The following is a 221,176-nucleotide window of genomic DNA, read 5'->3' as shown; positions in this document are numbered from 1 at the left end:
GTTTTTGTTTTTACTTACATTATTACATTGAAGATGTTAAATTTTCAGATTTAAAAACTTAGGAAACTGTAAATTTTATACGAGAAAGGTAATTAAATTTTACTTTTAGTTTTACCGTAGACTATTTGTCCCCGTCCTTTTTCCTCTCCCATAGTTTCAACTCCTAATTTATTATTATATTTGTTTGGTAATTATTTAATTTTTGTTTTAAAATATTTAAAATTGAGTATATAGATATTCATTATTATATTTCGTCATCTATTTTTCCTTTTTTTTTTTTAATATTTTAAAAATATTTTTAAATTTAGAATTTGGTTAAAACTTTAACTCTCTTACATAGAAAATATGAAAATCAAAGGCTTACCAAACGAGGTTACATTATTGAATTTCTATCCGTCACTACCTATATTGTTAAGATGATAGAATAACATATGTTATTCACTTTTGATTAGTATAGCTAAAAAATTAAAAACAATTTAAGTTTTCTAATGTATTACAATATATCAATAGATTTATGAAGTCGAAAATTAGTAGATGACCCTTTCCCTAAAAATCAATATTAAGATAAGTATAAATGATATTACAAAAGTAGGTTCAAACAAACAAAATATATCAATTACAGAAGTTAAGCTCTGATTTTTATTTTATATATCAAAAGGTTGTCAATAAATAGAGTTGCTTTGTTGATGTTGATTGCAATACCAAAAAATAAAAATATTATTAAACTTTTGATTGGGAACTGAAAAAACTAAATTATATGATTAGAGAAACATTTAAAATAATATATAGTTTGAACATCTTGAAATGTGTTGTGTTAGAGACCAAATGAAAACAAAAACAATGATAGAGTGTCTCCTTAATTATAAATTACAGTCTAATTAACTAATACTTGATGAGAGTTTACTAATGATTGTTATGTGAAGTAAAAGTGAGTTTAGTTAAGATGCATAAGGTTAATTACTAATTAGCATAATTGAATAGATGAATTTTATAACTAAACTTAATTAATTAATTTGAAAACGTGGATGGATATATATATATATTATTTATGCGCATGCAGGACAAATTGATTAATATGTATTAATTGATCCCAAAGCCAAAAATCATAATTTTTCATGTTGTGTTTTCTTTAGATTTTTGTTTCAGTCTTTTTTTCACTCATCTTTTTTATTTCTTTTTTTGGGAATTCGATTCTCTGATCATCATTTTCTTTTTTCGTTTCCTTTGATTTGATCAATGTGCTTTTTTTTTTTTTTTATATAATCATTAGGATCTCACTTCTCATAATCAAACATCTTCCCTACAAAATACTCTTTTTTTTTTCTTTTTTTCCTTTTCTTTTTTTAATTTCTACAAGGTGGTTACAATTGTTGATATGGTTAAGTTCATCGTTAATTTAATTATCGACGTAAGTTTCTGAGCCAATTAGTAAATGAACATAGTGTTACAGTAGGAGATTGATCTTGTGATAAAACGTATGTGTCCATTTTTATACCATTTCTTTCAAAATTAATATTGATTTGTATCTATTGGATTTTTTGCAAATTTTTTTGAATAAGAGAGTGTTAAGAAATTGTGATATAATTAATAAATTTACCATGTTTAAACTTTCAATTAATCAATGATTTAACATAATTCAAAGTTAAGGAAGCCTTTCGGTTGGAATGCAACAATCACATGTTTAAAAATACTAAGAAACCTTTAGCTCATCGAATATTCAACTATCTTATGGTGAACTTAAAATCCTCCAATTTTTATACGTATGATGTATGACGCATCTTGCATTTCACTCAATTAGAATGTTTTTCTCTAGTCAATCCCACGTTTGTATACATTGATTTTGCACTTTTGATCTCCAACTCCTCGTGTATTTTGGTGTTTATTGCAATATATCGATTAAGAGTACATATGATACGGATGCTACGAACATATGTATGTACTAATTTATCTTTTTTGTATCTTGTTAAAAAAAGAACAGTGTTGCAAAATTCATACCAATAGAAAGTAGCAATAATAATTATCAATTTAAGGGGGTCTAGTTGATTTAAAGTGTACATATACAATGAGGAGTGGAAGATTCATTGGAAGCTATCCATTGCAACTAAATTAGAAACAAAAACAAATGATAGTTTCAATTTCAGAAGCCCAAACAAAATGATTAATTTTTTTCTCTTCTTTTTTTTTTTTTAGAAATTAGAACCCAAAGAATTAAACCAATTAGCACAACACCTCCATGCCATTAATAATTTACTTGTCCTATACTGTGTGTTTAAGAAGAAACATTCCACTACATAGATGTAATCATATTGTCTCCACATTTCAAAGTGTTTGAGGCATTTGGGGATAGGAAAAAAGAATAAAGAAAAACAATAAAACTTTTGATCTTCTACCAATGTGTTATATGCAAATCCCAAATTTAAGTCCACCTTGTCCAATAAAAAGTAAAAGAAATAGACCACAATTTGACCAAAACCCTAATATTAAAGATATTTGACCAAAAAAATACTTTCTTTCTTTATCAAAATGTTCAAAAGATAGAATGGACATACACCCAGTAAAGTTAAAAGAATAATAATAATAATAATAATAATGTTAGATAACCATAGTTTTGTTGAAGGAAATAACAATTTAGTTCTTAGTAATTATCTATAGCTATCATAAAAATTTTGATCAAAATTATAAGTGTCAATGTTCACTACATAACAACTTATTGATTCAATCTACACATACAAGAAGTTTCATCCATTCATACTAACTAGCTTTTTTCACGATAGGATTAAATCACTAATAATTAAAGTTCAAGAACTAAATTATTACAAAATTTAAAAATATACATAAACTAAATTATTGACAATTAAAGTTTAAAGACTAAGAGCATTTTTAACCTATCAATATAGTCACAGGAACCTTTTGATATAATCATGGGTTCGAGGTGGAAGTGGTGTACGCTTGGAATGTGAAACAATGGGATTCAATTAATATGGTTGGGGGACTTTAGATAATATATATGGATCTTTTTTAATTCTGTTTGAAGTGACAAACATGATTATTGCAAAAGCAAATATTTTAATTCCTTTGACCTAAACAATATGAAAGAATGAAAGAATATATGGGGCTTAGTTTTTGTAGTCATCAGTTAGGTCTCTACTTTAAACTTATTAGGGTTTCTTCTAAAACTCTTAAAAAGTAGTTCCTTTGTTTCATCCACTTTTTCTTTCTTTCTTTTGCATAATTATCTGATCCCACTTTGAAAAAAAGGTAACGTTTGGGCATTTTCAATCTCCTCTCTTCCAAATTCATAAGAATATCAAAATGTGTATTCTATATCAGTAAAGTTCATATTCAATAAGACTAGATAAATAAAATAAAATTCTTCTACTTATAAAGTGAGAAAGCATAACACAGTAAAGTGAAATCCACATAGATCAACCTAAAAAGAAGAGGGAACCAAAATAAATTGAAACCAGAAAAAAAATTTAGAGTAACAAAATCATATATGTAAATATATAGTAAGTTAATAGGAGGTGCGGGGTTTAAACTAAATCTTTTGGTCTTTAACACATATTGTTGAAGGTTAATTCCACCGAAGAATATTCGTTAGTAGATCGTCCAAGCTCAAAGAGTAAAGAAGGAGGCATAGGGAGAATGTACATCCAAAAAGAGAAAAGACAGTTTCTCGTGGATTGGGCTAACCGGTCAAGTCAATGAATATATACAGGTCGCGAACTTTAATTACAAAATAGTGTTAGTTTGTCACGTTGCAACCTCGAGTGCTGTAAACAACCATGAAATCGCCTGAGTCATACATAACCACAAGGAGCTAGTAGGAAGGACATTATAAATATATATATTCATTTCAGAAACTAGAAGGAAAACAGTCAGTAACCACACAAATAGGAGAGTACTGATCATATATATACTTCTTGTGTATGCTAAATAGTTCGTTTATACTCCTCTATTAGCTTATAAGCGGAAAAAGTGAGACCAAACATAGAGAAGCAGAACGAACCGAGATCACGCTCATGAGGAGGCTTTAACGACAATTTCAAACAAAATTTAACCGCCAATACATACTTGATGACAATTGAACTAAGTATATCTCTTAATCCACGCTTTCGTGAAAGATGATTCCTCGATTTGTTCACATAATAGTGTCGCAATCAAAGGAAGGGTTTGCTTTGCTTTGCTTTATGGGTCTCTGACAATTTTTACTACAAAAATATTCGCATTGACAGAAGGAAAAAGGAAAAAAAAAAACTAGAGATTATAAAAGTATGAAATAATCATGTTTTGAGCAATGATTTTGTCCAATTGCCAGAGTCAGCTTTTAAAGGCAAAAAGGCCATTAATTGTACTAGACTAGTGCTCATTTGTAGCCCAAAACCATGATTTAGATTGGAAAATTAAACTTTATTTATTAATTAACATAAACAATTTTGTTAAATAATATAATTAATGATATGTATACTAACCTTTAGGATGCTTAATTGGCCATATTGTTTGAAAGTGAGAAACGTCGTCGTTTCGTTTGCATATGATGATGCTGGGACAACAACATACATTTTGATTACCAACTTCTTGCAATTGCTTGCAACGGAGACAACAACACAACAATGGATTCTCTCTCTCTCTCTCTCCCCTTCATCATCATATTCGTTATTCATATGCTTTTGTTTAACTCATCTTTTGTATTCTCGCCATTGTGTTGCTTTGTGATGCTATCGAGAACCGAGTGAAGAAGGAAAGATGTTCAAGATATGCGTTATGAAAGAGTTCAACTTTGGCATTTTTAATGAATTTAGTATGGATGTTTTTTAGTATTACGAATGTAGAAATATGAAAATTTGAACTTCTAATCTTGAAAGAACGAATGGATGTTAATTATTGTTGGCAAATTAGTTTTGTCGCAATAGCTAGAAAAAGTTGTACCGATTAAATGAATTTAGTTAAGTTAGGTTTTATTTAAGTGTATTTCATAATTAAGATGCACTTATCTTTATGCATCACATTATCATCAAACAAAGAAGAAATGAATTCAAATATTTAAATAAAATGTAAGATTTAAAATTTTTAACGAAACAAATTATGATTGAACAATTTGGTGGAATGCACAAAGATGAGTGTAGCTTGGGATGTACCTATATATATACACACGGACATATATATTTTATTCCACTTATGAAATGTTTTTTTCTTTTTTTAAAAAAAAATGTCAACAAGAAAGTTTAGGAAAGTATTTAAAGATTGATTTTGATTTCATTTGTTTTGGGTTGATTTAAAATTCAAACCATAAAATCGCAATCAAACATCGATTGACGCTAGAATTATTGGGCCGAAAAGAGCACTTCGAAGGCCCAGATTCTTTAAAAAGAGTGACCGAAGGGCTGGATCTGGGCCAGGCCCAATTTTGAGTATCCATCTTCTCCCGGGCTGAAACTTAACTTCATGTCTATCCCTTTTTGTCTAACCATTTGTTAAAAGTAATCCACTGAATTTAGTTTGTAACCATTTAATTTTAATTAATTATAATAAGTAATATATTTAAATTTAATAATTATGTTCATAATAACGTTTCTAAATCATTACAAAGGTAGCGAAATTTATTAATGATAAATTTTTATAAGAGATATAGCCAATCATTGATACATTTTGAGAGCTTGATCTAAACTTTGCTTTATTTGTAAATATTTTAGGTTAGATTATTATATTTTACTGTTTGCAACAATTTAGTTTTTCTTGTAAAAAATACTGTTAAGATTGAATGAAACTTCTTATACATGTAGATTGTTAAATTGACTAATGGTCAAATATGTTCTTAAATTATAAAAAACTAAGCCATTACATAATAGTTGAAAATTAAATTTGATCAAATGTTTCCTAAAAAAGACTAAACTTTTATATTTTATAAAAAGTATAGGAACTAAATTGTTACCTACTAAAATTTAAAAATTGAATTCTTAATAATTTTAAATCTATAATTACAAAATAAATTTTAGAGATTGAATTATTACTTTTACGAAAGTTTAGAAACCAAAAATAATTTCTAACTTCATTTTTTTAAAAAAAAAATTAGGAAAAAGAATTTTCTTCTAAGTTTAGGTTTAGTTTCTATTTGGTCACTAAATTATAAAATGTTATATATTTTGTTTGACTTTTAGATTTAAAAATGTTACAGTTTTATCTTTGAGATTTGTGTTTAGTTTCAATCTAGTTCTTAAATTTCAAGATTTACACTTTTTATCTCAATCTATCACTTAATAGTAGTAGTACCACTTTCACTCTTAAGCTTTAATGTCAAATTTTCACATAGGGCATTTGCTCGGTTCATAGGCAAAAGGAGAGATCAATTTATTTTTTAGACAAAAATATCAAATAATACAATAGAGTCGCCAATAAAGTTAAAGAATTTATATATTGCACCACTCTAAATCCCGTGTTCAATTATTCAAAAAGCCAAATAATAGATTCGAAGTATTTCAAAGAAATTTTTGTTGGAAAATACCGTTGACTACTATCGCTTGAATAAATAGAAATTTAACATAAAAATTAAAAGAAAACAACAAACTGAAACACTAAACTTGAAAAAAAACTATATCTTGTAAACTCGAAAAACCTCGGACTAGAAAACATTCCACCATTCGAAAAAAATCACACCCACACAAAAATTTATCATCAACTCCAATTTAAAAATACCCTCTCAAACCATTTAGACTTTTCACACCCTTTAATCTTACTCTCAAACTAAAGAATACAAAAAAAATTAACCTGAGTTGGGACGCCTAAGTTAAAGTGTTTATAACTAGAAAAAACTTGAAATAAAAGTCTTAAACTTCTTTTATAGTGCTCTAAATCCATGACTTTTTTGAAGTTTTTGGACATGACACAACTATACTTCTAATTTTTTACCGAGTTAAACCATTTTTATTGGATAAATCTTCCCTTTTTGTCGCCCTCTGATTTGGCAAAAAAAAAGAGTAGAAAGGCTTGAAGAAGAGCACACAATTTTCATCGAACTTTTGATGGAATATATAAATATAAGCATGTGGTTAGGTAAAATGCTTTTAAAAGCATTAAGTTTCCATATTGAATAACAAAATCTTCACCCATTTGTTAATGATTTAAGAGAGACCAATGTGATCCATTCCATATCTTTTTTTTTTCTTATATTTTGAATTGGGTGACAATATCTTGTGGCTGCCCAACTTCCAACTTACTAAGGTTCTTTTCATTGCAGGAATCTCTTTCTTAGTGCACCTTTAAATACAGCTGTCCAATTTTTATTTCATTGCCAACGTTGATTCGCTACAAATATAAAATTTGGTTGATGAACTCAAAACACAAAAGGTAATGGATGAAGATAAATTTAACATTATATCATTCTAGGAAACTCTCAAATCAAATCATAGGGTTTAAAAGTAAAACCATTGTGATATGTTATGGACAATATCTATAAAGCGAATAACTATAAGTCTTGACTCAAATCAAAAGATAGTGTGCAGAGTCGTCATTGAAGAAAAAGAAGAAAATTTCAAGGATGAAGGGTAAAGTGTTGATCAATTTTGCACTAACAATTTGCTTCTTCTTCTGTTGTAGCTCAGGCAGAGTGATTGAATCTCCACACTATAAAGTGATTCATGTAGAATCAGATTTTGAAATCAGACAGTACAAACAAATTTCATGGATGTCTGCTCTTGTTCAAGGAACATCCTCCTTTGAAAAGTCCACTCAACAAGGCTTCCATAGGTAAGTTTTTCATCATCTGTTTGGTTCCCAAGAAAATGTTGTGAGATTTTTCCTTATGATTCTTCAAGTACTGTTCTCCTCTTTTATATTTCTTGCATGATCAGGTTGTACCAATACATGCATGGTGCTAACAGCAATTCTTATCGCTTTCTATTTACTTCTCCTGTCACAACCACCATTATGACATCAACACGTGAACCCGAGCATTTGGTTAGGTATTATCTGCCCACTATGAATGCTGAAAACCCGCCGTTGCCGAATTCTGAACTGAATATTCATTTTGAGAAATGGAAAAATAATTGCTTGGCAGTCAGGAGGTTTCCTGGATTTGCTAAAGATGATAATATCAACCAAGAAATTGATGCTTTAAAGAGCACCTTGAGCAAGCACCTACCTGAGAGTGCAGCTATTTCAGAGTACACCATTGCACAGTATAACTCTTCACGTCGCTTGTTGGGGCGTTTGAACGAAGTCTGGCTCGACGTTTCGAGTTTTACTACCGAAGGATGTCAACCCCTGTAAGAAGTTGCTTGAGTTGGCTTGCAGTCTGTGTGCATTGTATTATATAGCTCAATAAAATGTAATGCCTTTCTAGGGTTACCAAACTAAATAATGCCTTTTGATTTGGAAAATTTAAATAAGAAGCCATATTGTAAGCACTGTTTTCGAAGTTTTTGCCAAAATCTTTAGTCTTTTTTTAAATCTTCACGTCATAAATGTGAGTTCTCAAGATAGAATGTTGAAGTTAAATTCTCAGCATTTTATGATGGTTTATAACTTACATTTTAGCAATGTCGAGTGAGAAATCATTGTAAGAAGCCTCCATATTCTCATCTTTGATTCTACTTGAATAAGAGTAATGATAAAATCATTATTATGCAGATGGTGACAAAGCAAAAGACGAAGATTGCAACGTTTCGAAAATATAGAAAAAATTGTTGCTTGTTTGGTGCTGATCTTTCATTGTTCTTGAAAATACTCCGAGAGAATGTAAGGATGCCCCGATCAGGACGAGGACAATGACCTTCGGGACCCTGATCTTTGCTGATAATGGTAGAAGTAGAAGTCATCCTGAGAATGATACTGATAATATAAAGAAAACCAATCTATCTTTCCAGTTTGTTAAGTTCTATTTAAAGGAAAATTTGGTTTGTTAAGAGTTTTGTGGTTTTAATGAAAATTTGGATGTTTGTTGCTGTGTGTTGGAAATGGAAGTTTGTGAAAAGCCAAAGATTTACTTCACCAAACTGACCAACTATCATTCAATTGTAATGCAATAAGATATCACTTTTATTCTCTATTAATGTCTCACCTTTCACCAACAACTCTTACTTTTTTTACTGCCTTTGTTTCAGCATATGACTTTAATAAGTCATTTTCCTCATAGGAAAAGTCATATAAATAGAGAGAGAGAGGGAGAGTGAGAGAGGATTACATTTGGGGTCTTGTTTGGACAACATATACTTTCCCATCTCTAATTACACCTTCTATGTCTTGAGGAGATCCATAAAGTTCCTCAATTGCATTTCCTGCACGAGCAATGCTAGAGAGAATCGACTTCCTAAAGTTGTCGTCCACGATGAGTGGATCTGTTGTGTAATCTAGAACAACCTTCTCTTCTTCGTCCATCGGTACACTATGTCGGAAAAGTTCTCAATCAATAACTAGAATTACATGATGGAATGGAAAATAAAAGAAATATATTTCAAAATCATTAACGAATAATCATTGAACCTAACATACATTATCAGGATTGAAATGGCTAAAGATAGCTATATTTTAACATCAACAACTGACAAGTAATTCTGTCCTTTTCCGTTTCCTATTGCTTGATACCAATATTTAATTGGTCTTGATGAGATTAACATAGGCTGAGATTTAAGATTAACAGGTTATGGAATATATTTGAGAATACCTGTCGTAGAGACCTGCCCCAGCATATCCTTCAAGGTCCTCGCCATTGGAATCAGATCGGAAAATAATGGATCGTCTGATGAACAGACCGATGGGCTTGCTTGGGTAACCCAAAACCTGAATCATGTCAAATTCAAAATTGTTTTTGAGTTTCATTTATCACATCAAGTGGATTAATTATTGGAGAACGAAAGATTTCTGTCAAAAGAAAACAAAAATATACTGATCTTTACAATTATTTATGAATAGTTGAAAAATTATGGTTTGATATACAATGCCTACCAAACACATTTTGCAACATGAATTTGAGAGATAAAATGACAAAATTTACCTTGGGAGTATCTAAATCATTTTTCTTGCATATAAAGCTCAAAGCACGCCCGGGATATGCTCCTACAAGAGTTTCTCCGAGTCCTTTCACAACCTAGAGCAAGAGCGAGATAAAAATAAAATAAAAAAATCTCTTAAATCAATTAGATTCACAGATGGTAAAGCAATAAATAAATTAAAGAAAATTGATACCTCTGCATAAATCTCAGACGAGTCTCCAGAAGATGGATTGGTTGTATGGATAACAAATGCATAGTCAGCATTAATGATTTCCTGAACAAGGACAGCCATGCAGAGATAGTCGTGATCTAATTTCACCTTTCTCGTGCTGAAGTAAGCTCTCTCATTCCACTTTGAAGCCCACACCTGAAAATGACAGATAAGTATGAAAGTTTGAACTTTGACAAAAATATGAAAGTTTCACCAAGGATGAACAGGTGAATTTGACAGTGTACAAGGGAGAATGTCTTAACAAAATATGTGGCAATAATTAGGAGGCCCTTACTGATGAATACTCTTTTCAAAAATTTAGATTTTACACGTGGGTTTGAATCCGTAACAAATTATTCGCATCATATTCAAACAGAATGGAGTAACTCACCTTCTTTATAGCCATCCATGCTTGCTCCCATCGCTCTTCACCTTCATCACCGGGCCAGGGCATTCCCGAACTTTTCATCTTAGATTTTAACTCCAGCACCTGAAAATTGAAGACACATACAAACTATTATCTTTGAAAATTGAAATGGGCTGCACTAACTATTATCTTTAAACTTTTCATCTTGCTGATGCCAACCAATATAAAGTTCCAGGAAGCTTCTAATTCAACTTTATAAATTAAATGAAAATCTAAATGAAGCGAGAAAATCATAAGCTAACAACTGTACTATAAGTTCAAAATCACACACTATCTTTTTCTGGAGTAAGGAAACAAATTGCAGCAGAGTTGAGATAGACACTATGATTGATCTTTAAAATTGATTGATATTTTGTGTTCCATATACATGTATGCATATCACAAATGTTACGCCAATAGTAGGAAAACTGTACCAATTGAGGGGGTGCTGCCAGCTGTAGAACTGTCTTGCGAATCTCCTTAAGAGCACTGGACTCCCCCGCTCCTAACTTAATCTTCAAATCATGAACCTTTTCCGCCACAGCCTTTTAAGTCATAAGAAACCAAAAAGAAAAAAAAAACAGCTTAAACAGTTATCTATTTTGGATGAACTATAGATCCTCAGTATGCACTGAAGAGTAGAAGCCAAAATTAAACACTTGATTGACAATTCAGGATGTGCGGAAGTAGAAGTATTAGTCAAGAATATTGCAGCTTTGAGAACCCATAAACTATTACATGTCATTTTTATGAGGGTCAAATAATAGATCTTGCACACTACATCAGATAGAACTTTATGTCAAAATCTTTATATGTAATATCATTCAGAGATTAGAAGAAAAACCTTATTTGATTCATCAGACAGAACTTCCTCAAAAACTCCAAATGGAAGGGCAACTGAGGTAGGGATCCCAACCCAAGACGGCACTTTTCCTTTCAGATAAGAAATATTACGTGATTTTGCTCCAACCTAAAAAGCAAAAATAAATGAAAAAAATTGACATTAAGAGTTCCTACCTAAACAACAGAGAGAGAGAAACTTATGAGTTAAGGTTCGAAGCCTAACCAGTTCACTTGTGAACTCCTCAGATACAATGGCATATTTACCACTAAAGTGCTTTCTGACAAGAGTTACCGCTGATGGAGCAGCATCATTCTCGTTGGTGGAGCTTGCATCCTGTACCTCATCCTCCTTTACCTCGCTAATTTAAAGTGAAACATATGGTTCATTTTTATGCTATCTCACAACACTTATAAAGATGAACTGAGTAGTGGACAGGGAAGGGAATGGAAGAAATAATGATATGTAGTTATTAATTGATAAAAGCTCAAAATTTCTAACTGCTCTAAAATGGGACAATGTGACGCCTTAAGCTTATGTAAGAAGATGCTAGTACCTATATACAATATCAGCAGATGTTGGCTTTAGACGGATCAACTTCCCTTCTTTAACTTGAAGGTCCGATAGAATACTTGAATCAAAGCATGTTGCGAAGCAAACCTACCAGAGACAAGCAAATTAACATTATATTATAAAACATCTTGGCAAGGTACTTGTCGTGTAATGTAACAAATAACTACCTTTCCATTTCTTGCTCGAACAGAAACATGAGATAGAACATCTGGCATATCAGGTGTCAACACTGCAACAGTACCATCTGGAATTTCTTCCTCACCTTTTACTCGGTTAGCAACTAGAATTGTTGGTTTCTCATATGATTTATTCTGAACAGCAAGCAACTCATCCACAACAACTACATAACCAACAGCTTCAACTGGGCTAATGATCTGCCAGCTGTTACAAAGCAGGCAAAATTGTATTAGAAGGCTGTTTCTGGATTTATCTAATTTCCCCTTCATTTAGCTGTATTTAACTACTGTTAGTGCACTAAATTAACCCTTTTTCTCTAGAAAGTTCAAACAGGAAATAGTGTGCAACTCAACCTCCCAAGGTTAGCAGTTGTCCGCAAAACAGGATCAAGTCTATTTAGAAGTGAGGATAAAGAGGAAGCTGATCCTGAACGGATGATTTCTTCAGTAAATATGTCAACCTGCAAAATCAAACTATGAGGAAAAATTCTAAAATTCTCGCAACATAAAACAGCACATTACAATTGCAACATGTCAGGACATACGGCCCATTGGTCAACTCCAAGTAGTGACCCCAAGTACTCAGCAGATGGCTGCAGGATCCGGTGGTATGCTTCTCCCTTGTTAGCAAGTGCAAGACGGGTTCTATCAAGCACAGACTTCGCATATAATGCCCAATGATCATTTTTACTTCTTGTGAGGTTTAATGCAAGATCCCATCCCTTCAAAAAAACAAAACAAATATTACAACTAGAGTTCTCTACATCTTTGGTGTGGAAACCGATGTTCTCATTATCAACCTTCAATCAAAAGGCTGAACTACTAGAACCAAATCTATAAGACTATAATGTAGCAAGCAAGGGGGATTATAGTTCGTTCAAGAATTCAACTTCTTGGTTTTAGTTCACAGTTCTTAATAATATTACCTTCAAGCAGTAGATGAGATCCTCGTTATCATCAGATGATAGTGCAAGATTTTCCAGAACGAGAGTGATGAAGTACATAATTTTCTGCAAAATAAATAGATTAAATTATCAACAATATATTTGGACTGCAAGAAAATATGATCAAATGCAGGACAATTAACACTTCTACTGTTTTAAGTTCACGTGCTAGCTCATAAAGAAGCAATACCTCCGGTCCTGCAGTATTTAGTTCCTCGTATCCCCTCTCAACAGCAGTCCTAACAGCAGAATCAAGGGCAATATCCAAAAATAAGAGATCCCTCAGACGGTCTCGAGGTTTAAGAAGCAGAGGACGTAGCTCTTGCCGAGCTTCAAGCAAGCCCTGCATTTAAAAAATTAGTCAAAGCACATTTTGAAAAATAAAAGGCGGTCATAAAATTGATGGTGATGCAAAGAATGTGCTCAAGGAAGGAATTCATGATACCTCAAGAAGTGGTTCAACATTCTTGATTTCAATATTTTCTAAAACAAATTGCAGCAAACCCTGTTTCAAAGACATCACCAAATCAAATACTAGTTATGCAATTTAACAAGTAAAAATTAAGACAAAGTAGATAACATTAACATCTCATATTGGGCTAACGCTAATATTATAATTATATTATTGTGATCCCTCTGTGAGAGGTGGGTAGCCTTAACCGAAGCAAAAAGGTTGTTCCCAACCCTGTCTAGGGGAGACATCAACCATCTTTCCTTAAATCAAACACTAATCTGATATATAAGAGTAAATTGAAATAGAAGTTAAAAGCATTACCGGTAATTCAGACGGCAAACCAGAAATAGGATTTATCTGCACCCCAACCATGAAGCCTTGACCCTAAAAATATTAAAGTTCCTTGTAATAGTTGAACATAAAGAAGACTATAAATAAAAATTTTAACCAATTCTACCTCAGATCGATAACCCAAGCAGTTTTGAACTGCAGATTCTAGATCTGCACCTGAATGAACTGCCTGCATTTTAACCAAATTAAAAACAGAAATATCATAATCACAACATTATAGGTTAGCACTGATTAAAAGAAGAGACAGGCAGAGTGAGTCTTTACAGTGCTAGAGTACATACGAGGACAGAATATCACATCAATTCTATAAGCATGAAGTTTTCGTATTACCATTGAAAAAAATGCAAAGCTTAGGGTTGTGATGGTTAGAAACAAACCTTCAGCGTTCTCATGTAGTTTCCTAAATCCCGCAAAAGACCATTCTTCTGGTCTCCCCTAAAATTTGGCTCAGAATGGATTGCACGATCATAGCTTAAAAGTCGTTCTTTTGTGATTCCATTCTCATTCAAAGTTTTCCAGTAAACGCCAATATCAAAGTCACTATTAATGTAATCAATTAATGCCTGCAATAAGATATATGAGGTAAGTTCTGAATGATATGCAGCACAGCACTAGAGAAGGCCAGGATAACTCATAGAACTCTTACCTGACAGATAACTACATCGTCAGGGCTAGTATTATTGTGCAACTTCTGATGCCATTCTTCCATCATTCCTCCTTTGCAATCATTGTTTCTCTAATACCAACAAATACGTAGTTAAAAATTACAACAGTCAGTTAATGATAAAGGAAACCAAAAAAATAAAGCACTGCAAGAAATGATAATAATCTAATTCTACCACCTGAATGACTAAAATTTCATCCCGAATTCTCTGTCCAACATCTCCTTCACCACCCCGTCCAACAGTAGACATAATCATCCGTAAAAGCTCCCTATATTGTGGATGGCTTGCATAGATATTCTCTAACAAATCTGTGAGTCTGTCTTGTGCTTTACTGATTTCACTGCAACAGGGGGAGAAAAAAAATAAAATCAAACATATGATTCAAAGGACTGAAAGAGCAGACCCACACAGAGAAACCCTTGTTCTGCTTGGGAACAAAACATGGGATAATAGCTAACGACAGTAAAATGTGGATTGCATGCAAGTCACTACTGGCTCAATAAAGCCAAGGAATCAGTAAAATATCCTAAAGCCAAGGAAGAGCACATTAGCGATTTACCGTGGTTTCACATTATAGTTTTTATTCCATATAAGCTGCCTTGTTGCCATAAATCTCATCCACACCAAGATCCCTGCAAGTCCCAATTCACCAGCATCTTTAGCTTGATCCACCAAGTCAGCTGCAATGTTAAATCTGATCAAAAGAATAAGAGAGACCACACTGTAAGAAAATTTTAAAATATAGTATTTCACGAGCAATATAGACAAGGGAGAGGGAAGCCCTCGAAAACTTTGCCCATTCTTCATCACACTGAAGTTTGCCTCACAAACAAAGTTTGTTCAAAAGGATAAAGTGAACTTAGGCCAATCATTGCTTATGGATCATCCAGGAACAAGAATTGTGAAAGAAAGTATATGATGGAACCATTGATTGGCAGAATATGAAGAAACACGTGCAAAAGCCCTAAAGTTTATAAAATTTGTTTCCTATTAGCTTCTAAAATATTGAGGGAATGGCAAAAAGTTTATTGTATTTATGTTTTAAGAAATAAAAAGCAAAAAATGTGGGTACATTGAAAACATTGATGAACAGACAATTCATACGCCATATGAGACTTCTGCTTTTTGTGAAAATTACATGATTCGGCCAGAAGAAACAAAGAAAAGTGGTATATTATTAGGGCTAAAGTTATAAGAATATATGTCAGATTCGTCATACTATATTACACAGGCTACCTTACTTTCAAGCTTTTATAATTGACAATGCTTTAGACACGAAATTAGCCATTACAAGATCACTCAGGGTGCCTTACTTTAGAGCTTTTGTAATCGTCAATGCTTGAGACACAAAAACACCTGTCCAGGAGATTCATCCTAGTCTCATGGCAAGGATTTTCCAACTCCATTGCCTATCCCCACAAAAAGTAATTTTCATTAAGAAAGCTTTTGCAGTTCTCCTGGCATTGATTGTAACTTATAGTGACGGGACACAAAGGGGGGAAAAGAAGAAGAAGGGGAGCCGACTGGCTCTCAACGCATAATACATAGAATCAAGCTGATTTCTCTCTCCATATTTTATTGCTAGCATGGAGCACCAGAAGCTATCGTCAAACTACCAAAAGGAGCTAGTAGCAACTCTCATGTATTACACTAAAGTAAAACATAACTGCAGGCTCCATTTTTTACACCAAAAAAGTGTACAAGGAGATATTTCATAATTAGATAAAGACAGCTCAGTCAGACGAGGGTCATTCGAGGTTACTGACCGATGCATAAAGGACTTTTCTGCTTCACTCTCCAGTTCTGCAATATTATCCAACAATGACTTCGCAGTACCTTTGCCACCCTCAGTAACCTTTAATAAGGAGCCTTTCTCAGTCATCAATGTGGAAAATTGAGAGAAAAATGTCTGGCATAGGACTAGACATAAACCACAGTATAATGAAGAAGAAATATCACCTTTCGCACTTTCTTTGGTTGGATGGCAAAGGCAACATAAAAATTTGAGCCTTTGTTCTTGATCCAATTTCCAGAAGACTGAAGAACAAATGGCATTCCCACAAAACCGTCCTCTTTGATTAAGATTTCTAGATATTGGACCTATAACATGGGTTATAGCAAGATTACGCTTAAGCCACTAAGCATGCATTTTCAGTTTGAGCTATAGGAGTCAAAACTCATAAATTCAAGAGAATACTAAAAAGGGCACCCATTCTTATCTTTACCTTTAGGGTGGAACCATCATCATTGAATATGAATTGTGTTTCAGCTGCCTGGCTCAATGAAACTGAACCTGGTGGAAGTACATCAGGAGGTGGTGTCTGAAAAGGACAAGAGATTACATAAATTCCCTCTGTGGAAAAGAAGCATTTGAGTATGTACACCTTGTCTTAAGAAAACAAAAGTTTTAGAATATAACCATCCACTCGCCAGCATTTGTTCTAGACAAACCCCAGTGAAGAGTAACAGGTTGCTGTAAATCTGTAGCCAAATAAACCTTCGTCTTGCTAGAATTTTTTGTAACAAGTACCTGGCAAAAAAAATGGATTAGAAAAAATAAAGTAGCCTTGTGAAATAGGAGCTAAAATAATATCATTTTCCTACCAGAAGATCCTTATCACCAAGCTTGTAGATGATTTTGTTTATTACATCATCACCATCCTGTTCCTCCTTTATCTTTGCAAATTTCTCAAATTCTGTCAAGGCTTTTGGTTTGGCTGTATATGTTTCCTCTATAGGTTGAGATTTATATTGATTTACAAGTTGCACCAAGTCCCTCGTCTTGCGCTGAATTTTATCTACCCTAAAGTACTTTTTATCCTGCAACTGCTTTGCTACTTTAGTTTTAATTTCTCCTTTGGTAATTTTCTTCCGAATCTCATCAATACTTGCACCTTTATTTAGTTCCGACAGCAACTCTTTCTTTGCTTCTTCAAATTCCCTCTATAAAGAATTGAAGGGAATAAACAATTAAATTAAGTAATGAAATAGCATATCAGTGGATGTATAGAAGGTTACTGGTATATAGCAGGATGGAGAGAATAAAAAATCCCACACACAAACAGCTTATATGTACTGATGCTGAAAGGGTATTTGAAATTACAAGTTGCTGCTCAGGAGAAAAATTGGGTTTCCCTGCTTTCTCCCAACGTATATAAGCTTGAATTTGAACAAGTTCATCAGGAATCGTCTTGTCTTTAGGAGTGGATAGCTCCATTGTTTCACTCCCATCGTTTCCTTTGGTCAGTCTAGCTCTGAGATCTTGTAGGGTAGCACCCCTGGTTAATTCCTGCAATAACTCAGCTCGAGCTGCTTCATACTCCTCCTACAATAAAATAAAATTTTATTAAAATAGCCAATCAACATCGTCTAGCAACCTCTTTTCAATGGTTAGCAGAAAGATATCTCAAAGCAGATGGTTTTAGCGGAGCCTTTATAGATGAATTACCTAATTTTGGTAAGATTATTCCCAAGAAAATAAAAGGAAATAGCAGTATAGCTCAACACGACCTACAAATAAAGTTAACTTCCCTGCAATCCTTTCTAATTCTACCTTAACGTTAAAAGATAAGTTATAATATACATACACTATTTAAAAGTGGAAAAAATAGAGCAAACTAGAAAAAGGAATTTAGAAAGTCCTGATGCAACCCATTAAAAGGAAAAGAAGTATATTGAAAAATTGAAGAGAATTCATCCTTGCCTGCTCCTGTTGTGGAGTATACATCTGCTTTCCCTTTCTTTCCCATCTCAAATATGCTTGAATTTGTACTAGTTCTTCAGGAACTGAAACATCCGAAATGAACTTTTCTTTCACAGGTAACTTAACGTGAAAGTTTTTGCCATTGTTCTTATACCTGGGAATCAAAAATTTAGGAAGCATAAAAACCACACCTGTGAATTAGTGTTCTCTTGTTTCAATTATCTTTTAGAAACAAAATCACTAAGAAGGCATACCACTTATTACGAGCTTCATCAAGTAAAAGAAACTCTATTGCTTCTATTGCAGGGTCATCAACCTCAATTGTTAGGGTAGAATTGGAACCAGACTACCAAAAGAAAGGTGAGAGGAAAAGAATACAAGACATTCAATTATCTGATAGAATAAGTTCTAGGATCTATTGATACTCTTTCAAACTTTGCAGGTTGAACTGCTGGCTCAAAACTTACTTTCAGAAAGGGAGTTCTAAGAGCTCTGTTCTTATATACTTGAGTTCCATCTGGGCAACGTGATGGAAGCGCCCATGTACTGGAAACATTGAAAATTACACTAATAAGGATTAAAAAGGCATAAGATAAAAAATGTGCTATAGAATAGTAAGTGATGATGAAGAATGATAAAGCAGAAAGGATCATTATGTCCGCAACTTAGCTTACTCTTTTCTATCACGTATTGCACCCCAATGAAGAAGAAGCGAGCCACTAATGTTTGTGACCAGGATATTTACATGTCTAATGGAACCTGAAGTAGGGGCACTAACATCAACCTGTTCAATTTAGTAAAGATTAATTTGGTGTAAATGTCTACTTTGTAAGATAAAAAATAGGTAGTGGATTAAATGTCTAAATGGTAAGTTTCAAAGTACCTGCAGTTCAATATTCTCATCCAGTTTGAACTTCGCAGCTAGCTGAAAACAAAAACTTGGTCAACAGATTTTTCATAGAATCCTAGGAACAAAAGGAGGAGGATGTCCATCTTTTACCCCCAAAAAAAAACACGCCAAGAACAATGGGGATAGTTGTGTACATATTCTACTGCAATGTAGAATGCTAAATGCAGAACAAATTGCCAAAGTGCTTCATGATTCAACAGCTTGATTCCGTTCCTAATAATAGTTATCAAATTCGTTGATGCTACTGTCCAGTTTCTTTTTCTCTTTCGGGAGCTTAATTAGAATATCTCTATTTCAAGACTTGACATGTCATTGTTGAACACCCGAGAACTAATGACTTCATATTTTAAATTGATGCATGAAGAGGGATTGGAAGAAATGTCTTTTAAATCAACTTCATAGCGTTGCAGATTCAATGCTTTTAACCAAAAAGATAGTATCAAAATTTTATTCGAAGCAGAAAACTGCAAACGATCTTCAAATCTCAATAACATGACCAGCTGATCCTAGCAGCCAAAAAGTACCTCGGAAGCAGGATCCGTGGCTAATACAGCACGTGTGTTAACAGGAAAGCTGTGGCGACCTGTTCCGGTGGCCATCCTTGGTTTTTTAACGCTTAGACCTTTCCCTAAGAACTTTGTTGATATAGGAGATTTCCAATGCTGTCCTGGAACTTGATTGGCTAATGCAGCTTGAAACAAAGTACTCTTATGGGTCCCGGAAGCATTGAATTTACTTTGGCTATCAAAAACTGAAGGACGAAGCAATCTCTGGTGAAGTATATTCTGACTAATAGAATTACTCATATTCGCTGATGCACTTCCTCTGAAGAAATCGTAGAATCAATAACTTCCGTAAATAACAAAACAACCAAAACAAAAAAAAAAGCAGAAATAAAGATTCAAAACTTCAAAACCAAACTCCAAAGCTAAAGGTCACATGAATTAAATAGAACATCGTTTTTTCGAATCGAAATCCATCCTCGTGGTTTCACAAGTAACTACACTTCATTCAACGTGTTTACGCCTTATAGACCACTCAATCCAATACAAAGTATAAAAAAAAAAATGCAGAAATTAAACATTTCTTGTTGAAATTAAACTGCAACATCAGAGAGATTTCCATACTATAATGAACGAAGTTCAAGAAAAAAAAATATCCTGGAATCAGTGATGCATGAAATTAGATTGAATTTGGAGAAACCAAACCTGAAGTCAAGATCAAGCTAAGAAAATATGGAGATTAATCAATCGGATTGTGGGGAAGCAGTGAGCTATGAACTAAGCTCCAGTCCTGCGCGGGATTCAAAACTGGATCGTTGAAAGTCGGAGAAGTAACGTAATTGCGCGGCGTTTTATCACTAAATTAAATACGTGGAAGGACTAGAGAGGGCCACGTAAGTCAAGAGCGACGCAATTGGATCTTTTTCACGTGCTGTTTGGGAGTGAGATTACGATGAGCCGGACTGGGAAGAGGGCGGAGGGTCCGTGATTTGGCCGCCGGGGAGTTAGATATTTATTTATTTATTCTATTTTACTTTTGATTTCATTATTAATGGAACTTGGAAGTTGATATTTAGAAGTACATATACATAAATGCCCCTAGTTTTGGAAGATATTTTCTTGTTAATTTGTGATTCTTTTCCCTTTGCGACTATGACATTTTTGTCATTTTCTTAACTTTTATTTTTAAATAATAATATAAATTGTGCTTTTGGTTAGTTAAAAAAGTTATTGCAGCCACATCGGGCAATAGCGGACAAATCCTTCTCATGCAATGAATTGGGATCGTTCAGAAAGCGGTATGGTGACATGACATTAATCAAATAAAAAGTATTCAATGTAATTTAAGCTTTCATTTATTTATTTGTTTTTAATTTGAATTTATGATTTTGAAGTTTTGATTTCTTTTTATTACAACGATTGGGTTTTTAAAAGTTTTAATTTCATTAAGAAAAATTTCGTAATTATTTTTTTCAAGTAAAGGATAACAGATTGATGGAAACTTCGACTTTTAAAAATAAGTATTTAGATTGATGAGAAATTTGGTCTGGGTGTGTATCAAATGGAATCAGATGCAAATGGGTTATTCTTGTTCTCCTTTCCATCAGTTGTCCTTCCTTCCCTTGTAAAAGTTATTTATGCGAAGATTTTTGCTTTGCTTTGTTGCTAGGACATGGTTGATTTAAACTTATGTTGTTCGTCCATGTAATGGTGTGGCTCATGAGATAGATAAATCCTCTTTCAGTTGGAATGCTGTGGTGCCTCCATGGCTATTCAGATGTGTGGATGTTGATAACGCTCGTTGGGAGCAACGAAGTCTTTGGTTGGTTGTTTAAAAAAACAAACTTTTTTAAAATCAAGGGTCGTCCATGTAATCTACTAAGTCAAACTCAATTTATTACGGATGATTGGTTCCTTTACTCATAATTTTTACAATAATCCTATAATCATTTCTAACATGTATTTTTTTGGACGTTTGCAAAAATAACAAAAAAAATTATGATAATAAGATACATGTCACTATATTTTTTAATTTGCAAAATTAACAAATTTAAAAACATATAACCCTTTGATATATCTAATTATTTGTCATACTTGTAATATGAAAAAAAAAATGTTATAGACTGTTTATATATATATATTTTTGTCATCTATGTAATTTTTCTATGTTTTTTACATAATTTATATTAAAATATTTAATTTAATAACAATCTTGGTTATGGTTTTTTTTAATTACATTTGTTTCTCTTCTATTTTATTTTTACGAGTTCTAAATTTAAAAAAAAAAAAAAAAAACAGTTTTAGCTTTCTTTTTCCAAATTATGACCTCATTTTTTAAAAACATTGATTAAAAAATGTGTTATAGAACAAAAGATAACAAAATTAGGCAGACATTTGTGTTCATTCGTTATAGCAAGATTTTTATTTTTCTAAATGACCGGTTTGATTGCAAATTTTGTCCTTATATTCTAAAAGTTTAGAAGATAATTCCAATGATTTTTAATTAGAATTCTCTCTCTATAATTTGATAAAATACTAAAGATTATTTTCAAGAAATTTATCAAACAATTAAGAATAAAGTGTAACTTTTAAAACCACGAAATTTAAATTTAGAGGATGTTTAATAGCTATTTGGTTTTGGGTTTTTGTTTTTGAAAATTAAGCTATATATTGTTTTTATTTTTAAATTTATTCTTTTGTTATTTACTTTTCATCAATAAAAAATTTTAAAACTAAACATAGTAGTTCTAAATAGAGGTGATCATCGGTCAGTCGGAGTCAAAAAAATTTTATATATAAAATCGATCTCGAATCAACAATAGTTAACTTGGTAAAGTGTCAATCGACCTCAAACCAACCATAGTCGACTTAGTAAAGGGTCAAACTGACCTTGACATTGACGAGTAAGGGTCAGTCGGTTGTCGGATCAGGTTAATTTAACACTTAAAAAAATATTTTTTGAAAATTCTCAATTTGAAACTTTTGAAACCAGACCCTTCTTGTTCTTCGATCGACCAACTTCGGTTTGGTCGGTTGACTCGTTTTTTCGTTTATCATGCTCACCCCTAGTTATAAAAATAGTTAATTTTCAAACAAACAAAACCATAGATAAAATGTAGCAAAATATCACAACTTATCTATGAACTATTATATGTTCATATATGTATCATGACAGATACAAATAGTAATTTATCACAATTTATCACAGATAATTGTAATATTTTACTGTATTTTTAGAAGTTTTATTATTTAAAATAATTTTATAATTTTATTTGTTGTTTTGGAATTTAGCTAAGAATTCAACCATTTAAATTAAAAAAAAATGTGAATAATTTTTAAAAAATGGTTAGGAAAGGATGAAGTTTTCAAAAGCCAATTTTGTAAATTAAGTTAAAAGATGATTTGATGTTGCAAGGAAATTTGTGGAAATTAGGTTTAAAATATGCAATTGAGAACGAGAGAGGTAAGTGAGGAAAGACATTTCACAACAAAATGGCAACCAATGAATTGGAGGGAATTGTGTGGGAAAAGACGACGGAACGATGAAAGCGTGGAAAATAGGATCCAAGACCAAAGCTCAATTTTTGGTAAAAAGACGAATATGAAGGAAAGCGAAAGGAGTGGCTAAAAACTGCAATCCAAGCCCACAACTTTAGGTAAGAAAAAGGCTTAGGAGTTAGGACCAAACCTTTTTTCAGGCACACTAGGATGCTTCTGCTGTCACTCAATGGCCCAATTTCACGTGTATCTAATCCTTACAAACCTACCTCAAAGAATTAAAAGTGGCAACCTTTTTAAATCTTTTGTGATTCACTTAGGTATGTAATGAACCGTTAGGAATATTAACCAAGATGTTCTTAAGAGTCGAGCAATTGCATTTGGCTTTCAAGGTTGAGAAGGGAAAATTAATCAATATTGTGAACTAAGAAAAGATGTTTTTGAAAGAAAAAATAAAGTCATTTTTATGAGCAGCAGTCAAATCACTCTAATCTTTTACCAATTAGGGTATTACGTAGCTTGATTAGAATTATTACTTTAGTATATATCATGTGTTTATTAAGTTTAGAACAAATATAGCAATTAGGTAAGAGTAAAGTATTTTAAGTATAACACAATAAAAAAAGAAAATTGGATCCAATTCTTAAAACATTGCCACTGCACCACAATTACCCACCAACAGAAAATAAGTAAAGAGATGATGGCCATTGGATTGGGATGTCTATAGGCTAAAAATAGATGAAGGAATCAAATTTGAGATTTAGAACCATCAAATTGTCTTCATTTATTTTTCTACAGAAAAAGGTAAAAATATCCACGGACATGGATATTAGAATATTTTTTCAAGTCATAATTTTTTTAAAAATTAATTATTAAATTATTTTTTTCTCAAACTAAGTTTGTTGTTAGTGTTTTTGTCATATTAGAAAATAAATAAATAACATTTTTTAAGTTTTGATTGATCGACAAAAAATTTCATTCATTCATTTCAATGACTACGGGTCGATGAGGGGGAAAAATACAATATATTTCTCACCCCCCCCCCCCCCCCCCCAAAAAAAAAAAAAAAAAGAAGAAGAGGAAAAACCGAACCGGACGCCCTCGCGGTCGTAGAGAATAAAAAAATATATTTGAATATATAATCGCGTAATTTAATTTCGGTATATTCTTTTTGGATTTATTATAAAACGACAAACCGAATCGTTGCAAGAATCAAAACGACACATCGGCTCGGCCAAACCTCCTTTTCGACCCTTTTTTCCATGTTCCTAGGCACGCCCTAATTTCAAAGATTACTTCAACAAAGAGGCGATATGCAAGCAATTCCCAGCCAAATGTTGCAGCGCAGTGTCGGTTTTCTCAACATTTTTAGCCATTTTCACTACGCCGAAAGTGCTGACTTCCGCCACCGCATCGGTGCAGGAAACGTAGAAAGATAGAGCTCCGGAAAGCATCACTCGAAGACTTGGCAGGTCCTTAATCTGCAAATACTCCAAACTTTTCTGCAGGTTGTCAAGGGCGGAATCGTAGTTCTGTGTGCAAGCGTCTATAGCCTGCTTATTGCCGAGTATCGAACTCGCTGTTTTAGCGCGTTTTGTTTCGAACGAGAGATGTTGAATGGCGGTTTTAATCGCGACCGTGGGATCGGAAGCGCCTTTCACCACGGATCGGCAGAGAGGTACGTATTCGGCTTGTGCGCAGATGTCGACTCCCTGAGCTTGGCCGGCGAATAAGACAACGACGGCTGTGGCGACGACGAGAAAGACCGGTGAGAAAGAAACCGATTGCTTTTTAGCCATATTTTGTAATTTAATTAATATCTTTGTTCTTTTTTGTTAGGCTTCTTTCTCAAGGTCGGTTAAAATTAGGGCAAATGAAGAATGATGAACAGGTAAAAGGGATGGTTTTGTGAATTTGTCGGTGGGTTGGTTTTTATATGATATTTCAATGACACGGCCGTAACGGTATTCCGTAACTGCCCAATAAGAACGGGTTGTTTTGTAAGGCTTTCCTTTATTTTAGTGAGTCTATTGAATTTGAATATTTTTTTTAGGTTTTAATTAACCTATTGCTTTATAAACTTTTGAAAAACTATTTTCCTTTTAATTATCTCGATATATTTTTAGAAAAACTTTTTAGTAGATGATTTGAATACTTGTCCTTTGTACAATTGAATTGAGTTTATATTAGCAAAAGAATTATTATTTTTAAATATAATAAAAATGAATAAAAATATTTATAAATTTATAGATACTAAAAGACTATTATCATCTAAATTTTTTAAAACTAACAAAATATTGAAACTATTTATAAAATATAACATGTTTTAAAATGATAGCCTTCTTAAATTCGAGTTCTTTTCAATTTAGTTCTTAAGGTTTAAGTTTCACATTTTTAGCTTTGTTTTTTTACTAAATATTCTCATTTTTTTCATAATTATTTTTCATTAGAAAAATTTATTAAATTTCACTAAATTCTAATTTAGACTATTTTTCATTGCTATCAAAATTAAAATTAAAGTTTTGCTTCATAATTATTTTAAATTGGATTTTTTTCTAAAATCTATTTGTCCTCCATAGAAAAAAATAAATGAAAAAAATGCATTATACTTCATATTCATATAAATATTTTGTTTGTTTTTCTATTTTTTTTTTTTTTTTTGACAATTTTCTTTAAATTAAAGTAATAGACATCGACAATTAAATTGAAAGCAAGTTTTTATAGTAAAATCAAGCTTAAACTGTAAAATTTAAAATCCATATGTGAAATTTAGAAGAAAAAAAATTGTATATGCCTAAAATTGTTACAATGATGTTTTTAGATACTCATTCTTCTAAATTTCTTCTTTTTTTTCTTTTTTTCTTTTTTCTTTTTTTTTTTTTTTTGTCATCTCATGCAATTTTTTATTATTTATAGAGTAAAATTTGTTTATATGGCATACACTATTCAATTATACAAATATAAAATTAATGTTCGGAAGTTTATATTAAGATTGAAATACCATGTTCATAAATAAACTAAAGTTTTTTCTTAAAAGAATGTAACTGTGATTTTACTTTTTCTTTTTTTTTTTTTTGTCAAAACTCTTATTGAAGTAAAAATATACATTTGGCCTATGAATAAGCTCATACCTAAAAAAAGATGGACATAAAAGGACATGAAATACCATATCCAAAAAAATGACAGAATCTTGGGATTATAAAATACACTCTCAGATCAATAATTAATTAGCCAAAAACTTTAAAGTGATGTTTGATTAAATTATATTATCATTCCACATCTATATAGAAAAAAAAAAAAAACAAATTCCAAACTTTCATCTCCCATCCTTGACGCCTAAAACATTTTTGGCACCTCTACATTTTTATGAGAAGAATAAGTAATCTCCGAAGAATACGTGACCTTCTTTTATCTTTTTATTTTTATGTTTAGCTAGAGAACAAAATTTGAACACCAACGAAAAAAATTTGAACACCAACAAACATAAAACATAAAAAAGAAAAACCACTTGTTTATCGAATCACGGTTTGTTGTTCATGTTTTTAAAAATGAAAATCATGCAATAAAAAAAAGTCCAACATAATCAATCACAAAACCCTTTTTTTTAATTGTTAGAGGTAATTTTTTATCCTTTTTATTTTTATTTTTTTCTCTTTGGATATACTATTTTAATTTCTTAAATACAAAACTTTTGCTTAAAAAGCAATTGCAGTTTACAACGAATGCATAGTGCTAAAAGAAGAATGCACCCTTAACCATAATTAGATTGTAATTAAGCTTCAAATTAATTAAGCATCTAAGGACTTTGACTTTGGTTTCAATTTCTATCACCCACTTATTTCCTTAAGTTATGGATATTTCCATTATAAAATGTTAATTTACTTATTTATATTAACTTTTATAGATTTTTATCAACAACATATTAAATTTTGGTTAAAATAATGAAAATATATCCATTGACCAATCCATATGTTTTAGTACATCAAACATGAAAGTATAGTCATGTTCGCATATGCCTTGTAGTCACGCATATGTTATACATGAAAAAGATATAATTTGTGTACTTTCGATTTAGTTGTCGCCGTTTCATATTATTTTACTACTACAAAACGACATATCGGTTCGGTCGAACCTCCCTGCCCGTTCCTCTTCCTATTAGTTTTCACTTCAACAAACTGGCTAAGTACAAGCAATTTGCGGCTAATTGTTCCAGCAGATTGTCGGTGTTCAAAACTCGGGAAGCTTTCTTCTGCTCGCCACTCTCTATCACCGCATCGTCACATGTGGAGTAGTCAGTCATTGCGGCGGAGAGGTTGATTTTCAGGCTCGCAATGTCTTTTTTCTGCATATACGCCAGACTGGTCTCCAGGTCGTCAATGGCATCGTCGAAGTTCTGTTTGCACACGACCAGAGACTTCAATGAACCGATCCTCAAGCTTGAAACTTTCGCGCGTCTCGTTTCGAAAATGAGGTGTTTGATGGCGTTCTTCAAGGCTGATGTTGGATCGGAGGCGCCTTTCAAGGTGGATCGACAGAGTGCAGGGAAAGCAGCTTTGTCGCAGAGGGATGATCCATGAGCTTGGCCGATGAAGACGGCGGCGAAGAGAAAGACCATTGAGAAAGAAACCAAATGATTTTCACCCATTGTTAGATTAATCTAACTATGAATTGCTTTGGTTTGTTTTTTGTTTTTGGTTTCTTTCTCAATGGGGAACGGGCAGGGGGTTGGTTTTGTGAACATGGGGTGTTTGGTTTTTATACACTTCAATGGCAATTGCATGATTTTGTAACCGTTTCCAATAAGAAGGGTAGTTCTATTTTGGTGGAAGAACTTACGAGGCTTTCCTTGATTGTAGAGTGACCATTGGTAAATAACATATTAGGCTTCTAAGTTCTAACATTTTATCTTTTATTTGCCTGGAATAAAAGGTCAATTTTAGTGTTGAATTTGTTTCACTCTTTAGTTTCTGACAAATTAATTGGAAGGTGTGTGTTAGGTGTCCAAAATCTTAACAAAATTAAGCATGTTCGGGTGAATCAATTTAAAAGGTATTTTAAACCATGTACTAGGTCCACGTACTATTAAAAAAAAAATGTCAAGCTCCCAAGTTTGTTCCCAAGTTTCAAGGTGATTAAATTGAGATCATTGAATTTTATTAAGAGAACAATGATCGGGTCGAACTTAACACTAACAATATTGCACATTACCCAAGCAAGATTGTAAGAGTAAAGAAAATAGGTCTTTATAAATGCACCACCATCAATAGTCACAACACTAATAGGTAAGCAATTTTATATGTGATTTAACTAGCTAAATACTTCATATATTAACTTAGCCACTTCATATTGGTGCAAGTACTATGGTAGGTTAACTCCTAACAAAATTACAAGAGTGGATAGGAAGAGTCCATGAAAGGCCTTTACAATTTTTCAAGTGAACGCTTAAATTATTATTAGTATATCTTAAAACAAGTTAATAATAATGGAGTTTTGAGTTAATCAGTTGATTTGTTTACCCTAATTATTTTTGATTTGTTTACTTTTTCATTTTTTTTATTTTTACCGTATATTTTTAATATAACCAGATTTATTAAGATATATTAGAAGGTGTGTTAAGTACTTGAGAATATTATAACATATATATGAAATATACCAAGATTTGTAATATAATAAATATAAAATAAGACATTGGATTAAGATTTTTGTGTAACCAATTCCTTTTATAAATTATACCACGGATTATATCATATATTCTATTTATATTGGAGTATATATCATAAGTTTCTTCTAAACATCGTATTAGGATTTGTGTGTAGCTTGTGGGTGAGAATTACTATAGAAACCAATGGTTCAACGTCATAATTGGGCCAGGTTAGACCAGAATACCAAAGATTTTATAATGTATAACCATTTTGGTATAAAATATTAGGTATATCTCAATTTATTAAACAATTTACAAATATAGCAAAAATTTTTATTTTTTTAAATATATTCCAATATTAAAAAGATATTGGCACGACTTTCTCCTTCTCCATTTTCACAATCATTCCCCTTCTCCATGATTTTCTCCGTTTCTATGATTTTCTCCACGTTAAGAACACCTTCCTCCACCTCGAACAACGCCTTCTTCAATCTCACGAGGCCTTCTTCCGCCTTCAAAATTCTTCCGCACACTTCTTCTACCTCCAACCACACTTCTTCTATCTCCAACATCATTTTATTGCCTATGATTTTCTAAAATCATGTGCTATGTAATCAGATATATTTTTTTAAAGATTTTAGATTTGATCTTTCTTTTTAGTTGTTTCCTCTTATTTTAGAATACCAATGTATAACTTATAGAATACCAAAGGTCCAAGCTTGGCCAAGCCCAAAACCTAAAAACCTCGGGCTTGGATCATACCAACCACTAAAACTTAAGCCCATAGTTCAAGCGATGGACCTTGTTCAATGGGCCAAATTTGGATCAGACTTGTACTACTCTTTCAAGATTGAGTTTACATTTGCCTATTGAATTTTATTTTTATTTTAATCTAAAGCTTAGTCTCCAATCACATTCTTCCTTCAAATTTTCCAACGAAAATAGGTTGACTAATAATCATTTCCACCTTCCAACTTACACATTATTTAATTAAATATTTGTAGTTTTTTTTTGCTTTTTCTTCTTTTTCCTTGGTAGTTTAATTTGAATATATATATATATATATATATATATCTTTTATAACAAAACTTTAAATTAGTAATATCTATTCATTAATATGAATAATTACATATAGCAATTTGTGACATTAAATTTCCCCCTCCGGATTCGCAAGTGGATCTAAAAGTGGTGAGAGAAAAAAAAGCTCACAATAAATAAAATATAAATCCTAATTTTTTCCAAACTATATAACAAAAAATCTTATAAATTCTTAAGAAAAAATTTCAAAATAAAAATTAGACTTTCAATTCTCCAACTTTACACAATATCTTAGTTTTACATATATAATGTACGAATTATAAAAAAGGAAAAAAAATAATGATTTTACTTTCATTACTTCATATTCCCTAAAGTAATTATAATGTGGAGGGTGAAAATAAAATAATTAAATAGAGAAAAAAAATTAGAAAACTATTATTCAAGCAAAGTATCGTTTGGGTGCAAAAAGTAGTGGCTGATCTGACTTTGTAACCAAAATAGATTGTTATATATTCATATATTGAACATTTATTTTTAATAATGTATTTTAAAAAAATATTGTCAAAAAATGAGGTAAAAGGCAAACTATTGACAAAAATAGAGCAATTTGGACAAAATATTGTCAAGTGTAGTCCACGCATTCAAGTCGTGGACCCCGTCTACGACTTCCAGGTAGAGTCGTGTATCCAATTTTGTCCAAATTGCTCTATTTTTGTCAATAGTTTGCCTTCTATCCTATTTTTGACAATATTTTCGAAAAATACATTATTAAAAAAAGATTCCACATATTATATAAATAAAATAATTTCAACATCAAATATTAAATAATTTACCATAGCAAATAATGACAACTATCACATCATTTTATGTATTATCTTTTTGAGAGTGTATCAAAAGTGAATTTTGGAATATGTTCATCGTATTTATTTTATAGATAATAATTAGATAGTGATTAATTAAAGCTTACCTGAGTATTGTTTAGTAGATTTAAGGATGTGTTTAAATTAATTTTCAAAGTGTTTAATTTTTAAAATAATTTATTTTAGGTTAAATTGAGACGTTTGTTGTTAGTTTGAAATAATTTTTAGAAAAATTAGATTATAAAATAAATTATTTTAGAGGGAATACATACAACCAAATTTTAGAATAAATGTTTATTTTGTGTTTAATAAGGAATCCCTTCTAAATATATATTTTTTCCTCTATTTTTTTAATTCCTTTTTACTATTTATTTTTCATTTCGTCGTTCTTTTTGTTTTTTTTTTCAAATTTTATTTTTAAATACTTTGAATATTCTTTTCAATGTGTGTTCATATAGATTTAAATATAGGGATTTGTAAATGTTTCTGTTTCGATCAAATCTACTTCGCCTTAATATATGTGGAAGAAATCATGAGTATGTCAATGAAAAATATGATCGGTCAGTTCATGAAATGAAGATGAATGAAGAACATGATTGAATTGCACACCTTTTTTGTCTAGTTGATATTATATTGTATTGAAAAAATTATTGGTCTTGTTTATATTTTGTTGTTGGAAATCAATTTTTTTTATGGTCATGTATTTACATTTCAAGATATTTGTGCTTCTAAAATTGAATTGTCCAAAAAAAATAATACAAAAATTAAAATTAACGTTTGGTTTGAAGTAAGTAAAAAATTAATAATTTATAGATAACGTACAACTAATTTTAAAATATATTTAAAAAAAGATTCAAAATGTGGGTATTTATTTATGAAATTAGTTCATAATGTTTAGTAGTTTTTTATGGTAATTTGACCTAACTATAAGCATGGTTAGTATAGGACAAACCAAACACAATTCTGCATATAAATATTTATAAAGCGGTCAAACCAAATAGGCAAGTGTTTATTTTAAACTCATTTTACAATTTTTTTTTAAAATACGTTTAAAAAAAAAAACAATTTTCTTCGCAGACAATCTACTCCTAATCTTCCTATTGAATTTAGATTTTAACTTCTACTCCATCTTTTGTTGAACCAAGAAAAAAGAATCATGTCAACATGGTATATTTTCAAGGTATATACACAAATTGAATAAAAAACGAGGAAATATTTAAATTTGCCTAAATTAATTAAGTATAATTGAATATGGTAACAATTAGAAGTCACACCTTTTAATAAAATTTATTATATTTCCAAATACGTTAACATTTCACATGTATTTATTTGCTTCCCTTTTCATGTAAATGGTTTTTCTTAAATGCAACAAAGACATGATCCGCGATCAGATTTTCAATATCTAAAAGATGAATGTCATTGTATAATTATCGTCGAACTGAGCTTACTATAACTATAGATAAGAGAAATTGAATTACATACAGAACATTAAATTTCTTATCAATGACTTTCATTTATAACTAATACACAAACAATATTTTATCTCACAAGTCATAAGATATCCTTTTTCTAGTAAAACAGTTTTAAAACATCAACGTTTAAACCTCCGATTTCAAAAGAGCAGATGCAAGTAAAATAATTATCGAATTTAATCACATTTCAAAAGAGTAGATGCAAGTTAAACATACCAAATTCAATTCCTATTCCAATCTCCTAACAAAAGAATTGGGTTATAGAAGAGAAGAAAAACATGTATATTTTCAATTCCACCACCCACCAACCCAACTTTGATGGCAACTAGGTTTTCTTTTTTCCCCCCAAACTTAAAAGCAAATGGACAAATTCCCACATGGTACGAAAATTTCTACTTGAGGGCTTACGTGGCTGATCCTAATTGGTGAGAGAATGATTTGACTTTCTACAATGGGGCCCTCCACGAAGTTACAAATCAGAATCAAATAAACCGAAATTAAAAAAGGAGGTGAAGAATATTCTAAAGAATCTCGGGAGTGGGCCCACCTTCATGGTTGAATATTCTCGTTCTCCGCCTTTATGAATTTTGAATTAAAGTATATATAGTTAGTATGTTACCATCGTTGAATTTAATTTCTGTTGCATTAATTATTTCTCCTACCTTTCCTTCTCTTTCACTCTTTTCAATATATATAATCAATAATTTAACACAAATGAGTACTAAGTCGCCAATTTGCTTTGCAACTCCATTATTTTTAAATATTTGTAGCATCTTAAAATAATTACATGTTTATGTTATATATAATTTTAGGCTTTATTCGATAATAGATTCGGGTATTTTCTCTCTCTCTCTCTCTTTTTTTTTTTTAATTTATGTATATTTTATCTTAATTTTATATTGTGGTTCGCATGATAATAATAATAAAAGTTTAATTCGTTTTTAGATTTTAAAATTTAGTTTGGTTTTCTAAAATATCGTAGAATTTATGTAACAAGTTAAAAATTTTAAAAGTCAAATGAGAACACGTAGACTTATATATAAATGAATGAATCTAAGTAAGTACGTAATCTTGTTTACTACTTAAACGACATCAATGAATTTGACTATTTTTATACATTATCATTAAGCTATAGTGGATAATTAAAAACTAACTAAAGAAATTACAATTAAATAGACATGTAACTATCAAAACTTGAAAAATAATACTATCATGTAAATACCGACAATTTACTTTAAGATCAAAGGATTTAGCCCTTCAACTCTTTATATAGTATATACAATGGAAGCAATACCGACTTTAAACACAGATCCCAATTTAAATTTCATTTTTTACATTATTTTTTAAATTATGGGTAAGTGAAACCACCGCTTATCATATACGGACTCTTTTTTATAAGAATATTTATTTAAACTCATTTGTATTTTAGTGTAAGAGCATTATGTGTATTTAACAGAATTTCATTTTCGAGAATCTATGTGAATATGTACCCGTGATGTCATTTGTGCCCAATCCCATTTGTCGTATACGACAAAGGGCAGTCCGGACTTTTCATCCAAGAGGTCAGAATCTGTGAAAGTATATCCCTACTCTTGACTTTTGTGCCCATCCATCTCATCTGTCACATCACATATCTCAAGGATATATCAGTCTTTTCACTTCAAGAAAAAGGTAAGAATCTCCCTTTGTCTCTTCGGTTGACTCAGCAACTTAGACTCTTCACCTCGTCGTAAATAAAGTATTCATCGGTTCAAAATATTTATAAAAATATATTAAAATATAAAACATATCAATATCTATTTTGTTATTTTTTAAATAATTTGTTAAATTTTTTCCTTTTTGTATCCATTGAATTACGAGTTTAATTTGGTGTCTAATGATTTTTATTCATTTAGTTTTTTTCGAATATCGATTCAACGAAGTAATAATTTTAGTTTAAAATATCATTTTGTTCAAAATAGAATGACTAAAATCATATTTTTCACATAAATTTTAATTAGAGAGTTTAAAACTCGTAAAGTCCAACCTAATTTTATATAGATTATTCCCTAGTTTCTTAATTTTAAATGTTTTTGAAACTAAGATAGTGACTCTTGACAAAAGATTAAGACCAAATTTATAATTTTAACTATAAATATATAATTTTGCAATAACTAACATTTAATTGAGGAGGAAAAAATAAGATATAAATGCTCTTAGTTGTACATTTCTGTGAAATTTAAGAGGCTTGCTCAAATTTACACCAACATTTTAAGTAGTATTTTAAAAACAATATCACAATGATGTAACCTTAGAAATAGAAATAGATACACTATGATATTTTGTACTCGTGTTTAATTAATCCCTTGAAATTTTATAAAGCCTATAAACTTGACAAAAAAAAATAATAATAATAATAATAATCTACCATTGCATGTATAATAACCCATTCAAAGTCTTAAATCTTATAGGGAAAATGATTTTTAAAAAATTAAAAGAGAGAAAATTTTGCTATGTAATAATAGGGTATTTATATAATTTAAGAATCTACCCATATTTAACGACACATTTAATTTGTGTTTGGTCAACATGTTTTTAGAATTAGGACAATACCACTGACATTAACGTAGAATCCACGAAGTAAATTATAGTTTTTATTTTTAAAAAATTAAATCGAAAGAAATTAAAAATTCGAACCTTAGATAAAAATAAAATAATAGAAATCTTTTGGTCATATGTAACCTTTGAAGTATAAAAACGAACTAGACTTTACTCCATCTTTAAATAAATCGAGAAAAGACATCAATCCAAGGTCTGGACACGATCGAAAATTCTTTAGTAAGATTCTAGAACAAACGGTTAACAACCTACTAGTAGTTAGATTCTACAACAATTGGGTGAAGATCAAAGGAATTCATGCATGAGAGGGCTTCACAACTTCAACAATCTTGATCTCCGTTCGATCTTTTAAGGAAAAAAGATTGTAGTTATTGACATTGAAGTGTTTCAAAATATTGTTGGAGATGCATCTAATTATTTTTTATAACTTATTTATTATAAAGAATAGTGTGTTAGAGTGGCCAAGAATGGATGACCTCATCGACAATCATATGCATGTATTCATCCATTTGTACACAATCGTCTTCTTCATGTCTCTAAGTCGTTGTTTGTTTTCGTTAAGAAACTAAAACCATTTTTTTTTTGTGAGTGAGACTCGGCGAATTTCATCATTGTTTTCATCTCCCAAACTTCCCCTTTTCAGTCCCACAAAAAGCCATTTCGATTGCCTATTTAAATCCTTATTCCAAATTCAGAACACCCCCACTGTAACCATGGAGGACAACGGCGGAGCCATGGGAGCACCTCACCAGAGGAAATTCTCTCTTCCGGTTGACTCCGAACACAAATCCACCAAATTCAACATATTCTCCGTCGCAGCTCCCCACATGCGAACGTTTCACCTCTCTTGGATTTCCTTCTGCGCTTGTTTCATTTCCAGTTTCGCCGCCGCTCCTCTGCTTCCGGTGATTCGTGACAACCTGAATTTAACCGATACCGACATTGGGAACGCCGGAATCGCCTCCGTCTCCGGCGCCGTGTTCGCAAGAATCATGATGGGTTCCGCTTGCGATTTAGTCGGACCACGTATCGCCTCTGCTTCACTCATCCTCATAACTTCACCGGCGGTTTATTTAACCTCTATAGTCTCATCCCCTGTTACGTTTTTCCTCGCCCGATTCTTCACCGGATTCTCCCTCGCTACATTCGTCTCAACCCAATTCTGGATGAGCTCCATGTTCTCCTCCAACGTCGTCGGCACCGCCAATGGCGTCGCCGGCGGCTGGGGGAACTTAGGCGGCGGCGCAACACAGTTAATCATGCCGTATGTTTTCGCCATAATCGAACATATTGGCGCAACGAAATTCACTGCGTGGAGAATCGCTTTCTTCATCCCAGCTTTATTCCAAACGCTTTCCGCCTTCGCGGTTCTCCTCCTTGGCGAGGACACGCCAGACGGGAACTTCGGGCGGCTGAAGAAAACAGGGGAAAAGGCAAAAGACAAATTCTCAAAAGTTTTGTACAACGGGGTGACGAACTACAGAGGATGGATTCTGGCATTGACTTATGGGTATTGTTTTGGAGTGGAACTGACGATTGATAATGTAATAGCGAATTACTTTTACGATCGGTTTGATTTGAATCTGCATACGGCGGGGATAGTGGCGGCGAGTTTTGGGCTAGCGAATCTGTTTTCGAGGCCGTACGGCGGAGTATTGTCAGATGTGGTGGCGAAGAGATATGGGATGAGGGGGAGATTATGGGCTTTGTGGTTGGTTCAAACAATTGGAGGAATTTTGTGTGTTGTTCTTGGATTGGTTGATTCTTTGAGTTCTTCCATTGCTATTATGCTTATCTTTTCAGTGTTCGTTCAAGCTGCTTGTGGACTTACTTTTGGTGTCGTTCCTTTCGTCTCCCGAAGGTACACAATTTTCATTAACCCTTTCTTACTTATCTTTATACAAACCTAAGAAATATTTTGAAAGAAGAAGAAAAAAATATCTATGGAAAATGATGAGACTTTAGTTAAGTATATTTTAAGAATTAAAAGTATAACGTTTGGAAAACACACTCTATTTCAACATTTCAAACCAATCCTAACTATACTGCCTAACTCAGTTCACATCTCCTAACTTTGTTGACTTAAACCGTGGCTTCTATTAATACATACACTTTTTCAAATTTAACAAAGATATTGATTTACGGATATATCGATGTACTAACGAATATTTTAACCCTTGGTGATAAGGTCACTAGGAGTAATATCAGGGATGACAGGCGGGGGTGGGAACGTCGGGTCAGTGCTGACACAGCTAATATTCTTTAGAGGCAACAGATACACAAAAGAAACAGGAATAACTCTAATGGGAGTGATGATAATAGCTTGCACTCTACCAATTGTATTGATTTATTTTCCTCAATGGGGAAGTATGCTTTTAGGGCCATCTTCCAAAATCGCTTCTGAGGAAGATTATTACTTATCTGAATGGAGCGATGAGGAGAAGACCAAAGGCTATCATATAGGAAGCCTTAAGTTTGCTGAGAATAGTAGAAGTGAAAGAGGCAAACCCCTTAAAGGAACCGCTGATGCTGATGATGATTCCCCGTCTCATGTTTAAATAACAAAACAAATTTCCTTTTAGGCCCTGAATCTATTGGGCTTAAGGCCCATCCCATTTGTAGTGTATTTTCTTTGTTTTAGGTAAAGAGTGTGGGGGTGAAAATTAAAGAAGGAAAAAAAAAAAAAAAGAAAAAAGAAGGAAAAAAAGGCACTTGCATACCTTTATTAGGGTAGATGTGAAACGTATTAACTAAGTAAGTTGTGTTTGAGTTAGCTAAGCAAGATAGTTTATAAATTTGATGTAAGTTTTAGTTGAACGTGTGGTAATGTACTCGTTTTCATTATTTTTTTCGTTATTATAAGAAAGGAAGTTTTAAAATGAAATTTGTAACGATTACAAAAAAAGGAAAAGAAGATAAAAAGAAAACACCGTAAGACTATGCATATAACCATCTGTATGCAAGTCCACTCTTGGTGTAAAAGCAAAAACTATAAGACTTATGCACATAACCATGTGAATTTAGATCTAAAAATGGACATCAATAATGTTATTTTCAAATTTTGAATAAGTCGATCATCCTAGGAAAAAGTCAAAAATACATTTTTTTTTTTGCAAATCTAAGATTTTCAATAAGTCAGACAATTGAATTACTGTATTTGTTTAGAGTGATGAAAGGACATTTTAAGGATTTTTTATAAACATTGATTTATCGACTATGTGTATCACTCTTTTTGCTATATCTTAGTTGGTTTGTACTCTTTTAAAAATGTTTTTCTTTAAAAAATAGAAAAAATTGACAAACTATTTATAAATAAAACCACTAAAAAAAACAAATTATTATACTTAATTTTTCTATAAAGTATAAATATTTTGTTAAATGTTATATTTTTTACCGTTTCCTTTTTAGAAAACTATATTCAAATTTAAATTAACATATTAGTTTTTCAGTAGGGAGATTGTAAAAAACGAAAAAACGATGGAATTGACAAAATATTACCTTTCAAGACAAATGCTAGGTTTTTGTCCTATTTTACCTAAAGTATAAATAGTTTGTTTTTCTATTAAAATTTAAATTAATAAAAACAAAAAGGTTAAATGCCCCTTAATTAAATCTAAATATAACTAGACTAATTATAAACTAATTCTTGTAATAAAAAATAAACTCAAAGCATTCTAAAGTAACAAAGCTACGGAACACAGTTATTCAAATGTCGACATTCTAATAAAATATGATTTTTTTAAATAAAAAAAATTGACAAACTATTTTTAATTCACGCAACAAAATCAGGAAAAGAAAAAATTCATTATACTTTATTTTTATATGAAAGGATAAATATTTTGTTAAATGATGTGTTTTTTATAATTTTTCTTAAAATATTAATGATTAATAAATAAATAAACAAACCCTGATAGAAAGTCAAATAGGTGAATAGGGCATGAAAAAGAGTGGAACTTTAAAATTGTAATATACTAAAAGGGAAATTATTTTGGTTTCTTTCCCATTCTCTGCTTCCCGCAAGTAGAAGGAACTAGAACGTCTGGGTTAGATACATACAATACAAGAAGAGAGCAGAGCACTAAGCCACTAAACAGAGTGCGTGTAAAGTACAAGAAACAGATCTCAGGAGCCATAAAAAGCCTATAAATTACGATATTAATTACAAAGGTAAAACAAAAAAGCAATGCTTCGCGTGCAATTGATTCCGCACACAGACACAAGCCTTCCTCCACTATCACCGCCATTAAACTCTCTCTTTAACTTACCACCAACCGATTTACCAAAGAAAAAGTGAATGGAATGGAATAGAGTAGGTCACCACTTCAACTCATTACAACTTGAGAAACCCTTCTCATTAAAGTAAAAAAGAATCAATTTTGAGAGATGGGTTGGGGATATTTTGGGTCACTTTGTTTGTACTAACTAGGAAATGAAATACTGATGGATTCAGAAAAAGCCAACAGCAACAACCCATAAATGCTTTTATAATCATCACCTTCCTACATTTTTCAAAAAAAATAAAGAAAAAACTGCAGAAGGGAAGCTAGAGAGAGGAAAAAACAGAAACAGGAGAGGAAACATAGAGAATCAGTAGCAGACATAATCATGGGATCTAGCAATTCTCCTTACAGCACCACCACCCCTTCTAAGGCAAGAGTCTATGCTAGTAGGAAGAAGAGGGGCTTGAGATTTACCATAAGAATTCCAACATAAGGAGTTTTGAAAGCCTCTGGATTCTGAAGATGGCTTCAGCTGTATGTCAATGAGATCAACGTCTACGCATGGGATTTGGCTGCTGCAGGCTAAATGAATAGGCTGTACTGAGTAACTTCCTATGATTTGGTCGTATGTTATGCCTGAAATTGCAACTGCTCCCGTTTGGTTCTTACATTTGGACTTGTCGCAGTAGTATTGGTCTATCATAATAGGCACCTTTACATCAGAAACTTGGATGTTTGAGAATGATACATTCTTCACTGACCCAATTCCTCCCTGTTTATATTCGACCAAATCCAATCAGAACCGTCCGACTCTATCCATCCCAGGATTTTTATTGGCTAGATGGGATAAGAGTGTTTGAATTACATCTGTGATTCTATGTAATTTCTATCATTAATGCAAGAAATAAATTACAAGTGAAGGAGAATGGTTGAATATATCATCTTAAAAAAAATAAGATAACTGCTTTTATTGAGAAAGAAAGGGTTTCCTAATGCACTGTATTATACTCCCGTTTTACAAAGCGAACATATGAAATCTTTCTTATAAACCGTGTCACTATGTACTATATTCTATCTATGTACTTACTTTGTTCATCGTGTCAAATCAATCCATAATTTTCTTTTTGAATGATGAAATCAACTCAATCCATAATTATTCATTATAGGTACAATAGAACAGTGACCATAATTAAAGGAGACAGATTTGTAGTTTAACTTTTAAACTTTTTTTTACCTGCCAGGTCTTGATTCTCACTCCTGAAAGAGTGTTTTGAATTGAGATGTTTTGGACAACAATATTGGAGACACATGCAGCACTTTTATCTTTCCCAAGTCCCCCCAAGCTGTAATTATAGGCAAGAAAATAATCTTTAGTGCTGAATATAATAATGTTTAAGAAAAGTTGAGCGAAATCAAGCCCATAAATAATATTCTCTACGGGAATTAGCTTTATGGAAAAAGTAAAATTAAAATTTTACCTTATGCCATGTCCAGGGCCACAATTGATATGATGAATGTGGATGTTGGAGCAGCCAGTCTGAATGGAAACACAGTCATCTCCTGTTAAAATAACAAATCTTAAAATAAGTTGGTTCAATTGTGTAGTCCAGTATCTTTGTTGTGTAGCTTTATGTGCTATTGCAATCAAAATATTGTTAACTGGAGGTATACTTTCCTAACCTCTATGGAGTTATTTTTACCTCATAATTTTCCATCATTAAAAATACAAGAGAAGATATGTGAATTTGAGTAAAACATTTGTTTTCCTAGAAAATTATATGATCATTTCTTTAGAACTGAGGCTGACATTAATCTAGACATGTGACAATCTGAATTAATAGTGTGTTTGGAAAACAGAAAAATAAATACTTTTTAAATAAAATTGGCTTTTCTGCAAGCACCTTTGAAAAAATTAATAATTTAAAAGTGTGTTTACTAAAGCTTATTCGGTGATTTAAGAATATCAAAAGTAGTTTTTTTATTTAAAAAAAATCTTAACAAATAAGAAATAGTTCAAAAAATTGAATCAATCTAGAAGCCTTCTTTGAAGAAACACCTGAGAGATGATTAGTAACAAATGGCTTTAAAATGTTTAACCTAGAATTCTCAAAATATAGTAATAATTTATAGAATCAATTTTGAATATAGTGCAATCAAACAAAATTGTTAACTAAAATAATTATTTTAATAAGATATAATAACATTCTTATTGATAATATTTTTCTAACAATTGTTTATATTATTAGAAGGGTATTTAAACGGATCAAACTTTAGTTTTCTACTTTATTTTAATCATTTATATTGTTTTTACATCTTAAAAAGTATTTTTGAAGTTTGAGTCAAGATTTTCTTTTTCAAAGCACCACTTTCTTGTGTCCTCAAAATTATAAAACAGAAAGAAAAAAGATCGAGAGTAAAAGTTAACTCTTGAAAGGACAATAAAATATTATTAAAGAAAGGCTGTGAATTAGGTCGGTTTATACCACAGCCAATGTTGGAGTGTTGAATCTCAACATCTCGAGTGTTCTGCAGGTGAATGCCGTCGGTGTTGGGGCTGTTCTCCGGCGAAGAAATGGTGATATTGTCAATTTTGACGGCGCCGGAATTGTCAAATTTCAGATGGCACTGTGGACTGTTTATTATGGTGATGTCACGAACTGTCACATTATAACTGGAATAAAATCTCAAAGCCTGTCATTTATAAGCAAGGTATTAAAAGAAAATCCCAATTGAATTAAAAACGAAAATCGTAATCACAAGCAAATGAGAGAGAGTGTAAGAAAAGTTTACAGTGGGCTTCATATCTGGAATGTGCTTCAATTTCTTCTGCAGAAACAAAAACAACAATAAATTATTTAGCTATAACCATGACCTCTCAATGTAATTAGCCTAATTTAACGAAGAGGGGAAAAAAGGAACTAACTTTGTTATTGTAGAATGTGGAGAGAGTCCACCAATTAAAGCCCTGGCCATTGACAGTACCAGAGCCTTGAACGGTGAAGTTATGTAGCCATTTGAAATTAAGCCATTGAAACAAGCTGGATTTGGGCCACGAACTTACTTTTGGAGGTGCCAATACAGCTCCATCAATCTGCTTTGGAATTGCACTTCCCATTAATTATCTTATCCTTTAAACTCTAAGCACAGCACTAATTTCTTTTTTTTAAAAAAAAAAACCAATCTGTTGCATGACAAGTCAAAGAATATACTTTTTGTCTTTTTTGTTATATTCTCAAATATACAAAAATCCTGAAGGAGAAGAAAGTTGTACAGACCTGAAGAACAAGCTGAGCCATACAAGGGCCATTTAGAGTGATGGGTTTGATGAGAAACTTGTGCTGTGATGGTATTTCCAACGTAGCTCCTGGAATCTCACATGCAGCTTTCCATGCTGCTAGAAGTGCCTGCATAGAATGGTTTTCACAAGTTCAACAAAGTATATCAGTCACACCTTTTAGCTCTGTATCTGTTTTTTGAGGTTGTTTTGTACAATTTTTACCTTGGAATCATCAGAAACTCCATTGCCCTTTGCTCCAAAAGACAAGATATTAAAAATGGTGGACTGAGATTGATTGTAATACGGAAGGGGAGCTGGTGCAGGGCCTGAACCATGGCCATTGCCATCACCCTTTTGCTTCTGATGCTTGCTCTTCTTGTGATATTGCTTTCTTGCTTCCACTCTAACTACAGATGAAGACACCAGCAAAGAGACTACCAAAAACAGAAACAGTGAAAAAGTTAACTTCTTGCTTATTTGTTTCATCTTCTAAAGCACTATTACTTCCAAACACTAGAGAGTTTAAGCTAAGTTTCTATTGGAAGCAGCCTTTAGAATATATAGAGAATTCAAGGCCTGTCACATTAAAAAAAGCAACCCATTGTCCAAAAATAAATTACCTAATGGCATTCAACCTAGCAGCCAGCTCAAAAAGAATAAACATAAAGTAAACTCCATCTTAAGCAAGTAATCGTATTATAGTTAGTGAAAGTTGTAATTATTCATTGCACGTTTGTTTGTACTTTGTGTATAAAATTAGGTATCAGCCAAATTATGAAAGCTTCCTACGGAACAGAGAATGGATAATGCTTTCAAGAGTGAGTCTTATGAAATACAAATAAATTAATCTTACAAAATTATAATAACAATTATGCACTTGTTGCCTTCGAATAAAATTAATACCTTTGTGCTGGGAAAAAAATTAAAATTGCAAATGATTCTGTTTTGTTGACATGGCATCTTTTGGATAAAAATTTTGGACATATACTTGCATATATATACATATATTATATTACTACACTTTTTGAAAAAGATACCAAGTATTTAATGTAGTTTAGCTTTTAGGTTCCTAAAATTTTTAAGAATGCTTTCTAACATAAAGCTAAACCTCATGACTATAGTATTCTGATTCAATTAAAGACATGGTAAACAAACCAATTACTTGAATAGACTTACCTTACTTTCTTAAAGAGTCCAAAACTGTTATAGTTAATTAAATATATTATTTATATTCTTTTGTTTGATGAAATATGCTTTAAGAAATTCTAAAGATAGGTAGGTGAGTTTTGGGATGGTTTTTTTAAGGACACAATGTATTTTTAACTCCTAAAGTTTCAATAGTTTTTGGTTAAATGATAAAGATTACACCAATTCTAAAACTACTAAAAAAACCCTCAAATACTTATAAGAGAACTACTTAATTAGTGATGTTTGCTCATGGTTTTCATATAAAGAATATTTCGTTCAAAACATCCCAAACTCATCTTCAAATATTTTTAAGTGTGCTTAGAGCACATAATTGATACCTTTCCCAAAGGAAAAAAAAAAAGGTATTTCAGAATTAGTATTACATTCAAAGTAAAAAATGCAAAACCTGAACTCCATCCTTACAAACTTTTTCTCAACATATACGCCTTACCATTTTTACCCCTTAAATTGAAGCATAATTTCTTCCCAAAGGAAAACCACAATATTTGTCTAATAGGATGAAATTTTAAGTTTAGAGTGAATCCCATTTTGATTTTCTCCCATATTTTCCAGTCCTTGGGGTAAATGTAAATGCTAAAGTAATTGAAGTCCATAGACAATTAAACTCAATAACAGAACAGATTGAAGATGAACATCTAACATCCTTGACTAACAAGAACCAAAATACAGATTCATCAAAACCATAAAATATAAAAAAGAGTATAAAAATGGCACCCCAAAATGACAAGTACCATAATCAAAAGCACCAAGCAGAAGGGGTGACTGGATTAGTGGCCAATCAGAAACCCCATTACACAGATAAAGAACAAAGTCTACGGAGCTAAATGGAACGTTAATAAACAAATCAATAAACAAAATCCACTTGGTACTGTTAGGAAAAGGGAAAAAGGAGGTGGGTGTTGTGGTATCTTTGTTGTTTAGTGAGTAAATTTAATTAAGCTTGAAATCATGGGGGCAGTTTATATAGTTGAATACCTGGAAAGTTCTATAAAGAGAGGTTTGAAGAGGAAGTGGCTTGCACGTTGATATAACTAGAAATTCAACCAAGATGCGGCTCCATCGCCATTTTATAATGTGACCTCCATTTGGCTCCATTCGAATCTACCCACCTGGTTAGCCGTCGCACGCGGTGGGCCACGGTCGGTGCCCACTACGGCCATCTTCTTCTTTCTTTCTTTCTTCTCTATGCTGTACCAGTTTGTGGTCGGAGTTGAAATGGAATTTGGAGATTGCTTTTTGGTTTATATAAAATATAATGGTAGGTCAGCTACACCAAAACTACACAGCTCCTTTTTCACGGTCGGAAAAGTGAAAAAGCCTGCTGCTAGTTGCAGAATCACATAACCATGGCCGAGGTTGAAGAAAGAGGGAAATGGATGATACTTTTGGGCTTGGGCCTTGTGGTTTAGCCTGTCACCCAATTCGTTTGTTGGGCCTATTTTGGGCCTTTTGTGGTTTCTGGATGTACGGCCCAAAAGGCTGTTTTAAACATTTATTAGTTGGGCCTGGACATTCGGAACAGCTACCGGCCCAATTTAATCACCTGATGGAAGATTTAGCGACAAACTAAGCTTCCAAAAAATTTACCTATGTACTCTATTTATGATCAAAATTTCTCTTCTATTTTACTTTTCTTTATACACTTTATTAATTAAGGGTTAAAAGAATCAGAAAGATTATTTTTCATTTGGTTTGTCGCAACTTCTTAGTGTCGGTGTGTAGAGCTTTGGAAGAGGGAGTATCTTTCTTTTCTTCAAACAACTTTCGTTTGGCGTATTTTCTTTTTATTATCGACTTTTACTAAAATACAGGTGTCAACTTCTTCCATGTTGTTGGTACGTCTCAATTATATTGCTAAATCTTGACCACGTAATTTTCTCATATGTTATCTCTTCTAATTTAATATAATAGTGTTATACATGTATTGTTAGTAATTTAAACCTAGGATTTAAAAGCCATATAACGACATTAAAAAATGAAAGTGAAAAACTCCATTACGATGAATATGAAAAAAAGTCAAAAACATTGAAAGCCCAACTTGAATTACTATATAAAATCATTGACACGATCTAAATCCAACGTAGTAAGTAAGCATTTAATATATCAAATATTACATATATTATTATATACATATATATATGAAAATGTCTAAAGTTACTTTAATATTAGGTGAATCCTTTTGACATTTACAATTTGAAATTTGTGTAATTCATGCTTAGATAATTTATTATTAAATTGACAGATTAAAAAAAAAAAAAAGGTTTCTCTTGATATAGTGGGAGGAGGTGATCAAGACAATGCAAATTTATTATTTAGAAGAAAAAAATGTAATATTTAATCAATGAGTCAAAAATACGTTAATTAAGAAATAAAAATACACTAATACTCCAACTTTACAAAACTTTCTGGAACAAGTCAAATTGAGGGAATTAAGTACAAAGCATGAAAAAGGAAAATATAGCATAAAAGAGGTCAAATAGTAGGAAATAATTTTTTTCTTTCCAAAAATAATATATCTAAAATAAAGTACGACCGTCACACTGTTCTTTATGTTACATCTTTTTTCTATATGAAAGTGAGATATGAAATATATGTTTGAACGAACATCAGTTAATTTTCTCTAATTACAACTACTTTGATTAAGTGGATATACAACAAAGTTGTTTGATATATAATTTATAATTGAATAATAAATTTTATTAGCTCACTTTGGTAATTTTTACACTCTTGTAATTATATTTAAATATATGTTTTATAATAATTTGATTGTGTTGATATATATATGTGTGTGTGTAAAGATTGTATTATGAAGAATATGGAGTGAGGTTAGAAGGAAGGAATGGGACCGCCGCCGTGAGAGTGAGGGAACAATCATTTTGAAAATAGACCGAAGATGGGAAAATTGACCAACGCCCCCACCAAAAACCAATCAATTTCCATACCCCATTTTTCAACCCTCATTATCTTCAACTTTCAAACCTCTTCCATTCATTCTCTAATTATTATTATTTCCCACTCTTCCTTCTAATATGTATAAATACTACACATTAAAATTTCATAAATTGACCTTTGGAGAAAAAAATTTAATAGTTAGTGAGAGTTTAAAGGATTAATAAAGTATAAAATTGATGTTTTTTAGTGGTGGGATCCATAAATTTCTCGAGATAAATAAGAAGCGTGGTTCATGATTATCGTTCACTCGCTACTTGAGACACAAATTATATAATATTTGTTATAATCAGTATGTTACTATAGTATTACTACCTTAAATATATGCTTATCATTTTATATCCATTGTCCATCACTTATAACACGTACTACTATGATAATTCAAATTTAATAAAAAAAATAATATCTACCTCACACACAACAATAAATTTATATTCAACAAACTATAATAAACAATTACTATTATATAACTCATGTAATAAAGTAAATTCATGTCTATGTATTGAGTTATTCGATCCGACGTCAAACAATGTCAAACAATTTTAAATTACTTTTTCCTAATACGTTGATTTATACATTGTACGATTGATTCAAACACTTGTGAGAAACGACATGAAAAATAAGGAAAACCCCACGACAGTTACAAACCAATAAAATGCTCTCTTTTTCTATCCAAAAAATCAAAATTATGGTCTTATTAGTTGAGAAGTATTTAGGTTGCATTTCGAACAACACTCGTTTCTACGATTTTCCTTTTTACTACATACATAAAAAGAAAAGAATTAAAATATTTGAAAAAAAAATAAGAAGAATTTGTTATATGACAAAATATGATCGAATGTTAAAGTTTAGAATAGATACACCAAAATAAATGATATTTAGGATGGATCGAGCACTTTTGTCTTTTCTAATTTATTTATGAATTTATTCCACTAGAGAATTTGATGTCAATGGTAATGAAAGTTGGCATGAAATTCAAAAATATCGTCTCTATAATGGAAATTGAAAAAAAGAACTCTTAAATAAATGGGACCCTCCATAATCTTTTTGACTATAAGTTTGGTTTTTATAGTCTAAAAACTGACCATACATTATCTAATACACCATAAATGTCCACCTCTTTATTCTTAATTATAGCTATCATACTTTATGTTTTTAAATTATAAATCATATATACAAAATTAAAAATCTAATATGATATTAAACTTTTTTTATTTGAAAATTGAATCATCGATTTCTTAACCAATAACTCAACCTCATCTACCATATGTTGAAATCATATAAAAAAACGAATAATAAACTGAGATTGTAGTAACGATAATTTTCTCACGAATATATAGTATTTTAAAGTTTATATTATTATTAGCACAAAAACTTTTTCATGCAATGACATCAAAATCTATAAGAATAGGTTTCTACTATCAATAGAGGCACCGTGATAGAAAGAGAAATTTAACTTTTAATCCCAAAATTTTGAAAAATAAATGTATTGATCCATAAGTTATGGAAATGTATTTTTTTAGTCTAGAATAGAATTTTATTTTAGATAATTATACGATATGAATTTAAAAAATAAACTTAAAAACTAATTTTAGTTGGAAGAAAAAATTCTCAAATTCTCGTAAGATAAATTAAATTATTTATGAAATGTAGCAAAATTTAGAGTCTTATTGATTAAAAAAAATATTAATGTTATTTATATTTATTATAAATAAAATACAAAATTTTGATATATTTTGTAAATATTTTGTTGAAATTTATTATTTTTTTATAATAAATATTACGGGAAAGTGATGGTTTTAGAAAATTTGATTTTCCGTACAAAATTTGCAATAAATGAAGTATAAAGAGAGGCGCAAAATTGAATTAAGGAGCGAAATTAATTTTTGTTTGTACTTTGTTTGTTTTCAACAAGTACGCGTTTTAGTCGTCTCTTTCAAATTCACAAGTCAACGATGGAAGCTGCTTCTTCTTCAACTTTCCATCCTTACTACATATTCATTTCAATGGCTTCCCTTTCATTTACGACTTCTATTAGACCATTTTCCCCTCCTTATATTTCTTCCCCATTCCATTTTCTTCCATTAATTTCCCAAAATGAAGAAACCCTTCAATTTCCCCTTTCTGTTTCCCTTCCTTCTAATCCTCTCCTTTTTTCGTCTCCCAATCCAATCTTCAGCTGATCCCAGAGCCACTGAGGCGGCGCTAATATGTTCCAACAACACCGCTTCGCCCGCGGAACGATCGACCTTCGTGGCGAATTTTTTGGACTCTATGGATGCTGTTACTCCTCTTATTGCTTCACAGCGATTTGCTGCTGTTATAAATGGGACTGGAAATACGACTGTTTATGCTTTTGGGGAGTGTATGAATGATCTTTCTCAATCGGATTGTGATCTTTGTTTTGCCCAGATGAAAACTCAGATCCTGCGGTGTCTTCCATTTCAGCTTGCTACTCGTGGGGGTAGATTGTTCTATGATGGGTGTTATATTAGGTATGATTATTATAATTTCTTTAACGAGTCTTTGAGTGCCGTGGATAGGACTGTATGCGGGAAATTGGATTATAGTGGGAATCGGAGTGTTTTTAGTGATTCTGCTATGAAATTGGCGAGGAATTTGAGTGCTGTAGCGCCAAAGAATAATGGGTTTGCTGTAGGATTGGTGGATTTTAGGAATGTGTCTGTTTATGGATTGGGTCAGTGTTGGAAATTTGTGAGAGGGAGTTCTTGTTCCAAGTGTTTGGTTGATGCAGCTAAGGAGATTGGTTCTTGTCCTCCAAAAAGTGAAGGAAGGGTGTTGAATGCTGGCTGTTACTTCAGATATTCAACTGAAAGGTTTTATTTCAACACCACTGCAACCGCCACAGGAGGAAATAGTGAGTTTGATTTTGTTTACTTCTTGTGATATTGTTTGATGTTTGGCCCTCCCATTCGATTTTTATTTTTATTTTATTTATTTTATTTTTTATTTTTTTGTTGTTCAATTCAATCTCAGTTTGATCTAGACCGGTATTGTGTATGATGCCCTGCTTTCTCTTTAGTTCATGAATTGTGAGTTGCTTGTTGCTTTAGGTACAGTTGGGAAAAATCTTCCCATTGAAGGAATAAGCTTAAAAATAATAGAGAATTTAAAAAAGAAAGCACAAAATATAGAAAACACAAGAACTTACGTTGAGAAACTCTGAAGCGGGAGAAAACAATCCACTACTATAAAGAATTCTACTATGACATAGATTAACTCTCTCCCCAATAACAATTACAAAAGCACTTTCTCAAAACTTTTAAAATACTTACACCCTTTTTTCACTCTCGAACTAGAGAATATGTAAATGGAATTTTCCTAGAGTTAGCTCAATGAAGCTTAAGGTATTTCTAAATGGGATGATTTGAAATCAAAGTCATAGATTTCTTTTATAGGATTAGTAGTTTATCATTTCCTTGAACCTTTTCTGATGTTGTACAACACTTCTAATATTTTGTCAAAATCCAATAGTTTTGCTATTGATTTACTTAGTTTGCAAAGATTTTATCCTCGGATATGGTAGCTAATAGTTCGTTAATGATTTTTACAGACAGACGTCGTCGTCTGGCGATAATTTTGGCTTCAATATCTGCAGCCGTGGCTGCTGCATTGATTATTTCAACGGTCCTTTTCTGTGCCAGAAGGAGAGTAGTGAGGAAACGCAAAGGTGTGTGTGTGACAATGGTAATCTTCTTTTTCTCTCAATGATCAAAATTGTTCAACTCATTGCAATTTTCCTTTTGCTTCAGAGAAAAGGCAACTGGGGCCTCTTGTGGCTATTGTTAACAAGTCCAAGCTTAATTTTTCTTATGAAACTCTTGAGAAGGCCACAAATTACTTCGACCAATCCAATAAACTGGGACAAGGAGGTTCCGGTTCAGTCTATAAAGTACAATTCTTTCTGTTGTCTTAAAAACACTCGGAAATTTAGAAATTTAAACTAAATTAGAAGATTTCTTATGTTAAACAGGGAACTCTATCAGATGGTAGAGTTGTAGCAATCAAGAGGCTTTTCTTCAATACAAGACAATGGGTTGACCATTTCTTCAATGAAGTAAATCTTATTAGCGGCATCCGACATAAAAATCTTGTAGGGCTGCTTGGATGCAGTATTACGGGCCCTGAAAGCCTTCTTGTTTATGAATACGTGCCCAATCAGAGCTTGCACGATTACCTTTTTGGTAATCATTTCACCTCTAAATTCCTTGCTTAATAAAATAAGCTCTTTATGTTTAGAAGAGTTTTATATAATCTCTCGTTTCTATGTCCACAAGGTAACAAGAACGTCCAGCCACTGAGTTGGGGATCAAGAGTTAAGATTGTCTTAGGTACAGCTGAAGGCTTGGCTTATCTTCATGAGGAGTCAAACGTGAAAATCATTCATCGTGACATAAAATTAAGCAATATTCTGCTGGATCATGATTTTACTCCAAAGATTGCTGATTTTGGACTTGCTAGATTGCTTCCTGAAGATAAGACACACATTAGTACTGCAATTGCTGGCACACTGTAAGTTTTCAGAAGACCACTTGATACTCTTAATAGTATTTCAATTGAACGAGGGTTAATTTCCGGACAAGTAGTTTTTGCATGGATAACTAAAATCTAATACATTTTCAATACGAACGCAATAAGATGTCTGATACAAGTACTCTTAGATCGGTGTACCATGTACCAAACATTCTTTTTGTTTTTGTATGCGTTCTGGAAGATATATATCTGAACTGTCTACATTACAAGCGACAAATTTGGGACCGATTTCATTATTGTGGAAGACTATGTAATGCATCGGATGATGATAGGAATGAAATTAGACAGTTGAGGGATTTTAAGGCTACATTAGCAATTAGTTAGAGTGTTTGTTTGGCTTGTTTTTTATAAATAGAGTGAGTAGTGAATGCGGAAGATGTCAATATTTTGGGGTATGAATTAGAGCTTGAGATTATCTCAAGATTGGAAGGATCCAAGTACCTCAAACAGTTAGTTTACTTTGTAATTCTATTCTTCCAATATATCCGGGTTCTATCAAGCGAATATCATAGTTCATCAGATTGTGACTATGCTTCAACCCATGCATCTACAAACAAACATTTAAGTTTAGCTGTGTATAAGTTTTATGAAAGTATTTGCAAAAAAATGCTTTGCTTTTGTAGCTCTTGGCCTTTGAACAATGAAAACCTCGGGCTCTTAATTTTTTTTCCCACCTCCTTTGGTCTTTGCTTAGAGGTTACATGGCTCCAGAATATGTAGTTCGTGGCAAGTTATCTGAAAAGGCAGACGTTTACAGTTTTGGAGTTTTTGCCATTGAAGTTATCACTGGAAGAAGAAATGGTCACTTCTATCAAGATTCAACGTCCATCTTACAAAGGGTAAAGCTTATATCCATTACTTCTTAGCTTATATATCCTTTCATTCACATTTCTAAAATTGAACCTACACTTGTCATTGTTGCTTTTCTATTAAACTTTCTCTGATAATCATTTATTTTCCTTTGGTTCCTAAGGTATGGAATCTTTATGGAGAGGGAAGGCTATATGCAGCTGTTGATCCAATCCTTGCGGGTGATTATCCACGAGACGAAGCATCTCGGTTGCTTCAAATAGGTCTAGTTTGTGTGCAAGCCTTTGCTGACCTACGTCCATCCATGTCAATGGTTGTGAAAATGCTTACAGCAAATTATGAGATTCCCCAGCCAAAACAACCTCCATATCTTCATCCTTCTTCAAGTGGAAGCATGAAACCTCAGAATTCTTCAGACTCATCCAATCCCAATTTGTATTACAACTCACGAACCTCTCAAAATAGCATGACCCAAAGCATCATAGACCCTAGATAAGTTGTGTTCCCGTGCAATCATTCCGTATCTTGTATATAACAACCGCAATCTCATCCCTCGTTGAGTACACCGTCGAAAATGGGAAACATAACATTCTGATACGATCTTGTGATCATCAGAGAAGAAAACTATGACAATCAAGTTAATATAGTGGAGAGAGAGTTCGGTAAGCTTCTATTTGTACGGTGTATTCCATGTAATATAATGTGAGGAAATTTTCAGCTTTCTCTATTTGTCGTTGTACAATATGGAGCTTTACAGTATTAGTAAAGACATAAGAAACTTGGAATTTATTCTCTATATTTGTAACACAAGCAATAATTTTCAGTGTCCAAATTCTTCAGCCATATAAATATATATATATATATATATCTTTTTTTTTTTTTGGAGATATACATGAAGGGGGAAGCAAACAAAAGCTCAAATTAGAAGAAACAATAATTGGGAATATACATCTTGAGATGGTTAAAAGTGAAGTCTTTTTTTTTCAGTCCTCTCTGAAGAATCTACCAGAAGAAAGACCATTATCCATTCCTTCAAACTGCATATTCTCTGATGGCTTCCAGTGGCGTTTTCTTTGATTTATGAACCAATTGTTAATTTGCTTTTGATCAAGCCCCGTTCTCTCTGCCAATGCTACTTTATCGGCTTCCTATACATTATTAAAATGCAGTGGATTATATTGTCTTCAACTTGAACGTACATAATAAAATATTATGAATTGCATTTATAAATTAAAGTCCGTATATTATAACATTTGTATAAGTTAGTGTTCAGTTTTATCATTGTATGGATTAAATTTCTACAACTATCATATGTTTTTTTGGTGTTGAATTTTATTAATTGTAACTACTCGAATATTTTAGGGTACAGTCTTTGCAATTTACCTCAAAATAAAACTATATTTGGGAGTTGGGACAGAAGATAACCAAAATAATTAATAATTATTTTTCTAATTTCGTACTACGTGATTGAGTCAAAACGAACTTAGTTTATGATTTATACGATTTTTCTATGTTGTGACTTTTATGTGTGGTGACTATATGATGTACGTTACAAAATTAACGAAAGCTTATAAGCAAACATACCGTAGGATATGGCCATTTATAGTGAACGTTCCACCATTCAAAGAGAGTTTGCCTGGCTTCTTTTGGTAATTTTCCTTTTTTTTTCTTCTTTGAGAACTCCAATTTTAAGGTACTAATATGACTCCCAAATCTACGTAGAAGCTTGTCCTTGAGATCCCTGTTCTCGCCTTTGGTTTGAGCCTCCGCCTCCACAACTTCCATCTCTCCACCGCTCAATTCTTCATCCGATGAGACAGCACCGTCATCTATTCACAATATCAAAAAAAATATATTCTTATTTAGTTGTAGTAATTCAGATACAAAATGAACTCAAACGACAATTACGATTCAACAATTCAAAGGAGTAAAGATTCAAGATTGACATTGACAGGGCTAACAAGAAGAAGAAGAGGACCCCACAAAAGGAAAAAAAGGGGGGGGGGGGGGGGGGATTCAAAGGCAAAACAAGGATTTGACTGGGAACTGCAAAAGGGGAAGAAGGAAAAGGGAAGCCAAGCGAAGGTGCGTTTCAGCAGTGTCTGGTTAAGTCATTTGTCAGACGCGGGGGGGCGTGAGGAACTCATAGTCAGAATAGACAAGACTGAACGGTCATACAAATTCACTTTCTGGAACAACCCACGAGAGTTTCGAGGTCATATTTTTTTTTTTTTTTAGAAAAAAAACTCTACCTTCTCTCTCTCTCGATGATATCCTATGAGGCAGTAATGCTAATGAAAAAGCCCCCACCACACGGCCCGGGGCAGTTCTCTTTAGCCAGAAAGTGACCCTTTACCCATATCCTTACTCTTGGGTAATGCCCAGCCATAGCCAGGAACAAAGCACATGGTAGTTGTTAGTTGATAGTGAATTAAATGACCACGCTTTTCAGATCACTTTACAGTTTCAAACTTTCGAACAATCACACTTGAAAAAAAAAGGACTATCCGGACGGGGGAAGTGTGATTTCTTTTTTTCTTTTATTTTTTTTTTAAACGTGAGAATACCACCTGGTTAGCGAGGAACTATTCTGATCCAACCCTGACTTTCCTTTCTCATATCTTGGCTAGTTAGCTGATTCTGTTCAGACCAAGTAAAAAAGTTGGTGATAGGCACCAACTTCAATCTTAGTGTAAGAAAGACAAAGGGGAGGGCCCCAAAAGGGAAAAGATAAAGCAACGGGTATCAGTGAAGGTAGAGCACTGTTAACCCTAGGTATCCAAACAGGTAATGACACGTGTCCAACACATCATCCGCACGAAGAAGACGGCAGAGTACTTGTTGATAGAAGTGACAACCACTAACCAGCTGGGAGTGACTAAGTGCGTAGGTAAGAGAGGGCACCAAAAGCACCTTCGCAGCGAAAACTGCGGGAGTACATGTGACAGTGTGGAAACCTCGACCACCCGCTCAACCCGGGCTTTCCCCTAAACTTTTCCCCTTTCTTTATCTTTCCTTTTTTCTTTTTCCCCCGCCCTTCTTTCCTCTCCCAAACAAACTTTCTCAGTTTTCGTCGCGGGACATGCCATTACCCAGAATTTATTTTCCTGTCCTTTCTTTCTCAACTCTCAAGCTTTCTTCTTACTTCTGGATAAAAATGGCGATTAAGCAAACCAAGCCGTGACCATTACAATGATAACCTAGAAAACCCTTCAGCGGGTTAAGTAAGTAAAATACATACGGAAGAAACAAAAAGCTTCGTGGTTCTCTAAATTCCACAGAAAAGTCCAGCAGAGAAACTATAGAAACCAAAATAGTGAGAAAGGAGATAGGAAAACCACATATCACAAGTAAGCTAGATATGTAACCAACATGTAATGATTAACTCATGCCCTTCACATCAATTTTAATTTATCCAAAGAAAAGTGATTATTAGTTAGCTGGTGGTTCCAGACAAAATAATGCAGTAATTCACTGTCCAAAAAGAAACATGGTGATTTAATATTATGAGCACAGCTAGATTATCGCGTTTATATCCTCGTTCTAGAAGTAGAAACCCAAAAAAACATCAACAAATTTTCTGGAATAATTTCAGCTGACTAATTAATACCAATTTCCTATATCAAAATTATGACGTAGGTAGCTCTGAAGACAAATTTATCTAATCAATAAAGACCTGGATGAGAATGGAAAAGCATTTCGACAAGATAATACAAAGGAATTCCTTTACAAATTAGAGAGTGCAATAATGTAGTAAGAAGATAAGCCAAATAATTTGGCCCAAAATCCTTGTTGTCCTCTTGAGATGCAAAGTTTCAGCATAAAAATAAGCCAGCCAGAATTTGGCAGCAAAATACCCGTTTGAGCACGTGAATATATGCCAATACGAAATCTAAATGGAAATCTGCCAACGGTCGCATGTCCAAAGAGACTTTTATATAAGTGATTATATATGAGAAAGCATATAAAGAACTCGGTAAAGCTCTCGTGCTAAGACAATCTGAACACGAGGCCTATTTTTTTAATTAAGATAACATCACACCTGAAAAGTTAATTTGTACTTCCAAAGTAAATTAAAAACAATAGTTGCCAACCATTATCTTCGATTCACAAGCTTTTCTTTTAAGATCACCCAGTTCTTTTTTATTTTAAAAATCATATTTAACCTTTAAAGCCTGCCATGCCCATTCCCATAAGTTGCATGTCAGAGAAACGAGAGAGCATTACAACACAAAGCAAGTTAGTGATGTTCTTCAATAATGAGGTTTTTTCCTACCTGGGGATTGAAATTATGTGAAACTAATCAAGTTTCAAGAAGATAAATAACTGCAACTTCACTTTTATCAGTAGTCAGTAAGCCACACGACAAGTCCCAAGGTTTCATTTTCTCATTTTCCACTTCTTACATGCACCACTCATGATCCATTGAAATTTGAAATTGTTATAAAAAATATCTTCGACAAACATTATCACAGCTATCACAATCATATTAAGACTATCTCCATTATAAATCTTAAGATAGAATCAGCATATAATACGGACACACATATACGTAACACTCATTGATTATCACATAAATCTAATAATATTAGCTATTTGAATGAGAATTATCCACATCTATATCCTTAATGGCATTTCATACTATTATCTTCTTTTGCCTAAAAAATCTACAACAGTTATCACTTCAAGAAATTATTGTTGGAACAAATATATGCGGGTCACTGACAAATGGCTTCTAGGCTCTCTATGTAATACTGAAAGAATACCTAAACATAAAATCAATTTCTATATATTGAAATATTTGAAGACAAAAATATATGATTTTATCTTTCTTCCTAGAATAGTAATGTTATATTTGCCACGACACACTAATTATTCTTCGTAGTAAAAACTCTAGTACCCAGAAGGGCAAAAAATGAGATTCACTTGCACTTTTTCACAAAACTTTTAGGAAGAAAAATTGGAAAATAATAGTCACTTATGAAACCAATAGAAAAATTACACTTACTTAACAACACAGATGTATATTTGAATTTCTCACATCAAGACTATATGTCTAGGAATTATGTTTAGGTTGAAAAAAAAATTGCAAGTTCACAACCATTTATTAAGAGATAAGACAATATTATTATTATTAATAATAATAGTAGTAGGCAAAATGTAAACAATGTGGTCATGAATATCTGCTATACTTAATAAGACATCACATGTAACAATTCAAAGAGAAGACACGATTACGTTGAGACACAGCCTAATTAGGACCAAAGAATTAAAACAAAGTATCCTCGCTGAATTTTCTCTAAGGTTGTAGAGAGAGAATTAGGACTAGTTGAAGAGAAGAGTCCATAAAACATGAGATGCACTATATAACTGAAAGCTTTTCAAGTTTTTTAAATTTTTTTTTTTTTTTTGTACCAATGGACATCAATGGAAAACAATATATTAATTAATACCATACGCCAAATCATACTACTATTTCCAATGTCGTCACACTGAACTCTGATATGTCATAATCAGAATCTCTAACACGGAAAAGTTCACACTTCCAGGATTTATTTTTATTCCTTCCTTTTTAAATATTTTATTTTGGGCATGTAACATTAAAAACGAAAAATAAAAATTCAAATAAAAGATAAGAAAGCGAGGAAAAAGGAAACAAACACAACAAACAAGATAGATGAGCAGCTGCAGTTAAACAATCAAAGAAAAATGTAATAATTAGAGCTCTAAATTATTAGAAAACACTATTTGGAAGCTTCATTATTGCACTTGAAGATTTTCAAGATAATCAATAAAGAATCACCATTCAACGAACAATTAACAAGGTCGTAATCCAAAAACAGCGACTGTAGATAAGAGTAGCAATCAAACACACAGGCAGATAAATATTATATAGTTCCTAGGGTTTCGCTGTTCCTTTGTATTATTGGTTGTTAAACACCTTAGATTTCTCAATCAGCAGTAAATCGAAGAAAAATTAGAAAGAAAACAAATAAATCTACGTCATTCCTTCTTCTAATTTCTGACAAATTAATGTACCAGTTCTATTTTCTTTCTTTTCTTTTTTTCCGTCGTTCTTGGATAAAATAACGATGATAATAATGTTATATAATTAACTAGATTTAATTAAGTTAATATAACAAAAAAAAACCATTAACATTTGAAACGGAGAATAGTGATTAAAAAAGACTGACCGGAAAGACTTTTGGAGAAGGCGCCATTGCAGAGGTTACTAAGTTGAAGTTCGATCTTATTCAAGAACGTAGTTGCTTCATCAAAAGGCCTTTTGAGATCTGATTTGTACTTCACCAACATATCGCAATACGTTTCCTAAAAACGAGAGTCGTGAAATTAACAAAATGGAAAAAAGAGATTTCGATTTAGAGACGAAAGAATTAATTACCATGAATTCATCGAGCTCAGGATCGACACCTAAGCACGTGGTGACAGCATGACGGTTACAAAAGTCGCTTTCTTGACGGATTCCCTCTAACAAATGTGCAATCTCCGGAGGCGCCCCAACCTGCGCACAATAAACCCCGCATCACATTCAATATTCATGTGGAAAATCAGTTTGTTACAACGAAAAAAAATCAAAAAGAAAAAAAAGAATTAAACCCCTCCACGAACTTCAAACGCGCCTCGATATCATACAATAATCAACTTAACGAACATTAACAATCATTAGACTCTCGCCCTCAAGAAATAAATTCGGATATAAAACTGACAATTCTCATCGCTAGCAGTTTCCCCCCTTTCTAACCAAATCCAGAAATCAGATAGGCATAATCATGCGATTCTGTAAAACGACGTTCGAAGCTTAAAAGAAAGAGAAATAAATGTGAAAGGAGACAAAAACTGAACCCTCAGCAGGTCAAAAAACCGAGAAAGAAAGCGTTCTAGTAAATAGCCAAATTCTCTATATCCTAATTAATTTCCGTCTTCGTTGACAGTGTCTGCGGAAGCATTTAAAGCCGAGAAAGCTAATGCTCTCTGTGAGTAAAAGAAAGAGAAAACAAAATTATTAATAAATAATTAACAAAGAAGGCGAGTATTATGATTTAAGATTTCATGAAGCTAGTTAGCTGTGTTAAAGGAAGAAATAGAGCTTAGCGTTTTATTTTCTTCACCTTTTGGCAGTCGATATAGGCGTCGAGCAAACGAGGATAAGTAGGATGAGAAGAAATTTTAGCTTTGATCACGTTCACCATATCTTCTTCACGTTGAATATCCGGCGTGATCGATGCTGCTTCAGCTTCCGAAATCGCTGATGCTGCAGCTGAAAGTAGTTCGTTGGATCCAAACACGGGAATCCGATCGCGAAACTCTCCAGAACTGACTAGAAGGCTCTGATAATCCGGTGGAATAATCAGATTCTCGGGTGACATCAAAGCCTTATCTGAATACTCCGCCGTGGATTGTAAACCGTACATTTCATCCATACTAGGAGAATAGTTTATAGAAAGCGGAAACGGGAAAGATGGAGAGAGAAATCGCGGGAGAAGATGTTGATGATGAACTGGAGATTAAAATTAAAAAAAAAAAAAAAAGATATAATCAGAATTAGAGATTGAAGAGAAAGAAAGAAGAAGGAGTTTGCCGGAATTGGGAGTGGCAAAGAAGAAGTGCAGGTGTTCTCGAGTAGTGTGTTTTTCCGAAGAACAAACAACGAATGAGATGCTTAGGTTGGCTCCCGCACTGTGCGAGCGCTTAGACGAGAGAAAGAGACGGAGCCACTTTTTTTCTTTTCTTTTCTTTTTTTTTTTTTTTTTCTGGACTCCACCTTTCCTTTTTTTCCCTTCTTTTCTTTTGTTTTACCATTTTTAAATAAATATAATTAGCAGCACTTGCCATTTTAAATATTACAAAATATAATCAAAATTTTCATTATTAATTTTATTTTTACGTTTGTCTCAAATGCCTATTTTTTTCGAATATATTAAAACATAGATTTAGATAATAATATTTGTAAATATATAGTTTGTTTTTTAGAAAAAAACAAATCCTAAATATTTTTAGGGTTTATTGATTAAAATAGTTTTCCCTCTTTTATAATGAATAGTTTACATCCAATTTCTATTCTCAAACTTGATGGTAAAATGTCATTTTTATTAATATTTCAAGTGCTCTTTTTACAATTTTTTCCAAGTTAGTTCCTAAATCTTTTTATTTTCTTTATTTAATAATTTTAATTTTTCTTATCTTTGTGACTTTATTTGACATTTTAAGGTAATAAACGAATAATTTGATATAAAATTCAAATTTATAATACTCGAAAACGTTTTTAGAATATTTTATAAGCTTATTAATTAGATATAAATTACCTATAAGTGCAAGGAGAATGGATTGGAATTTAACTTATATTATTTAATTTTCTAGGTCCCACACTACTAACTAGTCTTAAATATTTTCATATTATTTGTACTCGAGGTGTTCACTAGTCTTTATAGCATTCCTATCCGTTTGATTTGAGAAAAAATAAAAGTTTTTCTAATCATATTTAATAATTACTTATAGTTTACAATATGAATGGAAAGAAAATGGGTTGCGTTCTAATCTATTCCTACAACATTAAGTTCCTAAATCTGTCCCATTGAACTTAGAGCATGCATATATTTCACTCTAATTGTTTGATTAGGAAGATTAATAAAGTATTTGAGTGAAAAACGAAGGAATTTAAAACTGTTAAAATAAAAAAAAAGGATTAATTATTTATTAGTTTGTTGCATTATTTGAGAGAGAGACATGCAGACATGTGTGTGTATGCATTTTCTTGGAACTCGTAGTTGTCCTCACAGTATGGACCGTTTAAAGCAGTTCCGTATCATTATCCAATTAAAATTAAGCTTCAATTCCAAATATTGTTCTGCTTTTATTAGGAAAACTACATTAAATTACTAAACTTAACCAAATATTTCACAAATATTTTAATCAATTTTGTTATATTGATCATTTTTCTTTAAATTATTTATTAAAATACACTATTTTTTAAAATTAATAAAACACAAAATTAAATTAAAGAGACACTCGAAATATTCGATATTGTATATTTTATTTTAATTTTTTTAGTTTCTAATGTAATATAGTTTATTTCTAAAAATCTAAAAACAAAAATATAATTTTAAGAATTAAATTTTAATTAATAGTTTTGATTCTTAAAGACTAAAAATCAAATTGAACAATTACCGATAGTGAGTTACAATTTTATTTCTTCTTTTTTCTTTTTTAATATGACTTCGTTCCGTTTAAGATCGTAATCAAAATGGATTCAATAAAAATGTTATTATGTCTAACACATAATTTTTCTTAGATCTTGTTTATGATAATGAAAATTGTTATTGAAAATTAAATTAAAAAAAAATGTTTTAGATGATTATCTTTTAGTTTGTAGTGATTAATTTATTGTTTTTATTTATTTTTTTACATAATTAAATATTTTGAATCCTTTGTTAAATTTTGCAATATCAACGTCCAAGTACACAAGCTCACGTGGTACTCATGAAATTTAAATTAAATTTAAATAATTCAAACAATTAAAATAAATGATTGTTGTCAATTTATAATAATTAAGAAAAGTTAAGTAATCTTTTATTTTTTCGTAATTTATGCACTTGTAATGCTAAAAAGGATATTAAATAACAACGTATATATTTATTATGTTGAATTAAATAGTTTAAATTTGATATGAATTATCAAATAATGAACTACGTAAACCTTTTTATAATTAAAAAAAATTAATCCTAACTTAGCACTACCTCGTTTTATTATAAGTAACGATCGAATATGTAATAGTATTAAAATTTTCCTCATTTATATCTAAGCCATTATCCAAAATAAAATGGAATCGGATTATTTTTCTCGGGTGTAAACTTCCAATTCGCTAAATGTGATTGAGCAATCTTTGAAAAGAAAAGAAAAACCACATTGTCATCGTCAATCAAATTCAAAAAATCCATAGCTACAGAGTTATAATTGGGTTATGAGTTATGTACTGGGGCCAACTGAAAAAGAATGGGAAAAAAAAAGGACAAAAATGACAAAATCGATAGTGATTTATTATATGCATATATTTCACAAATTACATGCGTTATGATAATGATCAAATTATGCGCATTAAGGTGTGGTGAAGTGAAGATATTATTATTACAAGAATTTTCAACCAGCAATATATATATTTGACTTATATATATATATATATATATATATATATATATATATATATATATATATATATATATATATATATATATATATATATATATATATATATATATTTGTTTAGTCAAACTTAATTTAAACTCTAACCTACATTTTGAACTACGTAAGTTGGGATAATATTAACTTAATTCTTGTTTATGAGGTGTTAAACGCTTTTGGTTCCCTTTCTATTAACTTTATGTTGTATAGAGAGTTGATTGAACAGTTTTGTGTTTTTCCAATTCTTTTACAGCTGATTAAATATAATAATACTCTTTTTATATTACGAATGAATATATTTTAATTTTATATTTTTAGTTTCTCACGTGGATTTTATCTTTTCTTCTTCTTCTTTTTTTGTTTTTTTTATCTATATATTTTCTTTTTGTTCTCCCTATGCTTTCTTTCTTCTCCCACATCCCATCCATGGCTGCCACTACCTTTTGAGATTGCCCCTCAGAAGGTTTTATTAAGGCTTGGTGATGATGTGAATTTTATATTTAGATATCTAAAATTTTCAATAAGAGGATCACTATTAGCAATCTAGGATTTTAATTTATGATTTAAAAGGCAAAATTGTTAATTGATGATTTGTGGAAAAACTAAAAAAAAATCAGTGTTTTCAATATTTCTATTGTCGCCTTCTTGACGCATTGTTATTTTACTTCACTTTCTTAACTCATGGGTTAGATACAATTTATTCACGTACAATTTTTTCAATACTTCAAGTTTGACATATTTTGTGATTTATCGAGGTGTTTTTTTCTTTCCTAAATTGTTTTTTCTTTACTTTCTTTTAAGGATTTTTGTGGTTCGTATTAGAAATATTTATCTGTAATTTCTTAGGGGTTGTTTGGCCTAAGTTGGGTTATGGTAATTCAACCCTTGTTTGGAGGAAGAGTTATCATAACCCTTGTTTTAGGGTTATCATAACCCATTTTTTTCTCTCTCCTTATTCTTAAACCTTTTTCAACTTCCCATAACCGTGTGTCTTCAACTCCCCCGATAAAACTATGTTTTTAAACTATTCCTCAAAACACATATTATGTTAAAACTAGGTTTATCATAACACTAACTCTCTTAGAGTTTGTTTTACACATGTGTTAGTGCTTATTTTATTTTTCTAGTTTATTTTACCTTGTCACGGATGTTAATATCAATTTACCATTTATTTATTTATTTTATTCTAATCAAAATTATTTATCTGATTTGCTTCAAGAATTCATTTGGAGAAAAACAAAAAACAAAGGGTCGTGGAGCTAAAGAGGTACCGTAAAAAAAAAAAAAATTGAAGAAAAAAAAGAAGAAAACTTGTTTTTAATTTAGGTTTATTTGATTGTGTGTTGATTATGTTTTTACTTTTGACATAAGAAAATTATAACAAAAACTACCAATATTTCTCGATTATTTATCAATTTAATTGATACTATGAATCTAGAGCTTAATCATTCAAATATAATAAATATATTACCATTTAGTTAAAAAATTAACGAAATTCTACACAATAACAAAAAAATTTCAAAAGTTAGAGAATCAAAACAAACCTTTATAAAAATTTAGAAACCAAAATAGACTAAAATAAGATTTTTATTTTTTTAAAAAATAAACTTTCATATATTTTAACCTTTTTTAAAGTACTTATTTATATTTGATTTTAAAAAAATTTTAGTAAATTGCATCAAAACATTACGTTAAAAATGTTTTAAACTCCGAAAAAGAATTAAACATAGAATTAAATGTCTTAAAAATAAAAATACTATACGTAAAACTAAAAATGAAAATATACAGCGATGTTCATATCAACCTCTAGTGGTGAAAAAGAGTTCGATAAAAAAATCTCTATAAACAAATGAAAATAGCGAATTTCTGCCTCTAATTATTTATAAAAATAAATAAAATATGGAACAAGAACAAAAATGAGAAGAAAAAAATGGGTCACCTCTAATATCTATCCATGAACATTACTAGTCCTATACACAAAGCTACAAACATCTCGAAAATTTTAAATTAAGTAGTTGTTATCTAAAATATTTAAATAAATAAATAAAAAGAAACAAAAACATATTATATTTTTGTTTCTATTTATGCTACAATAAATATTTTCTCCCTCAAAACTTATTTAAATGTATAGAAAAGCAACTAAAGTGGAAAGAAGTTTCCATATATTATATACAGATTCATTACGAAGCTATTTTATTCCATATCCCAAAAGGAAATTGTTCTTTTATTTTTTTTTCTTCTACTTTTGTACCTCATAGTTTTGAATTTTATAAATATTTAACAAATACAAAAATTGTAAAATGTGTATTAATTAACTTCGATCCAAATTCAATCATACGTTTAGAGGATTTTAAAAAATACAATAAAACAGCAAACTGTTTGTATCGTAGAAAAAAAATTTTAAAAACGGAAAAGCTCACATGCTCGTAATGAAAAATACTAAAAATATCCTCATCAATGTCGCGCGTTTGATACGATTGTTTAGATTTGGTTATTAGGGATATATGAAAACTTAAACGATTTTTGTTTTCAAGATTATCTTGTACATGATAGTTGTTTAGATTTGGACATCAGATTTCCAATATCTTTTATATTTGGTAGAATATGGTTTGGAAAAATAAAAGAAAAATTGCAGAATAAGAAAAGAAAGACAATGAAAAGAAAAAAAAAATCACAATCAAGAAGAAAAGAAAAACGATGGAAAAGAATAGCAACCCTAGAATATTTTTAAAAGAATGATCTGAAATTTTTCATTTTATTTTTTTTTTATTTCGTAGAAGATGGTTTGAAAAAAATAAAAGAAAAATTGTCGAAAAAGAAAGACATTAGAAAGAAAAAAATCGCAAAAAAAAAAAATATAAACGATGAAAAAGAAAAATAAACTTAGAATATTTTAAAAAAATGACAATTTTTATGAAATTTTTTTATTTTGTTACGGTGTACTAAAAATAACTGGCGGCTTCGTTATATTTATAAAAGTTAATCAGTTTTATATAATTAAGAAATGGAAGGAAAGAAAAAAATGAGGAAGGCAAAACGGCGTCGTAATAGTTTACTTAATTACGTTTAGTTTTAGGAATATAAATTAAAAAAAAAAAAGGGGGGGGGGGGGGGGGGGAATTTAGGAATGGGAAAAAATATTGGGGAAAAGGAAAAAACTTTTTACACGGTGGCCGACATGATTCTGGTAATGTGATAGGCGAGACCCGACAGAACCCCAACTTGATCACATCCTTTCAATTAATTAACTCATAAAAAGAAAACAAAAGAAAAGGAGCTCCACCAATGTTACTGTGCGTACACTCCGCTGTGGGCTCCTTTCATCACTCTCCGTCCGATTATAGTTTGTGGTGGGACCTCTGTGGACTTACGGTGCGGGTGCGGAGTAGTGGATCAGTGGCACGTTTGGAAACGGAGGGAAAAAAAAAAATATTGGATGCGTTTGTTTCCAAGTTTGTTGGTAGGGTCTTTCTCTGCTCTCTGTGTGTGTGTTGCGTAATAATATAATACTTTGCTTATTACTAATTCTAACTATTTTTTTTTCTTTTTTCTTTTCTTTTTCCTCTTTTGAAGGTAAATGCTTCCATATCTCTTAGTTGTAATTATCGTTAAAAAAGACTTTTAAATAATTAATGTTTAGTAAATCTTTATGATATGTTTTATGGCCTAAAGATTAGTATTCGACAAGTTTTTAAACTTATTGCATGCTTGCTCTATTACTAAATTTATTGTAGTGTTATATCTTTCATATAGTAGGCCTACATGTGGATTTTAATGTTGACGCGATATTGAAATTGAAGTTAATTCGATAGAATATGAGATTAAAATATGTTTTTGTGAATAGAAAATTATTAAAATAAATATTTAAATTAATATTACTTTCAGTCTTGAAATAAATGGTGGATTTGTTAATTATTGTTATTTGTGTTTTTGGTGACTAACAAATATACTACAAAGAAAATTGGACTAATTATCTTTTATTGGAGATGATAAAATACCTTCGAAAAAGATATATAAATTGATTGGAGGTTTAGGAAAAAAACTTTGAGAAACATATACTTTTTATCAAAAATAATAAAAATATTTAATTTATCGACTTTGTTGAAAAAACATTCAGTATATATTTACTTAATAACAAATAATCTTTGAAAAATATATTCATTTTATCAAAGTGTTGAAAAAACCTTTTATAACATTTGAAAAAGATATATATTTTTTGGAGGTCTTAGAAAAACCTTTTGAAAAAAATATACATTATATGAAAAAGGGTTAAAAAAAACTTTAATAGTATCTACTATTTTTATTTACAATAACTTTTCTCCTAGTTAGCATCTACGAACTTCTCTCTCTCATTCGGTTTAGAGCTCGAGTTATAACTGTGAGACTAATACCAATATTAATTGTGTTGTAACTTTCATTAGGAATTATTACAACCTCTTATAACTTGATTGTTATCCTTAATTTAATTAAGGACTAACTTTATTGAATCGTTTATTTATAACTTACAAAGTGCATCACATTTTTACTATAAGCTTATGTAACATTTGAAAATTAATAATTTTTGAAGTTTAACAAACTTTTAAAAAATAATAATTAAATATTCGAAAAAATTGTTTTGACATAATCTATTTTGACACTTTTCAAACGTTAGGTTGAGATAACTTTTTTATCATCAAAGGTTTTTTTCTTTGAAAATGGGTCAATTTTCTTATAGTGATATAATGTTTTTTTTTTTTTTTAATGTTATATGGAAGATATTATCAAACTTTCGTATATCAACTATCAAGAGATTGTTGTAATTATTGGCTAAACTTATAGACTAAATAGTTTCAAATCAAACCTGTAGCCTTCAATCTTCTGCTCTCGTCATATTCAACAATTGGACTTTGGAGTTTTGAGTTTAGTATTAATGTACCTATGGAAAGAGACATATATATCATTCCCTCTATAATCTCTAATATGTGTTATTGTACCAAAAGTCGCAATAAATTTTGAATTATTTCCTCTATATGCATATTTAATATATATATATATATATATATATATATATATATATATATATATATATATATATATATATATACACTTTATTCCATCTTTTCTGCTGAAAAATCTATATTGTAATTCGTAAGTGCTCGAAATTATTGTAATTTTTATTATGTTTCGATACTTGTCGTGTACTTTACGAGTTATAAAATTAGCATATTTGCTACTGTTTTTTAATTTTTTTTTCTTGTGAATAATAAATCAAATTTACTATTTTCGTATCAAAATTTAAAATTGGAAGAAGGGTTTTCTGAATAAATAAATAAGAACAACAAATGCAATCCAAAGCTCAAGTTTTCATAAAACCAAAAAACACAAAGGTTTATTGCCATCATGGGGTATAATTATAATATATATAGTTATCATATTATAAATACAAAATCTAACGATCAATTGACATGATTATCACTTAATTAATTAGTCAAACACATCAATTTCAAAGAGGTAGAAAGAAAAAAAACGATATTCTCCTTTATCGAAATTTCAAAAAAATTTCAGGATGGACATAAATACGATATTGTAAAAACCTAGAAAATTGATGTAGAAATGGGAAATAGAAGTAGAAAGAAAAAAGAAAAAGAGAGTTGATAAAGTAAAAAGAAGAGCAGCTAGGGTAAAAGGGAATGACCTGAAAGAGAGACGTAGTTGAGAGAGATGACTCCAAAAAGGAAGGGCTTGGATTGAAGGAAAACAAAAGGGGGTGTTTAGTGTTGTGCATATTTCTAGAGAGATCAGAAGAAAGGAAAAGAAAAGAGAAAAAAAGGTTGTGAATTGACCATCAATGTTTGTGGGTTTGAACTTAAATGGTAATGCCTTTTCATTCTAAAAGGAGGGAACTAATATCAACTTTTATATTATATACTCCTAATTACTGAATAATCATATCAAATTAGATCTAATAATGATTAATATAATTGAATTAGTTAAGACATTTCGTGTGATATATGTATTTGTTAATAATTACGATGTCTGTGGTTATAATCTCCTCGCTTTTATATTACTCGAAAAATTTAACACATCTTGTTAGTGGTTTGATGTTATTTCCACTTGATTTCATTCGGTTAAAACTATTGGCATACATGAATAAATCACCTAGAATAAATTGTTTTGCCGTCAAATTTTCGCAAAAGTTTACCAAAAAATTTATCATGTGAGAAGCGACATGTGAAAGATATCAGAGTCTCGAGTATAAATTGCATTACAAATTAGGGAATTACCAAGACCAATTCGATTTTGACACCCTACATAACTACGAGAATATCCCCATTTGACAACCCTAATGTTAAGTAGTCTTCGAGAGGTGGGAGCTCTTATGTTACTTTATATGCATAAGTAAATCGTGCATTTTATGCACTAGTTTAGACATCAAAATATGGTAGACTCGTATGTACAAAAACTCACAGAGAGCTAGAGTCTATGACGACAACAAACACATACAAGTTCTTTGCGTTGACTCACACAATGTTTTTTCTACCTATGAGAAAGTAGAGTAAACGACTAACTAATTTGAGAATGGTTTAAATCAATATAATTATATTATCTGGAAAGGTTAAAATTAATTTAGTCATACCCATAGAAAAAATAGAACAAAACAGATAGTAGTGTTGATTTAATTAAAAAAATTGGACAAAGAGAATTGATGCTTGCTTTTTCTTCATGGACAAAACCTTATCGCTGTAGGTAAACGAGTATATTGATCTTTATAATTCTCATTGATTGAATAATTTCTTTTTGTTCAACCATATACGTTCAATTAGTATTAACACTTACATGATATATGAGATATAAAAATATGTTCATTCAAAAATCATCAACGTTTTGATATTATATCTTACGAAGAGTACAGTCAGATTACGGTAGTGCATGATTCAAACATCTTAATTATTAACATGTTTATATGCCAATTGACATATGTTCACTTTAACATATAAGTTTTTCTTTAATAGAAAAAGACATGCAAGAGACTAACAATTAAAATAATGTAGTGTTCGTGTTCTTATGATTAGTCATTGTTTTGTCAAAATCTTACTTGTTGTCGTATAATTAATTTTGAAAAATTATTGTTTCGTCGTAAATTTAGAAAATGTCATGCAATTCGCACGTAAATTATTATTCTCATATACTTTTTTTTAATGAACTAAACATTTGAATTAAGGGTTTTGAAGATTTGCCTAATTAAAAAAGCCAAAACTCATCGAATACAACTTTTGTGCCCCTAACATTATTTCAAATGAAAATATGATTGATATTTTTACAAACCACACACTTATAAATCAAACAAAATTAGATAATTTAAAAAAATAAAGTTTGACTGAGGGAAAAATTTAATTAATCTCATCAATTAATGATGATTTGCATTGAGGAATTAAGAACCTTGAAAAGGCCAAACCAAGATTTAACAAGAGAAGATAAGATTAGAGAATAATAATCTTCTTTTGGTTTTTTTCCTTTTTTTTTTCTTTTTTTTTTTTTTTTTTTTTTTTGTGTGTGTGTAGAAGTAATTAAATTAATTAAGAGAGTGAATAAATTAGAGTACACGTGTCACAAAAACCACCTTCATTAGTGAAAGAGAGGGGTTTTGTTGAATTGAACAATGTTTAACACGTCTTTTAATGGTGATTAGCTGGAGATAATAAAACCCACTAAGTTCCGATTTGTCGACCATTATATGTATGTTCGTCATGATATTTTATAAGCTTTTAACTAAAAAGCAAGAGGACAAGTCAAACAGCCACGTGGCAACTTAAACTATGCGACATGTCGTTTTCATTTGATACCCTTGGAGGGATAGTTGAGATGGCAAACTTTTCCACTTCACCATCCTTTTGAAAATAAAAAAGGATCAATTTTAAAAGAAAATTAGTATGAACAAAAGAAACCACTCTTATGGCAATCAAAAAATATTTCTTTTTTATCAAGATTTTGAATTTAATTAGTTTTCATTTAATTCATAAGTTTCAAAATGTTACACAATTTGACCTTAAATTTTTAGTTTCAACTTTAAAACGTTATGATTTTATCTTTAAAATTTGAGTAATCCATCAATTTGATTCTTCAATATTGATATTTATACTTTTAAATTTGTTTTCACATATAATATCAATGTCTACTAATTAATTTTTAAATATTTACAACATTATAACTAGAGTAATTGTCACGAATACAAAAGGAAAAAAAAAATCAAACATTTTTCACATTTAACGAAAAAAACTAATTTAGTTAGAGGAAATTTAATAGGTTTTGTTATATTGGTAAATAATTTTTATCCTCTACATATTTATAAGTATAGAATTTCATTTAATTTCATAATTATTTTAAAGTAAATATCAATTTATACCATTGAGTTTCATAGTTGTACCAATTTAAATTATAAATTAATAATTGTATCTATTTAAACCTTAAATTTAATAGTTGTATTAATTTAAACCACAAATTAATAAACTTTGAGTTTTCATCATCTAAATAAATTAATATAATATTAATTTAAAGTTTAAAGGGAGGGATATAAAATGAGAATTTTAATTATTTGAAAGTAATGAATAGACATTAATGTGAATTAGAAAATTGTATATAATAATAAAGAGTTTTATGAATAAAATAATAATAAAGAAATGAAAAACCCACGTGGGTTGATGTGATTGGTTTCAGAATACTTTTCAGTCTGTTTGAGTTGAATAAACCGAGTTGACAAGGTAATGAGACGACGAGGAGTCAACAACAAGTCACATGCACAAATCCCTTTGTTTAGTTAATTCCAAAACACATCTCTCTTTTCTTTTTTTCTTTTTTTTTTCTTCCCCTTTTTATCATCCAATAAAACATGTTTAAATCAATAATTAATTTCCATATATAATAAAAAGAACACTTATTTTATTTAAAATCGAGAACTGGAAAAGGCTAAAATTTTAAAATAAAAAAGAAAGAATTGTACAAAGTTGGTCCAGAAAACATGGGAGCTATATGAATGACAAAAGTTGCTGGGCTGGGCTCGGCCCAACTTGTAAGTATCTTTTCTTAAAAAAGAGAGAGAGAGAGAAAGGGCGGTCAAAAAGAGAGGTTCCAACTTCCCGGATTCGCTCTTGGGGCCATTCTTGGATTACAAAGGAAAAAGAAATAAATTTGGAAGATATTCTGAGATATGAGATGTAGGAAAGTACTATCAATGTGATAATAATAATAATCAGATATGTCTTTTTGACCTATTTTTACATTATTCTATGCTTATCTAATTCCAGGAAATTTTGGTTTTTTTTTTTAAAAATAGAATGGGCATTTACAATTCATTCTCAATCTTTAAATATGCATATATGCTATTATTGTTATTATTAATATATCTATTCATATACTTTCTTTTTCTATTGATTAAAAAAATTGCTTGTGATGTCTTTCATTAATGTCCTCAATTTTGAATGATTTCGGGTTTTAGCTTTTTTTTTTTTCTTAATATATTGTTTTTCAATCAAAACTTGTTTTGATTTATTGGGAAATCATCAAAATCGTGTTAGTTGTGTACGTTTTGAAAATATCGCTTTTACGTGTTAGTGTGAAACTTTTCTTAAGATCGATAAGAAAACACGACTTTTTAACTTAGGAAACTAGAAATAAGTGAAAAATACCTTTTTGATCCTCAAATTTCGAGATTAGTTTATATTTAGTATCTAAATTTAAAAATGTTACATATTTTGTTTTTAAGTTTCAATTTAATCTCTAAGTATCAACATGCTACAAAAATTTGATTTATAAGATTTGAGTTTTTTTTTTTTAATTTAATCCTTAGATTTCAAAATCTTATATTTTTATCCTCAAACTTTCATTAAAATATTCAATTCTATTGAAATCGAGACTTATTAATTAATTTAAAGTAATTGTGAAGTAAAACTTTACGTTTAGTTTTAAAAATAACAAAAATTATTGAAATTTAATTAAGTATGAGTCTTTCTATTATTTAAAATTTATTAACATAATTAACATTAAAAATAGAACATACATATTTAGTGAAAAATTAAGATTAAAAATATAAATACAATTTCAAAACACAGACACTAAGTTGGAAATCAAACTTAGGAGAAAAAGGAAAAGGAAAAGAACTTTCTCTTGAAGGCTGCAGGTTGGATACGGTGTCGATAAGGTTTGACAGTCCGCAAACTATGATAGCTATGAGGCCCATTTTCAAGCCCATGTATTTATTTATTTTTTTTGAAAATATTTTTTTTTCATTTTTTCAAAATCACAAATAAACCATAATAATAGAATTAAAAATGAAACAAACAAACAAATAAAATTAGCTTTTATTTTTTCCGGTCAATTAAATAGTAACATTAGATAAAATTTAAGACTTGTGGATGAATCCAAATAAATTAATACATATAATCTAAGTATTAGAATTAACATTGTTTGAGAAGAAAAAAAAAAGATTTGTTTTAAATTTTGAAATGATTCCCACTCTTATTTCTACTTTAAATTTTTCTTGATAAAAATTACTCGAATTTTTTAATTTTTAATTAACACATCGTAAACATTAATCTATATTAATAAAAAATTTAACCTTTTTTTACTTTTATTTATCATCTAAATTTACATTTATTTTAAAATTATTTCTCCACTTTCAAATCACTATATTTAAAATCATTTTCAACTTTAAGAAAACCAAATGGAACAAAAACATCTATAATGTAAATGTATTTTTATACTAAAAAAGATTATTTAATTCATGAATCCTCTTTTTTTTTTTTTTTTTGTCATTATAATGTAATTTTGGTAAAAAAAAATAGTTACATATGTCCCATTATATTTTGGCATTAAAGTTGGTTGGGTAAAAAATTAAATACTAATTAAGAATATAAATTAAAATATTGAAGTTCATTTTACATGCGTGTTATATTAGTACCGAAAAAAAATGATAAGTATGAGAAGGATTAATACTCATAAATAATCTTAACGTTACGCTTCGCTATAGGCTATACCTAACCTAATAACTTAATTTAATATCACCAAATCATTAATAAAGTTAAATAATTCATTTAATTAATTTAATATTTGGTTAATACTTCATTTTATATTTAATTACCTATTTCTCTACTTTATATTTATATATATATATATATATATATATATATATATATATATATATATATATATATATATATATATATATATATATATATATATATATATAAAGGATTTTGGTATCAAGTAAATTTCAATTCATGGCTAACCATAATGCATTTCTTAAAGTTGACAAATAACTCTCGAGCATGAATTTACTAAAGTTAAATATGACTTTATATGATTACAAAGGAGAAATGTTTGTCTAAATTTAATCACGAAAAGTTATGTTTTAGTATTTAATTTGTTGAATTAAGCATGATGAACTTACATAATTTCAATAGGTTAATTAATCAGACGATAAATATCATTTGAAGTATTAGTCAAATTGTAGTTTATTAATTAAAAATAATACAATGTTTTAATAATAAACAATATTAAAATATAGACATTTTTAAATATGTCAAAAAACTATAACTATTTATATATATATATAGTCTATTTAAGTTTTTTTTTTCTATATTTTATAAATAATTTTAATTCTTTTTCTCTGTGAAAGAAGAGAGTAATTTATACTGAAATTTAAATTAACTTGTTAATATATACTTAATTGTTTATAAATTAATAATTTATTAGTTTTAAAAATTAAAGAAAATGGTTAAAAGTAAAATTTTGACGAAATATTTACATTTTATAAAAAAATCAAATATAGTAAATTTTATCTTTTTAGTGGTTTTGTTCTCTGAATTGTTAATAGTTTTGTCAAAATTTTCAATTTTTGAAAAACCCCTTTAGCTAAGTAAGTTTATAAGAATGAGACAATTGCAAATTTAATTTGAATTTTTGTGAAATTGTTAAAAATAGAACATTTGATAAGATATTTATTTTTATAAATAAATCAAGTATAATGAATTTTGTTTTTTTAGTGGTTTTGTTCTATGGACGGTAGATAGTTTGTCAATTTTTCATATTTTTTTTTTTAAAATATTGAATTTAATTAATTAGTATAATATTTGACAACAAATGATATCAAAAAAACTCTACCGACTTCAAAGTGTAAGAGTTAAATAGTATATTTATTTTGGATTATAACGTTTACAAAATCTACGTGGAGTTTAACATTGAACAAGCTTTCCACATTCAGAATGAAAGGTCACGTTAATTACGGTCAAGTTAAATTTAGTTTAGTCATTTTCACTAGTAATACAATCTACTGTTTAGGTAATTAATTAATATGTAATTGTCAAACCTATTCTATCATATGCGATAGATATATTGATTGAAGTAGACAGATTACCTAAACATTTGTCCAAAGACTCTCTTTATCACATGGTACTAATGTCATTATTATTATTATTATTGTTCTAACTCAAATACCATACTGCCAAGAGCCAATAGGGTACCTAACTCATACAATTTGGCCAAGCAATTAATCAATTTTGTGGAGTAGTGTGATATATATATATATATATATATATTTTCTTTTGGGGTTGAGTATATGAGATGGAAATAACGAGTGTTTAACTTGGAGATTGATAATAAATACATTATATATGCTAGTTGAACTATTATCATTATAATACACTAAAAGTGTATGAAATTTTATGTCAAATGAGGGTGTTTTGGTGCAAGTTTACAACTTATTTCAAGAAGCTTCGGATTTGTACCATTTATTTCAAAGTCTGTCGATAAGAGTTTAACACAAATATACTATGTTACAAATATTGGTCTATCATTGATAAACCATAAGAGTCTATCAGCGATAGAAATCTGATAAACTTTACTATATTTGTAGTTTTTTAAAAGTGTTGCTATATACTTAATTATTACTCCTAAAACTACCGGTAAATTAACTTATAAATTGGTTTCAACTTCACACATACTTACAGAAAATGTGGGAGATGTTAAGCTCTTATAGGAAAAATGGGACTGCGGTTGAAAAGAGATAATACTAAATATACAAACCATAACTAACGACCACATTTGTTGATTTAGTATTTAGAAAAGTTTCAATATCAAATTTTTTTTTTTTAACTTTTTGAAAAGTTTACAACAAAATAAGATGGCATCTATATATATTATTTATTCATTGAATTTTTAGTATACATCTCGAGAAAATATTAATTTTAAAAAATACATCCATACATATATTACAATGAGTAAAATGGTACAAACTTAAATAGTTAAATGCAATGATTTAAATATTAATGGTGGAAATTATGCTCAAAATTTGAAGTAATTCGAATAGAACTTTAAACATGAATGATTGGGTTGAGTTGGTCAATCCAACCTAACCCTTAAACTTGGGTTGAGTTAAAAAGATTTAAATTGGTCTATAAACATATTAATAACTAAAATTTTGTAAAATTAGATAATATCAAAATCAAACTAATTATTCAATGAAAAATTATTTTAAGAACCTAATCGGTGAGCTCCTAACATTAAATTATAAGACCTCTAAGTCAATTAGACAACAATTTAAAGGAAATGACAATTAAATTACCTTTTAATCAAAGAACAAGAGATAAGACTTAAAATTTGAACACTTCTCAAGTAATTAATATGATCAGACTTACTTAAATGTTAATGCATTAAACCCTCTAGATCAATAGTTGCAAAGGTTGGTGATGAATCTTCGTCACAAACACAAACAAAATCTCATTCCAAATTCAATATGTCAAAAAACTAAATAGTCTCTCAATAAAACCCCAATGCATTGTATAAAAACTAAATCAATCATACTTAAATGTTACTAAAAAGAAAAAGGTTGAAAACAAAATAAAATTACATCACAATTATTAAAAAATGTATAATCAATAATTTGATGCTTAGTTCATATGAGTAGTTCTATACCTAATAATTGTCCTTTCTCAAATATCAATATACAGAAGTTATCCAACTATTGTCGACGCTTGCCGACGCTTTAATAAAGCGTTGATAGTTTTCGTCTATCTCTCGATACATTAAATAATGTGTCGGGAGTTCTCTTACATCTTCTACCTCAATTGTTAAGACGTTGAAAGATAAGGCATCTACCGACGTACGAATTTGTGTGTCAGTTATCTTCGAACGCAACTTTCTTTATAATTTTATTATAGTACGAAAATTCTTTTAAATCAATGGATGTAACCTTTCAAACTCACCTTTTAACCTAAAATTCAATAATTGAGATTTGATAATAAAATAACAATTTAAAAATAGAAACGTACAACTTTGCAACCCCAAAGGAAAATAATAATATTATTAGTACTCGTATATTTAATATGAAATGGAAATTTGGGGAACAAATAAAGATTTGGCATTGGACAAAAACGATCGGATTCAGTCCCCGACACAATCCTTGATCTTGATGGTGATTCGTGGCCTTTCTGATCTCAATGCTTTCTTCAATTCTTCGATACCCATATTCGAACTCGTCAACACCAACCCCCGTAGCCGAATCCGGTCATCTACCACCGTATTTGGTACGCTTCCCCACCTACAACCACCCCCGACCACCTCGCACTGTATCATCTCCACCGGGTCCGAACCATGGTGAATAAATAAGAAATCTCCCGCCCACGACATTCCGATCGACGCCATTTCTGCACTTTCTCCCTGTAATTTCTCAACCAATGACTTCGGCATTTCCCCAATCTCCCTCCATTCCGAAAATTCGGCAGCCGTCACTCCATATATCTTCACACTTTGAACATCCTCCGGCGATCCCGTCAGTCCCACAACCACCATTTCACCGCCGGCGAATCCGATTATCGAGGAAAACAAATTCGGGTCGGGTTTCGATTCATACGGGCCTGCCCACGATTTCTCCGTCGGGTCAAACGAAAATATGGCCGCCGAACTTTTATGCATGATGTGTAGTTTATGATCATCAACAGCAACGGAATACCATACGGCGGTCGCGTATTCGGCGAAAATTGAAGGCAAATATTCGTACGTTTCCCATGTATTGGATTCCAAGTCGTAAATCTCAACGGCGGGAGGTTCGTCAACGAAGACACACGTGCCGGCGACGACGATGAGTCTGCTGGCAACGAGGGCAACGATTGGGTCAGTTCGCCACGTCAACGGGGGAGACACGTGATGCCACTTGAGGTGGAGGGGGTCGATGGAGAAAGAGAATTGGGAAGGGGTGAGTGTGTAGAGCAAGGTGGAGTGAGAAGAACGGAGAGGGGCGGTGGCGGGTGTGATCGGATGGCGGCAGTTGATGTCCATCCAGATGGCGGAGCGAGGGTCGTAGGCAGCGGCAGAGGCGGAAGAAGGAAAGTGGAGGAGGAGCCATGGTTTGGGGGAATTGAAATGGGAGAGAGAGGATGAAACGGCGCGTTCCCAACCACGTGAAACGCAAGAGGAAGAAGCGAGATCGATGAGAGGGACGTGAGAGAGAATTGACTCCAAAATATCGCCGTGTACAGAGGCGCCGTCATGCTCATCCGCCGTCTCTTCCGTGGACATGGAGGCAAGCTGTGACTGGAACACTTGAGGAGGGCATCTTTGATTGGATAAATATATATAACACAACAATTCTCTATCTACAGGTCCTGTTTTTTTTATTTAAGGAAGGAAAGAGCACAATTATTAAAAAACGTAGTTTCAACCGAGCACGTGACAATTAAAAATTAATCATCTAATTTAAAATGACTTATAATATTTTAAGATAAAATTAGTATAAAATTATTTAAGTCATTTTTTAAATTTATTTTCTAAAATTTAACACTCAAAATTCACTAAATGGTCTATTCTTAAACTTAAAATTATATAGATAAAAATAAGTAAAATTAAAATTACGACAACTAAAATAAATATTTTGAATGTACACTATTTTAAAATAGATCAAAGAAAAAAAAAAAACAAAAACGACAAAAATCAACGATTTTTTCTTAACAATAAAAACCAACAAAAAGCAGAATAAACAAAACGAATTAAAGTCAAGAGTAACTAAAAGTCTAAAATAGTATTAAATAAATTCGATAAATGTTAAAAATATTGTGTGGCTCACAAAACTCTAACTAAGTTGACGTGGTCCGGTGGAAATAAGGTATCAATGGACTATATTATTCTTCTTTGGTTAAGTTCTTCCTTAATTATTCTTGAATGCTACGACTTGTAATTCTCCTTTAATTAATTGTTGATACGTTTCTTGTTGTTATAAAAACAGAGTATATTTTAAATCACTATCTAGCGAGTATTAAATCTCGATTTGGACCTCTTCCTTCCAATTGCAAACTAGTACAACAATTATGTTGGATAAGTAAAAATATCTCCTCATAGCATCATCCAACATATATGATCCTTGTGATTCCAAAGTACACATTCAATACCATCCATGCATTTTTATTATTTTCCATGGGCATAACAGGTGATATGAAGAACCATCCAAAGACATCAATTTATTACTTACATTTTATTTAATAATAATGATGTGATTTTAGTTGTTTTTAGGCCTTACTAAGTCACTATTTTTTTCCCCACTTGTTGATATTGATTAATAATGCGCACTCGAACATAATCGATCGGTCAATTCATTACTTATTTAAAGTCGTACATTGTTAGGTTGTTTGAATAGATCGTAATAAAATAAATTTTAGTCTTTGGACTTTTCTTTACAAGTTTAGCTAAAAGAATCTCTAGAATTTTAAATCACTGTAATAATTTATATGGTTAAAAACATTTGAATATAATTAGTTGACCCATGTTGTGGAATGTAAGAATAGTATTGGATTAAGGAATTTGTTCGTTTAATTTGTTACAAGTCCTTTAATTTGACCTTAAGATAATTATATCTTAATGTACAACACAATCCTTAGAAATCGATTTGTGGCTTTTAGAGCTTATAAATTAGGAGTGTTGCATGTTAAACAACACTTTGAAAGTTCGTCCCGTTTACCAAACTTGATGTTATTTGAAACTATTAATAAGTTCATATATCTTTTAATTTTATTTTCTATTAACATCCATGGGATAACTAACAGAAATTAACCAACAAAAATTGATCATTACACACAATAAAATCACACATTTAACTAAGTATATATGCATAGGCCAAGTTGATGAAAATTAATTAAAAGGTTATAATTAAATTTGATGCAACGTGACAAGTAGTATTCATGAGTCAATGTTGATAATATATATATATATATATATATATATATAAAAATGGATAATAATTAAAGCACAATTTGTAGATGTAAAAGTACGTATAAATAAATGGAAAGTGTAGTGGTGGATAGATGAGGAAGGCCAGTGTGGGGTTGAACATTTTGCATTATAATTTACAACAGGAAGCTAAGACGACGTACAGATAATGTATAAATATTAAAGTTCAAAGTTTCAGAAGTTATCATAAATAGTGAGGCGTTGTTCTTGCTTGGAAGCCTCTTTCGGTCCCCCTCTCTTCTTCTCCATCAGCCTTGGCTAATAATCAGGCTGCTCGAGGGGTTTTGAGAGTCCCTTCGCCTCCTGGTGTTGGGGTTGGAAATTAAATGCAGATGCTATGGTGGTTGTGATTGGGGAGGGCTCTTCGAAGGATTTACCACAAATGGAGGGTTAAGTGCTTGGAATGGTTTTTGAAATTTATGCATGTGGCTCCTCATGCAGTGTTCTAATTTGTGTTATTTTATTATTTTCAAGAAATAAAAATTGTAAAGAAATTACAATAAGTAAATACATCTATCTATTGGTGAAAATATTCAATCATGTATCCAAATAAGTTTAATTAAAGGAAAATTGCATCAAATAAAATAAAAGAATTAGAAAAAAAGCAATCCATATAACACATGTTTTTTTTTTCATATTATAAATATGATAAATAATTAGATATATCACGTCTTTCAGGGAACTATCAAAATAATTTAGAAAATATAGTGACATGAGCTCTATTATCATAATTTTTTTTTTTGTTATTTTTACAAACACTCCTTAGTTAAATGATAATTAACATTGTCTTTCTAATATAACTGATTTTCAATTGATAATAGCAAAAAAAGATTAATTGAAACACAAAAAGTCGAAATAAAAAAAGGATGAAAGTGTTGAAAATCTAGAACCATACTAATAATAAGTCGAACTAAATAAAATCAATGTCTATTGATTTTGTTCTTTATTAAACGTAAGTTTAGTTCATTTCTTTCTAAAAGCACAACTGAATTTGTTTGGTCTCAAAATCAACTAAATTGGTGGAGAATAAAGAATAGTGAAAAGTCTACGTAGAAGAGATTGTAATATAATGATTGTTACACTATCATAAACAAACAAAAGGAGGGAAGTGAATAAGATTAACATAAAAGAAAAGTAGTGATTTGGTTTTGAGTGAAAAGAGTTTGGACTTGACCAAAGATGAGGCTTCATCCTCCATATTTGGTGAAGAGATCACGTTCGCTTATATGATAGAATGATATTTTAACCCTAAATTTATTATGAGGATAAAGAAGATTAAAATGAGGAGTGAGAGATAGAAATTTTGGGACAAATAAAACAAAAATTAAAAACAAAAAAGAAAAAACATTAAAAAGAAAAGGGAAAAAAGGAAAAGAGAGGAAAGGAAAGGAAAGGAAAGGAAGGGAAAGACACGGTGGTGGAGTTCTAGGGCTCACAACGAGCTTGTGTACTTCTGCCTAATTACGTTCATCCCCAAATTGATCGTCTTTCTCATTTCAGATTCGTAGCAGAATTATCGGATCAGGTACTATTTTCCTCGATTCTTCATTTCATGATCTATCTTTTGTGGGTTTCATCTAATGTCCTCAATTGGGGGTTTTTGGGTATAGGGTTTCGAACGGACTTTGTGAGCTAGGAAATTTTGACGGAAGAATTCAACTTCTGGAGCGTATTGTCTCCGAAAATTTTGAAAATGGAGGGTACGGAACAGTGGAAGGTTCAGGTAGAACAATTGAAGGTCCAGATGGAGCAATGGCTGGAACGAGGCTTGGAGTTTGTTCACCAAATACCCCCAATTCAGCTCTACGTTGGGGTTGGTGTGTTGTTGTTTACCACGCTACTTCTTTTATTGAGTGAGTCTTTCTCTTTATTTGTTTAGATTTTTGTTCTTTGGTTCTGTAGTTGAATGTTGGTTTCAGTAATTGTACATGGTGAAACATTTGGGAATTTGAAGTTGACTACCCCTTGTCTCTTGGCAGCTCGCTTGTTTAAGCGCAGGAAATCGAATACCATTGTACTCAGTGGGCTCAGTGGAAGTGGGAAAACTATTCTTTTTTATCAAGTAAGCATCCGCATTTCACGTTTCTTCCTGTATTTTTATAGGAATTCATTTCTTGTCAGATATTTGATTAGTAGTTTTTTGGTTTATTCATTTACTTTGATTTGAATTGAATGGTTAAGCCTTTTTTTATATGAGTTTGTCCACTTGTTGTATTTCTCACCATCTTCTCGAGAAGTAACCTTAAGGGCATTAATGTTATTTAGGAGCATTGTCCACATTTCACGTAAGAATGCGTATTCTTCAAGGTCAGTTAGGAATTCAGTAAAACGGTGTCTGTGCATGCCTTTTGTTTTATGTTATGTATAGGTGTTTGGTATCTTGGTTACTTCAGAGCTTAATTTAACGATTGATTCAAAGCAAACAATACTGTTATATACTTTTAAGATAAAGTCTGTAGATATGTGTTAAGGATTTGTCCTTGACAGGGCTTGGGTGGAGACCCCTCTTGCCTTCTAGGTGCATTTATAATGTTTTTTATGTCTTTGCAGCTTCGCGATGGTTCTTCTCATCAGGGTACTGTTACATCAATGGAACCTAACGAGGGCACTTTTGTGCTTCATTCTGAAATAGCAAAGGTAATATATATATTCTAGAATTGACATGTGGAAATTGAGAATGCTCCATTTCTGAACCATTGCAGCCTTAAAAATAAAAAATAACAATGCTGTGTGGATTCTGTTTCCAGTAGTCTAACTTTCTTTTTTGCGGTACTGGATCAAACTTAAACTAACAGATATTGCCTTTTCTTTGTGTGCTTTGGTAGAAGGACAAACTGAAGCCTGTTCATCTTGTTGATGTCCCTGGGCATTCTCGCCTTCGAGCCAAACTAGATGACTTTTTGCCTCAAGCAGCTGGTGTAGTCTTTGTGGTGGATGCTTTGGATTTTTTGCCCAACTGTCGTGCAGCTTCAGAGTAATGGATTAGTCTTCTCAACTTTTAGCTTTTTATGCGTGTGCATCTACAATAGTAAATAGGAGCATATAAACTATAAGTTTTGTGTCGCCCCAAGTTCTGCATGAATGTGTAACATTAGTTTGATTCCCCTGAGTTCTCACAATTCTCTCTTTGGAAATCATCCTTACATCACAACTGAAAGCACATAATTTGCAGCATACGCTCTCACATGTGCTGTACACAATATGTTTTAGTACATAAAACAGTTAGATAAATAAATGTCTTAAGTTACTAGTTTAATTTAATTAAATTTCTCTTGAAGGTACCTTTATGACATTCTGACTAATGCGAGTGTTGTGAAGAAGAAAATCCCTGTCCTGATACTATGCAACAAAACAGACAAGGTGACAGCCCACACAAAGGAGTTTATCAATAGGCAGATGGAAAAAGAGATGTATGGCACTCAACTTTCTATATCACGATCTTCTTTTAATGATCTGTTAGTGTTAAGCATACTATTCAAATTACAGTAGGTTTTATTATCTGCAATGAATTTGTATTTCAATTTTCGACTGTGTTTTTTTTTTTTTTTTTTTTTATGTTTGTACAGTGACAAGTTACGTGTATCGAGAAGTGCAATCTCAACTGCTGATATCTCAAACGACTTCACACTAGGAATACCTGGCAAAGCGTTTTCGTTCACACAGTGCTATAACAAAGTTGCAGTTGCTGAAGCCTCTGGATTGACGGGTGAAGTATCTGAGGTGGAGCAATTTATAAGGGAAAATGTCAAGTTTTAGATGTATATTCGATTCTATGTGCTGATTGGTGCTTTTTTGCCCCTTCGATATGGAACCCAACATTTGTACTTTTGAGAATTTCTAAATTTCATCTCAATTTTTTGTAGTTTTTTTAAGACTGAAGAAGTTATATATCCATGCCTTGTTCCCTTGTTGATAAAAGGACCAATATTTTAGTGGGAAACTGTCAGTACAATGTCACACAAAGCCAGAAACGTCGTTTGTTTAAATAATAGAAAGTGAGATCAAGATGTTGTTGCTTTCTTTTGGTGGTTAAGACAGTTGGAGTGTTTGATAGATTGACCTAAAAAAACAGGTAGGTTCTGAAACTCTCTTTCTAACATCTCATTTTCTTCCTCTCTCTCCCTCCTATTTCTCGTGCCGTTCTCTCGTCTTCCTCTTGCTTTCTCTAGACCACTTCTCTTCATTTCATCTTCATTCTTATATTTTACCTCTAAAGACGACCCAATGAAGCTTTTTCATCCTCTGGCAATGTGCAAAGGTCGATGGCAATGGATGGAGTTTTTTTAGATGCCAAGCAAACAAATTGTAGAGGGCAGGGGTAAAAAAGCAAGCTGACACTAGAGCAAGTAGTTGAAAATGAGCCAAAATGTAAATAAGAGAGAAAAAAGAGCAAAAAAATTTAACTAGATTGAGAAAGTCGGGTAGAATTAGAGCAAAAAAAAGAACTTATCACAACAAAAAGTTTGTAAATCTTGTTTTGATAAAGGGTCAAATTTTATTTTTCCAAAGTCATTAGTACAAAAAACCTAAAACATATTTTATGTTGGTTTCGTTTGACTACAGATCTGAACTTGCAATAGCACTTGGAAGGTGGGGGAGAAACGTGTTTTAGTCGATGCTTTTAAGAGTACAGTTTCAATGTTTGATTAATTTATTTACAAATAGATACACAAAATATTCAACTTTTCCCTCCTCAACTTGTCACACAAGAATATTTCAAATACCAATCAAAGCGACCATGCATATCTATTCAGAACTGAGCTTCTTTGCTATAATATCAACAGGTAATGATCCTAAAGGGACTAACGGGTCAACATTATCAAAAAGGTCTTCTTCACGACCTACATCATCATCGGAGTTGTAGTTGGCTTCAGAGTGATCCTGACTTTCGGGGCTGTCAGCTGGACTGCTGACTTCTTCACTTGATGTGATAAATGCTGGATAAGAATGTTCAGTTGCTTGTGAAATTCTCTCAAACTCCTCAACTCTCTCTAAAAGTTCATCAGGAGCAAGACCAATCTCATCTAGCATCAATGCCTTGTTTGAATCTATGGCACGCTCCCATAGGAGCTTCATTTTCGGGCTAGTTTTGATCGTATGATGATTGCCATTTAAGAGGTCACTATTCTCAACAGACTCACCTAGAAAAAGTAACAAAAGAGTGAAAACATGCATTTAAACATTAAAAGCCAGAACAACAGAGCATCACCCAACAATTATTGAACATCACATGCATTCAAGTTATTGAAGTTTGAACTCATATATAACCAGTCTTTAGACAAAGGGAAAATAAGATTGCCTGAGAGAACATATGGCTTCACGTCTTCTTAGTTCTAGAGTACCAGTAATGGTGGATGATAGACAATTTCGCAGTTTTTATGTTTAATTGCTTTTGAATAATAAAATTGTCAATAGTAATTTGCATGCTCAAGAGTGCATGTCCTTCGAGCTACTCAAGAGTGTTTAATGATATGAAAGAACTCTACTTACCAGACGAACCCAAAGAATCATTTGAGCTAGCTCGAGAAGGAAGTGGAGCAGAACGATCATCTGAAATAACCGACTTCCAATCCTTTCCCCTCCACATCAATATCTGTTCGTTGTCAAATGATAATAACACACAAGGAACCAGTTCCTGTAGATAAAATTAAGTAGTATATGTCAAACAATTATCGAATTACTTCAAAAGCTGCTTCCAATATACGCATAGGTTTAACAAAAGTAAACTATATGGTAAGGCTCTAAAGGTATCGCTTGTGTACTGCATGTAGAAATAGTATGTTCAATTGCAATCTTCGTGTGATGGAAGTTCAAAGTGATCACAAGCATGTGTATACAGGCAGAATAGAGCATGAGAATGCTCAACTCAGCAGAAAGGTGCACGGTTTCCTCATATGTTAAACGAATCTTCCTATAGAGTATAACCAAGTCGCTTTCATAGATACTGCAGGCTATATGCGAAGGTTTAGCTCAGGATTTAACTGCTAATTTCTATGCAAGCAACTTTCCAAGAGTCACCTTCGATAAGGCAATGGGTCAAGAAGGTAGAGATTGAAGAATGAAAATGTATGCCAACCTTGAGTTTAGCACCCAACTTTTTATAATCGCTTTCATGCATGCCAGTGCAATCGATCTTCACCAAAATGCTTCCTTCAAAAGCATGCCTTACGTCATCAACCAAGGAAATGTACACACCATTTTTTGCTGCCAAGGGAGATAATTTAAACTCAATACCTACTAAGGGGAGTATAATGCTCTCTTTGTATAATAATAAACAATTGCAGTAAAGATCTTTTTAAAAAAAAAAATATTCCAAATGAATAGAATATTGAATAGTAGTTTATGACAGTTGGTACAATAATCTAAACTGACAAAACCTATTACTTCATAAAATCACGTTGTCCATCATGGTCACACTCCATTCCATATCAAAATAACCCCTTTTCCATTTCAAAGTCTAGGGTCATTAGCTTCATCATCTAATTTTCAAAGTTGGAAAAAAATTAACATTGCCAAGGAAATATGAAATTGAAGAACTCATCCAAAAACATATCAACATGGCAACCTTCCCCTCTCTATACCGAGCTTTTTTCCAAATATTTGTTTAATCCCTCACTCTTTTCCTCGTACTCTACTTATAATCACTCTATGTCTAAAATAACCTTTAACAGTTCTATTGTTGATATATACATATAATTAACAAAATATTTTTGTTCAATGGATTCACTCACTTGAAAGAAGGGAAGGAGAAAAAAAACTTCGGTAGCAGCATAATCAAAACAAAAATTGGAGACCATGGAGAATCATATACTTATTTACCTAATTTACATATTGGCAAAAGATTTTTCCCTTTCATCCTTAGCTCATTAGCTTCCTCTTTTGTTAATCCTTCTGGAGCTTCTTGAATAAGTTTTGGATACACAGGGGCTGCAGGTTTCCAGAGCATTACAGGGTATTGAGGGCGAGTACGATAATTATAGTTTCTACCTCGGAACAAATATAATACACCACCGACTCGATGAATTATTTTTCCACCTGTTTTTTCCTGGAATAATTGGCACAAGAAACTTCCATGTAAATGAACTGAGAATACTTGCTCTTTCTGAGAAATAGAAGGGAATTGTCAGAAAGGGTTTTGGGATAGTAGATTTAAATCTTCAGAACAACATTTTTATTGGTAAAGAATAAAATAATATAATATAGTCGAAAAATTGAGCAAACCAATTAAAGGAGAACATTCTAACATGTAAAAACTTTTTTTTCTTTAAATCATGTTAAACTATTTTTGGTCGATTCTAAATGAGATAGTTATGTTGAATGTTGTATTATATTGTCTTGCCAACAGTTTGAATAATGTCTTGCCAATCTAAATAGTACAGTAATAAGAGAATGCAAAAAAGAATAAAACTTACTTCATACAAATAATTCAACAGAAATGACCGAAAAAATGAAGAATGTGTGAAAAGAATACCTCGATATGATGGCAGATATTATCCATATCTACTGTGGGAACACCCTTGCAACGAACTTTACAGACACGCTGCCGCTTCCAATGTGAATGTATCAATTCCAACATGTTATGCGTAAGTCCATCCCTTCCTAACACGTCCAATTCAAACCAAAAAAGGTCACCAACTTCAGCCGATCATTGAACTGGGAAGGGCAACAAGGCATATATATGATCACATAACAACCATAGACAGTAAGATTCCAAATGAAAATTGAGGAAAAAAGAACCCATATCTCACCAAGATTAACCTGTCTATTATGTGATAAATGGGGTTTCACCAGCATGCGAATCTCCCAATTCTTGAGTGGCTCCCCAAGTATCTCCTCTCTGCTTTTCCCCTCCTTGGGATACTGCCCAAGCGGGAACGGGCCAGGCAATTGGACTTGTTTAACTCCTTTAGTACCAGGCGGGGGCGGATTGAAGGAATCAAAAAGTGGGATTTTCTTCTTCGAGCTTTTCAATGGAGCTTTCCCCGTCCAAGGCCTCGGCATCGTCGGAGGTGCAAAGGGTAGAAACGCCGGTTCACGAATTGCAATGGGTTTGACATTGGGGGTCTCGGAGTAACTGTATTGGAACTCGAATGGAGCACCGGGGAGAAGATAGGAGACACCGGAATCGCCGATGACGACAGCGCGTTCGCCGTTGGATGAGATGACGCCATCTTTGACGGGCTTGTAGTACTTGGAACGGCGGTGGAAAGTCTTGAGAGCAGGATTAGGTGATTTTGGAGGGTTGTTGGTTCGAAGAGTGCGGGATTTGGGAGGAGGGTATTTGGGAATTGGAATTGGGGTTGAAGGAGAAGAAGTGGGTGAGGGTTCGTGAGGCGGTGGAGCTGAAGGGAGTGAAGAGAATAGGGTTAAGCCTGGCAATGATGGGATTGTCGCCATTGTTACGCTCCTTTCCTTCTTCTTCCCTTTCCTCTCGTTGGAGAAGATGGATAAGGCAGAGCTTACCACTAACCTTCTAAGATATTTTCGTCGCTCGGCATTTATTCTTGGAGGGAACCACACCAACTCCAAAATACCCATGAAACATAGGAAAAAATGGTTCATAGTCTAACTTTCCATTTCGATTCGGTTTGGTTCGGTTCTTTTATTTTAAAAACAATAAATATAAACCTACTAATTTGATGATGACAAGTTTACTAATGTTAAGTAAGAATTCATCAATATCTAAGAATTTGCAAGTTTTTCTTAAGTTTGATGGTAAATCCTTGAAATACAACAATTGTATAGAAATGAAGCGTTGCATTTTTAACGTCTATATAGGAACACTATTTTACTCCAATCAAGTTGTAATTTGATAGATAACAGTTTGTATAACTTAATGATGAAGAGCTTTTTTTATTATTATTATTTATAATTTACATTAATACGTATAGTTCAAAATTGGAATTAGCTATCACTAACACGTGCTTGCGATAGAAACAACAATAAGTTCAATTAGTGTCGCGTGTATTTCATATGGTATCGATGACATAAGAGTAGTTTGCTACGATGGGTTACATGGAGTGACATGATAATTGTATTAAATTTCAATAGTTATGATCTCAAGTTTGGGTTGTGTCTCACTTTGAGCTTTTTGAGAAATTGACCTCAAGACTCGCCTAATTTAATGTTGCTTCAAGCTATAGATGCTTACATCGTGTGTATGAAACATATTGCACTTTGATGCTTAAAGTTAATATAGTGAGTAACTAACCAGATATTACACGCTACTCTTTTAAAATGGTCAAATAAGAACATTTATTAGTATGTGATATAACACGTGCCCTCCAATTACATACGATAATTGATCAACCCAAATCTTGAGGTATTTAATAATAACAAATACAAAATAGATGGATTATATGTTTGAATAGCTAAAGAATAAAGAATACGTGTTATGTTGTAGTTACATAGTACAATAAGTCCTCTCAAATTAGAATGATATAATAAAAAATAAGAGGTACATTCTTAAAGAAAATGTTATCAAAACTGTTGCATCATAGGCATTTTGGCAGGAAGAAGAGTGGAAGAAATTCTTAAACCTAAATTCTATCAATATTAAATAGATTTTAGAAGGGATAATTGCAAATGTAGCAATTATATTTAAAATAATTAAGTATATAGTAACATTTTAAAAAAATTGCAAATATAGCAAAATTTGTCAAAATCTATCGATGATCGATAGATCATGTAAGTCTATCACTGATAAACCATAGAAATTTATCAACGATAGAAGTCTATCACCGATAAATTTTTCTATATTTATAATTTTTTTAAAATATTGCTACATAGTTAATAATTGCTATACCACCCGTATTTGACATAAATTTTGATGAACCAAACTAGCCCAAATCAAAGAAGTTTGGGCCAAAAGCCCAACGAATCCACGACAAACAAAGCCCACACAACACTTCATGAAAATGATTTTTTCAAATTTCAGAAAAAGGTTATAAAATATAAAAAAAATAATCAAACTATCCCTGGTAGCTAAGTAGTTATTATTATTTTTTGGCTATCCATACGAATTGAGTCGTATTTATTTTAAAATAAGATAATTGATCTTAGTTTCACTTGTGATGAACTATTTCACTTTATTATTTGTTTGTAATTCAATAAAATTAGGGTTTGATTGTCAATGATAATTATTACAACCTCAATATTATACTCAGTAAAGAAAAATAAAAATTTAAAATTGAGAAATTAATACCAAACTTTTTTGTGAAATAAAAGGAAAAGTAAGTAAATATTATAAAATTTTGGACTTGGAAATTAAAATGCATTAATAATAATATTTAGTATTATTGAATTAAGATGGACACCGGAAACCCTAAAAGAGGGAGTGGCCACCTATAAAAGGGAAGCACTCATCTCCCCCAAACCCTTGTTATTCCCAATTGGCCGTGCGGCAAAGAAGCCTCTCAACCATGCAGATCTTCGTGAAAACCCTAACGGGTAAGACCATCACTCTCGAAGTTGAGAGCTCCGATACCATCGACAATGTCAAGGCAAAGATCCAGGACAAGGAAGGAATCCCCCCGGACCAGCAGCGTTTGATTTTCGCCGGAAAGCAGCTCGAGGACGGCCGAACTCTAGCCGACTACAACATTCAGAAGGAATCGACCCTCCACCTTGTGCTTCGTCTCAGAGGAGGCGCCAAGAAGCGTAAGAAGAAGACCTACACCAAGCCCAAGAAGATCAAGCACAAGCACAAGAAGGTGAAGCTCGCCGTCCTCCAGTTCTACAAGGTCGATGACTCTGGAAAGGTGCAGAGGCTTAGGAAGGAGTGCCCTAACGCCGAGTGCGGCGCTGGAACTTTTATGGCTAATCACTTTGACCGCCACTACTGCGGTAAATGTGGTTTGACCTACGTTTACAACAAAGCTGGTGGTGATTAGGTTTAATCTGTTGTTTCTTTTTTCCATCATGTTTACGTTTTATCTAAATGTTTGATGTCGTTGAATTTATCTAGAATTTCTTCTCCAGTTTGTGGAGTTTAGTTCTTGACATGGATTTTGTTTTCTTAATGTCGATTTATTATCGTTTTTATTAAGATCCACATACTTAGTCAGTGTTCTTGCGATTATTATCCTTGAAATAACTGTTAAATTTTGGGTTTTGGTTTAATAGATTATATGCTTCTCGTAAATATCATTATTTTTTGTACTGGGGAACCTGCTTCCTTTTATTTTCTGTTCGATAGGTTATTTTCTGATTTGTTGGTGCTTAGATCTGACATTTTTATCAATTGTCTCTGAATTTGTGTGTAATTTAATTCTTGAAAGTCTATAGATCTGACATCCAAGATTAAGTAATTGTTTTATGTATGTTCTATAGTTTGAAGCAATACTTGAGTATGATGTTGTATGTTCCATGTTCCATGTTCCATGTTCCATGTTCCATGTTCCATGTTATATTTTACTTCAGTTCGTTTCTATGTTTTATGTTGAAGTATTTTCTTAGAATTCATTCGAAGAAATGTTTAATTCCCAAGCCCCAGGAAATGAAATTTCTTTACTAGTCATAACAATTCTGCTTTAAACATTTTTGGAGCATTTTTTAGTTACCATTTTTTTGCAGATTGTTACAAACTACTACAGTGATAAGTTTCCGTTGATTGTTAAGTGTTCTTCCAAGTATGTGATTCTTGGTTTTGCGGTCTACTCTCAAATTATTTGCCTGATATTGGTTGGTTGTAAACGGATGTGCCGGTGTTATTGATTTCCTTGGCTAAACATGATTGCTTATTCAAGTTCTTTTCACTTTCCTTCATTTTCTATCTGTGATGGTGTTAAGTTACGACGTCCATCCCTGTTTCTTTTTTTTTTCAATTCCTTGGGTTTTCCTTGAATTTTAGGAATGCGGTTTCTGTTTTGATTTGTGTGTTGAGGTTTGACTTATTTGTGAATTTGTTTGGGGGGTGATATTTTTCACTCTTTTTTTACATTTGTTCAGTATATATATGCTTTCCATTTTTCTTGCCAATTACTCAATCAGGTTTTTTTTTTTTTTTTTTTTTTTTTTTTTTTTTTTTATGGTATTTTCTTTGAGCTTGAGAAGCTAGTTTATGATGTTATGTAGCTTGATATCTCATTCCGAGTGCTTATCTTGGTCGATCGTTTTGTCGAAGTTGGGTTACTTACTTACCATCCTTATTGGTTGTTGTGGGGGAATGTTTGTAAATTGCCTTTGTTTAATTTCGAATAGACGTACTCCCAATTTAGCTCTATCTCATGGGATGTGGAAGTAGCGTAATTTAATTCTATTTTATGTTTGGATTGAGTTTGTTCATTTCGTTCTACGGTTTTCAATCCAACAAGCAAATATTACTGCAATGTTGTATGACACTATCGAGTATAATGTATTGACAGTTTCTATAGATAAAGATTAGATTATTCAATTTTGACATTCTATCCTAAAAGATATATATACCATATTCTTACTTGTAATGTGAATGTTGGTTAGCTAATTCAATATACAAATTAGGTTCTACTGTAGCAGAATGTGTTTTAGAAATATTGTGGCAGATAGATATAGGTCTCAGAATTAATTATGCATATATTGAATGTAAATAAAAAAGTCGTTAGAATTTTCTATATGTAATGGCCCTTCATCTCATGGTTTTCTATTCTTTTTGAGCAACCATTCTAGTCTAAATACTTGAATTTGAATTCTTAGCTAAGATCTCGTCCATCATTTGATTTTTTATTTTCAAACATGGATTTATTTTCTTCTCAATTTTTAACGATAGAGATGAATTCCCAAATTTCAAAATCAGAACAGGTTTTTCTTATTTGTTCGAGTTTCTTATATTTTGAACAGAAGATATAAATTAGGTCTTTGGATTTGAAGAGAATTCAACAACTAGATTAGTAGCACAATATAAAACAATACAAGAACTTGTAGACTATGATAAAGCAATACAACAACTAGTAGACTAGTAGCACAATCAATTATGATAAAACAATATAACAAACCACTGGAATATGGAAAATGGTTCAAGAAGAATTAATTACCTAGAGAAAGACAGAGATTCTAAAATGCCTCTTTTTTCCAAAAACAAAACATCATAGTAAAAAAAAAAAAAACTCTGTACACTTTCACTTTCATCAGTAAAACACCAATGTGTTTTGCAGCTGTTGGTTGGAAAAATTGAAGAAGCAAAAAAATGACAGATGAAACAAACAAGTACAATTCATCCAACTTCATTGAACTTTGAACTCTGAACCCAAACTTCCCAAAACTCTTCCAAGTTTTTTTCAGCATTTAACATCTCTTTACATTCAAACTTTAATGCCGAAACTCCTCCTTATTACATCAACATTTCATTCTCACAGCATATCTTCTATACATTGCTTCTGTACTTCCTTATAACTCTTGTCTATCCTTTCAACTTACTGAGATTTGTTTGTTCTTTTGTTCTAAAACAATGAACCATCTCTTTGATCTGCCCGAAAAGATTTGTTATGTACAATGTGGAATCTGTACCACTATTTTGTTGGTAAGTTTGTGTTCTTTTATTTGTTCGAACAACAAAGTTACTTACTCATTTGACATATTTGTATTATTTGCGGTTTAATTCTATTTAGTTTAGAAAAGTGCTTTACATTGTTGTTTTGTACCTTTTGAATTCTTCGCTAGTAATAATCTGTCCTATCTTGGTTTTTAAACGTAACTAACGTATTATTGAGGGAACCATGTAAATTTTTGTATGATTTTTTTTTTATTTTTTATTTTTTATTTTTTTTTTTATTGTTTGACGTTATCTGCTTTTCCTTTGTTTCTTGATTTCTAACATCGTTTCTTCATGTTCTTTTGGTTTTTTACTTTTGTCTCAATTCGTAGGTTAGTGTGCCGTGTAGTAGCTTGTCGATGGCGGTGACCGTGACGTGTGGCCATTGCTCGAGTCTCCTTTCTGTTAACATGATGAAAGCCACTCTGGTTCCTCTACATTTTCTGTCTTCTTTATCTCACAATGTGGTATTTGGAGATTTTTTGTTCTTAAAATTTTGATTCAGTACTCATAATTTTATATGCTGTTGTAGATAAAAATTCTCATTTTTTCCCCTTTGTTCGTTCAGCCCAAAGAAACTTATAGAGAAATGAATTCAGGGAAATTCTTCGACAGTTTCAAAAGATCAAAATTGAAATTTTCTGAGTATGAAGTTGAAGAAGACTTGATTCCTGCGACAACTCCTTTTGTAAACAAACGTAAGAACATTGACAAACAATTAGAGTTACGACATTATAAAATGAACAAATCTGAAAAGTTCTAACTTAGATTATATCTTTCCTATTGAATGATCATTTGAAGCTCCTGAGAAACGACAGCGCGCTCCATCGGCATACAACTGCTTCATCAAGTAAGATATGAAACTTTTTACTGATTATGTAATGGATTTTTTAAAAGTATACTTTTGAATGAAAGTACTTCAAGAACCCCTCTTAAGAGTGTTTCTCCTGAAACAATTTTTCAATCTAATATGTTTGTGTTCGGGACAGAGATGAAATAAGAAGGCTCAAAACTCAAAATCCTGAAATGACTCATAAAGAAGCCTTTAGAACAGCAGCAAAAAACGTAAGTAACAGTCACGAGGGCGTGTATGGATTAACTTATAAGTGTTACAAACATGTCCTTAATGATGGTCCAATTAATATGTTTTCTGAATCATAAACTGATTTTGATTTTTCAGTGGGCAAATTTCCCTCCAATCCAAGAAAAAGATGACAAGGAGAAGTGTAATCAAGTTGAGGAAAATGGGAGTTGGAACACTCAAATTCCTGAGGTAAAAATGCAAACTTTGGAATAAAAGGTTATGATATTCAATTAAAACTTCATACCCATTACACCAAATGGAAAAAGTTTCATGAATCTTTACAAGTAATTACTGATAACAATATTTGAGCAAATGTCCTTTTAGACAAATTTATGAGACTGTCATTAAAGGAGTAAGAGCATTGAATGCAGAACTTAAAATATAGAAGAAGTTGGGGAGTTTTTATGGCAAATTTAAGCAACTGATTTAGTGGTGGTATACATTATAACGAGTTTATGTTTTTGAAATTTTTTTTCAGGTTCATAAGGAAGGCATTCATTTTTTGACATAACTCACCATTTCAGTGAAGCTATAAGAAGGTGGGAGAATGCTTTTAGTTTCTGCTTTGTTACTTCTTTTAGGAAAAAAGGGTTAAAAAATCCAGTGTTCTTAAAAAGGATAGATGCCATTGGGAATGAAAGTTTTTCTTTTCTTTCTGTTTTTTTTAGTTTCTCTTTGTTGATTAAGTGTTTGTCTGGAAAAACTTGGTTTTTTATGGAAGTTTTCTGTTCTCTGTTTTGTATTTCCTTTAGTAAAATGGACCTTTTGAACTTTGAAATTAACTTTGTTGAGAGTTCTTGGAGGAGAGCTTTTTCTCTTGGCTTTTCTTTTGGAAAAGCCAAGTAATTGTTTCAAACTTTGTTGAAATAGTTTTCTTGTTATCTTCATCGTCTAACTTCATACAAAAAATTAACATTTTCAACAAAATATCGACCTATATAATTCTTTAAAAGTATTTTTGCAAAATTTGATATTTGAGAAAATTTAAAAATAACGCTACAAGATACGTTTGAAAAATACACTTAGAGTCGGTAGATCTATTTAAAAATTTGAAAATTCATATAATTGAAACGAAAATTGGGTGGGACAAATTGAAAATTATAATATAAGATTTGGTAGAGACAAACAGAATTTTTTTTTAAAACATAACCTTACCAAACTAAATTATAATTAACAAATATCCTTCTAACTTTGGAAAAAAGTAAGACTTTAAAATTGTATTGTTGTGATCTAAAACAACATATGGTACTTTAAATTTTCATCTTAGGCTATTCGTATCTCAATTTTCATCTTTCTACTATAAATGAATTTTGGAAACATTTGTGAAAGCTAAATTAATTTTGCTACCAGACTTTATTAGCTCTAAAAAGAAAAGGTAAAACCAATCTTCACAAAATCCAAACAATGCATTGTAGAATTCACTGTGTTGGCAAAGCAATTCCCCGTAATTAGGCTTTAGACGATTTCAGACTTATCCATGGCTGCAAAATATCAGTACAACAATCATAATCACATATTCATACATACATATATATAGTAATACATAATGAATAAATTAGAGAAAGAGAGAGTATATATATATAAGTATTATACTGTTGTAGTTCAAGAGCTTCTCAATGAGATCCACATGAGTCATAAGCATTCTCCTGCAACAGTAGCGTACTAACCCTAACGTATCCAATGCCTCCCTGCATATATATTCATTATTACTCATCTAAATACCTTCCTCTACTAAAACCCATTTAAAATTACATACATATATCTCATTCCTTCATTCATTCCTATCCAAATGCATCCCTTTTTTGGTTCTCACTGAGATTAGGGTTTCTCGATTTGAGAAGCAAAAACTATTATAATTATGAAGGTGTTTGTTAGTGTTACCCTTCTGGATAGTCAGCTTGTAGAAGGTCGAGATAAGTGTCCCATTTGTTACCGATCACCTGAAGTTGAATCAAAATCAAATCAATGAAAAAACAAGATATATAAGTATATTTGAAGATCACAAAAGAAAAAATGGAATTAATAGAGGACCTTGCCGCAAGTGAAGCACCGCACCGGAATTATCATCTTCTTGAATTTGTGTTTGGTTCTCCAATTTCATTCATCCATCAATCGTATTTTAATTTAAAGCCAAATTCATAAAAAGCTATGGCTTCTAATTCGGAAACTAATTCCGACTACTTCGCCTCCCTTTTCATTACCTGATTTTTAACTAAAATTAAACTTCGCCTCTTTGTTTGGTTAATCCTTTGAAATGGTTTCTTTTATTTTTGTTTTTAATTATTATTTTAGTTATCATAAATAATTATCATTTAAGGACAACTCATTTTCATGAGTTGGCTTTTGACTCAATATTAGTTCTCTACACCATAAAACCTCCCCTTCATCTTCATCTGTCATCTCTTCGTCCTATCCATCAACTATAGTCAAATAAAAGAGAAAAAGATACATTTTTTTCTAAAATTTACAATAATAAATTTATGTTACTTCCAAAATTTAGGGATCAAACACATTTGGTTTTAAAATTCGGAAATATATATATCATATTGTATTGGTTTTTCAACTACTTGTCAAATTTATAATTGTAATCAATAAGTAAAACAAATTTAAGTGAATCTTCATTCGGTACATAAAGTAGAGATTTGAACTTTTCAATCTTTGTAGTTAAGAATATATACTTTAACTTGTTGATATAAAAAAATAAATACTATTTTTAAAGGAATGTGAAACAACTTAAAGTAATAAAATTACTGTGATTTTCTTTTTTTTTTCCTGAAAATAACTACTCTCACGTAAAAAATGACAATAAGACAATATTAGGAATAGACGAAAATACAACAATTTAAATTACACACCACGAAAGAATTTACAAATATAATACAATTTAAATGTAGCTCTTAAAATTTATATATTTTACCAACAAAATTTAATTAATTTGTATATAAATCAAAAAGTCTAGAGTTCAAATCTTTAATTACCCAACTGGTTTGTTGAGGTAAAGTGGGCCAACGGGGAAAGCTTTGTTTAACTGAATTGGGCCCTAATGAGACGACTTTGAATAGCTATCACTGTCTATAATATTGTACGGTTGGATTGGAGAATTCAAAGAACGGACGGCAGAGATTGTAGTTTTACTAATTTGTGGGCGTAATTATAATCAACACTTTCAAACCCAAAATTTAAAGATAAAACCGAATCATTATCCCTTTTAATATTCGACTTTGTCGGAAAACGCCGAGTCAACAACATAATATAAATAAATAAATGGATGAATCCCGCCGCCGTGACAGCCTGGTAAGCGGCATTTATGTTGGAATCGGATCACGTTTCTGTTTCACCCGCAGCCATTTTTTGCTTCTCTCTACCTCCTCAAACCGCCGATTGGGATCTCAATTTCGCCTAAGACTCCGTTTCCGACTCCGGCGTTCAAGGCGAGTTCCTAGTCTTTTACCGGAATCGCCTTTTTCTGTGAGTTTCTTTCTTTCTTTCTTTTTATTTTTTGTGTCCAATTTGTCTCTGCTTTTAAGGGGATTCTGTAATTTGGTCAACTTCTCAGCTCCGGCCATGTTGCGGGTCGTTCTCTCTCTTTTTTTTTTTTGGTTTAGTTCAAGCCGTTCATTGAACGGCTTGTTTATTGTCATCTTCTCCGGATCGTTTCGTATCAGTTTAGAGTTTGATTTTGTATTTTAGATTAAATAGTTTAAAGGTTTCTGTTCCCAGCGACGTTGTCAATCCTTGTGTTTGGGTTGACAAGATCTATCATAGTGATGTAAAAGAGTTGTTGAAATTTGATTTCAGTTTCTTCTAATGTCAGGAGATTGATTGTTGTTCCATGCAAAGTTCTGGTTGACTTTAGGTCAACGTTTTGTGCTTCCCCAAGAGCTTGATCTGATTGTTTCTAGTTGAATTTATTGAGGTGTGGGTGTTAATACCAAGGAGAAATACAATTGCTCTTTATTACATTAGAGCAAGTGTTTATTTGTTATATAAATATAGGCATGTTGATAAGGAGGTCTCTTAAAAGTTTCAGTTTGGATCATCGGCTTTATGAAAATTAATTTGATCTCAATATATCTCTTGACATTAGCATTTTTCATCTTAATGTCACTTAACAAGTTCACAAATCTAATGAACTCTTGGAAAGGGAGAAGAGACTGTTTCTAATTCTTTGGTTGGTCTTTCAGGGGGAGGTCTTAGTAGCAAAAAAAAGTCTTGACAAACAACGGGGAATTGTTTGCGGGGTCAAGTGAAAGAAATGGGTTCTGAAGGACCAAGTGGGGTTACAATTCACGTAACTGGATTTAAGAAATTCCATGGGGTTGCTGAAAATCCTACCGAGGCTATTGTCAGTGACTTGAAGGCTTTCGTAGAAGAAAAAGGGTTACCTGCTGGTGTCACTCTTGGAAGTTGCACAGTTCTTGATGCAGCTGGAGATGGTGCTCTTCCAGTGCTCCACAAAGTTCTGGAATCTGGCATCTCAAATGTGACTGAAACCAACAAAGTCGTATGGGTCAGTTTTTTTACCATCTATTTTGTTTTGCATAATCTTTTTATCGAACACAATCTTAATGCTCACTAGTAGTTCTGATGTAGTTATTCTATAACGAAGGAAACATTGAGAAACAAATACATAGACAATTATGCGGAGGCTTGAGTTCTTGAGTACATCACTCTTCTCAAGAAATCCTCTATCCTGTTCAACTCAACAACTCAATTAAAACGTTGTGTGATTCAAATCATTCTATAGCACAGTAGACCCTCTTTTGGTCTATTGCACTTTAAAGTTCAAAGAAGATAAATATGGGAAGGTAGAAAGAGGAGAATGAAATTTTTGCTTATTGAAAGTGTTTGGTGTGAATATATTTATTGGGACTTTTAGATTGAGTGTATTTATTACATAAAGTCTAAACTCAGTAAAATGAAGAAGTATGTTTTTTATTCTAACGTGACAATATTACACTATATTCGGTAACTTGTTTATTCGACTAAAAGTAACGAGAAGGAGATAAGTCACACATAGAAAGAAAGGAAAATTTTCCCATTTACTGATGTTATATTGTTATTCATGTTCTTTCAGCTTCATTTGGGGGTAAATAGTGGTTCAACGAGGTTTGCTATTGAATGGCAAGCTGTGAATGAAGCTACTTTCCGTTATGCAGACGAACTTGGATGGCAGCCTCAGGTTGATTTCCTCTCTTACTTCTAGACTCGTGTCTTCAAAAAGTTCCTTGCATAACAATATAGACATTTCAGGCAAAATTAGTAATCTTGTAATGTAATCATTGTGAAAAAAAAGTTAATAAACTGTGGATGGTGACAGAAACAAACGGATCACCTTAGCTTTCTGTTTCGTCTGGAACTTGGAAATGTTTCCATCTGTCTTCTTGATGAATTTGGATAGAAATAACTCATCATTTCTAATTGCAGAAGAGAAACGATTAAATCATGGCATAATGAACATATGGCAAGAAAAAGAAAAACCAAAAACAATGTAAATCTATGGGAGCTGTCTTCTTGTTTGCATTGTTTCTTCACCGTTGTTCTTTTTTGAACCCAGAAACTTCCAATAGTCTCCGAGGATGGGGAAATCTCAATGATTAGAAAGGTACCTCTCTTTTGCCTTTTGCTTGTGAACTCTATCATAGGTTTGGAATGTAACTTACAAGCAATTATTTGTTTCAAAGACATCCTGCTCGGCTCTGGTGATCTTAGAGAAGTTGAAGGCGAAAAGCTTTAACGTGATATTATCAACGGATGCGGGTCGTTTTGTTTGCAATTATGTATATTACCACTCCCTCAGATTTGCAGAACAGAAGGGTCACAAATCATTGTTTGTCCATGTTCCTCTGTTTTCAAAAATCGACAAAGAAACCCAGATGCGTTTCGTTCACTCACTTTTAGAAGCCATTGCGTCTACATGTTAAAATTTATTTTTATTTCCTGTGTTTGCTCCATCATTTCTATAAATGTTCATTTCCAAGCTGTGAAATTCTGTTTCTTGCAAGTAAGGGGCTTTCATTATTATACCTTATTGAATCCTATCCATTTCCCCCCAAAACAGAAAAAAGAAATAAATCTACATGATTGTTGTGCATCTCTATTTCTGGAAACTCCTTGTCTAGTGATAGCCACTAATGAATTAATGGAATAAAAGCATAAAATGAAAATAGGCTGTAAACTGTATGAAATCATTGAAATGCATTGTTCATATTCTAAAATAAAATGCTTCATCTAGAGATGGAAAATACAGGATACGATTCAATGATTTGATAACATGTCAATAATGGCAATTCAAAATTCTTAATTGTCCTTGAACATATATGGAAATATAGTTTTAATTATTAAATTCTTTGGGTTATCTTTGCTGATAATAAATTAGAATCTTCATAAATACTATCAAATAATATCGATTAAATAAGCAATTTTGTTTTTCATCCATGGAAAGAACTGACCATTTTTGTAACTATATAAACTACCACAAACCAACCAGTACAATCATATTAATTATCAAAAGAATTACTAAAAAAGAAAAAAAAAAAAAAAAGGTTTCCTATCTTATTATTTATGAGGAAATGGGGAGTTTTTTTCCCCACATTTTTAATGTACAAAAAATAGTAGTATTGCCACTATTTTGACCATGCATAGAAGAAACTTGAGAATTGAGAATGCTGAGGAAAAAAAAAAATTTGTGAAATGAGATTGCAACAAAGAGAAAGCGATAGGGGCGAGAAACAAAACAAAACGCCTCAATGGCGGTGTTGAATTTGGTGTGCTGGTTTTAGAGTAAAGCAAAGAAACTTCAAAATCTTTCTCTTCTACTTTACGTGTAGGCATATTGGAAAATGGCGACCTCCCCTTAATCTGCTTTCAAGCAAAGCCATATGCCCACTAAAATGGCTTCTTTATTTTCCTTTATAAATTCTAACCTCTTCCTTTCTATCATTGCATTAATACAAATTACTCTAGTAATCTCTTCTAACAACTCGACTGAAATGGATAAATTATTCCTTCTTTCCCTACTTGGGTTGTTGATCATTGCCTATGGAGTTTCAGGTACTTTCGTGTCTGATAGCGACATTGACATGATTGAAGAACTTGAAAGTTTCGACATTGAAGAAGAGGACGATGATGTCGTGTACTCGTACACAGTCCCGGCGTGGAGAAGTGAGCGTGGGAGCAAGATTCTGATGAATGTGGATAGTTTCGATGCGGTTGGAGATGGAGTAACAGATGATACTATGGTACATTGATATTTCTGTTTGGAAATATGGTTTTTGTAGAAATGTTACTTTAGTAAAAGTGTTTCTTTTGCAATCAGGCTTTCAGGAAGGCTTGGGAGACTGCCTGCAGCACTTCAAAATCAGTTCTTTTGGTGCCAAAAGAAAAGAGATATCTGGTGAATGCAACCACTTTTAAAGGGCCATGCAAAGATGGTATGGTAATCCAGGTAAGCCACAAAAATATAAGGAATTTTTTACCCCCAAATAAATAAGATGGGTAAATCATGGATGAATGATAAGTTAACTTTGCAGATTGAAGGAACAATAGTTGCACCAGATGAACCAGAGCTATGGGATCCGAAGTTTCCGAGACAATGGCTAGAATTTACGAAACTAAATGCAGCTACCTTTCAAGGAGATGGAGTTATTGATGGATCCGGCGAGAAATGGTGGGCAGAGTCCTGTAAAAAGAACAAGTCCAGGGTAAAAAAAATTTAACTATTTCTGTGCTTGTTTCTCACTTCTTATGCTACGTTCTTGAAACGTTAATCTTCTATAGTTTTCTGATTTTTTTTTTCTTCTTCCAGCCTTGCAAAGGAGCACCAACAGTAAGGACAAAACCACTCTCCTCTGAATGAAAATCTTGATTTTTTCATGTGTAATACATTCTGATTTAAGGGATTTCTTGCAGGCATTTACCATTGACTCAAGTTCAAATATAAGAGTAAAAGGCCTTACTATACAGAACAGCCAACAGATGCATTTCACCATTGCGCGGTCTGAAACAGTTAGAATTACGGAGGTAAGAGTGTCAGCACCAGGAGATAGCCCCAATACTGACGGAATCCATATCACTCAATCAACTAATGTTGTAGTTCAAAACTCCAAAATTTCAACAGGTTTTCATTCTGACCTTCACTTATTACCATCTAAACTGGCTGGAAAGAGTATTAATTGATAATGGTTTTGCAATTTATATGCAGGCGATGACTGCATATCCATTGTTAATGCTAGTTCTGGCATCAAAATGAAGGGAATATCATGCGGACCAGGACATGGGATCAGGTATTTGCAAATGTTTTTGTTTCACTCGCCGCTGTTTGATTTATTTCAAGCACAAAAACCAGATCAATGCCTTAGAATTTCTCTCTTTGTTTGTTTGTTGCGGAATTGTGTTCCTCAGCATTGGAAGTTTAGGGAAAGACAACTCCACTGGCATTGTGACAAAGGTGGTGTTAGACACAGCCTTCCTCAGAGAGACAACAAATGGTGTTAGAATCAAAACTTGGCAGGTTAGAATCACAGCTTTCACCCCCATTTTCATACTTATTTTACATGGTTGATTACAACCAAGCACAAAGGGAAAATTTTTCTATTCATGTGATACAGGGAGGTTCTGGATATGTCCGTTCCGTACGCTTCGAAAATGTGCGAATGGAAGATGTTGAGAACCCCATTATCATCGATCAGTTTTACTGTGACTCTCCTACTACTTGTGAAACTCAGGTATTATACTCCCTCAAAATCCAGAATTTGGCTTCTAATCAAACAGTAACATCAAATATAAGACCATACAGTAGGACAGTTTGTTCATTGTTCATCATCGAGTTCAATGCCTTTTGTTTCTGCCAGACATCAGCCGTGAAAATAAGCCAAATCATGTACCGAAACATAAGTGGAACCACAACGAGCAAGAATGCAATGAAATTCGCCTGTAGTGACAGTGTTCCATGCAGCAACATAATTCTAAGCAATGTCAACTTGGAGAAAACGGATGGAACAGTGGAGACCTATTGCCACGCTGCTCAAGGCTTTGGGTATGGCATTGTGCACCCATCGGCAGACTGCTTAACTTCCAGCGACAATAACTTTGCAGCTTCAGATCAGACGCAAGTTCTGGAGCTGGAGACAGTGCAACTCCCTACTGAACAGCACATTGTTCATACTGAGCTCTGAGCTTATTGTCCTGTGTATCTAAACTAAACTACTAAAGGGATCATATTTTGGTAGAGCTTGGTTTTCAGGTGATCACCAACTCAGGAAATATTTGTAGCATATATTTACATAGCATACACAATTATTCCTACCCTTTTAACGTCTAAATAGAAATATAGACTATGAAGTAAATGATTGTACTATTGCTAGAAGAAAATATACATATTTTGAGTTTGTAGTAAAGTCTTTTAAAATCAAAGTTTCATATGGCATATGATTGATGGCTTTCTAGTTCTAACTATATATGGTATACACATCACTCCCCCCCCCCCCCCCCCCCCCCCCCCCCCCCCCCCCCCCCCAAAGAAAACTATACAATATCTACAAATGATAGGGACTAGTGAACAGTAGTGAGAAAGAACAAGGGAGGATTGAAAAAGAAGGACCACTGTTAATGGAGTACAGTAGACATTCAGCAAACATATCAAATTGGAGCCTTCCCTTCAACATTCTTAATGAAATTACCAAAAATAAAGTAAAAAACATGGCAGTTTCTGGTGGTATTTCAACTTCTTGAAAGCGAAAGATGGCGTATTAAGTCATGGAACAAGACAAAGTGGTCCAATGGAGTAATTGTATCAAAATGGGTATCTCCACTAACTGATGGTCAATGAAACAGAGGAAAAACACATCCACACCCCACAAAACCAAATTCACTTTTCAAGAAATAGAAAATGAAAATAAAGATATTGGTATCCAATGACAACTTGAAGGGAAGTATACGATTTTTTAAGCTGTGGAGAAATGCTTAGGCATAACTTGAAGGGCAGTCACATAGACAGTGACATTAGCATATATGGAGAAGAGCCCCAAAGGCATTTACCCTTATCAGCAAAGAGCCCTAAACTTGAAGGGTATTGACCTTTGCTACATTTCAAACAAAGAGAGGAAGCATAAAATTATTGGGGGTCAGGGGGTTGCAAACAAATAGATCCGTGAGGTTTGTCAAAAGAAAGTCCCTTTTTCTCAGTGGAATAAAGATAGAAATGGTAGGGACAGGTCGTTTCAAAAAGCTAAGAATCAAAATTGGACAGGTTTAAAATTACTTCAAAAGTGTGACGATGACCAAATTTTCGTTCTAGGTCACCACCATACAATTCTAAGTCTCAATTTTGTAAAATAACCCGGATATGATAATATAATATAAGATATATATATATATATATATATATATATATATATATATATATATATATATATATATATATATATTCACTGTTTTTTAGGTATGGGACGAATTATTTAAGATGCCTCTGTGACCAATCTTCCTCATCTTCAATGGGTGATTCCTATTTCTTCATAAGCCTCTTACTCAAAATTCACATGTCTTCTACCATAAACGTGGATGTTTCTTGATCTCTTTCTTTAATAAACCAATCTTCTTGTTCTTGCGGATCACTTACACCTTTTTGCATTCACATGTGATCTGTATCAATTAAATAATAACATTTTATTTTATATATCATATAATTTACTCTTCTCAGAAAAAAAACGTATGTGGTTCAAAACCTTCTTCTCATGTTTTTTTAAATTAGTTGGGTTATAAGTTTAGTCTTTCTTAGTCTTTTAAGTTTTCAATTTCATGTTTAATATAGACTTTAATAATGTATTAAATACAAACCTGAAAATTCAAGAACTACCTTTAGAATTATACTCAAGTATTGTATGTTATTTCTCTAAGATATATGTATACTAACAAATTAAAATAAAAATTAGAACCCAAATGTTAGAAGAATTGGAATCCAAAAATATGGTGAGAATATCCAAAAATGATCAAGTACATATAACTATGAAAATATAGAAGCAAAAAGAAAATGGTGATGATTGAACATAAGGGAATGAATGAGTGAGCATAGCTATTACATTTGTGAAGTTCACGAGAAGGCTATAAAGAATAAAAAGGGTTCACGAGCATTTGAATTAAAACTCACGTCTTTCTCAAAACTCCCTTGTTTGCTGTTTCCTTATCACATTCTATTCTCCTCATTCACTCGTTTATTTTTCACAAAAACCAAAATAAAAGGCATGTGCCACACTATAATTGGATAGACATCATTAATCATCACACACAATTAAATTAATGAATAAAGCATTTAACACCCGCATTAATTACCATGGTTTCATTTGGATGTTAGTATTATGATGTCTTTCTCAAGAATGGAAGTATATTCCAACTTTTTTAACGGTAAAAGGTAGGATAAAAAATTGAATCTTTTTTATCTCTAAGAATGAAAGTTCAATATCACTTAGTTAAGTTCATTTTGTACATGATAATATGACTTTCAAAATCAATTAACTTTTTTGCTTTCTAAATTTCAAAATATTCTATAAAATTTTCGATGTAATCTCTTGTTAGACTAAAAAGTTAGAAACGTCAAGAAAAAAAAGAAACATTTTAAGGATAAAACATGTCAAGAGAAAAAGTTACCAATAAAAAGTGTGAGAAGAAAAAAAAAAGTTTAAAAGAGAACAAGATAACAAGATAAATATGAGAGGCAAATTTGTTTGTTTGGATAATGATTTTATTTTAATGTGAAACATATTTTCAAATAGTAAGTATTTTTTTTAATAGTTGAGAATGTATATCTTGACTAATCAAACTACACAAAATAAAAAAAAAATCAATATTAAAAAGTATTAGGTTTTGCAACCATTAAAAATAAGTTGAGATTAGTTACCATTTCTGCATTTGTACCAATAGTTTTGAGTCCACTTTAATTTGTGCCTACATTTTGAATCTTTGATATACTTCAAATTTTGTCGGCAGACTCATGCTTTACCTTTGTGTATGTAATAGTTCTTTATTGAATGATGTTAAATAAAACCAAAAAAAAATGACGTTAACCGATTTCACCTTGACAGAAGAACACATTTTAAACATTCATTAAGAATTTAATTCTTAAAAAAAAGTACAAGAGGGAATTTTAAAAGATTAATCATATGGAGATTGAAGGTGTCGACGTAAAAATATAAAAGCAAATTGGGTTTAAATATATAATTGATTAAATGCATTAATTGGTTCGTCTAAAAAAATGCATTGCATGATACCTAATCTTATATTTTTTCCCAATTTGGCCCTTAATCTTTTAAAAAATTAGTTTCACCTATAATATATTAACAATTTTCACTTACATCTTGTCGCAGATTATAATACTAGAAAATATGTCTCAAATTTTAATAAGAGCTTGACGGATCATTAAATTATATTTAGGTTAAATGATAAAAAAATGTCTATGAATAAAAACCCTTAAACTTAAAAAAAAAAAAAAAGTGTAGAAATACAATCACCTTTCATCTCGGATGGAAATCATTAGAGATACCATGCTCTTCGTATATGAATAGAAACCCTGCAAAAATAAATGAAAAATTTTAAAGGATAAAAAGTTTTAAAATGCTCTTTATGCCGGTATACTACATAGACGTTTATAAAAAATTGTAAAAAATAACAATTTTGACAAAAGTAAAATTTCATATTCTATTAATAATAAACATTAATACGCTTCTATCAATAATATTTTTAGGCAGGGATAGATAGACAGGAATAGAAATCTATTAATTTTTATATTGATAGAATCTAAAATTTTATTATAATTTATAAATATTTTAATTTATTTTACTATTCTTAGAATACCTAGATTTATTAGTTTAAAGTTTTTACACACCATTTTATCCGACATTAAACTTTAAGTTAAGCAAAAGAAATCCCACGTGAACTACTTTTTCACGTTTATAGATATTTTTGAAGCTTTTAAAATTTAGAAGATATTAATGATTTCCGTATGAAATTAACTAAGTGTGAAATTCAAACCCTTTTTAAAAGTTCAAGCGTATTTTTTTTATTTTTGAAAATTTAAAAATATTTTGATAAGTTTAACCCACAAATAATGAATTAAAATATTAAAAAAAACGTTAGAAGAATATTTGATGTATTAGATAATTTAAAGAAGCGCATAAAGGTAGTTGCAATTTAAGTCGTACCTAAAGATTTTTCAATCATATAATATACAAGTCACTTGAAATAAAACAAATCATTTGGTTGATGGACAAAGTCTTAAAACAATAATTCAATGCCTCAACTTTATTTTTTTTTCTAAAGAAAATAGAAGTCAACAATTTATTTAAGAGCATATTTTCTAATAATTCGAGTCCCATTATGGGCTTGACAGTAAGACGTAGTTGGGTTTTATTCTTATAGTTAAGGGAGCGAGAGGGAAGAGAGAATTGGGGAATTAGTCAATAGTTTAGAAAACAGTAAAAAGACAGATGTAAAGACAACAATATTCAGGAGCCTAGCTAGCCACAGAGATGTATACATCCAAAAAGCTTTAAATACTCAGAGTCACATTAACCACTTTTTAATTAAGTATTTTCCTCCCAATCAAATTAACTTCCCTTCTCCATTTCATGTCATTTTCACACAAAAAAAAAAAAAGAAAAGAAAAAGAAAGAAAAAACAAAACCAACAAAAAAAAAAAAACAATAGCAACAGGGTCGAGAAGGTCTATTTAATAACAACTAAGGAAAAAAGATACTTGAAAGTCACACCAAAATAATGACTTCAAAGAATGTGTTATATCACTAATAGATTTTGATAGATTTAAAAACTTAAATTGATGAATGAAGGTAAATTTAGTATTGTATAAGAAAAATTCAAATGAACAAGTTTGGGCATTGATTTGTATCCCAAAACCATGGGCAGAAAACTTCTACTTTCATTATTGGTTACCTCGGTTTGGTATAAAAGATCAGTCCTTTCAAGCAAACATCCTTATGACATCCATATGACCTTTTTACTTTCTTGCTTGAAACGGTACACTCACAAACTCCCTGAAGAACGTAGGTCATTCATTAACAATTGAACATGTCAAAAACACCCTCTCTCTCTGCTCTTCTTTTGTGAGGAAGAAATTATTCAAAAAAAAGTCACCCCATTTTGACCAACAAAATTACACCACTAGATGCATGAAAGAAAGATTTTATGGGAATGTTTAAACCACCAACTTCAGGTGGATGGAGTCAACTACTCCGTGTTTGAGTCTCCAATTATAATAGTTCATGTTGCCAACTATTATAAATTATAATTAACTACAATATGACTATTTCAATTTTTTTTTGTTACATTTACAATTTTCTACTTGTCCTCTTTTCACTTTAACACATACTGTTATTTTCACTTTAACACATACTGTCGTAATCTACCGGTTTATTATTAGCGGGGAGTGAAATGTCATAATGTAGTGGGAATTTGGGAGAGAGAAGATTGGCCCGTGATAGTTGCATGTGACTATGATGAGCTGAAATATTTCAGTGCCGGCCCTCCGATCTTTTACCCTTATAGACCCACAAAATCACATGTCCTGATTTCGTCTTTTATCTTTTTAACTCCTCAATTATATGCTTAATTAATTATTTCACTTCTAAATATTACAAATAAACCACACATATCCTAGATGGTGAATCAGACAACCAGGTACAACCAATGTACAAAAGAATCTTGGCTAATCTTCATACATCTGGTTCTACGTTATACTTATACCACGTCGTGTTGTGTGTCATAAGAACCAAGTAGTGCTACTTGATTATTTTAACTAGACTTTGGTAAGTATATTAAATAAGTTAAAAGGCTCTATCGGCAAATTCCTGGACACGTGGCCAAATCCATGGAGCGTGGGTAATAGTTAGTCTAAAATCAAAATGATAGCCTTGCTTAGCTTCTATGGCTTGGCTTCTCCATGCATAGACTTACTGGTCCTAGCTTTGAAGTCCCTTTCTCTATTTAAACAACCCTAAACTGCTTTGTCTCTCTAAAAACTGAACTTATCTTTCTATCTATCCATCTTTCTTCTTCTGTCTCTCAAATGTACATGAAAATGGAAGGGATAAGTTTCAGAGGGCTCACATTTATGTTTGCGGTGGCATTTCTTGTCTGGTCTTCCAGTTTGGAGGGCTGCCATGGAAGAGTTAGAAGCAAGCATTATTGGAGGCAGAACAGAGTGGCTTCCCCTGCTCTCTACTCCAAGAAAGGGAAGGCTCACAGTCACGGTGGTTCTCATAAAGGCAACCACCATGGCAGTGCATCAAAGACAAAGCCACGACCGTCTCATAAAACGCCGCAACCACTGCCAAGGCCAGTTACTAAGCCGAAACCAAATATCCCTCGCAGTCCGCCGCCCCAGAAGGGGGGCCATTCTTTCATGTTTAACGTACTGGATTTTGGAGCTAAAGGCGATGGAAAAACCGATGACACTAAGGTGAAAGATTATTAAAATCTGTATCTTCTTAAAAGTAGTTATGAACTTACAATTACACATTATGAATTTATGAGTACGTGTGGTGGAAATGGTATTTTACGGGGAAGGGAAATGGAAAAGGTGGGGTGGGACCATCTAGAAAGGCGGAATCTCGTTATGGCAGTTGGGTCAGGATTTGAGCAAGAATAATTGGGTGGAGTAGGCAGCATCCTGAAAACTAACGCCAAACAGTTAAGAGTCTTTTTTACCGTCAGTAAACAGACGTAACAGTAAAAAAATCGTGTATATCGCAGGCATTTCAGGACACATGGACAGCCAGTTGCAAGGTGGCAGCATCAACCTTCATCGTCCCATCAAAATACGTTTTTTTAGTAGGTCCCATCTCCTTCTCTGGTCCGTACTGCCAGCCCGATATCGTATTCCAGGTACCAAACCTTGCACTAAAGCATTTAGAATCAAGGCTTCAAATTACTCCAACTTTAATCTTACTTGTGTCAGTTTTATCCTTATAGTTTTCGATCATTCTCATTACTAGTCTTAGTCCCTTTCATGAATCATCCAATTAATTGACATGAACTTAGCAATTTCTTTTTTAAATTACGTTTTCCATCAAAATTAATAGAACTGCAACTGTTTCTTTTTTTTTCTAATTTTTTTTTAAAAGTTGGACGGGACAATCATTGCACCTACGGACTTCAAAGTTTGGGGAAAAGGCCTATTGCAGTGGCTACAATTCACAAAGTTGATGGGACTTACTATTCAAGGAAATGGAGTTATTGATGGAAGGGGTTCGGTATGGTGGCAAGAAATTTCACCTTATGATGATCCTATTGACGATGAATTCAAACTACTTATCCCACTAAACAGCACTGTACAAGAAAAGCCACCAGCCCCGGTAACTCTTCAAACCCCACTTTCTAAGAATTCTCTGCGGCATTTTCTCTAAATTCATATTGAAACCTATGGCAGGCAAGAAGTGAGCTTGTAGGAAAGATGCCTAGGATCAAACCAACTGTAAGTGAAATACTGAACTGGATCCTTAAATTTCTTGAGCTCGTTTCCTAATTTGTGAAAGATCCCTTGACAAAGCTCTGTTCTTGTGTTGTACAGGCTTTGAGGTTTTATGGAAGTTTTAACGTTACCGTCACTGGCATAACAATACAGAACAGTCCTCAATGTCACCTCAAGTTCGACAATTGCATTGGAGTCTTGGTTCATGATTTTAATGTTTCGTCTCCAGGTGATAGTCTCAATACTGATGGAATTCATCTGCAGAATTCCAAGGATGTGCTAATCTACAGCTCTACACTCTCTTGTGGTATGAATTACTTTGTATAGGATCATTTAGTTTTGGCATCATACATGAAAGAATGAAACCTGCATATACAAGGACCAAACAGTTCTAAAAACTATTGGAAAACCCAATGACATCAACCAGTGGAATACTTTTGTCAATTTGGATAGGTCCAGGGAAAAGATAAAGAATTTCAACCAGAGGGCTTATCCCTCATCGCCATTGTCCAGCAGCAACCACATGCAAGACCCTGAGGCAAATAGATAGTTCCCAAGCGTCTCCTATTTATTTGCTATCGTTCATGTAACTTAAAGTCTTACACCAAGCAAACATATTCACAAATTAAATAATCTTACGAAACAACGGCCTAATCCTACAACATTTGATTATGAGAAAACTAGATACCAATAGGATTTTTAATATTCTAAGCCAGTAGTCACGTTCTAGTTTTTCAATTTTTATTAGCCGACCTAACTTCTGGCTTCAAGCTTCACATTCAACAACCCAAACAAAATAACAAAATCCTGGCAGTGACATATACTGGATGAAAACTGACTGGTAGCTTTGAACTTACACACAGGTGACGACTGTATTTCAATACAAACTGGTTGCTCAAATGTGTATATACACAATGTCAATTGTGGCCCAGGACATGGAATCAGCATTGGAAGTCTGGGGAAGGACAACACAAAGGCTTGTGTTTCTAACATCACAGTCCGGGATGTAATTATGCATAACACAATGAATGGTGTCAGAATTAAAACGTGGCAGGTATGCGTTCCAAGCACACTTCACCTTGGACTTAACCCATTATCAATGGTGCTAGTTTTGATCATTTAAGTAAATGCTTTATTTTGCATTAGTCTTTTATATTGCGAAAGATAGAAACTCATATGCAAACATCCACTGTAAGACAAAACCAGCTATCTCAAAATTGATTCCAGAGTATATATCTGCAGGGTGGATTGGGTTTTGTACAAGGAGTCCTCTTCTCAAATATTCAGGTTTCTGAGGTTAAGATACCAATAGTTATAGACCAATTCTACTGTGACAAAGCCAAATGCTCGAACCAAACTTCAGCTGTGGCTTTATCAGGAATAAACTATGAAAGAATACGAGGTACTTACACAGTAAAGCCAGTACACTTTGCTTGTAGTGATAATCTGCCATGTACAGATATATCACTAACTGCAATTGAGCTCAAGCCGCTGCAAGAACTCTATCATTTATATGGGGCCTACTGCTGGCAAACTTTTGGAGAGTTGAGAACTCCTACAGTACCACCAATTGACTGTTTGCAGATTGGCAAGCCATCTAGCAACCAAATTCAGTATGATTTTGATTCTTGTTGAGTGTGAAGTCAAAAATTATTGGTGTATTCACTTGTGTGGTTGGCATGATTTTCCAACCCCTTTTAACACCATGAACCTATGCTTTGTACATTTTAGTAGTCATGGTTCATAAGATTACTCTGTAAAAGTTATAGTTCAGCCCATTGAGATACAGGCATGTTGTTTTGGCTAGAATGCAGTAGTATGCTGTTTTTTTTTCCTTTGTCATTGTACGCTTCATTGGGTGACTTTATACTAAAGGCTCTACGAAGGTTTTTAATAAATCCATCTCTTTGTGGATCAAAATTTTGGAACTTATTATGCGTTGAACTAAAACCGCATGTCATACCGAGGAGAAAATAAAACAAAGAATAAAAAACTCACCACAACACATCAGGTAAATATCATTCAACCACCCATGAGAAATAGTTAATCATACTTACGATACAAAAGAACACCCTGACCAACTAATAAAATTCTGGAGATATCCCACGATTTTTTCAAGTTTGAAACTGGACCAAAAATTTCCAAGAATCAGGATCCACTCTTGTCCATCCCACGAATTTATCTAGAGATTTTGCTTGCCCAAACTGGCTCCAATAGAACATCTCCAATGGATTCTAGTAGTCAAATGAATGCTTTTTGTTTCGATATTCAAGAATGCTCGGACTAGGCTGCAGGCATCTTAGCTATTCTCACTAGACAACTATCTAACGCACTTTTTCATTTACATTCTCTTTATTTTACAATTCAAAAAGGGATGTTGACTCATGGAAACCGACAGTAGTTTAAATGAACAAATCTAGAGACTATAGGACTTCTCCCTAATAACTCTGTCTGATCTTCATAGCAAAAAAGAAAGAGAACCAGAGATGCATACTCAGACAAAAACAAACCTATGAAATAACCGTCGAAACCTCACAGATACTCCTACTCAAGGGAACCTTTAAGCATAATGGATCATTGGCAGTAGCATGATCAAACATATCTTGCATTAACCACAAAGTCCAAAAAGATTACGAACGCATAGGATTCGAACATAGAAATGAATTTAGAAGAAATCCTAGTGAAATAGCAGTTAATAAGCATAGATGAGTAAAGGGATTCAAGAGTACAGACTGACCTCGATGGCAGTTGATAGACGATGTTAGGAGAACCCAGGCCACATCGACGGCCAGAATTTGACCGGATCTGCAATGCCCCTGTGTTTCTCTCCGAAACGGTGGTGGAAGATTTCAAATCCGACTATTCAAAATCCAATTGCAGAATTCCCCGCTAATGCACAGTTTGTTACAATTACCGTGTGATTTTAGATCGGAGCAGATCTTCCCCTCTCCGGTTTCTCCATCTCCCGCCTTTTCTTCCCGCCCCGTCCTGTTTTCCTGCCAATTCAGTTTGGAACCATTTCGTTTTTTGTTTTTCCCTTTCCAAAATTGTGCATGTTTTTTTTCTCTTCATAACATGGTTTTTTTAGCAAGAACAAAAATTACTTATTTTAGATCTTTTAAAATTTAGATGGAATCTTTTAAATAATCGGTAGAAGGTAAATAAGAAATGAAAAAACTTAAAAAGGTAAAAGGATTATCTATAACCTTAATTTTCTAAAAAAAACAAAAAGCAAAATAATTATCAAACGAATTTTCATCCATATTGGAGATAAACTAACAAATGATCTTATACTAAAAGTGTAGCTAAGTATCTCCACCTAAATAATTTAGCTAATTGATATCAATTGTATCTATTATACTGAAAGAGTCATCTGACTCACTACTCACAAAGGATAAATAGTGTTCTATTAAAAGAGAAGACAAAATGGAAAAATAAAGACTATCTAGTCATTGAAACACATTTTATATACCATAAAGTTCTTTTTTTTTTCAAGCAATAATATTGTTTTTGTTGAACAATTTTTTTCCCTAAATACAATTAACCAAATGTCAACCAGTGTTTAACTCAACTAACATTTGTATATATCAAAATTCCTCCACTCTTAATTTGTACTTAAAAAAACATACAAGTAACTCATCAATCTATCTCCACACAAAGAGGGAAAAAAATCTAAGGTAAAATATAAAAGTTATAATTAAACAAATTTCCTCTAAATTTGACTTTTTATTTCAATTAAAACCTTCCTATCAATAATTTAAATAGTGGTTAGCGATTATTGCAACAATTTCAATTCTATGACGACAATCACGACAATAATATATAACTTTTAATTGCTCAAATCATAAGTTTGAGCTAAATGGTATTAGCATTTGAATTTTTTCATCAACATATTTTTTCCTAAAATGTTAGAAGTTTAGTCCCCATTAAAAACGATTGTTAACAAATGTTTAAATCTGACATTGATTTTAAAAAAAATGTTTTTTTGAAAAGCCTTATTTTTATTTGAACTCTCGAAAATGAATCGTTAAAAATGAAGTTTAAAAGTTATTTTAAGTTGTTGTCAAAACATATTAAATTTTTTAAAATGACTTACATTTTAAATCAAACAACATAGGAGAATTTATTTCAAACACACCCTAACATCTCTTTTTAACTAACAAACTACCTTCGTCTTTATAATTAGAAATATATGTATTTTTAATTATACAATTATAAACACGTATATTTTTGTCCACTCTAATGACCATCTAATTTTTTCTTTTGATTATTTTCAAAACATAATTATATAATGATTTTCATCGTTCATAAAAACGTCTTGTGAATTTTTTACCAAAGCAAAAACGAGTGTTTGGTCAAACTATTTTTTTTAACTTGGCTTTCATTTTTTTTCCAAAACCCTAAACCTTCGTCAAATCCCTAATTTCAAAGATAAATAATACAAGTTTATGACTATACTCGAATCGACCTGAATATCTTTTATTTTAGGGTATTCAAAATTATTGTATCATAAATATAAAAATTGGATCTAGATATTTCAAAACTAGACCTACACACCGATAGAAAAATAAAACTTTAAGTTTAGTAATCTAACTAAACACTTGGGGGCCATTTGGGACGAATATTATCTAAGTATGTAATAACCACATTTTGCTACAGCAAATACAATTTAAAAGTTTCCAATTAGCTACAGTAAACGGTATTTTAAAACCTTCAATTTGCTACAATATTTACTATTTGCAATCGTTCTTACTATTTGACATTCATCATTTTTTTTTCTACAATGTTTATTATTTTATTATCAAACTAAAATAATCTACCCACCAAATGCATACTATTATAATTCAAACAAAAGTAATCTACACTCTAAACATAAACTATAATAATCTAAGACTATAATAACCCACTTCTTTTAAACGTCCCTTACTAGTTTTCCTTAAAAACTCGTCATACTAAAATGATACAAATTAATATAAAATAAATTAATAAAAAAAAAGTATAAAATTTACGATTTTAATGTAGTGACATTATCATAAAGGACAAAATTATTAATATTAATATATATATCAATATAAAATTTTATTTATATTTTATAAATATTTTAATTTATTTTATTATATTTAAAAATTACTTATTTTCGAGTTAAGAAGTTTGAAAATAGAAAGACTAAAACTATTACCTATAATAATTCATAAACTAAATTATAACAAAATTAAGAATACATGATTCCAAACTAAAAATTAAAAGACTAAAATTGTTAATTTTTATCTCATAAATTCATACTTAACTAATTTCATATAATAATTTGCTTAATTGATAGACATATGTATTGAACCCATTTATTCCGACTAAATTGTTACTTAAAACAACGAATACGTAGCATCAGCTGATCATACTGAGACCTTATCTTATCCAATATCTATCACCCCATCACACCGTAATCTTCATAACTCAACTGATCTTTCTTCTTCTTCTTCTTCTTCTTCTTCTTCTTATTCTTCTTCTTCATCTCTAATTCCAGTTCAACAATGGCGGAGAATGATCTGATCAAGAACACTATCACAAGGAGAGTAGCCTCAATTTCCAGTCACCTCGTTCCAATTCCACAAACACCAAATCCCGACTCAATCCACCTCTCCTCCGCCTCAATCGACGACAGCTACCACCGCAAACACGGCACCGTTTCAACTCACCCTGTCGTTTGGAGCATCGCCGGCGACGAATTCGGCAAGGAATTCACCGACATCATCTACGAGAAGGCCGTGGGAGAAGCCATTGCGAAGGTAATTATTTCAATCGAATTTCAAATCACTGTTTTCATCTTTTTATTTAATATCTGCAAAATTTCTGTGCCCTAATTGTAGATTACGATTAATCGGCCAGAGAGGAGAAATGCTTTCCGGCCGCAGACAATTAAAGAGCTCATACGGGCATTTAACGATGCTAGAGATGATAGTTCAATCGGAGTCATTATTCTTACTGGAAAGGTAAAATTTTGAAATTTGTTAATTAATTGTGATTAAGTTGTTTGATTAATGTAATTAAAGGAGTTTTAATTTAGTTTCTTTGGGGTTTAGGGAACGGAGGCGTTTTGTAGCGGAGGAGATCAAGCTTTGAGAAAGAAAGATGGTTATTCTGATTACGATGATTTTGGTCGTCTTAATGTCTTGGATTTACAGGTACCGACACGTCGTTTCATTTCCTTATTAGTTCATTACAAAATTGGGTCCCAGTAAAAAGTTAGAATATAATACTTATAAATATGGTATGAGTATTTAACTAATCCAAATATGAAACCAAAATTCAAACATTTTTTTTCTTAATTGTAGGATCAATTTTATGATTTAACAATTTTTATTTCATATGTTAATTTACTTTCTTGATCCTTATTTAGGTTCAAATCCGTCGTCTTCCGAAACCTGTTATTGCTATGGTACAATTTCTCAATTTCCTTTTTGTATTATCTCACTTTATATACTACGTTGTTTGAAAATCATCATGGTTTTTATATTTTAATTTTGCTAAATTAAAGTACTCACCATTTTGTACCTGAAATGAAATTTTGATTCTATCGTAATTGAATCAACGACAAATGAAATGAGAATTGGTCTAACAAAAATTAAAGGGGTATAAGAGCAAAAAAAAAAACCAAAAAACAAAATTCAAGCGTTTTTATTATGGGTACCAAATCGATTTAAGTATGAATCTAGAGATTATGAAGGATATAAGGAAAAAGATACTAACTTGTTACTTATGGATATTAGTATCCATTTAGATCATTTAAACAACTACCGATATCGATATTAATATTGATACTAATGCTGGTACAAATATGAGTATGAATCTAGAGATAACTGATAAAGGACGGAAAGTTATTAGTTGGGGTTCCATATAATAATTATAAAAGGGCTCCGATTGAAACCCATCCAAAAGAGTAGGATTACATACTAAAATCAAATTAATACTCCCACGTTTTGATTTTCATTATAGACTAACTATAACAAATTTTCTTATTCCAATTGATTAGTTGCTTATGCTTAAACATGACCTTATAAAGTCTCTTTGTTTATTAAATACTTTTATGTTTTTAAAATTTATGATATTATCCTCTACCCTTCTTAGAACTTTAAAAACTATAGTTAATATATGAAATTTAAATAAAATGAGTTTTGAAACAATGTAGAGATAACTTAACATTTTCAAAAAAAATGAAAATGGACATCACCCAAGTATTCCAAGTTCCACGATGTGTTTTTATAAGTTCTATTACGAAAAAAATTGCAAATGTAACAATTAAATTCAAAACATTGATATATATAGCAACATTTAAAATAATTACAAATATAGCAAAATTTGTCCAAATCTATCATTGATAGATCATCTTGTAAATATTAATCTATTATCGGTAGACTATAAATGTATATTAGTGATAAAAGCCTAATACTTATAGACTTTGCCATATTTATAATTATTTAAATGTTAGTGTATGATTAATTATATTTCTAATTATTACTGTTTTTAATCATATCCCAACCTTAAAAGAATCAAATGGAATTAAAACTAAAATACAATATTTAAAAATTTAAAAATCTAGGTGGATATTAGATCCAAAATTTTGGAGAAAGAATAGTAGTTTTCAATTTTAGTTTTGATTGTATGATTATTTAGGTGGCTGGTTATGCTGTTGGAGGGGGACATATTTTGCACATGGTTTGTGATTTAACCATTGCTGCAGAAAATGCAATATTTGGTCAGACGGGTCCTAAGGTAATACTTCAAAAAGGTTATTATTCGTTAGATGATATAATATTAAATTATTTTTTTTTCTTCTTCTTTTTAACATAATTTTTCTTTGTTAATTCATGATTTGATAATTTCTTTACTCTGTATTTGCATTTTGAAATGTTTTTCCCTTTAGGTGGGGAGTTTCGATGCTGGCTATGGAAGTTCCATTATGTCCCGTTTGGTAAGTCATTTTTATAGATTTAGTTGTTTCAACTTTTAAACTCTGTTTTTTGTTTTTCTGATTTTTGGGAATTGGTTACTAGGTTGGCCCTAAAAAGGCACGAGAAATGTGGTTTCTTACCAGATTCTATTCTGCTTCCGAAGCAGATAAAATGGGTCTCGTCAACACTGTAGTACCTGTAAGTTCGTAAGAATGACATTAAAATTGTTAAAATAACTTTTATCATGTTTAAAAAAACATTTTAAAAATAGAAAAATATTGAAAATATTTACAAAATATAACAAAAATCATGAAACTCTCTCTAGTTCATTTAAGTTTTTTTACTATATTTTGTAAATAGTTTTTTTTTCTATCCATAACACTTTGTTTTTTAAAAAATTACTCTTTTAAAAACAATTTTTATACCATAAAAATTAATTAGTAAGGATTATATTTTTTAAACAGACACCAAGTAATTTTAACATTTTAGAATTATCCTCCCATGACGACCAAACCTTTTCATCCATTTGTAACTTTTTTCTTTTCTACATTTTGTTTCATTTTCAATTCAGCATTTTTAACTTTTTAAAAATTGGAATTTTTTATTTTATAAATAATCTACAAACATTTTTTTTATTGTTTCAACAAATTTAAATTAAAAAGAAAAAAGAAAAAAAAAACAAAAAATCAGCCAAACTCAATCATGTCCCAAACACAAATTTGTCATATATATTTAAGGGTGATGGTCAATTTATTTTAAATAATTAAATAGTCAATTTAACTTAACGATAAAGGATCCTTCTAAATTAAAACTTAATGATAAAGGAAAAAAAAAAACTAATTGTCTTAATAAGCTTTTCTTCTCTCTCTTTTTGCTAATACATCTCTCCGATCTCTCTCTTTTAATAAAATAGATTTTAGTGTATTGGAAATTTTCAAAATTTTTAAAAATTCACTCATGCATTCGAAAAAAAAAATCGTTGAAATAACTAATTATTGAAAAACAATAAATTGTGGTTATGAAGTACAAAAGCAAATTCTAAATTTTGAATTTAAAATTCAAAAATTTAAATTGAAATCATATATGGTGAAGGAAATGAACAAATCGTCTTTGTTTTTTTTACTGTACTCTGTTTTTTTTTTAAAGATAAATTTTGTATGACGAATTAAACATGACTATAGATTTTTACGTCACACCTCCACTTAAACTAAACAATAATGTTTGTAGTTTGATACAAATTTTAATAGTTCAAAGTGATCCGAAGTTATTCACTGATTAAATACAAACTAAATGGTTTAGGGTTAATTATTTTTAGTTATTAATTTAAAATTATAATTAATTAACCACTAAACATCGAATTAAAACAACTGTACGAAAAAATTTCCAAATTAATATATTTAATCCATCAAACTTTAAACTCTGTTTTTTGCTTCTTGATCAGCTGGATCAGCTGGAGCAAGAAACGATCAAATGGTGCAGAGAGATTCTAAGGAACAGTCCCACCGCCATCCGGGTACTAAAATCAGCTCTCAACGCCGTCGACGATGGACATGCTGGTCTTCAGGTACTTGTGTTTCAAATTATTCTAGACTCCAAAATTTCTTTAATGGGTTTCCAGCCGATCGGATGATCATTGACTAACTCAGTGTTCTCTGATCCGTCGTGTAGGCCCTCGCCGGCGACGCCACACTCATGTTTTATGGTACAGAAGAGAGTAACGAAGGAAGATCGGCGTATATGGAACGTCGGCCACCGGATTTCTCTAAGTTTCCAAGAAAACCTTAATTTGAATAACAATGAAAACAATCCCAACTGCCAAGGTACCGTTAATCGAAGGGTCAAAGCAATGTGGTATTTTTTTAAAATAAACATTACGATTATTAAAATTACATTTATTATGATAATTTTTTTTATAAACATAACATGTTATTTGGTTCAAGATCGTGTACTAAATATAAAAGACTTAAAAATATATATATAAAATGATCGGATAAAGAAATAGTCAAATTATATCGTGCAGCAAATAATATTGAAAAAATAAACGATCGTGTACTAAAACAATTTTGAAAAAAATTATTTAGCCAAATCTAAACGATCGTGTATAGAGAATGTTGAAAATATATCGTTTAGATTTGACTATCCAATGTTAGACAAACAATAGTCAAACCTAGACGACTGTGTATCAAATATATTATGAAAGTGTGTTTTTTCCGTTTTCAGAATTGTCCTATACAATTATTTTAATGCTTTGTTCATTTTTTTTTAAAAACTCCTTTATCGTAAACACGAAATACGATTTTTATAATTTTAAATTAAATTTGTATTTTATTTTACACTTTTAAATATAATTTTCATATTAAATAATTAAAATAATTTTTTATGATGAATTAAAAAAAACAAGAGTGATTATAATTATTTTCGGATACCCGTCTACGGGTTTAAATGAGTTTAGCTTAAGAAAATAATAAATTCTAACCTAAATTTTCTTGTAACATAAAAGAGAATCGAAGACAATTCCTTGCTAAGGGTATTGTGCGGATTAGAGAAAGAAAAATTATCAAAATTTCTATAATACATTTTAATTTTATAGACTTATCGCAAAAAATGCACGTAACTAAAATTTGTATTCATTGGACCACTCAATCCATAGGTTGAGATTGTTTTACCATTTTATGAAGATGGTCGAGTCGATAATAATAGTTTATGATTCTATTTTGCTTAATTAGGAAGGCAGGTAAAAATAAAATTATTTTAATTTTGAAAAAAAAAATGTAGATTTTTGCATTACATTATATTTCAACGTTTGAGATTATTCTGCTCTCTTTTGACTTCATAAAAAAAATTAGATTATCATTGTTATTATGTAGGAATTTAAAAGTTCAAATCGAATCATTTCAACACAATATATAATTTGACTTTATAACATACAAACATATATACATATGAGCTTTAAATTAACTTAACGTCTGCTTTTAATTTGAAGACTTCAAAATTTGAATAACCAACGACCAGAGGGCCACGACATTGAATTCCACGCAACATGTATAACCACGTGGCAATCAGTTATTGGTTAGAAAATCAACGCGGTAAATAATATTAATTTCCAATTTTGAGCGAAAAGTCGAATGACGCCAATCTTCGAATTCTCAGACCCATGACGTGTCCGATCCTGATTGGAGGGTAATCGGCTCCCCCACGGTGTCTCAAAAGGGTAGTTTCGTACTTCAACTTGCCCTCCCCTTTCGGTTTATATATACAGGGCCCCCGGTAGAAATTTCTCCTTCCCACCGTCTCTCCTTTTCTGTCTGTCGTTGATTCTCGGTGGTGCTTGTTGAAGGTATTGTTCTGTTTCCGAAATTCCTTCTCCTTTTTTCTTTCTCCATCTGATTCTCTAGTCTTTCTCATATTTGAGATTCTTCAATTTTTGATGGCCCTTGTGTGTTTTTTTTTTTTTTTGTTTTTCAATCTATAACGTATGTGCTTTGTTTTCTAATTCGAAATAGGCGTATGTTTGATTGATTGGTACCAACATTTCTTGTTCCGATCTGCTTTTTCTCTGGCGGGTTTTTGTGGTTTTGTTTTTCAATTGGATGCATGAATTTCTTGGATGAGCTTAATATGTGGTCAATTTTCTTGTCTTAAGGCGATCTGAAGTTGCGATGTGATCTACCTTCAGATCTCTCAGATACAGCGTGAGAGATGTGATTTTGTTATATTGAAGATCCTTAGCTGCATCTTTTTTTTTCTTCCGTGTTGCGCATTATTGTTTGGAACTGGATTTCTACGTATAGGATTTTCTTGATTTTCATTTTCGCCGTTGCTAGTTTCTCTCGATCTTTGTCGATATGTTTATCGATCTCATCTTTGGATTCATGTAGGCTGTGACAGAGAATGGGGCTTACGTTCACAAAGCTTTTCAGTAGGCTTTTTGCCAAGAAGGAAATGCGAATTCTGATGGTTGGTCTTGATGCGGCTGGTAAGACAACTATCCTCTACAAGCTCAAGCTTGGTGAGATCGTCACAACAATCCCCACCATTGGTGAGTTTCTCTTTCCAGAAATGGATTTAGTGGATGATCTGTCTTTGATCTATGTGTTTGTGTATATATGTAGATAGATAGATCCATAAATAACCTGTTATTTGATAAGGAAAGCTTGCTGACATCTCTTATTTCTGCATTATATCTCTTGTATTATTTAGAATTCCACCATTACAATACGAAACCCTTCATGCTGAGTTCACAGTTTTCTTCTGCTCATTAATGTACTACACTTGTTGTTTGTCAAGCATATCAAACAGTGAACTTGTAACATTTTTTCATCTGGATAAATGTTTTCTTAAAATGAATATATAGCGTATGCAGAAGTGAGGAGGAAGGAATAAGTAAATGTCTATCGTCACTGATATATTTGACTACCATGGTTTCACGCATTCTTCTTCATGTCGGAGTTTACTTCTGCTTAAGCACTTGGTTGTTTATTAAGTTTCTGACGTGGAATATTGAACTGTCTACATATTATCCATTTGATTATTGTCTATAAAAAAGAAAAACGGTACACAACAAAGTCAATTAGCTGATTGTCTCACTAACTGATGAAATATTGAAATGTCTCTTGGCACAATCTACTCTGTAGCACTTGTTTCATGGAAGGCCGTAATTTAGCCTATGTCGTTTACTTGCAGGGTTTAATGTTGAAACTGTAGAGTACAAAAACATCAGCTTCACAGTTTGGGATGTTGGGGGTCAAGACAAGGTTTGAACTTATTGATTGTTCTTCAATCTGAGTGTGCATTGAGTTGATTAAAATTTATCCTGCTACAGTGCACGTTATTTGTTCATTATTTCTAAATATTTCGTTTATGTAGTGTCTAATTAATTTGTTGTCCAACAGATTCGTCCCTTGTGGAGGCACTACTTCCAGAACACACAGGGTCTCATATTTGTTGTTGATAGCAATGACAGAGATCGAGTTGTTGAGGCCAGGGATGAGTTGCACAGGATGTTGAATGAGGTATTACACACTATTTGATGAGCGTCTGTTAGAAATCATCTTGAATCTTGCTCCATCACTTTTCTTTTTCTTTTTTTACTTTGGGATACTGTTTAATAATAACCCTGTCTTTGTAATAAATCTGTTATTAGTGTATCAGATTCTAATAATAACTCTTGTGATCCTAGGATGAGCTGCGAGATGCAGTTCTGCTTGTGTTTGCTAACAAACAAGATCTTCCTAATGCAATGAATGCTGCTGAGATCACCGACAAGCTTGGTCTCCACTCTCTCCGCCAGCGTCACTGGTAGGCTTTTGTTATCTTTATTCTGAATGTTAAATTTTCCATCTGTTTTCTTGCCTTACTCAGACTCATACGTCATGAATCTCTTCAGGTACATCCAGAGCACTTGCGCCACCTCCGGAGAGGGTCTTTATGAGGGGTTGGATTGGCTCTCCAACAACATTGCTAACAAGGTAAATTTCTCCATTTTACCAAACTTTATATCAAGGGTCCACAACATGATAACCATCATGGGTTGACCTAGTGGGGACATGTCCTTATCAATAAAACCCTAAAGAGTCATGGGTTTAGTTCTCATGGTGGCAGCTATTTAGAATTTAATATCCTAGAAGTTTCTTTAGCATCTAAATGTTGTAGGTTCTGTTAGGTGCTCATAAAATGACTTAGACACAGAAAAAAATGGTACATCAACCTTTAGATGTGCAATTTTGTTTTTTCCCAACCCTTCCTCCTGTCTCCAGGTAAAAATAAAGATAACATTTTACAACTCTTTTTCGATTTACTAACATCCTCTTTTTCGATTTACAACTATTTACATCTCTATGCATATACTTGTATTGTATGCAGGCATAAGGATATCGAACAGTTTGCTTCTGAGACTCGCAGTTCTGGATGCAGGGTGAATATTATCTAATTTTTTTCGTGGGGCACTTTATAAAAGAGGTTATGGTTTTTTCTTTCTTTTTCCTTTTTCTGTTTACGGGAGCTTTTAGCAAAACTATTTGTCATTATACTGTAATATCAGAATGGTTAGCCTTGGTTATCGTGTTTTGGGCTCTTTTACGGGGCTTTTACTCGCTGTTCTTTTCTTTCGGTTTCTAGCTCAAACTAGTTGATGTATCATTCCATGTTGGATTTGTCTCATAACCCATTCTTTTGTTGCTACTGTTTCTATTTCCTTGCATGAATAGTAGTAATAAATAAGTCATTTTTTAAAATCAAGATGAAGCTTTTTCAGTTTAAGATGATTAGAATCTAAACATCGATTAGCCCATGTATCAAAGATTCTCATGCAAGAGTTTTTCTAACCCAATTCGATAGCTTTATATGAACTCCTGATGTCTGTGGTATGGTCATGATTTTTTTAAAATCACTTGTCAGTATCAAAGTATTGGGAATTTGCTGTATTTTCGTGTTCTACACTAATAGTGAGAGAGCATCGGGGGCATTAGATTGATTTTGAATGGATCATTTTTTAGAATTTGTTGCCATGTTTGAAATAATTATAATAAGTGTACCCATTTAGGAACTACTTGATTTTTAATTTTGCATCTTTCTCTAAGCAAAGGAATTGAATTTTCAAGTCAAATTTAAAAAAGCAAAAGAATGTTTCTAAAGTTAACTTTTTTTTTTTTCAAGTTTGCACAATAATGCGAAAAGCAAGAAATTTAGAGATAGGTTTTTTTTTTTTTTTTTTTTTTCTCTTGAGCATAATGTTCGAAAACTAAAAACAAAAAAGATATTACTCAAAATAAATCTAATATTTTACTTACACTCCTACATTTTATTTTCATACCATAAAGAATAAAAAATAATTTTAAATGATTAGCGTATGTTACATACTAATTTTAGTTATTCCATAATCACTTTCAAACATGTTCTAAATATAAAAGAGAATCCTCAAGATTTAAAAATAATAGACACGGGGAATCTCTAGTTGGATCCGCATAGTTATGGCCATGAGCATAGGAATAGGAATAGGGAATAGGCATGGGCGGACCTGTTATATCTTTTTCTTGATTGCGAAACCAAAACGTAAATCAAGCTGGCCTTGGAAAGACATGGTTGTGATTTATGAATCAAGAAGCCAATTATATTCCCCTCTTAACCCAAATTCCATTGGCATAAAAGAATATATATAGGGCATCCAATTCCTGGCTGCCATTTAATTTCCATGGTTTTTCCTGTGGACCAAGATGTTTTGACCCTATCCCAATTGGCCAAACCATTCCTAGACACTCACTTCCCTTCTAACCATTGGAAAGAACACACCCGAATGCCTTCCTCGAGCTCATGCAAGACTGCCCCCACGCTCGAAACCTCCCATGGGTGTGAGGGTAGGATTGTCCACATTATGGACCGTCTCATTCTCTCTCTATGTCGTTCTCGTTAGTATCAACTTGCAACTTGTATTACGCTAGCAATTATAACGACTCACCAAAATTTACTTCTTCACGTATCTCTTCTTTGAAGAAAAAAAGTAAAAATAAAATATAAGTTATACATAGCATATCCGAAGTGATTCTAAAATAAGTAAAATCACTTTGAATCACACTTTTAATCATTCAAGACCTATTTAATGTTTAATCTTTAGATTTTTATATATACTTTTCATATGGTTAAAATTAATTTTAAATGATTAAAAGAAATTTTCAAGTGATTTTGACCATTTTAAAATAGTTATGCCCAAATATATCATTACACATCTCTTAATTTTTCAAGTTCGAGGAGTTTTGAAGAATTTGTTTTCTCAACATGATGGGCTCCCCCTCTTGTCCCCTCTCAAAGCCATCATTTATCAAGTGAAAGAATTGCACTTGAAAATGATGCCACATGACTACAAACTCTCCCTAAATTTGACGTCTATTATATTTGGCATGGAGCCGATATTTTAATTTTAGTTTTGTTGTTCTAAAGATTAATATTATATAGTAATGTTTTACATTAATTTCATAGTCTCCTTTCCCCTCTCCCTATGGTAAAAAGAAAGGCATATTTAAATCGATTTTTTAAATGGTCAATCTAAGCTTGCTTAGGGTTAACCTATAAAAGAATTTGTGTTGATTAGTATCGAGATATATACACTTCAATACTTAAGGTATCAAATCAAGTAATTGTTTATATGGATAGAAACGTGGGAAGAAAAGTATATACATAGAAAAGTTGTACTTTGATTTTTTGGAAACTTTGATATTGACTCTTCAAAGGGTTGAATAAGCCTCTCCAAACTCCATGGATGACAATATGTTTAACAAAAGTTAAAAATTGATGTAATTCTTCACAAGTGGACCAAAAATATTGATCTAATATGAGCAATAATTGGGTACTTTTTCTATGCATACATACCCAAAATAATAATATTAATATGAATAATAATCAACTTTAACATTTTTTTTTCGAAACGTGTTAAATTTTAATGGGATGAAACAAGGGTTACACATATCATTCCTCATAATTACATCCTCTATAAAGATGTGTGTTTAATGTTAATGTTAGATATATAGAAATTAAACTAGTAATATATATTAAATCATGATGATATTTTGGAGAGAATGGATCTATATCAAAGCACATAAGAATCTTCTCCATATAATTGTGATTGATATTAATGGCCTTGAACAAATCAACTTCACTGCCATTGCCTTCAAGTGTTGTTTCTTCTACAACATTTCAATTCAACCCAATGCCCCATATCCTTTCCCTTCCCCTTTTTTCTTTCTTTTGCCATTTTCATTTCTTAATTTCCACCATTTGTAAGACAGACAAATGAGAAGTAAAGAGATAAACAAAAATCGACATACAAATTTATGTTGTTCATTAACAATGTGCTAGCTTTAAAGCTTATAATCATCGGTAAGCAAAGAAACTGTTTTTCTTTTAATCTCAAGGAGAACATAGTTTAGGTAGTACAAATATAATGTGCAAATAAGGTAGGTAGAATTTTGTCTTTAAGGTTCAAAATAAAGGTCCAAATGAAAACATAATTAAACATAATTTCAATATAATTTAGGTCTTAAAGGTGTAGCCCTAAAGCTCTTTGAAGATACTTTTCCCTTGGATCACGACTCGCGAATCCAGGCTATAGATTTTTTAAATATGGTTATGACTCTTGGACTCTATGCTTGATCTTTCGAAGTATCAAATAACAACTTTGAGGTATCTCAACACTAAAGTTAGCTACTTTCATTTTCTTTTATACGAAAGGTTCCAGCAAAATAATGACAGATCACAAAAAAAGAATGAATTGTGCCCTACACTCAAGGAAGCATTTTTAACTATAAAAAATCAACAAGTCTCTTTTTAATAAAATGTTTTTAAGTTAAACACTAATTATTATTGTACTTGATCGATCAACTGTAGTAGGTAATTTATGTTAAAACATTTCATCTTAAATAGTCAATATACAACTGTCACGTGTTTGTGTAAAACATTTTTTTTATAGTTAGAGATTGTTGGAATAACTTATAACCACTTAAGTTCATAGCTTGTTCCACCTTAAAAAACTTATGAATGGATAAAATAGTCGTTAAGTCTTTTTGTTATTGTTAGTATCCTCTAATGAGTGGGTTATATACATACACACGTATAAAAGATCACATTTTACTCTTAGTTTCTTTTCTTAAAAAACATCAACCTTCTTCAAATCGAGAAATATTCTTCATAGTAATTAAATAGATACGAGTTCTCGATTTTCACTTGATTCCAGCCTTTCTCCAACGTGTGAACATTCGATGTATGTGTTATGTTAAATCTTTGAAAGCAATCGATATAAACAATTCAAATGAGTATTTATTGCCATAGAGTCGAAATGTTTTCAAATTTATTTTCAAAGTAATAGTAATAGACACAACGTTGGATTTAATGTTTAAACAACCAAAAGAAAAAAGGAAAAAAAGAATGACTTTTCATTTTCTGTGTTTTACTACATTAAATAATTACATGATAATTTTTTTTCCACATGATAATTCCACGATGAACAGAAAATAAGAAATGGCCAAAATTTCATAGTTTGTGGAATCTTCTTCACCTTCCTTTACCATTAACCAATCATCTTCATAATCATCAATTATCAGAAAACGACCAAAGCTCTCTTCATTTCAGTTTCATTTCACTCACATTTGCATTTGCATTTCCCCCCCCCTATTATATAAACCAACCCCAAATCTCTCTCCAATTTCAACACCAACAAACACAACCAATAGAACAAATATTAACCTTCTTTCCCTCTCTTTTGGAGGACTTCAAAAAATGGCTCTTGAACTTTCTGAGAATGTCCTGACCACCGATGCAAGTACGGAGAGGGCGTACGTGACGTTCTTGGCTGGAAATGGTGACTACGTAAAAGGGGTGACAGGCTTGGCCAAAGGGTTGCGGAAGGTGGCCACCGCATACCCTCTTGTGGTGGCGGTGCTACCGGACGTTCCGATAGAACATCGGAAAATTTTGAAGGCTCAAGGTTGCATTATTCGAGAAATCGAACCTATTTATCCTCCTGAAAACCAAATCCAATTCGCCATGGCCTATTATGTTATCAACTACTCCAAGCTTCGAATTTGGAACGTAAGTGCATGCGAACATTCCTAATCATTTAAAACTTAGTAAAAATGCATTAATAATAGTTATCAGATGTAAATTTAAAAGTTTGGATACTTTTCAAAAATTTCAAATATTTTTCTTAATTTTTTTTTTCAAATTTTTCGATAGTGTAATAACCTCGAGGATCCTAATATTTGTTCATTTGATTGAATTTACATGGCGTGGTAACAGGTACATGTATCCAATCTAATAAAAAAATATTGAAAATTTAGACTGATAAATTATAATCGAATAATTCAAAAGGATGCACAAAGATGATTACTATTACGTTCAAGAACGTTATTAATAATTAAGTACCATAGTAAAAAGCCCGAGACTTTAACACATGTTTAAAAGTTTAATAGCCAAATAATGATCGATATTAAAGTGAAAGTATAGACACTAAACCCTCACTCACAGAAAGAACAATATTTTGGTGTATCACACAACATCGATTGGTTTTTTATAGCTCACTCTAACTGCACAAAAGAAACAAAATTAGTGACTAATTATGATTAAATAGATGTAAATGTTGAGATTTGGATGGATGGGATATCTTTTAATGCAGTTTGTGGAGTACAAAAAGATGATATATTTAGATGGAGACATTCAAGTATACCAAAACATTGACCATTTATTCGAGGAAGAAGATGGCCATTTCTACGCCGTAATGGACTGCTTTTGTGAGAAGACTTGGAGCCATTCCCCACAGTACAAGATTGGTTACTGCCAGCAATGCCCGGACCGAGTCAAGTGGCCACCCGCCTCCGGTTCCCCGCCTCCACTCTACTTCAATGCTGGAATGTTCGTGTTCGAACCGAGTCGTGAAACGTACAAGTCGCTACTGGAGACTCTACGTGTAACGGCACCAACTCCGTTTGCGGAGCAGGATTTCCTAAACATGTTCTTTGGGAAGGTTTACAAGCCCATTTCTGCTACATATAATTTGGTTTTAGCTATGCTGTGGCGCCATCCCGAGAACGTTCCTGATCTTCATAATGTTAAAGTTGTTCATTACTGTGCTGCTGTAAGCCTTCCTTTAATTTTTCTACTTTCTTTTCATATTTTTTTTACCTTTTAATCACACCTAAATTGCCTTTATTTTGTTTTATGAAAACAGGGATCGAAACCATGGAGGTATACAGGGCAAGAAGCAAACATGGAAAGAGACGACATCAAGATGTTGGTGTCAAAATGGTGGGACATTTACAACGACACGTCGCTGGATTTGAAGGAAGTCGTTAAGGAAGATGATGAGGCCCAAATACAAGCACGGCCCAAATTCTCGATATTGGGCTCCATTACTGAGCCCAATATTGCGTATGTGCCAGCACCTTCGGCTGCTTGATGAAATTCAAAACCATACTATTTTTATATTTACTTTGTTACAATTTTATATTTTATATCCAATCTTTTATGAAATATAAGTGTATCAATTAAGAACCAAAATTCCAATACCCAATTATATAGAAGCTCAAAAGACTCAGTATTGTATTCCAAAATGTTGGAAGAAAAAAAAAAAAAAAGATAAAACTTTTATCTTCTTTTTCTTTTTTTTCTTTTATTAAGATATGAATGTAATTTTACGATGATAATAGAATATAGTGGTGAATAAACGAGAACCAATGTTCTCTTTTTATCTTTCTTGTTTCTAGAATTTTATGAATATAAATTCATCTAATATAACTTCAATATAATTTAGTAGATAAAATAGTCGGTTCTCTTTTTCTAAATGTAACTGAAAATTTATGACATACACACTTGCTTTTCATGTTTGAAGACACTAAACATTATTGATTTAACATGAAATCATTTCATAGATGGAATTATCTAACGTTTAAACCGGAAAAACTATTACAACTTTTACATATTATCTAATAATTTTTTATTTGAAAATCTTAAAAAATTGTATGTTTTTAATAAATCTCTAAAAAATGGAGGAGTGGTGTAAGATTGACAATATTTGAAAGGAAATTAGTCATAAAGCTATTTCTTTTTCCCTTAAAATTAGTGAGTTTTGAGGGACTTATTCGTGTATTAACCAACCTTATTAAATTTGTGGAAATTTTGATATCGCTAAATTGGTGAGTTCATTACCAATTTTAAGTAGATAGATGAGTAAAAGAAATTAGAGCTTGTACCATTTTAAAAATTAAAGGTGAATTTTATTTAACTTCGAGAATATTTACTTGTTTCCATTTTGAAATAAATTAGAAGGTTGACATTAACTCAAACTAAAATTTAAAATATATTTAAAATGTTTTCATCAATATAGTTTAAGCAAAAACCGTATTTATAAACATTTTTTTTAACAAATCTAGAGATGTCTTGGATATAGATATCAATTTTTTTTGAGGAAAAATCCATAAAGTTTTATCCTGAAGGTCGAGTCAAAGGTTCGATTTTTTATTCTTAGTATTGTTTTTAGTATAATTGTGGAGATCGGAATCAAACCTCCTAATCTTCAAAGATCGGATTCGGATTACTAAGCTCGTTTTAGCTAACAAATTGGATATGGAAGCTTTAGGGGAAAAAAAATGAAAAACTCATGTGTGTATAATTAATTATTTTTATTAGAAAAAAAAAGGATCATTTGAGACTCTTAGTTCCCAATTTATGACGTACCTAACCACCGGACAACGGTGGCGAGTAGCGGGACTCATCTTGTTCGTTATCTCCGGAAAGTCAACCGTCGGTATTGATTGAAATGCCTTTCCGATCAAGCTCCAATGCCATCTCGATCGGCTCTTCTCAAATTTTCTAAGAGTTGTTCCTTAGGGTTTTAGCTCTGAATGTTTCACCACACTTCAATTCCAGATCTCTCAACTTCTTCGCTGACAAAGACCTAGCCAGCTACCTGCCGTTCTATTTTCGGTGGGATGGATCTCGGAACCAACGGAAACGGAGTGAATTCGGACGCACAATCTGACAGCCAAATATCTCATTTGGCATTGGATATTGGGGGTAATTCTTTTTCAGTTCGTCGTGTCTTCTGATTCTACCACATTGGATCATCTAATTGCAGTCTCCCTTTCTTTCCTTTTTTGGGTTTTTTTTAATCTTAATACTTGGAAATATCTTGTAGGCACTCTTGCTAAGTTGGTGTACTTTTGCGGGAACAAGAGATTGTTGAAAAATGATGAAGTTCAGAGTTCTGTCAAAGCTGGTGGAAGAAGCCGTACTATTATCCAAGGGAAGCTTCATTTTACCAAGTTTGAAACAAGCAAAATTGATGAATGTATAGCGTTTATTAACCGAAAGCAACTTGGTATGAATGATTTCCTTTGTGCCATTTACACTTGCGTCTGATCTTTTTTCACTTAAACTTGTTTAATTAGTATGACTGATTTGGTTGTATAAGAAATATGAAATGGAAAAAGCATTCCTCTGCTTCATTTGCTATTTGTAGATGCCAATCTATTCTGACTTAGGAAGGGAAGATGTCCTTGACATGTTAAAGGGTTACGTTTCACCCAAGATTAATCAGTGTTTTGTATAAGAACATCATGGCCTAAATAGAGTTGTTCCTAAAATTGCTTAGGTCCTGTTTAGTAACCATTTTATTTTATTTTTTTAGTTTTTGGAAATTTAGTCTATAAACACTCCTTCCACTTCTAAATTTCTTGTTTTATTATTTACTTTTTACCAATATTTTCAAAAACAGAACCAAATTTTGGAAACTGAAATTTTAGTTTTTAAAAACTTGTAAGAAAATGAGTAGTAACTTTTGGTGATCGAGAGGAAACACTTCATTTTCAAAAATCAAATAGTCACCAAAAGGGGTCTTTAACCTTTTCTTCATTAAGTAGCCTAAAATTATAAAACGGGGGTAACATACAAAGTGAGAAATGAACTAAATATGCCCCAAAATAATCATTACCTTTTTTCTTTTGGCCGTCATGTTAAAGTCTTTGTGTCCCCTTCTAATATTTCTTCCCTTGCTGCTCTGCTGAAAACTGAAAACTAATCCAGGATCCCACCACCCCAAGGATCTTGACAATGACAGAATTGTTGTAAAGGTACATGCTTTACCTTGTTGTTTTGTTCTTCTGAAGCGTGCAAATTTATTGAGTGGTAACTTTTGGTGAGAAGGCCACTGGTGGTGGAGCATTTAAATTTGCTGAACTCTTCAAAGAAAAGCTCGATTTTTGTTTAGACAAGGAAGATGAAATGGATTGCCTCGTCGCTGGAGCAAATTTTCTCCTAAAGGTTGGCTAGACAACATATATATCTTGGATTATATACTTGAAATGTTGTATAATGTGACATCTTTCATAAATCTCATGAAGTCGGATAATCCAAGCTAGAACTGTACTTCAATTCTATTACACTTCATGTTCCTATTTATGTTACGTTTTAGGCAGTCGACCAAGAAGCATTTACCTACATAGGTGGTCAAACGGAGTTTGTGCAGATTAACCAAGATGATTTGTATCCTTACCTTCTTGTCAACATTGGCTCTGGAGTCAGCATGATTAAGGTATGGTCAAAATGGTGTTTACTTATTCAATTTCCTGACCGTAGCATTTTCATGAGTTCGCCATTTCTTAAACCTGAGATTATTTGTAATGCAATTAGTAGGTGGATGGAAATGGAAAGTTTGAGCGGGTAAGTGGAACAAGCCTTGGTGGCGGGACATTCTGGGGTTTGGGTAAGCTTTTGACGAAGTGCAACAGGTACTGCTTTCATCCACTTGATCATTAGAATTAATTGTTTATTTTGGGATATGGTTTAAAGCTTTTTTAGAAAGTTCATCTCTTTAAGCACTAAGGGTATGCTTTTTGGTTCTTCATATAAATTTATATCCTTCATTTATAGAATTTAAGCACTAAGCAAGACTTTTATGAATGATTTACTTTCTTGCTTTAAACGCAAATTTTTTCTTTCAGTTTTGACGAATTGTTGGAGTTGAGTCACCAAGGGAATAATAGAGTGGTAGACATGCTTGTTGGAGATATATATGGTGGAATAGATTATTCTAAGGTACTCATTTCTACTGATAACACATGTTTATTCCTCATCCATGACCGATGTTACTGCATCCATTTTAGGGAATAGTCTTTAATTTATCGAGTCGACGTGTCCTTTTTAGCTACAACTTACAAGCCTCCACTCTTTTCTGCCCTCTAATGATTCAGATGGGTCTTTCATCCACAGCCATTGCTTCTAGCTTTGGCAAGACGATATCAACAAACAAAGTGCTTGAGAACTACAGGACTGAGGATCTTGCTCGGTCACTTCTACGAATGATTTCAAATAACATTGGACAGGTAAGTCGCAGTGATAAGGCTTCATTTACTTGCAAAATGGAGTAGAAACTTTGGAAATATAAGATGTTGTGAATTTAATTCTCCCCAGCTTGCATATCTTACCGCACTTCGATTTGGACTCAAGAGAATATTTTTTGGAGGATTTTTCATACGTGGTCATGCTTATACTATGGACACCATATCTGTTGCCGTTCATTACTGGTAAAAATATATCACTGCTTTTTCTTTTTTAGATTCTCATGGAAATAACTGAGGCTGACTAATGTTATTTAAATTTTTAGCAGCTGTAAATGTAATAATCAAACCCAATCATTCAAAATAATTTACAAACATGAAAAAATTTAGATTTAGTTTTCAAACAGTGATACCCTCGAGTCTATTAGGGATAGAGTCTATCACGAATAGATTTTGCTATATTTACAATTCTTTATAAATGCTACAATTCACATAGCTATTATCTCTAAATATGCTACCTAATGTAATTACCTTAAATGTTACTTCATTTTTCATTTTAGGTCGAAGGGCGAAGCGCAAGCAATGTTCTTGCGGCATGAAGGATTTCTTGGGGCCTTAGGTGCTTTTGTGAACTATAACAAACAGGGCCACGATAACTTCATATTAATGCAACGAGTCGAAAAACACAAGCCGGAGCTTGATGGTATAACAACAGAAGAGGAAGACAGTGAGTATGCAAGTATAGATTGTAGTGTCTATATAGATTAAGATTAGAGTCCATTTCGTTTCTTGAATTTGGCTTATTTTTAAATCAGACCATTGTTGGTGCCAAACATGGCACCCTCCACTTTGTAGTCTTGCTCTCATTTCCCATCTTATGGGTTGTAACTTCTATCTTTTTAATACACGTCACATTGAGATATAGAAAGAAATAAAACAAACTTTCTAAAGCTGCCTAGCCATCTGTAAAAACTAATGCTACAAGCTTTCATTCCATCAATCCACATATTCCAGAGTATTTATTCTTGCTTCTCTTCCTTAAAAATAGGTTAGAATATGTTACTGATGGGATGGTTTAAATATTTTCACTAGCATTCCAAATGATCGATGTCCTTGAAACCTAATTTATTTTCGTCCATGCATTATTTACGACTTAAGGTTTAAAAGGATTAACTATATTTCTTTTAAACCTTCTGATCCTATAGGCAGCTTTGCATTTCGTGGACGTAGCTAGCATATACTGTTAGTTAACTAACAACAATCTCGTGTCGATTTTCTTACTGCTTACACTTTGATTGTCAGTTTCATAACCGTTACCTTGTAGACATGTTTTGTTGGATGCTGGACACTAAGCCTATTGAGTTTAGGACTCAACAGAACTGGCAACATCTTGTGTTTCCATCAGAAAGTTGGTCTTCTAAATTCTACAAGTTGGGAACTTTTGGAAGGAAAATAACATATCATTGTCGTAATGATCCAAAGACATAAAAGGAAAAGCAAGAAGCAGAGCAGCTTTTGTAAACATACCCTTCTTGGAGAAAGAGAAAGCAGCAAAGATTTGAAAAAGAAGAAAGAAAAAGAAAAATTGAGGAGCGTCCCAAAACCGCTTGGATTATGATTATGCTTTATGGTAGCAAATTAGAATTGTTACTCGAATCCCTATGTTGAACCCCACAATCCCATCCCTTTCTTTTGCACCACACAACAAATCAGATTTCAAAATCACTTCCATTTCATTTGTCTCTTTTGATCTTCTTCCCCCTTCAATCATTGTCTGTTTGGAGGGAAATTTTAAAATATTCCTAATAGTACTTTCTCATTTTTAGGCAACTAGAGAAATTGCAAAATCATTAAGAGAGATTGCCAAAGCTTTCACGTCACTTTTAAATAATGCTAACATAGGTTAGTATAAGCTAAAGTATTACTCATATATATGACTATAGTACGAGAATTTTTCTTTTTATTTTGAATTATGAAAAACATTCAAATTGCATTAGATAATATAGTTTTGATTCTTTAATTTCTATTCTAGAAATCAATTTTATTCCTTTTGTAATTATCAGAATTCAATAATTATTTTTATTTAAAATTTGATTGAGATTCAAATGAGTTACTTAAGAAACATGATAAACTAAAAATAAAATCATTATTAATAAAATATTTATATATATGCCCATAGTGTTGTTGGACAAAGAATAGTGATTAAAAGTGATTGTTGTCTAAAAAAAGTACTTTAAATAGTTTAATTTTCGTATAATGCTCTAAACTATATCCTAATTTTTATTCCCAACAATAATCAAAATAACAATTCCTTATCTTCATTAAAACTCAAAATTTAAAGAATTTCCCCCAAAGAATATCTCTTTAGCTGTCTACCTCTTTACCAAAAGAAAGTTCCTCCCTTTTTGACCTCTTTCTCACTCTCTCTTAAACCCCATTTCTTTTCTTATTATAATTTTTCCTTTTTTCTTTTAATTTTAAGGAAAAAAAAAAAAAAAAACCCTCTTAGAATCTCATCTCATTCATTATACATAACCCTCTTCCCAATGCAACCTTGTTGCTTCTTTGTTGAGTAAATTCCATATCTCTCCCTTCTCTTCCACTCAAAGCACCACCACTTCCACTTCCATTTCCATTTCAAATTACTAAATACCATTACCCATTCCATTCCAATCCAAACCAATCCAATCCCTCCACTTCCTTAATTTCTTCTAAACCTTAAGCCGACATGTCGGAACTTCAACAACAACAAGAACAGCCGCAGCAGCAGCAACAACAACAACAACAGCCGGCTTATGTTTATCCCGACACCGCCGCCACGTCCGCCGGCAGCCAAGTTCCTCCGTCCCACCATTCCAACGGCTCATTTGGGGCAGTTTTTATAGTTCTTGCGGTTATTGTTGTCATTTCAGCTCTTGCTTGTTTCCTTGGCCGTCTCTGTAACCGGCGAGTTGAAAACCACCAGAGGCCGAAGCCGGAGAAAAGCCACGCCGGCGCTCGACCCACTAGAGGAAAAGAACCTAAATTGCATCCTGATAAAGAAGGAGACATTGAGTTTGGATTCGATTTGAGAAACCCAAGTGGAAAAGGCAAATTCCCACCTGGTGGCAATGGAAATGGAAATGGAAATGGAGGAAGCAAAGGGAAAGGCAATGGTAATGGACCTATTGGGCTTAATGGTCCTAATGGCCACGGAAATAGCTTCAAACCCTTTGAAAATGGTGGTGAAACAAGAAGTGAAATCAAACATACAGACCATCATGAAGGAGATTTCAATTTCAAAGCTGGAGGGCATCATCATGTTTGATGGTATTTGTAAAACAATATAGCATAAAACCATGCAAAATGCTCAAATTTCATCCTATCGAGTTATAGCAGTGTGCTTTTTTTCTTCTTCTTTTTTTCTTTTTTTTTTAAATTTAAATTTGATGTTTGTTCTAATCTAATGAGTAATGATGACAAGGTTCAATATTCAATCATCAATCTTTGATGTTATTCAATTGATGGTATTGAATTTCCGAGTTAGGAATCAAAACTTGTTGAAGTCTTTTATCTTGAAGGTTACGGCAACGAAATTAACAGATGTTTTTGTGTACTTTTGTGTTTTAAAGTAACCAAAGAATGAGGGTTGGAATAAAGACAGAGAATATGATTCTTACGAATAATAATTGAGGTGGAAGAACTCTATTTAAAGTGGATTCATTCACGTTTATTTTAACTTTTTATTCATCATCAACATTTTAATTTTTAGTTTGGCAAATAGGGAGGATTAGCTTCTTTACACATCTTCACGATAAAATGATATTGTTACTTTAAAGAGAAATTGTTGTAACTTCGTCTTTTAATCTTATATATAATTATTCTTACTTATATATCCACAATCATTCTCGATTGATGAGAGAATTTGATTACATTTTCAAACTAATGTTATATTAGTGGAGAGATAGGTAGAAGATTTATTGTCCTTATCCTATGTTTGGACAGATAATTCTTATTTTTAGGACGGAACACAACTTCCATATACACTATTTGATTTTGTAATTGTATTTGCTTTAGAAAGTAGAAAAATAACAATTTTGAAAAGAAAAAAAAACCATTTCGGCACTTAGATTTCAAAATGCTACATATTTAGCAAACTTGATTTCAATTTAGTCCCAAAGTATTAGAGTGTTACAATTTCACTCTTAAAGTTTGAGTTTTTGCCTCGATTTGGTTCTTCGGTCTCATGATTTACACTTTTAATCTTGATTTTATACTTATAATACTCATTTTTAGTATTTTAGCAAAATTTAGAAAATAAACTAAAAATATGGTATGAGAATAAAATATTTACAAAAGATACAAAATGTTGATTAGTTAATTATCTATATATATATATATATATATATATATATATATATATATATCTTAAAAGAATGTCAAATTTACTCGATAGAAACTATCAATGATAGATCAATTAATAGTACATTTCTCAAATGGAAAATCATCACTAATAGCATCTATCATTAACGATAACTTATAACAGCTATTAATTGCTATCGATAATAATCACTTGTGAGAATGAAAGTCTTTCATCACCGATAGAGATAACATCAATCAGTTGGTGAATTTGGGTTATGCAACTGATCCTATTTTGAAACCTTCAAACATTCCTTATGAATTTGGGTTACGCACGGACCGATGAAAGGCCCAAATTCCAATCTGAGAGCCCACTAAATTCCTCCATTGATTGATATATTATATATATATATATATATATTCCAAATTTTACCACATTCTCATTTCTCATATACTTTAGGGTAAGTTTCAAACTCAAAATAATCATTTTTACTCCTACATTTTAATTTATTTCAAAACACAACCATCTATTAATTCTTTTTTGGTTCAAATGAAAGTAGAAATGTGATATAGTGACATGCTCTAGGTACATATAAATACGAGTTATAAGTTCTATTTATATTCACGAAATCATTTAATAGATTTTAATTTTGCTTCAACAATTTCATAGAGTTTTATTTTGATCATTAATCCTTAAAATCTTTTCAAAGTAACCATTCCATTAACTTTCTCTTTTATGAAAACAAAGATGGAAATGTGCATTCCTACTCCATGTCAGCTGGAAAAAAAAAACAACTTTTGAAATTTATTGAGAGAATTAAAACTTTGCTCCAAATAAAACTAAAGAAGATTTTGTAGAATTTAGTTGGACAAAAATACTTCCATAAATATCAAAGACATTCTAATTGTGTTCTACGGCATTTTGTTATTCAATTTGGATACTATTTGAATTTTTATGTTACAAATTTTAATTCAACAAGTAGGAAGGTAGGTCAAAGTGGATTGGTTAATGGATTGTAAACCCCATAGTAAGTTTTTTTTTAGGAAACAAAAGTAATAAATCTCTTGCCAGAGTTTCATGATTAGCTTTGAAACTTATTTAAAAGTTATATAGACGAATTTTAGTATTAGTTGATTTGAGTACAAATTAGTTATTCACTATATACATAATTAACGAAATGGATGAATCTCGGTTGTATCTTCAACTTGGTGTTTGAGAGAGGCGAATGGGGCAATGTGACTTTTTCTTTATCTTCTTCCCTATCTGGATGAAAATTCTTTTGATTTGTCTAATTGGTTCTTCTTTGCTATCTTGTTGAGGCTTGTGTATTGTATTTCCTTAAAAAAGATAAATGAATTAGTCAAGTTGAAATAAGTTTAATGGTAATGGACGAAAAGCTAAAGATTTGATCTTCATCCGTATTAAACATTCGAATAAGAAACAAATAAGGAGGAAAAGTGTAAAAATGAAAAGACTGATGGTTAAGAATTGTCCTTTTCTTTGCACAAACAAATTATTGAGCTTCTCAGTAACTGTAAGAGCAAAACACAGAGCCGTACTCTTTCAAAATCAAAACTACCAATAAGAAGAAGGAAATTGCCAGAATTTTCTTCATCTCTCATTTTCCATTTTTCGAATATTATTCTCTTCACACCATTTACGGTTATGGGTAGCTTTCATTTGAACGATTTGATTCCATGGTTTTCTGTTTCTCTTCTCATTGGTCAGTCAAACCTCTCTCTCTCTCTCTCTCTCTCTTTCTTTCTTCTTAAAGCAACATCACATTTCTGTTTTCAAAAACCAATTCTGATTTTCCCCTTTCTGAACCAAATGTTAGTTACCCTTTTCTTCTTGTACTTCATCATGTAGAGTCAGTTGAGAAGAAGAAATCGAAAGCCAGAGACAATGAGAAGCTTTGAAGGAGCTCTGGAATTTCTTAGGCCTTTAGTGGAGATCAAACTTTGGGATTACTGCATTGTTTGGAAATCAAGAGATGATGATTCTTTGAGGTCTGTATATTTGATTTCATGGAAAAAAAAATGGTGTGTTTTAACATCTTAATGGAAGTGGCTGTTGTTTGTAGGTTTATTGATTGGGTTGGTTGCTGCTGTAGCGGTGGAGTTTCTGATGCCGGTGGGAAGGAGGAAGCCGGAGAGACAATACCAGCTGCGCTTTGTAAGGATACTCGATTTCGACATTTTAGAAGGACAAATGCTTGCCAAGCACTTGCTCAGTTTCCTTCTTCAATATCATTAAACACTGGGTAGCTATACTTTGAACTTATAACTTAGAACTGTTCATTAATAATGTTGAAACTGCTGAAAATTTGTGTTTGTATTGGGTTTTTGTTGCAGGGTTCATGGGGATGTTTTGATTTCTAATCAACCCATGTGGCTAACAAGTGGTGAAGCTTCTTATTTTTCGAGTTTTTCACATGTGGGTTTGCTTTTCTTTTTCATTTTTCTCTCAATTTGGTAGCAGCTTATGGTTGGTTGATCTTGATTACGTTGTGTGTCCAATGTCGTTTTTCTTTGGCAGGAGTTGACTGGGACTCGAGTTCTTATTCCAGTTTCTGGTGGAATTGTGGAGCTTTTTGCTACAAAACGTGTAAGTATATTAAGAACTAAAGGTAAGACGCTAAGGGGAAATGGTCATAGAATAACATTCAAAAGTTTTCATCTTTCACCTCCTAGCCACTTTTTGCAAAGTGTGATTATAGTTCTTTTCGACCCTTTTTGGCCGAAATCGACCATTTGAACAACTATATATATATATATATTTTGCCGTGGAATCAAAGTAATTTTAGGGTTTTTAATGATTGATTTTAACATTTATGATGACTCAAACCTTCGTCAATTCTTTGACTCTTCTAAGCGAAAGATTTTTCAAAAGTGCAATATTTTTAAATCTATAGTTTGGTAAGTGTTTATTTGAAGTCGGAGTCGATTCCAAATTGCCAGAAAGAGTGCTAGTTGTGAAAGGTAAAAACTTTTGAAGGCTATTTCTGACAATTTTCATTAGAATATGGATATATTCAAATATTCTCTTTATACTTTTGGGTGCAATGTCTATCAGATGCCAAGAGAGGGAGAGGTTATAGACTTTGTAATGGCTCACTGTAACATCTCTCTGGAGCAAGAATTTGAAACAGAGAGTGCATTATTGGATGCTGGCCTCAATGAGAAGATACTTAGTTCATCTACCAAATACTATTCACTAAACTGGCCTGATCCTCAGCCCTTCCTTGGTTTCAAATCCAAATTAGAAATTCTTCCTTCAGTATCTCAGTCCAGCTCCTTTCCTGGCTGTGGTGAAGGATCATCCAGTGGCTCAAAGCCTTCACCTGGACTTTTCAACCAACCAATTCATACGTCTTTTGAATCGAAAGCGGCGACGCACCGAGAAGAGTTGCTAGAACAACAGAAGAATGTGGTTTCGGATCATTCGAAGATCTTGCAGAAAGATGAAGCCAAAACTGGAGAGAAACAAGAAAAGGAAGTTTACAAATCCAAGAATCTCATGACAGAGAGGAGGAGAAGAAACAAGATTCGTGATCGTCTTTACACTCTACGTGCTTTAGTTCCTAATATATCCAAGGTTCAAACTAATTATCTAATACCCATATGGTGAATTTGTTTGCATATGTTTATTAATTAATCTTCTGTTTTTATTTTAATGGAACAACTCTTAGATGGATAGAGCATCAATCATTGTGGATGCTATCGGCTATATAAGAGAGTTGGAAGAGAATGTGAAAAGCCTCCAGAATGAACTCATTCAATTGGAGCACAAGGATTGTCAAAAGAACAAACACTTGAAGATTTCTCCATTAGAGAAGACAAACGATGACATTAATAGCTGGTCTTTCGTTCAGGATGATCAACCTATGTTTATCCTCAATGAGGAGAAGCCTGTGGAGGTAGAATTTCTTAACAGCTTTTTCTCAAATAAACATTCCAATGAAAAGAAAGTGTTCATTTTTGTTAAACTGTTGTTAGGTGGAAGTCGAAGTGATGCGAATTAATGAAAGAGATTTCTTAATCAAGCTATTCTGCAAGCGGAAACAAGGCGGCGTAGTGAGCTCGATTGAGGCGATGTATTCATTAGGCTTGCAGGTTATTGATGTCAATATTACAACCTTTGGGGGTATGGTCCTCAACATTTTCCATGTTGAGGTAACATTCATTTGTGTTTAGATACTCAATTATGATCTTAAACTTTAGATTTTACCATTCTAAAAGAATTTTTTTTCTTTTAAACTGATTGGTTTTCTGTTGCATGTATAGGCTAATGAAAATGACATTCAACCAAAGAGATTGAGAGACTCTCTGATGAAGCTAACAAGCTGAGAAATCAGGCAATTAGGATAGGCTGTAGAAAGGGAGAGTGTTTATAACCGTGACTCGACGATATCGATGTGGAAAGGGCAATGGATTGTTGTCCAAAAGTTGAGCTGTACAATCGCCTGCATCAGTGACATTAATCTACTCGAGCTAGGAAACTTGCTATTTCATAAAATGTGCCAAGAAAATTTCTTTTTTTTTTTTTTTGTGGGGGGGGGGGGGGGGGGGGGGAGTATAATAAGAAAATCTATGAATGGATAGCATAATTGGTAGACACAAGGAAAATATAAAAACAGCATATGGTGGTCAGAATTCAAAATGCAATACATATAACAAACACAGCATAACCAGAAATAGAATATATCCCTCATCAACCTTTCTTTAATTAATGTCATTTAGCACAAATGGTGTTTACTCGTTGGAGTTCAAATGTAAGATTTCAAATCACTATTTTCCACCTCCTTAGTCGAGAAGGATGAATAAGTTTATGATTAAAAAAAGAGAGAGAACAACTACGACAAAAATGGGAGAAAAAGAAAAATGGAAGAAGCTTTACACATTATTTACGTCTTGTTTATGCATCATCATATTAGAATTGTCGACCGCTAGGGTGATTTTGTGGTGCACTAGCTCGTCCTTTAAAAGCTTGAGTTTCTAATTCACCACTTGAGATATTTTGGAATCTCCACGATTCACGACTTGCATTTATTTCTCCGGAACTGTAACTGTCGTAGTCGAAGCTGTCTGTACCGAGTGCCATTCTTCTGAATTTAGAAATGTCTTGATTGTATTGCCCAGAATCATACATGGTGCTTTGGCCATATTTGACACCATTGGAGAGGTCAGACATGTCACTTTCAATGTCTAGTGCTCTCACCACCTATTCACCAAAATACTATTAGAAGAGAGATACAGTTTAAGAATAAGCTTGTTGAAACGAAATGGAGTTCGAATGGAATTAAGTTAACCTGAATCATGCGAGGCCTTTTAGGAGCCGAATGACGAACGCAGGCAGCTGCCGCTTCGATCATTCTGAACATTTCACTTTCCACATACTGTTTTCCAAGGCGTGGATCTACTAATCCATCAAACTCCCCAGTTTCAAGGGCGTGCAGAAGGTGAGGACGAGCCTGGGACATTCATAATAAGATAGAACATTGTTGAAGCCGTTCAGTGTATTTTAAACAAGATGAAGACACATCTTTAACATTTAAAATTTAGCATATAAATATAACAGAAAATGGAGGAGAATTTCGAGAAGTTTGTTCATTTATTTGCATACCCATTCGACCAAACTCTCATCCCCCAGGGGCTGAGTGGGATCAACAGGCTTACGACCTGTAATAAGCTCAAGAAGCACAACCCCAAACGAGAATACATCTGATCTGTCTGTCAATTTCCCACTTGATGCATACTCGGGAGCCATGTATCTGCAGGTCATTGAAACACAAACGATCATATTATAAAGAAAGACAACGGCTCAAAGAATTGTTTTCCAATGAGAGTAAATGTCGAGTTAACCCACCCAAATGTCCCCATGACCCGAGTTGAAACGTGGGTATGTGTATCGTTTGTCAGTTTCGCAAGTCCAAAATCTGCAACCTGTGTTTGAAGTTTTCCGTTGAAATCGGAATCAGAGACTCGTGGAACAAGAAAATAGCACGTATATTTTCAAAATTATAAGAAGAAATTGGTCTGGACGTACCTGCGCCTCAAAAGCGTCGTCCAGCAAAATGTTGGCTGATTTGATGTCTCGGTGGATAATTCTGGGATGGCCTATCAAACGAGAAGCAAAAAGATATAGGAAGTTAGCAAAGTATGTCCGTCTCAGTAACATTGGAACAGTTCGATTCAATAAAACATTTTGAATTTAGATATTTACTCACAATCTTCATGAAGATATGCCAAACCCTTTGCAGATCCTAAAGCGATTTTGAGTCTTTTGGACCAATCCAGCACGGGTACTCCATTACCTGCAAAGAGTAGTCAAATATTTTCAACATCAAACACAACTCAAAATCTATCTTACAGTAATGGTGGAGCTCAAGGATAGGTTCCATACCGTGGAGATGATGCTCAAGAGTCTTATTAGGAACAAACTCATAGATGAGCAATCTATGACGCTCGGAGACGCAATAGCCCACTAAAGACACCAAATGCCGATGATGAACACGACTGATGATCTCAACTTCCGCCTTGAATTCTCTCTCCCCCTGTCCACTTCCTGCCTTGAGTTGCTTCACAGCCACAGACTTCCCTTCTGGAAGCCAACCCTGATAAACACATCCAAACCCACCTTCCCCAAGAATGTTTTGACGCGAAAATCCAGACGTAACCTCCATCAATTCTTCATAGCTAAAGAAAAACTTGGCACTGTTTATCACACCTGACTCCATTCCACTGCCACTGTATCCTGTTCCTTTTTGACTCCCAAAGCTATTTCCAAGGGGAGTATGTGGGACTTGAGTGTAGAAGCCTTCAGTAGAACCAGAGTTGCCCCCATGTTGTTGAGGATAGTAATTTCCATCTAACATATAATAAAGGTTGCATAATCCAGATCAGAAAACATAAGTTCTAAAATGAAGAACAGTAAGCTACTATCGCATACTTCCAAGTTTCTTTAATACCTGCTTTCACACAGAAGTTATTTGGAGGCATGTAGGGGCCAGTATACATCTTTACCCGTCTTTTCTTCTTCCTTGTGAATATAAAAATCACAGCAAACAAAGCGATTGCAAAAACTCCAGCAACTGCAGCACCGACTGCAACATCAGTGTGACTACTTAAACCAGATGATGGTGCATTGGATTGTCCTAATGATGATTTCACTGGCGTTGAGTCAGAGGAATGAGGTGAGTTGTTTGGAGTGCGAGTGGATGTGGCTGTGGGAGGTGAAAGAATGTTAGACTCTGATGTGGGAGTAGTTATTGTTCCTTGAGGTGGATTTGGAGTTTGTTTTCCCGTCGTTGGGTTTGCACCTGGTGAAGGAATCACGACTGGATTTTGTGATGGAGGAAGAGGATCCGTTGGTGTAGATGGTGGAGTCTCCTTGGGTGTATTAGGAGCCTGAATGGCGCTTTGATCCACGGGAGTAGAGGGATCTTTCTCAGATATTTTAGAAGGTGGACTTCCTGGAGGTGCCGGAGATGCTTTTGTAGTCGGAACAGGGGAAGGTGGAGGATCAACGGACGGGTCTTGAGAAGGCGGTGGCGAAGGCGGTGGTGGACGAGGTGACGGCGGAGGAGACGGCGGTGGCGAAGCAGAGTCTTCAGGAGGTGGCGATGGATTCTCGTCGGAATCATTTGAATCGGAACCGCCAGTAGGAGCTGGCGGTGTAGTTCCAGGATTTGGAGGAGCTGGAGGTGAGGAAGATGGCGAAAGTATACCTTCAATAGGTGGAGCTTTAATTGCGGATTGAAAAATCGACGGCAGAGGACTAGCTTGATCAATTGTCAACGATGAATAACCATCTGGCACCGGTGACGGTGGAGTAGAAGGTGAAGGAGGAGGAGGAGGAGGAGGAGAAGAAGGAGAATGAGGAGGAGGAGGAGAAGAATCCGAAGCTTCAGGCGGCAAACTTGAATCTGAAACAGAATCCGATGAAGGAGAAGAAGTATCGTTTGAAGAAGACATTATTCTTCTTCTCTCACAATCCTCCTTCTCTTCCTCTTATAATCCTCAGCTATTCCCGACAACTCTCTTACACAAGTCTCAAATTCAAATTTCAACACCACTCCACCAGATTCTTCATCCTACGGGAACTCTTTTCCCCTATCTCATTTCTTATAGATCCCTACTTCTATTATCAGCATCATTACACTCAACTTTTTCTTTTTTTTTTTTTTGAAAAAAGAAAAAGAAAAACAACAACAACAACAACAAACAAACAAACAAGAAGGTCGTTTCAAGATTTCAGCAATGGCAGAAACAAAAATCATGCGATGATTCAAATGAAACAAAGAAAAGTGAGGAAGATTACTACATTTGCTCAAATCATGAGAGACGCCACGTGAACCATCAATGGAGCTCCAAAATTTCTGCGAATCATGAATTTCGGGGGTTTTAGGGTTATAACAGACAGAATGGAAGAATCAAAGGAAGGATAATTATGGAGGACGGTTAGAATCGGATGGTGTTTGGTGATGGATTGAGTTATGGAAGATGTAGAGTTGAGAAATGGCGGAGTGTTCTAGTTCCTTGCGATTCGGGTTACCGCCAAATTCAAAACTAAATTTAATTCTTTTTATAATTATAGTTAGATATTTTGTTTTAAGTATAGGTGTCCTAAAATCAAACTTTTCAATTTGAATATTTATTTTGTTCATATGCCGTTATATACTTTTGGGTTCTTTTCGGCTTTAGTATTTCTAATTTTAATTACTTTATTTCTATAAATTGTATAATCACTCTTTATAATTTGTCTATAACTGATTTTTTTTTTTTTTTTTTTTTTTTATAGTCTGCCTTAAAAATATTATTATTATTTAATTAATTTCCATAAAAATAAATTTGAATGACTCAATTTAAGTTCGATAAAAGAATAATCAATACTTCCAAGTCATTAGAATATATTTTGAAAAGTTAAAGTTAGATTTTTGTAAATTAATAATTAATTAAAGAAGTTAAATTAAATTTGTTTTACTTATGGTACCTTTGTCAATTATATTTGAGGATTTTAAATATTATGTCGAATATATTTGAGGGTAGTAATATATTTTATTATATTTAAAATTCTTTTAAAACGTTGTTATGCATCTATGTGAGAGTTGAATAAATAAATCAAATTTTATAATTATGAAACTTTTGAGAGATCAAATTAATAATTTTTTAAATACAAGAATCAAATTTGTAATTTAACTATGAGATAATGTATTGTTTTAATAATTTAGTTCATATGAACTTCAAAAATAAAAACAGAGGGCTTTTGCTAGCTTGTTATAACTTGTACTCTCACTTGATGTAGTCGTTAATAAAATTTTATTGGATGTGTAAATGATAATGAGCATGAATTACAAATGTAATTGGATTGGTTTTTATTGGGTATACTTAAAAATTATGAATTTGGTCAATTCTATTGTTATTATTATCGTTACTTCCACTTCTAAGAATCGAGTGGTATTGGTATCAGTAACAGTAATAAAAAATATGTGAAATTGAAATTTTTTCCAACTGTAGCGGTAACAATAATGATTGTCGTTGTAACGATTAACTACGTTGGTAATAGTAATGATATGACAGCATGACGTAATTTGATTGAGCACCCTTAACTGGTCAATCAGATTGTATTCCTCCATTGCAAATTTAGGTATGAGTTCATACATCATAAAAGTAAACAACTCCAAAAGTAATGAAACGAGTTAACTATTTAGTTTTCATTATTTATTACTTTTCCACGGTAAACATGACCTAAATGTAATCTAAGAATTGAAGTGTCTAAATTCTTTAGAATATACTTTTATAGGTCAGCAAAAGCTTAACTCAACTGATATTGTACCAAATGAAATCTTATGGGACATTATAAGCATTTTTTTTAAATATTTTCTTTTCTTTTTGGATTAATTAATAATATGGTTAAGTGATGATTTATACTTTTATTCTGCTTTCTTTAAATTATTAGAAATCCAATCATCCATTATAATTAAAAGCCTATTAGACTTAGACCCTTTAAATCAAAGAGTCAAATTCAAAAATTTTAGTAGTTGTTTGGATGGAGATCTGATCGTCCAACATTAAAGATAATTACAAAACATTAGTATATATAATAATATTTTTAAATTTTATGAATACGGTAAAATTTATAAAAAAATAATAATAGTAATATATGACTAATAGATTTATTATACTTGTAATTTTTTTTAAATATTGCAATGTTCTTGATCATTATTCCTACTATAGTTTTGTTATTATTCTTTTGTTATTAAGTACATTTTTCTACTTTTTTTTTTAATAGAAACATTAGCTTTCAAATACATTATTATTATGAAAAGGTCTTTATATTTCCACCCATAAACACACCATCTATATGATTAAAATTACTATAACTCAACCATACTAACTTATATAAGCTTAATTAAATTCCTATACTCTTCCTTACGTAAACTAATAATTATATTTATTATATGATATGTTTTTAAATGGGTATAGGAAGATTCGTGTAACGAAGACGGTACCCAAATACTTTTTGTATTATTAATTTGCCTCAAATTGAAATTATTAATATAAATTTTTTAAAAATAAATTAAAAATTTGTCAAAAATAGCAAAAGGAAAGAAATATTTAAATTTTATAAAAAAATCAAGTACAATCCAATAGATTTTTGTACGTTTTTTTAGACAAAATACACTTTTGGTCCATGCAGTTTACGGTTAATTAGGTCTATTTCGTCCCTAAAGTTTCAAAATGAAAATTTTAGTCATAAAGATTTATAAAATACTTCTAAATGATCTATAAGTCAACTTACTTATTGGTTTAGCATTTGAAAAATGACGTGACGGGTTGAGTGAGCTCATTTTAAAATAGGTAATATTTCAAGTCAATATTAATAAAAGGAATAACCCCAAAATATTTTCCAACTGGGCAGCATATCCAACACGTCATACCAAATATGGACAATGCAAACTTCAAAAACGGTAACTTGTAAGCTCTTCGGCCTTTTGCTTTGGTCAACATTAATGGAGAGGCCGTCAATAACGGTGGGAAAACAAAGCGACGACGTTTCGTTTAAGAGGTTTTAGTATTTTTAACACATGATAACAAGGGGCTAAATATCAAACTTTTTCTAACTAACTTTTCCAAATTATAACTTAAAAACTCAACCTTTTTCAAAGTGTTTTACCATTGAATTTGTCTAAAAACGAAAGTGTCATTCCCAAAATTTGTCACATTTTTGCTTCAATTTCTTTTTTTCCAACTTTGAGTGCTTTAGCTAAAGTCAATCTTGAACGGTTGAGAAGATTAATCAAACCTAATACAATGAGTTTGGTGCATTTGCATTTCAATTATATAATTCAATCTATATGGGTAAGTTTTGGTGGTTCTAACTATGGAGGTCAATTTTATCTAATCTTTTATTTCCTAATAATAATTAAGAAACAAAAAACTAATTCAATCCATGCTAATACTCTTCTTTCTCTCTTTTTAACCTTTTCGTATTTATTACTAAAACTTCATATTTTTCTTTATCTTGATTTTTTACGTTTATCAAAGAACACAACTCTAAACTTACTAACTTTAACCTATTAACTTCAAACTTGTTAACTCAATTTAGTGGATCAAACAATCTCTTAATTTTCTTCGTATCATTTCCAACAAACATGTGATGTGTTAACTCAATCTATCAAATTTATGCTTACATGAGCAAAATGAATTTATAGACCCAACTAGTAGATATTGATCGGAGATTCATTTGAAAAAGACATAAATCAATAAACATCGGTTAAAAGTTATAATATCAAGATAAAAAAACAAAAGAACTAAGATATCCAACCAACTAAACTAAGGTAAATTTCTTTAAACTTTGCCATTTGTTTTGAAAAAAAAAACATCTCTATTATTTCGAAAGCTACAATATTACTATACTTATATGTGATTTTCATTCCGAGGGGCCACCTCACTATTTTAGACCCTAATTTTCATCTAATTAAAACAAAAGTCTACTTTTTTCAATGGGTAATATTGAAGTTTTGGAATATTTTAATGTGTGATATTTTTCTAAGGTAATGAATTGAAAAGTGGTCAAAGGTAAAAAAAAAAAAAAAAGAGTTGGAGATGTGAATGAAAAGCAAAAGCAAAATAGTATTGTTGGGAATGGGAATGGGAATGGGATTGAGATTTAGTACCTTACCCAATACGCGGCTTTGCCTCCTTTTCTCGGCTTCCCCGTCCACTCCACCACCTCCTATGTTATCTTGTTATTAATCTCTTTAAAAATCCATTCCCAAATTCCTCCAATCTTCAAATCCCTAATTTAACAATCCAATGCAACAACAACAACAACCACCACCCAACCAATTTAGCCCTAATGGGCAATCAGAAGATAATGAAGTTCTTGATGATTTTTCTTTCGTTTGTCTAAATCCCGATGGCTCCCCTATCCGTGCCGAAGACGCCTTCCTCAACGGCCAGATTCGCCCTGTATTTCCCCTCTTTGATCAACGGATTTTATCCGACGATGTCAACGGAACGACGTCTCAGCTGAAGAACCTATTCGTGGAAGAATTCACTGAGAGTCCTCAGACTAGGGCGGCGGCGCCGGTGCTAGGGAAGAAGAGCTATTCGACGGGGTTTTCGAAGCTGTGGCGGTTCGGGGATAAGATTCGGCGGAGCAGTAGTGAAGGGAAGGAGGAGGCGTTTCTGTTTTTGAGAAGTGCTTCGTCGGGAAGCGGACAGAAGGCGGAGAAGGAGAAGGAGAAGAAGAAGAAGAAGAAGAAGGGGGAAACGGCGTCGTATTATCACGAACGGCATTACGCGAGGAATAGAGCGGAAAATGAAGTGAATAAACGGAAATCGTATCTGCCGTACAGAAGTAATTTAATGGGATTCTTCACTGCTCCTAATGGTTTGAACAGAAATTTTTGATTAGATTAATAATTTTGATTGATTTATTTATTTATTCCTTCAATTCATTTCGTTTGTTTATATATTTGTAGTTTGGTTTTGTTGGAGATTTGAGATTTTAAAAATCTCAAACTTGTATTAAGTTGAACTAATACGTAGATTCCACTTTTATGTTCATGTAGAATTTCTTGTAGCTTTAGCAATAGAGGTTATATATGTTGCTCCTCATCGTACAAGTCTTATCATTCTCATTTTAAGTATTTTCCACATTCAAATGTGGGATAGATAACTACGGGAGAATTATCATGATTATGGATTAGATGTTTTAGATTAATGTACATTTTATAACAAATAACTTACAATTGCTTTGTTCCCAAATATATCATCTCACTTTTACCGCTGTAATTTGTTATCAATGTTTTATGTTATTTTGTTTTTATTTTTTCACTTTTTCTAAAAAACTTTTGCTTGATGACAGCATATAAATAGAATCCATGATTACTAATAGTGTAACAAGTCTTATTAAGCCATAGTAATTTCTGTCGATATCCACAAAGTTCATTTTGAATATAGATAGTTGCAAATATAGCTATTAGATTCAAAATATTAACATATAAAATTTATCAGATGTTCAAATAACCTAACAATCTGGACTACTCGACCCAGATTGTAAAAATTGAATTGGGTTAGGTTGAATTTTTTATGTTCATTTCAGGTTTGGTTGGATTCTTTGAGTTACACTCTTTAAAATTTGGTTAATCTAACCTAATCCAAATTTTTAATATTATTAAAATATATATTATAACTTATAAATATCATAATTCATACCTATTATTACGAAGTTTCTGAAATTTTAGTTATAAACAAATTTATGAATTTTAACTAAATAATAATATGCTTGAAAAAAGAAAAAAAAAAAAGAAATAAATAATCCAACAACCCAATCCGAATCCTAAGGTTGGGTTGGGTTGAAGATCTTATTTGGGCTGTCAATTTGTCAATCCGAAAATTTGAGTTGGTCCAGAAAATCTATCCAACCTAATTTATTTATACCTAATTCACTGATGAATCATGTTGCAAATATTGATCTATCAAGTCTATCTATCATAGATAGAATTTGTTATGTTTATTGTTATATACTTAATTATTATTTTCTATGGTTAAAATATCGGTTAATAAAATCTCATCGGATATTTTTATATTTCAGTCTATTTTTCATATTGGGTTTTGGCCCATTCCTTTTGAGTTGGTTTGTTAAGGCTGATGGTTTCTATTCCTACTCTACTCTGGGAATGAAAACGGTTGACAATGTGGTCTATGGTTTATATTTTCTTCTTTCTTTTTTTAGATCTACCATTGGTATTGTATGCCATTTAAGTTGCACAAACATAAATACAATCGAGATTTTTTTTATAACAGTATGATGTAAAGTCTTGTTTAAGGAAAAACCGATAGCAATATAGACCATTATACTCACCTCTCACCTTTGTTCTATTTGTTTGGTTTTATTTCACAACGTTGATTGTTTGTCCTAATTAACATGAAAACTATATAAATTCAATACAAAAACCGTAGAAAAAAAATCCAAATCAACAAAAAGAAAAAGATATAGTGTTTGTTTTTTTGTTGTTTGGTTTGAGGATGAGTTTGAAGGGGAATATGGAACATGGGATTCTAATCCATAAAGAAAAGATAACAAAAAGAAAATGAGCAGTCATATTTCCACTTTCTAATTCTCACCTCATCCATCCCTTTCCTTTCTCTATCCCCTATTTAATTCCATTTCCTAATTCCTTTCTCTATTTTACACAAACCTTCTCTTCAATTTCATTACTAAGAGACGAAGAAATTGAGCAAAAAGGCATTGCAAGTGATGGCTCCTACCTTTAAAAATTGTATCCTCGTTTGCTGTTCTGCCAAAGTTTCGGTAAGGAATGTAATTTCTCTCTTTCTCTCTCTCTCTTTAGTTTTGTTCTAACAATAATATTGCACTTTCTGCTTTCTAAATATTTTATCAATTTCATACCTTTTGTTCGAATTGTCAAATTACAAAATTAAGTAATGTTTTAATAAGGACTATCGTCGTCTCGTAAGAAGATCGAACCTCTAACTTGAAGTTGTCTTGCAATATGTTTGATTTCAGTTGAGCTAAACTTTGTCTTGCTACAATAATAGACTATTATATGTATTGGATATTATATTAAATTTACTCTTACCCACTAGCTTACAGTTTTAGGTTAACTGATGTTTAAGATGATATCAAAGCATTTTGTTTCAAGATGTTATAAGTTCAAGACTCTGTAATGTTATTTTCTCTCTAATTAATATTCATTTTCACTTGCTGGGTCTTTTTCAAGTTCAAAAGTGAAGGGAATGTACAACGGTATGTACAACTAATTACAACTTAGTAGACTAAGATAGTTTGTACCCCAAACAGAAACTTTTATAATTTACTTGTTAGTCTTAAACATCTTCTAAGAGTTTGTTTAAAACTTAATAAACACGACTCGAAATTTACTTTAAAAAGGAAAAAAAAACCACTTGTCCTGTCTCAAACTCATCTCTCTTCTCAAAAGAGGTAGACAAAATGGGGCAACTATGGAATGTGAAAAAGGAGACTTTGTAAAGATGGAATATTTAGCTCAAAATTAATCATAAGCTTTGATTTATTTTTTACATCTAACAGCTAATATAAAGTTAAAATAAATCTAAATTTCTCCTTTTAAAAAAAAAAAAAAAAAAAAAGCAAAACTTAATATATATATAATTGGGATTTACATTTATTTATTCTTCAAGAGAACAATTAATCATATGGGTATCTTAGCAATATTTTAGCCAACAACACATTAACTGTATTTTTTAAAATAAATAATATAATTAAGGGATTAAGAAGTACTTTTGTGATTCTATTTATTTTTTTAAAACACAATATTCTTTGAATTATTAATTATAAAGAGAAATGTAAACTACCTTAAAAGCTAGCTTATAAGTTAATTATCAATTTTAATTATAATTACTTGTAATGTAACTTCTTTCAAACCTTTGAACCACTGATTTGACATAAACTAATCTAACCAATAATTTTGGATTAATCCAAAAAGAGATAGGTCAAAATTTATGTTTATCAAAATGAACATAGTTCAATTTTTTTGTCAATGATTTGATCATTTTTTTTTTTTTTGTAGATTATAAGATAAGAATCGATAATCTTGTTAATTTTAACAATCCTTAATATAATATGATTGGTATTTAACTTTTTTGTCATATATTTATTTTCTAATAGAATTTGTGCTTTTGAAACTTTCAATTCAATTCTTATGAATTTTTTTTCTTAATAATTCATTCTCATTATTTCAGACTCAAGCTTCAATTTGATTTTTGATCTAATATGTGTATAATTCATAAATTAGTCCTTAGTTAAACATCATTACCTGTTTTGTTTTTTTTTTTTTTTTTTTTTTTTAATTGTACAATGTTTTTACCCCATATATAAAGACCTACCAATTTTCCTCTAATTTTAACCATAAAGTTAACCAAAATATAAAGTAGAAGGGAAAAAATAAATATTATGTATCCAAATACAACAAGTAAGAATAACAAAAATTAATTTGTATTGTCGAGATAAAATTATAAAAGAAATGGTTAAAAATAGAAAAATTGACAAAATTTAACTACACAATAATTAATAAAATTTTGAAAACCATTGCTTAAATTTTGATTAAAATATAAAGGAAAGTCAAAACTTAGTAATTGAACATTCCTTTCATTCCAACAAAACAACAATTATAATAAATTAGATAGAGTCAAACAACAACATGCAATTGTTTCTTTTCAACTATAACTAAAAGGTCTACTGTCCTTAAAAAAATATCATGACCTTTCCAATTCCCTGACCCTTTGAGGAAAAGCAGAGCTAACTTTGAGGAATTCAATTCACAAAATGGCCCCCAATGTTTGACAATTTTACACAAGAAAACAACCCAACTTTGGTTTTACTTTTGACTTTACATTCATCATCACTCTCAAATTCTTATTATTGATGGTATAGAGATGTTTAATGAAAAGCATATATTTGTTTAATATATGTAACAGGTAAGATAGAGATGTCTTTTTCTTAATTATTTTCATATAGTATCTATTGGTCTACATTTCACATGTTACGATGTAGACACATGGCGGTCATCCAACGGTTGTGTTCATGTAGACTAGTCAACTAATCCCACCGGCATTGGCGCCATCGACGTTGACTCTCATCCTCCACCACTTCAACTTCATCATCATTATTTCAATCACAGCCCTTCATCCATACAAATTATTCTCCAAATCCACGGCTGTGATTAAATCTAAACCTTTTTCATTCACACCATTGAAATTTTATAGCACAATCACACCCATCAAAATCACATCTTTCCCTTTTGGAATTTGGATAATTCCAAATTAAATTCCTTCTTTCTTTTTTTTTTTAATTACTACTCCCTCATTAATACGTATAATTACATGTCGATGATTATAGTATATTAGAATTACGTGTAAATAATGATTAATTAAATTTTGGAAGAAGCCAAAAGAAGGAGACTTAGAAAATTAAAAAGTATAAGCTTTTTTCCAACGTCACTTTCCCATTATCTAAAAAAGAGAAGAAGAAGAAAATATACATGTCCATGCTCTAAATAAGAAAATGCCCAATTGGGTCATTTTATTTATTTAATGTCATCAATTTCTTGTTGCCTCCATTATATATATTGGACTCTTCTTAGCAACACAACATTGATAATCCCATAAATTCTCAGATATTCACTCACAATTTATAAGGTTTGTTCATCAATTCCCTTCTTTGTCTTCTTAATTTTGGGATCCTCATCGTAATTCTCTTCATGATCTGAAAGTCCTTCACTGCACCGACGATCTCTTACTTTATTTATCTATTATTTTGGGGACTGATTTGAAATTATCAGGAAGACATGGCGCAAGAGTCGTACGAGGAAGCAATTGCCGGACTTTCGAAGCTTCTCAGGTACCGATCCATTTCCTTCTATATCCCTTCCGTTCTGTCTTTGTTTTTTGTTTTTTGTTTTTTTTTTTTTTTTGTTTGTCCGACCACCGCTATTAGTGCGGCGGCCCACCAAGTAGGACCGACCCGAATTGATTGTTTTCCGTAACGGTTTCCGTTTTGAATGAATGTAGTGAGAAAGCTGATCTTCAGGATGCTGCCGCCGCAAAGATCCGGCAAATAACGGCTGAATTGGCCGGAACCACCGCCTGTTCAAATGGATTCGACCCGGTTGATAGAATAAAAACCGGGTTCACCCATTTCAAGAAATCCAAATTCGAGTACGTTTTCTTCTTTTATTCCGTCCTTCCGTCCTTCGATTTCTCGCCCGAATATGCTGTTTAGTTTATTCCCTTTTAATCAATGTTTGATAATGAATCTGGTTTGCCCCTGATGTAAATTATCATCATGCTTAGCTTGTAAAAAAAACCACTCGTAAGACCCATTTATAGATAAGTTAAAGAGTAGTGTATCACCATATTATTACAATGACTTAATAAAACGATTTTGGTGTTCCCCAGGACAAATCCTGATTTGTATGGTCAACTGGCGAAAGGGCAAAGCCCAAAGGTAAGGAATTTTTACAAATTGAGAAAGTACTATACTATGGCCGGGGAGGGGAATAAATGCAAATAAGAATTTGTTGGAGGGGTTGATAAGGGCACTATAGCAATTATTAGATAAGAACGTTGAATCCGATTAGAAAGAGAAAAGGCCAATGACAGGTTTTACACGTGTAAAATGTAGTTTTTGGTATTTGCGTGTTCGGATTCCCGAGTTTGCCCTTCGCACATATTGAATTTTCAACCTGGGGAGGCCTTTGTGGTTCGTAATATTGCCAACATGGTGCCACCATTTGACAAGGTTCCCTCTCTCTCTCTCTCTCTCTTTCTCTCTCTGTTTCCTTTATCCATTTCTTTAATTAGATTAAATTAATGTATAAAGTTTAGGAGTTATTATTGATTTTATAATATGGTTTTGTTATTTGTAGACAAAATATTCCGGAGCTGGGGCTGCAATTGAATATGCAGTATTGCATCTTAAGGTGAGAAAGTTTTATAATATTTTTATTGTTTATTAAATATTATAATTGATAATCCTCTCCCCCCCCATTTTATTGGAGATGTGTGGTCGTGATTGTTTTCATATTTTGAATATAAATAAATGAATTTGATTTTTAGGTGGAGAATATAGTGGTGATTGGACATAGTTGCTGTGGTGGAATTAAGGGCCTCATGTCTATTCCTGATGATGGGGCCTTTTCCAGGCAAGTTCCTTTCTCTCTCATTTTTTCTTCTTTCTAAAAATAATAATTATACATTTGGATAACATTATTTATTGTCAACAAATCAACTGTGAATGTTAAATTCATTTTAACTTATCTAAATCAAGTTTTATAGTAATCTTTGAGTCTAATAAAAATGATTTAAAATTTTCAAAATCCCCCCTCAATGTCTTTTTATTCATATGTATAATAAATCCAAGATTACAAATTTAGAATTTTCATCAATAAACTTAAATCGGTTTCTTTTATGTCAAAGATTTGTTAAGATACTGAAATAAAAGTTTATTGTCCTTTTTTATATCCTTCTTAAAAAATTAAAGATTAAACTTATAACTTAAGGAACAAGACAAACTTAATTAATTTATATATATAGTAGTTATCGAAAAGAGTTAATTTATGTTGACCAACTTGTACTGATGGTTGGTAAGATAAATAATTAACGAGGGTGGGTTTAGGGTTTAGAGTTGCCTTTCAATGGAGTAGTGAATGACATAGGAATGAATACTCTTTCTCAATACTTTAACCTTTCCACTCTGGTGGTACCATATTCTTGGAGGAATCAAAATTTAATTATAAATTGCAACTGAAACTTTTGCAATTTACTATTTAGTGCAGATTGATAAGTACAATTCCTTTACTTCCCACCTTTTGTCTTTTACTTTACAGATCACTCTCTTCTTTTTGGCCCTAAAAAAGTCATTTACAACTACTTTTCTTTGCAATTTTTGTGGGAATTTCTCCATTATTAAACCCCACTTTTTGTTTCTTTTAATCTATATATCAGCCTGGATAAGAGAAGTTACTGCTCATTCCAAATCCAGATCCTATTTTCTCTCTTATTGATTCCAAGTGGAAGATATGTCTTGGGATTTGCTTTGTTAAGCAAAAAGTAACACGATTCCTTTTAACTTAACAGTGATTTCATTGAGAATTGGGTGCAAATTTGCACACCTGCCAAAAACAAGACCCAATCAAATTGCAACGATTTGAGCTTTGAGGACAAATGCACAGAGTGCGAAAAGGTAAAATCATTTCGAGATTTATATACAAAACCGATAAATTTTGATAGAACCATGTGAATTCTAGAAGTTTGTTCTTTAATTTTCTTTTTTATGATTCCTTGTAATACTAAACATTAATGTACCTTTGCAGGAGGCTGTGAATGTTTCACTTGGAAACTTACTGTCATATCCTTTTGTAAGAGAAGCAGTGGTCAACAAGAAAGTGTTCATAAGGGGTGCACATTACAACTTTGTGTCTGGAGCTTTTGAGCTTTGGAATCTCGACTTTAATATTTCTCCTTCTCTAGCTGTTTGAGAGTACACCATACAATACCTCATCAACGACGACAATAATCAAACTCGGCCGTTTGGTTACTTTTGAGTTTCTTACTGTATTCTGCTATTGTAATTTGATCTGAGGCTCCCGTGAAGAAGCACTTATTTATACTTGCAAGGATGAACTGCTTTACTTGTATCTTCCCCTCCAATAAGAGTTTTTTTTTTTTTTTTTTTTCCTTTTTTCTTTCACTTCTCTTGTCTTGAAAATGTTTCCTGTAATTCCCATCACTTTTGTAATGTTATAAATAATTAAGTATAATGAAATGTCTTGCTTCATTCTCTTTTGGAAGTAGCTGAGATTAAGCTCGTTGAATTTCATTCTATACTCATTTAACAATAGAAAGAAGTGAAGACAATAATGAGATCCTTTAGATAATTCTAAAAGTTACATAGCCATTGCAGAGTAGAACAAGATTGGGAAAGGTTTCTCACAAATTCCACAGATTAATGCCCTCATGGGATTGGATGTATGACTACTTTTCCAGTGGCTCGGCTGCTTTCAACATATGCGAAGGCCTCTACGACTTGAGAGAATGGAAACGGTCCTTTTGGGTCGACAATCGGCTTGACCTTCCCACTTTCTAGATAGGGGTTCAGTTTCTTTAGAACAGCTCCATCTGAAGTAACCACAAATCTGAAACCAGGTGGTGTCACCGCACCGGTCAGCGCTACGACGCTGCCACCTTCTTTCACTACCTTCACTGCCTTATCACACTGCCCTGTCATTTTAGAAACAGAATCTCAGAATATGATATCAATATGGGAAAAATTCCAAGATTAGTATATGATACAAATCCTCACCAATTGCATCGTAGACTACGTCAAACTTTTCGGGTAAATCTTCAATGTTCTCCTTGGTATAGTCAATGGCTAAATCCACACCCAAACTTTTTAAAAACTCTAACTTCCCAGTGCTAGCAGTGGCTGCAACTTTTGAAGCTCCAAATACATTTTTTGCTAACTGAAGCAGAAACACAGCAGAGAGGTAGGTTATAGAGAGTTATTTCATGCTTGGTGTAGTGATCTTAAACGTTTCAAAATCCCTCGTGTTAGGCATAAAATCACTCCACACTCGAAATTAGTTTAATATTTAATTTTAGGCATTTAAATGCAGTATAAATCATTAAAAGCAAACATGCTCTCAATTATTGATGGTAAAGTGAGACAAATGACCTGAATGACTAGGCTACCAACTCCTCCAGCACCGTTGAGAACGAGGATTGATTTGCCAGCAGAGAAGTTGGTTTTTTCAAGGCCTTCATAGGCTGTTTCAATGGCAAGAGGCAATCCAGCGGCTTGAATAAAATCAATATTCTTGGGTTTTAAGGCTAACAATTTCTCTTCTACGGCTGTGTACTCTGCAAGAGAACCGAACTGTTTGGGGCCATCGAGAGCCTTCTCGTTGATGTTGCCGTATACTTCGTCCCCTTCTTTAAGCTCCTTTACCTGACTTCCCACCTTCACCACCACACCTGCTACATCATATCCTGGAACTGTCTGCACATAATCCGATTACATCCTTATTTAATGTCATAGCTAGGCATGATCAAAACTCGTTTAAAATTGAATCTTCGACATTCTGTCTACCATTTGTAACATTCAATCCTTTTTTTTTTGGTTAAAAAACACTTATGGTTCCTACTCTTATGATGAAAAGTAACAATTAAACGTTTGTACTCTCAATTTTCTAATAATTTAATCTTTTAAACTTTACTACATTACAAACTTTGGTTTGTACCAATATAGTTACTGTACTCTTAGTTTTGAAACAATTTAGTTAACTCTAATATATAACAATTTAGTCACTTTTGAATTTTGTAAAAATTTCGTTCTTAATATTAAAAAAATTAAAATTAAAGGTCAATGTTATTTCTTTTAATGAGGTAGATTTTATATTTTGGAAAAATTAAGACACTTTAAACTTTAACACTTTAAACTTCATTATAAATTTTAAAATACAAGAATTAGGTTGTTGCATGGATTTATGGACTAAACTGTCATAAAAGTACAAATACTAAATCGTTACAAACTATAAGACTAAATTATTACTTGTATAAAGGATCATGACTAAGCGTGATTTCTAACCTAAATTTTTCTAATTCTAACTACAGAGAAAAATATACTTCTCTTTCAAGATAACTTAGTTTTAATGTATAACAACGTAGTCTAGTAAATTACCATTGTGCTAACCTAACGTCAAATATATATAGACACACATGTTTTAAATTAAAGTTCAATCAGAATTTAGTTTAACCTTCGGTATGCACTCCCTAAAGAAAACTCCACCTTTCATGGTTTCTTACTCGACAAGATAAGATACCCTCCAACATAACCTTTACTATTTATATCCCTCTGTTCTGTTCTGTGAGTTTAGAGATCCAACATTTCTAGATAGAAATATATTTATTTTTTATTACAACTAAAATAGCCATGCCTTGTGAAAGAAAAAAAAAACAAAGCATTTAATAAGATCGTCGATTGATTGGTGAATTGGGGTCTAAATTTTGCATCTCTGATATAGAATTTGAGCTATTATTACAATTTCTCTCAAGCATGTAAAAATCTATTAATCATATCGTGGTGTCTTCTTGAAATAATTGTTCCATTTGAAGGGTAGAAGAACTAAAATAATTTTTGTAACGTAATGGACTAAAGAACAAAGGTAATTTTAAAGAACTCGACTTAAAGGTAAGTAAATGTGATTGATAGAGTAGTGATTTAAGAAAAAATAGAATTAAGTTTAATTTTTAATGCATATGTCCCTCTAAATCTCCTCGTCTCCTTTAAACTAAATATAAATACCAAAGTAATCATTTTCTTCCATTCGTAACTTTCTTCTTTAGATTTTTCTTCATAATGCTAACCACAATTTCAAAAGCTATACTCAATTTAAGAGTTAACTTAATTTTTTGAAACATAAAATTCTATCCCATGGTGAATTCGAGGTCAAAATACCATAAATCCATGTACATTTTAATCCCAATATTATTAAAACTTCAATTCTTAGTTCCTATATTTTTTAATAATATTATATTTAGTCTTCCTAAATTAATTCTTATCGGAATTTGCTAGATTTGATAGAAACAAAATATAAGAACTAAACGAGTGGAAGAAGAATGTTACCGGAAGAGGAGAATCAGTGGCCTTGAACTTCCCGAGCATCCGTTTACCATCGACGGGGTTAAGCGCCGCCGCAACGACCTTAATCAGAACCTGATCCTCCTTCACTTCAGGCACCGATACACTGGTATCAAATTTCAAAACATCGACGCCTCCATACTCACCGTAAACCCACGCCTTCATTTCCGACGGCACCGAAGCCACTTCCGACGTCACAACGGAAGCAGGGGCCGACTGCGAATTGGCGAACACTCTGAGACGAATGCGAGAAGAAGCCGGAGAGTATCCGATCGTCTTCCGGTTACTTTGCCGGAGAGATAGGGAAAAAGGAGGGCAAAATTTGGAAGAGATAGAGTGGTAATGAGATTTGAGTTGCGAAGGTGTGGATGCGAGAATCGCTGCCATTGTTCTTCGCTTCACTGTTAATTGTGTCTACGGCTTATCTCGTTGGCGCTAATTCGTACGAATTGGGTATTCGTTACGATGCGGTCTGTACCACCAATTGTTTCCTGTCCCACCAGTAGAGTGTTCTAGATTGTTGAGCCGAAGGGATACACACATGTCAGCCTTGAGTTTCAATGTCTACATCAATAATGGGCCGTGAGCCTCCAAACATTGGGCTTTTATACCAAATCCATGGACTTGAAGCAGGCCGGGACCCAGTTTGGTCCAATATCAATACTACGGTGAATTGGCTTGAATTCTTCATATTTCCATAAAATAATAAATAACAATAATAAGAAAATGGTACAAATCGAGTAGATTCGTACATTAGTTATAATAAGGTTGTAATATATGAAAATTGACGAATACATGTAGTGCTTGTCGCTTAGACTTTTATGGTTAACTTGGATAAGAGTTTTAAGAGTGTTGTAATCGATATATATTTATATATTCGATAGTTGATTTAAGATCTATTGTTTTTCTCTATTAACCGTAGAAAAGTTGAATTGGAGTAACCAAAAAACTTCAAGATAATGGCATGTTTATGGAGATAAAAGGTTCATCTTGACTTCGACCTTCCTAAATGAAGTCAATGTGAGCAATTTTGGCTTTTCATCTAATTTTATTTTCTTCCACGTCCAATTACTTAGGGTTTTATGTTGTAAGGTGGGAGGTTGAGTTCGTTTTTGTTTTCATTTATTTTTGTGTTTTTAACTTTCTTTTACTCCAAAAATTGAGGGAAAAAAATAATTGAAAAGAATAATTATATTTTTTGGTTATATTTTATAAATAATTTTTATATTTATATATTTTTTTAAAATAACTATGATTAAATTGGAAATGATAATTTAATCTTTCTTTTTTCTTTTTTCTTTTTTAACTCTTTCTGAAGAATAGAGAAATGAAGGAGAGATTTAGTTTTTCAAATTTTGATTTGATCTCATCTCGCAACACTAAAACCCTAGCATCAGGTAATTGAATTTCTTCTACTGGGATTCCTTGTCTCTTCTTCTGATTCATCTTTTCTTTCATCGATTTGTCGGTTAAAGTTCGACCTTTGAATCTCTTCATTAGCTACAGAAGAAGGGGCATAGAAGAAGGTTTGCTTTGGTAGGGAAGAAATTGGGAAACTGCCTTAGGGTTTAAAGAAATAGTAGTACTATACATTTTTTGTTCATTCAATTCCAGGAAGATTTGGTTTGAGTTGTGGAAGGAAGTCAATTCGGCTTCGAATCGTTCCAGAGTATAAATCAGCGTTTTTCTCTGTGTTTCGCTGTTCTAACTTCGTGGCAGTACAGTTATGGATCTTCTCCAGTCATATACAGATCAAAACGACGATGACGGAAGCCCTAAACAGCTTACATCTTCACCAGAAGCGTCTCCGCCTCGCCTTATCCCCTCCAAAACCTCGGCGCCTAAGGTTGATGATACAATGTTAGCCCTCACGGTGGCTAATGCCAACCAAACCCTCTCGAAGCCGATAGACCCAACTCAGCATCTTGTTGCGTTCAACCCCACTTACGATCAACTATGGGCGCCCATTTATGGCCCATCTCATCCCTATGCCAAGGATGGAATTGCACAGGGAATGCGGAACCACAAGCTAGGGTTCGTGGAGAATGCGTCCATTGAACCATTTGTTTTCGATGAGCAGTACAACACGTTCCATAAATATGGATATGCTGCTGACCCATCAGCTTCTGCTGGAAACAATTACATTGGGGATATGGAGGCTTTGCAGAAGAATGATGCCATTTCCGTGTATAACATTCCACAGCATGAGCAAAAGAAGCGGAAGATTGAGAAAAAGAAAGAAATGAGTGAGAATGAAGATATGGAAGAGGAGGTGAACCCGGCTGAAGTTGATAATCCAGCTTCTGATGTGTGGTTGATGAAGAATAGGAAGAGTCCATGGTCTGGAAAGAAGGAAGGTCTGCAAACCGAGCTAACTGAAGAGCAGAAGAAATATGCAGAAGAGTATGCAAAGAAGAAAGGTGAAGAGAAAGGTGGTGAGAAGGGAGAAGTTACGGCGGATAAGAGTACTTTTCATGGTAAAGAGGAGAGGGACTACCAGGGTAGATCTTGGATTGCACCTCCAAAGGATGCCAAGGCCACGAATGATCATTGTTATATACCGAAAAGATTGGTGCATACATGGAGCGGGCACACAAAGGGTGTATCTGCTATTAGATTCTTCCCTAAACATGGCCATTTAATTCTTTCAGCTGGTATGGACACCAAAGTGAAGATATGGGATGTGTTCAATTCTGGTAAATGTATGAGAACCTACATGGGTCACTCTCAAGCGGTTCGGGACATTTCATTTTGTAATGATGGATCTAAGTTTTTGACTGCCGGATATGATAAAAAGATCAAGTATTGGGATACAGAAACAGGGCAAGTGATATCAACCTTCTCTACCGGGAAAATTCCTTATGTAGTTAAGCTTAATCCTGATGATGATAAGCAGAATATCTTGCTGGCAGGGATGAGTGATAAGAAAATCGTTCAATGGGATATGAACACAGGACAGATTACACAAGAGTATGATCAACATTTAGGAGCAGTGAATACCATTACGTTTGTAGACAATAATAGGAGGTTTGTTACATCGAGCGATGACAAGTCTCTCCGTGTTTGGGAATTTGGAATTCCTGTTGTTATTAAGTATATTAGTGAGCCTCACATGCATTCCATGCCCTCTATTTCAGTACATCCCAATACGAATTGGCTTGCAGCACAGAGTTTAGACAATCAAATTCTTATTTATAGCACTAGGGAGAGATTTCAGCTAAACAAGAAGAAGAGGTTTGCTGGGCACATTGTGGCAGGATATGCTTGTCAGGTTAATTTTTCTCCAGATGGACGTTTTGTTATGTCGGGTGATGGTGAGGGTAAATGCTGGTTTTGGGACTGGAAAACCTGCAAGGTATTCAGAACTCTCAAGTGTCACGAGGGTGTATGCATTGGGTGTGAGTGGCATCCATTGGAGCAAAGTAAAGTAGCAACTTGCGGATGGGATGGACTGATAAAGTATTGGTAAGTAAATCCCTTTACCTTGGTCTGATACTTTTTAATATTTTGCTTTAAACATTTAATAGGCTATGCTAATTCATGTTTCTTTTACCCTTCAGCATGATATATTTCTTTTAGAGATAGTTCAGCAGTGAGGGTCAACTATCTCGGGGTTTTGTTGATATGTGGTGTTCTTTATGACTCTTTGTATGTATTAGTATCTGGATGCAACTTTAGTTACTTTCTTGCATGTTACATCTTGTTAATTAGACTATGACCCAAAACAACTGGCTTAAAGATTTCAGCTATTTTCTGTTGTTTATATGAACCCTTAGCCGTCATAGGACTAAATATGAACTATTCTTTGGAGGTTGCTGACAGCCTACGTTTTCCTGTTAGCGAATTCATTGTTCATAGTATCTGTTGATGACCTCACATTATGTCGCGAAAGCCTTCATGTCTTTTTGGTATTGCAAAAGCGGGAACCTAAAGATGTTTCCCGCTTTGTGGGCTTGAGTATTGACCAAAACCGGTTTTGCCAATATCTTTTAGTTAGTCGTCACAATTGTGTTCTTGTGCACTAAAATTCGTTCTGTTATTTCACATTTGTGAATCTGTGTAGCTGAAGGTAGGGGACCATTGTGGTTGGTTTTTTTAATCAATTTAAATATCCATGGCCATTATTACATATAATCTATTTGTAATGTATCAGCCACTGTGCACTCATGGTCATGTGGTATGCAATTGGTCCTCATCGTTATGTTGGTGACGAACAATGCATCTTAACTAATCAGTTTCCATTGTTATTGTTGTGTTGTTGACGAACAATGCCTCTTTACTATTTGATTGGCTTGTGGTGTTTGAATGAGACTTTTGGGCAGAGGAACTTCATCTTTTGGGGATGGGATTAGTTGTGTGGAATGATCGTTTTTCTGCTCTTGCCATTTTATACTGCAGAAAATTAAATTGATGTTTGTGGAATGCAGGGACTAGATTTAAGGCTGAGATCATCTTTGAAAGCCACGAGGACAAGGAAATTTCTGGGTGAAAATCTGCCCTTAAAAAGAATGAGTGTATCTTAACTCGAATTTCGTGTTAGATCAAATCACCTTAGTTTAGTTGTCCCAATGCCATTGTACTGTTAGTTTCTTACATTTTTGTATACTGAATTAATACAACATTACTTCGTTCAACTTTATGGTGTAGTTCATTTTCCCTTCTTTTAGAAATCGAATTGAACAATTCACTTGTGTAATATCGTTACTCACGAAAAAGAAAAAAAAAACAAGATTTGATTTGATTGGGCATATGGTTTGAGAATTATAGATTTGAAGTTTGATTTTGCGTGGAAACGCTGTTAAAGTTCAGTTGAATTTAAAAAATAAAAAGAGAACTCAATTCAAATTAATTTCAAGACATTAATATAATGAACTGATTTTGTAACTTATTGTGATAATTAACTGCAATTCTTATAAATCGAAGACTTTATATAAGTTGAATTTAACTCACTTTTTAAGAAAGTTATAATATACTTTTTGAAAATGTATAGTGAAGAAATCAATGAACTGTGTGCTTCAATAACTTCAAATACGTCATTGCCAGTATTTGAATGTAAATTACGCTTACTCATCCGATAATGAATCATAGAACCCATAACTAAAACCATAATCTCAATAATCTGTAATCTGATTGCAGATGAATTCTATGAATTCTGACTAAATAATCTACATGAATAATCTCACAAATTTGAAAGATACATAAAGAAATGCCCTCGTGTTCAAGGTATATGTATATGAAATGTCAAGGGGACTGGCTGTTCTCCCCAAATATACAAACCTTACGTCAAACAAAGGAATAGACATTACCCATTCCACCCCTAAATCCTATTTAACCTGTAATCACATCAACGCCGCAACCCATCTGTCTGAAGCTACTGATACAATCGGAAGCAGTAATTTCCTTCCAAGACCACAAAGTTGGCACTACGAGGGTGCTTGGAAAAGAACCAAATGCCATCGATAGGTGAAACACACAAACACGAAACTCTATTCATGTTTTGAGACTTATTTTAAAATAGTTAAAATCCCTTTAAAACACAAATTTAATCATTTAAAATAATTTTTAGAAGTACAAAATCAAACAATAAATTGTCTCTGAACGATTAAAGACGGTGATTTTAAATGCAAGAAATTATTTTAATCCTTTCATAAGTTCAAGGACAAAGGTTGTGTACATTCCATTTAACCAACAGCACTTTTTACTGGATAAAAATATGTTTAACAGGCATATCATCCAAGAAGGCTCGGACTGGGAGCAGTCTAACTAACAATATCCTATGAACAGATTTACTCCAAGTCCACTATACGCCTAACCTTTGGGTTTGTTCCTCACGTCCTTAGAAATCAAATCAAGTGATGAGCTTTTTTTAGCTCGTCTAATTTGATTTCTTAGTGTTATGATGTGACCCTAACAACCCACCATGTAATTTCAACTTATTGCAGACACTTGTGAGGCTTTACATTTCTGAATTTGTTGAAAAAAAAATCATACCTAAAATCGGTTGGTTGATAGGACGGCAACAGGGTGATTGCTTTAACTTCACTAGCCAAGGACAATAGAGGATGGTATAGCCCAATCCCAAGTGAACTATTTCTTGAACCATACAAAAAACCTGCCAATTCATTGTTTTGGAGCGTGGTCGGAGGAAGAGCTCCCCACAGGATCTGGCAGACATCGCTTTTTCTCATTTTGGAACTCTACTTTAAGCAAACATCTTATCTTCGTCCTCAAGCTGGAAGCTTCTTGGGGTTTGAACCACCGCTTGCCAAACTGAGAAAATTCATGAGCAAAACACCGCGTCAAGTCAGGATACATTTAATGAGATAAAATCAATTCACAGTCATAGTTACCATATCTAAGTCCTTCCTTTTTAGCCTATCAGGAGCCTCTTCGATGAAGCGCTCTATGAAGTATAGAACGAAGAGACCACAATCACAATCGTTCTTTTGCTGAGGAACCTGGTGGTGGGCAATCATTAAATGAGAAGGCAAAATTCCAAATCTACGATACAATAAACTTGATTCTAAATTGCTGAGATCATGAAGAAAAGTTTAAGAGCTAGTGATTTTAACATCTAGTAGAGTTTCTTACACAGTTACACTGCCAATTTTTAGCAACATTATTTTGGGTTGTAAATGACTTACTAATCCATTGTTCGATCCAAACATTTTTCTTTAACATGAAAGAAACTTCTAATTGATATATGAAAAGGTGTTCAATAAAACATTTGAATACTATTTTCTGTTGATTCTCCTCAATTTCTGGTTCCCATAGGTCTACATGATACGCATGGAACATTAATAAATCTGGATAATTTCTACCATCTGCAAGTATACGAAATACACCGAAAATATAACTAATAAGAGTAAGAAGACTACCTCGATTATTTTCTCTTCAATTCTTCGAGAGATGTTTTTCCATAGTCTATACGGCATTGGAAGATCTGAATCAGCAACTTCTCGATCCAAGTAGCACCATTCCTCTTTTACAAAACTACAGATAACCATTTATGAAATTAGAACTTACTGTTTTCTGAAGAACGTCATATCGGTATATTTAAAAGAAGCAATTGTTGTAGAAAGAAAAAAAAGTAATTTGTTGAAGGAATTTTAATTGTTGTCATTAAGGGACTGACACACCTTTTAATGTTATCAAAAATTGATCTGCTAGAGTGTAGTCTTAGTGAATCCAAATGAAGTATAATGGGTCTCGATTCATCATCCTTCTGTGGAAAACATATAATCACCAAACTCCAGTGGAGACTGAACACATTACAAACCAAAATAAATAGCACAATCAACCATCAACATGATGATATTCTTCTAAGAATAACTTGCACGATAAGAGCTTACTCCTCGTGGATTGGAATCAGTATATATGCTTTCTGAAATATATTAACGCCTTTCCACCACCTTCTGAACTTGACAAAAAAATTATCTCTGTCCTTCCCCTTAACATGTCAAAACATTCAAAGTCAAGAAAAACTTGCCGGAAGAAATACTTTAGTACAGCAAAACTATACAAGAATATGTGATGGCACTTGCGCAAATGGAAATACATGTTGAAAAAACAAAGAAACTAAAAACTTTTGAACTTGAACTTGAATTACGCCATTGGAAGGAAAAAAATCAAATGGTATCAAATACTTCTGAACTTGAAGTATGCCATTGGAAGGAAAAAAATCAAGGTCAAGCTAGTTGCTAGACTATCGTAGCTTTGATAACAACTAATGATATTCGGAATAAGGAACAAGATAGTGATCAACTGATCATAAAACTTCTAAATTGTTATTGATAATCAGAAGGACAGTGGTATATATAGCCAACCGTGAACAGAAAAGTTTACATAACAGCTAAATAGCAACTTAATAGGAGTATTGAAACATCCTCGAGAACCGTGTATACCTTGTTTGACACAGCCTCCTTTAGCTTTTCATAAAAATAGGTATTGAAAAAGTGATAATTGCATGTCACCTTATTTGCGGGAAGTGCTCGTTGTTGTAAATACCTGCATAAGAAGAAAAGTTGGGGGCAGATGGGAAATGAAATCCTGCATATATAACAACCAAATAAAAATACTACTACTACTAGCCCCCCCCCCCCCCCCCCCCCCCGCCCCCCCCCCCAAAAAAAAAAAAACCCCTAAAGTCAACTAAAATTTAAATCAATTGGCAGCAAAACGATTTAACTCCATCGCAAGAAAGGGTGTATTCCATACTAAAAATTCAAAATCAGACAAGAAGACAATTGAAAACGAAAAATCAAAGTCAGGCCATTAGAGAGAGGGAGAAAGCCCTTTTAAACATCAGTTTAAGTTCCAGCTAAAACAACAAAACATTTTTTAAAAGGAAAAAGAAACTAACCCACGATTATTTTGTGAGAACAGTCTATCTTGCCATATCAAAAGGACATAGAGGACAAGAAAACATTTTGGAGTACAACGAGTCACATCAAGTACATCTGATCTAATTGCTTCCATAAGTCCAAATAGTGCTATACTAACCGAATATAAAAGTTCATGATCGTTGAAGTCAAATAACCCTCTGGATCAAGACACTTAATGTCCTCAAAACAAATTTCAACGGATTCTGGATCATCCCTGTCAACAGTTAGCAGAATATATAATAATGATAATCGAAGAAAAACACTTTTACAGAGAAGCACAGGTTCAAAGAGAAAATACTTGAGCATTAATAATACGGAGAAGTACTGTATACCTCGACGGGTAGTAGATTTTGGCCTCTTTCATGCTGAAAAGTTTCAACAAAATGTAAATCAAAGCTTGAATTGAAAAGTTGTCCAAGCGAATCTGCTTTCAATGGATTCAAGAAATAAGTACATCAAATTTACCATTTGTCATCGTGTTTGGGTATTTTCATTGCTAAAGCTTCCTCCTCATCAACAACTACAATGGTCTGCCGCTGTTAAATAAAGCAAATATCATAAAGAACAGAGTCACAGACCAAACATAACTGTCAACATAAGGGCAGCATAAATGCCACAAAACAAATGCTACCACAAAAGAGAAAGATAAAAGCACCCACTACGCTCTATGCCAAACTATTGTGTTGAGATGGTAAGACTAACTTAACAAGGGATACTACATCTTGCCTTTTGTATCAAAGCCACAAGAATGAAAAATAGAAACATAACAAAAGGTAATATTCAAAACATACCTTTTGAGGCATCGGAGTATCTGAATGCTGAACTTCAGAATCATCCTTCCTGCAAAGAAGGGGCCAAAATAACGTAAACATGTGAACAGTGGAATGCAATCAGAAAAGATTGACTGAGAATTTATACGAGGTTATTCAATTATTTAGGTCAACTCGTAAGTCATTCACTTTCTTCATTTTACATTATTATCGTTATTTTATTTTTATTTTTTTCTTATGGAGACACTTTCTTCAATTCTTTAGTGAAATTTCTTTGCAGGATTTAAGTAACTTTACATCGCTACAATCTTACAGAGGATATAGGTGTTTTTTTATAAGAAGCTCCAAAAGTTTTGTTGATTAACTTGTATAATTTTGGTAAATTTTAATTGTTTCCATGTTTTTTTTTCTTTTTTTGGCAAATATCCATTGACATCTTCTGAAGTTCAAGACATGAATATTCATCAATATTGACATCTAAGTCCTTAATTCAAGTTAATTGCATGCTAGCGATAACATACAATTTAAGCTAATATATATGCAAGGATAAAATAATGAAACAAACAAAGAACGTAACAAATCTACACGTCCAACCACCTCAAATGTCATAGCTAATTCTTGTATTGGATAGATTTGTACAGTTTACTAGGTAAGAAATGAAAACTGCCCTCTCAAAGCAGCTTCCTGTATCAACATCACAGCGGCATTGAGATAACGTGGGAAAATTTTTAAAAAGTAGTCCAAAGGTGGTTAAGTAGAGCTTACTTCCCAAAACACTCAGGCTGCCATTCACTGACATGAAAATCAATATGATCGGAACGTTTACTACTTTGGGCAGCAACTGAAGAAACTTTTTGATGTACATCAGTAGAAAGACTGTTGACACATTTGAATGGCTGCTGTCTGGATGATGTTTGACCCTTCTGTTTTACTTTTGGTGATAACTTGCCATTAGATCTTTGTCTCCGATTATCACAGTGTCCCAAAATCGAAAGCTCTTCACCAAAGGCACTATTATTCCGTTCTGTCTGCTCAGATAATTTAAAATACAAACAAGAATTATGTTGAGGACTGAGGTAAATCAAACAGTTAAAGATATATTTTTTATGTAGAGGACTGAAGTAAATTGAAAAGTGACAGAAATTTATATGTAGCATAGTACTTTTTGTTCCAACTTCTGGTTAAAACGAGCAGTGAATGCACACACTGAATCAGCTGAAGATGAAGCAATCCTTTCCCTAGCTACGTAAGACATACATACAAAAAGATGTAAGCTAATATTGGGCATGATTAACTGACAAATTTTGAGTTCTGGATCTTTCTTGGTAGTTGATAATATAACTAAACTGTATGTAAGAAAGTACCATGATGATTTAAAAATTAGAAAAGTTGAGAAATTCTCTTACACTTCTCGTCAATAAGATCAAAGATCAGAATTGAATATTTATGCACGCAACTCATCTCCAGCAGAAAATTAATTTATCAGCTATAATTAAAAAATAAAAATAAAAAAGGCACTAAAACTACAAATATTCAAGAAAATAAAGCAGAAAAATATGTCCAATGCCAGTGGGGAAAAATCTAAATTGAACTCCCTTGTCCACTTCGGCTATCTAATCAAGATGTGATTCTAAAGATCTGAGTCTATTTCCATCATGATTTAATATCTTCCTTTTCATTAATTGCAAGTACATACTGTTCTTCAAAGATACCCTAATTGTGGGTGAAGTAGTTCAAACTAAAGGATTTCTACATTTCTTCTTATCAGTCGCCCTAACTTACTCTTTTCTCACTAAGAGCTGAGAAAGTTCAACCAAGTGAGTGATTGCACATCAAGTAAGGGCTGGCAAAAAATGAAGCCTTTCTACATTATATAGTTAGTTTGGCTTGGCTCCTTTTTATGGGCCATCTTTTATGTGCCCTTTTACATACAAATGGGTTGGCGATTTCTGATGGTGAAAAGAACATAAATAGTTCTTTTTTCCTTCCCACTTTTTTCTCTGAAGAAAGAGCTGTAACGTCTGTGCTTGAACTCATACTAGAGAGATTATATTGAGCATTACATGAATGAAAACATTCTACATTACAGATCAAGCACTCGACCACTCCAGATCCATCAAATTTTTCATTGAATTAAAAGTGCGGCAATACCATTCAATATATAATTTAGGGTTTTAAGGTCAGTACGGGAGCACAATAAGAATAAATCAAAAGGAGATTTTAGTCGCAGATTCAGAATCCTACCAACTATACTTGAGGTAGTTGGCTGAGAGAGATTTTCGCATCCAGTAGCTTCCTGAAAAATAAGAAAAGCAGGAGAAACTTAAGTTAGGACCGAGTTAGGATAGTAAAAAATCATATGAACTTATCTGCTTCTTGATATTTCTCACCAACATCGAGATAAATTTGCTTCAATAAAAGTTGACTTGCAATAGCAAGGTTCCAGTACTAGTCCATGTAGGTTGACAACATAATTATTAATCACCTTCAGGTTGGAAATGATAGCCACTTTTTCTCCCTAGCAAAGATTCCAGAGATGAGGTAAAAAATGGTGTGGTTACACCATCCCATCTCTTTTTCAAGATCATGGGTTCAAATATCGAGTCACGTTTGCATCTGTATTTGTTTTTAACAATGTAAAGGGATTCTAAGAGACAGGTAAACGAGGTTTTCAAACGAGCTGTTGGCCTTATAAATTATATCTGTTTATAAATAAGTTAGTGTTGTTGAGTAATGTGCCCAACTTGCAAAGCACCTTCTTGTAATCTGTGTCAACAAGAGTTTTTCGGTCTTCCATTAATAACAACCAATGTTGGCTCAAGCAACTACTCCAATACCAAAATGGTAGCCTATCAGACTATCATTCCCTTCGAGAAGTTTATCAAAAACATCTTTATTGTGAATCAAGATTATGAATAGAAGAGAGCAATTCTCTATAATAGAGATCTAGGAAATAAACTAAAGTATTAAAAACTTTTAAAAAACGTTAAAACCACCTCAAAATTCTCAGACTTGTCAAGCTAGTTAGGAGAGACAAGAAACTGATTAACACAGTAAAATGTACTTATAATTCCAGTGTGATTTTGGAAGCAGTCAAACAAAACCTCCACCAAACGGGAAGTTTTTCTCAACTCGTCCGTAGTTGGGAGGGTTTCTCTCCTTTAGTTATACCATTTGATCATGATAAAGAAAAGTTGTCGCAACATAGCCCTTTTATTTACGAACGACTAAAGTACTGACCAGTCAGAACAACAAAAATGAATTCCAAAAGGGCGAGTTCAACTCATATGAAACAGCAAAGTAAGTTCCGTGAAAATATTGATGATCAAACACGATTTATTAAGGAGAAGAAAAGCATGAGATTGATTAGATAATCAGCAGTAGAATGTAGGTCGGAACATACAAAATTTTCCCAAATGATGCACAAAATAAAAAACAGAATTGCCGATTTTTAAATTTTCCCAAGGAACCAAAGTTAACGAAGCACAGGGAATCAAAGCCTAACAACCGTAACAAAAAAAAAAAAAAAAAAAAACCTTTTCAATTCGACGGAGCTTTCTGGATTCCCTCTCTTCCTCTGCGAGTTCAATACATCGACGAAGCTTTTCCCCCTTATCTGGCAATCTGTAACAGGAGGTCTTCAACAAATTCGTCATTCTGCGAATCTTATCTTCCAGCTCCCCATCACTGAGCTTTAGGAGTTCTTCCCTGGAAGAATGCTCCCAATCGGAGTCCATTTTCGAGGTGGTGGTGGTAATGAGTAAATCAGGTATAGGGTCGTCGTCTTTACGGGCCCAAACTTTTCCCCAGTCAATCTTAAGAGGTGTGTTGGTGGGCTTCTCTTGCTCGATCACCATGTGTATGCATCTGGTGAAGCAGAAACTTAAGCTGTTATTTTCGTATCTCTTTCTCTCCCTCTCGGTCTCAGTTTAGCCTCTCTGTTCTCGACAACGCACCCTTTTACACAAAGTGGCGGCAGCGGCAGAACGACAAAACTTTCTCCTTTATTTCCAATTTCGTGGAATTAACTCTTTTTTTCATGACTATATAGAAAAATTTCAAAAATATCTTTCAAGAAAACCAAAATACATTTCTCGTTAGCTTTCGATAGAAAATTATTAGCCTTTCTCTTATACATTCAACTTTCAAGAGTTTCAAATATAAATATTTTTAATTTATTAAGAGTTCAAATAATTTTTCGTGACAAAAATAACTTTAAAGATAAAAGTTAAAAAAGTGTTATAATGATCGATTTGTTTTAATATTCTAAATTTATAAGACGACCAAATTCAAATAAAATGTATATACAAATATACATTCTTCATTTTTATCATATAAATGCTCTTGAAATAAAAAAAGCTACTAGCTTTCAATTTGATTAGTGTTTCACTTAAAATCCTTGGATAAGTTTTTGTTATCTTTCATCTTGTTCGAGTGTGTAACTTCATTTATTGTTTAAATTTGTGAAAGTTTATGAATATCTTTTTACACAAAATACATGATTTCATCTCAAAAAGAGTCACTGACAATGGAATTTTTAATTTGTTTTAGTGGGTGAAGAGCGTTTTTTTACCCAAAATATAATGTTTGTGGTCATTTTTTATAATTTAGTCCCTTTTTATTTTGTATGTTGTTTTCAAATAGACCGAACTTAATGACATTTAAAGTTCAATAAATGGTTCCCCTCTACCACAATCCAACATGGAACTAAAATACAATGGTAAAAAGGTACATTTTCTCGAGAGTCATCTCATTTTAGCTTTTAAATGCCCGTTCATGTAACATTAATTGTCGTCGCGTGTGCTTGTGAGTTCTATATATCTCGTTTGAAACTTATTCGATGTGAATCATCGACGAGTATGTCTAAAAACGGTAAGCTTACCTTTTCGCTTTTAAATGGCTTGAGAAGCTATATCTTTTGTCATTTTAATTTATTGTTTCTTCTCATTTTTATCCACAATAGCATGACTTTCAAAAAGTGTACTCAGCTTTTTCCATATTTGACTTCCTAATTCCTATCATCCTCATAGCATGTGTATTCAGACTTTATATGGCTTTAATTTTTTAACATGACAACTACAATAACATAGTTAGTTTGATTTTGGATGTGTTTAAGAGGACAACCATCCAAATTTTACTTAATTAGCCATAGTAACTTAATTTGTAATATTTTCTATGGTGAATCTCATATTTGTTAAAAATCAATTATCGTATAAAAAGGAAATAAGATAAAATAACAAATAAATACATTCAGTTTGATTCAATACGGTATTGTCTAAACATACCTAAAGATAAACGTGAAACAGAAGAAGGCAAAAACAAGACATTAATTAAATATGTAACTTTCGTTATTGTGTTAGCCATACACTTCACGTGTTTCTAGCAACTTGCATGGCATTATAGAACGATACAAGTATTGGATACCAATCTACAATGCACTAGAACGTCATTGTTGATGTTTCACACTGACATGATATATGATTCCTTGAACAATGTAATATTTCACACTGGATCAATTACCAATCCTTCATCCTCTTACTAATACTACTGAATGTTCTTATAGATCGTGGCAAATACTGGATATACAAACAGTAATTTTAAATCCTAAATTTAAGCATGTACCATGACAACTTTGCACCAGGCAAAGTCTGGTTTCCAGGGTGATAGTAAAAAATTTGTTAGATAAGTCATATTTACAATCGCTCAATAGAATCGTATGTGAGATTTTTACTTCATACGACTTCTCGTTCAATTCATTCAAAGCCATTGATCATATTCTCATTGGAGAATCTCCTCCCTTCTTTTATTCCAACCCGAAGAGTGGCAGACATCGATTAAAAATTTAAGTACAAGTGAATTATATTGAAATAAAAGAATTTCAACTCGACATACTCGGTATTTGAATGGATATTTAAAAACACACCATGCTTATATTAATCATTCAAAGTAGTACAAATCAATCGAGTACTATAAGTCACGTGCTTAGTGAGAGGTTTCACATCATTTTCATTTTTCAATATCCAAAACGGGAAAAAAAAAAAAAGAAAAAAACGAGGGTGATTATTGGGCCTGAGGCCCAAAATGAGTTTCGCATAGCCCATATTGGCTACAACTGGACCCAAACCTACTAAATTGTCCATGTAGGTTACACAAGCGCCACGTGGGCCAATGATACGTCACCCGTTAAACTCACCCGCAGAAAGAGAAACAGGCGATCTCTCGTTCTCAATGTTTCTCCGGCTGTTCCCTTCTTCTCTAGTCTCTAGGGCACAACGTACTCAAATTTTCTTGCTCGTCGGAAAATCCGAAAGATAAAAAGCCTGGAAGCCTTCAACTTTCTTTCGATCTTCTTTCTACTTCGATGGCGGATTCTTCCTCTTCCCCTGCTACTCTCGATTCAAATCCTCAACCTGCCGAACCCGAAAACCCCAATTCCCAGCCCATTAAACCCGAATCTGCTGCTTCTTCTTTCCCTCCACCGCAATCGTTACCACCAACATCGCTTTCTGTAGGAATAAACCCCACCCTGCATCCACCCTTAGTGTCAACGCTGCAACCACCTCTATCTTATGCCCCCTCTCCCTTATCAGGTACGACGGCCGTTCCTCCGACGGCTCCGTCTTTCCGGCCGGTGCCTCTCTCAGCTCATCACTTCTCGCCCATGCCTGGTACTGGCATGCTGAACCCAAGCTATTCGAACCCTGGGGTTCAGCCTCCGGGGGTTAGCTCGGTTGCGGCGCCTGCTCCTGGTATGGTAAGTGGCGGCACGGGAGCAGTTCCAGTTCCAGTGCCACAACCGATGATGGCTTATCAAGTTCCACCGGGTCAGGTTCCGAATCCGGTGATGAGGCCGTACGCCACTATGCCAAATGGTTTTGCAGCTGTGCCAACTGCTACTCCTCAAGGGGCTTTTCCTCTACCTGGTGGGTTTTCTTTATCCCTATTGTTTCTAACATTTTCAATTGCTAATGTGATTGCGGAATCATTTTGACCCGTTTCTGTTATTTAGTGACTGTCACTGTGTTGCTTGCAATTGTTAACCATTCTTTCTGTTGACGATGTCAATTACACCTCCCGCATTCATTTCGAGTTGGTTATCAACTGGAATAAGTTGAACTTCGACCAAAATCTAACTTTGGTTTTCGTTTGATTTTGACTTGCAAATTAATAATTTTCTAAGTATTGACGCAAAGTAAATGTTCCGCGCATGTTATGATGCCTCGGAAAGAGTTTGCAAAAATAAGTTCGAAGTCTATTAAAAATTTTCGTGTTGGTAAGATGAAGGGTATCGATGACAGGATGTTTTCTCCTACAGCGTCTTGTCTCTTGATTGAATACGGTGAGAAAGGTTGGAAGGCTTCATATTGCTTAGAGAACTCCCAACTACAACTCCTTTTTTGGTATGGTCATTCATATTTGTCTGTTATTCTTGTTTGCTTTCAGCATGGTTTTCTTTTTTTGGAAAAAAATGGGATTCTGTTACTAAGCGAAGAGTCAAGTTGGTATTTATAATACTAGTATAGTATTGAAGAGCCCTTCCTTTTGCCCTGCTACATAATATACGGCTGTGTCATTTCTATTTACTAGGATTTTACTGGTAGTTATATTGGATACTGTCCCTGGATAATTGAATTGCCAGAAGCAGACCATGTTAGCACCTGAGTGTTCTTCATTCGCCTTGTTTCTAAGGTATCAAATTCTCTTAATTAATTTTTTCCTGATATTTTCGTTGATTCCTTTTACTACACCATCAAAGATCTAACAATTGGAAACTTGAGAGTGAATTTTGAGAACATGATTTTTTTTTTCAATCGATTATCTGTGTGTATGAGTTGCTCAAAGCGTTGTGCTTCTTAAATCATAAAATTCTGCTTTTGATGGACTGGATTTTGAGAAGGCTGCAGTTCAAGAGTAAGGTAAGACTAATTTACGTAACAGTTCAAGGAATTTGGTGCTATCATTTGAATGTTTTCATCAGGTTATCTATGCATTCAGCTGCTGATAGTTTCCATTCCTATCCTGCCATCGTTTATATGCTTTGGATTTTGGTAATGGCATTCATGAATCCTCATCGATTATTCTTCTATATATTTTAAGCACCATTATGGTTAGATGTGAGTAGTCTGCCAACACTTTCTGATGCATTTGCGAGATGTTTTTCTTTTGTTTGTGCAGGAGTTCCACGTTTCCCTTCTCCATATCCTGCTATGATTAGAGGACCTTTTCCTCCACGGCCACCCGGTGCTATGGGCATGGTTCCAGCAATGCCACGACCTCCTATTCCTGGGATTCCGGGTGTTCGCCCAATCATCCCTCCTGTGGTTAGGCCTGCTGTTCTCCCAAGTGTTACACCAGCTGAGAAACCACAAACTACTATTTATATTGGTCGAATTGCACAATCAGTGGATAACGATTTCATGCTGTCCCTTCTTCAGGTAGGTTGATCATTCTCCATGTTACATTTCTTCTGTTTTTTCTTCAATTTAGTGGCCTATATTTGATATGCTCCTGTTTCTTTTAGCTATGTGGACCAGTGAAGAGCTGGAAACGGGCCCAAGATCCTTCGGATGGAACTCCTAGAACCTTTGGATTCTGCGAGTTTGAGTCTGCTGAAGGTGTTCTTCGTGCGCTACGATTACTGACAAAGTTAAACATCGATGGACAAGAACTAGGGGTATGATGGGATTTGTTACAATTTGAGCAGATATCCTGTTTCGTTTTATTAACATTCAATTCTTCATAAATCTATTACAAAAGTTTCTGGTTTTGTTTGTATCAATGTTTTCCATGTTGCCATACTATTATTTTCTACATGTGGCTTGGGCTCTCAGTTGCTGGTCATTGGTCAATAAATATTAATGTATATTTGAACTTTTCCTGTTTTAGAATGTTCATCTTCTATTAAATCCTTACCCTTTTTAAAATAATTCTATAACACATTGGTATATATTCGCTCTGCAAATTTAATTTCGTTTGAAAATTTGTTTAGTCTTTACATTCCTTCTTAATAGGGGACATTGCATTTTTCTGTTGTTGTTGATTTATTTATTTATTCATTTATAAATATTTAGGGGACATCGCAGTTATGTATTTTGTTTTCTTTGGTCGTTGTATTTCTTCTTCATTTTGACATTCAGATTAAAGCTTCATGGGTTATTTATCAATTCTAGGCTTCATTGTTGTAATTTGGTTCTCCCATGTTTTTCTTCAGTTGTTCCATTTATTTTTTCTTTTTTCCTTCTAGAGGCAATTGTATGGTTTAGGTTAGAATCACTAATTCTTAGTTGCAAAATAGCTCTCCAATTGGAGATTAAATAGGAAGAGATGTAATGAGGAGAAGGATGCTTATTCTTGCACCTTGAAAAGACAGTAAACGGACATATATTTTGTTTTATTTTTGGATTTATTTTTGGTACACCTTGTTTGTGATCTTACTTTAAGCGATGAAAATTGTTTGACCCTTGTGTTCTTTTTTTGCCTACTGCCTATCAAGCTTCTGTTGATAATGAATTTCCCCCCCTTTCACTTGGATGGCATGCATTTTCTTTTTTCAACCCAAAAACACGGCATTGATATTTATTTATTTTTTTCTATCACTGAAATAGAACAGTAAACTTGTTTCTAATGGGGAATAAAAGAATCAGTAAGTTTAGCTAATTTGTTTTTCTACTTCTTTCTTATGGTGTCACATGATGTGTCAAGTTTCATTTTCTACATTCAACTTGCTTTAATATAAATTTATCATTATGTTTTAAACAACAGCTAAAGGGTACTCAAGCAACAAGAGATTATCTGAAGCGTTATGTTGAAAAGAAAGCAGAGAACTCGAAGAAACTGAAAGAAACACAAACTTTGGAGACTAAGGAAGAAGAAGCAGACACAGCAAATGTGGCTAAAAAGGAAACTTCAAAGCCCTCTGCAGAGGATTCAAAGGAAGATCATGATTCAGGGGAAAAAGATTTTGATATTGCCTGTTCTGCAGTCTTAAGTGATGAAGATAGAGATGCGGATCGTGAGGCGAAAGAAAAGATTACAAATGCACTGGAGGAGAGGTTGAAGTCTAGACCTCTGCCACCACCTCCTCTACTGACAACCACTGATGTCTCTGATAATTCAAGTGTGGAACCATCTGCTAAACTCAAAGATGGTGAAGCTGATGGTGATACTTTGAAACCCGGTGAGTGATTGTAAGTTGGGTGTCGAAATGTTGTTTTATTGCATGAAAAACGTGCACAGTAGTAACAATGTTTACAGCATGGTCTTCTGTTTCTCGTATAAAAAAAGCGTGGTCTTATGTTCATTACTAGTTGTTTATGTTTCTTTCCCTTTTTTTTTTTTGAGTGTGCAAGTGCTTGGTTGCTTATTTGTCAAAACTTTCTACAGATGCAGCCGATGATAGAAATGATGAGGACACTACCAGTGATCATAAACAAGCTAGTGAGCACGACAAGCCTGAAACAAGCTCACCTGACAGAAGTAGAAGGTATGACAGGAGAAGTCGAGAAAGAGACAGGGAGAGGGATCTGAAAAGGGATAAGGAACGGGAAATTGAGAGATATGAAAGAGAGACAGAGCGGGAGCGAGCTAGGAAAGAAAGGGAACAAAGAAGAAAGTTTGAGGAGGCCGAGCGACAGTACGAAGAATGTCTCAAAGAGTGGGAATATCGAGAAAGGGAGAGAGAGAAGCAGAGGCAGTATGAGAAGGAGAGGGAGAAAGAGAAAGAGCGTAAAAGAAAGAAAGAGATATTGTACGATGAAGATGACGAGGATGATGATTCAAGAAGAAAATGGCGCAGAGGTGCCCTGGAGGAAAAGAGGAAGAAGAGGTCTAGAGAAAAGGAGGATGATTCATTCGATAGAGAGAAAGAGGAGGAAGAAATTGCAGAGGCCAAGAGGAAGGCTGAGGAGGAACAGCTGCAGAAACTGAGAGATCCACCGAAACTTCTACCTGGACAGACAACGAGTATCAATGAGAAAACAGTTATCGCTGAAGAATCCACCAATGAGATTAAGGTTATGGCTTCTGAACGTGAATCTGAGCTTGACTCTAGCTGTGATAACCATATAGGTAATTCTCTTACATGTCACTGTGAGGAGCCTTCTCTTAGATCTGCATGTCTAATAACTTTTCTTTTGTATTCTATTATTTGGATGACTTATTTGCTATGTGACAGGGGATGGGATCTCACAAAATGGTAGTGGTGATGAATTAAATACAATACCATCAGAGACTCGACAGAGTGGAGGGTTGCCTGGCAAAAGGTTAGGATTTGGTTTAGTGGGATCTGGAAAGCGGACTGCTGTTCCTTCAGTTTTTCATGAGGAGGAGGATGATGAAGCACATAAAGAGAAGAAGATGAGGCCGCTGGTTCCAATTGATTACTCAGCTGAGGAGCTTCAGGCTGTGCAACCTGCCAGCACTGGGGCTTTGCCGCCAAATTTAGCTGCAGCAGCTGAGTTTGCAAAACGTATATCTAATGCTAATTCCAAAGAAGAGAAGCCTGACAGTGAAAGGGAGCGAGGAAGGCGTCCTAGTGAAAAGTCAGGTCATCGAGACCGAAATGACGAGGATACCTATCGCAGCAAAGATGAGAACAAGGCAACAGACAGAGATAGGGAGCGAGACCATGTTTTGGATAAAGTAAAAACACCAGATAACAAAAAGCTTTTGGATGCAAAACAGTTGATTGATATGATTCCGAAGACGAAAGAGGAGTTGTTCTCATATGATATAAATTGGGCTATTTATGAAAAGGTACGAGTCTTGTTGATTTTCTTTTTCTTCGTTATTTTATGGGCATTGACATTTTATTTGAGACTGCAACATGAATAACTTTGGATTCTGAGAATTTAACACGTGGCTGTACCTATATTTGCAGCATGCACTACATGAGAGAATGAGACCGTGGATATCAAAAAAGATAACAGAGTTTTTGGGGGAAGAGGAAACGACTCTTGTGGATTACATAGTTTCAAGTACTCAAGAACACGTAAAGGCATCTCAGATGCTGGAGCTGCTTCAGTCAATTTTGGATGAAGAAGCTGAAATGTTTGTTCTGAAGATGTGGAGAATGCTCATCTTCGAAATAAAAAAGGTAGAGACTGGTCTAGCTTTCAGAACAAAAGCATGAGTTTAGTTTTCGAAATGTGGTGCTTTCCTTTATGGCGGTATTTTTCACGGATCGCATTGCTGTTTGGGGTATTTACTCAATTGTATGCTTTAGATTCATTCTTTTTAGTAATTACAGTCGAACTCTGTCTCCATGAGAGCTTGCACTTGTAGCTTAAAAGAAAAAAAAAAAAAAAAAGGGAAGAAATTCTAATCAACAGTTTTTAGTTTAGTGCTGACTCTTTGAGATACTCCATTTTGAAATTTTGAAGCGGAAGCAGCAACTTTAGTGTATTGTATATTTGCTCTTAAAAGTTAGAAAGCAAGTCTTTTGTGCAGTTGGTTGTCTAATGGGTGGATTGGACAGTGGGAAGCAGATTAACAAATCAGAAAAAAAAAAAAAGAAGAAATTTATTTGATTTAGTTTGTTGTTACTTGTGTTTTATGATCGGAATGAATTGTTAGCTTACTACTCCAAGTGCGCTCTCTTTTTTCCTAACTTTGTAGTAAACATTTACAAAGGATTCTCACTCTCGATGTGATTGACACTCATTATGTTTATGATTGATCCTTGATTCACGAATACAAATCCCATCACGATTGCTAGTAAACTTTGATCTGAGTGTTCAATTTTGCTTACTTGTGTTAGTCTGTTAAAAAACTCAACTTAGAAGAAGCAAGTCTTTGAATTCTATACATTTCACAATTCTGAATTATTTGCTTAATATCCATCAACACACCACACATCATATAAGCCATTGTATATACACTCATCACTTCGAACTGTTGATCTTTCAAAACCAATTCAATTGTTAATTCTACGCTTGTGAACACGTTATTTTTATTAAAAACATTTCAAAATCACTTCCAATTTCCAAACATACCATTACATCTATAGTAAAAAGTAAAAAACAAACAAAGAAAGCAACATCTAGAACCAGATTCAAAACTAGAATCACTAATCTATTTTCAATGTACATATTTACGGAACTGGTATACAAGTTTAAAATTAGACTTCAGTTAAATGACCCAAAACCAAGCAAGAACAGAGCCAATGGCAACTCCCAAAACCAAAGACATAGCCATCAAAATCCCAGCAACTTCAGCATGTTCAAAAGACACCAATTTAGGTGCAGAGATCATAGCAACAGCAGTCAAATAGCCATTGGTGAGTCCAAGAAAACAAGTCAAAATGATCACTGGAATCTCAGTTCTAAGGAATTTAGGACCATGTAAACAACCCACAAACAAAGGGTAAAATACAACTCTCCCTATACAAAGTCCCATTGTTATCTTTGAACTCTTCATAACATAGAAGGAAGCCAAAGATTTCCCAATCAGATCCAACACATAATAGGCAGTTATTAATGTAATTGGATACCAATCTTTCAAAATCTTTGAACTTACATCCTCCGTTACATAGCCTGGGAATATTGACATAGTTATCACGAACAGACACATTACTCCAAACGCATAGATTCTGATTGTTTTATATATTTCCCAGAATGTTGACTTGGTTATTGATCCAAATAAAGATCCTTTCTTTTGTTTCTCTTGATTCTTTAAGTTCTGGTAATGCTTCACAATTAGATGTTTGGTGGTAGAATTGTACCATACAAAGGAGACAACTACGAACGTAATTACGGCACTAAAGTAGAGAATTGCGCTTCTCCTTAAGCCTTCGGAGTCTCGTGGGTACAGTGCTTTCGTTACTAACCTCAGCATTGACACCAACACACCTGCTCCAACATTCACGTCTTGCGTTATTGGTCGGGTTCAAATAATTCAAAATTTTATTGGTAGAATATGAATTTTGTAAAGCGTAATCACAAAGGGAATGGGAATAAAATAGATTACCAGAGCCAGCGAAGCCAGAGACGGCAGCTTGCATATATCTCTTCGGCAATTCCCCGGCGGATCCAACGACGCCGCTTTGAACAAGAGCCTGTCCCACAGCGCACAACACGACGGCTCCAATGGATACATAGAATCCGTTGAACAACCCGACACGACCCCTAATGTAAAACACTTCTAAAAGAGGCATCAAAAGCAGAGAAAACACATAGAGACCCAAGCCAAGGTTAATTCGGATTCGAACATCACAGCGCCGGCCAAAGAAAACGACGGAAAGAAGGGCGGAAACGACGACGGGCATGTAAACGACGGAGAAGATTCGATTGATGTGGGTATGAGGGTATATGTGAGAAAAGTAATCGATGGCTGTAATGAAAGTGTTCCACGGAAGAAGGCAACTGACGCCTAAAATGAAGTAAGTTATGTAGATCAAGTTGAAGGAATCTTTGGGAATTTTATTATCGGGGAGATGAAGAGGAAGAAGAAGGGGAGTTTCGATATTCTCGCCGGAGCTGCCCATAGGGGATTTGGTAGAATATGGAGGCAGAGCAGAAAGCAGAGGACGGGGGTAATATCTTTTATAATAGAGATCGAAAGGATTAGACAAAAAAGCATAATGGAACCCATTTGGATGCATAGAAAAATACAGAAACACATCTTTTAAAAAGGTTTCTTATCTAAACTTTGCATGGAATATTGTATGAGTTGAGTAGGTATACTATACTCCAATTCTCTCCTTTTCTTTCGATTTTTCTATCCACCATTATTCATCGTTGGCGATTGTTATTGTGATATTTCGAAAACAAACTTCAACGACCACTTTCACATGTTAGAGTGTTAAAAGAAAGTTCTTTGTTGTCTACTTGGAAGTGTATTTAATTGTGTCTTTGTAATTTGTTTGGTCCGTTAGACCAAAATAGAAATGTGTGTTTTTGTTGAACTAATATTTCTTGTTTTACGATTATAAAATTAGTTGACCTTTGCAAAACATTTAGGGAATGTTGTTATAAAAACGAGCATAGTCCACCTCACAACAAATATGCATAATAACTATAAGATTAGACATTTAGTTTAGAATAGTGAGTACATCAACGTTTATAATTGAAGTCATATGAACGATTATAATATTATAGTTTCAATGATTTATGTTACCTATTAGATATTCAAATTCTATCGAACATGAACAAAATTACTACTTTTTAAAGAAGTAAAATGGACATTTGATCCTATCAACTATATATATGAAGTGTTATTGTAGATTCATAGCCAATAATTAATATATTCCTCTTTTTTTTACTACAATTTGATGATAGATAATCAAATTAGAGAATTTTGAAATCATACTTTATTAATAAATTTATATATAAGTTAATGAAAGAATGGTCCCTAATTTCTTCCTTCTTTGCATTAGGTATGATGTGCACTTCTCACTATTTAAATACAAATGTTCATTACCCTAATTTATTTCTTCTTGCGTCATTATTGGAATGAAAAGTATATTACGTCTTTAGTCTCCAAATTTTAAAGATTATGTGCACATTTAATTTTTTATTTCTTTTTAGTTGTTGAGTTCTTAAAAAAACATGTTTAAAAGATCTATGCATTTTTTTTATTAATTTAATTTTAAAATATAATTTTTGAAAACCAAATCTTTTTTAGATAATGTATTTTTTAAAATTAATGTTAAAAATAGTGGCAGTAGACAAACTATTTATAAAAATAGGTTAATTTGGCGAAATTGTGTACCCATACACGATTTTGCTTGGAAGTGATGGACCTAAAATTATTTTTACTGTAGTGTTATTTTTTTATCGAATTAAAATAGTTTATGATATATAATAATATTTTATCCAATATTATTAAAATTTGATTTTCTCCATAATTAGTTTTGAGTCCAGGTGAGAAAAATTCCTAGCAACATTTGAAATTCAGTATTTTCTTCGTTTTTTTTGTTTTTCACCCCTAATTTTTCGTATAAATCATTTTTATATAAAAAAATTACTGTATCATTTATGACCATTCGAAAAAACCAAATTAATATTCAATTTTCAAAATAATGTATTTTTTAATAGTATTTGACAGAAAAAGAAGTATGTGGTCCACTTATTTATATATTAAATATATATATATATATATATATATATATATATATATATATATATATATATATAATATCTAAAAAAAGAAAACATGGGAGTTGTGGACCCCATACACGACTTTAACTTATTCTTTAGGTCTTAAAGTTATGAATAAACAAATCATTCATAAAATGATGGAGTTACAAAGTCACACTAGGGGATATTTTCACTACAAGAATTTTGGCCTTTAATGTCGGTTTAAAACCGACATTAAAGGCCTTTAATGTCACTTGGCAACCGACATCTTTGCGAGCGTTATTAAAGGCCTTTAATGTCGGTTGGGCTTTAATGTCGGTTTAAAAACGACATTAAAGGCCTCTTTAATGTCGGTTTAAAAACGACATTAAAGGCCTTTAATGTCGGTTTTCAACCGACATCTTTGATAGTGTTATTGAAGCCCTTTAATGTCGGTTTGGCTTTAATGTCGGTTTAAAACCGACATTAAAGAGGCCAATAATGTCAGTTTAAAACCGACATCAAAGGCTTGTTTTTGTCCATTTTTAGAAATTTATATTTATTTAATTGTTGTATTATTGTCCATTTTTTATAAACCAACATTGAATCCAACAAGTGAAATTAACTACAAACTTGAAACTACAAGTCACATTACGTAGGAAACCATATTATTCAAGTCTGATTCCACCAACAATGAAAATGCTATTAGCACTTGCACATAAATCCCATTCATATCTTAAAGCAACAATAAATCCCATTCATATCTTAAAGCACATAAATCCCATATTATTCAAGTCTGATTCCACCAACAATGAAAACACGCTTGTAAAATTAACTGCAACCAAACAGAATTATATAAATTCAAAGATCACGACATTTTAAAGGTCTCGAAAATGCTTCTTCAAACAATTATTAATATTGGAAACAGGCACCAAATGCAGCAAGGGCTTGACATTCCTCTTCCTGAACTGTAGCAACCGAGCTCGAATAACCTGAAACCAAGTCACTCAAGAATCAGCTAAGAAAAATGACTATAAAAACCACACCACAGTTGACAACAAATAATTCGAATTTCTTTCATAGGTATATTGAACCTTTAGCTATTTTCCATTGAAGATTTATATATGCAGTTATATCAATTTCGAGAAAAGCCTACCCTAGTCTACATAGGTCAGGCAGTTGAAAAACTAAACTAACAGTTCTCGAATTTAAAAATTAGACCTAATCTTCAAGAATTCAACAATGTAGGTCATAAAAGAATTTTTTCTGTGTTTCATAAACAAAGTAATGAAACCAGTTAATATCTAAGATTCAGACACTTCAGAATATAAAGTGGCATTGTTCAAGATAAATGAATGAGAATAAGTTCACCATCTCAAGGCCATCTTGATTGGTGTTGTAAGGCAAGAGGTAAAAACATCTGCAGGAAATTCAGCTCTTTGGGGAAGAGTTTCATGTGATTCACATGCTGCAAGCAAAATGCAGTCCCTCGTTGATCCAGAGGGATCGTGAAGCTATAAAAAAGAATGATATTGATGTAATTAAGAGTATGAACATCATGAATCTTATGAAAAGAAAATGAAAAATATCACTCCTGATGATGATAAATTAGTACAGATAAAATAAATAGAAGACAGTAAGTACCTCAGTGAAGGCATTGACTATCATCCCAGCAGCAGAACAGTCGAACACGTAAATGGAAGGTGTCTTCAACCATGAATCCAGATCACTAATAGGTAAGGGGATATACTGGGTATAACTCTGCACCATGAAAAATCGTGAGAATAAGACAATAACAGACATTAACAAAAAAAAAACTATAATATATGAATATATAGACCTTGTTAAAAAGCCAAATTTCACCACTAGCTGTTGGCTTTGGAACACCATGTCCGTTATAATGGAAGAGAACCCGTTCAGTCTTTGCATACTTGCGACATGTACTACAAAGCTTTTTTACCTCTTCCACAGTGGGATCCAGCTGAACTTTATAACGGGCCTGCATACACATCATCAAGTTAGGATATAGACTAGCAATACAGTAAATCAGACAAAGTTCTGGGCATAATGGTCTCCACCCTGGGTTGCCACCTCTCATACTGTACACTCAATGTTTTTCCAATACTTTCAAGTGCTTTTTGGGGTGCCATAGAAAACGGATCTGCAACAAGAATCTGAAAATTAACAAACATGTTTGATGCTCACAGCTTCACATTTTGAGAAAAAAGAAAATGTTGGTGATAAATCAGTATCCGCAAACCCCATGAAACTGAAAATTAGTCTTTCAAAAGAATTAAGTTTACACAAAGCAACATACAGTGATGAAAGAGTAAGCAAAATTCCCAATTCAAACTTACCATTCTTTTCGTCGACAACCCCAAAGCAAAAAACCCCAAAGCAACATCAGTGTTTGGAGAAAGTGAGGAGTGACGGCGGTGGTGGCGGGCACGAGCTGGGCACGAGGGACGATGGTGGTGGTGGTGCCAGCGACTCTTCGGAGAAGAAAGGGAAGATTGTTAGATGAGAATGAGGAGTGAAGAAGAAATTGGAAGGATGAAATCGTGTGGGTGATTGAGAAAGAGTAAAGTAAGAGAGAGAAAGTCATTTTTTATAAAATAAAAAATTAAAATTAAAATTAAAAAGGAGCTTTAATGTCGCTTTTCAAAACAAGGATGTTTAATGTCGGTTTTAAACCGACATTAAAGCTCCAGCTTTAATGTCGGCTTAAAACTGACATTAAACATCCGCATTTTCAAAAACGACATTAAAGCTCTTTTTTCATTTTTTCCAACCGACATTAAAGGCCAGATTTGTTCTAGTGTTTGGAATATCGATTTATAAATTTATTAAGTGTGTCGATGAGTAGACTTGTAAGATAGAGTTCTTTGATAAATGTGCAAACTTAATTAACATTAGCTACCAAAGTCAAGTAATTTAACACCATCAGTTGATTAAACACCACACTCATTGAGTTGGGTTATGAAATCTAGACTTAGAAGTTTGTATTTAAGGTTTAGAGTTGTTAAGGTGAAATTCATCGACAATTGTGCAAATTATGAAATCTAGACTTAGAAGTTTGTATTTAAGGTTTAGAGTTGTTAAGGTAAAATTCATCGACAATTGTGCAAATGAGAGAATAAACCTAATGTAAAATTTCTTAATAAATATGTTAACTTCAATAATAAACATTATTTCGCTAAGTGGATTCGAGTTATTTAACACCTACAGTCTATCCAATGAAATTTTCTAAGACCAAGCAAGCAAACAAGCAAACAACTAAACAAACTACTCCCGACCTACTCATCAACGGAGAATACAAACACAAATGTATCTATTAATTTTATCTATGAAAATGAATGATGATAAAGAAAGAGGAAAATGCAAAAAATGAAAAATGAAAGGAGCAAGCATAAGCATAAACACGTAGAACTCCTCCATGTTCTAACCATTCATCTCAAACACAAACTCTCTAACTTCAAGGCAGGTAAGCTTTACGGGTTTTATGTAACATTTAAACAAAAATCGAAACTAAAAATGAAATACTTTTATTGCCATTAAATAGAATAAAGAATGAATAACAACGAATACATATTCTTCTATGTACAAATTAAAAAGCTTCATTGAAACTTGAAAAAAATAAAGAATGAAGCTTAATAAACTGCTCTGTTATTAGCTCCCAAAAATCCGAGCTAATACCAAAAATAATTAAATTAAAACCAAAAGAAGAAAGAACAAAAAACGAAACACTTATTCACATCCTTCCTATTTACCCAAAAACAAATCAAACTAATGAGGGGAAAACTAAAAACGATTCCCAAATTTACCAAGCTTGAACAATTCGATCTTGAAGAAGATGAGACGAGTCGGAGTTTGATGACTCTAACTCCGTGAATTCATGAAGAACTCTCATCAAAGAATTGGCCTTCTTCTTCCCTCGACTTGTTCCTTCACTTACAACACTATAAACCGACGAAATCACAGTTTGATTCTTTGCAATAACACCAATTACCTCAGATCCCCCATTAAGGCATAGAGCAACCAATAAAGAAACGGAGTACTCTCGTCCAGTGATTGAGCTACATGAATTCAAAAACTCCATGATTGAATTCAAAGCTCCACTTCGCAAAATCGCTGCGGTTCCTTCCGGCTTTCCGGCTAGAGTTGCAAGGATCTCCATTGAATCTGAAATCAGAATTTCAGATTCACAAGTTTCAATCAAATTCACCAACAATGGAACTGCTCCAGAGGAGAGCACTTTCCTGTGGTTTCCAGAATGCATAAGAAGCCCATAAATTGCAACCATTGCATTCTTTTTACTACGATCTGCATTGTCTTTGAGTAAATTCAACAAACCCGGAAGCGTGTTGGGGATTTCAGCAATGAGTTTTCGGTATTTTTCAATGGAAGCCATGTAAAAAAGAGTACCGGCAGCAAATTGACGGGATTCTACTTTGTAGCCCGTCATTAAAACATGTACAATTGCTTCTAATCCGCTGTTTTCCGCTATAACTTTCTTGCTTTTTGAATGCTTTGAAAGATTCAGCACAGCTGCAATGGCATTCTTCTGCGCTAAATTATCTTTAGATCTCAAAAGCTTGAGTAAATTTGGAATTAGATCAATTTCTACCAAACAGCAACGATAAAAAAGACTTGCTTTTGATAGAAACTTGATCTCGAAAGCGGCTCTGTTCTTCTCTTCTAACGTTCCTGATTCCAGAAAGTCAGCTAAAAATTTTGCCAGAAACATAATGATATTCCTAACAATGGGAGAGCCCGGAGCAATCGTCCTCGTTAAATCGGGTTTTTGTTTGCTTGATTCTGGAAAAGGAATTGAGTTTTTAGAACAGTATTGTCGAATTATCCGACGGAGAGCTAAATTCGGGACTAATTCTCTGTTCTTCAACCTCTCCCCTGTATTGGGACAGGTCAAATTTCCAGCCCGAAACCATTTTTGAATGGAAGAACGCTCATAAGTTTGACCTGTTACGAGTGTCACAGGATCAAACATGAACTCCAACGAAATTGGGCATCGGAAATCATCTGGGTTTAAACAATCCATGGTTTCGATTCTACATTCATCGACTTGTCGATCCGCTTCGCTATCGACAACATCGAATAACATACATCGACAGTAGTTCATCAAACCCATTAAGTTGCTTAAGAACGAAACCTCTGTTTTATCCTGATTCGACCATTCAAATTCAATTTCTGAATCCAAAAATTTCACTTCCTTATTACACAAACTCCATGATTTAACCCCAATATAATCAAGAACGCGTTTGATTTTACTATTATCAGGAACAATACGGTTATCAAATAGCGAAAGAATCGATTTTACCTCGTTGACAATCTCTTCATCTTCACCATCATTTCCGAATTTCTCCCTTCGTGCTTGCTTAATCACCAATTCCACATAATCCACAACATCAACCGAAACATCCATCGAATTCAACGGCAAAATCTCCAAAGCCAAAGCAACGGATCGGATCAAAACCCGAAACCTATTCGCAATGTGTTCCGATTTCATGAGCATAAACAAACGAGCGCCTTCTAGGGCACAATCCTCCAACAGATACAGAATCTTCTGGAAGATTAAATGGAGTTCCGAAATCACTAAAACAATTGAATCGGAAAATTCATCGGAGTTTCGATCCTGAAGCTCTTCGAAGAATGCGAGAAGGATTCCAATTTGACGAATTAATTTGATGGCGTTTTGCTTGTTGCTGCCAAAGAATTTGTGCCGGTAACTACAAATTGTTCGACTGAGATTGATCAAAGACGTCAGTAACGTCCCAGGAGCCGTGCATTCGCATGGTCGTATTGCCGGAGACGACATGATCCGTCGTCGGAAATCTTTTGATCTTGGAATCATGAAACAAAAACCGATAAAGGAGAAAAAAAATGGGAAAAAGCTAATGTTTGGATTTTGGTGATTTCTATTCCTTTCTCGAGATGAAAGTATGGCCACTTGACCTAAGGGAATACGACTATTTATAATTTACGGGAAGTTTTTTAGTTCTTTAATGTTACAAGAAAACTATCCTTAAATATTATTGGAACACGTGTCGGATAAAGAGAGATATTAGGGGGCGTTTGACTTATGAATGGACACGTGTTCATAATTCATTGGATATTGTAACTTCGTAGAAACCTATTTTGAAGTTGGATTGATCTGGTGATGACACGTACCCCCAGATAATTGGCTTTGGATTCTAGAGACCCTGACGCCGACTTTTAATATAAATGAATATATATATATATATATTGTGAAGGTGGAAATTATTGAAACAATATAATTGCTTGGAAATGACCAAAATTATTTTACATAATTGAATTTTGTGAAATTTCCATGTATGGTCTAATTATATGTATTAATTAATCTTTTAAAAAAACAAGAAATGTAGGGATTATCCAATTACAAGTTTTTGGATTTGCGTTTCTTGTTTAACCAAAAAGAAGAAAAAAAAAACTTTGTCTTAAGGTCGATGAGGGCCTAATTCGATGAACGAAGTTCACTAGAAAGGTTGGGAGAAGAAGACAGAGTGGGTCAAAGCTCATTTAAAGCACCACGTCATCGCCCTTGTTCAACGTAGTTGCATCTTCTTGGGTTTAATGGTTTGATAAAGTCTAAATTTTCTTAACTAAAAAACTTAGATATTTAGGTAAGATCATAATGCTCTGTAAATAGGTTATATTATTTGATTCTTTCTGAAAAAACATAAATCTTGGATTACTTCAACCAAACAACGAAAGTCATAGTTTTGTTCATGGTGAATACTCTTATTGACAGATCAGAATGTTTTAGCCACCGATGAAGGGTGGTCGTTGGGAGGGGGTTTTGGACGGTGAAGGTCTCTGGTGTTTCGACGGTTGAACGTTGAACGACAGGTTCATGGCTGGGGGGAGAAGTTGAAGGGTGACGAGAGAATGTTGAACGGCGGTGAAGGTTGACATTTAAATTTGAGAAACATTTAAGAGTTACATATTGGGCTTAGCCCATTCAGTTGAATGTTGAGCTTAACACTTTTCTTTGGTGTTCCGATGTCTTCATTTACTAATGCTGAGAGGATTTTTTTTTTCTTTACTTCTTTAAAAAAGTGATTTAGGCCAATAATATGACATTCGAAAGTTTTAACTGAATTTTGAATGTCACACTTATATACAAACTACGTTTTAAAGTAGTTTTGAAAATTTACAAAATTAATCTACCAGTAGAAAAAGGGAGGTCTATGTCACAATTGTGCATATAGACTCAAACAAACAGCTGGAAAATTTAAGTGCAGCAGTCTAAAAAGTGCTTCCAAACAAAAAGTTGATCCATTGGGTTATTAATAACATTGACTTATCCATCCTACATTCCTACTTATCACTCTAGGTTTTTATTACCTAGAAATAGCTAAATGTTTCGATCGCTTTTTTGAGCATTTACAAATATTTATTTTTTTCTTTATAAATACTTTAAGAGTCAATTGAATCGTAGACTTCTCAAAAGTCAATCAAATCATATCCAAAATCTACACTGACTATAGAAGATAACGATTATAGACATATAAGTAAAAACAATTGTTTATATTGATATAAGACCTTTTGTATCTAAAAGAAAAGTAAAAAAATTTGCTATACAAAGTGGATTGTATCATACCATTAGGAAGATAACTGTACGTTCTGCTATTAGTATATACTTTATGTTCTTTGCACAAATTTCAAGAAAAGTTCCATCTATACATTTATGCAATTTAAATTAAAAGAAGTCATACCTACCACAAGATGCATGCTATACATTTAATTCAAATTTATAATAAGTTGGTCTTTTATTACAATTAATAACCACAAACTCACATATCATCTCAAGGACTCATTCTATCGTACGATTATGTAATAATTCTTTGGCCATTATATACATAAACTTTGTAAACTTTGTTCTCCTATATACCTTGCAAACGAGACGACCTCCTGAAAGTAGTTAAAATATTACTTTAATCCGTGTGATTTATAGATTTGATCCTTTTGGCCCTTATATATATATATATATATTCAAGAAATAAGTATGATCAAAAGACTCGAATCCTTGCAAACGAGAAGGCCTCTTGAGAGTAGTTCAAATATTACTTTGGTCCATGTGATCTATAGATTGATCATGACGGCCCCTCACAAATAGTATGAGAAGAATATTTAAACAACATACATACATACAAAGATGAGAGAATTAGTGATATGAGAATCATAGAGGACTCCTCTTTGACGTATAGTTGCAATTTGCAAAGCCCTACAAAATTAGATGTCAATTTCGTACTCAAATCACATCAATCTCTTTCTCTTTCTCTTTCTCTTCCCATCTCAAATCCAGCTATGATTCTTCTGGCGAATGAAGAGACAGTGAAATGCACCAAACAGTACCCCTAAATCTTGTCTTTGCTTTTTCTATTTCTTTTATTTTCTTACTTTAATTTTTTTCAACACAATCTCTACTACAGTAACTAGAGATCTCAGGTGCTTTGTCTCAACACAAAAAGAAAGAAAGAAAAAGCCAATTCAGCCATATCAATCAGCGGTGGTGTTTAGCGCACTGGATTAACACTAAGCGGAGTTATAATTTATATGTTTAGATTGTAGAGTTATAAGTTGAGGTTACTTGATAAACATGCAAACTTCAATAATAAACACTATTAGACTATTTGGAAAGTGGAATGTAATAAAGGTTACTAAAAATCTAGGGGGCGTTGAAATAAATGAGATATCGAGAGTAGAATGAGAATGAGATTGTGAAGCATCAAAATAGTATGGAGACGAATGAAAATGAGATTGTGAAACATCATAATAGTATGGAAGAGAATGAGTTTGATATTTCAAATCGAACCCAAACGTTCAATCCAAACAAGAGTTTGAGATTAAACGAAATACAAACTCATTCCATTTCATAATATTAAAGCTAAATTATTTAATATAGCTAATAAAGTTAGTGGGCCAAGCACCCTGAAGAGAATCCTCTCTTTAATAAAGTTGAATTAACTAATACCTTTCTATTTGATTAATAAAATGATTGGTCGATCGCAGTTCCTTTCAACCTCCAAATCCCACAACTCACGGTCCTTCCCAGCTATAGGAACAATGGCAAAGCACGTTATTATGTCTACAAAAAGTCTAATCACTTCCTTCCTACTAATCACCTCCAATTTGACAATAATGAGATAAAGAATTAGTGGGTTTTTTCATAATGGCTTTTGTAAGAGAGATTCCAAAACGTTTCTTTATTATTTGAAGAAAATGGTCGGTTCTCTTGATTGTGGCCCATCACAAAAAATCCACACTAAAACCAATAGTGAACCAATGGTTCATGAACTGTTCTTAGAAAGAAAGCAAATCAAAGAAGTTTAGTAAATGCCCTCACCTTGCAGACAGCCCCACAAGCAGTGCCAAATTTGTGAATATCAGCTGAACGTGACACTTCCGATCCTTGTTTCATACAATACAACCTACACTTCTATATCCAAAAAGAGATACTAGGAAGGAAGAGAGGAGCCATCAGCCAGCTATTGAACAACTAAGAAAGATTCTTATTGCTACCTTTTTCTCTTGAAAATTACTAATATATATTGTTGAATTGTTCACATACCTTTGTTCATCAATCTCTGTGATAAGGATATGGGATTTTCCAGAGTAATAATGGAATTGCCTCTTTTGAGCTTCATCTTTTTGTGCATGTTATTTGCTGTTCCTTCTTGTAGTAGATATTACACGGCTCCGAGCGTCCCACGTTTGACGGATCTCGTTCCTCGTGTCTCAACAGATCAATGCTTTGCTAAGATTTTTGGGGCCTCGAATATCCAACTGAGGAATAATGGGTCCTCTGTCGATCTCACTCTCGACAAAGTTTCTGGTAAATTTCACATTTGGATCTTAGCATTTCTTTTGGTCCAACTCTGTTTTCATTTATAATTTTTTCTCCGTTCATTTTTGGAGGCGCTGGTTTGGTCTCAAGAAACAAATATCATTATGGATTCTTCAGTGCTTCAATCAAGCTTCCATCAGGTCTCACTTCAGGGGTTGTAGTGGCTTTTTATGTAAGTTGTTTTCCCTTACAATCTTCTGTTTGGCTTTACCAGTTTGGTGAATGAGTAACGAGACAAAGGCTGTGTTCAGTTGTCGAATGCAGATGTTTATCCCCATTCACATGACGAGATCGACATAGAGCTATTGGGGCATGACAAGAGAAAAGATTGGGTTATTCAAACAAATATTTATGCCAATGGAAGCGTTAAGACTGGAAGAGAAGAGAAATTCTACCTTTGGTTTGATCCCAGCGTGAAGTACCATGATTACACCATCATTTGGAACAACTATCATACAGTGTAAGTGCATGAAATTCAATCACCAAAATCAACCCAAAGTGCAGAATCCTTATTTTAAAACATGGGTTTTCGGGTTTCCTTAATTTCCTAAAAAGTGTCTCAAAATGCAAGCAGGTTTCTGGTGGATAACGTTCCAGTCAGAGAGCTGCGAAATTCTGAAGTGTTCTATCCATCAAAGCCTATGTCAGTTTTCGTCACAATATGGGATGGTTCAGAATGGGCAACTCATGGAGGAAAATACCCAGTTGACTACAAGCATGCACCATATACAGCTTCTTTTGAAGAAATGGAAATCAATGGAGGTATATTAACACCAACAGCAACTGTTCCTTCAGGTTCCAAAGCCAACGTATCGGGCCCAGATACCGTAGAGGGTCCAGAATTTATCGAGCTATCGCAGCAGCAAGTAGATGCAATGGATTGGGCAAGGAGGAAGCTCATGTTCTACTCCTATTGCAAAGATACATCTCGATACAAAGTTCTACCACCAGAGTGCAAATAGATGTATTTTTCCTATTTATACTTGTTAAGATTCTTTCATCATAAATTCTAAGTTAGGAATAAAACGGGTATTGTAATCTGGTATAGAGGAATCATTAGGGAACCTCCAAAGTAAGACATGGATGAAAAGCGAAGGAAGATGTTTGTCTTTGTGCCTCTCTCTTGTTTTTTTTCACTTTTCTTTTATTTGAAAAAAGAAAGCCTTTTCCCTTTCCCTTTCCCTTTCCGTATATGGGGAAATAAAGGCGCTGGCTTATTTGGTCCATGAGGCAAGAAAAAATTCACTGTCAGAGATGCACGAACTGGATCCCACTAGACAGATCTAGACAAGGCAAATTAATCTTATCTAGAAAGATGTGCCAAAGACAATGCGAGACATCTCACGTGGGGATGGCAACGCCATTTTGTTTCAGTGTTTTGGACTTCAAAAAAGACAAAGATGCTGGTCAATGACAGAAGGGAGAAGCAAACCTCCACAGACGAGTTTCATTGGAGCCGTCAAAAAGGAAGAATTTTCCGGCTATGAGAACCTGGTACAGCTTTAAATTTGGCTCCCTACAATCTTCTTTTGGGATGCCAAGCTCCGAAGGGCTACTCCCGTGTGCTTACAAACTGCATGGAGATGGAAGATTAGTTTTTATAATACAGCAAGATTGAGTATTTTGTAAGTCAACACTATATGAACTATAAAGAAGTCGAATTGATCTGGAACTACCAAATTGGCCCGGTGAAATAGATTTAAGAGATATTAAATTACATAAATCCAGAAGCATCTTTCCGTGGACGCAACAGAACACACCTCCTTTTTAATCCACCCAAATCAATGTGATTTGACGGCTGCAGAGAAATCAAAGCAGCTTGTCCTAGATGAAATGAGAAATACATTAAAAGAGACGTGCATGGGCACGTATCATGGATACTTGATGTACCTGCAGCTGTGCACTACTAATCGAAGGCTATAGTGTAGTAATCTTGTTACTTTAGCTTTGCCCAAAATCAATGTTCTAAATAAAACTTCCCCACGGGAATATGGAAAGGGTTATAAGTTTGGATGATTTTACTGAAGTACTAACGATTATTTAATGGCACTAACCAAGAGACAGACTTCTAGTCCTAAACAAATACAAAACCACCAGGAAAAGTGTACGGCAGCCAAGTATAAGATAAAGGCCTGCCAAAAGGCTAATCACTAATCAGTCAACTAAGGCCAAAAAATAATAAAGCATAATCAACCAAAACTTAGGAGCAGAAAAAGAAAACCTTTGCATTATAGAAAAATAAATTACTGTTGCTCTCTTAGTACTGAATTACAAAGCGTAACTGTACCCATATTCATGTATGCTTACAGCACGAACACGAAACATAAAGCTTGATGATCTAATGACTCAGTTTTTCCTAATTTTTGAAAATGTTCCTGTTTCAGAAAAGTAGGTGCTTTGCGTTCCGCTCCCTAGCTGGTTCAAATGAGCCTGAGGATTTGACAGCTCGATTCCCTGCAAGGAAAACAAGAAATTCTCATAACCTTGACATTAAGCACCCAGGCAGTGTCACGAAAAAAAAAATACTTTTGAGGTAAAGTTAGATAACATAGTAGGCGAAGAGGAGGAAAAAAAAGAATACTCACTTGTACGGGAGTAAATGCCAAACTTGAGGTCAGCCCAGACGTAGCACCACTGCTTCCATAGCGTTTTTCCTTGAACCTAAACATAACTCAAAAAGATAAGTAAAAGAAAACCGACAAAGAAGCGAAATGGTAGGCTACAAATATCCTTTTCCCCTTCCTTGTAGAAATTATTATTATTAGGATCAGCTAAGCTCAATGACTTGACTTACTTCTTAACAACTTTTGCAGCAAGCTTGCTCTGAGCAGCTGATACACGCAACTTCCCACTCCCAGCCTGACCAAGCATTCCATATCCTTCCCCCAATCCATCTCCTGTTGTATAGAGGGAAAATGTTAAATATTTATTAAGAGTATTCTTATTCAGAATCTTCTATAAAAAAAATAAAAAAGAGAAGAAACTTTTATTTAGAATGCTTCAAACAACTTTTTCCCCAGATTCAGAACAATTATCAAAACATAGCTGATATTCGGAAGAAAATGCAACTACTTTATATATTAAACATTCCTGAAAGAGGACAGACGCAAGACGAGAAGACTGGCAACGTGGCAACTCAAGCTAGTTGAACAACAAAACATTGAATCTCATTCCAATGAGTAACATGAAACATAGCAGAAGCAAGACTACAATCCAAAGATTCCCAACAATCCAGATTGACTATTCAGAAATGAAATAATGCTTTACCTAAAGAACTCTCTTCAGGCACCCCAAACTGCATCCTGTTAGCTAGCTTCCTCATCTCCGTTGTTGCATATCTGACAAGGAAACCATATCAATCTCAATCTATGAATGAACGAAAAGTGCAACAGACCAAAGCTTCAACTGTTAGGGAGATGAAAGAAAAAAGTGACATAACAGTACCTTTCCTTCATCTTCCTTAATCGACGGCCACCTCTCTTCTTTTTAGGTTCAGAATCAGGGACCGGAAGAGGTTTTGGTTGTTTTGCAGGTGGAGGTTCCTGCCATTTCTCAATTTTTTTAAGGATCTCATCTTTGAAGACTCTGCCAGTCTTCCCAGTAGGATCTCCCATGGTGGAGTCAACTCGTGCTGCAAGTGTTGACTTTGCAGATATGAGTCGACAAGCACGCATCTTCAAAGGTGGAGGTGTCGATTGGAATATCTCTGTTTGCTCAATATAACCTACTCGAAATTGTGAGGTAGCTGTAGAAAACCCAGCAAGATTTTTTTTCTTTGCACCAAGAAGCTGAACATTGCAAGCAGGCATCTTAGCTAAAGCAACAAGACCACCAGCAGTTCCCATTAGTTTTGCTGCAACAGCACTTCCAACTATGGCTGAAAGATTTGGTGCAATATGCCCCATTCTACTTTCAACAAAAGTAAGAACCATTTTCTTTGCTGAATCTAAGGCAAGAGCCCGATCACATGCATCAATTGTTTTCTGGAGAATTTCCTCAGGGAGTGGCTTTCCACTTGTGGTAGATGCTGTGACAGAAACAACCATAATAACAGCAGAAGGTAAAAGTCCTTCTAGATCTACAAGAGTCAAATCCACTTCATTCCCAATCTTCTTAACAACTCGAGCATAATCAATTGGATGGTGCACAAGTGATTCAAGCTCTGGAAATTTCAGTCGATATTTATCACGTATAAAGTTGTGAATAATAATAATTTCATTCTCAATATCCACTGACAAGGCATTACACTCTACAATCAATTGGTACTCGGGATCATCTTCCAATACAAATCCCTGATTTGAGATATTAGAATCCGTCTGCAATGCATCTTCAACTTTCTGTAATTCAAATCCCAACAAATCAAATAAAAATCACTTCCGCACAGATGGGAAATGGAGAAGTATAGTGAGCGTCATTTTTTAAAACTAAAGAAGTTAAACATTTAGAGGAGAGAAGTTGTGATTTTAGGAACATCATGGTTTTCAATTGTAGAATAGAAAATGCATCATAACGTCCATATATTTTCAAAATCTGCAAGTCTAAATTTATTCGGTGGAGATGAATTGCAAAAAAAAAAAAAATCCAATAATTATACAATAACCCAAAACTTATCATTCACTAAAAGGTTAAAATACTAGATGCAACAGCAGGGAATAAATGTATTCATTGGCTAACCCCCTTTTGTTGAAGCCACGTCAAGGTCAATAAGGAAACTTTCATGTGAACTAACCTGCATAATATCATTGTATCTTTGTGTTTTCTGCAGTTTCGAGACACTATCCAGATCCTCATAATTAAGGCTTTCTAGGTCGGCAAGGTCCCCATCAATATCCTCTTCCATATTTTCGGCATCGGCACCTGCTTCGCCCTGCAAACATCCAATAACTATCGCCTCAAAATATAAGGTAGATGGATTCACACTACAACCAACCCACATAATTATTACTTCATTTACAGAGAGAAGTAAAAAGCCTTTACAAACCTGAAACTTGTCTTCATCAGAGAGTTCATCAAGATCTGCTAGAAAGGAATCAGCCAAAGTAGCCTACAAACCCCAAGAAAAGAAACTGAAATTAACAAACAAGATAAATGGCAATTCCAAAATATCCAACAAGCATTCGAAACAAGAAGCCTCATACCAAGTCGAAAAGCCTAATGAAAGTATAAAAACAAATAAGTCAACTAGAGTTTACATGCACGATCGTAGCAACTAAACTAAACCAGCATACAAAAGAAAAGTGCCGAAATCTAAACGTAAGAAAGTTACTAACCATTTCCTAAGCTTCGGCAGAAGATTTATAAAGCCTCCCTGATCGTAAACAATTCGGCGCCAAGTTGAAGAACAGCTGAATGTCAAATTTTCAATTTCCAGAGTAAGGAAACATACGTATACATTAAACCTAAAAGGATAAAACCACACTCAATTGCTTTAACACAAAAATGGAAATCCCTAACCTCGGATGAAACTATGTTCTCCAATTTCGAGATGAAATTTCACAGCAAGAACGAGAAGAAAGAACGCCGATGAAGTCACGAAAGAGCGGGAAAAGCTGTTTAGCGGCTCGTGGTCGACGGAAATTGGGAAGAACAGAGGAAGAGAGAAAAATTGAAATGGACACCCGTCTTTCTTCGCCGATCCAGTCACCGATCGAAGGCAAGATAGCCGATAGATTGGAGAGTTGAGATGTTGAGCCTGCAAGGCCCAGCCCAACTCACTGGGTGGGTAAGGGCCTATGAGGCCCAACCTAACCCTACGCTCCTCGGCCCGTCAATTCATTTTGTTCGATCTTGATTTTTGAGGCATTTTCATTTTGCTATTAAATAAATTTCTTTTATTTTTTTCTTGTGTAAAATGGAACAAACCTCCCATTATTTAGTTGATGTTATAAATATAATTTATTGTCACGCTCAATTTTCGTGTTTTTTTTGTCTTTTTATTGTCATTTGGAATAGAAAGATTTGAACTTTTGACTTTTTGATCGATGATACGTGTTATAATAAGTTTAACTATACTTAATTTAACTACTATGATAAAGTTATCAAGACTTATATATGGTTAAAATTACTATCTACTAAATAACTTTCGTTTACATAGTGTCGATGTCAAGATTTAGACAAAGGTCAAGACAATAATGTTAAATTTATAATTTAGAGAAAAATGTACACATCGATACATTAGAATGAATATAGTTGTCCCATGGGTATTAGGGTACATTGTAGTTGTAATGGACTTAGTTCCAGTGGGATTATCTTTTGACTCATCGAAACAAAGCATGTGAGCGATGTTATGTTTGATATTTACTAAGGTCAACCTCGACTAAGACCAAAGTCAAACACTAGGTAGCCATATTTTGGATGGAGACGTATGTACACACATGTTTTTTTTAACTAAAAAGAAATGAGAAAAGGCAAGAGACAGAAGTTGAGTTGGGGGGGGGGGGGGTGCTTTGCATTAGAGATGAGAATGAGTAAAGAAGATTGACTAAGTTGGTAGGAAAATCAAAGTGGGGTTTATGTTGCACAAATACTTGGAAAAAATATGTGTGTGTTTTTGGATCTGTAGTTCTCCAAATGCAAGCTGTGATTGTTCTTAATACACACAAAAATTCAAAGTGAAATGGTCAAAAAGTGAAATCATCAATATGTAAAATATTGGACTTAATTGGACTCTCAAAGAACAAATAATAATAGAATAAAATCTTCACACTTGCTTTTCCACTGCCCCACCTCACCTCCCAAATTCAATACTCCATTTTTCTAATAATGGAGACTGCTTTTTCTCAATACAAATATCTGACTTCCCCTTTTCCTTTAATATATATAAAATGATTATATCTCGTAACAAAGATGTGCTCAGTAAAATTTGTCATTTAGTAGTTTTTCGATTTAACTGTAAAGTTTATTTTGTTATTTTTTAAAAGCTCTTTATATACAAAGATTAAACTATCTTTCAAAAATCCTTGAAATATTAAAGGATCGACTTGCTAATATTTTGAAATCTTTTTTGCAAAACGAATGTATTTGTAGAAGCCAAACTAAGTGAATAGACAATAACTTTGGTTGGAGGAATTCTTTCTATGTTAAAGAAAAACGTTGGAAACTATTTTTAGATTTAATCAACGGTCAAACTTTCTACGTTTTGTATATATATACATATAAAAATTGAAAATGGTTTTGATTGGAGTCTTAGAAAGACAAACAATAAAGTGATTAAATATTATCTCAAGATAATGGGTAAGAAGAAAAAGGAAATGAGATTTAGTTTTTCCATCAAATCATTTGTTTATTTATTTATTTAATTTTTTAGTATCAAATCAATTGGACATACATTATTAAAACCTTTCATCATGATTGATCTTTTATATAAATTAGGGGGAAAAGTTGGATATCACATACTCAATAAATCTATTTGAGCCACTTGAAGAGAACGATGTTTGCAACCATAATGCCTTCTGCTTTTTCTTCAGCATAAAAGTATATGCTGTTGTGATTTAAAGCATTCAAACCATTTCTTTTGTGTTTGAGAATAAGAATAAAGAACAATAGGGTTAATAAGAATAAGAATAAGAATAGCTTTTGTTTTTTAAAATAAGTCGCCTCCTTAATAATACCGAACTACGAGGATAAGAAGTGGAAGTAAAGAATTGGCAAGATGAAATCCTTATTTGAATCAAGTAGTTATTAAACACGTTTACATTAATTTATTATGATTTATTAACTACTTACCTCCTGACTTGGCTTTCCTACGATATTATTTTGTAGTGTTACATCCTTGATTAAAAAGTTAAAGGAGTTTTTTTTTTTTGTACGGTTTGGATTTCTCCTAAATAGGATGATTTTTTTTTTTGTCAACACCTTGGTTGTATTTAGTTTTTCTCTCAAATTTTAATATATTTTCTATTAAAAAAATCGACTACTTGCATGGTGGCTCAAATTCAAAATCAAACATATGATCTCTTAGATCACTTGTTTTGATAATATGTGTGACCGATTGACTTAAAGCTCGAGTTTATAGATTAATGTAAATTTAATTTTGTATCATATGCAAAACTTAAATACTAATAAGTTATTGAAAATTCTAACGATTAAAGAATTATTTTTCATATTGAGTTCTTTTAAGTAGATTTTGAAAGTTGAAAAAAGAGATACAAAATGTAGAGTAATTTTGGTAATTGCTTAGGCATGTAATTGTAATATATAATTTGATGAAATGGGCAGTGCCCTATCAAGTTGCTTGAGGCGGCTTCAATATAATATGTTATTGTACTCTAAAAATATATATACTTTTTCTTTCGCTATATCTATGAAAATTATTAATTTTTTTTTAAACAATCTAACGGATTATTTTTATAAAATATTTTTAAAAATAGAAAAATATTAAAACTATTTATAAACCCATCAAAAATTTATGAAAGAGATATTTTGAAAAATATAACAAAGCGGCCAAATATCGAACAATTCCGAAAACAAAAAAAAAAAACTTAGGTCCACCTTAAAAAATACCTACAAAAAATGATCCGTCAATAACACACATGTAATATATTTGGTGTTTAGATTTGGTTGTTTACATACAAGATGATATAGATATGAACCAAAACAATTTTTTTTTCAAAATTTGGTACGTATTTGGCTAAACGATTTAATTTTTTTTTTACTTGATCTATCTTTTTTCATGAGTTTTTAGGCACGATTTTTAGAATTTGCTATTTATTTTTTGTAAATTTGGTTACCTAAATTTAAACAAGCTAAAAAAGAAGAAAAAAATAAAGACGATGTAAAAAAATGGCTAACATAGCTTTTGTTGTAAACGGACGTAAATAGTTTGATGTTTTTATTACAACGATGAAAATTACACTCTATCAAACCATTTTTAGTCTATTAATTTTATTGGTATATTTGGTAATTGTTTTGAAAATTCATTTATTTTTATTTGATTTATCAAAATAAGGAAATAAAAAAAGAAGAAGAAGAGATGTTATTGTCATAGAATTCTTTTTTAAAAGGGCTGACGTGTTATTGTGTGAGTGAGGGTTGTTTTTTTTTTTTTTTTTCTTTTGCTTTTTCTAATATAAACATTGTGTGTACGAAATTCAAATTCCAATAAATATCCAAAGGTTTATGGGTCCAATTTTTATTTATTTATTTTGAGTAAACCATCTTTCCAATTCTGATTTGTGAAATAAGTATAAATTATTGAGAAATTCGTATGAATAGCAACAAAAAGAAAAAATTATTTCAACCATTTAATTATACAAAATTTGATATATTTTTCAAATAATTTCAGTTTCTTTTAATTATTATTATATTTGAGATTCTATCTATTATATCCAAATCTTATTATTGATATAATCTAAAATGTTTATAGTTCATGCAGGTATATGTATATATATGTATATAAGTCTCATTAATTTTTATATTAGAAACTTTTTATAGTTTTTTTTTATTAAAATGGTATATGAAAATTAAGGGGTTGTTCGAGACAAATATTATATAGAACTATAATAACCACACTTTGCTACGATAAAATACTATTTAAAAGATTACAATTAGCTATGGTAATTATATAATTTTTATTATTTGCTACAATTTTTACTATTTGTTACCGTTTTTATTATTTTGCATTCATCATTTTTTTTTATATTGTTTACTATTTCCTCCCCAAACTAAAATTATAATATAAACTAAATTAATCTAAAAAAAAAACAAACTATTATAATCAAATTATAATAACGTAAGATTATAATAATTCATATTTTTCCCAAACACTCTCTTAAATTTTTTAATTAATCAATGACATATAAAATTTAGTTTATAAAATTTCTATTCAATAGATCATCAAATTTTCAAAATTGTGTCTAATAATGTTTTAAATTTTGTATCGTTAATCTCTCAAAGATATTTTTAACTTTTTGTCTAATAAAATTTAAAATTTGATGTATAGTATATCATAAAAAAAACCAATTTATATTATTTAATATTAAATATTGAATTTTTACGAATACACCAAAGAAAATATAGGATTTTGTGTGTAGTGGTGTTATGGAATTTCAAATTTATTCGTACGACTCTTTATAATACAAAGTTGCACACTGTGTATATATTTGGTGTTCTTAATTGAAAATTCAAAGATATATAATATATTACACCTTTTTAATTCATGATTTGTATCATGCTTGGTGAATTTTTTTTATCTTAGATGAAAAATAAATAAATAAATTTAATGAAAAATAAGTTTAAGATTCGTAACAGTAAAAAAAGAAAAACAAAACATTAATATGAAATAATTAAATATATATATATATATATATATACTTTCAATAAGATTCGTAACAGTTAAAAAAAAAAAAAAGTTCATTCTATTAATTTTATATACTTTTAATAAAATATTAATTTTAAATCTTCGAAATAAATTAACAAATATTTTGTTCATTTTTCTTAATCAATGTACTTTGAATAGAACATTAATTTCAAAAGAGGTAGTAGGTTTTTCTATAAATCAAAATATTTATAAATATACCAAAAGTTTAGGGTTTTATTAATAATAACAACAATAACACCAAAACATTTATGTCATCTATAAATTTTAGAAATTTACTATATTTATAAATATTTTTGTAATTTTACCGAAAAGATTAAAATGTCATTTGTAAAAACAAACAATAACCTTAAAATATAATAATTTTAAATAGATTTCGTTATATTTTATAAATATTTTTGAATTTAATTTTTTTTTATTATTGTTGATAACAATTTAGAAGTAAAATTAAACTTTTTGATGAGTCAAATCTACACTATAGTTTTTGGAAGTTTATGAAAATTTCGAACATATATTTTTTGATGGAAGAACGTGACTAAAAAAAAGAAGAAAAAGAAAAACATAAATCGATGGCAGTAAAAAAAGGAAAAGGAAAAGGGAAAATCGAGATTTGATTTCCCTTCAAAGGCGAAGCCTTTCACGGAACTTTTGGAATTATATAAATGGAGGAAGAATCGAGTAATATTGTTCAGTGCTCACATCCAAACGAAACGGGTCATTCAGAAGCACTCCCCTCTCAGGCCTTGTATTGGGGTTAGGGATTTTAGCGAATCTATTCTTTTTTCTTATGGCTGCGGAACAATCCGTCGTCGGGTCGGCAGCGAACAAACCCCAGATTGAGAATGGGGTTCCTGCTTCTATTTCCTCTGTAATTCCTGGATGGTTTTCTGAAATTAGCCCAATGTGGCCTGGTGGGTTTTTTCGTCTATATATACTTTTTTCTTTCTGTTTGGCACTGAGATTTGTTAGACGATTGAGCGATATAATCGTTCTGTGAGTTTTTCTGGTACTGGGTTTTCTTTTTTGATGAGAAAGTCGAATGATTTAATGTCATGCAGGAGAGGCTCACTCCTTGAAGGTGGAGAAGGTTTTGTTTCAAGGGAAGTCTGATTATCAGGATGTTTTGGTATTTCAGGTATTCATGCTATGAGGTTGAAGTTTATGATATATTGTTTTGTAGTGTGTGTTTTTTCTGCTTTGTTTGGCTGATATATTGAAGTTGTGGTTTACGAATCCTGCAGTCATCAACTTATGGGAAGGTTCTGGTTTTGGATGGGGTGATTCAGCTTACTGAGAGAGATGAATGTGCTTATCAAGAGATGATCACTCACCTTCCACTTTGCTCAATTCCAAATCCCAAAAAGGTTTTTCTATTACTGTAGTGTTTTGAAAACTTTTTAGAACTTGCATATGGAGTCGTAAGTTTTGACATACTATGGTTGTTGTTAAGTCTAATACCTTTGGTGCTTAAGAAAAAAATGAGAAGCAGGCATGTCATTGACTTTTTTGTTGATATTACCTCGTGTATGTTAAGTTTTAGTGTTTGTTTTATGTAAATTTTAATTGTTTAAAGTGAGGATGGAGTGGGGAATCAAAACTACAATCTGTTGGGTTTTAATGTTGTTTAATATAATGTTTACGATTGTCAGTTATCACTGCTGCCATCTTTTCTTGTTCGAGCTTAAGCACGTTTTCTTGTGAAGTTGGTTGGTATCTGAGATAGTGAACTTTTGCTTGAATTTGCTCAAATGCTCTCACAGGCGCCTAGGGTTTCCTTTTTTCACAAGTGTCTGTAAATTTGGAGTATCATATCGGTTGGTGATGTTTTGCTTATTTTATTTTGTTTCATTGTTTTCTTACTCAATTGCTGCTATTAGGTTCTAGTCATCGGTGGAGGAGATGGCGGTGTCTTGCGAGAGGTGGCTCGACATTCATCCGTTGAGCAGATAGATATCTGTGAAATCGACAAGATGGTAGTTGATGTAAGTACTAACTGTCAGCTCTTTTGCTCTTTTGAATAAGAAATTGTTATGATTGATACTTTCTTCTGAATTTTGATTAAATACTATTGCCTACGTTTTTCTTTGCAGGTTTCCAAAGAATTTTTCCCTCGCGTAGCTATTGGGTACGAGGATCCTCGTGTCACTCTTCATGTTGGTGATGGTATATGATAGATCATCTTCTCATCAACTCTCCCTCAACCCCCCCTTTTCGTATAATATCTCAACTGTGTATATCGGCGTGCTTTGTGTTGCAGGTGTTGCATTTCTGAAGGCTGTTCCTGAAGGCACTTATGATGCAATTATAGTGGATTCTTCTGATCCTATCGGTAATTACATCTCTTTCGTTTCAAGATGAAGATGGAACTATATGTTGGATTCTTTAGAAAATGAACATCATTTTTCATCTAACAGGGCCTGCACAAGAGCTTTTTGAGAAGCCCTTTTTTGCTTCAGTTGCCAAAGCTCTTCGACCAGGAGGTGTTGTATGTACTCAGGCAGAGAGCATCTGGCTTCACATGCATATCATTGAAGACATTGTAACAAACTGCCGCCAGATATTCAAAGGCTCTGTCAACTATGCATGGACTACAGTTCCCACATATCCAAGGTACACACATGACCACCTACCAATTTGGCATTTGTTGTGCCTATGCAGTCGCGTATACTAAAAGATCAGTTTTTATTTCTATCATGTTGTTGATCTCGCGATTTCCTTTGCCGGTGTTCTTTTTGAATGTTACCTTTTCTAAACATCAATCTGATTCATGTTTCAGTGGAGTGATTGGGTTTATGCTCTGCTCAACCGAGGGACCTGATGTCGATTTCAAGCATCCAGTAAACCCAGTCGAGGTGAACGGCATTGACTCCGCAAAGAGTCCGCTCAAGTTTTACAACTCAGAGGTGGGATCTGTTGTCAACCCTTCAAAATCTTCTTATATAACATTAATGTACTTCCATCTGACTAGAACTGAAACCTCTCTTTCGCTGTTGTTTTGTTGAAAATCTTCAGATTCATGCAGCAGCTTTCTGTTTGCCATCTTTTGCGAAGAAGATTATTGATTCAAAATGAACGTGAAAGCATTCCCCCACAACAGCATCGAAGAATGAAGAAGCAGAAATTTGCTGTGTTGGAGCACACCATCTTTTCATCCTCAACCATGTATGTAATAAGTCAGAGACTTGAATTAGAGTCAAAATGGTCGTTTTTTATTGTGATCAAGGTCATAAAGTTTCTTGAGATTTTATTATTACTAGTAGAATTAGGTTTTGTTTTTCCCAACAATTTTCCCCCCATCTTTTTTTTTTCTTTTTAAATTTGTAATGTGACCTCTGATGTTCTTCTAGGTTGAATAAATAGGCTAAATTAACATATTTAGCCCCCCTATGTTTGGGTTCTCGTCTTTTCCTCTTATCTTCTCCAGTCGCCTTGACTTTCAATTATATTCTTGGGATCATTCAATATAAATATTCATCATGCCTGACTTTCGAAAATAAAAAATAAAAAGATACCTAAAAATTGTCTTTAAATATATGGAGTGTAAGTAGTTTTTTTAATTTTCTTTTTATTTTTGAAGAAGTTCCATTTAAAAACTATCATCCACGAGATTAGTTTATCTTAATGACACCCTATTTGTTTGGGTTGGGTCGATTGTATGGTTCATTTATACCGTTGATCCAATCTTCATTGAGTATTTTATCCTATAGATTTGACTCATACAAACAAAAGGTTATAATTTAGAAGATTGAATAATTTAGAAGATTGAGTCATCAATCATAAACATGGAAGAGAGTAGAGAATAAGTCGTTTGCACATAAATTTTGGATTTAGTCTAGAAACTCATTGCTGTCTAAAAGTTTATTCAACTATGACAACCACAGCTTAACAAGAACTTTTTGAATGGGTCGTGTTATTATTTATATTTTCATTCTTCCTTTTTCTAATAATAGGACTATAGGCTAATTTTTGTTGTTATTTAAAATTTTGTTTTTTTTTTAAAAAGTACAAATATATAGAAAAGAAAAAATTAAGATTAACAAAAGAATTAACAAAAGAATCTCAACTTGGGAGTTAAAAAACTTTTTCTTTTTCTTTGAAATTTGAATATTGCATGCACCTACAAACCTAACCTAAAATAGGGGAGTTGGTACTCCATCTAAGGAAGTTAGGTTGAATGGCTTGACATGTGTTTGAATCTACTCCTTTCCCGAACAAGTTAGGAAACCAACTCTACTTTACACCTTTTGTCACCACTAGCCCTTGTGGCGTTCTTAGATTTTTCACTACACATGATTTCATGGCTGTAAAAAAATATATGTATTTTCAAAAGTTAATAAATTCAATTTGGTGTATTCTTACTTTTACATATAATAGACTTTATTGAAATGCTCATATTCTTCAACACAATAATAGAATGGTTTTGTAATTTAAATAGGTAAACAGGTGGTCATTCTGTTGCAAGAATTTTTCTACACCCACGATTCTTTATTTTTTGAACAATTTACCTAAAAGTTGTTCCTAGTATTCGTATAATAGAGAAAAAGGTATTTATACATATCAATCGCACCGTTCTCTTCGAATAAAGAAAAAAAGATAGTACCCAAATTATTGTTGAGGGAATAAGTGAATCAACCTCTTTTTGATGATGGAGATGGATGGGGAACACTTCCAATTGTCATCAAATTGAAAATATACATATTAAAGACATAATTTGAGAAGCTGACTATATAATTTGAGAATAGTCCGTTAAAGATCACCTCACAATTAAAATCAATTAATGAGGAATCTCAAATTAAAAATGGGGTCACAAATGTATATTTCTCTATGCAAAGAACAAACAAGAAACAATCAGAGAATATAAATAAGCATTCAAATTACCAACAGCCACCACGAACTAATGAGAAGAAGACAACAGTGGCGGTGGTCTAACTTAAGGAGTAAGTGTGATTGAAGGAAGCATAACTATAATGGAAGGTAGGTTGGTGGAGCAGGGCAGAAGAGTTGGGGGAGAGCAATAAACAAGTTGTGAAGCTCACAAGATGCCGGAGATATAAAATGAGTAGAATCTCTCACGATAGTTTCGGGCAATGTAATAGAAGAAGCTCGTAAAAACACGGTGATAGGCGAGAAGATGATGAGCAGAAAATCGCATAAAAACAGCTTCATCTTCTTCAACCACCTAAAAAGAGGATTTAACAATATAGGCAGCCTTCTTGCAGAAGAGTGCAATACAAACAGCATGCAACCAGTTGTAGAAACAAGAAGATGATTGAGGAGCAGAGCAGATATTGAGAACCGAAGTGAAGCACTAAGATGCCATATTAGCCGAAAATCACACCTCAAAAGAACATGAAAGAAAAAAAAAACAGCCAACAGATAAATCTTTAGGATCGTCCAATGAAAAAGAAATATTGATAAATAGATAGAAAGGTATATATAATATAAGAACTCTAGGTAGTAGATATAATTTTGAAAGCAAGAAAGAAACCTCCGAGTTTCAGCGGGGCGGAAGAGAGCCAACACAAAATGGTGCCAGACAGAAACCCATTTCATGGCTTAAAACACTTCGTAGACACCCATCCAAATCCAGGTTTCAAAGAGAACCAATTGTCAGACGAACTTAACTACATGATTCCGGTTCACTCCACAATTCCCTATTAGAACTACAGTATAGCAGAAACACCATCATCTAAGTTCTACCAGCACAACATCCAGCCTTGTTTCCAGCATCAATCTCTGCAATAATGATTAACATACAACTCTCAGATTGAAAAATAACAGAAGTTTGGAATTTATTGCTCAATCAAGTATGTACATTTGTGGTAGAGAATCATTCGCTGCTCAATTTGTAGAAATGTTATAGGCCTTGTAATGAAAACACATGCCAGGAGGGTAAAACGGTTAAGAATGCCTTATTAGTTAAGGGAGAGATCAGTGATGGCCTGGAATGCCTTATTGTCAGTGCCGTCCAAGTAGCCTTATTCCACAGCACTAATTCCCAATGATTACCCAAGGCCCATCACCCATGTGCACAAAACAACCTATCTAAGCCAATTACTCTCTCCTCTCAGTAACTAAACAGTTTTTGTGAATAATTCTCATGACTTGGAAGTAAGGCATACCCATTAGCATAAGGCGAAGCACGACGAGCATGACGGTATGGAGGAGATCTGCTGTAGCTACGACCGCGCTTAGGAGGTGTAATGCTGCGACGTCGTGGGGATCTTTTACCACGAGGACTGTTACTCCTACACAAGAAAAGGAACGAAGTGATAGAACATCAAGACCTAAACTATATATAAGACTAAACCACCTGTTGATTAGACATCACTTAGATAAAATTGGCGTGTATAAAAAACACAAACAACTTTAACACACCTGCGGCCATATCTTTCATAGCTTGGACTCCGACGACGCCGAGGAGAAGGACTACGACGCAGACCACCTCCTACACCTCGTGAGCCCCCACGTGAACGGCATTCACGAGCAAAATGTCCAGGCTCACCACATTCATAACATTTCAAATCATCACCACCACCACCACCACCACCGCCAGCACCACGGCCACGACGACCACCACCTCCTCCCCCACCTTTAGAGTTGTGAGAAAGCTCCACACGCCAACCATTTTTTCCTAAAAAAGAAGCCCAAAGAAAAATCAGAAATACAAGATAAGATAGAAGAGAAGTTTAACCAGGCTCGACAAGACCTCCACACTGTAGAGGAGAAAGCATCTTGAAAACTCATTTGACTTCTCTCATTTTTGAACTACGCTTCATAACATGGCAATATTGCACCTTTGAAAGGATGACAACCAAGGAGTTTGAAAGACTAGACTTCCAACTTGCGACACTTGTTGAAGCAAAGAGATACCAAAAATAGAGCACAACATACCCAAAAAAAAAAATTTAGAAAATGAAACTGAAAGTATGGAAGTAGAGATTAAATTCATTCACTTCATCATGCTTGCACGAGTTAGGGCTAGCATTCAGGGAGCACTTTCAAAGTTTATTGCAGGTATTTCACCCATTGTTGAATAAAGTTCACATGATGACCTGAACTGCTAGCCTTTTTAGGCACTATAACCTTCCACACCAAAGAACTTATGTGCTGGTTCAAGATAGACTTAATATCAAAAATGAAATTAAAAATATGATTTCGACGAATGGATTCCATAACATCGAGTTTCTACATCTTAAAATCATGATAATGCCCAAAATCACATTTTTGAAGCATATTGGAGAGCTAGGCCCATTTATTACACTCTTTTTCAATAAGGTGCTTTCTAAGGATAAAGTAACATTTAAAGAATCTACAAAATTTCCGTGATGTAGTCCATTTTTGTGGATAAAAGTTGCTACTAGACTAGATCAATAATATTAATAGATTTCTAATTCACTGCAGTAATGAGAACTAGATGAATGAAAGCTAAAGAAAAAACCCTGCTGATAGTTGATCGATCATATTTTCACTAGTAATTGAGAAAAAGCAGGCACAAGCGGATACAGCATATAAATACAGAAGAAAACATCACTTGATAGTAGGAATGAAAATCGAAATGCACAATTTGATATATACAAGGAAAAAGGAAAAGGATTACAAAAATCACTTATTTAAAACTGACCATCCAAAGCTTGTATTGCATCTAGAGCATCCCTGCGATCATCAAACTCAATAAACGCATATCCTGGAGGCCTTCTAGCAACCCAAACACTATATTTTATTCAAAAAAAAACACTTCAGTATGCATTATAATACAAAGGAACGAGGAAACAAAACTATCATATCAAATTATAGCAATACACGTTGTAAACTATCTCATTTTAATAATTTATATGCAATTAAGGTAAGGTGTAAATATCCTTGCAGCAAAATCTTGACAACAGATCGCAAGGATAGCCATCAGCAAACTTCAGAGCACATATCTCAGAGTGTCTGCATCCAGTTCTTCAACAAATGACTAACGATAAGGGAGATTTTGATCTTATATGTATAAACCAGCGTCCAATTAGAGAGCTCCTATTGCTAACGGGCAGAAACCAACAAGACTTTTTATGGTATCCGTACTAAAACAGACGTACTGACATTCAAAGAGACCAAATAACGCTTTTTCTTTTCTGTTTCTCTTACCCTACAGAGTGCTGAAATGTCTATGTTTGGCGAGGTAAAACATCATGAATAGATAGTAAACTGGCGCAAAAAATGTAAGCCTAATACTGAAAGAACCCTTGAAGATAATATCAAAATATTTAGCGAAAGAGAAAGAAAACGCATAATATATAAATCCCAGGATTCCCAACAGACTGCCGATTGAAGGAATCCAAGAACTAAAAATTGCACATGCGTCTAAAAGATGCTAATTTAAGAAATACATGTAAAGAATGCCTCGATACAAAAATTTTCAAACAGAAATCACCTCCTAAGAACACCGAACATTCGAAATTCATCTTCGAGATCCCTCTCTGTAACGCGTGGATCCAGATTACCAATATAAACTCTAGTCATTGTAACGAATGAGCGAAGAACCGCCTGATAAACAATGAGATGCTAGTTTGAGAAAACAAATCATCCCAATAAATAAACAAAAAAACAATGGAGACGGAGAGGAGTTAGAGTTTAATCTAAAAAAAAAAACTTGGGATGGGAATAACACAACACAACACAACCCACCCAACCCCAGGATGCGAAAGCTGCTACAACAACAAATAAGTCTACACGTGGTAAAAGTACACACAAAAAAAAGTCCACATACGAAGTATTTCCAAGAGATGATAACAAATGGAAGAAGAAACAACAAAATCGAAGGGCTGGTTCAAGGATTCATCGTTGAAAAAAAAAATGAAAAAAGAGAGAGAGAGAGAGAGAGAGAGAATTAGGGTTATGCTCATGTTGATCGCGAAGCTGAAGCTTACCAAGACAAAGATCTCGCGGAATCGACAAAGAGTTGTAAGAGATCAGCCGGTGATAAGAAATGAAAACGACACTGTCCGTCCGTAGTCGCAGAGCTCCGATGCTCGGAAGTCTGCAGAAGGTGACAGTCAAGGGGCTGAGTGAGTTTGGTTTTCTTGCTGTCGATGAAGTCTCCCAATTGGGCCGAGCTGTCTTACCAATCTGGGCCCAGTAGATCCTAATGGATCAATGAGGCCGGATTTTCACTAAGAACTTTTTTCTCGAAAAAATAGCAAATTTTTAATTGGTAAATTAATTATTTTTACCTAATTTAATATAAGATAAAATCTAAAGAAATATAATTTATATTTGTGTTTAATAGTTATTAGTTCATACAAATATAATTTATTTTTTTAGTATAAATTAAAATTAAATATGAACTTAAAATCTCTCGTCGGATAAATAATCGCAACAAAATTTGATAGTTATTCTGTTAATTTTTATCTTACTTTTTTTAAATTTCATTAAACATGTTATAAATATAAGTATCAATTTATTTAATTTTAAATTATAGTGGACTATATTTAATTTGTTTGTGTCAAAAAAGCCTAAAGGCCACTAATTAAAGTACTTTCTTTTTAGGCTAACTAATTAAAATATTGATAATTACTTTTTAAGGTGATTGGGTACGAAACTTTGTTGTATTAAAATTATAATACCAATGAAGAATATTTGAACCAACATTCACTTCTTAATTTTCAAACTTGTTGAAATTTTACTTTTCTCTTATGGAATTGTATTTAGTCAAAGTAACATTTTTGTTTCTCTCTCTCTCTCTCTCTATATATATATATATATATATATATTAAGACTTGAAACTACCAATATAGACTGAAATTAGAAAAACCTTAAATGAAAATTATGTTATTGGTTCTCACTTTTCAACATATTTTACCTTAAAGTTTTGGTCATTGACTTTGGTAAACGTGTAATTTGACCGATGTTGCAAAATTGTATTTATTTAGGAGGATGAAAATGGGAAATTTTGTAATTTCTTTATAACTTTCGAATTAAACTTGATTTGGATCATTTCAAATTGATGTGGTTAGAAGGATATACCAATATCACATCTATATAGTTGTCAACATAAACCATACTTTATAGCCACGACATGTATATTATTTTAGATAAAGGGATACATCTTATTCTTCTTTTATTTTACTTTTTTTGCAGAAGATTGTTTTCAGCATTCTTTTTTATTAATATTTAGTTTTGGTTTTAATGAGTATAATCAAACCGTTGAAATTTACTTACTTTGTGATATTCTAAATGAAAACGAAGCTTTAATCTCAACTATAAATCGTTAGTCGATAATTCAATATAAAAACCTTAGTCTATAACTAAACAATTAATTTTAAAGTGGATTAGGGAAAAAAAACACAATAAACATAGTTATCAAACATACTCTAAAATGTTAAGTTAACGAGTCGGCTAAGTGTCGGTCAAGTGTGAAATAAGAGAAGAAAAAATGCATAAAAAGAAAGGAAAAATGGTGTGTGATGTGTGTGGATCTTTTCCATGTACCAAAGAAAGAAAAGAAGAGGAAAAGTGCTATGCCACACTTTGTTGTTGACTTGCACACAATCCTTGGGACGTTACGTTACAACTTTAATTACATATATAAAAAAAAAGACGTTATTTATTTTATCAAGAAAATCGGTATAGAACACATTAAATTAAATTCTATATAGGTGCTCAAGTCAACATAAATCGAATTCATAACCATATGAATTTAATATCAACAAAAGAATAGGCTTAGTAGAGGATTAGGGTTTATGCTCAACTTGTTTATTTTAATCGAGGATTTAATATCTATTGATATCTTGATATGAATCCATGAAATATAATAAATTATTGTCTACTAAGATCAATACAAATTCAAATACTCATATGCCTTTGTTTGAAAGCTAACTCAAATACATTCTTTATATAAATTTTCCATTTTGTAAAAAGATATCAATTAGTATCGATATATTTGTAAGATTGAAATGTTAAGATATCAATATTGACATATTTTAACAATCGTGTTTATGAAATGGGGAACAAACAATTTTCTTTTAGAAAAAAGATCAAAATCATTTAAAACGAGAAAAAAAAAATATAATCCCCAACAATTCCCCTCTCCATGTTATGGTTCTATCAAACTTTATTTGTTGTCTTTGCTTTGGCCACATCCCAACTTTATGTCATTTTCTTTTCCCAATTAGTAGGATGATAGTCACAAGCAACTATTAAAGTTCCTTATCGGAAGTAATAAGAAGAAGAAAAAAAAGATCGATTAGAAAACATCTTGTCGGTATGTTGAACTTAACATTGCTTTCGATATATTAATGGTTGTGAAGTACAACAACAATATAACGTATGATTCGATACGTGACAATATATATAAATGATTGTATAAACAATATGTACGGGGATACAAAGTAAGGTTATTTCTAAATGAAGTAGCAGAATTTGTAATATGAGAGGGTTTTTCTTTTTTCCAATGAAGAATTATACATTATCCATAGACCGTTATAAATATAGTAATCAATAACCTATAGTTAATTTATTACGAGGATTGGGGATATGAAAATAGAGTTGTGTTACGTGGAATCCAAAGGTTCACAATATCCCATTAGTCATCACCAATACACAATAATTAATAAAAACTATTAATTTCTTCATAAATTCAGTTGGGTTTTCTTCTTCAAAAGATCGAAAAATAGTTTACTTTATTATAATAATAATAATAATAATAATAATAATAATTTTCTCTTCTTTAGTGATTCCCCATATTCTCAATATCAAACAAACACGTTAGAGAACACAAATGTTTGGTAGACAACTAGAAATATATATTAATTCACCATAAAATATTTAGTTAAATATATTTTAAATTAAGACGAATGATCAAACCAACCCTCTAAAGATATTGTTGTTGAGTTATGCGCACTTTGTTAATATACTTAAATAATTGAGACATGGATGAATTTTCTATGTATCGATACTCTTTTAATAATGTCGTATGTTAAAATATATAGAAAAGTTGCAAGTGTATAGATAAGATGATTATAGCAACGGTGGATATAGTTCAATCCATTTCTTTTTTTCATTTGTAATACAATCTCGTAGAAAATGACCTAAATTGAAAAGAATTATTGAGATAGGCATATCACTAAAAACATATATGCGATATGTTTATTTACTATTGTTAATAGAATTCTATTGTCAATGATAAAATACAAGAGCTTCATGCTTTTTTTTTTTAAAAAAAAAAAGGATTCGCAATCAACGAGAACAAGAATTCAAAACTCAAATCGAAATTTCAACAAGAACCAATTAAAAAAAAAAAAAACAAAAAGAAGAATGATTTCTTAGCCGTAACGAATTTCGAGAAAAATATCAGAACCGAAATGATCAATAACTTCAACGAAAAAGACACAAATATAGTCCATTGTTCGTTGTCGAGAAACGATATTATAAGGTATACACAATCTTAAAACAAAAACAAGAAAATATATTAAAAAAACAATTATTAGTTAAATTGCCATTCCTTCCTATGAATGTAAATTATAATACATATTGAACCAAACGTTAGTAAATCAAAATTTTAGACTTCTGTGGGAAAAATAACATAAAGGTTGGGGGATTAAAATTACATGAAATCATGTAATTAATTAGAGTGGAGATTGATTTATTTGAAGATGTAATTTCACATAATAAGGATATAATAGGAGTAAAAATAAAATAAAGAGGAGATTAATAGGAAGAAAATTATAAAATAACAAAAAAAAAAAATTATACTTAACTACACACAAAAATGTTAAATTAACTGATAAATTTGGTTTTCTTTAATAATCAATATAAGATACTGAGAAATTATCTTAAATGATAAAATCTCTAAAAATATTTATGACTATGGTAAAATAACATAATTTGTTTGTAATAAATCACAATAGATCGAAATATACTATCATTTATATCAATCTATCGTAACACAAATAAACATAAACAATAGTTTATTATATTTCGTAAATATTTTGATTCAATCGAAAATATTCCTATAGAATATATGCAATTGTTTTATTAACTACTCCACTTATATACATTCGCTTCGTCATGATTAATTAAGATAATCTAATTTACTATCTTAGTGAGTTAGCATGATATTAAATACAAGAGAAGTCTTTTTTTTTTTTTGTTTTTCGTTTAAATTATAATAATTAGGTAACCCTTCAAAGTTTTAGATAAATTTTAAATAATATTCGTCTAACAAATACATAAATCCAAAACTAAAAAAAAAAAAAAAAAAAGGATTTGGTATATATATTAATCATCCACACGTATTTTATAGAACCTTACAAATAAAAAAAGACGTCTTTGAAAATCTGAATTAATTAATAAATAAATAAAACAGATGTGAGAAAAAGATTTTATTTATTGAATATCTGAGTATATGAAAGAGAAAAAAACGTCATAATCAAATATTGTTGAATTTTAAACTAACTTTCGTGAAGGAATTAAAGTTTTAACTATTTCTTTCAAGAAATTCTGTTTGGATTTGGAAGCATTAATTCACTGAAATATATATTTAAAAAATAACATTGTTAGACATGTGGTTGTGGGAATCTCATTGATGAATGGTGACATCAACTTTGG

General features: G+C 32.6%; 37 protein-coding genes, 2 long non-coding RNA genes and 1 pseudogene across 60 annotated transcripts; 21 read left to right on the top strand and 19 right to left on the bottom strand.

The window, feature by feature from the left end:
• Positions 1–7,282: 7,282 nt before the first annotated feature.
• Positions 7,283–8,697, top strand: LOC103488984 (uncharacterized). The gene is made up of 2 exons (XM_051091209.1): positions 7,283–7,743; positions 7,848–8,697. Exons 1-2 carry the CDS (start codon positions 7,535–7,537, stop codon positions 8,263–8,265), a joined length of 627 nt encoding a protein of 208 aa, XP_050947166.1. The 5' UTR covers positions 7,283–7,534; the 3' UTR covers positions 8,266–8,697.
• Positions 8,698–9,009: 312 nt separating this feature from the next.
• Positions 9,010–20,755, bottom strand: LOC103488983 (alpha-glucan water dikinase, chloroplastic). Its single transcript, XM_008447957.3, has 34 exons — positions 20,429–20,755; positions 19,745–20,045; positions 19,194–19,235; positions 18,985–19,094; positions 18,778–18,856; positions 18,565–18,656; positions 18,311–18,464; positions 17,711–17,932; positions 17,212–17,550; positions 17,027–17,137; positions 16,833–16,928; positions 16,567–16,707; positions 16,374–16,462; positions 15,167–15,301; positions 14,785–14,947; positions 14,589–14,678; positions 14,320–14,505; positions 14,049–14,111; positions 13,913–13,975; positions 13,583–13,642; positions 13,328–13,480; positions 13,120–13,203; positions 12,739–12,915; positions 12,548–12,654; positions 12,185–12,398; positions 12,001–12,104; positions 11,670–11,805; positions 11,448–11,573; positions 11,038–11,148; positions 10,589–10,687; positions 10,180–10,353; positions 9,989–10,081; positions 9,659–9,774; positions 9,010–9,379 (listed from the first exon to the last, which is right to left on the bottom strand). Exons 2-34 carry the CDS (start codon positions 20,024–20,026, stop codon positions 9,175–9,177), a joined length of 4,416 nt encoding a protein of 1,471 aa, XP_008446179.2. The 5' UTR covers positions 20,027–20,045; positions 20,429–20,755; the 3' UTR covers positions 9,010–9,174.
• LOC127151515 (U6atac minor spliceosomal RNA) lies at positions 13,751–13,865 on the bottom strand (annotated as a pseudogene).
• A 3,576-nt stretch (positions 20,756–24,331) lies between the features above and the next one.
• LOC103488985 (uncharacterized) lies at positions 24,332–25,255 on the bottom strand. The gene has a single exon (XM_008447959.3). The coding sequence runs from the start codon at positions 25,018–25,020 to the stop codon at positions 24,514–24,516; it is 507 nt and encodes a 168-aa protein (XP_008446181.1). The 5' UTR covers positions 25,021–25,255; the 3' UTR covers positions 24,332–24,513.
• Positions 25,256–27,148: 1,893 nt separating this feature from the next.
• On the bottom strand, positions 27,149–28,162 carry LOC103488986 (pectinesterase inhibitor-like). Its single transcript, XM_008447960.3, has one exon. It carries the CDS (start codon positions 27,864–27,866, stop codon positions 27,384–27,386), a length of 483 nt encoding a protein of 160 aa, XP_008446182.1. The 5' UTR covers positions 27,867–28,162; the 3' UTR covers positions 27,149–27,383.
• A 7,093-nt stretch (positions 28,163–35,255) lies between these two features.
• Positions 35,256–37,674, top strand: LOC103488988 (high affinity nitrate transporter 2.5). The gene is made up of 2 exons (XM_008447961.3): positions 35,256–36,691; positions 37,019–37,674. Exons 1-2 carry the CDS (start codon positions 35,544–35,546, stop codon positions 37,386–37,388), a joined length of 1,518 nt encoding a protein of 505 aa, XP_008446183.1. The 5' UTR covers positions 35,256–35,543; the 3' UTR covers positions 37,389–37,674.
• Positions 37,675–38,799: 1,125 nt separating this feature from the next.
• Positions 38,800–42,828, bottom strand: LOC103488989 (polygalacturonase At1g48100). Its single transcript, XM_008447962.3, has 8 exons — positions 42,550–42,828; positions 42,326–42,454; positions 41,974–42,141; positions 41,841–41,876; positions 41,534–41,741; positions 40,529–40,610; positions 40,285–40,393; positions 38,800–39,822 (listed from the first exon to the last, which is right to left on the bottom strand). The coding sequence occupies exons 1-8, from the start codon at positions 42,811–42,813 to the stop codon at positions 39,418–39,420; spliced, it is 1,401 nt and encodes a 466-aa protein (XP_008446184.3). The 5' UTR covers positions 42,814–42,828; the 3' UTR covers positions 38,800–39,417.
• A 5,608-nt stretch (positions 42,829–48,436) lies between these two features.
• LOC103488990 (cysteine-rich receptor-like protein kinase 3) lies at positions 48,437–52,681 on the top strand. 2 transcript variants are annotated; one of them, XM_008447963.3, is made up of 7 exons: positions 48,448–49,363; positions 50,060–50,176; positions 50,259–50,398; positions 50,480–50,690; positions 50,784–51,018; positions 51,734–51,878; positions 52,013–52,681. In XM_008447963.3, exons 1-7 carry the CDS (start codon positions 48,583–48,585, stop codon positions 52,343–52,345), a joined length of 1,962 nt encoding a protein of 653 aa, XP_008446185.2. In that variant the 5' UTR covers positions 48,448–48,582; the 3' UTR covers positions 52,346–52,681. The 2 variants fall into 2 exon arrangements, with proteins under 2 accessions (XP_050947164.1, XP_008446185.2); XM_051091207.1 differs by lacking the exon at positions 52,013–52,681 and having other exon boundaries at positions 48,437–49,363; positions 51,663–51,875.
• LOC103488991 (homeobox protein knotted-1-like 6) lies at positions 52,616–59,640 on the bottom strand. Its single transcript, XM_008447965.3, has 5 exons — positions 58,980–59,640; positions 58,253–58,372; positions 58,044–58,179; positions 53,434–53,678; positions 52,616–52,997 (listed from the first exon to the last, which is right to left on the bottom strand). The coding sequence occupies exons 1-5, from the start codon at positions 59,289–59,291 to the stop codon at positions 52,833–52,835; spliced, it is 978 nt and encodes a 325-aa protein (XP_008446187.2). The 5' UTR covers positions 59,292–59,640; the 3' UTR covers positions 52,616–52,832.
• A 16,709-nt stretch (positions 59,641–76,349) lies between these two features.
• On the bottom strand, positions 76,350–77,675 carry LOC103488992 (F-box/kelch-repeat protein At1g23390). The gene has a single exon (XM_008447966.3). The coding sequence runs from the start codon at positions 77,590–77,592 to the stop codon at positions 76,459–76,461; it is 1,134 nt and encodes a 377-aa protein (XP_008446188.1). The 5' UTR covers positions 77,593–77,675; the 3' UTR covers positions 76,350–76,458.
• A 2,788-nt stretch (positions 77,676–80,463) lies between these two features.
• LOC103488993 (uncharacterized) lies at positions 80,464–83,326 on the top strand. The gene is made up of 7 exons (XM_008447967.3): positions 80,464–80,818; positions 80,904–81,146; positions 81,273–81,355; positions 81,844–81,930; positions 82,119–82,267; positions 82,572–82,703; positions 82,860–83,326. The coding sequence occupies exons 2-7, from the start codon at positions 80,987–80,989 to the stop codon at positions 83,047–83,049; spliced, it is 801 nt and encodes a 266-aa protein (XP_008446189.1). The 5' UTR covers positions 80,464–80,818; positions 80,904–80,986; the 3' UTR covers positions 83,050–83,326.
• A 558-nt stretch (positions 83,327–83,884) lies between these two features.
• LOC103488994 (CRS2-associated factor 2, chloroplastic) lies at positions 83,885–87,815 on the bottom strand. Its single transcript, XM_008447969.3, has 6 exons — positions 87,042–87,815; positions 86,765–86,892; positions 86,113–86,338; positions 85,370–85,497; positions 84,784–84,928; positions 83,885–84,434 (listed from the first exon to the last, which is right to left on the bottom strand). Exons 1-6 carry the CDS (start codon positions 87,688–87,690, stop codon positions 84,040–84,042), a joined length of 1,671 nt encoding a protein of 556 aa, XP_008446191.2. The 5' UTR covers positions 87,691–87,815; the 3' UTR covers positions 83,885–84,039.
• A 1,761-nt stretch (positions 87,816–89,576) lies between these two features.
• On the top strand, positions 89,577–90,340 carry LOC103488995 (ubiquitin-40S ribosomal protein S27a). Its single transcript, XM_008447970.3, has one exon. The coding sequence runs from the start codon at positions 89,715–89,717 to the stop codon at positions 90,183–90,185; it is 471 nt and encodes a 156-aa protein (XP_008446192.1). The 5' UTR covers positions 89,577–89,714; the 3' UTR covers positions 90,186–90,340.
• A 1,756-nt stretch (positions 90,341–92,096) lies between these two features.
• Positions 92,097–94,666, top strand: LOC103488996 (axial regulator YABBY 4). Its single transcript, XM_008447971.3, has 7 exons — positions 92,097–92,788; positions 93,133–93,267; positions 93,369–93,498; positions 93,602–93,650; positions 93,790–93,865; positions 93,981–94,073; positions 94,363–94,666. The coding sequence occupies exons 1-7, from the start codon at positions 92,717–92,719 to the stop codon at positions 94,393–94,395; spliced, it is 588 nt and encodes a 195-aa protein (XP_008446193.1). The 5' UTR covers positions 92,097–92,716; the 3' UTR covers positions 94,396–94,666.
• A 408-nt stretch (positions 94,667–95,074) lies between these two features.
• LOC103488997 (DNA-directed RNA polymerase subunit 10-like protein) lies at positions 95,075–96,331 on the bottom strand. Its single transcript, XM_008447972.3, has 4 exons — positions 95,916–96,331; positions 95,766–95,824; positions 95,478–95,572; positions 95,075–95,365 (listed from the first exon to the last, which is right to left on the bottom strand). The coding sequence occupies exons 1-4, from the start codon at positions 95,949–95,951 to the stop codon at positions 95,340–95,342; spliced, it is 216 nt and encodes a 71-aa protein (XP_008446194.1). The 5' UTR covers positions 95,952–96,331; the 3' UTR covers positions 95,075–95,339.
• A 745-nt stretch (positions 96,332–97,076) lies between these two features.
• On the top strand, positions 97,077–99,978 carry LOC103488999 (uncharacterized). Of its 2 annotated transcripts, none has more exons than XM_008447973.3 (5): positions 97,077–97,352; positions 98,069–98,394; positions 98,962–99,066; positions 99,442–99,489; positions 99,569–99,978. In XM_008447973.3, exons 2-5 carry the CDS (start codon positions 98,140–98,142, stop codon positions 99,806–99,808), a joined length of 648 nt encoding a protein of 215 aa, XP_008446195.1. In that variant the 5' UTR covers positions 97,077–97,352; positions 98,069–98,139; the 3' UTR covers positions 99,809–99,978. The 2 variants fall into 2 exon arrangements, with proteins under 2 accessions (XP_008446195.1, XP_050947163.1); XM_051091206.1 differs by having other exon boundaries at positions 97,126–97,315.
• Positions 98,069–99,445, bottom strand: LOC107990793 (uncharacterized). Its single transcript, XR_001762590.2, has 2 exons — positions 99,220–99,445; positions 98,069–99,111 (listed from the first exon to the last, which is right to left on the bottom strand). It is a non-coding gene; the product is annotated as an uncharacterized LOC107990793 (long non-coding RNA).
• Positions 99,979–100,128: 150 nt separating the features above from the next.
• On the top strand, positions 100,129–103,298 carry LOC103489000 (probable polygalacturonase At1g80170). Of its 2 annotated transcripts, XM_008447974.3 has the most exons (9): positions 100,129–101,125; positions 101,203–101,331; positions 101,417–101,587; positions 101,692–101,712; positions 101,796–102,003; positions 102,088–102,169; positions 102,288–102,396; positions 102,494–102,610; positions 102,737–103,298. In XM_008447974.3, exons 1-9 carry the CDS (start codon positions 100,766–100,768, stop codon positions 103,058–103,060), a joined length of 1,521 nt encoding a protein of 506 aa, XP_008446196.2. In that variant the 5' UTR covers positions 100,129–100,765; the 3' UTR covers positions 103,061–103,298. The 2 variants fall into 2 exon arrangements, with proteins under 2 accessions (XP_008446196.2, XP_050947162.1); XM_051091205.1 differs by lacking the exon at positions 102,494–102,610 and having other exon boundaries at positions 102,611–103,298.
• A 742-nt stretch (positions 103,299–104,040) lies between these two features.
• On the bottom strand, positions 104,041–113,516 carry LOC103489002 (uncharacterized). The gene is made up of 3 exons (XR_537565.3): positions 113,099–113,516; positions 106,388–106,446; positions 104,041–104,525 (listed from the first exon to the last, which is right to left on the bottom strand). It is a non-coding gene; the product is annotated as an uncharacterized LOC103489002 (long non-coding RNA).
• LOC103489001 (polygalacturonase At1g48100-like) lies at positions 108,829–112,260 on the top strand. Its single transcript, XM_008447975.3, has 7 exons — positions 108,829–109,350; positions 109,644–109,775; positions 110,015–110,245; positions 110,320–110,364; positions 110,461–110,668; positions 111,225–111,415; positions 111,604–112,260. Exons 1-7 carry the CDS (start codon positions 108,958–108,960, stop codon positions 111,994–111,996), a joined length of 1,593 nt encoding a protein of 530 aa, XP_008446197.1. The 5' UTR covers positions 108,829–108,957; the 3' UTR covers positions 111,997–112,260.
• A 2,176-nt stretch (positions 113,517–115,692) lies between the features above and the next one.
• Positions 115,693–120,211, top strand: LOC103489003 (1,4-dihydroxy-2-naphthoyl-CoA synthase, peroxisomal). Its single transcript, XM_008447977.3, has 9 exons — positions 115,693–116,144; positions 116,226–116,348; positions 116,439–116,540; positions 116,756–116,794; positions 118,030–118,128; positions 118,280–118,327; positions 118,410–118,505; positions 119,749–119,871; positions 119,976–120,211. The coding sequence occupies exons 1-9, from the start codon at positions 115,890–115,892 to the stop codon at positions 120,090–120,092; spliced, it is 1,002 nt and encodes a 333-aa protein (XP_008446199.1). The 5' UTR covers positions 115,693–115,889; the 3' UTR covers positions 120,093–120,211.
• A 1,239-nt stretch (positions 120,212–121,450) lies between these two features.
• On the top strand, positions 121,451–124,487 carry LOC103489004 (ADP-ribosylation factor 2). Of its 3 annotated transcripts, none has more exons than XM_008447978.3 (7): positions 121,451–121,644; positions 122,186–122,346; positions 122,991–123,061; positions 123,200–123,319; positions 123,487–123,605; positions 123,694–123,775; positions 124,170–124,487. In XM_008447978.3, exons 2-7 carry the CDS (start codon positions 122,199–122,201, stop codon positions 124,173–124,175), a joined length of 546 nt encoding a protein of 181 aa, XP_008446200.1. In that variant the 5' UTR covers positions 121,451–121,644; positions 122,186–122,198; the 3' UTR covers positions 124,176–124,487. The 3 variants fall into 3 exon arrangements, with proteins under 3 accessions (XP_008446200.1, XP_050947160.1, XP_050947161.1); XM_051091204.1 differs by lacking the exon at positions 121,451–121,644 and adding an exon at positions 121,690–121,999; XM_051091203.1 differs by lacking the exon at positions 124,170–124,487 and having other exon boundaries at positions 121,483–121,644; positions 123,694–124,063.
• A 3,919-nt stretch (positions 124,488–128,406) lies between these two features.
• On the top strand, positions 128,407–130,536 carry LOC103489555 (galactinol synthase 1). The gene is made up of 3 exons (XM_008448785.3): positions 128,407–128,882; positions 129,466–129,924; positions 130,018–130,536. Exons 1-3 carry the CDS (start codon positions 128,571–128,573, stop codon positions 130,243–130,245), a joined length of 999 nt encoding a protein of 332 aa, XP_008447007.1. The 5' UTR covers positions 128,407–128,570; the 3' UTR covers positions 130,246–130,536.
• Positions 130,537–131,403: 867 nt separating this feature from the next.
• On the top strand, positions 131,404–135,148 carry LOC103489005 (pantothenate kinase 1). Its single transcript, XM_008447979.3, has 10 exons — positions 131,404–131,861; positions 131,983–132,165; positions 132,870–132,916; positions 132,990–133,106; positions 133,258–133,377; positions 133,479–133,573; positions 133,787–133,880; positions 134,036–134,167; positions 134,256–134,368; positions 134,683–135,148. The coding sequence occupies exons 1-10, from the start codon at positions 131,777–131,779 to the stop codon at positions 134,888–134,890; spliced, it is 1,194 nt and encodes a 397-aa protein (XP_008446201.2). The 5' UTR covers positions 131,404–131,776; the 3' UTR covers positions 134,891–135,148.
• A 1,483-nt stretch (positions 135,149–136,631) lies between these two features.
• On the top strand, positions 136,632–137,605 carry LOC103489006 (uncharacterized). Its single transcript, XM_008447980.3, has one exon. It carries the CDS (start codon positions 136,851–136,853, stop codon positions 137,427–137,429), a length of 579 nt encoding a protein of 192 aa, XP_008446202.1. The 5' UTR covers positions 136,632–136,850; the 3' UTR covers positions 137,430–137,605.
• A 2,516-nt stretch (positions 137,606–140,121) lies between these two features.
• Positions 140,122–142,979, top strand: LOC103489007 (transcription factor ABORTED MICROSPORES). Of its 2 annotated transcripts, XM_051091201.1 has the most exons (9): positions 140,122–140,184; positions 140,331–140,470; positions 140,545–140,724; positions 140,816–140,897; positions 141,000–141,068; positions 141,537–142,058; positions 142,153–142,380; positions 142,460–142,636; positions 142,748–142,979. In XM_051091201.1, exons 2-9 carry the CDS (start codon positions 140,367–140,369, stop codon positions 142,808–142,810), a joined length of 1,425 nt encoding a protein of 474 aa, XP_050947158.1. In that variant the 5' UTR covers positions 140,122–140,184; positions 140,331–140,366; the 3' UTR covers positions 142,811–142,979. The 2 variants fall into 2 exon arrangements, with proteins under 2 accessions (XP_050947158.1, XP_008446203.2); XM_008447981.3 differs by lacking the exon at positions 140,122–140,184 and having other exon boundaries at positions 140,276–140,470.
• A 169-nt stretch (positions 142,980–143,148) lies between these two features.
• Positions 143,149–150,785, bottom strand: LOC103489009 (proline-rich receptor-like protein kinase PERK12). Its single transcript, XM_008447984.3, has 10 exons — positions 150,648–150,785; positions 146,787–146,841; positions 145,432–146,623; positions 144,867–145,331; positions 144,691–144,777; positions 144,510–144,580; positions 144,330–144,406; positions 144,087–144,234; positions 143,773–143,934; positions 143,149–143,684 (listed from the first exon to the last, which is right to left on the bottom strand). The coding sequence occupies exons 3-10, from the start codon at positions 146,435–146,437 to the stop codon at positions 143,394–143,396; spliced, it is 2,307 nt and encodes a 768-aa protein (XP_008446206.2). The 5' UTR covers positions 146,438–146,623; positions 146,787–146,841; positions 150,648–150,785; the 3' UTR covers positions 143,149–143,393.
• On the top strand, positions 150,782–151,381 carry LOC127151352 (uncharacterized). Its single transcript, XM_051090879.1, has one exon. It carries the CDS (start codon positions 150,782–150,784, stop codon positions 151,379–151,381), a length of 600 nt encoding a protein of 199 aa, XP_050946836.1.
• Positions 151,382–153,106: 1,725 nt separating this feature from the next.
• On the top strand, positions 153,107–159,311 carry LOC103489011 (carbonic anhydrase 2-like). 5 transcript variants are annotated; one of them, XM_051091199.1, is made up of 9 exons: positions 153,107–153,287; positions 156,316–156,374; positions 156,545–156,691; positions 156,932–156,980; positions 157,158–157,274; positions 157,402–157,455; positions 157,592–157,677; positions 158,612–158,717; positions 158,848–159,311. In XM_051091199.1, the coding sequence occupies exons 1-9, from the start codon at positions 153,234–153,236 to the stop codon at positions 159,010–159,012; spliced, it is 837 nt and encodes a 278-aa protein (XP_050947156.1). In that variant the 5' UTR covers positions 153,107–153,233; the 3' UTR covers positions 159,013–159,311. The 5 variants fall into 5 exon arrangements, with proteins under 5 accessions (XP_050947156.1, XP_050947155.1, XP_050947157.1 ...); XM_051091198.1 differs by having other exon boundaries at positions 153,172–153,296; XM_051091200.1 differs by having other exon boundaries at positions 153,213–153,287; positions 156,320–156,374.
• An 18-nt stretch (positions 159,312–159,329) lies between these two features.
• On the bottom strand, positions 159,330–162,674 carry LOC103489010 (2-methylene-furan-3-one reductase). The gene is made up of 4 exons (XM_008447985.3): positions 162,159–162,674; positions 160,209–160,532; positions 159,837–159,996; positions 159,330–159,754 (listed from the first exon to the last, which is right to left on the bottom strand). The coding sequence occupies exons 1-4, from the start codon at positions 162,558–162,560 to the stop codon at positions 159,489–159,491; spliced, it is 1,152 nt and encodes a 383-aa protein (XP_008446207.2). The 5' UTR covers positions 162,561–162,674; the 3' UTR covers positions 159,330–159,488.
• A 634-nt stretch (positions 162,675–163,308) lies between these two features.
• LOC103489012 (uncharacterized) lies at positions 163,309–166,807 on the top strand. 2 transcript variants are annotated; one of them, XM_008447989.3, is made up of 2 exons: positions 163,309–165,638; positions 166,601–166,807. In XM_008447989.3, the coding sequence occupies exons 1-2, from the start codon at positions 163,900–163,902 to the stop codon at positions 166,605–166,607; spliced, it is 1,746 nt and encodes a 581-aa protein (XP_008446211.1). In that variant the 5' UTR covers positions 163,309–163,899; the 3' UTR covers positions 166,608–166,807. The 2 variants fall into 2 exon arrangements, with proteins under 2 accessions (XP_008446211.1, XP_008446212.1); XM_008447990.3 differs by lacking the exon at positions 166,601–166,807 and having other exon boundaries at positions 163,508–165,642.
• Positions 166,808–167,788: 981 nt separating this feature from the next.
• On the bottom strand, positions 167,789–175,331 carry LOC103489013 (ubiquitin-like-specific protease 1D). Of its 3 annotated transcripts, none has more exons than XM_008447991.3 (14): positions 174,864–175,331; positions 173,572–173,623; positions 172,490–172,569; positions 172,093–172,355; positions 171,349–171,397; positions 171,023–171,093; positions 170,890–170,922; positions 170,676–170,771; positions 170,078–170,180; positions 169,526–169,623; positions 169,313–169,435; positions 169,052–169,166; positions 168,524–168,631; positions 167,789–168,443 (listed from the first exon to the last, which is right to left on the bottom strand). In XM_008447991.3, exons 1-14 carry the CDS (start codon positions 175,182–175,184, stop codon positions 168,294–168,296), a joined length of 1,662 nt encoding a protein of 553 aa, XP_008446213.2. In that variant the 5' UTR covers positions 175,185–175,331; the 3' UTR covers positions 167,789–168,293. The 3 variants fall into 3 exon arrangements, with proteins under 3 accessions (XP_008446213.2, XP_016900292.2, XP_016900291.2); XM_017044803.2 differs by having other exon boundaries at positions 172,490–172,565; positions 174,864–175,013; XM_017044802.2 differs by lacking the exon at positions 174,864–175,331 and adding an exon at positions 173,718–174,270.
• Positions 175,332–177,545: 2,214 nt separating this feature from the next.
• LOC103489014 (RNA-binding motif protein 25) lies at positions 177,546–183,773 on the top strand. 7 transcript variants are annotated; one of them, XM_008447996.3, is made up of 9 exons: positions 178,102–178,250; positions 178,643–178,727; positions 178,915–179,016; positions 179,503–179,762; positions 179,849–180,001; positions 181,090–181,504; positions 181,711–182,394; positions 182,501–183,081; positions 183,206–183,773. In XM_008447996.3, exons 4-9 carry the CDS (start codon positions 179,535–179,537, stop codon positions 183,455–183,457), a joined length of 2,313 nt encoding a protein of 770 aa, XP_008446218.2. In that variant the 5' UTR covers positions 178,102–178,250; positions 178,643–178,727; positions 178,915–179,016; positions 179,503–179,534; the 3' UTR covers positions 183,458–183,773. The 7 variants fall into 7 exon arrangements, with proteins under 7 accessions (XP_008446214.2, XP_008446218.2, XP_008446216.2 ...); XM_008447994.3 differs by adding an exon at positions 179,323–179,375 and having other exon boundaries at positions 178,643–179,243; XM_017044742.2 differs by having other exon boundaries at positions 178,915–179,762.
• A 604-nt stretch (positions 183,774–184,377) lies between these two features.
• Positions 184,378–185,905, bottom strand: LOC103489016 (equilibrative nucleotide transporter 1). Its single transcript, XM_008447998.3, has 2 exons — positions 185,293–185,905; positions 184,378–185,174 (listed from the first exon to the last, which is right to left on the bottom strand). The coding sequence occupies exons 1-2, from the start codon at positions 185,807–185,809 to the stop codon at positions 184,456–184,458; spliced, it is 1,236 nt and encodes a 411-aa protein (XP_008446220.2). The 5' UTR covers positions 185,810–185,905; the 3' UTR covers positions 184,378–184,455.
• A 2,209-nt stretch (positions 185,906–188,114) lies between these two features.
• LOC103504212 (regulatory-associated protein of TOR 1-like) lies at positions 188,115–189,828 on the bottom strand. The gene is made up of 6 exons (XM_051091195.1): positions 189,740–189,828; positions 189,461–189,543; positions 189,223–189,381; positions 189,027–189,143; positions 188,754–188,896; positions 188,115–188,374 (listed from the first exon to the last, which is right to left on the bottom strand). The coding sequence occupies exons 2-6, from the start codon at positions 189,530–189,532 to the stop codon at positions 188,284–188,286; spliced, it is 582 nt and encodes a 193-aa protein (XP_050947152.1). The 5' UTR covers positions 189,533–189,543; positions 189,740–189,828; the 3' UTR covers positions 188,115–188,283.
• A 1,078-nt stretch (positions 189,829–190,906) lies between these two features.
• Positions 190,907–193,342, bottom strand: LOC103489556 (U-box domain-containing protein 19). The gene has a single exon (XM_008448786.3). The coding sequence runs from the start codon at positions 193,252–193,254 to the stop codon at positions 191,203–191,205; it is 2,052 nt and encodes a 683-aa protein (XP_008447008.3). The 5' UTR covers positions 193,255–193,342; the 3' UTR covers positions 190,907–191,202.
• A 3,682-nt stretch (positions 193,343–197,024) lies between these two features.
• On the top strand, positions 197,025–198,388 carry LOC103489017 (probable xyloglucan endotransglucosylase/hydrolase protein 33). The gene is made up of 4 exons (XM_008447999.3): positions 197,025–197,259; positions 197,343–197,443; positions 197,523–197,731; positions 197,846–198,388. The coding sequence occupies exons 1-4, from the start codon at positions 197,025–197,027 to the stop codon at positions 198,231–198,233; spliced, it is 933 nt and encodes a 310-aa protein (XP_008446221.2). The 3' UTR covers positions 198,234–198,388.
• A 1,083-nt stretch (positions 198,389–199,471) lies between these two features.
• LOC103489018 (U4/U6 small nuclear ribonucleoprotein Prp31 homolog) lies at positions 199,472–202,922 on the bottom strand. Of its 2 annotated transcripts, none has more exons than XM_017044784.2 (9): positions 202,726–202,922; positions 202,542–202,616; positions 202,253–202,315; positions 202,001–202,155; positions 200,716–201,608; positions 200,539–200,609; positions 200,066–200,168; positions 199,857–199,932; positions 199,472–199,725 (listed from the first exon to the last, which is right to left on the bottom strand). In XM_017044784.2, the coding sequence occupies exons 4-9, from the start codon at positions 202,109–202,111 to the stop codon at positions 199,618–199,620; spliced, it is 1,362 nt and encodes a 453-aa protein (XP_016900273.1). In that variant the 5' UTR covers positions 202,112–202,155; positions 202,253–202,315; positions 202,542–202,616; positions 202,726–202,922; the 3' UTR covers positions 199,472–199,617. The 2 variants fall into 2 exon arrangements, with proteins under 2 accessions (XP_016900273.1, XP_008446223.1); XM_008448001.3 differs by having other exon boundaries at positions 202,001–202,138.
• A 5,188-nt stretch (positions 202,923–208,110) lies between these two features.
• On the top strand, positions 208,111–210,989 carry LOC103489019 (spermidine synthase). Its single transcript, XM_008448003.3, has 9 exons — positions 208,111–208,497; positions 208,645–208,721; positions 208,828–208,950; positions 209,464–209,568; positions 209,677–209,749; positions 209,844–209,915; positions 210,001–210,196; positions 210,363–210,489; positions 210,599–210,989. Exons 1-9 carry the CDS (start codon positions 208,374–208,376, stop codon positions 210,656–210,658), a joined length of 957 nt encoding a protein of 318 aa, XP_008446225.1. The 5' UTR covers positions 208,111–208,373; the 3' UTR covers positions 210,659–210,989.
• Positions 210,990–212,969: 1,980 nt separating this feature from the next.
• On the bottom strand, positions 212,970–216,665 carry LOC103489020 (serine/arginine-rich splicing factor RSZ21). 2 transcript variants are annotated; one of them, XM_008448004.3, is made up of 6 exons: positions 216,499–216,665; positions 216,003–216,115; positions 215,211–215,299; positions 213,965–214,220; positions 213,709–213,834; positions 212,970–213,322 (listed from the first exon to the last, which is right to left on the bottom strand). In XM_008448004.3, the coding sequence occupies exons 2-6, from the start codon at positions 216,089–216,091 to the stop codon at positions 213,316–213,318; spliced, it is 567 nt and encodes a 188-aa protein (XP_008446226.2). In that variant the 5' UTR covers positions 216,092–216,115; positions 216,499–216,665; the 3' UTR covers positions 212,970–213,315. The 2 variants fall into 2 exon arrangements, with proteins under 2 accessions (XP_008446226.2, XP_008446227.2); XM_008448005.3 differs by having other exon boundaries at positions 216,003–216,133; positions 216,499–216,642.
• Between the last annotated feature and the right edge of the window lie 4,511 nt (positions 216,666–221,176).

Source organism: Cucumis melo, chromosome 10 (assembly GCF_025177605.1).
Source record: "Cucumis melo cultivar AY chromosome 10, USDA_Cmelo_AY_1.0, whole genome shotgun sequence".
Classification (NCBI taxonomy): Eukaryota; Viridiplantae; Streptophyta; class Magnoliopsida; order Cucurbitales; family Cucurbitaceae; genus Cucumis; species Cucumis melo.
The sequence above is the reverse complement of the archived record's forward strand: the minus strand, read 5'-3'. Positions and strand labels throughout refer to the sequence as shown.

Excerpts from the sequence above, each read along its gene's own strand:
- LOC103489012 (XM_008447989.3), top strand. The coding sequence starts at position 163,900 with ATGGATCTTCTCCAGTCATATACAGATCAAAACGACGATGACGGAAGC.
- LOC103488986 (XM_008447960.3), bottom strand. The coding sequence starts at position 27,866 with ATGGGTGAAAATCATTTGGTTTCTTTCTCAATGGTCTTTCTCTTCGCC.
- LOC103488993 (XM_008447967.3), top strand. The coding sequence starts at position 80,987 with ATGGAGGGTACGGAACAGTGGAAGGTTCAGGTAGAACAATTGAAGGTC. Across the intron at positions 81,931-82,118 it reads TTCATTCTGAAATAGCAAAG|AAGGACAAACTGAAGCCTGT; the intron begins GTAATATATATA and ends GTGCTTTGGTAG. Across the intron at positions 82,268-82,571 it reads AACTGTCGTGCAGCTTCAGA|GTACCTTTATGACATTCTGA; the intron begins GTAATGGATTAG and ends TTTCTCTTGAAG.
- LOC103489018 (XM_008448001.3), bottom strand. Across the intron at positions 200,169-200,538 it reads GCCTGAAGAGAGTTCTTTAG|GAGATGGATTGGGGGAAGGA; the intron begins GTAAAGCATTAT and ends TCTATACAACAG. Across the intron at positions 199,726-199,856 it reads TGGCATTTACTCCCGTACAA|GGAATCGAGCTGTCAAATCC; the intron begins GTGAGTATTCTT and ends TTTTCCTTGCAG.
- LOC103489003 (XM_008447977.3), top strand. The coding sequence starts at position 115,890 with ATGGCGGAGAATGATCTGATCAAGAACACTATCACAAGGAGAGTAGCC. Across the intron at positions 118,328-118,409 it reads GTTCCATTATGTCCCGTTTG|GTTGGCCCTAAAAAGGCACG; the intron begins GTAAGTCATTTT and ends ATTGGTTACTAG. Across the intron at positions 118,506-119,748 it reads TCGTCAACACTGTAGTACCT|CTGGATCAGCTGGAGCAAGA; the intron begins GTAAGTTCGTAA and ends CTTCTTGATCAG.
- LOC103489005 (XM_008447979.3), top strand. The coding sequence starts at position 131,777 with ATGGATCTCGGAACCAACGGAAACGGAGTGAATTCGGACGCACAATCT. Across the intron at positions 132,166-132,869 it reads TATTAACCGAAAGCAACTTG|GATCCCACCACCCCAAGGAT; the intron begins GTATGAATGATT and ends AAACTAATCCAG. Across the intron at positions 134,168-134,255 it reads TTTCAAATAACATTGGACAG|CTTGCATATCTTACCGCACT; the intron begins GTAAGTCGCAGT and ends AATTCTCCCCAG.
- LOC103488994 (XM_008447969.3), bottom strand. The coding sequence starts at position 87,690 with ATGGCGACAATCCCATCATTGCCAGGCTTAACCCTATTCTCTTCACTC. Across the intron at positions 85,498-86,112 it reads TTTGCCAATATGTAAATTAG|CAAAAAATGGTGTGTACATT; the intron begins GTAAATAAGTAT and ends CTCCCTTGGCAG. Across the intron at positions 84,929-85,369 it reads AGTTGGGTGCTAAACTCAAG|GAACTGGTTCCTTGTGTGTT; the intron begins GTTGGCATACAT and ends TTTTATCTACAG.
- LOC103488989 (XM_008447962.3), bottom strand. The coding sequence starts at position 42,813 with ATGAAACAAATAAGCAAGAAGTTAACTTTTTCACTGTTTCTGTTTTTG. Across the intron at positions 42,142-42,325 it reads TGGCTCAGCTTGTTCTTCAG|ATTGATGGAGCTGTATTGGC; the intron begins GTCTGTACAACT and ends ATTCCAAAGCAG. Across the intron at positions 39,823-40,284 it reads TGAGAATCAAGACCTGGCAG|GGAGGAATTGGGTCAGTGAA; the intron begins GTAAAAAAAAGT and ends GAATATAAACAG.
- LOC103488992 (XM_008447966.3), bottom strand. The coding sequence starts at position 77,592 with ATGTCCACGGAAGAGACGGCGGATGAGCATGACGGCGCCTCTGTACAC.
- LOC103488990 (XM_008447963.3), top strand. The coding sequence starts at position 48,583 with ATGAAGAAACCCTTCAATTTCCCCTTTCTGTTTCCCTTCCTTCTAATC. Across the intron at positions 50,177-50,258 it reads AGTAGTGAGGAAACGCAAAG|AGAAAAGGCAACTGGGGCCT; the intron begins GTGTGTGTGTGA and ends CTTTTGCTTCAG. Across the intron at positions 51,879-52,012 it reads CAACGTCCATCTTACAAAGG|GTATGGAATCTTTATGGAGA; the intron begins GTAAAGCTTATA and ends TTGGTTCCTAAG.
- LOC103488983 (XM_008447957.3), bottom strand. The coding sequence starts at position 20,026 with ATGAGTAATTCTATTAGTCAGAATATACTTCACCAGAGATTGCTTCGT. Across the intron at positions 13,204-13,327 it reads TAAATACTGCAGGACCGGAG|AAAATTATGTACTTCATCAC; the intron begins GTATTGCTTCTT and ends TTTATTTTGCAG. Across the intron at positions 11,574-11,669 it reads AGGAGTTCACAAGTGAACTG|GTTGGAGCAAAATCACGTAA; the intron begins GTTAGGCTTCGA and ends TTTGCTTTTTAG.
- LOC103489555 (XM_008448785.3), top strand. The coding sequence starts at position 128,571 with ATGGCTCTTGAACTTTCTGAGAATGTCCTGACCACCGATGCAAGTACG. Across the intron at positions 128,883-129,465 it reads CCAAGCTTCGAATTTGGAAC|TTTGTGGAGTACAAAAAGAT; the intron begins GTAAGTGCATGC and ends CTTTTAATGCAG. Across the intron at positions 129,925-130,017 it reads TTGTTCATTACTGTGCTGCT|GGATCGAAACCATGGAGGTA; the intron begins GTAAGCCTTCCT and ends TTATGAAAACAG.
- LOC103488984 (XM_051091209.1), top strand. The coding sequence starts at position 7,535 with ATGAAGGGTAAAGTGTTGATCAATTTTGCACTAACAATTTGCTTCTTC. Across the intron at positions 7,744-7,847 it reads ACTCAACAAGGCTTCCATAG|GTTGTACCAATACATGCATG; the intron begins GTAAGTTTTTCA and ends TTGCATGATCAG.
- LOC127151352 (XM_051090879.1), top strand. The coding sequence starts at position 150,782 with ATGCAACAACAACAACAACCACCACCCAACCAATTTAGCCCTAATGGG.
- LOC103488997 (XM_008447972.3), bottom strand. The coding sequence starts at position 95,951 with ATGATAATTCCGGTGCGGTGCTTCACTTGCGGCAAG. Across the intron at positions 95,573-95,765 it reads CAAGCTGACTATCCAGAAGG|GGAGGCATTGGATACGTTAG; the intron begins GTAACACTAACA and ends ATATATATGCAG. Across the intron at positions 95,366-95,477 it reads GAAGCTCTTGAACTACAACA|CCATGGATAAGTCTGAAATC; the intron begins GTATAATACTTA and ends GATATTTTGCAG.
- LOC103488985 (XM_008447959.3), bottom strand. The coding sequence starts at position 25,020 with ATGGCTAAAAAGCAATCGGTTTCTTTCTCACCGGTCTTTCTCGTCGTC.
- LOC103489006 (XM_008447980.3), top strand. The coding sequence starts at position 136,851 with ATGTCGGAACTTCAACAACAACAAGAACAGCCGCAGCAGCAGCAACAA.
- LOC103489014 (XM_008447992.3), top strand. The coding sequence starts at position 177,689 with ATGGCGGATTCTTCCTCTTCCCCTGCTACTCTCGATTCAAATCCTCAA. Across the intron at positions 180,002-181,089 it reads TCGATGGACAAGAACTAGGG|CTAAAGGGTACTCAAGCAAC; the intron begins GTATGATGGGAT and ends TTTAAACAACAG. Across the intron at positions 182,395-182,500 it reads TAGCTGTGATAACCATATAG|GGGATGGGATCTCACAAAAT; the intron begins GTAATTCTCTTA and ends GCTATGTGACAG.
- LOC103489004 (XM_051091203.1), top strand. The coding sequence starts at position 122,199 with ATGGGGCTTACGTTCACAAAGCTTTTCAGTAGGCTTTTTGCCAAGAAG. Across the intron at positions 122,347-122,990 it reads CACAACAATCCCCACCATTG|GGTTTAATGTTGAAACTGTA; the intron begins GTGAGTTTCTCT and ends GTTTACTTGCAG. Across the intron at positions 123,320-123,486 it reads TGCACAGGATGTTGAATGAG|GATGAGCTGCGAGATGCAGT; the intron begins GTATTACACACT and ends TTGTGATCCTAG.
- LOC103488996 (XM_008447971.3), top strand. The coding sequence starts at position 92,717 with ATGAACCATCTCTTTGATCTGCCCGAAAAGATTTGTTATGTACAATGT. Across the intron at positions 93,268-93,368 it reads CTTCTTTATCTCACAATGTG|CCCAAAGAAACTTATAGAGA; the intron begins GTATTTGGAGAT and ends TTGTTCGTTCAG. Across the intron at positions 93,866-93,980 it reads TTAGAACAGCAGCAAAAAAC|TGGGCAAATTTCCCTCCAAT; the intron begins GTAAGTAACAGT and ends TTGATTTTTCAG.
- LOC103489017 (XM_008447999.3), top strand. The coding sequence starts at position 197,025 with ATGGGATTTTCCAGAGTAATAATGGAATTGCCTCTTTTGAGCTTCATC. Across the intron at positions 197,260-197,342 it reads CACTCTCGACAAAGTTTCTG|GCGCTGGTTTGGTCTCAAGA; the intron begins GTAAATTTCACA and ends TCATTTTTGGAG. Across the intron at positions 197,732-197,845 it reads TGGAACAACTATCATACAGT|GTTTCTGGTGGATAACGTTC; the intron begins GTAAGTGCATGA and ends AAATGCAAGCAG.
- LOC103489016 (XM_008447998.3), bottom strand. The coding sequence starts at position 185,809 with ATGGGCAGCTCCGGCGAGAATATCGAAACTCCCCTTCTTCTTCCTCTT. Across the intron at positions 185,175-185,292 it reads CTCTGGCTTCGCTGGCTCTG|GTGTGTTGGTGTCAATGCTG; the intron begins GTAATCTATTTT and ends ATGTTGGAGCAG.
- LOC103488991 (XM_008447965.3), bottom strand. The coding sequence starts at position 59,291 with ATGGATGAAATGTACGGTTTACAATCCACGGCGGAGTATTCAGATAAG. Across the intron at positions 53,679-58,043 it reads CTTCTCCAAAAGTCTTTCCG|ATGACGGTGCTGTCTCATCG; the intron begins GTCAGTCTTTTT and ends TATTGTGAATAG. Across the intron at positions 52,998-53,433 it reads ATAAATGGCCATATCCTACG|GAAGCCGATAAAGTAGCATT; the intron begins GTATGTTTGCTT and ends AATAATGTATAG.
- LOC103488999 (XM_008447973.3), top strand. The coding sequence starts at position 98,140 with ATGGGTTCTGAAGGACCAAGTGGGGTTACAATTCACGTAACTGGATTT. Across the intron at positions 98,395-98,961 it reads AAACCAACAAAGTCGTATGG|CTTCATTTGGGGGTAAATAG; the intron begins GTCAGTTTTTTT and ends ATGTTCTTTCAG. Across the intron at positions 99,490-99,568 it reads AAATCTCAATGATTAGAAAG|ACATCCTGCTCGGCTCTGGT; the intron begins GTACCTCTCTTT and ends TTTGTTTCAAAG.
- LOC103489001 (XM_008447975.3), top strand. The coding sequence starts at position 108,958 with ATGTACATGAAAATGGAAGGGATAAGTTTCAGAGGGCTCACATTTATG. Across the intron at positions 109,351-109,643 it reads GAAAAACCGATGACACTAAG|GCATTTCAGGACACATGGAC; the intron begins GTGAAAGATTAT and ends TGTATATCGCAG. Across the intron at positions 111,416-111,603 it reads TCAGAATTAAAACGTGGCAG|GGTGGATTGGGTTTTGTACA; the intron begins GTATGCGTTCCA and ends ATATATCTGCAG.
- LOC103489556 (XM_008448786.3), bottom strand. The coding sequence starts at position 193,254 with ATGATTCCAAGATCAAAAGATTTCCGACGACGGATCATGTCGTCTCCG.
- LOC103504212 (XM_051091195.1), bottom strand. The coding sequence starts at position 189,532 with ATGGCACCCCAAAAAGCACTTGAAAGTATTGGAAAAACATTGAGTGTA. Across the intron at positions 189,382-189,460 it reads ATGAGAGGTGGCAACCCAGG|GCCCGTTATAAAGTTCAGCT; the intron begins GTGGAGACCATT and ends ATGTGTATGCAG. Across the intron at positions 189,144-189,222 it reads AAATTTGGCTTTTTAACAAG|AGTTATACCCAGTATATCCC; the intron begins GTCTATATATTC and ends TTCATGGTGCAG.
- LOC103489000 (XM_051091205.1), top strand. The coding sequence starts at position 100,766 with ATGCCCACTAAAATGGCTTCTTTATTTTCCTTTATAAATTCTAACCTC. Across the intron at positions 101,332-101,416 it reads AAGATGGTATGGTAATCCAG|ATTGAAGGAACAATAGTTGC; the intron begins GTAAGCCACAAA and ends TTAACTTTGCAG. Across the intron at positions 101,713-101,795 it reads CTTGCAAAGGAGCACCAACA|GCATTTACCATTGACTCAAG; the intron begins GTAAGGACAAAA and ends GATTTCTTGCAG.
- LOC103489007 (XM_051091201.1), top strand. The coding sequence starts at position 140,367 with ATGAGAAGCTTTGAAGGAGCTCTGGAATTTCTTAGGCCTTTAGTGGAG. Across the intron at positions 141,069-141,536 it reads AGCTTTTTGCTACAAAACGT|ATGCCAAGAGAGGGAGAGGT; the intron begins GTAAGTATATTA and ends AATGTCTATCAG. Across the intron at positions 142,381-142,459 it reads ATGAGGAGAAGCCTGTGGAG|GTGGAAGTCGAAGTGATGCG; the intron begins GTAGAATTTCTT and ends AACTGTTGTTAG.
- LOC103489010 (XM_008447985.3), bottom strand. The coding sequence starts at position 162,560 with ATGGCAGCGATTCTCGCATCCACACCTTCGCAACTCAAATCTCATTAC. Across the intron at positions 160,533-162,158 it reads CCACTGATTCTCCTCTTCCG|ACAGTTCCAGGATATGATGT; the intron begins GTAACATTCTTC and ends GATTATGTGCAG. Across the intron at positions 159,997-160,208 it reads TTGGTAGCCTAGTCATTCAG|TTAGCAAAAAATGTATTTGG; the intron begins GTCATTTGTCTC and ends TTTCTGCTTCAG.
- LOC103489020 (XM_008448004.3), bottom strand. The coding sequence starts at position 216,091 with ATGACTAGAGTTTATATTGGTAATCTGGATCCACGCGTTACAGAGAGG. Across the intron at positions 214,221-215,210 it reads TGCAATACAAGCTTTGGATG|GAAAAAATGGTTGGCGTGTG; the intron begins GTCAGTTTTAAA and ends CTTCTTTTTTAG. Across the intron at positions 213,835-213,964 it reads TATGAAAGATATGGCCGCAG|GAGTAACAGTCCTCGTGGTA; the intron begins GTGTGTTAAAGT and ends TTTCTTGTGTAG.
- LOC103488988 (XM_008447961.3), top strand. The coding sequence starts at position 35,544 with ATGGAGGACAACGGCGGAGCCATGGGAGCACCTCACCAGAGGAAATTC. Across the intron at positions 36,692-37,018 it reads GTTCCTTTCGTCTCCCGAAG|GTCACTAGGAGTAATATCAG; the intron begins GTACACAATTTT and ends CTTGGTGATAAG.
- LOC103489019 (XM_008448003.3), top strand. The coding sequence starts at position 208,374 with ATGGCTGCGGAACAATCCGTCGTCGGGTCGGCAGCGAACAAACCCCAG. Across the intron at positions 209,750-209,843 it reads CACTCTTCATGTTGGTGATG|GTGTTGCATTTCTGAAGGCT; the intron begins GTATATGATAGA and ends TTTGTGTTGCAG. Across the intron at positions 209,916-210,000 it reads GGATTCTTCTGATCCTATCG|GGCCTGCACAAGAGCTTTTT; the intron begins GTAATTACATCT and ends TTCATCTAACAG.
- LOC103489011 (XM_051091198.1), top strand. The coding sequence starts at position 153,234 with ATGGCTCCTACCTTTAAAAATTGTATCCTCGTTTGCTGTTCTGCCAAA. Across the intron at positions 156,375-156,544 it reads GGACTTTCGAAGCTTCTCAG|TGAGAAAGCTGATCTTCAGG; the intron begins GTACCGATCCAT and ends GAATGAATGTAG. Across the intron at positions 156,981-157,157 it reads CGAAAGGGCAAAGCCCAAAG|TTTTTGGTATTTGCGTGTTC; the intron begins GTAAGGAATTTT and ends TGTAAAATGTAG.
- LOC103488995 (XM_008447970.3), top strand. The coding sequence starts at position 89,715 with ATGCAGATCTTCGTGAAAACCCTAACGGGTAAGACCATCACTCTCGAA.
- LOC103489009 (XM_008447984.3), bottom strand. The coding sequence starts at position 146,437 with ATGTCTTCTTCAAACGATACTTCTTCTCCTTCATCGGATTCTGTTTCA. Across the intron at positions 145,332-145,431 it reads TAACTTCTGTGTGAAAGCAG|ATGGAAATTACTATCCTCAA; the intron begins GTATTAAAGAAA and ends ATTATATGTTAG. Across the intron at positions 143,685-143,772 it reads AAAGGCCTCGCATGATTCAG|GTGGTGAGAGCACTAGACAT; the intron begins GTTAACTTAATT and ends TTTGGTGAATAG.
- LOC103489013 (XM_008447991.3), bottom strand. The coding sequence starts at position 175,184 with ATGGTGATCGAGCAAGAGAAGCCCACCAACACACCTCTTAAGATTGAC. Across the intron at positions 169,624-170,077 it reads AGGAGGCTGTGTCAAACAAG|GGGAAGGACAGAGATAATTT; the intron begins GTATACACGGTT and ends TGACATGTTAAG. Across the intron at positions 169,436-169,525 it reads CTGATTCCAATCCACGAGGA|TCTCCACTGGAGTTTGGTGA; the intron begins GTAAGCTCTTAT and ends TAATGTGTTCAG.